Source organism: Cydia amplana, chromosome 8 (assembly GCF_948474715.1).
Source record: "Cydia amplana chromosome 8, ilCydAmpl1.1, whole genome shotgun sequence".
Lineage (NCBI taxonomy): Eukaryota > Metazoa > Arthropoda > Insecta > Lepidoptera > Tortricidae > Cydia > Cydia amplana.
This window is the reverse complement of record NC_086076.1, coordinates 18,246,250-18,534,607: the sequence shown is the minus strand read 5'-3', so window position 1 is coordinate 18,534,607 and position 288,358 is coordinate 18,246,250. Positions and strand designations below refer to the sequence as shown.

Here is a 288,358-nt window from a genome sequence, read left to right as displayed (position 1 = left end):
GGTTCTATTGGTACCAGAGACAAAGTGTAATCTAGATAGGTTCATGTGGAAATTACAGAATAATTACGTTTTTACTTAGGCAGCTTGTTATTTTCAGTCAGTTTGGGCTAGTCATGTTCTTTCAATCTGGGCCATTCTTACCTCCTTTACAACTGGCATCAAGGCGGTTCTATTGGTACCAAACACAAAGTGTAATCTAGACAGTTTCATGTGGAAATTCCAGAAAACTTATATTTTTACTTAGGCAGCTTGGTATTTTCACTCAGTTTGGGCTAGTCATGTTCTTTCAATCTGGACCATTCTTACCTCGTTTAGAACTGGCATCAAGACGGTTCTATTGTTACCAGAGACAAAGTGTAATCTAGACAGCTTCATGTGGAAATTACAGAAAATTGACATTTTTACTTAAGCAGCTTGGTATTTTCAGTCAGTTTGGGCTAGTCATGTACTTTCAATCTTGTCCATTCTTATTTCGTTTACAACTGGCATCAAGACGGTTCTATTGGTACCAAACACAAAGTGTAATCTAGTTAGGTTCATGTGGAAATTACAGAAAATTTATATTTTTACTTAGGCAGCTTGGTATTTTCAGTCAGTTTGGGCTAGTCATGTTCTATCAATCAGGACTATTCTTACCTCGTTTAGAACTGGCATCAAGACGGTTCTATTGGTACCGGACACAAAGTGTAATCTAGACATCTTCATGTGAAAATTCCGGAAAATTTTCATTTTTACTTAGGCAGCTTGGTATTTTCAGTCAGTTTGGCTAGTCATGTTCTTTCAATCTGGGCCATTCTTACCTCCTTTACAACTGGCATCAAGACGGTTCTATTGGTACCAGACACAAAGTGTAATCTAGACAGGTTCATGTGGAAATACCAGAAAATTTACATTTTTACTTAGGCAGCTTGGTATTTTCAGTCAGTTTGGGCTAGTCATGTTCTTTCAATCTGGACCATTCTTATTTCGTTTACAACTGGCATCAAGACGGTTCTATTGCTACCAAACACAAAGTGTAATCTAAACAGCTTCATGTGAAAATTCCGGAAAATTTTCATTTTTACTTAGGCAGTTTGGTATTTTCAGCCAGTTTGGGCTAGTCATGTTCTTTCAATCTGGACCATTCTTATCTCGTTTAGAACTGGCATCAAGACGGTTCTATTGGAACCAGAGACAAAGTGTAATCTAGACAGCTTCATGTGGAAATTACAGAAAATTTACATTTTTACTTAGGCAGCTTGGTATTTTCAGTCAGTTTGGGCTAGTCATGTTCTTTCAATCTGGACCATTCTTATTTCTTTTACAACTGGCATCAAGACGGTTTTTTTGCTACCAAACACAAAGTGTAATCTAGACAGCTTCATGTGGAAATTCCAGAAAACTTATATTTTTACTTAGGCAGCTTGGTATTTTCAGTCAGTTTGGGCTAGTCATGTTTTTTCAATCTGGACCATTCTTACCTCGTTTACAACTGGCATCAAGACGGTTCTATTGGTACCAGAGACAAAGTGTAATCTAGACAGGTTCATTTGGAAATTACAGAAAATTTACATTTTTACTTAGGCAGCTCGGTATTTTTAGTCAGTTTGGGCTAGTCATGTTCTTTCAATCTGGACCATTCTTATTTCGTTTACAACTGGCATCAAGACGGTTCTATTGCTACTAAACACAAAGTGTAATCTAGACAGCTTCATGTGAAAATTCCAGAAAATTTTCATTTTTACTTAGGCAGCTTGGTATTTTCAGTCAGTTTGGGCTAGTCATGTTCTTTCAATCTGGGCTATTCTTATGTCCTTTACAACTGGCATCAAGACGGTTCTATTGGTACCAGAGACAAACTGTAATCTAGACAGCTTCATGTGGAAATTCTAGAAAATTTACATTTTTACTTAGGCAGCTTGGTATTTTCAGTCAGTTTGGGCTAGTCATGTTCTTTCAATCTGGGCCATTCTTACCTCCTTTACAACTGGCATCAAGGCGGTTCTATTGGTACCAGAAATAAAGTGTAATCTAGATAGGTTCATGTGGAAATTCCAGAAAATTTTCATTTTTACTTAGGCAGCTTGGTATTTTCAGTCAGTTTGGGCTAGTCATGTTCTTTCAATCTGGACCATTCTTATTTCGTTTACAACTGGCATCAAGACGGTTCTATTGCTACCAAACACAAAGTGTAATCTAGACAGCTTCATGTGAAAATTCAGGAAAATTTCCATTTTTACTTAGGCAGCTTGGTATTTTCAGTCAGTTTGGGCTAGTCATGTTCTTTCAATCGGGGCCATTCTTACCTCGTTTACAACTGGCATCAAGACGGTTCTATTGGTCTCAGAGAAAAAGTGTAATCTAGACAGCTTCATGTGGAAATTCTAGAAAGTTTATTTTTACTTAGGCAGCTTGGTATTTTCAGTCAGTTTGGGCTAGTCATGGTCTTTCAATCTGGGCCATTCTTACCTCCTTTACAACTGGCATCAAGACGGTTCTATTGGTACCAGAGACAAAGTGTAATCTAGACAGGTTCATGTGGAAATGACAGAAAATTTACATTTTTACTTAGGCAGCTTGGTATTTTCAGTTAGTTTGGGCTAGTCATGTTCTTTCAATCTAGACCATTCTTATTTCGTTTACAACTGGCATCAAGACGGTTCTATTGCTACCAAACACAAAGTGTAATCTAGACAGCTTCATGTGAAAATTCCTGAAAATTTTCATTTTTACTTAGGGATCTTGGTATTTTCAGTCAGTTTGGGCTAGTCATGTTCTTTCAATCTGGGCCATTCTTACCTCCTTTACAACTGGCATCAAGACGGTTCTATTGGTACCAGAGACAAAGTGAAATCTAGACAGGTTCATGTGGAAATTCCAGAAAACTTATATTTTTACTTAGGCAGCTTGGTATTTTCAGTCAGTTTGGGCTAGTCATGTTCTTTCAATCTGGACCATTCTTACCTCGTTTAGAACTGGCATCAAGACGGTTCTATTGGTACCAGAGACAAAGTGTAATCTAGACAGCTTCATGTGGAAATTACAGAAAATTAACATTTTTACTTAGGCAGCTTAGTATTTTCAGTCAGTTTGGGCTAGTCATGTTCTTTCAATCTGGACCATTCTTACCTCGTTTACAACTGGCATCCAGACGGTTCTATTGGTACCAGACACAAAGTGTAATCTAGACAGCTTCATGTGGAAATGCCACAAAACTGATATTTTTTCTTAGGCAGCTTGGTATTTTCAGTCAGTTTGGGCTAGTCATGATCTTTCAATCTGGACCATTCTTACCTCATTTACAACTGGCATCAAGACGGTTCTATTGGTACCAGAGACAAAGTGTAATCTAGACAGCTTCATGTGGAAATTCCAGAAAATTTTCATTTTTACTTAGGCAGCTTGGTATTTTCAGTCAGTTTGGGCTAGTCATGTTCTTTCAATCTGGGCCATTCTTATCTCCTTTACAACTGGCATCAAGAAGGTTCTATTGGTACCAGAGACAAAGTGTAATCTAGACAGCTTCATGTGGAAATAACAGAAAATTGACATTTTTACTTAGGCAGCTTAGTATTTTCAGTCAGTTTGGGCTAGTCCTGTTCTTTCAATCTGGACCATTCTTACCTCGTTTAGAACTGGCATCAAGACGGTTCTATTGGTACCAGAGACAAAGTGTAATCTAGACAGCTTCATGTGGAAATTACAGAAAATTGACATTTTTACTTAGGCAGCTTGGTATTTTCAGTCAGTTTGGGCTAGTCATGTTCTTTCAATCTGGACCATTCTTATTTCGTTTACAACTGGCATCAAGACGGTTCTATTGGCACCAGACACAAAGTGTAATCTAGATAGGTTCATGTGGAAATTACAGAAAATTTACATTTTTACTTAGGCAGCTTGGTATTTTCAGTCAGTTTGGGCTAGTCATGTACTTTCAATCTGGACCATTCTTACCTCGTTTACAACTGGCATCAAGACGGTTCTATTGGTACCAGAGACAAAGTGTAATCTAGACAGCATCATGTGGAAATTCCAGAAAATTTACATTTTTACTTAGGCAGCTTGGTATATTCAGTCAGTTTGGGCTAGTCATGTTCTTTCAATCTGGGCCATTCTTACCTCGTTTACAACTGGCATCAAGACGGTTCTATTGGTACCAGAGACAAAGTGTAGGTAATCTAGACAGCATCATGTGGAAATTCCAGAAAATTTACATTTTTACTTAGGCAGCTTGGTATTTTCAGTCAGTTTGGGCTAGTCATGTTCTTTCAATCTGGGCCATTCTTACCTCCTTTACAACTGGCATCAAGACGGTTCTATTGGTACCAGAGACAAAGTGTAATCTAGATAGGTTCATGTAGAAATTACAGAAAATTTACATTTTTACATAGGTAGCAAGGTATTTTCAGTCAGTTTGGGTTAGTCATGTTCTTTCAATCTGGGCCATTCTTACCTCCTTTACAACTGGCATCAAGACGGTTCTATTGGTACCAGAGACAAAGTGTAATCTAGATAGGTTCATGTGGAAATTACAGAATAATTACATTTTTACTTAGGCAGCTTGTTATTTTCAGTCAGTTTGGGCTAGTCATGTTCTTTCAATCTGGGCCATTCTTACCTCCTTTACAACTGGCATCAAGGCGGTTCTATTGGTACCAAACACAAAGTGTAATCTAGACAGTTTCATGTGGAAATTCCAGAAAACTTATATTTTTACTTAGGCAGCTTGGTATTTTCACTCAGTTTGGGCTAGTCATGTTCTTTCAATCTGGACCATTCTTACCTCGTTTAGAACTGGCATCAAGACGGTTCTATTGTTACCAGAGACAAAGTGTAATCTAGACAGCTTCATGTGGAAATTACAGAAAATTGACAGTTTTACTTAAGCAGCTTGGTATTTTCAGTCAGTTTGGGCTAGTCATGTACTTTCAATCTGGACCATTCTTATTTCGTTTACAACTGGCATCAAGACGGTTCTATTGGTACCAAACACAAAGTGTAATCTAGTTAGGTTCATGTGGAAATTACAGAAAATTTATATTTTTACTTAGGCAGCTTGGTATTTTCAGTCAGTTTGGGCTAGTCATGTTCTTTCAATCAGGACCATTCTTATCTCGTTTAGAACTGGCATCAAGACGGTTCTATTGGTACCGGACACAAAGTGTAATCTAGACATCTTCATGTGAAAATTCCGGAAAATTTTCATTTTTACTTAGGCAGCTTGGTATTTTCAGTCAGTTTGGGCTAGTCATGTTCTTTCAATCTGGGCCATTCTTACCTCCTTTACAACTGGCATCAAGACGGTTCTATTGGTACCAGACACAAAGTGTAATCTAGACAGGTTCATGTGGAAATACCAGAAAATTTACATTTTTACTTAGGCAGCTTGGTATTTTCAGTCAGTTTGGGCTAGTCATGTTCTTTCAATCTGGACCATTCTTATTTCGTTTACAACTGGCATCAAGACGGTTCTATTGCTACCAAACACAAAGTGTAATCTAAACAGCTTCATGTGAAAATTCCGGAAAATTTTCATTTTTACTTAGGCAGTTTGGTATTTTCAGCCAGTTTGGGCTAGTCATGTTCTTTCAATCTGGACCATTCTTATCTCGTTTAGAACTGGCATCAAAACGGTTCTATTGGAACCAGAGACAAAGTGTAATCTAGACAGCTTCATGTGGAAATTACAGAAAATTTACATTTTTACTTAGGCAGCTTGGTATTTTCGGTCAGTTTGGGCTAGTCATGTTCTTTCAATCTGGACCATTCTTATTTCTTTTACAACTGGCATCAAGACGGTTTTATTGCTACCAAACACAAAGTGTAATCTAGACAGCTTCATGTGGAAATTCCAGAAAACTTATATTTTTACTTAGGCAGCTTGGTATTTTCAGTCAGTTTGGGCTAGTCATGTTCTTTCAATCTGGACCATTCTTACCTCGTTTACAACTGGAATCAAGACGGTTCTATTGGTACCAGAGACAAAGTGTAATCTAGACAGGTTCATTTGGAAATTACAGAAAATTTACATTTTTACTTAGGCAGCTCGGTATTTTTAGTCAGTTTGGGCTAGTCATGTTCTTTCAATCTGGACCATTCTTATTTCGTTTACAACTGGCATCATGACGGTTCTATTGCTACCAAACACAAAGTGTAATCTAGACAGCTTCATGTGAAAATTCCAGAAAATTTTCATTTTTACTTAGGCAGCTTGGTATTTTCAGTCAGTTTGGGCTAGTCATGTTCTTTCAATCTGGGCCATTCTTATCTCCTTTACAACTGGCATCAAGACGGTTCTATTGGTACCAGAGACAAACTGTAATCTAGACAGCTTCATGTGGAAATTCTAGAAAATTTACATTTTTACTTAGGCAGCTTGGTATTTTCAGTCAGTTTGGGCTAGTCATGTTCTTTCAATCTGGGCCATTCTTACCTCCTTTACAACTGGCATCAAGACGGTTCTATTGGTACCAGAAATAAAGTGTAATCTAGATAGGTTCATGTGGAAATTACAGAAAATTTACATTTTTACTTAGGCAGCTTGGTATTTTCAGTCAGTTTGGGCTAGTCATGTTCTTTCAATCTGGACCATTCTTATTTTGTTTACAACTGGCATCAAGACGGTTCTATTGGTACCAAACACAAAGTGTAATCTAGACAGTTTCATGTCGAAATTCCAGAAAATTTTCATTTTTACTTAGGCAGCTTGGTATTTTCAGTCAGTTTGGGCTAGTCATGTTCTTTCAATCTGGGCCATTCTTACCTCCTGTACAACTGACATCAAGACGGTTCTATTGGTACCAGAGACAAAGTGTAATCTAGACAGGTTCATGTGGAAATGACAGAAAATTTACATTTTAACTTAGGCAGCTTGGTATTTTCAGTTAGTTTGGGCTAGTCATGTTCTTTCAATCTAGACCATTCTTATTTCGTTTACAACTGGCATCAAGACGGTTCTATTGCTACCAAACACAAAGTGTAATCTAGACAGCTTCATGTGAAAATTCCAGAAAATTTTCATTTTTACTTAGGCAGCTTGGTATTTTCAGTCAGTTTGGGCTAGTCATGTTCTTTCAATCTGGGCCATTCTTACCTCCTTTACAACTGGCATCAAGACGGTTCTATTGGTACCAGAGACAAAGTGTAATCTAGACAGCTTCATGTGGAAATTACAGAAAATTAACATTTTTACTTAGGCAGCTTAGTATTTTCAGTCAGTTTGGGCTAGTCATGTTCTTTCAATCTGGACCATTCTTACCTCGTTTACAACTGGCATCCAGACGGTTCTATTGGTACCAGACACAAAGTGTAATCTAGACAGCTTCATGTGGAAATGCCACAAAATTGATATTTTTTCTTAGGCAGCTTGGTATTTTCAGTCAGTTTGGGCTAGTCATGATCTTTCAATCTGGACCATTCTTACCTCATTTACAACTGGCATCAAGACGGTTCTATTGGTACCAGAGACAAAGTGTAATCTAGACAGCTTCATGTGGAAATTCCAGAAAATTTTCATTTTTACTTAGGCAGCTTGGTATTTTCAGTCAGTTTGGGCTAGTCATGTTCTTTCAATCTGGGCCATTCTTACCTCCTTTACAACTGGCATCAAGAAGGTTCTATTGGTACCAGAGACAAAGTGTAATCTAGACAGGTTCATGTGGAAATTACAGAAAATTTACATTTTTACTTAGGCAGCTTGGTATTTTCAGTCAGTTTGGGCTAGTCATGTTCTTTCAATCTGGCCCATTCTTACATCGTTTAGAACTGGCATCAAGACGGTTCTATTGGTACCAGAGACAAAGTGTAATCTAGACGGCTTCATTTGGAAATTACAGAAAATTTACATTTTTACATAGGCAGCTTGGTATTTTCAGTCAGTTTGGGTTAGTCATGTTCTTTCAATCTGGGCCATTCTTACCTCCTTTACAACTGGCATCAAGACGGTTCTATTGGTACCAGAAACAAAGTGTAATCTAGATAGGTTTATGTGGAAATTACAGAAAATTTACATTTTTACTTAGGCAGCTTGGTATTTTCAGTCAGTTTGGGTTAGTCATGTTCTTTCAATCTGGGCCATTCTTACCTCCTTTACAACTGGCATCAAGACGGTTCTATTTGTACCAGAGACAAAGTGTAATCTAGATAGGTTCATGTGGAAATTACAGAAAAATTACATTTTTACTTAGGCAGCTTGTTATTTTCAGTCAGTTTGGGCTAGACATGTTCTTTCAATCTGGGCCATTCTTACCTCGTTTACAACTGGCATCAAGACGGTTCTATTGGTACCAGAGACAAAGTGTAATCTAGATAGGTTCATGTGGAAATTACAGAAAAATTACATTTTTACTTAGGCAGCTTGTTATTTTCAGTCAGTTTGGGCTAGACATGTTCTTTCAATCTGGGCCATTCTTACCTCGTTTACAACTGGCATCAAGACGGTTCTATTGGTTTCAGAGACAAAGTGTAATCTAGACAGCTTCATGTGGAAATAACAGAAAATTTACATTTTTACTTAGGCAGCTTAGTATTTTCAGTCAGTTTGGGCTAGTCATGTTCTTTCAATCTGGACCATTCTTACCTCGTTTAGAACTGGCATCAAGACGGTTCTATTGGTACCAGAGACAAAGTGTAATCTAGACAGCTTCATGTGGAAATTACAGAAAATTGACATTTTTACTTAGGCAGCTTGGTATTTTCAGTCAGTTTGGGCTAGTCATGTTCTTTCAATCTGGACCATTCTTATTTCGTTTACAACTGGCATCAAGACGGTTCTATTGGCACCAGACACAAAGTGTAATCTAGATAGGTTCATGTGGAAATTACAGAAAATTTACATTTTACTTAGGCAGCTTGGTATTTTCAGTCAGTTTGGGCTAGTCATGTACTTTCAATCTGGACCATTCTTATTTCGTTTACAACTGGCATCAAGACGGTTCTATTGGTACCAAACACAAAGTGTAATCTAGACAGTTTCATGTGGAAATTCCAGAAAATTTTCATTTTTACTTAGGCAGCATGGTATTTTCAGTCAGTTTGGGCTAGTCATGTTCTTTCAATCTGGGCCATTCTTACCTCCTTTACAACTGGCATCAAGACGGTTCTATTGGTACCAGAGACAAAGTGAAATCTAGACAGGTTCATGTGGAAATTCCAGAAAACTTATATTTTTACTTAGGCAGCTTGGTATTTTCAGTCAGTTTGGGCTAGTCATGTTCTTTCAATCCGGACCATTATTACCTCGTTTAGAACTGGCATCAAGACGGTTCTATTGGTACCAGAGACAAAGTGTAATCTAGACAGCTTCATGTGGAAATTACAGAAAATTGACATTTTTACTTAGGCAGCTTAGTATTTTCAGTCAGTTTGGGCTAGTCATGTTCTTTCAATCTGGACCATTCTTACCTCGTTTAGAACTGGCATCAAGACGGTTCTACTGGTACCAGAGACAAAGTGTAATCTAGACAGCTTCATGTGGAAATAACATAAAATTGACATTTTTACTTAGGCAGCTTAATATTTTCAGTCAGTTTGGGCTAGTCATGTTCTTTTAATCTGGGCCATTCTTACCTACTTTACAACTGGCATCAAGACGATTCTATTGGTCTCAGAGACAAAGTGTAATCTAGACAGGTTCATGTGGAAATTACAGAAAATTTACATTTTTACTTAGGCAGCTCGGTATTTTCAGTCAGTTTGGGCTAGTCATGTTCTTTCAATCTGGACCATTCTTATTTCGTTTACAACTGGAATCAAGACGGTTCTATTGCTACCAAACACAAAGTGTAATCTAGACAGCTTCATGTGAAAATTCCAGAAAATTTTCATTTTTACTTAGGCAGCTTGGTAATTTCAGTCAGTTTGGGCTAGTCATGTTCTTTCAATCTGGGCCATTCTTACCTCCTTCACAACTGGCATCAAGACAATTCTATTGGTACCAGAGACAAACTGTAATCTAGACAGGTTCATGTGGAAATTACAGAAAATTTACATTTTTGCTTAGGCAGCTTGGTATTTTCAGTCAGTTTGGGCTAGTCATGTTCTTTCAATCTGGACCATTCTTATTTCGTTTACAACTGGCATCAAGACGGTTCTATTGGTACCAAACACAAAGTGTAATCTAGACAGTTTCATGTGGAAATTCCAGAAAACTTATATTTTTACTTAGGCAGCTTGGTATTTTCAGTCAGTTTGGGCTAGTCATGTTCTTTCAATCTGGACCATTCTTACCTCGTTTACAACTGGCATCAAGACGGTTCTATTGGTACCGGACACAAAGTGTAATCTAGACAGCTTCATATGGAAATTACAGAAAATTTTCATTTTTACTTAGGCAGCTTGGTATTTTCAGTCAGTTTGGGCTAGTCATGTTCTTTCAATCTGGGCCATTCTTACCTCCTTTACAACTGGCATCAAGACGGTTCTATTGGTACCAGAGACAAAGTGTTATCTATATAGTTTCATATGGAAATTACAGAAAATTTACATTTTTACTTAGGCAGCTTGGTATTTTCAGTCAGTTTGGGCTAGTCATGTTCTTTCAATCTGGAGCATTCTTATTTCGTTTGCAACTGGCATCAAGACGGTTCTATTGGTACCAAACACAAAGTGTAATCTAGACAGTCTCATGTGGAAATTCCAGAAAGTTTTCATTTTTAGTTAGGCAGCTTGGTATTTTCGGTCAGTTTGGGCTAGTCATGTTCTCTCAATCTGGGCCATTCTTACCTCGTTTACAACTGGCATCAAGACGGTTCTATTAGTCTCAGAGACAAAGTGTAATCTAGACAGGTTCATGTGGAAATTACAGAAAATTTACATTTTTACTTAGGCAGCTCGGTATTTTCAGTCAGTTTGGGCTAGTCATGTTCTTTCAATCAGGACCATTCTTACCTCGTTTACAACTGGCATCAAGACGGTTATATTGGTACCAGAGACAAAGTGTAATCTAGACAGCTTCATATGGAAATTACAGAAAATTTACATTTTTACTTAGGCAGCTTGGTATTTTCAGTCAGTTTGGGCTAGTCATGTTCTTTCAATCTGGGCCATTCTTACCTCCTTTACAACTGGCATCAAGACGGTTCTATTGGTACCAGAGACAAAGTGTAATCTAAACAGGTTCATGTGGAAATTACAGAAAATTTACATTTTTACTTAGGCAGCTTGGTATTTTCAGTCGGTTTGGGCTAGTCATGTTCTTTCAATCTGGGCCATTCTTACCTCCTTTACAACTGGCATCAAGACGGTTCTATTGGTACCAGAGACAAACTGTAGTCTAGACAGGTTCATGTGGAAATTACAGAAAATTTACATTTTTACTTAGGCAGCTTGGTATTTTCAGTCAGTTTGGGCTAGTCATGTTCTTTCAATCTGGACTATTCTTACCTCGTTTACAACTGGCATCAAGACGGTTCTATTGGTACCAAACACAAAGTGTAATCTAGACAGGTTCATGTGAAAATCTGTTCGTATTTGTTAGTCTGCCATTTTGTGAAGTTAGCTGCCTATGTAATTGTTGCAATATTTTTCATATTTTATCTCACATATTTAGCCAAGACATCAGAAAAGTCATTATTTGCTTATTGAAGTTTGTCCCTGACCTTGAAATCGTACATTTGACTGTTTTGTATAATTTATAAAACTCGACTTCTTTATTTGGTCGGGTTATCATAGGCAGATAACTTTAGGCTGCTAACTTCACACCCGTATTGGAATTGCCGTCCAGCGCGGCAATGCCGCCAGCCTTCTTGGCACCCTGCCCAAAGGCACAGAGCTGGAGCCACTTTTTTATTTATAATTTTAGTTTATGTTTTAGTTGTAGCTTTATGTAGTTTTTAATTTTAGTTTATAATTTTTCTTTCATGAACAAATTCAATTATTTTCAGAGAATATTTTTTTTATTTTATTTCAAGTAGACACACTACTATATAAATTATAAACTTTAAATAAATGTCATATACTAAGAAAAAGTGACCAAGGCCTCCAGTGCCCCAGCCTGGGGCACTGGAGGCTCAACAAATTAAATTATTTTCTGAAAATAATTTAATTTGTTCTAATACATTGATTGGCAGCGCCATCTCTCTAACTAACTCGGTATCACCTCAGATGATTCAGTTAGAAAGGTCGAACCATACTGTTCTACCTTAGAGGTGGCCAGGGGGCGCCATAAGCCTTCAGTAAGAAGTGCATATACTATGCCGCTGTGGCCCAGTGGCCGAATGGCACAGGCACCTGCCGCGATAGCAGAGGACGCTGGTTCGTTTCCAGCCTGGGGCACTGGAGGCCTTGGTCACTTTTTCTTAGTATATGACATTTATTTAAAGTTTATAAATTGCTATTTGTTATTTTGTGGACTAAATACCTAATTTTTTTGCTGCTCTCTAAAACAATATTCTATAGCTTTGTTTACCGCTTAAATATACCCGCTATTATGGTGATGACATCTGCCAAAGCTGAACGAAATCTACTAAGCAAACTTGTCAAGTATCGATAATAAATACTTAATATCCCCGCTCTCATAAAACCAGCGAAAACATTACACGGCAAGGTTGAGAAGACAACAATTCATATATTATCTTTAACATTGTGCTAGCGATAGTATTCAGTCGGGTATTACTTTATCCGTGAAACAATCCGCCCTAATCACAATAAAACTGCTAATCATAATACAGTCTGGAAATGTTTGTACAGTTAATTCTGTAGATACGGTATAAGAATAAGTTTCATCTTGCAACAGTTGTTTACTTAAGAAACTTCATACGATAACACGAAAACTTCATAATCTTAGTGTATGCAGAAGGGAATTAAAATATAATATATACAGAGAATATATATTAAGAGTGAGAGAATTATATATGAGTCAGCGGGTGCTGCACTGTGCGTTGAAACGGCCGAAAAGTAGACATTTGAAATTGTTATAACATAATTCGATTTTTGAAGTGAAATCTTCTTTAGCGGCGCAGTGCACTTTTTGAGGTGGGGAAAAAATGTTAAACTCGAGACAGCGTAAGACGATCACGTGACCGTAAGATTTAGATGGCCACTCATTTAGATGGCCTATAATTCAATAAAGAAAAACTCAATGACATTACATGAAAAACTGTTACATGTAATGTCATTGAGTTTTTCTTTATTGATTTAAATGCCATCTAGTGAGTTTCGCTCTGACTGGTATTCATATTATAATTCGAGTACTAACAGTGATATGCTTAGGGGTTTCAAGTAATTAACCTGTCAGCTCCCAAGGGCTCAAATTTGAGCCAGAACGCTTATGGTGACGTCACACACGTGGGAACTCAACTCACGGGTTAACGCTAACGCTAGATGGCGTTAACCTCAATTATACATAGTGCATTTTGCACTAGTCATTGCGTTTTCACTTCTGCCGGCACTCTCTGAGTGCAACCCGTTGTTTTTTTATTATTGAAGTGAAAACTTCTTTAGCGGCGCTGGGCACTTTTTGAGGTGGGGAAAAAATGATAAACTCGAGACAGCGTAAGGCGATCACGTGACCGTAAGGTTTAGATGGCCACTCATTTAGATGGCATTTAAATCAATAAAGAAAAACTCAATGACATTACATGAAAAAGGTTCTAATCTTGTACGGGCTGAAATACGAGGATCTCACAGTTATATTCTAACTTTATATCACTCAAATATAATTCGAAAAAGCTACATCTTGATGAAATCGCTAATAAAAGTGAACTCTAGTACTGGTGAATAAAACTTAAAATATCATGATCAAATATATTTAGATGCGAGGTCTGCAAGGTAACTTTACAATTTCTATTCGAATTTTAAACAATCAACGCTACATATTTGAATTTCGAATTTTAAACGAGCTCACTGACCAGCAATTTCGGAACTAAAGTTTTTCGATAGAAAGAAGGATGGGTCAATTATACATAGTGCTGCAGACATTTTGGACTAGACATTCATCATTGGAGTTTTCACTTCTGTCGGCACTCTCGGAGTGCAACCTGTTGTTTTTTTTATTTTAGAGTAGGTACCTACTTAATCTGGCTAATTTAAAATATAATTTTAATAGTCTACAAACATTTATTATTTAAGTCGTGGAAGTCTTAACGTTTGCGAACTATTAGAAAACTTTACTAATTATATGGCCCTTTAAATTTTCGACCTAGTTACGTAATGTGCTTATTATACATAGCACAGGGTGTCATAATGGAGCATCATATTTACTGTAAAAGTAATTCTGTAATTTGCTTTTCCTTCCTACGGATACGCACGAGCGTACCTAGGTGCCTATATCGCTTGCCCTACGACAACAAACTTTCTTTTTTAGTTAGTATTAAAACGCCTGCCAAATTTGTTTGTAAATAAAAATAAATAAAGAACTACAATAATGTTTTTAACAGTACACTGTATGCCTGTCTTTTATAGTCGATAGCTAAATTTAACTTTAATTTCTATTGTCAATGATACTTTTAAAACAAATTCCAAATTATGCATTCCTATATAAAAGTAACGTTATTTTTCAGCATTTTACTCTCTGACAGTGGGCTGTATCTCAAATACTGTAATAGGTTATAAATTAAAATTTAATAATAAAACTAAAATTAATAAAAAAGTCACTATTTGGTTTATAACTCATATAAATGACTACATATTTGTTTTTTTTTCTTGTAGCACGATAAAGGAATCCTTTTATTTAAGTGGTCCGACACGCACGAGACTGGTATCATTTTGCACAAATGACGTACTTACAAACACCACTAAGCTCGTTCGTTATTCATTCCGTCAAATAACCTAAACTAAACCATTTTATGAGCCAATACCATAGTAAATTACGTAGGTACTGAGATTAGCAGGCAAATTCAGGTATTATAAATATTATCTTCATTTGATATTTAGTCTCGATTTCACTCGCACCAATTTAGACTAACTACGTGCTAGATACATGAAATAAATATTAAACAAAGATAATATTTCTGAAATCTGAATGAGCCTGTAGTTAAGGAATCTTTGTAATAAATCAATTCTATATGGCTGAATCACGCGATGTCGAAATATTTTCTCATGCCGTTCGTATAGGAACAATATGTTTACACTTCACGTTTCAATAAATTTTAATTATGTTTAGGGCATGTTTCAGGTTTTATCTACATACATAGCTTTATTGAATAAAATATAACTTATTCAAGGTCATCTGAAAGCTCTTTTGTGTCCTTACCATGATTTGACCGCGCGACCGCATGGTGCACAGTCGTTTATTTTAGTCAGTGCCAAACCGTATTAATATTATCGTATTATATTATATCTTTTTTAGGGTTCCGTAGCCAAATGGCAAAAAACAGAACCCTTATGGATTCGTCATGTCTGTCTGTCTGTCCGTCTGTCCGTCTGTCTGTCCGTCCGTATGTCACTGTCACTTTTTTCCGAAACTATAACTTTCTAAGTTGAAACTTGGTAAGTAGATGTATTCTGTGAACCGCATTAAGATTTTCAAAAAAAGATAAAAAAAATAAACAATAAATTTTGGGGGTTCCCCATACTTAGAACTGAAATTCAACATTTTTTTTTCATCAAACCCATACGTGTGGGGTATCTATGGATAGGTCTTCAAAAATGATATTGAGGTTTCTAATATCATTTTTTTCTAAACTGAATAGTTTGCGCGAGAGACACTTCCAAAGTGGTAAAATGTGTCCCCCCCCCCTGTAACTTCTAAAATAAGAGAATGATAAAACTAATAAAATATATGATGTACATTACCATGCAAACTTCCACCGAAAATTAGTTTGAACGAGATCTAGTAAGTAGTTTTTTTTTAATACGTCATAAATCCCCTAAATACGGAACCCTTCATGGGCGAGTCCGACTCGCACTTGGCCGCTTTTTTAATACCTATAATAACTTGGTTAATGACAGCTAACTGATATGATTCCAATATGATTCAAATATCGGTTTGATATCAGGTGCACGTTCGAATTGGCCTGAAAGTCTGGATCCCATTACAGCATTCTTAAGCTACTCGGTATTCAAGTTCACGGGATCGAGAGTAGTGATGTACCGCTGGAAGTTTCCACTTCGTGGTAATCTTCCCCAAAATTACCATTTGAGCCGATTTTTATTTTGCTGTCGATTTTTTTCAGATTTCGAGAAAATTTGGTAGATTAGAATGGCATATTTTTTACATTATAAACGCAACTTCACAGTATGTCTGAAAAAATCTTCGTCTGAGTTACGAAAACATATGGTATTTTCATAACTGAACGGAAAATTACATACATTTTTTACGGGGCAAGTTTTGATTTCGTGTTTATGCCGCCCAGAATAAGGAACTCTCCAAACCAGCCAAATGTCATCCAGATCTAAAAAGAAAATCGATAACAATATAAAAATCGGGGCGCTTTACATCGTTCCACAAAAACTTTTTTTAAATTTATTCTCGACATGTTGCAATCGAGAGATGAGTGGAAACATCGTAAACGCTAATACGAAATTGCTGTCACTACGTTTTGGCAAGACACTCCTTTTTCAATACGGTGCTCCTGATTCAGGGTGAGATGCCGAAATTTACCATAAAGAAATTTTCCATTAACATTGAGATTGCCTTTGGAAGTGAAACAGAATTTTAGTTTCAGAGAGTTAACCTTTAAATTAAACATAAACGCGCGGAAACGGAAGACTTAGACTTACAAGAAACGTAAAATCAAATTACTGGGAAATTGCATAGCTGGAGAAAATTCCCATAAAGTGACATCACTAGCCGTTATTGTGCGCTCGTTTCCAATCAAGCTTACTTTTCTAAATTTTATAAGTCAAGAAAGTCCAATACATAAATGGACGACATTGAATAGGTGGGCGCTCCGTTAACTTTACTTTTTCCCGAGAGTCGTTCGAAGGTTGTGTACAATACAGCCAATAGGTAATATATCATCTCTAAGTCTGAAAAAATATAAGTAATTCTGTAGCCAGGGTGCCAAGCCAACGTGCCAATCGTTTACCCTCCGTGGCGTAGCGTAGTCATCTCTCCTATCACTTGACTCTAAAGGGGCCCACTGATTAACAGTCTGCCGGATGATATCGGCCTGTCAGTTAGAACAAAAAGTTAACAGTTCCGAACAACTGACAGGCCAATATCGCCCGGCGGACTGGTAATCAGTGGGCCCCTTTACATATTATTGCGACAGAGACGAAGTCCATTTACTCTACTTGCGGATTTCGTGTTTACGAAGTTAAAAAAGTACTGACACGAATTGGGATTAATATTTCTTTTGAAACATAAACGAATCTAAGCAAAATCTTTTCTCACAGTCCGAATGGCGAATTTGGCGGATCGTAAAATGTACCTTTATCTATATTCTATACGTTACGGCGCTCAGTGTTCTCTCGGACGGTTACAGACGCGGTCGCGCTTTCCCGCGAAAAAGTTTAAGTACTCGTAACGTTTCGTGGTTTCACATTTGAGCGTAACAATTTAAGTTTTGAATAAAGTGGCGTGGTTTTAGTGGGATATTAGTGCGGTTTGCAAAAGTTAAATATAGTTTAAGTTGGGTCGATAGTTTGAGTTGAAGGAGAAATTGCATACATGGTACGTTAATATCTATATATTTTCAATAATATAAAATTATAACTCTCTTTACAATGTTTATCGTCTCAGTAAAAATGAAAATTTTAGAAATGAAAAGTGTAGTCAAGTTCTGCACGTCAGGTCTGACTTACGACATATTTAGCTGTTCTACTGCTCTACTTTATTATATCCCCATAATTGCCGTATCCTTTTATTACCTACCCATGGAATAAACTGGCCAAAGAAACTTGATTTATTACGACAATCGGTGAAGGAAGGGTAGTATTCGTTTTCGCTAGACCGGGCCGGGCCCGGGCCGTGGCGTCCGGCATGTCATTTCTATGACGGCTGACCGGTGATCACGTGGTGCTTTTCTTAGAAAACGAAATGAAATGAAATGAAAGTTTATTCACGAGAACATATGATACAGTAGATATTATCAAGTGTACATATTGACCCATGATATGTTCGGCCTTATGGCATGTGAAAATTATTTGTATTGATATAGTTCATGCATGTCAAAAGAAAATACGTTACAAAATGTCGCGTTTACTAAAATATTATCAAAATTTAAATTATTAAATACAAACATCAAGTTTCAAGCCTCAATCTACAGTCAGTCATTCAAATTCAGCGCATAAGTTCATCAAACTATTATAGTTAAATCTAATTTATAGTTAAATCTAAGCACCGGTATTAAGCATTGATCTATTGTGAGGGTCCTTTAAGTTTAAAGTTCATTACTTAATGCCCGTTGTACCCAGAAAATTCTAGATTCTTTGGACGGGAGCTCCGGCCTGGTCTAGCGCAATGATATTATATAACCATAGATAGGTTATACTCATTCTTGAGGAGCACAAAAAATACTTCCATATTTATTTCTGTGCCTACGAAGAAATTTGTTATTTTTTATTAGTTTTCTCATTACCGTTGTTAAACATAAGGTCGTCTCATTCTCTTTCGGTGTGCGGGAGCTCGTTAGCACGTGCATATTTCTCGCTTGTCCAGCCGCGTCTAAAGGAAACTTGTCCAATTTGTCACAAGTTAAGCACTTCAATTTTGGAACGCCTATAAAATATCTTGAGTTATAAATCATTGGTCTAGCGTGAGTCATCCTGTATGGCTCCTCTACACGATGGGCCAAAGCCGGCCACTCCAAGGGACGCAGCCATGCGGTAGAATGAGATAGCAATATCAGTTGCTCCCTCTAACGCATAACGCATTGGAGTGGCCGGCGCTGGCCCATCGTGTAGAGGAGCCATAAGTAGTGTAACAGTTATTTTGTGATTACCTACTCGACCTTATTGTGAACTTTGATCTGTGCAGACAATCATCGTGCGACATCGATAATAATTTTATTTTTTAATTTATCTACTTAAGCACCTTGAGTGTCCCATGCTGATCGAAACCTCACTCATATTCTTCCACTTATCTCAGTCTTAAGCAGAGCCCGTACCATGAGTCACTGACAGTGTCAAAACTGACATTTACGCTATCGAGAACGTAATTTACTTTCTATACCTACATCTCATTTGCACTAATATGCGAGTACGAGCGAGATGCATAGAAAGTAAATTACGTTCTCGACGGCGTTTATGTCAGTGACAAACTGATGGTAGTGATGCAGTTCCCTCGATTCGCAATATTGCGAATCACTTCTGGATGAGATTAGTTCCGGGCTATATCCGCGAAAATCGAAGTTCGCAAATTGCGGGCATCTTGCTTTGTCACTCTAATTGAATTGGAGTAAAAGAGAAAAACCCTGTAATTTGCGAATTCCGGTTTCCTAATCCTGCGGTGGTATCATGGTCGCATGTTTATCACTTGTCATGTCATGCGTCACTTTCACACTTACATACTTGTTAGAACGTGACCGGCATGATGACATTATGATAAAAAATCGACCATGTCTCTTCCTGGCCGACTTTTTAGCTATAGTTAGTCAAAGGACTGTCTCATTTCAAACATAGATAGAGAGAATCATACTAGCTTTGTCTTACACTAGTACTAATAGCACCCAAAAGAAAATGATGAGTATAGTTTTTTTGTTTTTATTTACTGCCAATTTGGTTTGACCAACTATATCTTTTAGATTTTTTTGGGAACGATTTTTCTGCTCAGCACAACTGAGGTTTGAACCATTTTGACCACCATACACACGTGAAAGGTTAAGTGGCAATGATCTACTTGCCTAGCCTTGCTTAGGTTGTTTACACTCGATCTCCGAAGTGTCACAGATTTGTTGGCTCCTAGATCTAGATCTATCAATGTCACTTAGTGCCACTCACAGCGCTAGTTTTTTTAGACATCCCGAGTCGATCTTTCACTCGATAAATAAACTCGTAAGAGGCCAATTCGAATTTACATTGTGACATCAAAAGGTATCTCAACATTTCAGTTAAATTCTCTTCGTTTGTAGTGATTACCCGCTTTTGGTTAGATAGAAAAACGAGTTTTTTGGCATTAAAAATAATAATTATGGAATACAATATGACACAGTATTATTGTCTTACATTGAAGTTCAATAATACTTCTAGGGTAAGGGTAACAATAAGGTTTCAAATGTTTCAATTGGCTTGTCTCTTTCTGATTTGTTAGGAAAGGCTATGTAGTGGCCAATCACTATAGCAGTCACCCTATCTAATGAAATAAAATCCATTTGTAAAAAAATAAAGTAAAACTAAAACTTTTAGGGCTTGTCCGATAGCCTACATCCCCATTTTAGGTATTCCTCCCTTATAGACAAAAAGTGCTGTCTGGTTCTGACAGTTTTACAAATCGACTTATTCATACAAAACCGGGCAGGCAATTAAGAATGTCAAACCGTCTGACCTAAATTGGGGACAGATTTATTTTAATACCTATTTTTCAAAAGGACAGGCTTTTCTCTCAAACAATTCAGATAAGTTTTAATCACGTCGCATTCAATTTTGGATTCCATTTAAGGATGACTCACGTTAGTCCGGGGAGAACGGACCTTGTCCGGGCCGGAGCTTACGGCGCTTATTTTTCTATGACAGATGACAGGTGATCACGTGATGCTTTCCATAGAAAACGAAGCTTCGGATGCTCCGGACCGGATACGGCCAGTCTAACGTGAGTCATCCTTTGTGTGTGAAGGGCACTCACACAAAACTGAAGGCTCTATAGTAACAGCAACAAGTTATATAATTGAATTTTGTGTGATGTAATTAATGGACGACCCCTTATCCTTAAGGTTAACCTTTACCATGCGTGATGGCGGCAATACAGTATATCCTGTTAATGAAATGTGCTACATCATATGTTTCCAGTTCTTGATAATGGCAAAAGTTCAGAACATTAACAATACACTACTGAACCGGAACACGCTCAGTAATGCCTCGCATCGGGCGTGGGTCTTACACTCACCATCATAATACTTTGAAGACTTTAGGACCTATCATTATCATATTAGATTATGTTCAAAACCCGTTATTTAGTAACTGGAGACGCCTTGTCTGTCATTTTCTGTACAAAACAGTCTGCCGATTTTTGCGGGGAAGGGGAACGACAAATGTATGCTATTTGTACGTAACGTACAAATAGCATGTCAGATACACGTCAGTCCATTCAAAAGTTATTTGCACAATTGTGTAAGGTTGTCCGCAGAGGGGTAAACTCGTAAAGGCGACTCCGGTTATTAAATGCTCTAAGCGCAGTAAATTTCAATTCAATATCAATTATGCAGCCAACGTAGGGTCGATTCCAACCCTGGGCACTGGAGGCCTTAGGCTGGTTTTAGTGTCACGCGGACCGTCCGTGCAGATTGCCAAATTGTATGAGAAAGCTGTCCGCGCGGACGGTCGTCCGCGCGGACCAGTATAAACCGCTCCCTGAACTTAACACATTTTGATCCGGTGCGGAGCGATCCGCACGGACGGTCCGCGTGACACTAAAACTAGCCTTAGTTAATTTTCTTAGTAAATGACATTTGGTTCGCTGTAATTATCTTAAGTGGCGTTAGGTAATAAAATTGACGTTGACTGTACTTTGCGACAACAGATCAAGCGTTCGCATTTCTCATCTTGATTGCAATTGCGGTGTGCTCCAATATTGGTACAGCCTGTACCGATGTTTGTGTTGGGATCTGCTATATGCTCATATTTACAGTAAACAAGTACGTAATCGATAATGTATTGGTACGAGCTGGGGTTTGCACAGCAAGCCTAGCCAACATGACAATCGTAGATAGAAAACGACAGTCAAAGCTTAATATATGGAAATAGTTACGTGACTTTTCGTAGCATCTGAGGTCATCCCGATACATTTTTTCTTTTCGTTTGGCGCATCTTGGCTAGGCCCCCAGAAGTAGCACAGCGGCTGAGGTGTTCAAAATAAGTCAAATTGACGACAGTTTGATTTCATTTTGATATCATTCTCGAGTTTGTTGCTAGAAAATACAGTATTATAACTTTAAAAACACTATTTACGTACAAGTCAACTTTTCGAACTGCATCGTAACCAAATAAAAAGTCCCTTTGCAGTCAAAGAATTTAATTTCCTACCCATGTACCTTTGTCACAGTGACAATAGGTAATAGTATTAGAGACCTCACTTTCATATTGGTACCATTTGGTACCTTGTCACTGTGACAAGGAAATTAAATTCTTTGAGTGTACAATCACAAATTAAAAAGCTACAGATGACAAAGTTCTATTATCTTGTTAATGTCCTATGTATTTAGGAAATTCACGATACCTATAATCTTTTAAATGAGACCTCAAACGAGTATCTAAGCGACTGAGCGACCTAACGACTCTGGTTTGAATAAATTCAATCTGCGACCGGGAAATCTAATAATGGCTTCAGAAAGGAAAAGTATATTCTTAGACTTTTACATCATCGCTAGTAAAGATTCTTCTAAATTATAGATTTAGGTGAAACTTCGAGGATAGTCGACCAATGCTCCATAAAAAACTTAAGCTGGAAACAAATTATCGGACGCGGCTGACGGACGCGGCTGACGCGCGCGACATAAAAGTGTGCACAGTCAGGAACATCCAGCGCGCCAGATTTCTGTCAGATGTCCCAAGGCTCAAGGTTACGTCCACGGCTTACCTCCGATAGTTTGCACAGTTCAGTGTATATTCATTATCTAGATACCTATAAGTCGCGGCTGTTAGCCGCGTCCGTCAGCCGCGTCCGATAATTTGTTTCCAGCTTTAGTTCCCATTTTCCTCGCTGGATAATGACATTATGCAAAATATTTTTTCACCATTTAATGTTACGTACATAGCTATGTCCCTTTGTTTTACTTTTTTTGATTTTTATAATTTCACTAGCGACCCGCCCCGGCATCGCACGGGTTAACAAATTATACATAAACCGTCCTCTTGAATCAGTCTATCTATTAAAAAAACGCATCAAAATCCGTTGCGTAGTTTTAAAGATCTAAGCATACATAGGGACAGACAGCGGGAAGCGACTTTGTTTTATACTTATGTAGTGATAGTAATTTTTAAATGCTCTGATAATAACAAAAAAATCGAAGAAAATCAAACGAAGCTGTGGTTACTTTACATCAAATTGTGTAAGAAAATTTTCTATGAAGTTAATATCCAGAGAGGAAAATGTGGACTACATTTGTATGGAAAGGCGTTTTCGCGTGGTCGAACGTGTTTTACATCTAAAGCGGGCCTAAAAGGTTTGTGAATAAAAAAGCTTACTCGGAAATCAAAGTCGTTTTGGCATCAAAGTCCATTATGTAGCTCTTGAGTCCAATACTGTTGCCATTTCGAGACCAAATGGACTTTTAATTTCAGACCTTACGGTTTGGGTTGCCTGTTTGTATTTGTTTTTTTTTAAGTGTATGCGCTGATGTTATATGTATTCAAGTGAATGAATCGTTCATTCATTCATTTGATTGGAGTTGGTAGTGACCCGGCATGTGAAGCCGATGGTCGTGGGTTCTAATCACGGTAAGGGCATTTATAAGCTCAAGTATCTTTTTCTGTATTTTAGGTATTTATATGTCTAATATTATACATAACTACCTACTAAGAGGCTTAGCGCCATTTGCACCATCCCACTTAACCGGTTAAAAAGTTACCTAATCCAGTGTCAAATTGTACTGGCAACCATGGTAACTCCAGGTTTAACCGGTTAACCCCGGGTTAGTGGGATAGTGCTATGTATAATAGTATAAACTAATTTCGGGTAGTTTAGTAGTGTTTTATTAATACCTCCGTTGACATTTGTTGGGACGTCAGTCTTTCCGTGACCACAGCTGGTGCAACTCAGCTGAAACGTCGGAATTAAAGGTAAAAACAATTAAATTATATCGCGGTAGACCCGTTTGTGTAATTCAATATTTTAGTTACCTACTTAAGTATCGTTAAAATCCTCCTGTTCCTCCCGACCTTGTTATCGTATATAGATAATTAAATTTTAGATTTTGCAGTAACATTCCTTCACTATGCCCGTTTGACATATTATGTATATGCGTATGATTTTAATATGTTTATTAAATGTCACAAAAAAAACCTTCAGTGGTTGCAAGTTGCAAAGCACGTCCGTTGAAAACAACCACCTTTTCGGCTCGACACTTGTTATTTATGTCGCTAGTAATGTGTTAAAAATTGAGCGGATATGAAAGCAAGCAAATCAAGAGGCTTAAAACGCATATAAATTAAGTAATCGTTAGAAAAATACAATTATAGTTAGATTTTAGGCTACAGCAGTAAGTTCTACTCGTTAAATTGCAATATTTCATGGTTATACCAAAAAATCCGAAAATCCGTATTTTGATAAAAAACATCCAGATTTTAATACGCATTGGAAATCGCCGTGAAAATCCGGATTTTCGAACTATGGATAATCCGGATTGCAATCACTACCTATAGGTCTGTTTTTGTTGAAGGCCTTCGGACGTTCATCGCGTTAACCGCGTACAAATTCCCCATTACGATCCAATCTAAGTTTCATCTTAAACTGAATTGATACCAATGGATATTTAAATTAAATAAAACAGTCTTCTAACAGTTGTAGTAATAAGCGCTGGTGGCCTAGAATAAGCGCTGGTGGCCTAGCGGTAAGAGCGTGCGACTTGCAATCCGGGGGTCGCGGGTTCGAACCCCGGCTCGTACCAATGAGTTTTTCGGAATTTATGTACGAAATATCATTTGATATTTACCAGTCGCTTTTCGGTGAAGGAAAACATCGTGAGGAAACCGGACTAATCCCAATACGGGCCTAGTTTACCCTCTGGGTTGGAAGGTCAGATGCCAGTCGCTTTCGTAAAAACTAGTGCCCACGCCAATTACTGGGATTAGTTGCCAAGCGGACCCCAGGATCCCATGAGCCGTGGCAAAATGCCGGGACAACGCGAGGAAGATGATGAGTCTTCTAACAGTTCTTAAGGTGCAGTGGGTTCAGCCAGCAGAGTTCTTGAAAAATCATGGTGGTGCCTGTTAGACCATTATACGATTGCCAAAAAATATGAATAGCAATCTTGAAGCTTTTCTGTAGTAAATTCATTGATTCGAAACCCGCTCGGAAAAAAAGTCGATAGACCGACATTGGTCTTATATTAACGCTCCATTAAAATTGTGTCTATTTTGCACGAAATCTAAAAATATGAAAACTGTATATTGCAATTTGGTTTTTGGTTGAATTTATTACACCTATAAGTGGTTAAAACGAACTAAAAAGGACAGTTCAAAACAATGATAGGTATCCGCGATCCTGTGCAGTGTACGCATAGCCGTCTCGCTCACGCTCACGCTCAGTGAGAGTGAGGCAAACCTAAACCCACGGCGCATAGACTAAACTTATAATTATTTTTCTATATCTATGCCACAGCGCCTTAAATTGAACAAGGCTATTTGTAGGTTAAGAGCTCCCAATCAAAAAGATTTAAAATAATCTTTTACAGACGCCCTTAACATTTACGGGTATTATAGCTTTCTTTTTTTAAATATCTTTAGTTTTTTCTTGCTCTAATGAGTTTTATTTTATTGTTTTTTTGAGCGTTTGTTAGGTGTCATAGGTACTTGATAAATGTATTACAGAAGTTGGCGTAGCGTGGTTGAAGTTCATCAGATCATATATATATAAGTACACCGTGTTAATGGCATAGTTAATTAAAAAAAAAAATATTTTTTTTTTTGCTTTTTTTACAAAAAAAAGAATTAAGTTTAAAAACTAATTAAATGTAGCATATAGCGTTGTTGTAACACGGGAATTACATTTAACTCAACCAAACAATTGAAATCTGTGACATATCAATGTCATTTCGAACATCGATCGACCGAGATTTTACTTAAGTTTAGTAGCAAATGTGTGAACTCATTCTAAATACTAATCAATATGTAAACCGGCCCTAAGGCACGTACACGCTTGTAGAGGCCTTATAGGAAAAAAATAAATTATTGATTATCTCCGAAATGGAGTTAATTAGAATATCGGTGTCTTTGAGAAAGTTACTTGATTTAAGCTCAGGAATGCACCCTCGAAATTAACGGAAATCAAAAAAAACACGGTGTATACCTGTCGCGTCGAATGATGATCCCTATGACAGTCCATTTTTATATTTGATTTGATTTGATTTTTTGATTTTTGATTTGATTTATCTCTCTATCAACTTTTTTTTAATTTATTTATTTCTTTGGTCTTTGGTGTATGTTACATTTCTAAATAAATTGTGCCATTTTTAACCAAAAGGGTATCTACTTATTTTGATTTGATTTTTGATTTATCACATTAATTGTAATAACCTTGATTTCAAATTGAACCTATATGGAAATAGCGCCTTATTGACAACCGACAATAAGTACCCTTTTGGTTAAAAACGGCACAATTTATTTAGAAATGTAACATTACTTAATAATAAAAGTACTATTTTTAATTTAGCCCAGCAAGTAAAAATTTGAAGGAACTTTTATAGGGATCATCATTCGACGCGGCAGGTACCTATATTGACCTATAGTTCGTAACTTTTTAATAGAGCCCGACGGCTAAAGGATGACTCACGTTAGACCGGGCCGTGTCCGGGCCGGAGCTTCCGGAGCTTCGTTTTCTATGGAAAGCATCACTTGATCACCTGTCATCTGTCATAGAAAAGTAAGCACCGGAAGCTCCGGCCCGGACACAACCCGGTCTAACGTGAGTCATCCTTAATCCTATTGTCTATTGTTAAGTAAAACTGCACGTGCTACTTACATGCAAAAAAGGGTCTTAATTACTCTATTTGGCACCTGGAGCATGGAGCATGTTTTGAAGTATAGTCCTGAGCTGCAAAGTCTGATACAATTATCCTAATTTCCTGTGCACAATGATGAATGACTAAATTTTCTGGCTGAAGATTAATGATTGCCTCGAACCTCAAGCGTCTTACGGTATGTTTTTGTCGGAAAATTCTTGAGAGAAATTCCCTGCTGCAACAGTTGATTTCCGTGAGTATATGTAATGATGTGTTAAATTACATGCTCGTGTCACTCGTAGGGAAAGAGACGAGTCGTGGGATGTATTGGGCCCTGTACATTCCACGACTTTTAGTTCTCTTTCCGCACCAGCCACACAGACTATAATGTTAGCGGTTTTTAAAGCTATGCACCCTAACAAAACTTGTCCTAAACTGAAATAGATATCATATATAAATTATAAACTGAAATAGATATCATACACCAAAGACCAAAGAAAGAAAGAAAGAAATAAATTGTTGATAGAGAGATAAAGAATGAGTCGGAAAACTTATCCTGTTCACTCAAAATAAATTCAACTAGGGAATAAATTTATTTTATTAAATATTATGATTTGTGTTTTTAAGTAGTCATTTTACTATTATAAATTGAAAATATATGTCAAATACTACCAAAGCTTTTCGCTTAATTGAATATAATATGATACCTACTTGTTGTTTTGTGATGGGGAAAAAATTTTAAACGCGCGACAGGTCACGTGACCGTAAGTTTCGTAAGACGTAAGACGGACACGTGACCTGATCGAAAAACTGTTACAATGTCATTGAGTTTTCACTTCTGCCGGCACTCCCGGAGTGCAACCCGTTGTTTTTTTTTATATTTAAGAGCTGTGCTCTTGTCAGTGAAGCAATCTACGTCTAAACCAAAATAAATACGTCTACTTAAATAACAGTAGCGCTTTTCGTCAGATTCTAATCAAGTTTATCCAATTTGCGGAATCCTTCTACGATATCGCAACAGGATCAACCGGCTTACGCCAAGAGCTACGTATTGTTAAAACAGTACCTTTTGTTAAAGAACACCTCAGTCAATTTAGATGTAGATTGTAATAGGTAATCCTTTCTTAAGGTGTAAGCTCAGGTTGAAAATGTGTTGGATTTAAAACATTATATCTTATAAGATTCTTTTTCTTGAGGAGTGCCCGAAACGAATAATACAGTCATCATCATCTTCATAACGTTGTCCCGGCTTTTTTCACGGTTCCTAGGGCCTCTGGGGTCCGATTTGCATCTGAATCCTTCGTGAAACGTGAGTTTTCCTTCACCGAAAAGCGACAGGCAAATAACAAGTGATATTTCGTACATAAGTTCCGAAAAACTCATTAGTCGGGATTTAAATCCGATACTTCCAATCCGAAAGTCGCACGTTAGAGTGCTAGGCTACCAACGCTAATAATAACACACGGCTTAATTCGAATAATGCTTCTAAGAGACCACTGCAATATGATACCGAGTCAGCATCAAAAGTGACGTTTTTGGTTGAATAAATGTCACTTTTGACACGTTAAAAGCATTGTTAGATACGGCCGCCAATCATTGTATTATTAAAGTAACTAACAGTTAATTTATGTTAAACTGAAATCTGTTTACAGTAAATATTTACGTACACCCACATCTAGAATGCGGCAATTAGTAAGGTGTTTACTGTTTAGTTTACGGCTGGTTTACTTGAGGTACATGACTGACTCAAATACATATGTAGTGCTGACAATTTTGAAATATAAATATCTTTATAAAGCCAACTTTGTCAGTTGAAAAAGACGTGAAATTCAAAATTAGTAGATATGGGAAGTTGGTCCTTCGCGGCTACATTCTTCAAAATTCCCGCTTTTTAAGGTTATACATTGTATGGTGATGATAGCTGTCATCGTACCCAAGCTATAGTTGGTCAAACCAAATTTGTCAGTAAATAAGAACAAAAAAACTATACCTACTCATCCTTTCCTTTTGGGTGCTAGTACAAGTGTAAGACAATGATAGTACAATTCTCTCTGTCTGTTTGAAATGAGACAGTCCTTTGACAAACTATATGTGAGAAATAAGTGTAAAATATCAGTTATCTTATCATGTTATCAAGATGTCACAAATACGTGTTTATGTCAAGCTGCCAAAAGGTTAACGAGTAATGAGAATAACAAAGACTTAACTAACACCTACAGAATCTAAATTCTTGAAACGGACGCTTCGTGGGCGTGCTGGCTGTATGCCAGCAATTAGGCTGTCGTAAGAGTACTGCGGAAGCAAAAAGTCGTATATTCTAACGAGTTTTACAATAATTGTGAGCAGTTTGGCTTCGAGGCCTGATGTCTTGCAGCTTAAACAAACGTAGTTAAATGCTGTAGCGTCACTGGCCTCGGGAGGTAAGTTAGTTGCTCAAATTATATGTTCAGGCGGCGTATCATAGTCGCAGTTTTATCACTTGTCATGTCATGCGTCACTTTTGCACTTACATATTTGTTAGAACGTGACAGGCATGATGATAAATGACTACAGCATTGGACGAATTTTGCTTGCTTTTCGCTCTGTCTTATAATAATCAAAAAATCTAAAAAAAGTCAAACCCCTGGGTCATATATGATACCCTACCCTATAGATATACAAAAAATATCCTAATATACAATAAAACGGAGACGCTTCTCGCCTGCTCGGTCAATTAGGTATTACCTATATCACCGAAATATTTCCTTAATAAAATGTCCTTACCATGAATCAACATGTCCAACTAATGGACAAGAATTCAGATTGACAACCAGTGGACACAATCAGGAAACAGTACCATAAAAATATCCGTATTTACGCTTTTCTTTTAGATTCTTGTGTAGGTACCAAAATAGGCATTCATAATATGGTCTCAGTTACCGCGGGATGAGTTTTAGATTAAGTATACGCGATATAATTCCGTTTACATCGTTTTATTTTATGTCATGACTTGGTCATGACTGTCATGAGTAAAACAGTCATGACATAAAATAAAACGATGTAAACGGAATTATATCGCTTAATTTCTTACAGCGTTCGCGGTCAAGGGGAGACTGAAGAATAATATATATTCACCTTTGTCAAAATTACAATACAAAACTACCCAAAACTACCTACATACAAAACTAGTGAAACTAAAACAAAAACTATAAAAACAGTTTCCTGACCGCTTACCACACTAAGTTGTATCTTGTTGTAACAAGCACATACGTACATCCATCTTCTTGCAGAAGTTCAACAATTCATCACGCACTTTTCCCAGCTGCTAACAAATAAATCACACTCTGGCGCTGATGCTAAGTTCGGGTAAAGAGCGAACAACAGCCATATTCGAACTTTAAGATACGTCAAATATTAGATATAAAAACAAGTGTCAAAAGTGACGTTTCTTCAAACAAAAACATCACTTTTGACACTTGTTTGACACTAACATATCCGATCCATATCGTTTCTATATCTAATATTCGACGTATCTTAAAGTTCGAATATGGCTGTTAGTGGGGATTTTCTGCGACAATAAGGCTCGCGATATCGGTCCTTACAAGTAGACCATGGTCACGAGGACGGAAATTGACTCTGGTCGGCGTATAGACATAAATAATAATAAATTAATTTATTTCGACCAACTTAGGATCATATCACATTACATTACATTAAATTATAAAGACGCAGTAACTGCGCTCCAGATAAGATTGTGTAAGAGCTAGGAGGTAAATATCAAATGATATTCCGCACGTAAGTTCTGAAAACCTCATTGGCAGTTTGGCACGAGCCAGGATTTGAACCCGCGACCTCGGGGTTGAAAGCCTGACGTCAGATCCACTTGGCCACAATTGCCGTTATAAGAATATTAAAAAAAAAAGTAAAATAAAAATCGTTTTAATTTTGACGAAATGCTGTTGAAATCCTTCACTAATTAAATACAGTCTCGCCGTCAAAAACAAGTCGGTCGGAGGTTAATGAGGAGATTTACAAGAATTTAGCCCAGAAAGGGCTATGCAAAATTGAACCCTATCACTTTGTATCAAGTGGGAAACATATCCTCTGCCTTATACAGGCTTAACACCAATTTCCTTATTACAAACCGATTTTAAAAAGCGTTTGAAAATGTATAAAAAAAACCTTAATTAAATTGCAGCGGGGGTCAAACATGATACCCTTCTCATTATAGCAGATAATAGAGTTGAGGACACATTTGGAATTTATAACAAAATCTATATAACCCTTGAAGTGGCAGGAACCGCGGCTCCCAGACAATTTACGACATTAAAATTTGAAATTTGATTAATAAAATAAAATTGAAATTCCAACAACTCAAAATGACGTATTATGCCACTTGAAAGGTTAAATAAATAGAAAATTAGCAATTTACCTACGACAATTAAACTTATAAAATATAAATGGAGCGAATGTCAAGAAATCAGCTTTCGGATTCGAAATGAAGTAGATATGTGATCTAAAAAGCGCTACATTAAAAAAAAACTCTGCCCGGTAAACCCACTGCATCTTAAGCTAAATCATTTAAATACTAATTGAATAAGCTGAAAATGATGGCAATCACTTATAATAATTAAAACCAGGATAATTTATCTCGCACGAGCGATGACAATGATGTTATTTCCACAAAATGTATGTTAATAGATATAACGTTAATTCAGTAATTGCCAGGTAATCCGATTTTAACAATGCATACATGTGTATACAGGTTGTTTACGAATTGGGACAGAAAGGGAAAATCAGATTACTAATAAGTTAGATCAATTTGTTTCTAGGACCAACGAAGATCAATCAATCAAGAATCATTTTGTAGATAAGTTTTTTGGTTTAAGTATTTTTTTTCGCTCAAAGGTACCGTATGGTAAACAATTTCATAGAATTTGGTAGTTTCTAAAGAATATTTTAGGACCAATCCTAGATAAAGTTTTTATTACGGATTTTGTCGTGAACCCGATTCAGATTTTAATTAATTGTTATGAAACTGTTATTGAACATGATCTGTCAGCTGTCAACAGTGATATTTCTGGTTTGTATCGGGATCCGGGTACGATTTTTGAAAAGCAGTTTTCCTAGAGACAAACCAAAGAAAGTCTGCAGCGCTAGATTAAAAGTAGTTTTTAAAAATCAGTATGCGACAACACCACAGAAAATGGATTAAATAGTCTTGATACTTGTGAAATTTCTACCATATTTACCGTCTATGAAAAAATTAAGCTGTATGCACAGCTTAATTTTTATGGTAAAATAAATTTCATTCCAACAATAGATGTCACTATTAATATGTAGACATATACTAATATTGATAAATAATATTGGGAGAATGTGACATTTGGCTTCATCAAAATTAATAAGCTTTTGTAATATCCGCGACGGCGGTAAATAGGTACAGAGGGCCTACCGCGAACACCGAAGTTCTCAATATGCGAGCATCTTTCTCTTTTACTCCCATTAAGGCGTAATTAGATTGACAGAGAAATTGCCCGCAATTTGCGAACTAGTTTTCGGAAAAACTAAATAAACCATTAAAACAATAAACATATATTAAAAATTAATTTTAGCTTTAACTAGTAGGTACCCATGCCGTGAGCATAAGCATGGAGGTTGTGGGTTCGAGCTCAAAACCCGGCTAGTACCAATGAGTTTCTCGAAATGTTAGAGGAAGTTCATAAGTATGCCTATACCTATTAGGTGTGTTCAATTTGCTGTGAAACCTTAGTCTAAACCAATATTATATTATCTAAGTAGGTACATATGGTGAAGTATTAAGATGTTTCATTCCACTTACCCGTCATCAACTCCAAATTTTGTAAACATTGTCGTTTTTCAGCTTGAATCGCCTCGTGCTGACTTTTTACAAGTGTAAAATTATTCGTCATGCGGAAAAGTAACTCCCGCACGCCGGTTTTGTAAGGTTTCACCATGTTTATTCCGTTCATCACAAAACACAATGAATATTTAAACGATTTTGACAAACACATGATAGTGCATGACGTTTACTGACTGCTTAAAAAACATTGCCATATGTAGTTTTTTAATTCGATGTCAAATTATTGCGCTGCAGACTTTCTTTGGTTTGTCTCTATCTATGTTAATTAAATAAGCCTTGTGTTGGGCCAGGGCAACATGCGATCGGTGTAGTGTTCCCCTTACATCTCATTAATGTGTCTAAAGGGCCTCTACATCTTGGCTCCAGTCTGCGTACGCTTACTAAATGTCCGAAAAAACTTTGTTCCATGATGGTCATTAAAACAAAATGTATCTCTTATATTCAGTTTCTGATTTTCCTTCACTATCCCAGTTGAATTAGTCATCCTGTATAATTATATCCCAAATCCGTCCGGAACCAGGATTACGCGGCAAAATGATCCCCATCAATTTATGTCTAGGTCGCCTCCGTGTAAATTTGCCTGCTAATCATTTGCCGAGAAAATATATTTAAATATTAATATACAAATATTTTAAACACATTCGCACTTTGATGTGAGTCAGTTCAAAGGTGTTGCTTTGAGCAATTAAAATGTTATATTTACTGAATCGCGCGGGAGTCGTAAAAAATGTTAGTGCAAGTTGGTTGCGCATTGCGCAATCATGAACCGACTCCGAGTATTAGAACATTTATATTATACTACTCTTTGATTAGAACTTTAGAAGGAGGTTTTGAATTCGTTGGGATGATAGATTTTTTCGTTTTTTTTGCTATAGAAAAACGGTGAACAATCTTGACGTGTCTTTTTATTGAAAAAATACATTAAATATCTTATACCTTTAAACAAGCAATACTTTTATATTTATATATAGAGCCGTTTCCGAGATCCCCGAAATATAATATATATGGGGTTATCGGCTCTAACGATTTTGACGAAATTTGCTATATGGAGGTTTTCGGCGGCGAAAAATCGATAGTTATTCTCAGATACTTTTGGGTGACTTAGTTTGTTGGTCCGATCTTTACGAATGTTGTTTAAATATTTGTGGAACATTCTACGAAATGTCAATCATAAAACGATTTTCTGAACAAAGAGCAAAGTAGGTAGACAGTAAGAGTAGCTTTATTTACTTTAGTGCTAGATCTTTGATAAAATTCAAATATGTATACAGTTAGTGATAACAAATTTTATAAGTACGTGATTTTCTACCTTGTTGTGGGAGTAATAAGTTGTAATATAATTATTAAGCGATTGGATCGCATGTTAGTTACATTACCATTTTTATTTATTTATTATGATTTTTAATATAATCAAATAACTATTTATTCAATGGCTATAACGATATTAGTATCACACAATAAATAGATACAGTAGTTAAATAGCTTTCTTTAGACCATTATCGAATATTCCTAAAAAAATGCTCCTCCAATACCAATTCACTCTTTTAAGACAGGCATGAAAATGACTCTGTATTATGAAGATGGTTTGAGTGGGACACGGTTTGCCACTCCTGCCTATTGCCGTAGACGAGAATATACGCCCAAAAGTCAATAGAACTCATCTTGCGTTGAGGGGCGAAATGTGACCTTAAATTACGTCAAAATTACCGTTTCTTTTTGACACTCTTGAAACTCGACTAACTAGAACTATAATCTATATATATAAATGCAAGTGTCCTGACTGACTGACTGACTGACTGACTGACTGACTGATTCATCAACGCAGAGCCGAAACTACAAAAGATAGAAAGTTGAAATTTGCACACTAGGTTGCATTTATAAAGTGTACAAGAGATAAGAAGCGATTTTGAAAAATTCAACCCCTAAGGGGGTTAAAAAGGGGATGAAAGGTTGTATGGGGAACAAGTTTTATTTTAAGCTAAGAATTTGAAACTTTGTACAAATGTATTATATTAAAAAACAAGAAAACTAATTTCAGCGTTTTTGAAAATTCATCCCCCAAGGTGGTGAAAAAGGGGTTAAAAGTTTGTATGGTGATCAAATATTTTTGTGAGTGTGGGACTTGAAACTTTGCATATGGGGATATTATTATAAGACAGGAAAAGTAATTTCAGCGTTTTTGAAAATTCATCCCCTAACAGGGTTAAAAAGGGGTTGAAAGTTTGAATCCATTACAAATGCTTTGAAACTTCTTAGAAAGGCATAATAGCCGATTACAAAAAAAAATTAATTGCAACGTTTTTGGAAACTCAACCCCTAAGGGGGTTAAAAAGGGGATGAAAGTTCGTCTTGGGGTGCAAATTTTATTTTGATCTAGAAACTTGAAACTTTGCAAAAAGGTATTAAATTAAAATACAAGAAAACAAATTTCATCGTTTTTGAAAATTCATCCCCCAAGGTGGTGAAAAAGGGGTTGAAAATTTGTATGGATATCAAATATTTTTTCGAGCGCGGGACTTGAATCTTTGCATTTGGGGATATTATTAGAAGACAGGAAAAGCAATTTCAGCGTTTTGTAAAATTCATCCCCTAACAGGGTTAAAAAGGGGTTGAAAGTTTGTACGGGTTTCAAATTTTATTTTAAGCTAGGAACTTGAAACTTCGTAAAAAGGTATTAAATTAAAATACAAGAAAACTAATTTCAGCGTTTTTGAAAATTCATCCTGTAAGGTGGTGAAAAAGGGGTTGAAATTTTGTATTGATACCAAACAGTTTTTCGAGCACGGGACTTGAATCTTTGGATTTGGGGATATTATTAGAAGACAGGAAAAGTAATTTCAGCGTTTTGTAAAATTCATCCCCTAATAGGGTTTAAAAGGGGTTGAAGTTCGTATAGCGTTCAAATTTTATTTTAAGCTAGGAACTTGAAACTTTGTTAAAAGTTATTAAATTAAAATACAAGAAAACTAATTTCAGCGTTTTTGAAAATTCATACTCTAAGGTGGTGAAAAAGGGGTTGAAAGTTTTTATGGATATCAAATATTTTTTCGAGCGCGGGACTTGAGTCTTTGTATTTGGGGATATTATTAGAAGACAGGAAAAGTAATTTCAGTGTTTTGTAAAATTCATCCCCTAACAGGGTTAAAAAAGGGTTGAAAATTCGTATAGGGTTCAAATTTTATTTTAAGCTAAGAACTTGAAACTTTGTAAAAAGATATATTTTTAATATGCAAGAAAACTGATTTCAGCGTTTTTGAAAATTCATCCCCTAAGGTGGTGAAAAAGGGGTTGAAAGTTTGTATGGATATCAAATATTTTTTCGAGCGCGGGACTTGAATCTTTGCATTTGGGGATATTATTAGAAGACAGGAAAAGTAATTTCAGCGTTTTGTAAAATTCATCCCCTAACAGGGTTAAAAAAGGGTTGAAAATTCGTATAGGGTTCAAATTTTATTTTAATCTAAGAACTTGAAACTTCGTAAAAAGATATATTTTTAATATGCAAGAAAACTAATTTCAGCGTTTTTGAAAATTCATCCCCTAAGGTGGTGAAAAAGGGGTTGAAAGTTTGTATGGATATCAAATATTTTTTCGAGCGCGGGACTTGAATCTTTGTATTTAGGGATATTATTAGAAGACAGGAAAAGTAATTTCAGCGTTTTGTAAAATTCATCCCCTAACAGGGTTAAAAAGGGGTTGAAAGTTTGTACGCGTTTCAAATTTTATTTTAAGCTAGGAACTTGAAACTTTGTAAAAAGGTATTAAATTAAAATACAAGAAAACTAATTTCAGCGTTTTTGAAAATTCATCCTGTAAGGTGGTGAAAAAGGGGTTGAAAGTTTGTATTGATATCAAACATTTTTTCGAGCGCGGGACTTGAATCTTTGGATTTGGGGATATTATTAGAAGAAAGGAAAAGTAATTTCAGCGTTTTGTAAAATTCATCCCCTAATAGGGTTTAAAAGGGGTTGAAGTTCGTATAGCGTTCAAATTTTATTTTAAGCTAGGAACTTGAAACTTTGTTAAAAGTTATTAAATTAAAATACAAGAAAACTAATTTCAGCGTTTTTGAAAATTTATCCTGTAAGGTGGTGAAAAAGGGGTTGAAAGTTTGTATTGATATCAAACATTTTTTCGAGCGCGGGACTTGAATCTTTGGATTTGGGGATATTATTAGAAGACAGGAAAAGTAATTTTAGCGTTTTGTAAAATTCATCCCCTAACAGGGTTAAAAAGGGGTTGAAAGTTTGTACGGGTTTCAAATTTTATTTTAAGCTAGGAACTTGAAGCTTCGTAAAAAGGTATTAAATTAAAACTGCAAAAAATTTGTATTGATATCAAACATTTTTTCGAGCGCGGGACTTGAATCTTTGGATTTGGGGATATTATTAGAAGACAGGAAATAGTTATTTTCGATACAAGTGCGAAAAAGAGGAAATTCGAAACGAGTGGCGATAAATTAAAACACGACCGAAGAGAGGAAGAGGAATTGTATCGAACAACGTTTTACAGTACATATGGCACTTTAAAGTTTCGACATACGCACGAAAAGTGCTATTTTACGCACTAGTGCGGAAAAGTAGCCCCATATGTACTGTAAAGTAATTTTAGCGTTTTGTAAAATTCATCCCCTAACAGGGTTAAAAAGGGGTTGAAAGTTTGTACGGGTTTCAAATTTTATTTTAAGCTAGGAACTTGAAACTTCGTAAAAAGGTATTAAATTAAAACTGCAAAAAATTTATTTCAGCGTTTTTGAAAATTCATATTTCAAGGTGGTGAAAAAGGGGTTGAAAGTTTGTATGGAGATCAGATATTTTTGTGAGTGCGGGGCTTGAATTTTTGTACAGAGGCATTTATTAGAATACAAGAAAAGTAATTTCAACGTTTTTAAAAGTACATCCCTTAAAAGGGTTAAAAAGGGGTTGAAAGTTTTTATGGGGTTCAAATTTTATTTTAAGCTAGGAACTCGAGACTTCTTAAAAGGGTATTTTATTAAAAGAGAAGAAAACTTATTTCAGCGTTTTTGAAAATTCATCTCTCAAAGTGGTGAAAAAGGGTAAAAAGTTTGTATGGAGATCAAACATTTTTGTGAGTCTTTGTAAAATGGCATTTTATTAAAATACGCGAAAAGTAAATTCAGCGTTTTTAAAATTCATCTCTTAAAGGGTCGAAAGGGGGTTGAAAGTTTGTAAAGTTGCAAACAAACTTGAAACTTCGTAAAAAGGTATTTCATCAAAAGAGAAGAAAACAAATTTCAGAGTTTTTGATAATTCATCCCCATGGTGGTGAAAAAGGGGTTGAAGATTTGTATAGAGGTCAAACATTCATTTGAGTGCGGGACTTTAATCGTTGTAAACTTTGTATATGGGCATATTATTAAAATACAAGAAAAGTAATTTTAGCGTTTGTAAAAATTCATCCCCTAAAATGGTTAAAAAGGGGTTGAAAGTTTGTATAGGGTTCAAATTTTATTTAAAGCTAGGAACTTCAAACTTCGTAAATAGGTAGTTAAGTAGTAGGTTTTATTAAATAGAGGACATGAAAATCTTCTGGTTGAGAGGGATTATATCGAGAACAATTTTATTCAGTTAGGGGCTTGAAGCTTCGTAGGTTGTGAAAGACAAGTATCATGCGTTGTAATATTAATAATTAACAAATGATTAACCGTCTTACTGCGATCTTTTGCTGCATAATGTTCTAAGCTAATGTAGAATATATAACCACCAATATACAAATCCACGCGTACGAAGTCGCGGGCAACAGCTATATTATTATAATTACCCCACGCACGGTGGGCTGAAACGCTAAAAAAGAGGACATTCGAAGTTTTTTTTTTGCGAAAAACCTATTTACAAATGTTTACAAAACGTCATTCGATAGAAAATGGCTCGACAAACAATATTTGAAGTGTAATATTTTTCAAAATAATGCATATTTAAAGCAGAAAAAAATAAAGTCTTTTTTTTTTGTATGGAACCTTAAAAATAGGTGTATATGACTATGACATTTGAGGAATTTGTAATGATCCTATAGACAAATGAACTCACTACTGAAAAAAATTAATTAGATATCACTGTCAGCCATTTAATTGATATTTAAATGCTGGAGTAGAAAAAGATGTTTTACCTTGTCTTTGTCACGTGGTAGACTTCTCAAGCACCCCTAGTGTAAATTTCATTCGATAGCGTGTGAGCGTTCGCGATTGCGTTATATCTATTATTGTATGGGATTTTGAACAGCGCGCCAAGCGGGGCGTGTTGGAAACTCAAAATCCCATACAAAATGACACGTAACGCAAACGCAACACAGTCACCAGCAACAATATGTTACTTTTCGAAGGCCGCAAAAATATGTGACAAGCTCTTATGGCTCTACAAATAAGATCGTATCATAATTTAATATTTTTGCCGCCTTCGAAGAGTATATCTCTATATATATAAATGCAAGTGTCCTGACTGACTGACTGACTGACTGACTGACTGACTGATTCATCAACGCAGAGCCGAAACTACAAAAGCTAGAAAGTTGAAATTTGCACACTAGGTTGCATTTATAAAGTGTACAAGAGATAAGAAGCGATTTTGAAAAATTCAACCCCTAAGGGGGTTAAAAAGGGGATGAAAGGTTGTATGGGGTACAAGTTTTATTTTAAGCTAGGAATTCAAAACTTTGTAAAAATGTATTATATTAAAAAACAAGAAAACTAATTTCAGCGTTTTTGAAAATTCATCCCCCAAGGTGGTGAAAAAGGGGTTGAAAGTTTGTATGGAGATCAAATATTTTTCTGAGTGTGGGACTTGTAGCTTTGTATATGGGGATATTATTATAAGACAAGAAAAGTAATTTCAGCGTTTTTGAAAATTCATCCCCTAACAGGGTTAAAAAGGGGTTGAAAGCTTGAATCCATTACAAATGCTTTGAAACTTCTTAGAAAGGCATAATAGCCGATTACAAAATAAAGTAATTGCGACGTTTTTGGAAATTCAACCCCTAAGGGGGTTAAAAAGGGGATGAAAGTTCGTCTTGGGGTGCAAATTTCATTTTAAGCTAGGAACTTGAAACTTTGCAAATAGATATTAAATTTAAATACAAGAAAACTAATTTCAGCGTTTTTGAAAATTCATCCCCTAAGGTGGTGAAAAAAGGGTTGAAAGTTTGTATGGATATCAAACATTTTTTCGAGCGCGGGACTTGAATCTTTGTATTTGGGGATATTATTAAAAGACAAGAAAAGTAATTTCAGCCTTTTGTAAAATTCATCCCCTGACAGGGTTAAAAAGAGGTTGAAAGTTTGTATGGGGTACAAGTTTTATTTTAAGCTAGGAATTTAAAACTTTGTAAAAATGTATTATATTAAAAAACAAGAAAACTAATTTCAGCGTTTTTGAAAATTCATCCCCCAAGGTGGTGAAAAAAGGGTTGAAAGTTTGTATGGATATCAAACATTTTTTCGAGCGCGGGACTGGAATCTTTGTATTTGGGTATATTATTAAAAGACAGGAAAAGTAATTTCAGCGTTTTGTAAAATTCATCCCCTAACAGGGTTAAAAAGAGGTTGAAAGTTTGTATGTGGTTCAAATTTTATTTTAAGCTAGGTACATGAAAGTTCGTAAAAAGATATATTATTAAAATGCAAGAAAACTAATTTCAGCGTTTTTGAAAGTTCATCCCCTAAGGTGGTGAAAAAGGGTTGAAAGTTTGTATGGATATCAAACATTTTTTCGAGCGCGGGACTTGAATCTTTGTATTTGGGGATATTATTAAAAGACAAGAAAAGTAATTTCAGCGTTTTGTAAAATTCATCCCCTAACAGGGTTAAAAAGAGGTTGAAAGTTTGTATGTGGTTCAAATTTTATTTTAAGCTAGGTACTTGAAAGTTCGTAAAAAGATATATTATTAAAATACAAGAAAACAAATTTCTGCGTTTTTGAAAATTCATCCCGTAAAGTGGTAAAAAAGGGGTTGAAAGTTTGTATGGATATCAAACATTTTTTCGAACGCGGGACTTGAATCTTTGTATTTGGGGATATTATTAAAAGACAGGAAAAGTAATTTCAGCGTTTTGTAAAATTTATCCCCTAACAGGGTTAAAAAGGGGTTAAAAGTTTGAATCCATAACAAATGCTTTGAAACTTCTTAGAAAGGCATAATAGCCGATTACAAAATAAAGTAATTGCAACGTTTTTGGAAATTCAAACCCCTAAGGGATTTAAAAAGGGGATGAAAGTTCGTCTTGGGGTGCAAATTTTATTTTAAGGTAGGAACTTGAAAATTTGCAAAAAGATATTAAATTTAAACACAAGAAAAGTAATTTCAGTGTTTTTGAAAATTCATCCCCTAAGGTGACGAAAAAGGGGTTGAAAGTTTGTATGGATATCAAAAATTTTTTAGAGCGCGGGACTTGAATCTTTGTATTTGGGGATATTATTAGAAGATAATACAAGTAATTTCAGCGTTTTGTAAAATTCATCCCCTAACAGGTTTAAAAAGGGGTTGAAAGTTTGTACAGGGTACAAATTTTATTTTAAGCTAGGAACTTGAAACTTCATAAAAAGGTATTATTTTAACGAAAAAAAAAATTCAGCGTTTTTGAAAATTTATATCTCAAGGTGGTGAAAAAGGGGTTGAAAGTTTGTATGGAGTTCAAACATTTTTGTGAGAACGGGCTTGAATCTTTGTACAGAGGCATATTATTAGAATACAAGAAAAGTAATTTCAGCGTTTTTAAAAATTCATCCCCTAAAATGGTTAAAAAGGGGTTGAAAGTTTATATAGGGTTCAAATTTTATTTACTTCAAACTTCGTAAATAGGTAGTTAGGTAGTAGGTCTTATTAAATAGAGGACATGAAAATCTTCTAAGGGGGTTGAGAGGGATTATGTCGAGAACAATTTTATTTAGTTAGGGGCTAGAAACTTCGTAGGTTGTGAAAGACAAATCTCATGCGTTGTATAATATTAATAATTAACAAATGATTAACCGTCCTACTGCAATATTATGCTGCATAATGTTCTAAGCTAATGTAGAATATATAACCACCAATATACAAATCCACGCGTACGAAGTCGCGGGCAACAGCTATCTATCTATCTATATATATAAATGCACGTGTCCTGACTGATTGACTGACTGACTGACTGACTCATCAACGCAGAGCCGAAACTACAAATGCTAGAAAGTTGAAATTTGGACACGAGGTTGCATTTATAAAATGTATAAGAGCTAAGAAGCGATTTTGAGAAATTCTACCCCTAAGGGGGTTAAAAAGGGGATGAAAGTTTGTATGGGGTTCAAGTTTTATTTTGAACTAGGAATTAGAAACTTTATCAAAAGGTATAATATTAAAAAACAAGAAAACTAATTTCAGCGTCTTTGAAAATTCATCCCCTAAGGTGGTGAAAAAGGGGTTGAAAGTTTGTATGGAGAAGAAAAATTTTTTTGATTGCGGGACTTGAAACTTTGTATATGAAGATATTATTAGAATACAAGAAAAGTAATTTCAGAGTTTTTGAAAATTCATCCCCTAAAAGGGATAAAAAGGGATTGAAAGTTTGAATCCATTACAAATGCTTTGAAACTTCTTAGAAAGGCATAATAGCCGATTACAAAAAAAAGCTATGGGACGTTTTTTGGAAATTCAACCCCTAAGGGGGTTAAAAAGGGGATGAAAGTTTGTCTTGGGGTTCAAATTTTATTGTAAGCTAGGAACTAGAAACTTCGTAAAAAGGTATTATAATAAAAGAGAAGAAAACTAATTTCAGCGTTTTGGAAAATTCATCCCTCAAGGTGGTGAAAAAGGGGTTGAAAGTTTGTATGCACATCAAATATTTTTTTGAGTGCGGGACTTGAATCTTTGTACAAGGGCATACTATAAGAATACAAGAAAAGTAATTTCAGCGTTTTAAAAAATTCATCCCTTGAAAGGGTTAAATAGGGGTTGAAAGTTTGTATGGAGATCAAACATTTTTTTCAGTGCGGGACTTGAATCTTTGTATAAAGGCATATTATTAGAATACAAGAAAAGTAATTTCAGCATTTTTGAAAATTCATCCCCCAAGGTGGTGAAAAAGGGGTTGAAAGTTTGTATGCACATCAAATATTTTATTGAGTGCGGGATTTGAATCTTCGTATAAGGGCATATTATAAGAATACAAGAAAATTTATTTTAGCGTTTTTAAAAATTCATCCCTTAAAAGGGTTAAATAGGGGTTGAAAGTTTGTATGGAGATCAAACATTTTTGTGTGCGGGACTTGAATCTTTGTATAAAGACATATTATTAGAATACAAGAAAAGTAATTTCGGCATTTTTGAAAATCCTTCCCTCAAGTTGGTAAAAAAGGGGTTGAAAATTTGTATGGAGGTCAAACATTTTTTTGAGTGCGGGGCTTGAATCGTTGTATAAAGGCATATTATTATAATACATAATAAGTAATTTCAGCTTTTTTAAAAATTCATCCCCTAAAAGGTTTAAGAAGGGGTTGAAAGTTGGTAGAGAGTTCAAATTTTATTTAAAGCTAGGAACTTCAAACTTCGTATATAGGTAGTTAGGTAGTAGGTTTTACTAAATAGTGGACTTGAAAATATGCTGGGGGTTGAGAGGGATATCGAGAACAATTTTATTCAGTTAGGGGCTTGAAACTTCGTAGCCAGGTTGTGTATAATAATTAACAAATTATTAACTGCAGTCCCTACTGCTATCGTTTTCTGCATAATGTTCTAAGCTAATATAGAATATATAACCACCAATATACAAATCCACGCGTACGAAGTCGCGGGCAACAGCTAGTACTAAATATTGCAGGTAATTGTACGTCACGTCGCGCTATCGAATGAAATTTACACTAGGGGCACAGAATCTCCAGAAGAAACTATATCGTACTCAAACAGCAATTGGCTTTTAATTAACTACGACTAGGTAGAACTCCGTGAACCGCAGTGAACTTCGACTTCGCCAATATTCAGCTCCAGTTTCTGTGGAATAATTCCCCTTTAATAATGATGTCAAATCACCCATGTAGCGTTAATTTGTATTGATCGTTGAGAATTTACATTTAAACAATACAATAACTTTTGACAGGTGCCCGTCTTTAACCTATTGGTAATACGGTTAATGTGGAGAAAACCTACAAGTTGTTTCGTCACTTTTAACTCCTGCGTTTGTAGGTACACATACTCCAATTACTCTCTTCTTAGGCTGCCCTGTTGACAGAGTTGTCGTCGTCATGTCACGGTCGATTTCTGCGCCACCGCAGCTCTTGTGATCCGTCGCCATGTGGCTCTGTTTTTGGTGGAGTGGGAGCAATCGTTCCTGTAATGGACTTAATGAGGTCTGTCCATCGCGTTGGCGAGCGGCCACGAGATCTTTTGCCCTCGACTCCAATTACAGAAGGTTAAAAATTTCAATGAAAGGTATATGCTTCCTGTACGTGTTCAGCAATAACAACTTACTATTGCAAATCACACATCATTATAAGAAACGTATTATTTTATTGATAAAATATACTGCATTAAAATAACAAATAATAAAACCATGAGTTTGCTTTCAGTAGTTACGGATGTCAAGGTTTTCCTGTCCACGCATAGTTATTTATTATGTTACATTGGTTTTCCCAATATATCCCAAATCAGGATTTCCGATCGCACATTGAGTTATTATTATTTCACATAGAGACGCCATACCAAACAATTGTCGCAATTGCAAAGCATTAGAAAAAAACAATCTTGACTTGTCTTTTTATCGAAAAACACTTTTGTAAAATGAATCACGGCAAATATGTAACAACTAGCTGTTGCCCGCGACTTCGTACGCGTGGATTTGTATATTGGTGGTTATATATTCTACATTAGCTTAGAACATTGTGCAGCAAGAGATTGCGGTAGGACGGTTAATCATTTGTTAATTATTAATATTATACAACGAATGAGACTTTGTCTTTCACAACCTACGAAGTTTCAAGCTCCTAACTGAATAAAATTGTCCTCGTTATAATCCCTCTAAACCCCCTTAGAAGATTTTCATGTCCTCTATTTAATAAAACCTACTACCTAACTACCTATTTACAAAGTTTGAAGTTCCTAGCTTTAAATAAAATTTGAACCCTATACAAACTTTCAACCCCTTTTTAATCATTTTAGGGGATGATTTTTTAAAAGCTGAAATTATTTTTCTTGTATTCTAATAATATGCCTTTATACAACGATTCAAGTCCCGCACTCAAAAAAATGTTTGGCCTCCAAACAAATTTTCAACCCCTTTTTCACCACCTCGGGGGATGAATTATCAAAATCTCTGAAATTAGTTTTCTTCTCTTTTGACAAAATACATTTTTACGAAGTTTCAAGTTTGTAGCTTTAAATAAAATTTAAACCCTATCCAAACTTTCACCCTGTTTTAACCCTGTTAGGGGATGAATTTTACAAAACGCTAAAATAACTTATCCTGTCTTCTAATAATATCCCAAAATAGAAAGATTCAAGTCGCGCATTCGAAAAAATGTTTGATATCCATACAAACTTCCAACCCCTTTTTCACCACCTTAGGGGATGAATTTTCAAAAACGCTGAAATTAGTTTTCTTGTATCTTAATTTAATACCTTTTTACAAAGTTTCAAGTTCCATGCTTAAAATAAAATTTGCACCCTAAGACGAAGTTTCATCCTCTTTTAGGGGTTGAATTTCCAAAAACGTAGCAATTACTTTTTTTTGTAATCGGCTATTATGCCTTTCTAAGAAGTTTCAAAGCATTTGTAATGGATTAAAACTTTCAACCCCTTTTTAACCCTGTTGGGGGATGAATTTTACAAAACGCTGAAATTATTTTTCCTGTATTTTAATAATATCCCGAAATACAAAGATTCAAGTCCCACGTTCGAAAAAATGTTTGATATCCATACAAACTTTCAACCCCCTTTTTACCACCTTAGGAGATGATAATTCAAAAACGCTGAAATTAGTTTTCTTGTATTTTAATAACATATATTTTTACGAAGTTTCAAGTTCTTAATTTAAAATAAAATTTGAACTCCATACAAACTTTCAACCCCCTTTTAAATGAGGGGATGAATTTTACAAAACGCTGAAATAACCTTTCCTGTCTTCTAATAATATCCTCAAATACAAAGATTCAAGTCCCGCACTCTCAAAAATATCTGATCTCCGTACAAAATTTCAACCCCGTTTTTACCACCTCGGGGGATGAAGTTTTAAAAACGCTGAAATTAGTTTTCTTGTTTTTTTTTTAATTTAATACCTTTTTACGAAGTTTTAAGGTCCTAGCTTAAAATAAAATTTGCACCCCAGGTCAAAGTTTCATCCCCTTTTTTACCCCCTTAGGGGTTGAATTACCTAAAACGTCGCAATTCCTGTTTTTTGTCATCGGCTATTATGTCTTTCTAAGAAGTTTCAAAGCATTTGTAATGGATTCAAACTTTCAACCCCTTTTTAACCCTGTTAGGGAATGAATTTTCAAAAACGCTGAAATTACTTTTCCCGTCTTATAATAATATCCCCATATACAAAGTTTCAAGTCCAACACTCACAAAAATATTTGATCTCCATACAAACTTTCAACCCCTTTTCACCACCTTGGGGGATGAATTTTCAAAAACGCTGAAATTACTTTTCCCGTCTTATAATAATATCCCCATATACAAAGTTTCAAGTCCAACACTCACAAAAATATTTGATCTCCATACAAACTTTCAACCCCTTTTTCACCACCTTGGGGGATGAATTTTCAAAAACGCTGAAATAACTTTTCCCGTCTTATAATAATATCCCCATATACAAAGTTTCAAGTCCAACACTCACAAAAATATTTGATCTCCATACAAACTTTCAACCCCTTTTTCACCACCTTGGGGGATGAATTTTCAAAAACGCTAAAATTACTTTTCCCGTCTTATAATAATATCCCCATATACAAAGTTTCAAGTCCAACACTCACAAAAATATTTGATCTCCATACAAACTTTCAACCCCTTATTCACCACCTTGGGGGATGAATTTTCGAAAACGCAGAAATTAGTTTTCTTGTTTTTTAATTTAATACCTTTTTACGAAGTTTCAAGGTCCTAGCTTAAAATAAAATTTGCACCCCAGGACAAAGTTTCATCCCCTTTTTACCCCCTTAGGGGTTGAATTACCTAAAACGTCGCAATTCCTTTTTTTTTGTCATCGGCTATTATGTCTTTCTAAGAAGTTTCAAAGCATTTGTAATGGATTCAAACTTTCAACCCCTTTTTAACCCTGTTAGGGGATGAATTTTCAAAAACGCTGAAATTACTTTTCCCGTCTTATAATAATATCCCCATATACAAAGTTTCAAGTCCAACACTCACAAAAATATTTGATCTCCATACAAACTTTCAACCCCTTTTTCACCACCTTGGGGGATGAATTTTCAAAAACGCTGAAATTACTTTTCCCGTCTTATAATAATATCCCCATATACAAAGTTTCAAGTCCAACACTCACAAAAATATTTGATCTCCATACAAACTTTCAACCCCTTTTTCACCACCTTGGGGGATGAATTTTCAAAAACGCTGAAATTACTTTTCCCGTCTTATAATAATATCCCCATATACAAAGTTTCAAGTCAAGTTTTTTGTCATCGGCTATTATGTCTTTCTAAGAAGTTTCAAAGCATTTGTAATGGATTCAAACTTTCAACCCCTTTTTAACCCTGTTAGGGGATGAATTTTCAAAAACGCTGAAATTACTTTTCCCGTCTTATAATAATATCCCCATATACAAAGTTTCAAGTCCAACACTTACAAAAATATTTGATCTCCATACAAACTTTCAACCCCTTATTCAGCACCTTGGGGGATGAATTTTCGAAAACGCAGAAATTAGTTGTCTTGTTTTTTAATTTAATACCTTTTTACGAAGTTTCAAGGTCCTAGCTTAAAATAAAATTTGCACCCCAGGACAAAGTTTCATCCCCTTTTTACCCCCTTAGGGGTTGAATTACCTAAAACGTCGCAATTCCTTTTTTTTGTCATCGGCTATTATGTCTTTCTAAGAAGTTTCAAAGCATTTGTAATGGATTCAAACTTTCAACCCCTTTTGAACCCTGTTAGGGGATGAATTTTCAAAAACGCTGAAATTACTTTTCCCGTCTTATAATAATATCCCCATATACAAAGTTTCAAGTCCAACACTCACAAAAATATTTGATCTCCATACAAACTTTCAACCCCTTTTTCACCACCTTGGGGGATGAATTTTCAAAAACGCTGAAATTACTTTTCCCGTCTTATAATAATATCCCCATATACAAAGTTTCAAGTCCAACACTCACAAAAATATTTGATCTCCATACAAACTTTCAACCCCTTATTCACCACCTTGGGGGATGAATTTTCGAAAACGCAGAAATTAGTTTTCTTGTTTTTTAATTTAATACCTTTTTACGAAGTTTCAAGGTCCTAGCTTAAAATAAAATTTGCACCCCGGGACAAAGTTTCATCCCCTTTTTACCCCCTTAGGGGTTGAATTACCTAAAACGTCGCAATTCCTTTTTTTTTGTCATCGGCTATTATGTCTTTCTAAGAAGTTTCAAAGCATTTGTAATGGATTCAAACTTTCAACCCCTTTTTAACCCTGTTAGGGGATGAATTTTCAAAAACGCTGAAATTACTTTTCCCGTCTTATAATAATATCCCCATATACAAAGTTTCAAGTCCAACACTCACAAAAATATTTGATCTCCATACAAACTTTCAACCCCTTTTTCACCACCTTGGGGGATGAATTTTCGAAAACGCAGAAATTAGTTTTCTTGTTTTTTAATATAGTACATTTTTACAAAGTTTCAAATTCCTAGCTTAAAATAAAACTTGCACCCCATACAACCTTTCATCCCCTTTTTAACCCCCTTAGGGGTTGAATTTTTCAAAATCGCTTCTTATCTCTTGTACACTTTATAAATTCAACCTAATGTGCAAATTTCAACTTTCTAGCTTTTGTAGTTTCGGCTCTGCGTTGATGAATCAGTCAGTCAGTCAGTCAGTCAGTCAGTCAGTCAGGACACTTGCATTTATATATATAGATTATTATGAAATCATATACGATTATTACATTCTTTAGCTTTCATATGTAATAGTTTACTGATTTTTAAAAAACGTTTTTCAATTCAAACACGTCAAGATCGCGTAGTCTTTTTCTTATGCTAAAAAAACTAACTAACTACCTATAGGCGAGGGGAGCGGGACGTGAACCACGCGATCGTCGTTAGCGCCTTGAAATTCATGGCTCACGCGTTATGGCCGCGAGATTCACGCTCCGCTTGTTGTCGGCCGGCAACAACTCATGGCGCAAAATACCGGTTCACTGTTCCGGTACTATACGAAGTTACGAAGTTATAGTTCAATTTGATTGCCTCGTGTTTAAGCCAATATACGCCCTATCGCAACTTATCCAGCATCAAGTGGTCTTTTATATGCCACTAAAACGCGGAATAAGATCGTTAAGGCATGCAATAAACTTAAGTGGCATTCGTTCATATCATACTCTGTAATGTTTATTATTGCCAAAAATTTAAGGCTTATGAATTTTAGAGTTCGTAGGTTTTTTAGGTAGTTTAGGTCCCTGTAGATATTAACGGTCCTGAACACAAACCGCGTTTTCATATATGTTTAATAATAGAATTTGCTTTGAAGAGGTTTTATTCCCAGCCGAGTCGCGAATGTCGCGATAAAACAAAATTATTCTTTGTGTTTCTGTGTTATTGTTATACGATATCAATTGTCACAACGAAATTCAGAAAATGAAATAGGTAAATATTCTACAGTATTTTAGGTTTGGTAGGCTACCTACTAGATATTTGTTACAAATACCTAATTATCCATTTGAATGTAATAAAGGAGTGAATTTTAGGTTATATTGCGTTAGATTTTTAAATCGCCTAAGTTTATAAGACTAGGTATATAGATAGGTACTATGAAATTGTTCATAAAACTTTCTTTGTTACCTACTCTTTGATTGTGTAAAACGATGCAAAAAACTACGTTTTTTTTTCAATGAACAAAGTTGTATTAAATTAAAATTTTAAATGAAGCCATAGGTAATTAACGCAAAAGACAAAAAGGGTGGACCGAAAAGGTAAACGATCCAAAGATCTGCAGCTACGCATCGGCATTGCCTGCGAATATTATCGTTTTACATTAAACTGGAGACACAATACGATAAAACACTTTAAATGGCAGGATAGACGTTATTATCTCAACAAAAACGGATAGGTAAATTTTGCTTTGAATTCACCCCATTTCACCATTTTCTTTGTTCTTAAACGTACCTGTTTACAATTCAACATAAGTAGCTATAATACCAAATAAGCTTGTTTTATGGAACGATACCTGTTGAAAAAACCTCGGAAATAATATGGCTGAATATTATCACTACATAGTATAAAACAAAGTCGCTTCCCGCTGTCTGTCTGTCCCTATGTGTGCTTAGATCTTTAAAACTACGCAACGGATTTCGATGCGTTTTTTAAATAGAGTGATTCAAGAGGAAGGTTTATATGTATAATTTGTTAACCCGTGCGAAGCCTGGGCGGGTCGCTAGTTAATAAACAAATTAGAAATTAAGCTGCATAACCATAATTGTTATATTTACAGACTCTGTGCATGCATGCAGCATTCGGCTTATTTGTCTATGACTTTATATTTTCAATTCAAAAAATACATCAGTTCTTAGTTCAAAGTATTTTAGTGGCTTATTGGAAGAACAGCAAATATTACCCACATCACCAAAAATAACTGCCCAGCATATTTTTATCCCAGTAAAGTAAGGCTTTACACATTGAATGTTTTACAGCCTTAGGCTCAGAAGCTATTAACTGCACCAGGAAATGCCAATACGCCTGTGGCAAGTTTACTGTGCCAATATTAGCAGTTCAGCGATATCCAGGTGTAGTGTGTTTGGATATGCTAAATTCCCGTATCGGCGTGGGTGGTACTCTGAAGCCAAATACAAACTAGAACGATATTCAATAACAGGGAAAATACATTAGAAATTTGAACGTAAAAGTACGAGTAAGAATTTAATAAGTCATTTTATTTTTAATAAACAATTTCGAAATATTAATTTCTTCTCTTAAAAATACAAAATAAGTTGATCCTCCAAATAAGGTGAAGGAATTGAGAAATTCGGTGACCAGACGCTAGATACCTCAATTGGGTAAAGGGGATTATCTTCCGTAAAGCTAAAATCTTGCGAGATCAATTTCCGCCCGGTCCATGTAGTTGATATAAATATATTTTTTTACTTTATTTAAGAGTATGGACGACCGCTTCAACATACAAATTGTAGTCCCTATTTTCCATTCTAGATACTGATATTATGGAACATATTTTTACATAATCTACTGTATATCAATCATAGATGTGCCCCTTTGTTTGACATTTTCGAATTTTTAATATTGTAGGTAAGTCCTAGAAGCGAAAAACAAAATCCATTCATTTTTTTAAAAGCTCCTAACTCTTATAATAATAAAAAAATATAAAAAATGTAATTAACATACATGAAATTGCGTAAAAAATATTTTCTATAATATCAATATCCAGAGAGGAAGGTGGGGATTACGTTTGTATAGTGAAGCGGATCCTGTTCGTCATAAAATACACAATTATAGTTGGTCAAACCAAATTTGTCAGTGAAGAAGAACAATAAAAACTATACTTGTCCTTTTGGGTGCTATATAGTATTAGTGTAAGACAAATATAGTATGATTCTCTATGTCTATGTTTGAAATGATACAGTCCTTTGACAAACTATATTACTGTAATTTCGTAGCTGACACTTCTCGTCGCATAAAATTGTAAAACCTTTTTCTTCAAATCATTACAGCATATTCAAGGAAATTAATATATACGATGTGAGCTGTGTCCTAGTTTCCCTACTTGATTGGTGTCTTTGAATAGTCGGAACAATCTTGGATGATATTCCTACAGCGCATATATTGTTCTAGGTGAAATAATGCTTAATTTAATGATGCGAGCGAAATGTAAAGATAAAAAAAAGATAAAAGATTTTTATTCGTGACGTTCACAAAACATGTACGAACATGTACAGACAACAACAGCAAGAACAGAAGAGAACAATAAGTGTGCATCACGAAAAAAATGACGAAATGTACTATAAGTCGTGTCATTAGACATCTCCCTCGCGCTTATTAGTGAGCAAGAAATGCACCGTGAGTCATATCAATATCAAAACCATAAAGAATTGCTAAATCAGAATCGGCGTCCTGATACATTATGAGATCACATCACAACGAAAAACGGTCTTTTGCGATATATGATTGATATATTTTTTCCTCACGTATATACCTTAAGATTTATGTTCTGTTCTGTTTCCTTTTGTTCGCCTTCGCATACGGCTCATAAAAGACATATCTGAGCTCGTACATAATGACACTCTTTGCACACTTGCAATGAAATCTACTATTATATATTTGAGTTCACACTTCCTGGCTCGCATGAGACGTGGAATTCGATTAGTTGGGAACAACAGCGCCGTTTAAGCGAATGACGTAGTAAAAGGCTTTACCGCCTTGTTGATCGCTTTGGGGCGTTCTATGGCGCTGACTTAGCCCCAGGCTTGTTTCTGCTCGGGACTTACTTCGCGACGAAATGAAAACTAGGCTTTCCGATATGAGATGACATCACAAAGAAAGCTGGCTCTTTAGCGATATGATTGCCTTGTTATTATTTTACCTATGCTAGTACCTTCTGTTTAGGTGAGCAATAAATATATTGTATGTATTATTTGCAAGCCTCCTTTCAGTTTAGTGAGTAGGAGGCGCAATCGATCTTTAAAACACAGTTGATTTGATTTTTGGTAGACAAGTTTTTATATTTTTGTTTTATTTTATTTATTCAGATAACATGATCCATAATTTATTAGTATGACTATGTTCAGTAACCATACTTAAATATTATTTAACTAAATGTTGCATAATTACTTGCAGTGTCTCGCGCGCATTATAAAAAGGTTTTCCATTCCATTTTTATTTGACATCTTAAAATTGCATTTGTCTTCGCAAGTTTCGTTGTTAAGAGATGCGCTGACAATATGGTCAAATACATACTAAATCCTGTTGGGAGTGGGATTCACATGCAGCTGTAAGGCTGTAAGTAAGTCCATTTCAATCAGATTGGCAGCGGCGCGCAGAGCTCACTAGCTTTGGCTTTTCGCTTTGAGACTCACGTCACGTTTTCGATTTAATCTCGATAAGTACATCATTTGATGCATTGACATAGAATGTATAGACGGAGAGTCCCATACGGCTAATCTGGCAAAAGCCGAAACACGATCAAGTACGACGTTCATGTTTAGTACACATAGGTAATATACACAAATATGTTGCCAGTATTTCTATATTCCCTGATGACCCTGATCTTTACAAGAGGTTATCAATAATTTGGAGGTGTGTAGATTTTAAATTTATTACAATTGGTTTTTTAGGGTTCTATAGTCACAATGAATCTTATAAATATTATAAAAATCATTTGAGCGTGGTTGTGGTAACGGGTTGCCTTTAAGTGATGAGAATTTTTATTTTCGAAAACCAAATAATAAAGACTTATTTTTTGGTTTATGGATTTTATAATGATAAACTAGAGCTTACCTAACATTTAAAACAAATGCTACCTACAATAAAACAAAAGGACCCCTTTCACTCACATATTTCATGTTCGCCGTGTACCTCTGGTCATGTTGTAAATCAGAGGCAAATACTCACAAATTCTTTACTTCGTAATTTTATTTTATTTAAAACTCGATTCGATTATGGCTTCCCACACCGACTGTCGTAAAGATCAAAGTTTACATTCATAAAAATGGTTTACGCTACTAAATAAACAAATGGTCGAAAATTATACGTTTGGCAGTTTTATTATGTATTTAAATATTTGTATTGTATATTACATCTGATCTGAGTGATCTGAGTATAATGATTATACCCACAACACAATCCTTCTTGAGCTTACCGTGGAGCTTAGTTAATTTGTGTAAAAATGTCCTATAATATTTATTTATTTATTATTTATACTATCACGATAGTTGCTTTTTAAACGACATGGTTGCGTTGGCACGTGCTGTCGACCGCTCAAGAAAAATGGCTTTTGTTTAACGGACTAAGGCCCGAGACCGAAAAATTGCACATGAACATTGCAAAAGAGTTATTAATAGATAATGTTGGCGTTATCCTATCTCAAAAATGAGTAATGATACAAATTAACCGATATATAGGACTTTAATACTAAAACCTAAAAAAACAATAGGTAACTAGGTCAATCAACTGTTAATGAAGTTTTTATAACTTTCTAAATATAACTTTTATGAATAGAAAAGTTTCTTAAAGAAATGTTTGGCAATACGAAATTATAAGTTTTCTTCGTAAACAAATCGGTATAAATAAATCTAGAAGTTTTACTTTAGCAAATGACTGTTTTAAAAGTAACACAGAAGACATAAAAGTGTAATATTATCTTCTATTACCGCGATAGTTACTCATGAAATAAAACTATAGAGACAGATTATATAGCGTACCTATAATGAATTAAAAAAAAAAAACTACAACTCGACGTTTTATATCTTTACAGCGTTCCTGGTCAACCAGAGACTGAGAGAAGAAACATAAAAAAATGTGTAAAAGGTGATAACATAATAAAAGACATGAAATAAGTGAATGTGAACGTGAAAAATTAAACAATAGCCTTAAACATGTCATTGCGGACATTGAACTCGTCGTTACCGGGGTTCCCCATGAACTCTGGCGAGGCGTGGGCGCCGCCGATGGACCTGGACGTGTTCTACCGCCCCGACGTGGTGATCATCACGCTGTACGTAGCCGTGCTCACGGCCTCGCTGTCCGCCAACACGCTGCTCATATTCATCGTCATCAAGTTCCAGTATATGAGAAGGTAAGGATACTGGTATAGATTGTGAACTTTAACAGAACGAGGGCGAGACAGAAGAGATAATACACTCAATGTTCCAATATTTTCACCAAGGTTGTCGGCCAGTACTTCTGGCGCAGCGTAGCGCAAGGCCGCACTGGCAGGGTCGCCATGTAGGTACATTGAATGCGTCGTTACCGGGGTTCTTCATGAACTCTAGCGAGGCGTGGGCGCCGCCGATGGACCTGGACGTGTTCTATCGCCCCGACGTGGTGATTATCGCGCTGTACGTGGCCGTGCTCACGGCCTCGCTGTCCGCCAACACGCTGCTCATCTTCATCGTCATCAAGTTCCAGTATATGAGAAGGTAAGGATACTGGTATAGATTGTGAAACTTCGAGAAAGAGGGCGAGACAGAAGAGATAAGGTAGTAAAAGGGAGACTACCTTTTGATTTATTTGTGTTCTTTGAATTTCTCTACTTTTTTTTGTTGTAGGTATATTTTTGTTATTGTGTTTCGTTCAACGTTACTTCTTTTCAACCCATTATCACTACATAGTAGGTATAAAACAAAGTCGCTTCCCTATGTATGCTTAGATCTTTAAAACTGCGCAATGGATTTTGATGCGGTTTTTTTAATAGATAGAATGATTCAAGAGGAATTAAGGTTTAGGTATAATTTGTTAACCCGTGCGAAGCCGGGGCGGGTCTATATAATATACAAATATCTCGGAGACCGAGCTTTGCTCGGAAAACATAAAAACTCAAAAAAGCATGTATTTAACATCGTAATATTGGCATTGGCATTGTCATGGCAACTAATTTCAGCAAGCGAATCAGGCACGCATTGAACATCATTTCCTCCAAAAATAAACAAAATTTACGGAAAAAGTGCTATCTTGAGCAATCATTCTGAAAAACAGCATTTGTTAAGAGCGTTCTGACTTTTATATCAGCTATAACACAAGATTGATACCATTATTGTTTACACTAACTAACGATTAAACTGAACAATATTACGCCATATTAAATCTTATTTTATTGCTATAACGTACAATCTTGTAAAAGTCTTATAAGCATATAGAATTTGTAAATGGATTGCGTACTGAATATTATTCAGAAATGTATTCCAAATCATTTACTACAAAAATAAGGGTAGTAGGGATCGTGTTGGGTTCACCTGCTACTAAAGATCAGTCAAAATTGATCATTTTGCAATAAATGCCCATAAAAAGTTATCCATTTATTTTGCTTTTGAGTATAGTTCGCTAAGTGAATTTTTGGGAAGGCCAAACCTAGGTAACGTATAACCTACCTACCTACGTAAATGTAATGCTCATTTTTCCGGTTCATTATTAATTTAACTAGCGTAAGTGGCCTACAAAAAAAAATATTTAAAAATAATACTGCTTCAGTATGTATAGTCGCCATTATATATATTGGAGCGGCCGAGGTGCTCGCAAATATCTAAACAAAACCTTTAAGTATGTAAGTACATACGTTTAAGACTTAAGTGAATGTTGAGACATTGGCCGCTCCGATATGCCTATCGGATGGTAGTTCTACATACCTACGAGTACAAATTTTAATGTTTCAGTGTACCTATATCACCTACTTATAGTAAAACCATTTAAATTCCATTAGGTACCTATTGTTGCAATAATTGAAAAATATCTGGGAGGCCGAGCTTTGCTCAAACAATAGGTATATAAATATATATTGCTCAAAACATAATATATAAAAACTCAAAAATGCGCGTTTTCCCAGAGATAAGACCTAGCTAGATCGATTTTTCGTCCCCAAAAACCCCTATATAGTAAATTTCATCGAAATCGTTACAGCCGTTTCCGAGATCCCCGAAATACATATAAATAAATAAATATTCAAGAATTGCTCGTTTAAAGGTATTAGATAGATTAGATAGATAACGGTTGGCAAAAATATGTACCCTAAATTCGCATTAAGAACATAACTTCGTCTTAACTAGCATGAAATCGTAAGTCAGCATTCATCGTCATTGAAAACGGGGTTTGGTGAACTCAATTTCCTGCACCAAAAGCGTCTATAGTTGCCAAATGGGCAATAGAAACTTGTGACTGTAGCTGCCAAAATACTCGTACACAAGTTGTGACACCTTTTTCTAAACAAGTACCTAAACATGTTTCAGCGGAAATATATGTACCTACTATTATGGGGTTATGGCTTCATTTCCGTAGTAAAAGGTTCAAAGTTATATACACAATAAAATTATATGAACATTCAAGTAACACACGTCTAAATACTAATGTTTGGTAATGGTTTTCGTTGTTAAAATAGTTTTACAAAGAAAATAGAACAAGTTGAAGTTTTGTATGTAAAACTTCTACTCGCTCTAATTTCTTCGCTAACGCTCCGTAGCGAACGAAACGCAACTGTCACTGTCACAATGATATCGAAGAGTGATAGAGAGACACAAAGCGATTCTATAGGGGTCAAACAGAAAACTGTGTTCACGTCTTTCCTGTAGACATTCACAAGAGTTAAATAAAAGGAAATTAACCTTTATAGCCCAATTTTTTTTATTTAACCCTTATGCATTTGGAAAGGTTCTCCTTTTATTTAGAGAACTATGATAAAATCATTACTTACATGCCCACAAGCTGTTAACTATTGCCCACAGGAGAGAAAAATGTACAGTTCGCGCGAACACATTAGTTTTCTCTCCTGTCTACAGGAAAGACGTGAACACAGTTTTCGGTTTGACCCATAGCGAAGCGTTAGCGATCGTCACCTTCGCTAGTCCGCCTTGCGAACGTTGCGTCGAACAGCGGCCATAGAGTTGACTATACGCCGACGCTCGGGAGACGCTAGTGTGGGGTGGCTCTTAGAATGTCGTTTTAAAAATGAGAGCGTAACTTCGAATGTATAGAGGCGGCTAGGCTTATGTGATCTGTAATTTTAAAATCTGAATACCAGTCCAGCCAGCCTATTATGCATAGCTTTATCCATCTTTATCCACGTGATAAAATAACTGTCACTGTTTAACACCGTGGGAAAGAAAGTGACGGACACCGTTTTATCACGCTGTCACGTAGACAAGAACGACCATCATATCCGTACATCGTATCCGCTGCGGGCTCAGCACGGCTCCATTTTTATCGACTATCACTATACCCGTCACTTTCGCACTTACATACTTGTTAGAACGTGACAGGCATGGTGATAAACGATAAAAATGCGACCGTGCTACTAGGGCAGAGCGCTGTAATATTTACCGACACGTTTAGGTATTTCACCTTGTCTCTATCTAAGTTATACAATTACGCAGAAAATCTGATATTTCCATTTATTACCGAGAATCCTCTTTCTACACCAGCTCATTTACCTAACGAATGCTGCCTGGGGCCAAATCATTGAGTAAAGAAATGAGAATCAGAGTAATGGCTTCATAAAACCGTGCAGTAAAAGTTCGGATACGGCTAGAAAAATAGCTTAGGTAATCTAACAAAAGCGATGTTTTATAGCGGAAGTTAACAAATCACGTCGCTAATGCATGGCACGTTTTCATTATCGCTTCATATACTTACAGGCCAATTCGTTCGTGCACTGATATCAAAATGATTTAGTTAATCGTGTGTCTCGCGCAAGTAACAATCAGGGATGTTGCGGATGCAGATTTTTTGACATCCGCGGATGCGGATGCGGATGCGGATTTTTAAAGGCTCACATCCGCGGATGCGGATGCGGATGCGGATGTCAAGATTAGGTACTTAGAAAACGTCAAATATTAGTATTTTTTTATTAAAAAAAAACCAAACGTTTAGTATTTGAGCAAGAATATAGGTGCGTTATATTTAATAAACAGTAACTTCGCCGACTTTTCTGGATCTAGACGATTTCGTTATAGGTAATGACGAAATTACCTACCACTTTCGCCGCCGCTAAGACGTTCCTGTACCGACTTGTTCGACATCCGCATCCGCATAAGCTCCGCATCAATTTTATGCGGATGCGGATGCGGATGCGGATGTTGAAAATAATGCGGATGTTCCGCGGTTGCGGATGCGGATGCGGATGTTCGCAACATCCCTGGTAACAATGTACGGACAAGTACATTCGCCATCAGATATATCGGAGCGGCTAAGGCGCTCACAAATATCGGAACACGCCTCTATTGTCAGGGCGTTAGAGTGCGTGTTCAGATATTGTGAACACCTTGGCCGCCCCGATATATCTGATGGCGACTGTACCTACGAGCGAAATGTACGATAACCGAATTACATTATTTAGATATCATTCTGATGTCAGTGTACATTTGAATTGGCCTCTGTGCCCTTATTACTGATTGGAGCAGCTGGGAGCCGAGCGCATATAAACAATTTGATCTACGACGAGGTAGCTCTCGGCGCTTGTCATGTGGTTGGACAACTCCGTTTGCTCTGGCCACTCTCGTTCGTTAACGTACGTACGTAGGTACACGATTGAGCGAGGCAGTTATCTCTTACGAATCAACCTATTCTATAAACCTACGCATACGAAGGCCGTACAGAACGTTTGTTAAATCCAAATGTGTCTGGGAAAATCAAGAACTAAGAGCCCGCTCAAATTTTTACGTATAACGCGGGCGATTTTAAAGATAAAGTTCGAATATTTTGAGATCTACTGTTAAGGGCGTGCTAAAGCAAAATTGTAGTTTTTATATTGATATTTTCACACATGTAGGGAAAATGTGACAAATAATTAACAGGGAAACTAGACTACATTTGCGAGGGCAGACTCTAAGCAAATCTTAAAAGCTGGCTGTACTCCAATATATAATTCAATAATGCTACATCTTGATGAAATCGCTAATAAAAGTGAACTTTAGTACTGGTGAATAAAACTCAAAATATCATGACCAAATATATTTCGATGCGAGGTCTGCAAGGTAACTTTACAATTTCTATTCGAATTTTAAACAATTAACGCTACAAATTTGAATTTAGAATTTTAAACAAGCTCACTGGCCAGCAATTTCGGAACTAAAGTTTTTCAATAGAAAGGAGGATGGGTGGGTGATTATCTCAACGATTTTTTTTTGCGGCGCAGCTGATAATGACAGTGTGGACTAAATTGTTTCACAATGGTTTTTTTTTTCTGAAAACCTTACGCAAATTGTTATCTTAAGCCAAATCGCAAAATGTTATAAAAGTTATTGTTATTTATGAAAACAAATTTTTTTCGCCGCAATTCTAATTTTGGTGTAGTGTCCCCAATCCATTTTTCTTGAATGATTTCTATAGTAGAACCATAACATCCATTGATTTAACTAAAACTTCACAAACTTTTACTCGTTATTAGTCTACGTATATTATAAGAAAATAAAAGTGAAGATTAGTACATGAGTTGATACTCTAAACTAAGCATTAATAGTTGTTCTGGTAAAATAGTAAATTTTGGTGGTAAATATTGAAAATGATTTTTATGGTCGAAAGAAAAGCAACAAGGCTAACAAACGTGCAGTAACCTGTTAATTCAGTTCTGCTCCGGCACATGAGCGATGATGATGAGTCGTATGACGCTAGATCTGTCCAGCAAACGCGTAAGTAATGCAATTTTGGTGGTGTATCTAACTAATTACCGAAAAGTAGTTGTTTTTGTGTGAACTGTATTTAAAGCATGTTTATAGTTTCTTTTTTTAAATATAAATTTGAAACTGAAGTGAGTGATACGGTTTACTTTTAAATATACTTTTATGCAATGGTTCTAATTTTGGTGCATCAATTTTGGTGGTTTTGGTGGTAATTTGAAAACCACCAAAATTGCTTAATGCCATCAAAATTGATACTTATGAGCCATAACTAAGTAATTTTGTATTTGCTGTCATATATTTATATTTTGTATTCACAGCATTAATGACTAAGTGCATTGATTACCAGTAAAAAATAAATACTTTACAATGAAACAAAATTTCACTTTTTGTAATTGCACTGACTTTAACCTACATTATTTGATCGTATAATGTTTTCATCTACCCTCAACTGGCTTAAGGAGCCATTTCAGGGTAGATTTCGTTTACTTTTATTGAAATACCTAAAGATACAGACTATAATAGGGATGGTGGCCAGTAAATCTAATTTTGGTGGCAACCAAATTATTAAAATCATAATATCTCTAAAACTACTATGTATAATGAAAGGCCATTACTACACAATATCGATTGTGACTAGTTACGTATTATCGATACATAATTTAGACATAAACTACAAAAATAAAAAATCCCACCAAAATTAGGTAAATTTTGGACCTGTTGAAATTCACCCGGGTCAATTATACATAGCGCTGCAGACATTTTGGACTAGTCATTGAGTTTTCACTTCTGTCGGCACTCCCGGAGTGCAACCCGTTGTTTTTTTAAACAGAAGTTATATAATTTCAGAGTTATTGAAGTAAAACCTTAAAACTCGCGCAATCTCCAAACCTTCCATCGCAAGTTTTGTGCGGCTCTTTTGTCCCTTTCTGATTTGCAACCCGTTGTTTTTTTAAACAGAAGTTATATAATTTCAGAGTTATTGAAGTGAAACCTTAAAACTCGCGCAATCTCCAAACCTTCTATCGCAAGTTTTGTGCGGCTCTTTTGTCCCTTTCTGATTTGCAACCCGTTGTTTTTTTAATCAGAAGTTATATAATTTCAGAGTTATTGAAGTAGGTAAAACCTTAAAACTCGCGCAATATCCAAACCTTTCATCGCAAGTTTTGTGCGGCTCGACATATATTTTGTTCCTTTCCAATTTCGTCACTTTACGCCCCCAAAACCAAAAGTTTCTCCATTTTCACAGTTCCCTTGTACGAAATTGTTACTCTGATTTATTTCTGTGTCCAAACACCGGATATCGTTTTCCGTTTCAGGCAATAATGGGACTTAATGAAATTGCAAATAACTTAAAGACAGGTAGTTGAGATGTTTCAAGCCTCTTTAGTATCTTGTTTTATTAGTTTCTTTTGTTTTACCTTACCGCCTTTAGGCCTCATTTATATTCATTGAATTGAGAGATAAAAGGATAAGGACGAGTCTAAACTGGTTTATCTCTCTAGGCTTTTGAGGCAAATTTACTTGGATCCCATAATGATATTCATTAAAAAAAAATTGTGAACTGTGGGTTTTTAAATTACCTCATACATTATACAACCTCTAATACCTCTAATTTAAAATACCTCTACCAAAAGTCGATTTAATAATGAAATTCAAATTTCGAACATCTAACAAACAAAGCAATTTCATTGGTCCTCATTTCTAATATGAGTCGAGATGACGTTTTATTTAAATTAAATGTCAGTTGCAAATTGGTAAAAAATAGGATAATTGGGTAGTATTAACTACTTAAATAAGCCTAATGAAAGTTATTAAATGTTATCAAATGTTGTGTTGGTGTTAGTTATATAATGCTATTAAAAAAACAGCTTACCTACATATTAAAGTCTAAATATGGGCACTTATTCAGAATGTATTCAGAATACAATCGCGTCCTAAATAATTTTGACAAATGACTTTACTGACAAAATGACATTCCCAACGATACAAATCGTCGCTTCAATAATAGGAACAAGCAACATTTATATGGCTATGAAAAGTAAAAGACAGCCATTTACGATTATTGGCTTTCATTAACCTTCGACATTGCAAAATGAATACTATTACTATAGCTACAAAATGTATTTATGCAGAGCATTCAGAATATATGTGACTGGTGCATCTGCATCACATATATTATGTAGGTATACATTTTTGTGCCCTATCTCCAGGAGTCAAAGGGAAAACATGTGTAGATATATTTTCTGTCATTGACTGTACTAATTAAGCAACTTCAACGTGCTGCTTGTAACAAAAAGCTTTCTAAAACTCGTCCCCTTTACCTGCAAGGTAATATTTTTTTTAAAACGTGTCCCTCTTATAATGAAAAATAGCAAAATATGTCAAATTTGGTGTAACTATAGTTTAAGAGTGGACGACGAAGCGCTACGAAGGTCTCGGGATTTTTTAACGTTTGAAAAATATTACTTTGCTAATACATAAAATATAAACGTGTGTGCTCTAAGGTGTTTGTCAATTAGTGCAGCTTCTCGGGGCAGAGGTGTAGGGTTGGAGCCGGTCTACCTAGCTTTATTTGACGTTCATAAGCGCATTGTAATTATGCCTACTTGAATAAACTATCTTTTATCTTTATCTTTAGTGCCAACCAATTATACTTACTTGCGTATTTTAACATGCAATTAATGTTCCACCCTCTCACCGCGAAAATAAATACGCAAATTAATATAACAAACCACAGCCTAAAGTACAAAACTCGACACGTGTTTCGCTTCTACGAGGCCTCATCAAGAAATGCTGGAAATGTTGACGGTCTGGGGCCCGTTTCTCAAAAGCTTGTAACTTGTAATACAAGCGGATGTCACTTTTTGACAGCTTTCGTTAGAAAGGTACTTCCACTTGTATTACAAGTTACAAGCTTTTGAGAAACGGGCCCCTGGCGTCCGGCAAAGGAATGCTTTCGGACTCGGATTTCGGAACTGCATGTAAAAATACGCAAGACGCAAGTAAGTGTAACGGGCTGAATGAATGACTAGCACGTTTATATTTCGCGGATTAAAAAAGTAATATTTTTGATTAATTAATATGGATTTCAGCAACGTAACGGCTTTCGAAACTAGTAAAACCGTAAAATTACTATAGTATGATGTCGTCCATGTGTCGTCCTAACACGAGAGTCCTAAGTTCGCAACACAGTCGTATTGTTATGTTATTAAAGCCCACAATCCCTTAAATTCAGCCTTATTCTGAACCTAATTGCGGTTCGCCTTATTGTTAGACGGATTGATAGATTATCTTTATAAGTGATTTGTTAGATTGAGTTGTTACAGTTTCCTTTCTCTTTTTCTGGGGATGAACTATTTCTTTCTTTCATGTGACTCCTTCGGGAATATAAGTTTTCAGACAACAATAGTACATTGTACAACGTGGATATTAATTTTCTTGCCCTACTAGTTTTACACAATGTTGTTAATCACATTTGCGAGGAAAAGTGGTTATTTCTTATGCAAGGGGGCGAAGTTGTTATTTAAAGGTTACTTTCGGATGTCAACTGCATTACTGTTGCAGCGTCGTTGCTGCTGCCGCTGTATTCCTTGATAAAATGAGTGACGTTCCACCACATTATTGGCTCGATTATGACGTTTGTACCTTCATTCACGGCACATCAACTGCAGAGGGGCAAATTGCGGGGATCTTTCTCTGTTACTCCAATTAAGGCGTAATTAAAGTGACAGCGAAAAATGCCCGTAATTTGCGAACTTCGATTTTCGCGGTTATAGCACAGAACCGTTCATATCCATAATGATGTGAGGAATCACGATAAAAACTCATTTACATTACGGTTAAATAAGTGAAAGATAAAAATATCGAATTGGTGGAATGGTTTGAAGCAAGTTTTTAATTAATAATAATATAGGTACCTATACTTAATTAATTTTAATATATTACCTATATTTATTGCGCAGCGTAAGCTGAACAGATTGTTGAGCACTTCTACGTTTCAATATAAAAAATAAAATTAGTTTCACTAGCATGCGCTTGATTAAAAATATTAAATACCTATGTAATAATAAATATTATGAACAGAATTCTGTTTCAAATTAAGCTAGCTTTTTAATTACCTCACTAACCATCAAGTTACTACTTCAAAACACTTGTAAAAAAGGCTGTTAAAATTCTGATATGTAGGTAGGCATCTAATAAAATGTTTCCCTTAAAATTTTCACCATGTCTTATCACGTTTCTCATATCGCCCAGTCGTAATTGGTTTAAAGTATAAACGATGTAGGTATAGGTATACAGGCAAACGAACACGTGTCGAACCGTGCCGTAGCGTAGTGGCAATAGTTAAAAAAACCTTGCAACGTGAAATGCATGGTTTTGAAATATGTTGTACAGTTACACTTTAGTTTTTTACGAAAAATGTTTATGTTACCGGCCATTAAAACTAGTCTTGCGTTAGCCGAATTTATTTTTAAAAAAATTTGTTCCTGAAGTATTATTATATTATAACTATTGTATTTCAATATTTTATTTTATTTTATTTTATTTATAAGGCACACTTTACAGACCACATTCAATACATGATTACAATAAAAGTGGTAGGCTTTGTATAGAAATGCCACCCAAAATAAGTGAGCACAGCAAGAACAATAAATAATAACGAGCAAAAACTATCCTAAAATTATAAAAAAAACACTACTACTTAACTACTACTGTTATTCTTTTTGAGAAATAATAATATCTTTAAACCGACTTAATTATTAAATTACATAAATGATCTTAACATGTTAAATTGCTTACTATTGTTGTTGTGTAGTATGGTGGCCAAGAACCTTAACGACTTGCCTCTTGAAAACCGCTAGCCGTGAGTTGAAAATGTCGATGTCTCTATGTTGTGATGCTAAATCATTATACTGACGACACATTCTAACAATTGGGTTATAAAAAGAAGTATTATTTTTGTAGACTTGAAGGGCGAAAGTCTTAGGAGCACGGGATCTGAATCGAGGGGTATTGAAAGTAACCAGGGATAGTAAGCTAGGCGAGTCAATATTATGATGAAGAAGTTTGTGTAGGAATAAGAAGTCATGTAAGAGACGACGAGATTTAAGGGAGGATATGCAAAGTGTATGTAGTCTCTGTTCATAACTATGACGTATGAGATCAGGTTTGTAGCGATAGGACACGAGTTTAAGGCATTTTTTCTGTACTCGCTCAATGTTGTTAGAGTGCACATCGTAATGGGGCGACCAGACGATGCAACCATACTCGAGCACGCTGCGTACGAGACTCTGAAATAGGCAGAGAAGACTGCTTGGTTTTTTGAAATCTTTGGTAACACAAAGGATAAATCCCAGCATTTAGTTGCAGCAATATAACTATACAATATTTTATATATCGTCTAGTACCCACAACACAAGCCTTTAATAAGCTTTCTTTGGAAATAGGTCAATAATAAATAAATATTATAGGAAAATTGTCCTATAATACTTATTTATATTTACTACCAACTCAGTTCATTTAAATTGCATGCAGACATGTTTTTAAATAACTCAGTTCGTCCCGCGCTAAACTTATTTACTCTCAAGTATTTGGGCCAAACAAAATTGCATTAAGTTAAATAAAATTAGCTTAGCTTGCTGCTGCGCAGCGGTCTGGAAATGCCGGTGTGGCCTAGGGGAAACTAATTTGGTCTAAAGTCGGATTTAGTCGGTAATATAGTTTATAAATAAGTAATACATTATAATGATACATTTAGTATGTAGGTACATATTTACCTAATTTCATACAAATACGACGAAAAAAACGACGACAAATTGAAAATCGGCCCATAAGCTAAATAAAATAAAAATAATTTCATATGTTAAATAATTTCATACGGGCTGTCCCATAAACAGCATGCCTTTCTAGTGAGAATGCCAAAATAAGATCAAAACCTTATCAAAGTGTTCAAACTGAATCGGCCTCGGTGTAGTATATATCAGGGATGTTGCGGATGCCGATTTTTGACATCCGCGGATGCGGATTTTTAAAGGCTCACATCCGCGGATGCGGATGCGGATGCGGATGTCAAGATAGTACCATAAAAAACGTCAAATATTACATTTTAGTATTTTTTATTCAAAAAACCGGCCAAGTGCGAGTCGGACTCGCATTCCAAGGGATCCGTACAATAAGTCCCACTCACGCTTGACTGCTCATTTCTAATAGGTTTTTTGGTTTATTTATTTATTTATTTATGTTAGGAGAACCAACAGCTTTAAAACTTACAATAGACAACAAGATTAAAACAGTAAGCCAATTACAGGAACTCACAGGTAGTTACAAAGTATTAAATTTACAACTAATGCTAGCACCTACGTACACACACATGCGTACAAAAAGAGAGAGAGAGAGAAAAGAAGCATAATTGAAAATGGCAATAGTGGTTAATGACTAAATTACCTAGCAGTCTAGCACTTACGCCGATGCTAAGACGTTCCTGTACCGACCTGTTCCACATCCGCATCCGCATTACATCCGCATCGATTTTATGCGGATACGGATGTTGAAAATAATGCGGAAGTTCCGCGGTTGCGGATGCGGATGCGGATGCGGATATTCGCAACATCCCTGGTATATATATGTATAACGTATAGCTAATATAAATAACAATTTCACAATATAGCGTCAAATTCACTCCATATACGCAGGCCAATTCGACCGTACACTGGCATCAAAATGATATCTAAATATTCTAAACAATAGCATTAAGTTATCCTGCATTCCGCTCTTACTTGGCCGTACATGTATTAGCGCGAGCGAGACGCAACCATAACTAAATGACATCATTCTGATGTCAGTGTACGTTCGAATTGGCCTGACAATCACTCCGCACAATCTCAAACACTATATTACCCACACTTCTGTTTTATATGAATCCTCCACACGCTCAATCATTTCAGCGCCAGCGTCTTTGTTGTATAAAACGTATAAACCTAATAAATCAAATAAATCATAACATAACGCGAAGTGATTTGTTGAGACATTTCAATGGCACCTTTGTGGAGATGCGAATAGAATGTGCTAACACACGATTTTTGTAGTACTGGGTTTACATGAGATTAGTGGCTAAAGCCACTGACTTAATATAAAAGAAATAGACACACAAAGCAGAACAAAAACGTCAAGAAATGTGGATCCCAAATGACGTTTCGCACCATTTGCATTGATGATAAAAACGCTTACGTAAATTTTGAGTCGAGATAAATGTTTCGTACAGAAAAGAGCTTAATGTCGTAAGCATTAAGTGTCAAATTTGCAAACATAAGTACCAACACTGTTAAAAAATTTAGTCCGATGGCATTAAACGTAACGTATTTACGTCAAACAACGTCAAACGAGAATAATGAACGAATGGAGTCACTTTGGTACACTTTAATATGTATTACTGTACAGGAAAACCAATTGAAGTAATAAATAAAACAAATTTAATTTAATCGGGACCTCAAATAAAATTAATTCGTGGTTCAAATTCAAACAAATTAAATTTTTAATTCGTAAGTATACGTCTTTAAATACTAATTTCCTTGAAATAAATTCTACTTATTAAATAACTGTGTATTTAAGATCTACATTTACTCATAGCGCAGGTGCACGGGGACATTTAGATACTGATTGGATTTTTTTTATAAAGTCTACCTATACTTTATAAAAAAAATCCTGTGGTTGTCACTGTGTTCCGACATGTTTAGTATTTACAGTTAGTCGATATAAGCCCTTATTGGTGGTGTATATGTCGGAAACAGGGAAATGGGCCGAACACACAAGTGCCGTTTTGCCTTGTTTAAAACTGCATCACCCCTATCTCTTGCTATAATTAAATAGCAGTCCACTTTGCACGTCGCATAGGTTTTCTTGGAAATCTTGAATTTAAACATAATATTATTTCTTATGAATTCCATATAAAAATATAAAAAAAATATTGACCTCACATCGACTCATTAGATTTTTGTTCCTTAACATCCCTTCTTTGGTACTAACAAATTAATTTATTCAAAACCATAAAATTACCACCAGATTACATAAATTATGTAATGCTATCCAAAGAACTAACCGAAAGAAATACATTCCATCCTTTTTCCTTGTTTTATCATTGTTATTTTTACATATTTTAACGGCACATTTCGTAATTGTTGACAACTTCACATTTGAGCGTTTCAAACAAGACTAAACGAAAAAGTAATGCATGATCTGTTTTGACATCACTTTTGTGGGGCCATTTTTGGCGGCTGATTGGGTATCCAGTTCTTTATACTATATCAATGGCTAAAGCTTAGTATTTTCACTTTGAGTTTACTTACGGTCGTGTGTTAATTTATCACCAGTCGTGTCGAATTTCCTCTTTTTCGCACTTGTATCGAAAATAACTATTTTAATTGTCTTGTGTTTATTTATTTTTTCAGGTAATAACTATAACAAGCCTCACCAGGAATAGGTATATGAACACGTGCCATGTTGCGGAATTTTACTGGAACTAATGTTTTCATACTATACTGAACTGTCACATGAGAATAAGCGCCCTCTTGACAATGATCATATATGTATTACTAGTCAGGCTTTACAATGGTTGCAGTTGGCTACCACTGCGAACTCGAGAACCAATTCAATCGAACATTCCTGCCTGTCACAGAGACCGTTCGAGTCTCAAATTGAAATCACAACCACCTTTGTACGACATATCGAAGGCTTCCAACCTTCACAGTTTACGTAATACCGAAAGGACTTTATTAGTAAAAGCCATCGAGATAACATATACCGTCAACCGGGTATAATTATGTTATCTCGATAGCCGGGAGGGGGGGGGGGGGGGGGAAGGGCAAAATTTAAAATGTGATTTACCTGACAATTTCTTTAATAACTACTCACATACATTTATCATACAAAATCTACTATTGTTTTCAATCGAATGATACAATATACCGCAGCCATACAAAATTCACCCCAGTTGACGCCGTTGACGGTACTCGAAAAGGATAGGAAAGAGGTCTATCTATACAAATTAGGTGTGAAGTGTTCCTTAAAAATTACTATGTTTGACTGAATGGGGTAGTCATTCATGTTTTCCTTTATACCCAAACTGATTTGTTTTATTAAAGAAATAATAAATATTATGGGACATTCTTACACAAATTGACAGTAAGCTCAAGAAGGCTTGTGTTGTGGGTACTCAGACAACGATATATATATAGGTACATATATTTATTTATTTATTATTTACTAGCGACCCGCCGCGGCTTCGCATGGGTTAACAAATTATACACAAACCTTTCACTTGAATCACTCTATCTATTAAAAAAAACCGCATCAAATTCCGTTGCGTAGTTTTAAAGATCTAAGCATACATAAGGACTGACAGCGGGAAGCGACTTTGTTTTATACTATGTAGTGATATGTACGGTATAACATATTATATGTTAATGTTGGTCAGTTTGAGGAGTACAGCCTACAGTTTAATTCAGCCATTCTCAAAGTGTGTTCCGCGGAACCCTAGGGTTCCGCGACACCCCTGCAGGGGTTCCGCAAGAATTTAGAATAATTTAGAATAATAAAATAAGCATAATTATTATGCTTATTAATAAAAAAAATACACTTCTAAAAACTATTGTTTTATTGTAGGGTTCCATCAAGTATTTCGCTTTCCAAAAGGGTTCCGTCAAAAAAAAAGATTGAGAACCGCTGGTTTAATTTATTGCTCCTGTTACAGGAAGCAACCTGTATAGGTACTTACCTACTTTTGTATTAAAATCTTTTTAATTTTACTTTTAACCGTTTGACCCTTTTTTTTTTTTTTTGATGACCCAGGGGGAATCCCTTATGGATCCCACTGGCCCGGGAGAAGCCCTGTGGGTATGTCCGACTTCCACGGACTAAACCCCCTGGGGTGTTCCGCCGCGCGCTTTGTAGGCGGGGTTTCGGGAACTCTATTGTAGACCTCCGATACCCCGTCGGCGATGCTCTTGCGAGCTCACCATATGGGGCTGCTCTAGCAGCTTACTCCGCTGAAGACACCTCGGAACACTTGAGGGTCTTCCAGCTCGAAACCTCTTCAGGCGAGTGATGGAACTCCCGACCCATCACCCGCAGGTTCCCGTTAAGGCGGCATTAGCCTTGCTGCAAAGGCTCTTCTCCGCCTACCTGGCCTCCTTCGGCGCTGAGGGAGCGAGTTCGCGTCGTCCTCGCGCGATCGTTCTGCGGCTTCCTTTTGTGTCAGAACGGTGACGCTAAAGGAAGCCACTGCCGCCCATGCCTCTTCACTGCTAATCATTCGGCGTATTAGCGCCGGCAGTGAGAGGTCTCCTCCTACAGCCGCGGACAGGGCAGCGCGAGGCTCCGCCCACGCAGGGCATATCTCGCGTGTGTGTTGTGCCGTGTCCACGGCTCTTCCATCACAATGGTGGCACGCTGTCGTCGGCTCTCTTCCCACCCTCTCACACAGGTACCAGCCGAAGCAGCCGTGCCCCGTAAATAACCGTTTGACCCTGCACCAACTCAATCTTTCGGTTTAGCTTATGGTTGACTGGTAGATAATGCCTTCAGGCAGCGATAGCGATTCTGATTAAGTATACAACCTGCGGTTTGTTTGCAAACGCGTTTCAGCAAACAAAGGACAATCTTAACTGAACCAACACCGCCTGTGTACCGAGATACGCCACACTGAACAATACAATGTGTATTTTGGAAACTATCCCGAATGTGTACTCTAGTCCATGGAAATAAGGTGTACAATTGGATAAGCTTTAAAATGTGCATACGGTTGTGTTGTGCTCAGCACGTGCGCGTACGCGTAGTGCAAAGTCACTGTCAAGGTTGTGTGCTTAATGCTTTCGCGCAGATTCTAATTTTAACGTTTTTAGAAATATGTTATTAGTTTAATTAATTGTAATATTATTCCCAGCTCGTCCTTGTCACACCTTAAATGAGTGGTACCTGATGTCTTATTTTAACAATTTTAGAAATAATTATGATATTGATTAAATATGTATCCCATTCTTCCCATTAAGGCGTTCCCATACACTGGTCAGATATTTCCGATTAGTGAAAGATTGTTGTGTGTGGGGAGATTTTGAAATGTCATGACCAAACTGGAATGAACGTTGGAATGTCATGACAAAGGGCCCGATTCGGATTTTGTAATAGACATCTATTAGATATCTTTTAGACATCGCCAAGATACGATAACGATATGTTTAAGATCTAACCTGTCAAATTTGATATTTCCGCGATTCTGGAGATACTCTTGAACGATTTCCACAAGATATTACTTAGAGATCTAATTGACATCTAATAGATATCTAACACGATCTATAGAAAAAGTGACATTGGTTGCCCGAATTGCGCTGCAAAAGAGAACTAGTTGAAATCTAAACTATAACGTATCTAGAATGGATCTAGTACGTGTCGTCTCTTGTGAATATCTTGAAGTTCGAATACGGCAGAAAGTCATGTCGTTATTCTTGATGATAGTGTCGGGCCCAAGATATGTGTAATTTGTGAGGAACAAAACCTGCATTAAAACACTTTTGTAGACTTCGATAACGTAGAAGGAATAGTAGTTTGTGTTACAAGGGATCAAAATGATATATTTCCGTCAAGGGCGTACATTGAATCCTGAGTGTAATGAGGGATTCAAATGATAACGCCCAAGACGAAATAATTTTGATACCGTGTGACACATACTGCTTTTCACATCAACTATGAGGAAAATAAAAAATCTTAGTGTTGACACAATCTGATGCTTAAACAGATTATTTAAGTTCAAAAAAATGTGCAAATTTTTTTTTTAATAAGAGTACTAGAACAGAAAAGTGTTAAAGAGCTCTTTTCCGAATAGAAGGTGTGAAAACATTTATAAAAACCGGGCAAGTGCGAGTCAGACTCGCGCACGGAGGGTTCCGCACCATCAACAAAAAATAGAGCAAAACAAGCAAAAAAACGGTCACCCATCCAAGTACTGACCCCGCCCGACGTTGCTTAACTTCGGTCAAAAATCACGTTTGTTGTATGGGAGCCCCACTTAAATCTTTATTTTATTCTGTTTTTAGTATTTGTTGTTATAGCGGCAACAGAAATACATCATCTGTGAAAATTTCAACTGTCTAGCTATCACGGTTCGTGAGATACAGCCTGGTGACAGACGGACAGACGGACGGACGGACAGCGGAGTCTTAGTAATAGGGTCCCGTTTTTACCCTTTGGGTACGGAACCCTAAAAATCAGCTGTCAATCCCGAAGTAAAGGCAGCTTTTATCATTTAATATTTTGGGACAAACAACCCTTTTTATTTATGGAAAAATTGGAGCCGCTCAAAGTCTAGGCTGACAGATCCTTTAGATGGAGCACTTTAATACTTTTTACTTTAATAGCTATCAGTAGAGTTGAAAATTATAACTGCCATATAGGGCTGCGTAATGCGGTAAAGGGTTATTGAAGCACGATTTTAATGATATAAGGTGATTTTATATGGAAAAGTAAAGACTTTTCATGTTTAGATTTTTCATGTTTGATGTTGTGTGTTCCATTTTTTATATAATGTTCAACGATCCAAAATATGCACAACATTTCGGCATTATAAAGAGGGTAAACACTCAAAGCACAAAATAATGTCCATGTCACGAACTTAACACATTCACTGCCACCGACCCACTAGGTGAGTTCTCTGCTCGTAGGCACTTTTCGCTACTTATATACGGTTTTTTTCATGTTACCTATAGGCTGGCGCTCGCGCTGGCACAGAATATTTTTAAAACTCGTCTTTGAAGAAGGCTTCAGGATACTACCATCTACCATAAATATACCAAATAAGCATTTTAAAGTTATTAAAACAGTGACGCCATATTTTTCACAAAGGTCGTAGACGACATCCCTTCCCCCCTGTTTTATAGCTCTTGACTTTGAATATGTCCACGTCTAACTACATGACACTCGTCAACCTATTGGGTACTTGACTACTAGTCAAATCAGTTTCTTTTTTCGAACTGTCAAAACGATTTTGCTACTATGGAATTTATATAAATCACTAGCATGTGACGTCACAATCAAATAACCGACTCTTTATAGTTTTATATGGGTTTTAAAATAGAAATTGTGTTTAAAATAACTGCTGTCTACGATTCTCTGTTAATCTTCTGGTGCATTTCATGCATGATGTAAAATAATTTATTTCAAATACAGTCAAACATAACAATTACCCTAAAGCTATGTATAAAACTCTATATTTACGATGAGCACGTCCGTTCAAAACGAATTCTATGGGAGGTAATCTTTACCTATGGAGAGCAGTTTAATCAGAAACATGTCAGGGCCAGAAGGGTGGATGGAAGACTGACGATGTGATGGGACAAGATGAGTAGACATTATGGCCCTTTACTTTATTATCTGGATATTATTCGTTGTTTCATGTCACTGCGTACAGTCGTCATCAAATACCGATTTCGGAGCGGCCAAGGTGCTCACAAATATCTGAACACGCCTGTATTGCTTGATATTTTTAGGCACCTTGACCACTCCGATATGTCACAAAAATTACATGTTATTTTCATTTTTTGTGCGAAAATCATTTTCCAAAATCCAAAAAAATTGTATGAAATGGTACACCGATTATTTCAAATATGAATTCCTCGTCCCTTAACTAAACCCGCTGCGCGCCATATCTCTTGTTCCTTTCTAATTTCCAAGCTGTACGCCTCCTCTTAACAAATTGTTAACATAGAATCGGCCCCCTGTGAACTTTCAATGCCAAATCTGAACCACTACCGTTCACTTTGTGTAAACTTTTGATAGCCATGTTGGCACGGCCACGCATGCAGCTCTGGGCTTTAATACAAAACGTGTGCATATATTTTCATACTATTTGCTTTCATATTTAAATTGGCTCTGCCGCCCACAGGAAAATTATGAAAGTTCTTTATATTGAGGCTTTTGGACGCAATTTTCATGCTAAGCAGCATATACGGAGGGTACAGATCACACGCCAAAATTCCAAGTGTACCTATTACACGTTAATTTATGATGGCTTTAAGATATAATCAGTCAATATACATAATACTATACGTTAGTAATCTGCAAGTACACAGTTTTATCTTGTCGGCTACTTTAGCAACGATATGACGATAAAGCCAGTTCACCAAAAAGCTGCAACAAGATGTCTGTTAAAATTGGCCCGCGAGAATATTTTTTAATATGACCACCATTGTATATGTTTGTACCTTAAAAAAACTTCATAAAGTTGGTTGAAGATGTAATCTATGTATGTCACCGGCGTCGTAAAAACGAATCGTCACCTCGTTCACAATAATTGGGTCGTCGATACTTTTAAAGTTAAGGTGAAACTCACAACACAAACATACCGTAAAACGGGATGAGTAGGTTTCGCGGGGAGAGGTGGGTTATGAATGGGGAGAGAAGGTTTGAGAGGCGGGTGGGAAGGGAAGGCTACTGCTACAAAAATAATGTATTCCAATTTAAAATGGAGCTATAGTAATACGCATAATAAAAAAAAATCGATCCAACAATCTTCAAAAATCACCGTTGTAAGAAAACCCCTCTCACCCCAAATACGAGGCACTACGGGGTGAGGTGGGTTTTCCTCTTTATCGTCAAAGTTATGAAATGGAACTACCCAAAATAAAATAAAAACTAAAATACAAACGTCCGCAACACTTATTATATACCTACCATTTAGTTTTCATATGTAAAAATAAAATTTTATCGAGGTTTGAATTTCAGTTTCAGTTTTGACCCTACTCACCCCATTCTACGGTATCTACATAAATAGTTACATACACAAACTAGGCATCATGTATCACGTATTAATCATGTATGATACATACGTACAGTCAGCAGCAGAAGTTGCTAAGCGGGCGAGGTGTTCAAAATTACCTTGACACGCTCTTATTCTCTTAACAATAAAGTCGCGTCAAGATCATTTTGAACACCTCGCCCGCTTAGCAACTTCTGCTGCTGACTGTACGTATATAATAAAAGTAGTATGTCTGTCAGATGCGTCTGCCCATAACGTTATGTACGTACAAGATTGTCTGTGAAATATCAAAAGTACCTACGACGAAAATCGGAATGATGTTAAGTGGAAGTATTGAATTCAGAAATAATATGTGGGTGCCAAATATTTGCTTTTAAATCAGTATATTCCGGGAAATTAATAACCACCCATCATATCTCTTGAACACAACTTTTATTTCATATGTACCTACCTATATTTCTCAGCCCGCTAAATGTGATTTATGGCCACTATAAAGTGATCACGTTATTTCATTTATAGTCTGCCTCTTTCGCACTCATGAAATGTTTATTATATTAGGTAAGCGTTATTCTAAAGCACAGATTCTAAAGCCTTGTGACTGATGAATAAATCTCGCAATATTTATTTTGCTGGGATATAGGCACAGATGTGTCTTCCTGATTTACGTATATTCATAGCTTAAGAGCAAAACGAATAATAAATCTTATCACCCGATTAAATTTTATAAATATACGAGTATAGCCGGCTGACACGCTGATAAATTGCGTCGCTTTCGTTGCTCCTTTTCTGTCGTGATAAGAACGTTCAATCTGTCATTAATTTTATCAAAAAAATGGGCTACGCTCTAAGATTAACGCTTTTATCAACATCAATAAATATTATAAAACAAAGTCCCCCGCCGCGTATGTCTGTCTGTATGTTCGCGATAAACTGAAAAATCACTGTACGGATTTTCATGCGGTTTTCAACAATTAATAGAATGATTCTTGAGAAAGGTGAACTGCTCGTGGGAAGCCGGGGCGGGTCGCTAGTTGATAATAATTCTAAATCAACAGCAAACTTACTAATAGTTAACAAATTAGAACAATCAATCCGATACTTTCATTTTCCGGTTTAAAAATATTCAAAGTTTGCTTTAAAAAATAATATCTAAAATCCTACAAATCAGCATGAGAATATAGAGATTAACTTTTCCTAGAGTTTACCTGATAAAATTCCTGACAAAATTAAATAAGGAGCACTACGTAAAAGTGATAAATCACCAGATAAAAATCCGATCTCCTCACTAAGCCTATCTGGAATGTCGTTTCGGTAAATACTTTTAAAGTATCTTGGATTGATTGAAGAGTTAAAGGTTTTGTTACAAATAAGAAAAAAATTAGAACGATTTTACACAAGTATTGGTAACTGAGTTTAAAAAGTAGACATAATTATGGTCGAGCTTATTGAACGTGACATGATAAAATAAATAATTTTGCTAGTATCATAACCATACATCGGGGTTTTCGGTGCGGTAATGTTTTACACTATCCAAATAACAGGTAAAAACTGTAAAAAACGATCGTATTTAACATTTCTAAGCACATTTGGACCTTACTGCTTACGTTTAATTCATAGTTTGGTAATTATTTTACAATAAACAAAGTTATAAATACACGAAATGATTCCCGCACCGAAAACCCCGATGTACTTATGATCATAAGAAGAGTCTTAATCCATTTTTTTTTTCATTTAGTGTCATCGGTGTAAGAGGTTTAAGCGTTTATCTTTATTGCTACGAATTGATAGAGTCTGTGCGGAAAGAGAAGAGTCGTGGAATGTATTGGGCGCCATACATTTCACGACTCTTCTCTTTCCGAACAGACTCTAGTCTAGTCTGAAGAGTCTAAATTAAAATGGAATTGAGAGAGCTGAAGCATAAATTCACTCATAACTTGATTTAGGACTAAATAACTCCCAAATTTGAGGTAAATAAATGTTCCTAATATTACGACTTGAGCTCCAACCGGGTCACGAATCCTCTAGAAAATGCGATTTAGATTAAATCTAAATCAGATTCTAGAGTTTCTTACAAATGTTTGGCAAAATTAGGAATATTTTTGCTGCGAGAAACTATTCGTTACGTATTCATGTCAGGCACAAAGGGCACAAGATGTAATCTTAATAATATAAATATATGTGAAGTATCTAAATGTCTTTAAACGAATGTGGTAGTCGTGTTGAAGCTTTTGGTTTAGGCACTAAGCCAAAAGAGTGCAAATATTAACACATTCACCGCTGAACTACAGTTGAAGCGCTACACCGTAGCCGATAACATGGGTTTCCCGGTATGTAGCGAAAATGCTTCGTAGAGGCAAAACGACAACGTGTCCTGATTAGCGCTGAATGGGTTAAGAGCGGGCGTAAAGCCAGGAAGTCAGAAGGAAACAAAAGATAATGCCGCGCCGTGAGAAACTTTCGACGGAAGATATGGCCGTTACGCGGGTTTTTACCTTTTATTTCAACTACTCTGAAAATATATTATACTGTTACGAGTACATACCTACTGTTTAATGATAATCAGCGGCGGTCGCACGGTCGCATTATTGTCGCTTGTCATCATGCCTGTCACGTTCTAACAAGTAAGTGCGAAAGTGACGGGCATAGTGACCTGCGATAAAAATGGAACCACGCTGCGCCCGTAGAACCCTCGGCTTTATCACTAGCTATTTTATACACCCATCTTCCTGTTAAAAGCTCGCCATAAGCAAAGATATATGTAACTCCGTATAAGATAAGTAAAGTATAAGGAAAAACGTGCCTCGGAAAATCAAGAAAAATGTATGCTCGAAATGATGGCGCCATAAACCTTTGGCCTATACTCGTGTAAAATGTCATTTCATAGAACTTGCTACATAACTATGTAAACAAAAGTTACTAGTAATTTGACATTCAGTGTCAATTTTAGTATGGCGGTTTGTTTACATAGTTAGCAAGTTCTATTGAATGATACTTTAGATGGCGTCACCGTTTGATATTTAAACAATTTTAAAACATATCAGTGAAAGAACATGGGTAAAAGTCATATGGCAAAGAGCGTACTTCCATCTTAAAGGCCTTCAACGCACTAACAACTCCTCTGATATTACGGGTGTCCATGGGTGACGATAATAATATTTTATCTTACCATCAGGGGCCCGTTTCTTAATAATCTCAATTCTCAATAATGTAATACAAGTGGAAGTCCCTTTCTAATTATAGCTGTCAAAAAGTGTCATCCGCTTGTATTACAAGTTACAAGCTTTTGAGAAACGGGCCCAGGCGATTCGTCTGCTCGCTTGCGTCCTATACCATATAAAAAATATTTAGCAAACTGGCAGAACACGGATATACGAGTACCTGCTTAAACTTTAAGAAAATGCTCTAGTCTCCCTCCATTTTATTAACTTTTCTTAAGACGTATCGAACAAATTGTCAATCAGATGGGCTCGGTTTTGCCTATAAAAGTTCCTTGTTTGGTCCTTAAGAAAACGAAGGACCTAAAATGTAGGTAATGAAAAAAGTTAGGAAACAAGTCTTCTGCAAAAAATTCAGAATTGTACCTATCTAAATAAGCGTTCGGCGGGATCTTTGTTTATGTTTCAAGTTCTGAGTTAGTTCTTTATAAATTTCAAGCATTGTTACAACTTTATTTTAGTCTTGTTGATCCTGAGAAGACAAATGACAATCGGAAAATAAGGTAGACGTCAGTCCGATTGTTCGCAACTGTCCCAGTCCAGTACAGTCAGCAGCAATAGTTGCTAAGCGGGCGAGGTGTTCAAAATGATCTTGACGCGATTTTATTGATAAGATAATAAGAGCGCGTCAAGGTAATTTTGTACCTGTAATTTTAAGAAGATACTCGTAGTGGACGACCGCTTCTCGAATCGAATCCTGGTAAGGGAATTCATGTATTTACAGTACATATGATTACTAGTGCGGGAACAGGTAAGTACTCTCCGTGCCTAATGTCAAAAATGTAAAGGGCCATATGTAGTGTAAAACGTTGTACGATACACGTGCGAATATTTTCTGCACTTGTATCTACCGTAAATAACTATTGTGTGTTTATCCCAGATATTTTACATTGCTCCAAGAGATCGGTGCAAATTATATTTCGTCAACTATACTAGTACCTATAAATTAATCCATTGCCATTCACTCCAAATCACGCATTCATTCTAAAGAATAACAAACAATTTGTGTACAAACATACATAACTCTAAAAATGTATAAATTAGTGTAGCAGCTCAGTAACGATAACATTGCAAAGTTGGCTACTCGCCAGGGAAATTTAAATTGGTTTCATTTTCATTATACGAATATTACAGGCTATTTGTAACGTTAGTGGCGAGGAGCGGCGAGTCACGTTCTCGTGAAAACCAGTGCCATTGAACCTGTTAAAGGCTGACTCACGTTAGACCGGGCCGAGTCCGGGCCGGAGCTTACTTTTCTATAACAGATGACCGGTGATCACGTGATGCTTTCCATAGAAAACAAAGCGCCGGAAACTCCGGCCCGGACGCGGCCCGGTCTAACGTGAGTCATCCTTAAAGCAGATGTCGTCAGGTAACTCAGGTGACAACCGAAACTCAATAATTGAAAAACTAGTACAGTTCAATATGGCTTAACTTGTGGTAAAAGTAATAGTGTCACCTTACGATATGAGTCTGTGCGGAAAGAGAAGAGTCGTAGAATGTACTGGATCCCATACATTTCACGAGAGACAGAATATAGCCAGAAGAATTCTACGCATGTCACATACCTATAGTTCTAATTTCAAAATCCCTTTTACTCGACGGTTTGACCACCCACCGCTCGAAACGCAACTGTCACTGTCACACTCATATGGAAGAGTGATAGAGAGACACAAAGCAATTCGATGGCTGACAATCGCTTACGAAGAGCAAGCGATTCGTAAGCGATTGTCAGCCATCGAATTGCTTGGCCGCCTGGACACCTGTGCCCTGTGGAATTGCAGGTGTACATTAGCTACAGTAAACGCTTTAGACTAAACGGTTTAATTTGTTTTCCAATAAAACGGCATTAATCAGGGACGTTGCCTAAAGTTCGCTTACTCTTGGCTATCGTTAGCAATAATACGCCAGCTACAACCCAAATTATTCGCGTTCATTAATTAGTAGTCTTCTACGTGTTAAGTGCCGTTGCGAAAATGATTTTATATTAATAAAACCTTGGAAATCTTAATTATTTGAACGTTAAGGACTCGTTCCATTAATTTTGTAATTAAACAATGCGTTAATTGTCTCGATAGTCTTTTCAGAGTATGATCTGGATCGATACCTCCACGCAATGTGATTTACGCTCACTGATAAGCGCGAGCGATCGTGAGGCCAATTCAAGCTTGCATTTTGACATCAGTATATCTAAATGATGTCATTTTGTTCTCATTCGCCCATGCGTTTCGCTCGCGCTACCTAAATGTACGGACAAGTACAAGCGAATGCACGCGCGAATAATAACTACATGACATCATTTACTTAGATATAATTTTGATGTCAAAGTGTACGTTCAAACTCCGTATCAGTAATAATATCAAAATCATAAGAGATTCTAAAATTGGAATATCACAGCAAAAAATCAATATTCCTAACCAATGAAAAGTTTACAGAATTTGAATATTCTGAAAGTAATATCGAGCCCCGATTGATTCCGTTTCACTTCACTGTTGGATACGAAATTAAATTTTTGTTACAGAAATATCTACAGACATATTTTAAAATATAACAAAAGCGGCATTTTTAATTTAGGATTCAGTTCGGTTGGTTGCCCTAGCTGGCAAATAATGTAAAATGTATGAAATATATACCTATACATGACCTTGTTGCAGAAATATTGCTTTTGGTAAATCGATAGCATCAAATCTTGAATTATTTTGTTCTAAAGTCCGGGACCTAAATACTTAAATAGATGATAATATTAATCAGCATGTTCGTTAGTTTAATACTTGAGAAAGGACAGTATGTATATTATGGCAGAAGTAGTTGTTGGGCACCTTTGCACCGCTTTTAGCAAGTTGGAATTTGAATCAATATTATATTTAAGTAGCCTTTACCGTACAGCGTCCACTAATAAGAGCAAATATGTATAATATATTTCGTATGAGTATATGAATGGAGTCATTACGCGCTTAGGAATATTAATTAATCAATCTTCTCTTTCTAAGTTAGTGCATGATTTAACTTCGACCAACTGGTAGAAAATGTATTTAAGTACTAAGGCCGTACATTTTCTTGGGCGTGTACAAAATATAATATGAAAATGATGACTCACTTAGTACTTTTTGTTGCAGGTAATTCGACAGATGGTGATGAAACATTGGCGTAATACCTCAATTATTAGGTATTTGAAGTTCAGTTACTCCATATATTATTTTAAATTTCATTAAAAATAACAATGACATAGCGTCATATTTAAAATGTAACGACCACCATCACCAGCTCTCAGAATCTGCAATTTTATTATTATAAATTATAATATTTCTAAATAACAAACAATTATACACGAAAACACGTTTTAAAGTTACAGATAATTTTATTTGTATCAAAGGCTTACTGGGTCGGTTCGAGAATGCGGAAATGTAAAAATGTTTTTAGCATTAAACCTCAGAGTGCGATGAGTTGTTTTTAGCTTTTAACCGAATACCTTTGAACTTTTTTTTGCGCAGGATAAACAAAAACATAGTACGGTGGGATATTTGTATTTAAAAACTGAATAAAACGGAGAACTAGCTTATGAACCTGGACTATAACCGCGAAAATCGAAGTTCGCAAATTGCGGGCATTTTTCTCTGTCACTCTAATTACGCCTTCGTTGGAGTAAAAGAGAAAGATCCCCGCAATTTGCGAATAACGGTTTTCGCGGTAGCCCCTCTGCAATTTAATAGAAATAAATCTCAATCGATAATGGTACCTAACCGTAATGTGCACTCTAAAAAAATCTAGACCAAACTTAAGAAAGCCAAGTAGTTTATTTGATTTAGTTAGGGCCCAAACTGCAGCTGATGTATTTTCACGGAAACGTACGAACGTGTCTTGCTATTTCAGTCAGTCTCGGTACAAAAAGTACTGAGGTTGACTGAAGTAGCATGACAAATACTAACGTTTCCGATAGAATACGATGGAAAACAATTATGCACTACATCTGTATCTGTTAACGTCTCATAATGCCCAGGAGGCCAACTCGAACTAACATTTTGATGTCAAAATGATGTCATTTTGTTATCATTTGCCCGTGCATCTCGCTCGCGCCAATACATTAAGATAAAGATAAAGATAAAAATATATTTTATTGCACGGAAAGGATACAACAGTGGTTACAACACGAGTTACTGGTAAGAGTTGTGCATAACTAAATTGACATGCCGAAATTCCAGGAGTCCCCGCACTAGGCTAGGCCTGTATCGCGGGAGACCAGATGTACATTGTATGTCATGCAAGTTAACTTAAGAGGAGAAAGATACCTAATTCTAATTTTAACAATTGTGTAAACTATGTAAGTCTATCTGTTATTACATTACTACTAATTTTTGTTTCTAGGTTCACCTTTAGTATCAGTTATAATATCTCAGTCTAATCAGTTATTTTTATATCTATTAAAGTTTTCAGTTAAACAGTTTTTAGAGTTATACAATTTTAGTCTAGTTTAGTTAGTTTTACATTTATTCGAGAATTGTGTTAAACAATTTTTAGAAGTAATGTCTCAGTCTCATTATAATCAAGTGATAATAACCAATTAAAAAGTAACCTTTTAGCTACATGCACAGTGCAATTAATTAATTCGCTCTGGAACTTTACGGCCGTATTGTAGATCAAAGAACTAAGGACGCCGCCAAATCGTCTCCCAAAAGCGGAATTTACCCTCGGGATAGGTAATTTAAATACGCGTTTAGAAAGTAATTCTGCATAATTTTCAGACTTAGCCGCGTTTTTATGTATCGAAAGACAGACTTTATGTATGTAGAGCTGGCGGACTGTGAGTACTTTAGCTTCTTGGTAGAGGCTGCTTGTCGGATATCGGAAGGGCTTTTTGAGCATTACCTTTAAGACCGAACGTTGAGCTCTTTCAGCCATTAATATTGACGTCTTGGCGGCACTGCCCCATACTGAGATAGCGTATGTGATTAAAGACTGACATAGGGAGATATATATATTTTTTAAGAGTCTCAAGTCTGCGGAATGTCTTAGTTTCTTAAATATGTATATCGTTTTCCTAATTCTGTTAGAGATACATTTTATTTGGGCTTTGAAATTTAAGTTTTCGTCTATAAGTAAGCCGAGATATTTGATAGAGTCGGTACGACATATTACTTCACAAGAACACGATAATAAGCTATTGACATTATTGCAATTATGAATTTTGATTAATTGTTTAGATTTAGAGGGGCTGGAAGCGGCAGATTTATGAAAACACAGGAATTTAGTCTTTTTACTATTTAGGGTTAGAAGGTTATCTCGTAGCCAGCAGGCGACGTTACTCATACCCTTTTCTGCTGCAGCAAAAACACTCTCCCAAGTATCACCTTTAAACAGGATCACTGTGTCATCAGCATAGCAGATTATTTCAGCTTGGGAAAGGGAAATGTTGTGAATGTCATTAATGTAGATTAAGAATAATGTAGGACCAAGCACGCTCCCCTGTGGGACCCCAAATTCCACTTTATCCAGCTCGCTCTTGTGGCAATCCACTTTAACCAGTTGCCTTCTGTCCAATAGATAACTTTCGAACCAGGCCAGTGACACGCCCCGTATCCCCAATTTTTCAAGCTTTTTAAGGAGTATTGGTCTAGACACAGTGTCAAAGGCCTTGGCCAGGTCCAAGAAGACGCCGATACAGTTTATGTTATTGTCCAAGTTGGCAGAAATTAGATTGGCCAAGAGCGAGATGGCATCCTCAGTGGACCTATGTGCCCTAAAGCCGAATTGTCTCTCAGACAGTACTCCACTCCCTTCTAGGAACCTGATGAGTCTGTTATTGACCAGTTTTTCCAGAATCTTCGAGAGTACACTGAGTAGGGATATAGGTCTATAGTTACAAGGTTCATTCTTAGGGCCGTCCTTATATATGGGGGTGATAGATGCTATTTTCCACTGTTCTGGAAAGTGACCCGTACTTAAACTTAGGTTATAAATATGTACTAATGGTTGCAATAATAAGTGGCCAACAGATTTGATCAGATCGCCGCTGAGACCATCCAGGCCCGGCGCACTATTATTTTTAAGCTGCGAAATAATATTCCTGATTTCATTGACATTTGTAGGGTGCATGAAGAAGGATTCGGAGGGACTTTCTCTTATATTTACCTTGGCGGCTAAAGTCTTCTCACAATCCCCAGTTTGAGCCAAAAATGTATCTGCAAGCTTTTTACCCGCCGACGAAAAGAAGTTATTACACCTATTCAAAGACTGCTTGGGGTCACTAGGATCAATTAAGTCAGCGTGTTGAGTCGGTTTCTTTGGGATGTTGCATATGTTTCTTATCGTACTCCACAGCTTCTTGGGGTTTTTGTTATGGGTCAAGAGAAGGCTTTGTTCGTGTTCGTGCTTTAGTTTCCTTAGAAGGTTGTTAAAGAAATTTTTGTACCGGTTGTAAGTTACTTTTGCAATTTCGTCATTCGGATTTTGCCTTGCCTTTAGGTGTAATCTGTCTCGATGCCGAGCACATCGAAGCAGCCCTGGCGTCATCCATGGTTTTAATGTAAACTTCGTTCTACTTATAGTTACTTCCCGCGTGTTATTTGCAACTGCAGATCCGAAGGTTGACATAAATAAATCAAGAGCCAGATTCATGTCGTTTGCCTCCAAGACCGGGGCCCAGTTGACCAATGAAAGTTCAGCAGCAATGCCACCAAAGTCGATAAGTGATCGGAGCTTATTCTTGACTACTGGCCTGGGTCGGGTTAAGGTGATACCAACGGCAACCATCTTGTGGTCTGTTATATCTGATTCGCAAACCATACCTACTACTTTAAATTTCGATCTGACAAAAATGTGGTCTAAGCAAGCGCGCTCTCTAGTGGGTTTACTTATAGCTGACGCCAACCCATGTTCGCTCATGAGACACAAGTATTCTGTAACATTAGCTCTGTGCACATCATCTGAAAGTATATCAATATTAATATCGCCAGCAATAATAAATTGCTTCATATTATTAGAATTGCTTATTAATTCATCCAGAGCGAGCAAGAAGTTGGCAGTATTCTTAAAGGAAGGAGACCTATATAAGCCCAGAACAGTTAAACAATTTGGTATGTCAATTTGGAGGCAGCAGGCTTCATTGAATGGAGGTTCGCACACGGTAGCGTTCCAAGAGGTTTTTATATAGGCTACTACCCCCCCATTTTGGTTAATATTACGCTTAGAACAGTAAGAGACATAACCCGGAATAGGTTCTATTACGGTTAGCGGTTGCAACCGACACTCGGTCAAAATGATAACATCAAAAGTCGACTGAAATCTATGTAAAGATAATAGAAATTGATCGAGGTTTTTACTTATGCTACGAATGTTAAAAGTTATTATCTTAAAGTTTGCAGGCTTAAGTATACCTGTGCACGCCTCAGGAGAGTCCATCTCATGACAAGTAATATTTAAAACCGAGTCTAAATCTTCTGCTATGTCCAGCACTGACATTATGTAATAGAATCTAATATTGATATCCATAAGGACTTGCGGAGGTGAAAATTATAACACAGTTTGCTTTGGTATTCAAAATAGCTAATAGGTACTTGAGATTTCACTTTATTACTTTGATTCGGTTCGAGTGAGACTTGAGTAAGGTGTTTTTGAGTATATATTATATGACTAAAATTAATGGCTGAAAGAGTCATGCTATAGAAATAGTATTGCATTTGTATTTTTATTAGATTTAATTTGTGTTTATTTGTATTATTGCATATGACAGAAGTCACCATAATGAGCATACCCATATAGGTTTGAGACTGAGACGGTTTATCCTTAAAATTAATAATACTTTTTAAACTTATGAAGATAAAAAAACATGCATATTTCTTATACCTATAACAGTCATGAAACATAAGAATTAGCACATATGACATAATGAGTATCAGGGTACTACAACAAGTGAGATCAGGGACAGTGCGTCTCGTTAATAAATAAGGCTCCACTAAAAAGGCTGGCCGTCCACAGACGCGTCAGAGGGAGGTAATCCTGCCGCATCCCTGCTCTCACCTGTTGCCGGGGGCCCTTCATTATTTTGCACATTCTTTAACATCTTATCTAGCATTACTTCACTGGTAATATGGATCACTGAGCTAGTTTCGGATCGGCGCAGAAAAATAGATCCATTGGATGTCCAAGCATACTTGTAGTTTAGTTGTCTTTTTACTGAGCGAGCTTTGCTGTAAAGAACTCTATTTTCTTTAGTTAAATGTTCGTTGATGTAGACTGGACGGTTGTTTCCTTCGATGCCTAGATTTGTTGTGTTAAGTTCGCGGCGTACTCTTGCGGCACGAAGTAATTGGTCCCGTGGAGCGCGGCGGGTGAGTGTAAGGACCACAGGTCTGGGCCGTTCAAGGCCCGCGGCGGCATTCTCGCCCTTCTTGCCTACGCGCCTCACATCGTCGACGTCGCGCGGGTCCAACTGTACACCCAGCTTGGTGCTTACAATGCTAACAACCTGCTGTAGATTTTCACCGCGGGTCTCCGTGAGTCCAGTTATCTCAACATCTTTGAGAAATTTCCGCTGCTCTGTAGACGCAAGCTCATTCCGCAGGTAGGTCACTTCCGCCCGCAGGTTTTGTACTTCCGTTTTATAGGAGTCGAGTTCCTTCAGTTTAGATTTCATGTCTGATATTTCGTTGCGAAATTCGGTTATGTCTGCCGAGGTATTGTTTAGAGATGCTGTAAACTCTGTCATTTCTTTCTAGACAGGTGGAAATCGGCCTGTTTCGAGAAAAGTCGTCGACATCTCTTCTAAATACCTAAAACTGGTATGGATGTGTTCCTCGTGATCTCTAGAATACGAAATGACCGGTTTTAGTTTATGGAGAGGGGGACGGGTCGAAAAAAAAGGGGGGCAAAGATGGCGGCCGACCATTATTGATATTTGTTCACATCTTGAGTCCTATGGGACCGATCGGTTCGTGTGAGGTGTCGTTTGAAAGAGTATTAAACGTGCTATTATTGTTTCATAATAACCGTAGTCACAACTGTAGTCGTTTACAAAATATTTTAAAATATTTGATTTTATACCGTGCATGGATGGCATAAGTACTGATTAAATATGCGCCTAACTCAATAAATTACAACAATACCGCAATTATTTTATTACAAAATATACGAGACATTTCATTAGCTTACCAAAAACATAAGTTTTATTGGCGTATGATATTATATAACCAATTAATAACGAATTTTGTTCAGCATGGGTCACTATGCACCGTCACGTAAATGGCGGGCGACCGACGTAAACTTTTCATTATTTCTCGGGTTCTATTTTATTGATCAATTGCTGATAGGTACCATTTGAAAGGTTATTAAACGTACAATAAATGGTTTCTAATAGCCGTAGTCATAACTTTCGTAATTTACAAAATATTTTAAAATATTTGATTTTTTTACCGTGCATGGATGGCATAAGTACTGATAAAATATGCGTCTAACTCAATAAATTATAACTTTACTCCAATAATATTCTTACAAAATGTACGTGAAATTTCATTAGCTTTCCAAAAATATAAGTTTTATTGGTGTATGATATTATATAACCAAGTAATTACGAATTTTGTTCAACATGGGTCACTAAGCGCCGTCACGTAAATGGCAGGAGATCGGTGTCAACTTTTCATTATTTCTCGGGTTTTATTTTATTGATCAGTTCGTGATAGATACCATTTGAAAGAATATTAAACGTACTATAATTGGTTTTCAATAACTGTAGTCATAACTTTAGTCATTTTCAAAATAATTGAAAACATGATTTTTTACCGTGCATGCACATAAGTACTGCTAAAACATGGTTCTAACTTAAAAATTATAACTTTATCGCAATTAATGTATTTACAAAATATACGAGACATTTCATTATCTTTCCAAAAACATAAGATTTATTGGTGTAAGATATTATATAACCAAGTAATAATGAATTTTGTTCAGCATGGGTCACTGCGCACCGTCATATAAATCCCAACAAACAATTAGGCGACACTTAGCACCTATTTTCTTACCTAAAGACAGCCTGGCTCTAGAATAGCTACATCTATAGTCTTAGTTTACAGTTTACAGGCTCTGGTGAGATAAAAGTGTTTAAAAGGTTCATCTAAAGATTTAAGATCTACAGTAGCTGTTTTGGGCGCTATATTGCATGTTAAGCTGCTAGTATTATAGCTTATAGCTCAAAGTGAATTGAACAACCTTAACATCTATATGAGTAATAATCTGCAATTTGCACTTAAGGTTCTAAACGTGTGATAAAGCCTTCTACTTATAGCTTTTTATATCGCAATCGCTACTTAACTCTCTTGTATGACTTACAGTCGAACAGAGAAGTTATGAGTCGCTATTATAGATCTAAGATCATGTAGTTACAGACGAGCGTTATTTAAATACCGTAGTACATCTTATAACTGTCAATAGAGTCATACTTACAAGCTAAAACTACAATGCCAAACGCCAATGAATCAATAGGTAAGCAAAAACTATAAATTAGACCGTAAAATAAAATAGTAAATAAATATAATATAGATAGTTTACTCAATATCTTACTATTACTATACTTAAAACCGGACTTCACGGATAGTTATTATGTGGACATACGCTGCTACTCAAATAGTAGTCACTTATTTTGCATCCTGGAGCGTGCGGCGACAAATATCTCTTTAACGCCACAAGCCTCAGATCTCACTAAAAAGGTGATTTTAAATTATTAACTACGGAGTGGGTTTGAAAACGTTTTACGTGTAGACGCGTGAGTCAAATAACAACACAGATATTAAGTACTTCATATGCAGTGGTTTTGCAATCATGAAAGCTACGAACTTAACGATGTTATGAACCTAGAACTGGGCTTTTGTCAAAAGAGTCAAACTATACTTAAGTTTCCTGTGATAAAAAAACAAAACAAACAAACCATCATTTATATCGATATTTTATCATTTTGGATACCTACATTATAAAATGTACTGTCAAACAATAATAGAATGCTGCTGGTTTACCAGGCGCTCGCCGCGCCGTGTGTTTGCTTGCTTGGCGAAATTGGTCCTGGCATACCTACATATATGTTTATAGTTGTACGGTAACTAAACAATATTTTTGGAAAGTTAATAAATAGTTTGCTGATTTTACTCTAAAAATTTCACGCTATATTTACTACATTATCTCTTTCTCAAATTATTTCAGTCACTAAGCAAACCTCTAAGGTAAAAATTAAACATTTTCTTTAATATTTTTAAAATGGTTATTTTGGGCCTCAGATATCAAACAATCGAGTATTCACAGAAAATTTAATATGCTTGCAAATGGTATCCACCATGTATCAGAAAAATAGAACCTGAAATATAATGAAAACTCAACGATGGCCGGGCTCCATTTACGTGACGGTGCACAGTACCCATGCTGAACAAAATTCATGATTACTTAGTTATACAACATTATAAAGCAATAAAACTTATATTTTTGGATAGCTTATAAAATTTCCCGTATATTTTGAAAATATTTATTGCGGTAATGTTATAATCTATTGAGTTATAGAAGCATGTTTTACCAGTACTTATGTCCATGCACGGTAAAAATCATATATTTTCAATTATTTTGTAAATGACTACAGTTATGACTACGGTTATTAGAAACCAATTATTGTACATTTAACATTCTTTCTAATGGTATCCATCACCAATTGATCAGTAAAATAGAACCCGAGAAACAATGAACAGTTGTGGTCGGTCGCCCGCCATTTACGTGACGGTGCGTAGTGACCCATGCTGAACAAAATTCATCATTACATGGTTATATAATACCATACACCAATAAACCTTATGTTTTTAGAAAGCTAATGAAATTTCTCGTATATTTTGTAATAACATTAATTGCGGTAAAGTTATAATTTATTGAGTTAGACGCATGTTTTGTCAGTACTTATGCCATCCATGCACGGTAAAAAATCATATATTTTAAAATATTTTCTAAACGACTACAGTTATGACTACAGTTATTATAAAGCAATAATAGCACGTTTAATACTCTTTCAAACGACACCTGAAACGAACCGATCGGTCCCATAGGACTCAAGATGTGAACAAATATCAATGCTGGTCGGCCGCCCACATTCCCCCCCTTTTTATCGACACGTCCCCCTCTCCATAAACTAAAACCGGTCAATTCGTATTCTAGAGACCACGAGGAACACATCCATACCAGTTTTAGGTATTTAGAAGAGATGTCTACGAAAATCGTGAAGGAGACGACTTGTGTTTAATTTAACGCCAGACTATTCTTCATTGAGTTGAAAACTTGCTGTAGTTGTCGCAAAGTGAGTGTAAGTGTCGATGAAATTTCACTTGGAATAGCCATCTCCGCAAGCCCGCGCGCTGTGTTTAAGAAGTCTTCTTCGACCTCTGTATGCTCGTCATCCGGCTGCTCCTGCTGGGGATGACTTTGTGATGTGTTGCGGACTGGGGTGTCGTCGTTTCGAACCCGTTTACTGGTCATCGTGCAACTCGGACAAACGTATTTGGATGCACTCGCACGGATGGCTTTTGCTTCCTCGCGGGTCAGTTTCAGACAGGTCGAGTGGTACTTTTTAGGTACATGACAAGGTATAAGTGAAATTCACCCGCAAATGATATCATTTTGATATCGGAATGTAGTTTGAATTGGCCTCCGAGATTCGTTGTCGTTGTCTCAACTGAACGACACGTCATAATCTCCTGACAAGTATGAGTTGTCGTAGAGCATCAAAAAGGTTTCGCGTTAGCTCCGTAAAAAATGGCCGCCATTAACTGGCATGGCGTAATGAGGAGTAGATGATGTTAGCCGCGTACGTATAATTAAGGGTGCTGTGGCGCGATAAAAATATCAGTAGGTAAACCTTTCTCCGTTTTTAGGGTTCCGTACCTCAAAGGAAAAAAACGGAACCCGTATAGGATCATTTTGTTGTCCGTCCGTCTATATGACCGTCTCTCCGTCCGTCCGTCCATCCGTCCGTTCGTCCGTCTGTCTGTCAAGGCCCTTTATCTCGGGAACGCGTGGAGGTATCGAGTTGAAATTAAAACCATAATTATACTTGGGTTTACAGTCCCTTAAAGCTGTGAAAAAATTAAACTTCTAAGGTGAGGTAAAAAAAAAGATACGGCCGTTTATGCCGCAAAAATATATATAAGTACGTACACTCTCAAGAGTCTCAAGGGAATCAAATTTTATAGGGTACCCCCGGTCAGAGGCGTATTTACAAATTTGGCGCCCCGGGCCATTTTGATTTGCCGCCCCCCTTCATCAGTGACGATAAAGTATTTTATTTAGGAAAAAAACCTGCAACAAGTACCTTTGGGGTGTGAAATAAAAAAAAACTAAACATTTTTACCATTTACTCACATAGGCATTTACATTGTTTTCCTATGTACAAATTAGTTGACAAAATCATCAATGACGCTGTCGTAATTTAAAACGTTTGTCAGCTCAGCTTCTATATTAAGAAGAGCTAAGCTATTCAGGCGCTCTTCGCTGATGGGCCCGGCCACATGTCAGCGGTGCGACGCCGCCGCCGCCGCGCGGTTCCGCCCGGCGGCGCCGCGGTGCCGCCGAGCGGCGTGCGTCGCCGCGTGCGATGCCGCGCTGCATAGTGAAGAATAAAAATTCGACTACCAGTTGTTTGATCAGACATGAATCCCTTCACACGACCGTGTTCTGCTCTTGCTGTTGTCGAAGTGATATTTTGCTTAAAAGTTCTTCAAAACACGGCACAGACATTCGAAAATAGTAATAAAATTTATTTTCAATCATCTTCAACGCCTCGTATTTTCTTTTGAAATGATTTCCATCTTCATTCATTATACGAAGATATGGGTTCACCCAATTTTTTCTTTTGAATTATTTTTTATTTCTGCGCCTTCTTAACAACAGCAAGAGCAGTCGTGTGATAGCGCTGGCGTTACACCGAGAAATTCAGTAAAATGCTGCAAATGATGTTAAAGGTATGAAAATCGGTACGATTGATCTTTAGGACATTTGAAACAATTTGACCCGAAGCACCAACAAATAAAAAAAACGAGATGAGGACGTCATCTTTTTTTTGTATGGAATTAAAAAAAATGTTTAGAAACCTATCGTGTGTGCTATTAATCGAAAGGGCTTTCTGAGCCGATTCTAAAAATATATCATATCATTACACTTCAGTCATTTTTTTAAAATTATAATAAAAATAATTTTCAAAGGGTACCTAATGATTCTCCGAGAAACTATTAGCAGATTATCGATTCGCCGACAACGATTCGCCGAACATCGTTTCGCAGAGTCATTTATTTGTAAATGTAACTTTTGGTCGACTAACGTTACGCAAACTCTTGGTTCACATACAGTTCAGTTCGCTTCTGTGTAAATTCGCTGAACTATTATCGGACGATTTCCATTTGGCAGAGTAACTGTTTCGTTTTAGCAATGTTTAGTCGAATAACGTTTCACATTATACATATAATTTTATTTTCGCAACAAAAGGATGATATAAAATATTATCATTTTTTAATTAAATGCGTTAAGTAGGTATACATATGTATATAAAGTAAGTTACGAAGAAATTAGCGAATATGTAGTGAGGCTACAATAAAATTGCACTACATCAAATTGGTGGATTTCGGGAGGAAATGCTTGAGTTACTTTAGAAAATATCCAAATCATAATACACATGCCTTTAAAAATTTAGAAGTTCCGTCAATTCCTCAGAATAAAGATTAAAGAAGAAAATTATTATGGGAATACCTCGAAGGTAACTTACTCAAATCAGACCATGGGTGCCGGAGTAATCGCTGAACATATTACTTAAAGTAAATCATCATCATTATCATCAAAACAATCATCATCAGGTACACTTCATCAAAATATTTGAACTCTCACCTTAGTTTATAATTATTTCGATTAAAATTTAGTTCTTTCTTCGCAAGTATGATGAAAAACATTGTGTGTAACTCCGGGGGTAAGAATATTCTAAGTTCTGCTAGTCAATAATATGCCAAATGAACATTCGACCTATTGTGTTTCGACCAATGGTTTCTCGGGTAATTATGACAGTTACTAAATGATTATTCTACGAATAGTAAATATGCGTATCAATGTTCTGCTTATTGATTACTCTCGCAAACGACTATTATGCGTAATGAGATTCGGCCAATCGTTACTCTGCCAAACAACCCGTCGGCGAATCGTTGTCGGCGAATCAAAAATCGGCGTAATTTTTCTCGGAATATCAATAGGGCACCATTTTCAAAACATACCAGTTTGGGCTTCTCCAGATACAATACCGTTCAATATTTTTTTTGTAAAATATACCTCAAATTATACGTAATATGAGGATATTTAAAATAAATAAAAAAATACTAAATGTAAATATTTTCAAAATTGCTTTATTAGGATTAGACATGAGGTGATTAGGTATAATTTGAGGTATATTTTACAAAAAAAAGTTAACGGTATTGTATCTGAAGAAGCTAAAACTTGGTATGTCTTGAACATGGACCTAGAATATTACGGACGGACTGTCACCTAAGACAAACTGTGACACTGCAATGGCGGTTTGAATGTGTGCGTGTAGACGAGTGTTACCATGTAACACAAATTCTCCCCTAATGGTGAAACAATTATTTTTAATATCGTCCTTGTTTTCAAATAAAAAAATTAGGACAGTTTTACGTTAGACAATAAAAAAGGTGTGTACGTATCTGATTTTATAGGTCTTGAAAATGCGCAATATTGCACAATTACTTTGTGCAAACATTATTTTCAATACCTAATGAATAATGATAGTTAGCATCGTAATGAAATCAGTTCGTCATGTTTTTTTAATTTATACATTTAACTTGAAACATATATGGTTTTCAACAAAAGAAATATAATACATAACAAACAAACGTTAACTATCAAACATGCATGTAAGCGTCTAATCTCCTTAGTATCGGGAAATTACCATACCAACCTAGTTTGAAATGCACAATCAATAATTTAACCATTTACCTAGATGATCTCTTAATACATAATGATTTAATAAGAAGGGTATCAATTACCCTACTTTCGGGAAATTACCCTATTCATGTTCCTGGTCACACTCCTGTTTTGCAGTTTGATAATTTATAAACAACAAATTATCGTGATTTTACGTACTAATTGATAAACTTAAGTATGAAAAGTAATTCCGTGACTTTTTTTCTTTCGATCGGTACAATTCTAGCAGGATTTAACTACGCATGCCGCGATATTTTATATTTTTCTTCGACATGTTTACTTCAATGACGTTTCGATTCGTCTGACGGCAAACTGGTGGATGTGGGCTGTCAATGTGTGTGTGTCACGCGTAAATACTATGAAACTGGTGGATGTTGGAATCACAGTTGTGTTGTAAGTAGTGTCCGACCGAAACATGTTTTTTTGCCGAAACCGAAACCGAAACCGAAGGTTCGGCTTTGGCCCCAGTTTCGGCCGAAACCGAAACCGAAACCGAACCTTTTGTAGACTTGTGAAAATCGTTGAAAATATGTCACTAAACCGCTTTTTAGAGAAGAGGCCAATTCATAGAAATTACCTTATTTACGATTTTCGTAGGAAGGTTTATACCGGATTGGATTAAAGCAAAGGGGGTGCAGTACTTAAAAAAAATTCATCAGAGTGATGTTATTATGACGCCTCTTTTTCATGATCTTATCCTAGAGAATACGCTTTTGATTTTAGACAAAAGTTATTCCTTAAACATGCTTATTTTAGCGTATTCTCTACGATAACACAATAAAAAATAGGTGTTATAATGACACAACATTCATCGAAATTTTTACTGTCCTAGATTGTCCCAACTTTCCGGTCAAATATCTTGGCAATTTTCGATTTTAGAGAATAGTTTTTCCTACAAAACATGCTTATTTTAGCGTTTTGATTGAATTTTTTTAAAGTTTTTTACGATTCCTATACATTTTGCACTTTTGGTCAAAAAATCTGACTTTTTTGTGCACCCCCTTTAGGCCGACCGAAAACATCCAAAAATTACACATTGCAGAGTTGATTAAGAACTGCTCTACACTGATAACTACTGAATGGATTATTCTAAAATACATACCAAGTGAAGTGACTGTGAATATCCTCTATATAATGTTCAAAAATAATTAGCCAGAAATATTAAAAAAATAAGAGACATAGGTACATCAATTAGAATAACAGTATAATTTACTGTTATGGGAAACTTCTAAAATACATTTTTTTTACTGTAAACATACCAAGTGAGGTATTAAATGATTTATGAGTAAATTACAAATAAATATATAATATAACATACTATACCATTTCCACTATTTGGGCGTTTAAAATATATTTGTAATCAGCTGACAAAGCACTTTCTTTTCATACCCCACATGGTATGTTTTCAGTAAAAAAAATAGTATTTAGTAGTCTACTGTAACAGTTTATATTATTATTCAACTTGATGTACTTTTCTTATTTTTGGATATATTTGGTTAATTATTTTTAGACATAGTATAGAGAATAGTCGCAGTCATTTTGTATAAAAGTTGGACTAATCCATTCAGCCATTTTCAATTTAGAGCAGTTCCAATCCAACTCTGGATTGTCCAAATTTTGAAAGTATTCTAATAATTTGTTAGACCAAGTGGTGAACATGTTAAACTATGTTGTGTATTTGGAACCTACTCACTAAGCCCTTTCATTTGGTACCACACATGGTATGTTTAAAAGAAAAAAGTTTACAACTTTGTACTGCTGACTTTATGACGTCATATAAACTTATTCCACCACTTTATGAAGCGACAACATGCATTTTGATAATCAGTACCATGCTGATTCCAACAATACCACTTGTTGGTACGAGTATAAACCTTTTTAGTCCTACGAAAGTTGCTATTCTTCAACTTGGCCACTCCACTAGTACACATACACATTAAGACTGCGTCGCCCGTCCAGTGGCGCCTTGATTAGGGGAATTTTATAATAAAGCAATTAATTTATGTATACATTAATCAGCATATTAATATTGTTGTCCTACTTGTTCCCCAACTTTTGATCTTTGTCACATGTTTAGTTTCATAGTACGAAGTACCATTTCGTAAGTTTCGGCCCGGCCGAAAGGTTCGGCCGTTTTTTGGCCGAAACCGAAACTACAGCCGAAACATGATTTTTTGGCCGAAACTGGCCGAAACCGAAACCGAAACCGAACCTTCGGTCGGACACTAGTTGTAAGCGAAACTCTGTCCGTAATATTATAGGTTCATGGTCTTGAAAATTAGTTTTATTATAATGAAAATAAATTACTCAAATGTAATGATGTGGTATATTTTTGGAATCGGCTCAGAAAGACCTTTCGTGTAATACCACACACGATAGGTTTCTAAACAATTTTTTTTTATTCTATACAAAAAAAATGACGTCATAACTCCTCTCGTTTTTTTTTTATTTGTTGGTGCTTCGGGTCAAATTGTTTCAAATGTCCTAAAGATCAATCGTACCGATTTTCATACCTTTAACGCGCCATGGCGGCGGCGTCGCACCGCTGACATGTGGCCGGGCCCTGGAACGTAGATATTTTTTTTATTCTTTTGAGTGCAGAAAATGATCGTTCTGCACTGCAATTAGTAACTGCGGAGCAAAGAAAAATGCGCAATGCAATTTCTACATATGGGAATGCTTCTTTAAGGCCCTTATTTTTTATGAGTAAGCTTGGTTGCCTTAAGCACCTTAAGCTCATTATTTTCGTAGGCGGTCAGAAAATGTTTTAATAAAACAAATTCGTCTTGTAGGTCTACCGCGAGATCTAACACTGTTTGAAGGTTTACGGCACTCCTAACTTCTGCCTCAGACATTGTGTCTAATTTACCTAAGAAGACAAAATTGGCCGTCACTACGTCGTATGAAGGTTTGCGTTTCCTCAACTCGGCTAACAAACAACTGATCACGCCGTACTAATACTTCTTGAACGAAAATGTTGCTTAATTTAGGTACTTGTTGGTAGATATTTTAAGCAATTGGTGGGGTTTGAAGCGTACGTTTAAATTAAAATATGTATAATAAAAAATATGGCGGCTTCGCCGCCCCCCCGCGGCTGCCGCCCCGGGCCATGGCCCCCTTGGCCCTAGGGTAAATACGCCCCTGCCCCCGGTTGACCAACTATGCACTTTGGCAAGTAATATCATCTTACACAACAAATACAGGGAAAATCTCAAAACTATTTTGTAAAAAAAAAATACCTAGGTAAATAAAATAAGTTTTTTTTTATTTGTACGGAACCCTCGGTGGGCGAGTCCGACTCGCACTTGTTCATGTTCGGTCTTTTTTATTTATTTTTACTCTATATATTATAAAGAAAAGTCTCACCGGTCATGCATAAGTATAAGCCCTAAATGCCAAACATATTTGATCTTGTTTTTTATAAGTACTGTAGGTATATGACCCGTGGAAGTCCCTTTCTAACAAAAGCTGTCATAAAGTGACATCCGCTTGTATTACAAGTTACAAGCTTTTGAGAAACGGGCACCAGATCAGGCGTCGTATTTTTAATAGGTAGGTAGGTACTCAGTTGAAAATAACTTCAATAACTTACAGTTACAAGAAGCTTAGTTTTAAAGTTTACTAACTCGACATTTTTGCAGTTTGCAATTTTATTTAAGTACCTTTTCAATTTTATTAAGCTTTTCAATGTTTTCAGTAAAATAAGAAACTTTAGTTCTGAAGAGAAAATGTCGCTTATTTATCCAAGTTGGCAACTTTAAGTCAATTTGGAACTATTGGTTTGGATATATTGTGCCTTGCTACAGGCGATCGGGGAGCTTGGATAAAAATGTTGATTGGGTACTTTTTCAAGTACTTTCAAATGAAGTCTTCCAAAGATCCAACTTGTTTACTTTTGCTCTGTAAAACTGCTGGCAACTCCAACAAGACCGTTAGCGGACTCGGCGCGATTGTGGCGCGATATCTTGCGTAGAATGAAATGAATAGTCCCGCCACCGTGCATGACATGATAATGATAAATAGCTCCCGTCTCTTAGACACTAACGAGCTGTGTCAGGAAGTCTTTTACCTACGAGTACTTATTATTATACAGTGGAACCTCGCTGACTCAAACCTCGATAAGACGAAATCCTACACGAAATAAAATGCTATTCCTTTCTTTCCAAAGCCCGGAACCTTCATAACTCGAAATATTTTACCTAATTAAGACGAAGTAATCAACGATTAAATTTAACTTCCATAACTCGAAAACTGAAATTTGACCTGTATTAAATTGACATATTTCTAATTCTATATCACTGTATCTTCAAATGATTTACCAACAAATCTCCGTAATTCGAAGAAAAGGATAAAACCGTACTTTATGGGCGTTTTTTTTTTAAAGTTGTCCCCTACAGTTTTTTTTCAAATTTGGGATTTTTTATGTTATTTCTACTCAGAATCACGAGCTCTTTCTATCCTAATAGGAGAAAAAAAGTGTCCCAAAATTTCCATACATTTTTCGATCTTTCCATTCCGCGACCGCCATACAAAGTCTATGAAAAATGGTGACGGAATGGAAATAAAAACCATAGGACACTTTTTTTCTCATATTAGGATAGAAAGAGCTCGTGATTCTGAGTAGAGTTTCTGAGAGATATTGTGTATATATATCTCCTTAACCCCTCGTTTCCCAGGACCTCTCAAATCCATACAATTCCGGCTCATATTTGAGCGACTGGGATCTGACAGGTTAATACGAATTTTACATTATTTTACCTCTGTAACTCGAAACCCTTTTAAGACGAATAAAAACCCATAAAAACCTCTTTAAGTCCATACCCTCTGTAAGATGAAAACTCGTTTCCCTTCAGATTCATGCTATCGAGGTTCCACTGTATATAATTTTACGCCTTCCCGCGTTCTTTAAAGTGGTCCCTTCAGAATCTTTTACTTTACTATAATTATGTTTGATTTATAGAATTTTAATCGTGACAGAGTGAAGGCCAATATCGATGCAGTCGTCGAGTTCTGCAACCATAAAACATAATTATCAAGCCCACACACTGTTTGAAGAAATTTTGAACGAAACACATTATATTTTACGACCACATAAACCCGCCAAATGGACAGCCCAATAAAACATAATGTCTTACATCATAACGCTGAAACAGACATACGAGAATTTATGGCAGATTACTCGAATGTCAGTTGCCTATTAAAGTAGAGATAAGTACTTAATAAAGACTAGTAATCTCTATAAAAGCTCCCGTTATCTGTATTCACTGACAAATATGACCTCGGTTAAAGCAAGAGTGAATAGGCTATTACTGAACCGGTGAGCTTCATCTTAGGTTCTGTCTTCACTTTCCATCAGGTGTGACTAGGGTCAATCGCCGGGAGTTGCTTTAATCGAATATAAACTGTTGCCTTTTGAGTCATATTGCTAAAATTGCTTAAACATGGTTTTGTTACCGTAAAATGTGCTTATTTTGGTCCCCACTAGGTAATTGTGCTTCAACAGTTTTTAAGTTTACAGTAACACAAATGAAATTATTTAATAAAAACAATGAACACCTTTGTCTTTATTGATATTTTGTGTTTGTGAGATTAATGCTTAATTATCTGTCAGAAAGAGGTGTTAATAATGGCAAGGATTAATTATTTGTATTATAAAATAATTATTTAATAAAATAATTTTATTGGTTCCCTAAGTTATAATATATATAACCATAATAACATTTTTATATGGAGATTGTCAGCCTTTATTATTTGTTGGTCTCTGGTTATCGCCGACTTAAACTGTACGCTTCCTTGACTCCCAAGCCTATATGTTAAAGTCGCATCGACATCACAGGTTTATTTCGAGAGACGGGTGGAATTAGGGTGGATCCCTCATACAACCATATTCGAACTTTACGATACGTTAAATATTAGATATCTATTTGTCAAAATTACGTTTTTGTTTGAAGTAACGTCACTTTTGACGCTGGTTTGACACTGACATATCTTGGTGATGTCTAATAGATATCTAATAGATATCTAGTTCAAAATCCGAATCGGGCCCATAGAGTTATTGTAGTTTCATGACACTAACTATTCTGATTTTCATAACAGGTTATGAATTAGATCCGGATTAGTTATTGATCTCATCTGTCACTGTCACTTTTGACACGAACCACGACTACTTTTGACACAAAGAAATGTGAAAAAGCTAAATTGCACCTTTACTACACCTTGAAATATACGCTAGTAAACATAACAGCCCCATGCCCGTCGATTAAAGGCGATGACGCTATGAAGGTTGTTATAGTACATTACATACCTAGGGAGGTGAATTCGTGAATGCTCCAGATCGCAGGTGTTTGTGGCCCGAACCGAAGGTGAGGGCCATAAATATGCGATCTGGGGCTTTATACGAATTACCGCCCGTGGTTTGTCTAATCTAAAGTTTTATGTCTTGCCTATGCCAGGAAGTTCCCCTTTACTAAGGACTAACAATAAAATAAAAATTTCAATTGTATATCAGTCCACTAGCGACCCGCCCCGGCTGCGCACGGGTTAACAAATTATACATAAACCTTCCTCTTGAATCGCACTATCTACTAAAAATAACCGCATCAAAATCCGTTGCGTAGTTTTAAAGATCTAAGCATACATAGGGACAGAGACAGTGGGAAGCGACTTTGTTTTAAACTATGTAGTGAAGTGAAAGCCCTAAATCCACAGACCGCGGCGCCGTTGTCACCTTATGCTTTATTAATGACTTGGGCCTAAAATTAATATATATATAAAAGGCCTCTTGGATGTCCGCCATTATTCTAGCAAGTAGTCATCAATCTTCCAGCACTTACGCAATTAAAAGGTACATATAAATATAGATGAAGCCTAACCATAGATAAATATAGTAAGACAAGAGTACTCACTCCATACATCAGTTCAGACTATTAATTTCAGTGTCTACATCTAGCATCGAGTAGCGGAACTATCAGTACTGCTACTTGACAATCTATTGCTACATCCGGACTTTCCGGTCGGTGCTACATCTATGTAGCACCGACCGGAAAGTCTTATGGTGTTGAGATAAGACTTTCCGGTCGGTGCTACATCTATTGTCAAGTAGCAGTACTGATAGTTCCGCTACTCGATGCTAGATGCTAATAGTCTTTTTGGTACTAAAACTGATGTATGGAGTGAGCACTCTATGTATTTTTTTCTCTATGGCCTAACACACGAGTGATATTGCACAGTACTTGTGCGAGCTGCAGAGAAAAAATAATGGCTACATTCAGGGCCGTTTTTTATTTATTTTGTCGTCTAATCTAAAAAACCTCTGAGTTACAAAAACGTAAGGAATTTTCGTAACTTAAGGGAAAATTACATAATATTTAATATGAGTTGTTGCTTGGTCAAAGGCTGTCCGTGGAAATGCTGCGAGCACCATGGGCACCTTTGCACCGGGAATGGCAGGGATCGGTTTGTTTTTATAAATTTATAGTTTTAATTTTTACTTGTAACCTTTTAGTTGTAATTTAATTTGTAATTTGTATCCTTTTTTGTAATTCCGATGTAATAAAAACTTATATATTCAATATACAGGGTGCTTCCTGTAACAGGAGCAATAAATTAAGAGCCAACAGGAGCTGAGATTTAAATGTTTTAGGTAAATATACCCGTCTCGCTAACGGAAGCGGCTCCTAAAACTAGTGCGATAAGGACAAGGCGAAAAATCCTGCGCTGCGTAAAAATCTCAAAAATCGAGGTTTCGTACTCGACTCGACTGTTTCCTCCTCCAAAACTTAACCAATCGTAACCAAATTTGGAAATCTAAATGATTATGACATTATCTGTGTCGGACCGTTTTGCTTTTTTGGCTAATAGATATAAGTTTTAAAAAGCGCGCCTCTCATTGCGGCATAGTCAATTAGGCCATTTTGGCCATTTTTTAAGGGCTCTAGCGCCTTAAAAAACAAAAATATAAAAAAAGCAAAACGGTCCGACACAGATATTTACAATATTAATCTGTGTTGAAAAAATCATTGCTCTAGCTTCAAAATCCATGGAGGAAACAGTCGAGTACGTTTGTATGGAGAAATGACCACTCCTGTTGGCTCTTAAACTAAAGGCTGTGTGTGTACTCCTCAAACTGACCAACATTTGTTCAGCAACTTTTAAAAATTATGAATCCTTTAGACTTCCTCTTTTTGATACAAAATAAATATTGCCTTCAATGTACGCTGACATCAGTGTGTTTGACGTTGCTTGACACGCTTTAAACATAACAAAATTTCCAATACATTGCGTCTTAGAATAAACTTTAAAGTGTAATAAAAATCAAAACATGAGTTATTTTCAAAAGTTGCTGAACAAATGTTAGTCAGTTTGAGGAGTACAGCCTACAGTTTAATTTGTTGCTCCTGTTACAGGAAACACCCTGTATATTTTTTAATTAAAAGCGCATTACCATGTTTGATCTTGTTTTTTGTGTGATCATCCGTATATTTGATTGTATGACCGCTATGAAACTATTTAATTTCAGTATCCACAGCAAACAACACTATTTATAGCTAATTCGTGCGCACAGTTACCAAGTTCAATGTACTTTCAAGGTCTTCAACGAGTGTAGTCGCCTTAATATATAATCTTCCTCGCGTTGTCCCGGCATTTTGCCACGGCTCATGGGAGCCTGGGGTCCGCTTGGCAACTAATCCCAGTAATTGGCGTGGGCACTAGTTTTTACGAAAGCGACTGCCATCTGACCTTCCACCCAGAGGGTAAACTAGGCCCGTTTGGGATTAGTCCGGTTTCCTCACGATGTTTTCCTTCACCGAAAAGCGACTGGTAAATATCAAATGATATTTCGTACATAAGTTACGAAAAACTCATTGGTACGAGCCGGGGTTCGAACCCGCGACCTCCGGATTGCAAGTCGCACGCTCTTACCGCTAGGCCACCAGCGCAGTGTAGTCGCCTTAATATCGCCGTGTGCCTGCTACACTGCCACATCTCAAAAAACCGTTTTTTCGAGAAATTGCGTCTCAAAGTTGTGAGAGTATAGTTCAGGGTGTTTAATAGGATCTTACTCCTTTAGTTTTAGGTCTATGAATTTAAAATTTAGCTTTTTTTACTCGGAATGATATAACCCTCCTTATAACCACGCCACTTTTTAAAAGAAATGTATATTTTTTAAGACACAAGGCCCGAAAGACAGGTATTTAGAGTTGTGGCCGTATTGCAGAAACGTTTTTTAAAGATTTTGAGATGCGGCCAAATTTTAACACAAAATTATTGGATAAAGGTTACCATGCAAATATAAATAAAAACACCAAAATAGTTAAAATCCCTTTATTTTATCAACTTTGATAGGAACAAGATCACTGTACGCGATAATATGTGTAACTAGCTTATAATCAGCAACATTATACCATGTCATTACCAAATAATATTAATTGTTTAAAAGGTTCTTTATAAAATTTGAATAAATAAAACTTTGAAACTTCTTTTTTAAATCATTCAAAATAATAAAGAGTATTTAGAATACCTACTATATTATAAAATAAGAAATCAAAACACAATACTGTTCCTTGCTAATTTGTGAAATCTTTAAGAACATTGCAGGCAATTTATTTATTATAATGTATTCAGTAAGTTAATTCTTACAAGTAGGTAACTTCTTATAAGTAATCAGTACAAGAAATAACGAATATCACAATGTATTTCAACTTAGCACTAATAAAAAAAGCGTTGATATACAAAATATTTTGTTTTCGTTACTTTAGTAGAATCAACGTATGTAATAATCAGTCTTCTTTAAGTAGACTTACAAAATACAAAGGTAGTAAATTGCTGTATATTTTCCTTTAAAAGGCCAATATTGAATACTTACACAATACACATCAATAACACGTAACTACTGGACACTAAACTTAATCATAGGTAATTCTGTTTTCTGGTGAATCCTTCGCTTTTGACAAAGGTGTCACACGAGAGAGACTGTCCGAGGTGGCATTACGTGTGTTAGCAGATCTACTCGTAGTCCTCGAAATTTTAGATCTAAAACAAGCAAGCATATAAAACATAGCTATATCTAGTTTCTATCATTCTTCATAAAATCATTTTAATGGAAATAAATTGAATAGCTAGGACACACACCGAAAAAAACATTAAACACAGTCATTACCACGAAAATGCCTTTACCATTATCAAATAAGTTAATGTAAATATATCAAAGTAACGACTTTCCACGTGATTTAATTTTTGGCGCCAAAGTCCCCAAAATAAAAGCAGTTATTATAATATTTAACAAAATTCCAATATTATGACACCATCCCGAATACAACCATCCCGAACACAGTTAGTAATTTACCTCACACAATAAAATCCGTTGCATATTATTGGCAGTAAAGCGTGCTATAGTATTAGACACACATAATATTATATACAATAAAATGTTAGTTAAATACATACACACTCTTCGAAAACATGCTCAATACTTATCTTTCTTCAGACGGGTAAAAATATGTATTAGGCTCACGACCCTCACTGATGAGCCATATTGAACCGCACTTGTAAGAAAACAAAGTTGAGATTTGCTTAATCATTTTGCGTTGTGGTAGTTTCGGTGGCGAGCTGGTAATTTTGTAATAATAACTGTAATGCTTACTGCTGTGACACAACCAATTGCCGTTTGTTTTTTTTATATTTATAGTGATTCATCGTAATTATCACTCAACTAATTATTATTTTCTAGGACGCAACTCAAAAGCTTCATTTAAAACGTGTGCTATATAGCCACAACTCAAAAGGGCCGTCAGTTCACGTGCGAACGCCAGACGGCAGACTGGCAAGTGGCTGTATTGCAGGGAATCGTCTGACAATTTATGGTCAAATCCATAAGGCCACTTGTGAGAAAAAGGCTCTTAAAGACCTTTTTTGCTATGGCTCTCGAAATAAGGTCGTAAATTGAACAATTTTGAATACGAATCTGCAATAATCCAGAAAATTAAAAATTTTGAATTGTGGCCGTATAGCAGGCACACGGCGATATATTTTTATTTAATAACTGACAAGTGAATTTCAGGCTAAAAAAGTGTTTTCCCCCAAAGCCATCAGTAAACGCGTGTGGGTATGAAAAATGAGGAGTTCCTAACATGGTTTATTATATTACACGGTCGGTATTGGGCAGCGTGACCTTACATAAATAGGGCTTACGGGTACTTTATGAAAAGTTAGCCTAGCTATTCAAAAGGCAGTCGAGCAGTTAACACGGCTTGACCACGAAACGTTACTCTACGAATGTTTAAATGAAATAAGTTGCTAACCCATCATTTATTCCGAAATATGACATTGTCTTATATAAGCTCTAAGTAATACTACTTTTATCTAGTTTACGTCGGGAACAACGACATATTTGGGGTGATTTAGTCAATAAACTAAACACATATCGGCTCGAACACCTAGTTTATCATTCGATAGCGTGACGTGACGTACGCGTTTGCGTTAAGTGTAATTTTGTATGGGATTTTGAGTTTTCAAAACATGCCGCTTAGCGCGCTGTTCAAAATCCCATACAAAATAGACAACGCAAACGCGAACGCGCTCGTCAAGCTATCTAATGACACATGATACACTGTCGAGTATAGCGTTCGTTCGTAGGAGTTTCCATAAATATGTTCACAATTGTTTGATCAAATTCTTATAATAATACAAAAATAAAAAAGAAAGAGATTTAATAAACATCAATTTGTGTAAAAAATTACGGAGAAGCGGTCGCCCAGTTTTATTATTTGACGTTTTCTGTGGGATGTTGGCTGCTGCCACCATATTATGAAAAGTTGGTTGTGCAAATGGTCATGGTGCAGCCTGCTTATAGTCTAGCAGGAGCTTATTCCTGGGGGCCTAGTCATGTAACTTTTTGTAGCATCTGTCATCCCGATACATTTTTTATTCACACAAATGAAGAGTGTCTTTTCAAAAGGGCTTATTTTATTTTTATTTTATTCTTTGTCAAAAACCATGCAATAATAATCTCTTTTGAAAATACATTTTTCAATTTGCCATCTTGGCTAAGCACCGGCTTTGGACCGCGTGCAGCGCGCCACGTACGTCGGGCTACGTCCGACTCTTTTAGTATGAGGGCGCCTTAAGGCGCCCGGCTTAGGACCGAATGCGGTGCGTCACGTGGTTAGGAGGCAAACGAGTAGACGAAACGCCTGATGGTAAGCAATTACCTTCGCGCATGGACATCCGCAACACCAGAGCGGTTGTAAGCGCGTTGCCGGCCTTTAATATGGGATGGCCCTCTTCTCTTGAAGGTTTTGTTTGTGAATAGCCTGGCCGAAGAGGCAGATGGGGCGAAGTCAACGAGATTAAAACTTTTCGGTCACACGGACGTGTTTTCGAACTACGCCGGATCTTGTTAGCGACAGCTCTGTTTTAAAAAATTCCAACGAAAGAGGTAGGTAGGTATTTTTTTTTCTATTGCAGCCTCGAAACATTTTTGTTTTCTTAAACTGTTGATTTTTTAATAATATTTCACATCTAACATAGCCAAACGCAAAGAGAATATAACCACTACGTGGCCAAACCTTTGTCAGTAAATAGGAACAAAAAAAACTATACTCATCCTTTTCTTTTGGCTACTATAGTACTTAGTGTAAGACAAAGGTAGTATGATTCTCTCCGTCTATGTTTGAAATGAGCAGTCCTTTGACAAACTTTAATTAATCCTATAATCTTCTTTTTTTCTATTATTGGTTTTTGAAAATTATAGTGACAAATGAGACGTCGGTTAACAATTTGTCGAAGTTGCGGTAGGATTGTATTTCATCAGCAAACCCCGTTATCAATGTAACGCTTGGCGCGTTGTTCAAAATACGATACAGAAACAGACATAACGCAAACGCTCGTCACGCTATGGATAGAAATTTACACTATAGGGGTTCTGTAGTGTGATAACCACGTAATTATTAGCCTACCATTTAATTACACACAACCACCTACCATTTAATTACCATTTAAGTACACTCTTGGCAACGATCTGTCACAAATGAGCTAATAGGTACGGAGCGGTCGCGTTGAGCTGAAGCATAGAGAAATATAATAAGACAAGAGTGCTCACTCCATACATCAGTTCAGACTATTAATTTCAGTGTCGACATCTAGCATCGAGTAGCGGAACTATCAGTACTGCTACTTGACAATAGATGTAGCACCGACCGGAAAGTCTTATGCTTTTAAGACTTTCCTGTCGGTGCTACATCTATTGTCAAGTAGCAGTACTGATAGTTCCGCTACTCGATGCTAGATGCTAATAGTCTTTTTGGTACTAAAACTGATGTATGGAGTGAGCACTCTATGTATTTTTTTCTCTATGGCTGAAGCGAGGCCAGAAGGGTCGCTGAAGATAGGAAGGCGTGGCGCGAGCTTTTGAAGGCCCTTTGCACCTCTGGGGTGCCATAGGACAACAACAACAATTGCCATTTATAGTTGGTCAAACCAATTTGTCAGTAAATATGAACAAAAAAAACTATACTCATCCTTTTCTTTTGGGTGCTAGTAATAGCGTAAGACAAAGATTAATATTCTCTGTCTATGCTTGAAATGAGACAGTCCTTTGACAAACTATAATTGACCATTCAAAAGAAACATCATTTACAATTTTAAGTAATTGAAAAAAATTCACGCAATAGTTATTTGTACAACAAGAGATCAAAGTTTGATATTTCTTCGAGTGCTTATTTTGAGTCCCGTGCAAGCGAAAGATTCTATAATAGATTCACGAGCGTAGCGAGTGAATCTAATTTAGAATCTTGAGCGTAGTAAGGGACTCAAAAGCGCACGAGATGTAAATAACTTTGATCTCGTGTAGTATACAACATTTTTCACCTCAGCAGTGAGAACATATTAGAGAACCCGAAAAATGTATTCCTTCTTCATCACTTACCTCTATTCACTCATGTTTTCTTAAGATATACCAACAATTAAGTTTTCACCTCAGCAGCTCGAACAAGGGTACTTTATTGCTACCTACTTAAAAACAGTGAGAAAAATCGCATTTTGCTCACTCAGTGAGCAAAATTGCACTTTGCTCATTTTGTCTCACTCAGTGAGCAAAATGCGATTTTGCTCACTGTTTTTAAGTAGCAAAGTACCCTTGTTCGAGCTGCTGAGGTGAAAAATATTTTGTTTCAATTTTACCGCATGAAAACAATGTTAACGTAGCTGGTGGCCTAGCTGTAAGAGCGTGCGACTTGCAATCCGGAGGTCGCGGGTTCGAACCCGGATCATTTGATATTTACCAGTCGCTTTTCGGTGAAGGAAAACATCGTGAGGAAACCGGACTAATCCCATGGGCCTAGTTTACCCTCTGGGTTGGAAGGTCAGATGGCAGTGGCTTTCGTAAAAACTAGTGCCCACGCCAATTCCTGGGATTAGTTGCCAAGCGGACCCCAGGCTCCCATGAGCCGTGGCAAAATGCTGGGACAACGCGAGGAAGATGATGATGAAAACAAAGTTAACGTAATTTCAATTTAACTTTCTAGGCCCCATTTATTATATTCCACAGCTACCAATAATGATCAAGGCCGTGATAATTATTTTGTTTTGTTGTTTTGAAGTGTCAAAGCGAATGGAATTGAAGCTTGTAATAATTCCTTGTCGCAATTTTACTTGTTGACTTCGTTATTGTTTCGTGGTTTGGCGAAAATTGTTATTTCGTTGTAATCTTATAGGTACTATTTTGTGAAAATCAACTAGGTAAGGTATACTTTAAATATATTATGTATATATATTTTTATAATTAAGTTAGGTTAATTTCTGTCCTATATTTAATTTTAATCCATATGATCTGTTCAATAAAATAAATAATATATCAATTATTATCAAAGCTCTATTTGAATCGCTTTAAGGTGACAGTCCATTTCCAACCGCAGCTGCACTACTGTTCATTTTACTATGGAAATTGACAGTAACAGCGACGCGTTCAGTACCAGTAGTGCAGCTGCGGTTTATAACAATAAACCGTATTTATTTCTAAACGTGCCCAATTTACTCACTTCATTGATTTAATCTCATTGAAATTGATCAAATTACAGGCGCACACTTCGGCGGGCAGGTTCGTAATTACAACATTTATGGCATGACTACACAGGCCAATTCGAACGTACACTGACATCAGAATGATATTTTGAATTCATTTCATCATGATGTTATTTATTTATCGTGCGTCTCGACGGCGTCCTTACTAGAGCAAGTACACGCTAAATGCACGGTAACTGGATGACATTCAGTTAGATGTGATTCTGATTTCATTGTACGTTCGAATTGGCCTGTGTGTTTTCAAGTAAAACGTCGGGGGCTTCTTGTCGACCGCCATCTTGGTCACATCGGGTCGTGATTAATTTCTTTGTTTTTGCCCATTAATGTTGTTTAAAGTGTAATACTGATAGCTTATTATACAGTAAACTAATATGGAAGTGTGCGGATAATGAAGAATTAATCTTGATACGAGTTTAATCGCCATTCTGGCGTCAACGCCAGGTAGCCCCACGTGGCCCTTGTAAAGTCCAGCTATCGCCTTACAAGAGCTCATAATACAACCGAACAACGTCGTGCTCTACGAGCATTTGGTATTTCTACCTCTAACCGTGGCTGGCTAGAGCCCTAGAGGCCATAATTTTATAATTTTATATACCGTACACTGGCTGAAGTTTATTTATTACAAATAATATTAATTCGATCCCACGAGGGATCCACTTCGACGTTGGCGAAATCATCGACAGTATCGATGGAGCCATATTACCCAAAGATTGAATTGAAGTAAAACGTCACTTATTGTGTCATGAAGGCTTATTCCCATTGACGTATATCACAGGACGGGCCTTACGGGCAATAAAAATGGTACTAGTTCAGCGGTGTCACTCACGAATTCGAGCCAATCGTGCAGTCTAACGCAACTAGTTGTGACCAATCGCGAGCGTGATGCGAACTCATCAACCAATCGTGTTGTAGCGGTGTTACACTGCTATACTTGCCCCATTCTTATTGCCCGTAAGGCCAGTCCTGAGATATACGTCAATGGTTACTCCTAGATGTAGGTAATTGACATGAAAATAACACAACATAACACAATTACTTGTACAATTAATTGTAGGTACCTTTTAGTACTTAGTAGCTAGGAAATATGCTTACAGATGTGTTTGTCAGATCTATTTGGTAGATGCCTCTGGTGGATAACTCTGCCAACTGACGTACACAGATCTAGATTGTACTTTTGGAAATGGAATCATAAAATAATCCCTTGTCTTATACATTATACATACATAATGTTGTACCTTGCGCACTTGCATCAAAATGTACTATTTTGCGTTGATAACTGGTTTTATTTCTTAAATTTTCAAATAAGTAGACTTCGATCTTGCGTCGGCATTTTTATCCAAAAAGACTTATATTTGTACTACGGAGAAGGCTCAATACTCGATCCAGCAATTTCCGGTCGGCCTTTGAACCGCAATACGGCAATAGCGATGACGCATGTCTTTTGAAGTACGGTAAAAGTGAATGTATTTCCTAAAAATTTAATAGGCCTTGCCTAAGTTGTACCCTATCAAGTTCTCGTTCCGCGAAACTACAGTAGCGATGGGAGTGCTAAAAAATGAAACTACTTATTTGCCATGTTATGTGACCCGAGCAAAAGCCGTCCTTTAAAATATATTAAAAATTAAGTAATTTTGCTGTTTTCAAGTAATTTTTTTCGTTTATTCATCAGGATTTTAATCTTGTTCATGCTGAGTTATGTATCTAAGTAACTTAGAAGTTTCATGCTTAATTCTATACTTATTTACGGTTTAAATTACTAGACGTCTATACGCCAACCAGGCAGCTAATAGTTTTAACACGCAAATTAGAAATCATTAGTTATCTTGTGCTTGTGCCTCATTCGTACTCATCACTTTATCCTACATATTTTGTACCGGTATATTATACATACTTACAAGAAGACATGATACATGACAATGCACACAGTGTGAAACCTGGATTCACGAACTTTGTGCTGGAATTGACAAAAATGCTCGTAATTTTATTTGCAATAATTGCAAATAACTAGAAAATAAAGTAAGATAGGTATCCATCATTAAAATGTTAGTTTTATCTTTGAGAAGATTCCACTAGGTAACGACAATCAGATTAGTTAAGCAATAATAATTACTATTACTTATGTATGTCAATTGCTGGGATTATGAAACTGATATTAAACATAGGATCTCAAGTTTGCCATAGGGATATGGATAAATGTGAACGATAATGAATGAAAAGGGGCGCGAACAGTACGAATTAGGCAAGTTTCCCCTACTTGAATGATATCAAAAGCTTTGTATCCTTTGCGCCGGGACAGGGACTCGGAATTTTGGACATTTGGACCCTCGACAAATACAAAGGCAAATCCTGGGACTTTATTCGCTTACGCGAGTCGCGCTTACGCGATTACGCCGGTACCAGGCGTGGCTCACTCCACGATTTCGTCGCGTCGCTATAAGTACCTACAAGTACATGCGGCCCACACCAATTTTGGTGTCTAGCCATAGTAGTTGTCGCCCACCGGTCCCACCGCTATGGAACGGTCGCCTGCTCGTCACCTAGTGGTCATATCTGTCGTAATAGACGGTCCCCGTAGGTCAGAGGTCTGCAGACTTTTTAGAAAAAGACCTAAGCGCAGCAGAAATCACTAGTTTTCGAAATTTAAAACAGCCGCAAACGTTATTTTTCTAAATGTTTTATAGCAACCATGAAAATATGGTACGTTAGATTTTTTTCAATTTACGTTTCCCATAGGTTTTATTTAATTACCTACTACTTATAGTACTCACTCTTAAGTGAGGAGCTTTAAAAAAATTGAACCTATGTAGGTAATATGTTATTGCTATTGTTATTATATCATTGTCCCTTTTGACGACGAACATTCTCAAAAGGCACTCTAAAGTCAGGACGGAGTATAATTAATTAAATTTGGCCCTTAGTTGTTTCCTAAAATAAACCACTACATTTATAAGGAGCATGATCTTTTATGTCAGGTGTACACACTCGTCGAGAGCCTCTCGCCGAGTCTCGGCACCGCTCCATGGCAATCCAATTGGATTAGCGCGAGACTTAGACGGTGCGAGAACTCGCATGCGATTTTCATTACCTACATTGCGTCATTTGATCGGTCGGCTGAATTTTTGTAACCTGACTGGTCCGCAATGTAACTAAAATCGCATACGATTTCGCGTGCCGTCTAAATAAGCCCTTAAGGGGCCCACTGATTAACAGTCCGCCGAACGGTATCGGCCTATCAGTTGTTCGGAACTGTCAACTTTTTGTTCTGTCCTGTCGGCTGATACCGTCCGGCGGACTGTTAATCAGTGGGCCCCTTTATGCTACCGATTACAGAGAGAGCTCTATGTCGCGGCGTTTTCTCGCCTGTCTACTGTCGCGCCCATCATGTGCTAGCCATGCAGGTCGCGTTTAACTATCTATTATCTACACATTCTAATAATATTACTTACTATATAAGACATATCTCTCATACCAAGCTATTAGGAAATGGTAGGTACGGTCACATCAATTGTTGAACCATTTACGGTTGAAGCTAATTTGGTTGTCAATACAAACGGCATGAAATGTCCAATGTAGAGTGAACCCTAGATGGCTCAACATTTAAAGTCCGTGACTATTTTTGACACTACTACTACTATTTACTATAGTAAACCAGACCAATAATTTGGACCAGTAGTATACTACTGGTCCAAATTTCTTCCAGCTAAACTTTGAACTTTGATTGACTTTGATTTGTCGCTGCATAAATCATCTGTTAAAGGCCTGATGAAACTTTGATGATAATGAGAAATTCTTAGACAAACTTTGGTCAGAGCATGGGGAAAATTTTTAATTCGTTCACGGTCAGCGATTAATGAGAAAACTGCCTTAAATTAATTATATTATACGAATAGGAAGAGATAAAGCATATGAAATTAATTATTCGCCTTTATCAATGAGAAACAAACAAGATACCTACTCATCTCGCTCGCACTAATAGATATGTCAGTACTAGCGAGATGCAAAAAAAGTATGTTACGTTCACGCTAGCGTTTATGTCAGTGCCAAACTGGTGGTAGCCAAACTAGAGGCCTTACTAGCATTCCACATTTTCCGTACTCAAAACCCAAATTGATAGTCCACTGTTTGTTGACAGGCTAAAAGTACCCTTTTCACCGAATACTTAGGTTGTAGAATCGTATAAACTTAGATTCCGGGTACTTGTAGGATCTCTCAGGGGATCTATTAAAGGGCAGGAATGCTGGGCTGCGTTGTTTTTCCAAAAAATATATTTGAAAAGAGCTACGCAAGGGTCTATACTGGTGTCATACACATTTTGTTGTATGCTTAACTCGTTCGCGACTTTCCTGTAAACATCGAAAATTTTTACGCTGCATTTTCACAGGCGGGATACATTTTTTCAGTTATTTTCAGTCATTACTTGAGACTCAAATAAGAATAACTCATATATCAGACCTGGACGTTAACTTTTAACGTATTGTCCACAGGAGAGACCTTTTTGTTTCTGAAATGTGTTTGACCCAATAATAGCGTAAATATAACTTATATAATTACCCTACTTTATTGCAATGCGGCTCGTAAACAGCCTATTTATACCGCCCGCAACACTTTCACTGTACCATTGATTTATTTGATGGTCGCAGCAAAGACAAGTAAATGACAAAGACTGTTACTAATTATGCTACTATACTTTTTTATGATAAGAGGCTAACAAGCAGACTAATAGTGATTACACAACACCAAAGAGGTTGTAGTGCGTTGACGATATTTAAGATGGGAGAACGCTCTTTTCTTGAAGAGACGAAAGAGAGAAAGAATGAGCGCTTGATCGAATTAAAACTATCGTAAGTTGTACTAACATTAAACGAGTAACTTAGCGTCACCACTAACCACGCGTTAAGGGGTTAACCCGGTAACCCAGTGTCAAATTGTACTGGTAACCATGGTAACTCTAGGTTTAACCGAACCGCAGGTTTAACATCGAAGAGTCAGTTTAATAAAGAATATTCTTCTTAATCAGACACTCAATACGGTAAAATTTTATTTTATTATTGTTGCGCATTATTTTCTCTTACCTGCAAATTTATTTTTTGATTTATAAAAAAAAATACCATTAGAGTCACTCTGCTAGTCATTTTTAGGGTTCCGTAGCCAAATGGCAAAAAAAGGAACCCTTATAGATTCGTCATGTCTGTCTGTCTGTCTGTCTGTCTGTCTGTCCGTCTGTCCGTCTGTCCGTCTGTCTGTCCGTCCGTATGTCATAGCCACTTTTCTCCGAAACTATAAGAACTTTACTGTTGAAACTTGGTAATTAGATGTATTCTGTGAACCGCATTAAAATTTTCACACAAAAATAGAAAAAAAAACAATAAATTTTTGGGGTTCCCGATACTTCGAACTGAAACTCAAAAATTTTTTTTTCATCAAATCCATAGGTGTGGGGTAATACGTCATAAATCGCCTAAATACGGAACCCTTCATGGGCGAGTCCGACTCGCACTTGGCCGCTTTTTGTCAATAGTATCAAAAAAACGAGGTCTTAGTGATGGACATATCCTGAAATAAGATACGTTTATTATAGTTATGTGTATCTGTGTGTTCTCTACAATAACTGTATATGTACATACATATTCGTACATGTAGTACATAAGGACTCTTACTTAGACGTGTCCAATAATATCAACCAGAAAAACATTTTTTTTTCATTTGCCTCAATAGAAATTGTATTGACTGTCATTACCATTTACTCGTCTCTGTACCTAATTCAATATCGTATAACGGACTCATAAGGCCATATTTATCAGAAAAGGTTCTAGGATCCGAATAAAGTGAAATGAAAAACATGCTACGATCGTTTCTTTGAAGTGCGTACGAACTTTCCCGGTTTTTAGGGTTCCGTACCCAAAGGGTAAAAAACGGGACCCTATTAGGTACTAAGACTTCGCTGTCCGTCCGTCCGTCCGACCGTCTGTCACCAGGCTGTATCTCATGAACCGCGATAGCTAGACAGTTGAAATTTTCACAAATGATGTACATATGTTGCCGATATAACAACAAATACTAAAAATAAATTAAAATAAATGGGGGGCTCCCATACAACAAACACGATTTTTTTGCTCTATTTTTTGTTGATGGTGTGGAACCCTCCGTGCGCGAGTCCGACTCGCACTTGGCCGGTTATTTATATGCTTTCCCTAGTTATATTAGGGAGAACTCTTACATGTTAGGTATGTACTAGATGGTGCCCACTTCTTATTGATCCTTTGGGGACGCTTTACCTACTCTTAGTAAAATAACGATATTATGCTTTGGTCAGGTAGCCTTTTTACCCGACCTCAGTGAAGCGAAAAAGAACGGTTATAGGTATGTGTTCCATTTAGAATCCTCCGTAGTCTTTAAAAAAGTGATTTTTCTTAGCTTAGTGAGATTATATGAATTGTATTCGTATTTGGATAGAAACCTACCATTATTATTATTTTAATCCAATCCATCGCATCGGCTTCGACTGACCATTAAATTAAAAATTAGTATTTGCCGACATATATTCTTACAATGGATGGTGATTTAGATTTTAAGCCTCCGTACCGACCTCAAAAGAAAAAAATCCCTTAGCACCATCCCATTTACCCGGGGTCAACCGGTTAAACCTGGAGTTACCATGGTTTACCAGTACAATTTGTAGGTAAGTATGTAGGTATATTTTATTCAATGACAAAGTTATATTAGCAGTTGGTGGCCTATGTCGATACACGGGGACAACGGCAATCGTAAATTTGTACCTCGATCCAGTTTACACCTTTATTTATAATACACCTTTTTTGCAGTACCTTTAATCCGCTTTTACGTTCAAGATAAATAAGAAAAAGTGCTGAATTTTTATTATTCAAGTATTGTTATTTTAGCACACCACAAACCCTCTTTACGAAGCGAATGAAGCGAAAAAGGATTATAGAAGAATAAAACGGTTGGTGAAAGAATGAGTAAAAAGAACAATCAACAACGGTTGCATTCCGGGAGTGCCGATAGAAGTGAAAACTCACCTCACTATGTTACGACCGACCGGTAACGCGATACATACGTTTAGCGGAGGTGTTCTATTTATTTATTATACGGGGTGCTTCCTGTAACAGGAGCAATAAATTAAATGAAAGGCTGTACTCCTCAAACTAACCAACATTTGTTCAGCAACTTTTAAAAATAATGAATCCTTTAGACTTCCTCTTTTTCATACAAAATAAATATTGCCTTCAATGTACGCTGACATCAGTGTGTTTGACGTTGCTTGTCACGCTTAAATCATCCTCAACGTCAGCTTGAATGATTCCCAGTGGTCTCAATCTTCGCTGCCCATCCGATATGGTGGTCTCGGGATCCGTCGAGCGCACGATGTCGGACTAGTGGCATTCATAGCCTCCGCTCACGCTTCCATGGATCTTGTCACTCGAATCTTACCAGTAAACGGTGGCAGTGTCCGAATTCCTTTTTTGGAAGAAGCCTTTTATGAGTGGAGGGCTAGGCCCAAATGACGCGAGGCCCGAAAATCTGAAGCTCCAAAGATCCTGGGACGACATTCTTAGCAAGAAAACATACGATGACTTACTCGAAGCGGCTGTAAATGTCGATGTGGCGCGTTTGAAAGCAGTGGCATTGCCTGAATCCGGAGCATGGCTGCACGCGCTACCATCACCATACTTGGGCACACTCCTTGATACTGACTCCCTTCGCATAGGTGTGGCACTGCGACTGGGCTGTACTGTTTGCGAACCCCACCAGTGTGTGTGCGGGGCTGCAGTCCAACCAAACGGTCACCACGGACTGAGCTGCGTTCGTTGCGCCGGTAGGTTCTCCAGACACCAGTGCATTAACGAAATTATTCGTCGTGCACTGGTGTCTGCGAATATTCCCTGTGTCTTAGAGCCCCAAGGCTTAAGCAGGACCGACGGAAAAAGACCAGACGGTCTGACGCTGGTCCCATGGGAGCGAGGACGCAGCCTCATTTGGGACGCGACGTGCGTAAGCACATTTGCCCCTTCCCATCTCAGCTACACGGTGCACAAAGCTGGAGCTGCTGCCGAAAACGCCGCCAAACTAAACGGGTTAAATACTCAAATCTGGAGCCGACCTTCGATTTTGTACCAGTAGCCATAGAAACCAGCGGGCCTTGGTGTGCTGATGCTAAAAAATTCATAAGAAAGTTAGGTCAACGCCTACGAGAGAAAAGCGGCGACCCCAGGTCCGGCGCATTTTTAATCCAGCGTATCTCGCTAGCGGTACAAAGAGGGAACGCCAGCAGCGTACTAGGTACATTCAGCCGGGTACCTATGGCCTAAATGCATACAATACCATTAATTTTTATATTTACCTAAGTATATTAAGTTTGTAAATTTCTGTACCTAAACATAACAAAATTTGCAATACATTGCGTCTTAGAATAAACTTTAAAGTGTAATAAAAATCAAAACATGAGTTATTTTCAAAAGTTGCTGAACAAATGTTGGTCAGTTTGAGGAGTACAGCCTACAGTTTAATTTATTGCTCCTGTTACAGGAAGCACCCTGTATATTATTATCATTCATAAATAAGATCACATAGGTACTGCCATGACAACGTCAAATTATTTGAACATAGGTAAAGAGTCTTGAAAAGGAGTCCGCAACATAAATGTCAAATAACATTGAGTTTTTCTTTATTGATTTAAATGCCATTTAAATTATGAGTGGCCACCTTACCGGGCTTACGGTCACATGATCGCCTTACGCCCCTTACGGTCACGTGATCGCCTTACGCTATCTCGAGTTTATCATTTTTTCCCCACCTCAAAAAGTGCCCAACGCCGCTAAAGAAGTTTTCACTTCAAAAAAATCGATCAGAAAAATAAACTTGCATAAAATTGTATATAAAACACTAGGTACCCGAAATAATTCGAAAAAGAAAATCAATTTTTGTTCTCATCGTATACCTACTTGGTATTTTTGTACCTATTAAAATTTTGTTTTTGAAGAATATTAACATTCAAAATTAAACCAAGCCTGTATAAGTTTAACAGTGTTGATTTTTATCACAAAACTTTTTTTTTGTACAATGGGACAACCTCAGAATATGCTCGACTAGACGAGAACATAATTATGCATCAGGACTCGTATACAATGTCCAAAAGATTCAATGTAACTTTTTATGATAATCTAACGGATTTTTACGGTATCTAATTCCGATTTAAGGGAAAATGATCTTGCCCCCGATTTCATAATATTTGCCAATCGAATCCAGATAAGAATACTCATAATAAGGAAATATCGAATAACGGGAAAACCGCCAAATCTGATTAGGAAGCGAATAATATAGATAAATATGTACACAGTACACACTCTTACGTTTCATTTCTATTATTATCTATCTTATTAAAGTGTCATTCTATGGAACTTGCTAACTATGTAAACAAACCGCCATATTAAAATTGCATGTATCTGAATGTAAATTTACTAGTGACCTTTGTTTACATAGTTAGCAAGTTCCATAGAATGACACTTTAAACTATTGCACACACACAAAAAGGAGGGTTTGAGGAGGAGGCTTGAGGGTTTTTTTTAGGATAGGACTAGGATAAACTAACATAGATATAAGTAAATAGTACTGTACATAACTAACAAATATGGACTGTAATTTTGGTCTGAAATAAATATATATTGATTGATTGATTGATTGAAAAAGGGAAAGGGAAAAAGGGATAATTCAAAACGATAAAAATATGTGGCTGTCCTTTAAAGAAGGGTCCTTATGCTCATGAAGCATATAGATTGTTTTCATGAAAAGCAGGTTCAGCGAGCGGAGCGTTTGAAAAATCGTACTGCTTTTTTTAGTTCACAATACGGTTGACAAAAATTTAATTAGCAATATTGAGGATTTTCTCTAGTGATCGGTTCCAATTCATATTTTTTTACTCTTTGCTCGATTGGACAAAATCACGAACATAAGACTACAACGCATTGTAAAAATTTGTAACAATTCATGCACAAAAGCTAAGAAATATATGAGAATTGCTTTTTAAAATGCGTAATTTCGTTTCAAAAATTCAAAATGATGATATCCGGCGTCCTGAGTACGATCTAACAATAGCAATTTTTATCTTGATTAGCTTTTGTGAAAAAATGTTACAAAATTTGATGCGTTTTAGGTTTAGGCCTTTATATGTTCGCGTTTTTTTTTTAAAGAAAACAGGTTTTGAATTGATGAAGGTACTAGAGAAAGGCCTCAAGATTACGATTTACATTTTTTAGCAACCGTATTATGATCTAAAAAGCGCTAGGCTGTTTTAAAAACCATTTATTATAAAACGTCTGATAAAATGTAACAGCCCTCATAAGATTATACAATACAGTCTTAATTGAAGATTAAGCGTTGCCATTATGCCCCCGCATGCTAAAATGAGGCTCCTTCATGATTATTTACTCCAACCTTTCCGTTCAGGTACTTCGTTTTTGCATTGTTAAGAAAAGGTACATATTACGGGTATTACGTAGGTAGGTATATACATCTATTCTTCTTATTTAAGAGCTAGGCTCTTGTCGCGGTGGAGCAATCTCATCCGGTCCTTGCCAACTGCTTAACCTTCTGGTATGAAACGACCTGAACATTTTCTTTTATTTGGTTGAAATAAAAATCTTAAGACACATATTAAGCATTTTTTTACATAGGAGGCAAAAAAGCAGTCGAATAGCCAGATAGTAAGCAATTACCGTCGCCCATGGACACCCACCAGAGGATTATTAGGAAAATATCAAAAAAATTGTCTTTACACAAACAAATTACCTACCACAAATTGACCTCAATAATAATTCCATCGAACGTTACAGCGAATAATCTCGACCAGCATCTCAAGAGAATCTTCGTAAAATGTGATCTAAAGTCAATTTTGTCTCCTTGACTATACGTATTGTCACGTTCTTTGCTCTATGACTTTTTCTTTCAATACGAAAAATCGGCCAAGAGCATGTCGGGCCATGCTCAATGTAGGGTTCTGTAGTTACCATTCTGTCGGAATAGGCTATAAGGGGACTATCAGTTAGTATCATTGTACATTACAAGCACTTGCTTCGCAGTACTTTGTAAGTCTTTTTACTAAGAAGAGAAAACTTACATATTAGAACAAATAAAAATATTTTCAGAAAATATTTTAATTCGTTGTTATTTCAAGTAGAAACACTACTATATAAATTATAAACTGAAATAAATGTCATATACTAAGAAAAAGTGACCCCAGCCTCCAGTGCCCCAGGCTGGAGTGGTAACAGGCACCTGCCGCGATAGCAGAGGACGCTGGTTCGATTCCAGCCTGGGGCACTGAAGGCTTGGGTCACTTTTTCATAGTATACTAAAATTAAATTAAATTTATTTATTTCAGGACCATCAGGGATCATTTTTGTTAGTACTTACGACTATGCCTTATACAATATTGTTAGTATTATGATCTATAAACTATACAATGTCATTTTGGTACCAAAGTTATAAATAAATTGAAAAGAAATGAAATTAAATCAAAATGTAGTAAATAATACCTGCTTGAATAAATGACATTTATTTCAGTTTATAAGAGAAAACTTTTTGCAATAACTCGAAAACGGCTAGATCGATCATATTCGCTATAGTTTTCATTGCAAGTATTTATTAAGCTTTTGATTTATGATTCTTTTTTCATATTTTATGAACGCATGGTTCAATGCGGACACATTTTTTTTCTTTCTGAGCAATTATTATTGAAAATATTTATAAAAGTGATTGTTAAAGACCCTTAGTCGTTTTAAAAGACCTATCCAACGATACCCCACAGCATTGGATTAAAGCGAGAAAATATAATAATTCAAACAATCAATATTTTTTATTTAGTACGTCATTATTCTTATTGGAAACGGGCTTTAAAATAACGACATCGCGACGGGCTTCGCGAAAATTGTTTGTGACCTTCATTTTCTAATTAACTTCGTTCTGATTTCCCTGGTGAAGATCTAACGATGTTTCAATAATTCCTTCTCTCGCTCAGTCAATTCGAAAGTGCACCTCACAATAAACTGTATTAGAATCATCAGTTAGCTGTCATTCACGCGGGCGGGCGTCTCGCTCGCACTAATACATGTACGGACGTTACAAGTTAAAGCTGAATGAACGCGAAGGACTGCGCGGCCTAGCCAAGGTGACAATCCCTTGTGGTTCGCCATCGAATCGCTTTGTGTCTATATCTATCACTCTTCCATATTAGTGCGAAAGTGACAGTTGTGTTTCGATTGCTACGTAGCGTTAGCGATTGGCATGTTATCTACGGAGCCTGGTAACAGTGGTAACTGATATGATTCCAATATTATCTAAATATCGGTTTGATGTCAGATGAAAGTTGAAATGGCCTAGTTCTCACATTAAATTGGTTTCGATTATGGGGCTTCAAATATTGAGGAAAATATTTTGTTACACACATAAAAAGCTTTTATTCGAGAACTTGAACTGGACGATGACTAAATTTCATGGACAAAAATTTGTGGATTGTGGCCGAAATGGCGGAAGATTTTGATAACGTTTTCGGTTTTTGGTAGGAAATCCTATAAAAATATAACCTACAAAACAAAGGGACCCCCCCCTTTGTTTCCCATAAAGTTATTCTTTTTCATGTTATCATTCGTCATAAAACTGAGACCGTTACTTTTCAGGATTTTCGTTAGGTTATCCTATAGATAGGTCAGGTTAGGCTAGGTTTGTTTTTTGGCAATCCTGAAAAGTGACGCGTTTCTGAACCAAATGAATCATGACTAACGAAAATGCGGGCAAACAATACATTATGACTTAAAACTTTTTGGGAAACAATAGAGACCCGTACCTACCTATTACGTGTAATCTCCTGCAGTCCGGCTTCCTCTATCCTTTGGCCTCGCGAAGATGAGCTCACCTGCTGTGGTATAAATTAATTAATTAATAATTATACACTCCGGGCCTTCGGCCTTACGCGGTGCTCAGCAGCTGCGCGGCGCGGTGCAGCCTTCGGCCTTCACATGGGTTCAAAAATAACACGTAATTGAGGCAGTTGAAACTCTCTAATTAACACTCAAAAGTGTAATAAAACGTCACTAAATAAATATATTATACGACATTTGTCAACAACAGTTGCTATTCTTACCATTAGAAATTTGAAACGTAACTCTACCCATAATAAGTCAGCCAGTGACATTGTGCCCAAAGTTTACAAAACCCATTTTAAACAATTAAAAACTTTGTACAACCGCAGCTGTTACAAATAAAAGGGAGGCCAATTCAAACTTACATTGTGACATCAAAATGATATGTAAATGATGTCAGTCGCACATGCATCTCGCTCGTACTTTTCCGTACATGTATTGGCGCGAGCAAGACGCACATCGTTTAGATATCAGTTTGATGTCACAATGTCAGTTTGAACAGGCCACGTAGCCAAGATGCTTATCGCTTACGCTTTGTAGCGACCGATACTCAAATGTCACTGTCCCACTAATAGGGAAGAGTGCTAGAGAGACACAAAGCGTTTCGTTGTCGAAGCGATAGCGATTGTAACCTTGGCTAGGCCGGCTGGCCTCAGGGACAGAAATGTACGCCAGGGGCGCATTCTCATTTCAAATACGAAAAGTTTTGACAAAGTTTAGAAGAAACTGACTGGCTAGCATGAGTTGCGTTCTCTCGTGCGACTCGCGCACGAGATCGGAACTCATGCTAGCCGATCTGGTGTGTACATGTAACTTAATAATTGTATTGCATTGTATTTATTTTAGTCACAAAAGCTTATAGCATACGCCAACATATTTCGATGTAACTTAAATTGAAATTATGAAACAATAACGTGAAGCTGAATAATGGCTGGATACAACCGGATAACAGAGCTACAGGCACACGTGTCGTCCCATTGGTTGTGTTGTAATCTACAGCGTAATAAGGCAGATGTCAGATTGCTTGCATAGTGGACAAGCAGTGAAAGTTACGTTTTAGCTAACCAACATACTCGTATAGTAAATATTGTTTAAAACTTGTTTCAAACTAAATTCTGGATAAAAATCTGTTTATCAGTTCGACCGCTGATATACCACCCCTAGTTAAAAATAGGAATCATCTATTTACGACATACTTACGTAGTTGACGTAAGGGTCTACTCACACCTCACACTCACAGTCTAATTAACAAGTGAGACTATTTGTCAAGGCCTAAATCTACACACCCACACATTGTTACCTAGTAAACAGTGGAAGTAGTGGAGCGGACAGTTATCCGTAGATTAATTGGGTCTGTTTGCGCCACGTATTAAATACTTAACCTATGAATTCTGACCTCCTTGTCGGGTTTTCAATATAGACGGCAAGGCGATAATAAAAAGAGAAAAAAATGTCACATGTCACATCAATACATGTAAAATAAAACTCGATTCGATATATTGTGTGTTGAAGAAAATTGAAACCAAAGGGATCCCTATAATTAAGTATAAATACAACAAAATAAAGTGCCGCCGAATCAGTGGAGACTGGAGACTCTATAAGGAGGAAAACGCAGAACCAGTGCATGTAAGTTTTTCCGCATCCCCATTTTTTGGCCTTTGAACCGGTTTCCAAATTTACCTTTAAAAATATTACATAATAACCTTGTTGCTCACTGAATCGCGTAGGTACAAAATATAATTTCGGATTTCCTTTCGGTTTCTTAATTTTCAAAAAAATGTTCCCGTCATAATTCTATTTCAAAGTACGGTCAGTAAATTAATTTATTCTTATTGTCTGTTATTTTTATTTCATATTTCATTTACGCGTAGCGTGTGGGATTATTCATCACGCTACCTTATAAATGCGTTACAAATAAATTTCGTATTTTGTAACTGTCATATTGTGACATAATTTTCACGGAACATTTTTGCACACCATATTCGTTAAGTATATAATTTCAGTGTATTTTAAGTTACTAAATACACTCTACTAAACTGAAAGCTACGGGTAAATTATTCCTAAAAGCCTCAGTTTTTCATAAACTGTAATTAACCTATTGCGAAGGTTACACTTGTATTAAGGTATTATACAAGCGTAACGTTCGTATTTACTTCATTTTCCTTCGACTTGCATTAAGGTATTATACAAGTTGAATATAATTTATAATTATTTGTGCATCTTAGCACAAATTGTTCATATTTTTTCGTGCTGTCATAGTAATAACTAGGTAACCATGGCAACGCGACTTAAGCTCGCGGAAGCAAAACGTGCTCAATGTTTCATGCGTTTACAAAATATTTATGACATGATTCCAAAGTTAAGCAGTGACAAGAAGGCTTTCTCGCAGTTCATCGCGCAAGCTCGATTGGTCGATCAACTGAGAAAAGAATTTATAGAGTTGATGGATGAAGTCAATCTTCTGAACTTGGAGTTGGACCCGGAGTACATCGTCAACTACAGCGCAATGAATGCGTTTGAAGATCTCTACTGCGTAATCAAATGTCAAATTTCGAAAATTGATGCACCTGTTCCGAGCCTCTCGGCATCCAGGGATTCGAGCCATTCATGTAAGGACGACTCCATTAAAATCCCTCGGATTGAACTTCCTTCTTTCGATGGAGATATTCAAAACTTCCCATTCTTCTATGAAACATTTAAGCGTGTCATACATGAGAATAAAAAACTTACGGATTCTGAGCGTGTTCATTATTTGTTTAGTCATTTGACAGGAAAGGCAAAGTCGATCTGTGCGGGAGTTATACCTGCCGCAGAAAATTACAACACAGTTTGGGAAGCATTGATCGCGAAATATGATGATAAACGCGCATTAGCTACGTCATATTTAAACCAGCTGTTTTCGATGAAACCTGTCAACATCAACGGTCCTTCGGCATCTAATTTAGAAAAAATAATTGATTCGTTTGCTGCTACTATTTCAGCAATAAGACAACTCAAGCTCGAAAACTTAAGTGACTTTATTTTCATTCACCTGGGTCTTAAGTTATTAGATTCAGATACCACAAAGAATTTCGAGATGTCTATTCGGAATTCTTCTACAATGCCTACATATGACGAATTCATTTGTTTCGTTAGGGAACAAGTGAAGATTTTATATCGGACATCGCAACGAACGCCAACTAAGGCTGAAAGCGGCTCCGCTGCCAACACTAGCAGCGTGCGAGCTCCCCTCCCTCGCACGCCCCAAGCGTATGTTAGCACGCAAGGGCATGACAACGGAAGTTCATGTGCTATGTGCAAGAGTAATGATCACTCGCAACTTTATAATTGCAATAATTTCATGAAACTCACGCCTAACGAAAAATTTAATTTCGTTAAGGAAACTCACGCGTGCACTAATTGTCTGAACACGCATCATACTGCATCGAAATGTTCCTCGAAGAAAACTTGTCGTAAATGTAAAGGCAAACATCATACAACGTTACACTTCGAAAACTCAAAACCTGCAATGAATAACAACGAGTCCAAGTCTTCATCTAAGGATGATAGTGAAGCTAGCACAAGTTCATCCGTAAAGGACAACGGTGCCTCTGTATGTACTCATTCGGCATCGGGACAGACTACATCACCCTTGACGGAAATTCTCGCCACTGCTCAGGTACTCGCTAGTGGGCGTAACGGCAAGGACAAGGTTTTGAGATGTCTGCTGGATCCAGGATCACAGAAACATTACGTTACATTGAAGTGCTGCAAGAATTTAGGTCTTCCTGTACACAGCAGCCCAGTGACGTCAATAAATGGATTAGGTGGAACAACGATAACACAACCCATCCGAGGAAATGTCAACTTAACATTTAGGTCAAGATATGATCCTAAACATCAATATACTATCGAAGCGCTTGTTTTAGATGAGATTACGCCTGATTTACCGACCTGTCATATTGATCAATCTGCAACTGATCTGTTTGATAATTTACATCTAGCAGATGACTCTTGGGCGATTCCAGGTGAAATTGACGTACTTCTTGGTGTTAAGTTATTCACCAAATTGTTAATGTCAGATAAAATTGAAAACGAACCTGGTTTGCCTGACGCTTTAGAAACTACACTGGGGTACATCATACTAGGCGATGCTCCCGCAGTTAACGCTTCCTACTCAGCAGCTGGGTATTTTACTTCGGTTGATGTCGGAAATTTAATGCAAAAATTCTGGGAAATTGAAGATTTGGATGGAGGAGTGATTCATAGTCCAGACGAGAAAAAAGCTGAAGATATTTTCAAGAATACAATCAATCGTTTGGAAGACGGACGTTATGAAGTAGCACTTCCGTTTAAATTGGACCCAAGCAATTTAGGCGATTCTTACAAGACTGCTGAACGCAGATTTTTAGCGCTTGAAAGAAAATTCGTCAAGCAACCTGAATTAAAACCAGCTTATGATGAAGTTATCCGTGAACATATTGATAAAAAATATTTATCTGAGGTTCCAAATGATAAGTCAAATGATGCTTATCACATACCCCACCACGCAATTGTCAAAATTGACAGAATAACCACAAAGGTTAGAATTGTGCTGGACGCTAGTGCACAGACCACAAGCGGTTTATCGTTAAATGACATACTTCACGCAGGACCAAGTCTTCAAGCTGACTTGTTCTGCATTCTCCTAAACTTACGATTGTTTGGTATTGCTATCACGTCTGATGTACGTCAAATGTATCTGTGTATTGACGTACGGGGGGAGGATCGTCCTTATCAGCGTATACTTTATAGGTTTAATCCTGAAGAAACTATAAAGGTATTTCAGTATAATAGGGTAGCCTTCGGTCTACGTAGCAGTCCTTTTCTGGCACTGCGAACTGTTAAACAGTTAGTAGCTGATGAAGGTGATAAATACCCACTCGCAAAGGAAATTGCATCTCGTGATATTTATATGGATGATGTAGCCAGTTCCGTTATTGATGAAGACCAAGCTATGCAAGCGACTAAACAACTGCTGGATTTGTTCTTGAAAGGTGGATTCCAACTGGCAAAGTGGTCGTCAAATTCTGCAGCTGTTCTGAAAGAAATACCGAAAGGACTACATTTATCCCAAAGTGTCACCTTCGACGATGATACAACGTTGAAGATTTTAGGTCTGCGTTGGTATCCTGGTGAAGATGTATTCAAGTTCCAGGTTAGTCCCGACGATCGACCGTGTAGTAAAAGAAACATTCTTTCATCGGTAGCTCGACTATTCGATGTTCTGGGCCTAGTTGCCCCTGTAATTGTGTTCGCTAAGCTTCTAATAAAGGAGTTATGGCTTTTGAAAATTGATTGGGACGAATTGCCGCCTGATCATATTGTACGCCAATGGCAACAGTTCCAAGGTGAACTACCGCTACTATCTAACATTAGCATTCCCAGACATATTGGTGTCATTGAAAACTGTTCATTAACTATAGTCGGCTTTTCAGATGCTAGTGAAAGAGCTTATGGTGGAGTGGTTTATGCCTACGTCACTTTTCCTAATGATGACCGAGGTGTCATTAATTTAATTTGCGCTAAATCTAAGATAGCGCCCGTGAAGGTTGTCAGCCTAGCAAGACTGGAATTATGCGCAGCATTGCTATTGTCACAACTTATAAAAAGGGTGGTTGATACCTACTCAACCAGATACCCAATCGACTCTGTGTTGGCCTTCTCCGATTCAACAGTGACACTTTGTTGGATTCATTCGTCGCCTCATCGATGGCAAACTTTTGTGGCCAATCGAATTACCAAGATCCAAGATAACTTATCAAGCGATCATTTTTATCATATTAAGGGAACAGAAAATCCAAGCGACTGCCTGTCTAGAGGCTTAACTCCAGCTCAACTGGTGATCCATCCTCTATGGCTATCAGGCCCTCCATGGATGAAACTCCCGAAAAACGAATGGCCGATTCAGGCGTTTATACCAGACGAAGTCAACGTTCCTGAAGAAAAAACGGTTTCTTTAGTGACTTGTGACAATTCGAACGACAACTTAATTTATGATTTGTCTAAACGGTTCTCGTCATGGGTTAAATATGTACGCACAGTTGCCTATATCTTAAAATTTATAAAACGATTACCTAAAGGCCCTATTAATGCTGATGACTTAACAGCAGCCGAATTAGAAATCGTACGAGCTCTACAAAGAGTTTATTTCAGTCAACATATTTTAGATATGACCCTGAAAAAAGGGTTTACAAAGGCTTTAGCAAGCCTGAAGCCATTTATTCAAGATGGAATCCTTCGCGTCGGAGGACGTCTCAGTAATTCTGATGAAGATTACGATTATAAACATCCTTTGTTATTGCCACGTCGTGATCACATCATTAACCTACTGGTCGATTATTATCATCGACACCATTTACATGCAGGACCTGAAACTCTTATATCTATTATACGACATCGATTCTGGATCATAGCAGCTCGATGTATTATTCGTCATCGCATTCATTTATGCAATTACTGCTTCCGGACCAAGCCAAAGGCTAACTCCCCAATGATGGCAGATTTACCAGCGTGCAGGGTAAATCAAGTTGAGAAAGCCTTTATACATACTGGCTGTGATTACGCTGGTCCGTTGTATTGTACACCTGTTCGACGAAGAGGCGTGAAGAGTCAAAAGGTTTATTTGTGCTTATTCACATGTCTCACAACGCGAGCAATTCATTTAGAACTTGCAACTGACTTAAGTACAGCAAGCTTTATGTCAGCATTTAAGCGGTTTTTATCCAGACGTGGTCCTGTAAAATATATGTACAGCGATAACGGAACCAACTTCCAGGGAGCCAATACATATTTGCAAGAACTTCATAATTTCCTTGCGAATGAGTATCGAGACGCTTGGGAAACTGAACTATCAGCCAATAAAATAATTTGGCGATTTATTCCCCCCAGTGCTCCACATTTTGGAGGATGTTGGGAAAGTAACGTTAAATGCGTCAAATCACATTTGTTTCGTACGATAGGTAAACAAATCTTGTCATTTCAGGAATTAATGACAATTCTATGTGAAATTGAGGCTTTATTAAATTCTAGACCGCTATCCGTGTTAAGCTCTGATCCAGCTGAACCTTCCGCATTGACGCCAGCTCATTTTCTTAATGTTACTCCATTGAAATATCTTCCAGCTGCGTCTGTTGCGGAGGTAACATCTGATCATCTTTTGCAAAGATATCAATTATTAGATCGCTTAACGCAATCATTTTGGAAGAGGTGGCGCGATGAGTATTTGCACACGTTGCAAACCAGACAAAAATGGAATACTCCTTCTCAGCCTATTAAGGAAGGAACTGTTGTAGTCATCCTTCAAGATAATGTTATGCCTCTACATTGGCCGTTAGGTCTTATAACTCAACTCTTTCCAGGCAAGGACGGTATTGCCAGAGTTGCTTTGGTTAAAACAAAATCAGGCACACTTAAAAGACCTTTGGTCAAATTATGTCCTTTGCCTTCTCAATAATATAATTTCATATTTCTATTAGTATTTAGTTATCTCTCTCAAGTTATGGAGGCTTCATATGTTTATGTCAATTTAGTTTTCTCTGAGCAATAAGGATGCTATTATGTAGTAAATGATTTATTTTAAATAACTTTTTGAAAGCTATTCCTTTCAAGGCCGGGGGAATGTTTGCGCCACGTATTAAATACTTAACCTATGAATTCTGACCTCCTTGTCGGGTTTTCAATATAGACGGCAAGGCGATAATAAAAAGAGAAAAAAATGTCACATGTCACATCAATACATGTAAAATAAAACTCGATTCGATATATTGTGTGTTGAAGAAAATTGAAACCAAAGGGATCCCTATAATTAAGTATAAATACAACAAAATAAAGTGCCGCCGAATCAGTGGAGACTGGAGACTCTATAAGGAGGAAAACGCAGAACCAGTGCATGTAAGTTTTTCCGCATCCCCAGGGTCTGCCATGGGTTAACTCACTGAACTTTGATTCTGGTCAAAACGAAACGAAACGAAACTTAATTAATTTATAAGTACAGGGTGTAATTGTTATGTTGAGGAGTGAATCTGTGGAACACACTGAATAACTTTCACTATGGCGATGGCGCCAACCCCGAAATCGCGAAAACTAAATCCTGTTCCATTGACATCAAAGACAATGCCATTGATGTTTTATGTCATGTCATGCAATCACATGTCATGTGATTCACCAAAATGGATGAGACGGCAGATTTTTTTCGCGATTTCGCGTCGATGAAATTATCAATTTTGTTCGTGGTTCGAGAAAATCGCTAATAAATAGACGAAATAGGCCCTATGACGGAATTGACCTTATTTTAACAATATCCATTTTGTTTTACGTGTATGCCGCTCATGAAAAATGCTCGTTTAATTATATTTTATTTCGTAATTTCATAGTTCCAAAGCTAATTTCGACTCTTTGTTCTAATTACAATAATTGCTTTTGCGAAGTTGACAGGTTTCAAGTAATTGACATTTATAGGCAAATGGAAGAACTTTTCGCTGAAATTTTCACAAATTACATCGATTTGCACCCTTCTTTAATATCACTTACATTTACTTGTTAGTACTTGTTACTTTAAAGTGCTTTTAAATTAGAATAGAATAGAAATCATTTATTCAGACAACACATCAATACAAACAAAACACATTGCAGATACAAGGCAAAGATAAACAAATCAGCGGATATAGTATAAAGATGTGAAGCCGAAATGGTCTCCACTCAGCAATGCAGCTGGCACGACTAGCGTGGCCAACGGCGCTGGTTTTCTGTGGAGCCAGCGGAGTGTGCGGGACAGCATGCAGTGCAGGACACGTTGTGGACGACGGGAACAAATAATATTTAATACTATTATAAATAAATATATATCAAAATTATATTATATATAAATATACATAACCTAACTGGTGAGTAACTAAAGTACAATATAGGCAATAATCTGTATTTTTAAATATAAGAGTTCAGGCAGCAAAACTTTGTTGGTCCATTAGGTACGCTTTTAGTTTCGATTTAAAGGAACCAATGGTACTGCTCTGTCGAATTGGTGGCGGAATATTATTCCAGCACTTCGTGGCAGCATAACGAAAGCTGCCACGGAATGCAGCGGTTCTGTGTCTTGGGCAAAGTAGTCTGATACCACGTCTGATATGTTGATAGATGGTCAATTTCTCAAATAAGTACACCGGCCTTTTACTGTTACAGACACCAAAGAGGAGCGTGGCAAAATGTAGAATGCGTCGATTATTCATGTTTAAGAGTTTATTAGTACTCAGGTATGGGCTTAATTTTATAACTGGATATTATCTCTGTATTTAATATTTATATCTAAAATTACAAATTAAAATTATAAATTAAAAAAAGCGGCCAAGTGCGAGTCGGACTCGCCCATGAAGGGTTCCGTATTTAGGCGATTTATGACGTATTAAAAAAAACTACTTACTAGATCTCGTTCAAACCAATTTTCGGTGGAAGTTTACATGGTAATGTACATCATATATTTTTTTTAGTTTTATCATTCTGTTATTTTAGAAGTTACAGGGGGGGACACACACATTTTACCACTTTGGAAGTGTCTCTCGCGCAAACTATTCAGTTTAGAAAAAAATGATATTAGAAACCTCAATATCATTTTTAAAGACCTATCCATAGATACCCCACACGTATGGGTCTGATGAAAAAAAAATTTTTGAGTTTCAGTTCTAAGTATGGGGAACCCCAAAAATTTATTGTTTTTTTTTCTATTTTTGTGTGAAAATCTTAATGCGGTTCACAGAATACATCTACTTACCAAGTTTCAACAGTATAGTTCTTATAGTTTCGGAGAAAAGTGACTGTGACATATGGCGGACAGACGGACAGACAGACAGACAGACAGACATGACGAATCTATAAGGGTTCCGTTTTTTGCCATTTGGCTACGGAACCCTAAAAAAAGACAACGCTTCAAGTCGTTCCCGGCGCAAAGGTGCCCATGATGCTCGCAGCATTGCCACGCTGGATCACCAGGGACAGCCTTTGCACGAGGAACGACTCGGAGCGGGGGCCTTCCCTTTTCTGTCTGAGTCGATGTCCTAAGTCTCTGTATTATTTGTACGTAAATAATATAACAAGGAAATTAAGGGCGTCCGCTAGCTGGCGCGGTTGCACGGAGCGGGTGAGCGGGTTAACGATAAAATTGTATGAGCAACGCTAACTGGTGCGGCGCGGGACGCGTGGTGCGACGGATTTTTACCTACAATGGCACCCGCATAAAGGGTTTTAAAGGTGACATTCAGATATCCACTACATCCCCGTTACTGTTGCGACATTACTGCGGCAGTTTCTATGCCGCCGCTGTATCTATACATTTCCTTGATAAAATGAGTGGCGGTTAATATAAGCGGTGGCTAAAGTCAATAATTGTATCAAGAAAGATAGGTACAGCGGCGACAACAATGCGGTATCAGTAACGTCGCAACAATAATGCAGCTGCAATAGATATCAAAATGTACTTAACATTTAAAAAACATTCAATTACTTTGTCATTAACATAATTTGACACAAACCGTTGAGCTTTAAAATTCGAAGACTCTGTAATTCTTCATCTCATTTAGTGTGGTTACGTCACTTCGCTTGGCCAAATTTAGGAAAGACAGCCGTATTCGAACTTCAAGATATTCACAAGAGACGACACGTACTAGATCCATTCTAGATACGTTATAGTTTAGATTTCAACTGGTTCTCTTTTGCAGCGCAATTCGGGCAACCAATGTCACTTTTACGATAGATCGTGTTAGATATCTATTAGATGTGAATTAGATCTCTAAGTAATATCTTGTGGAATCGTTCAAGAGTATCTCCAGAATCGCGGAAATGTCAAATTTGACAGGTTAGATCTTAAACATATCGTTATCGTATCTTGGCGATGTCTAATAGATGTCTATTACAAAATCCGAATTGGGCCAGAGACGCAACACGAATGTAAGAGGGTAGATAAATCTCGATAACAAGACGAACTGAATTAGCGCCTTACGCCCCCACTTTATTTCTGCACATTGCGGTGATTGTGGTATCGCTTGTAGACGGTTCTAAATGTTGCTTGCACACAAAAGTAATTTACGATATTGTGTCTAAATCTATTAAGTATTTAATTTTATCGTCAAAATCATGTACTTATTTTTTTTTTCATTCGTCCATGCGTCTCGCTCGCCCAATATAATTAAAGGGCGGGCAGAAGTTAAGAATTAAAGATATAAAAATTAAGAAAATTGAACCTCATGCAATTATATTTAAGTTTAATTTCTTTAATTTTATTCTTCAAGTTAGATAACAAAACTTGGTCTAGTTTAATCTAGTATTTAGGACTGACAAAGCCTGTTGCGCATTCTATCATTTGTTAACGTTAAACCTATATCAAGTTAAATAAAAATTAAGTTTAAATCCGGCTCCGTTTGTGGATACTCCTTTTTAGACTATGAACACCAGTCCTTGAACCCTTGAAACGACTTCACTTCTTTGATGGACCCCTTATTTGCCTCTTGGGACAACTCTGAAGTCATTCCACAGTACGAGCGTTCGCAAAATGTAATTCTGTGACGCTCGTACTGTACCGTGCGCGACCATTTGGACTCCAAGTAGTTTTCACTACATAAATGACACTACGGAGAATATCCCAGATTTTTACATAGGCCCATTGCAGAGAAATACTACGTTACTCTACTGCCATGCTAAGCAAAAAAGGTAGGTATTATTATTATATCGAAAAAAGACAAAAATGCGATTTAAAATTGAGATTTTTTAATGGATAGGTACTGTCGATACCTTGCTAAACCAAAAAGGCAGAAGTCTCAAAACATTGGCAAATTGAGGGTATATTAAGTAACTGGATTCTTTAAAAAATGAATGAATTGGCTTTTCTAAGAAATTCGATAAACGTGCGATGGAATTGTAATTGCATAGTTCTGGTTTCCTCTTCCACCCGAATCCCTTATTTCCCTTAGCAATATCCACGTATTCACTGTTTAGTTTCAGTTCCGAACTGCTGCGAATTGGTTACATACTTACCTACATAACTTACATAAGTGGTACTTCACATAAAAGTTTCTGAGTAGGTACCTAAGGACGAGTAAGTATATTTACTTAGGTAATAATAATGTAGGTACACAATTGTGACAAGTTACAGCTTTCAGCAACTTCGAGTTTCACTCGCTTATTAAAAGTTTCGTTATATTTCACAAGTTGTGAGGTTAAGATAACTTAAACAGAATTAAAATGGACAAAAGATTGGATAAAACTTGGCACTTTATCTTTTTTCTTTGCGACGTGTTTATTATTCTGTAACAAAGATTTGAGTATCGTCTTTTTTACATCGGTGTACAGCAAGCAGTAGCATGGTTCCATTTTTATCGCCTGTCACTATGCCCGTCACTTTTGCACTTACATATTTGTTAGAACGTGACAGGCATAGTGTCAAGCGATGACCGCGCTACCGCCGCTGGGCTATCCGAAACATGTCGTACGAGTGACTAATAATACGTGAGTTAAATCCTAAAATTAGATTAATGTTAGTATGACTCGCGACAGTTTAAATTGGATGAAAAATTATATTTCCACTTCCTACAGATTCTTTGCGATTAGCAAAATTTAGCATATTTCAGAAATAGGTATGGCATCTTGAAGCAAAATCTTGATTAACAATGTCGAATTGGTATCCCTTATCTCGTTTCAATTCAATTGGCGTCAATCAGCATTCAATTTGATCATTCAGCCGAAATTAACACGTAATTTGACGGTCTACAAAATAATTCACGTGGTAACTTGAATTTATGACAGGGATATTTCGAAGCGACTTTTTTGGCGCCTACTTTATTAAATTCTGGATAATTTTATTGACAGATTTTTTCTGTATACTTATTGTTAAATTTACGACGGTTACAATAAGTATATATAATATTCTTATAAAATAGACATATATGTAATATCTTTTCAACTTGTTAGGGACCCGAGTCTTTTGTAAAGACTTTTCAGAGAACTTTAATTTTGTTTGCTATAACTGTGTAAATAGTCCGATAGGCTTTTCTTTTAAATATTGTTAACATAATTTAATTTATATAGGTAAACCTAGTTTTACAAAATTATCCACTTTGCAGTATATAATCTATAGGCGTTACAATTGAAACAAATGTTTTATTCCGTAATAAATATTGGTCGTAAAGCTCTCAAAACTCCAAATAGCCCCCAAGGGATTCAATTACCGTCCGCAGCGACAATATTTGGTAAGGCGATTTGTTTTTAACTAGCAGCTGAGCCCGTCTCTTTTTTTACAGCCAATCTTGTCCCATTGCTGGGCAAAGATTTTCCCTATTTTCCGCCACTCATCAGTCATCACGGTTTGGTGCATGCTAACGCCAGTACATGCATACATACATATCACGCCTATTTCCCGGAGGGGTAGGCAGAGACCACGGATTTCCATTTGCTACGATCCTGACATAACACTTTCGCTCGCCGGTTTAGGGAGCTCTTGACCTGGCCTGAAGAAATTCAGGATTTCCCCGATTTGATGAAAGAAAGTCCACCGAGGTCTGCCCCTTCCAACTCCCTCTTCTATTTCTCCTTTATACACTCTCTTTGTCTCCCGCCAGCCTGGCAGCCAGTAGTCGCTGCCAAAAGCGTGGAGGTCATCCCGCCGTCTCTTTTTTGGTCGAACAGGATAACTGAATGACATCCGTTAGATGTTATTCTGATATCAGTGTAAGTTTGAATTAGCCTGAATATAATCTCACACAGGGCAACCCAATAAAAGCGGCCAAGTGCGAGTCGGACTCGCCCATGAAGGGTTCCGTATTTAGGCGATTTATGACGTATAAAAAAAAACTACTTACTAGATCTCGTTCAAACTAATTTTCGGTGGAAGTTTACATGGTAATGTACATCATATATTTTTTTAGTATTATCATTCTCTTATTTTAGAAGTTACAGGGGGGGACACACATTTTACCACTTTGGAAGTGTCTCTCGCGCAAACTATTCAGTTTAGAAAAAAATGATATTAGAAACCTCAATATCATTTTTGAAGACCTATCCATAGATACCCCACACGTATGGGTTTGATGAAAAAAAAAATTTTGAGTTTCAGTTCGAAGTATGGGGAACCCCAAAAATTTATTGTTTTTTTCTATTTTTGTGTGAAAATCTTAATGCGGTTCACAGAATACATCTACTTACCAAGTTTCAATAGTATAGTTCTTATAGTTTCGGAGAAAAGTGGCTGTGACATACGGACGGACAGACAGACGGACAGACAGACAGACAGACAGACAGACAGACAGACAGACATGACGAATCTATAAGGGTTCCGTTTTTTGCCATTTGGCTACGGAACCCTAAAAAAATCAGTTTTCAATAAACTGCGTCGCGTGAGCTGTCATTTAAATAAATACCTACAACCTGTTTGGTCTCTTTGCAGGTGAAAACTAAATTTTTGGGTTACCCCCGTGTGAGAAAGGCCTAGATGCCATTCCCTAAAGAGCGCATTAGGTACCGCCTGTGTCCAAGACAGCGGTTCCATATGAATAAATTATGCCCCATTTTTGCGGAAATGAGATTTTAAGTCAGGTAGACATGTTTTTTGGAAGAATAAGAAAGGAAAGAAATAATTGGTTAGTAACAAAGAGACTCCTTTTCCCAGAAAAAGTAAATCGCCATTATTTAAAAGGCTTCTTCAACATTTTTAGTTGATGCTATAAGCCAATTTAAGGATGACTCACGTTAGACCGGGCCGACCGGGCCGTGTCCGGGCCGGAGCTCCCGGCGCTTACTTTTGTATGACAGATGACAGCTGTGATCACGTGATGCTTTTCATAGAAGCTCCGCCCCGATCTAACTTGAGTAATCCTTTAAGTTACCGATGTATTTATTAGATACTTAATTACTTATCTTCGAACAAAAACAGTTTGATAAATGAAAATAATAAATGAATTTCTGCCGGTATTTTACGGGCTTAATGAGCTTTAAGTATAATTACCCTGTAATCCATTCATTAGTGCCCCTGAGGCAACAGATGAAACTAGGTAAGGTGGAGCAAGATGGATACTTAGGTATAGTGTTGTGAATAACGCTCATTTCGAGGCTTAAAGACTCGAACCCTTAAGACTCTCGAGGCTTAACGCCTCAAAGGCGGCAAAGACGATTTATTAGGTACATATATACGCGTAAAATAAATAAATACAATTCTCAAATATAGTCGAGTCTTCAAGACTCACGACTCTTGAGGGCTCGAGTCTTTAAGCCAAAAAATTAGCGTTATTCACAACACCGCTTAGGTACCTATCTAAATAATTCAAGTTCGATGCGGGACTAACGGCTCGATTCGAAAAATACTTAGGTAATAATGTCACAGCGATACGATACTGATTTATCAGTGTTTTTTTTTCAACAACGTCACATTTGGCACTAACGGATCAGTATCGTATCGCTGTGACATCTTATAAGCATTTTTCCAATCAGGCTATGATAATTACCAATTTGTCAAGTATTTGAGTGAATCAACTTTTTCTTGCCTCTCGTTGCCATGGTTACGTTCTCCTGGGTCACTCTTTAAAACCTGATTTTAAGGCATTTAAATTCTCCAAACACGCTTTTGTGAAACTTATAAACCCTTTCCATAGAGGGTCGTCTACCAAGCGTGTCAGAAGAAGGTGGTGGACAATGTCTTCTAACAAACTATGCTACTATTGTCTCTTGGCTGACCGGACAGAATAACAAATAGTTGATCCACCCATTTACATAATGTAATGGCAACAATGTAATCGGACTAAGCAAACTCTGCACGAAGTTTGCAACCACGAAGTGTCGTCAAAAACGGTGTATTCCCATTCCCCGCCGGGCACAGACGGAATAGTTCTCGTTATATAAATCACTCCCATTAGTCCTGCCTCATGTGTGGCGGCGGTCACGTTGGACGGGGACCTCACAAATTTCTATGAAAATGTATGAAATAATATTTTTACCAGTGATTATTTAAGGTTCGGTTGCACCAAACCGTTTGTCACCGTTAAAACGTTCGCTAAAATTGTATGGGAAATTTCATAGTCCATCCTTACTTGGTAGATATTCCACCAATTCGCACGAAGCGCTTTGCTTCCTCGTTTCTTATGCACACTGCCAAGGAATGGAATTCCTTGCCGGCGTCTATATTTCCGAGCTAATAACCCGGCAACCTTCAAATCAAGGGTGAACAGGTACCTTCTGGGCAGGCTCGCTCCATCGTAGGCCACGTCTTCGCCTCGGCTAGTCTGTGGCCATGAGCAAGCCCATTTATAATATATAAAAAAAAGTAATCATAGTTCACTGCAGATTGTCGTTGATCTTCCTGTCAATTTTGGATAGTTCAACTGGCCCTAAGGGGCCCACTGATTACCAGTCCGCCGGGCAGTTAGAACTGACAGGCCGATATCGCCCGGCGGACTGGTAATCAAAGGCCCCTTAAGACGCGCCTCCTTAGTATAACAATTGGAACCACTAACAGAACTAACGTTTGCTATACGCTAACCTGCAGGTATTCTATTTTATTATTTTATTTCGAGACTGCGACTCTCGGTGACCCTTCTGCAGGGTCAAAAGACACTTACCTTAAATACTTATACGAACATATTTACTACACTTATTTCAAATTTGGATTTCTAATAAACATAACGCTTATAAGCTTACTAAATACTTTGTGTTATGTGTACCTACACAAAACGACCTTCCTTTCGACCTTTTCAAAGCTTTAAACCGCAGACCCTGGCTTGTTTGCTGCGTGAATTCTGTACCTACATAAATTCTGAATCCTACACCTTGTTACGAGTAATTTCTCGTTACAGAGACAACATTATTATTTGAAGTTATGTTTTGCAAATTCTTTGTGGAAACGAATTATGCTGACATTTTATGAATTTGTATTTAGGATTTGGGAAATATTTAGAATTGTCGATATAAGTAGGTGTGTTTGGTAAGGTCGCCTTAATATAATAGTTTTCCGTCAAAACATTTTGAAAAATCGTTCCCATGGTTCATGAAACTTACTGTATAATTTTGACGACCGGTCTGGCCTAGTGGGTAGTGATCCTGCCTGTGAAGCCGCGTTCCTGGGTTCGAATCCCAGTAAGGGCATTTATTTGTGTGATGAGCACAGACATTTGTTCCTAAGTCATGGTTGTTTTATATGTATTTAAGTATTTGTTTATTATGTCTATCGTTGTCTGAGTACCCACAACACAAGGCTTCTTGAGCTTACCGTGGGGCTTAGTCAATTTGTGTAAAAATGTCCATTAATATTTATTAATTTTTTATTTATTTGTTTATGCACTTAATATTTTTCTTTCAAGTAGTATAGTAAGTATCAATCTGATCTATAGAATTAAATAAAACCGCCTACCAAAGAGGTGAATAAATGAATAAGGAATATTTTCCTAAAACAAATTCCAGAGCTCAAGCTCCCATAATTTATAAATAAAGTCTTTACGCATCTACATTATTTCTTTTAGCGAAACCAATGAAATAATTTCTTGATATATATGTGGGTGGACTGTACTCATTAGGTAATTGGTTCACTTATTTACGTGGACTAATATTAGAAAGATACCTGGGCGCGTAGCCAACGTGCCAATCGTCAACGCTCCGTAGTGTATCGTAGTCATCTCTCTCCATCACTCTTCCCCTCTGATTCGACAGCGACACAGCCATATTCGAACTTTAAGATACGTCAAATATTAGATATCGAAACGATATGGATTGGATATGTCGGTGTCAAACAAGTGTCAAAAGTTTTTGTTTGAAGACACTTTTGACACTTGTTTGACACTGACATATCTAATCCATATCCTTTCGATATCTAATATTTGACGGCTGACAGTTGCGTTTCGTTCGCCACGAAGCGTTAAAGCGACTAAAGCGTATACACGTTGGCTAGTGGCTACGCAGCCTGAACATTAATATGAGAATTTTATTTTTATATCTCTGTGAGGAAAAGGTCCTAAAATATAATTTCCATGAATTGAATGCCACGCCATGAATTTGGAATTCTATGAGCACTCTATATTAGGGCACTTTTCTTCCAACTAATTGGTAGGAATTTGAATATTGGCGCATAATATACAACGTGCTCCATTTGAGGTGCACAAAGTATTTCGCCTGATTTCACTGGATTTGGCATGATTTAAGAGATAATGCCATGTTGTATCACGAAATAGATAAAACGTTGTTTTTGTGCGAAGTTTGCTACAGTATGGCTTAGTCTAAAACTCTTATCTTACTTCTAGACAATTGGCTTGTATATCCCTTTCAGATGTTTATTACAGCTGCTGTGTATTCCGAGAGTCGCATCTTTTCTTGTGACTGAACAAACCGATGCGGGCCCTGCACTGCTTCCCACAACGGTCACAAGTAAATTTGGCGTTAGCTGGAGGTGCCGGTTGTTGTCTCTTTAGACGACGCTCCTTAAGTTTTTCAAACCACTGATCGTCGTGATTTTTTCTACCTTTGCGTAGTACCTAAGTGAGGCCATTCCAGTCTGTCCAGTGCCAGGAGTTTCCAGTTTTTGTCTCAATTCCAAAGTCCTTCATGTCACGCTTTCAGGAGTCCTTAAACCCTTAAAAAGAGGTTGAACCAGGTTTCTTAAGCGACGGATTTGCGTAGAGTTTACATTTAAATAAAAAATTATATTTTACTAGCGACCCGCCACGGCTCCGCACGGGTTAACAATTTATACATAAACCTTCCCCTTGAATCACTCTATCTATTTAAAAATAAAAAAAAACCGCATCAAAATCCGTTGCGTTAGTTTTAAAGATTTAAGCACACATACAGACAGACAGACACCGGGAAGCGACTTTGTTTTATATTATGTAGTGATAATAGCAGATTGCTGCATTTTTTAATCTTGTATATCTGTAATATGTATGGTTTTAACGAATACATACATATATATGCTATGTAGGTATGTATTATGTAACTAGGCGGCATCCCGATCGATTCAAAAGTATGATAACTGAGTTTTGCCTTGTGTTAATAGGTAAGTAGTTACCGTATTTTGACACTCTCTACCTATAACATTAAACTAAAAGAAATATAGAAAAGCTGATAGGTAACAAATAACAAAATACATAAGTACCAAGTACCGTGTTTTGTTTTGTTATGAAATTACCAAGCTTTGACAATTTATGTAGCTTTAACATTTTAGACGCCGTGTTAAACATAAAAGCTGTCACTCAGACGCCACGTCATTGAAGTTGAACTTTATGTCTATGCACGTAGGTCGATGTTACTCTGTGGTCTGTGATCGATTAATCCGTCTTTGGCGTTGGACCTGCGGTGCCAATATACGTCATTGACGTGGAAAAGGTTAACTAAAAGAAATATTGAAAAAATTGATTTCAAGGTACGACGTCCTCAAAGAAGCTAATAATAAAAATCATATATTTTTAGGCACCCTTAGGGCAGCTAGGCTAGCTGTAACTTGAGTTGACAATTTACTATTTGTCGACAGAAAAATACAAATATGTATTTTTTTACAAAGTTCGGTATCTAAGTGTGGAATATCTTTGTAATATTTTGTTAAATATTTTTAATTTAATAAGTTAAAGTGTAACCTAATTTATTCGTAAATGTGAGTGCTTCACAACTTCTTCTGCTTCGAAAGTTTGTAAGTTGTTTTTCACCCACGCTGTAGGAGTGAGTGAGATTTAGATGATGAACAACATAACTTTAAGTAGGTACTCGACATCAGAAGTTAATTAGATCGCTTTCAGCAAAAATGCTTGTTTGTATTATACTTGTTTCTATAATTAATATTTTGGCAACCATATTGCGCTAAATAAGCGCTACGATTATTCGAAAACTGTCGCTCTCTGAACCTACGGCACCTTAAGTCATATAAATACGGTGAAGATATATTGCGTCTATTATTTATTAAATTAAGCCCAACCAAAAGAGACTTGGAAGAATTGTCATAGGGATCATCATTCGACGTGAGAGGTTAAAGGGGCCCACTGATTATTAGTCCGCCGGACGAGATCAGCCTGTCAGTTAGAACAAAAAGTTGACAGTTTCGAACAACTGACAGGCTGATATCGTCCGGCGGACTGATAATCAGTGGGCCCCTTTAGAGCTTATCAGTTGCTTAGGTCAGTTACTTCTTAATTATCGGATTAATCAGAAAACACTCTACTGTATATTTAATAATAAAATATTGTGTCAGCAAACGGTCTTATAGCGAAGAGTCCCCACCAATAACACCTGAGTCTGACACTATAGCAGTGGTTCCTAACCTTTTCAGTCCGGTCACCCCTATGACTAACTAGGGAACCTGATTTTACCCCTCCTCCCAATTATTAGGTTAGCTTATTACCCCCGTAAAATACCAGTTTTACCCCCAGGTTAGGAACCACTGCACTAGAGTCTGCTAGGTGGCTGGATCAAGGAAAAGAGAATACTGTAATAGAGAGGTAAAGTTTAAGAAAAAACTGTGCCCCTTAGTTTGACATCTGAAACAGATGGCGCTGTACTGCGCCATATGTTTTGCGGTCATTGAATTGTCAAACGTCAACTTTGGACATTCAGAGTTACCGCAAAATGTACGGAGCTGTACAGCGCCATCTCGTTTACCTGTCAAATTCGAAGTACTGGGTAGACTCTAGACCTACGACGGATAAAGCAGTATGTATTTTTTTGTTACAGTGTTACAAACATCTTCCTGGTGAACCTGTCCGTGGCCGACCTGCTGGTGACGCTGTTCTGCATGCCTGTTCAGATCGCCAAGTCCGTGACGCTGCTCTGGTACTTCGGAGAGGTCATGTGCAAGACTGTCAACTTTCTACAAGGTGAGGATTTTAAAATTAAGGGAAGAATGGTTAAATTCACCGCTTCAGGCAAGACTCGAACTTGCGACCTTTCAAAATACAGGTCTAATCGCTATTAACCAACTGAGGACCCTATTTACTAAGACTTCGCTGTCCGTCTGTCTGTCACCAGGCTGTATGTCATGAACCGTGATAGCTAGGCAGTTTAAATTTTCACAGATGATGTATTTCCGTTGCCGATATAAAAACAAATACTAAAAACAATAACATATATAATTAAGTGGCGCTCCCATACAACAAACGTGATTCTTTGGCCGGTTTCTTTGCACGCCTTAAGGAGCCGCATATCAACATATAATCGTATAGGGCAGATGCCCCGGTTTCGGCCACTTTAGCACCCTTTTTGGCCAGTTGAAAATTTAATAAATAGATAGAAAACAATAATATTAAAATAATATATTTTTTGCTCTCTATTTTGTATTTGTAAAGATGAATTTTATTACTAAACGGCGCAAATTATATTTCGTCAACTATAAAGGCGCTTCGCCTTCTAACTTCATAATAACCTTCTAAACTTTATTAATTTAGTTAAGACAATAATAATCAAATTAGTGTGACGTATATTTTCCTAATCATATCATCGTGGGGTTTTGATACTGTTGAGTTATGTTATTCGGAAAACAAATTAATAACGTCTAGAAATTTGTGTGTCAACGAAAGTGTGAACGAAGAAATTCATCTTATTTATTACATTTTGTCCCATGCTAGAAATAAAGAAAAATAAAATCATATTTATTTGGTTTAAGTAAAAAATACGATAGTTAAATACCTAAAAAACGACTATATTCCATCATAAATAAAGTACCTATTTTGCCAAATGCAAAATGGGTACCTACCTACGTAATCCAATTTCGAAAACGCTCATAAAAATAATACATTCATTCAAGATGGTACACCTTGTAACGTGTAAAAAACATTCTCATTTTCTGTAAATTTTTAAACAGGCAAATAAACATCTCTATGACACACATGTAATAAACGTCTTATCATTTTCAAATCTATTATGTGGCATTAGACAAATAAAGTTGCGTCTCAATGTCATGTCAAGTTTAAGTTTAATAGAGTCTAAAACAATAGATTTATTCATTCATTTGGAGTGCCGTCAGTCTCGACGACGGGGAATTATATATAGGTACTTAATTGTTGTTGGTGCAAGAAACGGAGCTCTCGTATAGGTATTCAAATTTACGTCCTTAAACGTCGAGCCGTAAAAATATATTTAGATTTTAGGTAAGTACTTACACTAAAGGTACACTAGAGGTACTTTTAGGTAGGTAAATACACTATTTACCAAAAGTTATTTTTTACCTATTGAAAACGTTTACCTACGTTTGACATGCTATTTATTATTATTATGTATATATTTATGGAGTGCTTAAAGTTGTTCTCTAGGCTTTTTATTAACCTGTCAAATCCCACGATGTGACGTCACCATAAGCGTTGCGGCTCATATATGAGCCGTGGGAGCGGGCAACTAAGCAGTGGCTTACAAAAAACATCTAAATTCCAAATTTCATCAAATTGATTTATCAATGCCTCCGATTACAAAAAACGACTTGTTAAGACCACAAAACAAAATTGGGAGAAGTTTTTAGATGTTTATAATTGTTAAAGTGGAGCGGCTGTTATTCCCTGAGGAGATACGCTGAAAGCGTTGAAATAAATATATTTTAATTGTTGAATTTGTAAATGAAAGATTGTTAGTTCTAGAGAACGATTAATTAAGTTACTATTTTATTGTGTGGGCGTTGGAGAAATACGATATTTAGAGCAATACAATTATATTTGCTTTATACTATACCTATATCGGTAACGGTTCTAATTTTAGCAGTCTATATATGTATCAGAGTGGATGTGGAGTATTTGGAAGGATTCTGATACAATTACAATGGATATACCAGCAAATGAACGTACCTACGTATATATACGTGGGTGGAGATTTAATGGAGATGTGGGAAAAATGAATGTAGGGTATGAAAAGGGGCCTCGGTTTTGGAAGCCGTAAGGTGCAGGATGAAGCATTGTTACAAGCAGCAAAGAAACAAAAGATAAGATACGATGGAAAATGCTACAGAAAAATGAATGTGCCGAAAATCTCAAAGAACTTGTGACAGATAAAATAATAGAGATGAAAGATATGGAAGGAGAAGGAGAAGGGAGAAGTACAACAGCCGCTATTTTTGCACTTCGACAAATGTGCGAAAAATATAAATCTGTAAGTAGGTACCACCTACTTGCGTGTAAAATGGCGCGAAATTCAACATCTCTTTTTTCACTTCAGTGATAATATCGTACTTATAGTAAACAATGGTTAACTAAATACTTTTTATGTCTATCTATCTATATAACGATTTCAGTCGGGTAAGATTTACTTTTTCATTTGGTTTTGAAGTCCAAAAAAACCGATCAAGCCTTGAGATCACAATCCGCAATCATTGATTTGCATTTTGTCGGCTTCTTTCAACACATTTTCAGGTTACAAATGAGTGTCATTAGTATTCCGCGGCGGAGCTTCGATAAAAGTTACTAAGGCATTACGTTCTGCCAATGGGCCCGATTCGGATTTTGAAATAGACATTTATTAGATATCTTTTAGACATCACCAAGATACAATAACGATATGTTTAAAGTCTAACCTGTCAAATTTGACATTTCCGCGATTCTGGAAATACTCTTGAACGATTTCCATAAGATATGACTTAGAGATCCAATTCACATCTAATAGATATCTAACACTATCTAACGTAAAAGTGACATTGGTTGCCCGAATTGCGCTGTAAAAGAGAACTAGTTGAAATCTAAACTATAACGTACCTATCTAGAATGGATCTAGTACGTGTCGTGAATATCTTGAAGTTCGAATACGGCAGAATGTCTGATGAGCTAGTCAATTACTCTCAAGTCTACAATCGAAAGACAGACCAGTTAAAGTCTGATCTTCGGATGCCAAAGTCGTTCACATTTTTAGCGTCTAATTATAATAAGGTTTTCAAACCTACAGACCTAATTCCTTTAGTATCTTTCTCACTGCACCTGTGCACCTGAGTAAATTTTCTCCGCCTTTTGTACCTTTTACTTCTTTCTACTACCTACTTAACTATATTGTGCAAAAAAGTTGTAAATAAATGAATATATATACCTTCTTGTCCGAAATATCGCAGTCTGAAGTCCGTAGAGTCCATACCACCGACGATCTGATTATTAAACCATGGATCAATATATTCCAGACATCAGCCATTGATTTCGACATTTCCCGAAACAAAGCATTCCACATAGCAATTATGCAGTCTGCATTGCTTATGCTTAACGTCAAATTAATGCCTCCGGAACAGCGTTGCAGCAATGACGCTGCTGCAGTCACGATCCGAATATAATATTAAGGGAAGACTTAAGTATTATGTCCGTGAACGAGGTACTCACCATGACTAAAAAAAATGTTGGCTTTTTACTAGGAATAGCATAAATAGAGGCCAAATTATATTAGGGACAAGGCGAGTCATTTGCGACAGATATTTCCAATACTTTCGTGATTGCGCCCTGATATAGGTCCTACTGTTGCTAACAACATTTCACTTGGTACAATGTTTGTAGAAAATATAAAAGACCAATGCGTAATATAGTATGAAAATAAATTTTCTGAAATAACGTTCCAAGTTAATGCCACGCCTTGAAGTCGAAAGAATTTATGACGCTGCCCTTAAGCTAGGCACTAGGATAAGGTAGGCACTTTCATTGGAGATGCAGGAAAAACTTTCATCATCATCGTATCATACTGGAAAGTAAAACTAAAATTGTTCAACAAGTTTAATCGTCCATCTCAAAATGCCCCTATCCCTAACACAAGACATTCTAATCCTTTATTTCTTTCGCAGGGGTAGCAGTAGCGTCATCAGTATTCACAATCACAGCCATGTCCGTGGACCGGTACCTGGCCATCACGCAGTCACTGCGCCAACCCTGGATGCCCTCGAGACGAGGAGCTTGCAGTCTTCTCGCCTGCTTGTGGCTGATATCTCTGGCCATTTTCGCCCCGCTGCTGGCGGTTGCTGCTGTGGAAAGGGAAATGGTGCCCATGTTGGCTAGGACGAAGAATGGATCGGTAAGAATTATAAAGGATATTATGTAGCTATGAACCCTGGATGCTCCTAAGTGCCTGCGTGCAGTCTTCGCGCGTGCTTATATCGCTGGCCATATTCACCCCGCTAGCGGTAGCTGTGGTTGAGTGGGAGATTGTGCCCATGATTTCTAGGACTCTGAGAATGATCCATTTTAATTAGGCTAGTGTTATAATATAGGACTAATACTTAGATTTAGAAGGACCGGCATTTAATCAACATGCAACAAAAAAATACATTTGATTATGTAAGTGACCTGCGAAATTGTATGGAGAAATTATGAATGATTTTTATTCATTGTTAAAGTCACCATGCACATTTACGGCTGATGGTACCTACGTGATCCCTATGACAATTTCTCCAAGTCTCTCTTGGTTAGACTTAATTAAAAAAACAAATATACCCAGTACATGTAAAAGAACAGTGCATTGAAAACCCAGCAATAGTTAGATGAACCCTAGATGCCCTCAAGAGGGGGAGCTTACAACCTCCTCGCATGCTTGTAAATATTATGACATAGGACTAATGAAGCCTGTTATGTGCATATATTATAGATAAATCAATGTCTAAACAATAAATATCTTTGCGCAGACATTGCATGCCCTCTAGACGAGAATATTATACTTGACAGTACCAAAATAGACTCGGATGGTTTCATAACATTAAAATTCTTGCTCATTTTCTTCCATCTGCCTTTTCGATCTAGAGGACATTTTTTTTGTTTTCTTTCAAAGAATAATTAACTGTAAATATCAAATAATACTTCGTAAACTAAACCGTTACTGTAATTATTCGGAATAAAGATCACGCAAAAGTATAAGACATACGGCGGTATTCGGAAATCAAGATCCGTTCTAGACTAGAGAACGATACGATATGTACTAGATACGTTGTAATTTAGATTTCAACTAGTTCTCTTTTGCACCTCTATTCGGGCAACAAATGTCACGTTTACGTTAAAATATCGTAATAATATCTTGTGGAAATCGTTCAAGAGTATCTACAGAATCGCGGAAATGTCAAATTTGACAGGCTAGATCTTAAAAATATCGTTATCGTATCTTGGTGATGTCTAATAGACATCTAATAGATGTCTACTTCAAAATCCGAATCGGGCCCATAATCTTAATTGAATTGAGCGCCATAAGAATGTGTCCTTATATTTTTACTTAAACTGCCTGATAAAAATCTCGTGATTACTTTTGTGTTTGTTTTTAATCCTGAAAAACATGGTACAATCTGAGCGAACCCTACTTGATTGTTGATTCAATCGAGTGGTGGTTTTGTGCGACAATTGTGGTTAAAGCGACATTGCGTGCAGCCATTATGGGGCAAACGGCGGCAATCTAAGTGAATGAGTGAGTGGGCGGCGATCATTAGTTTCTAATTTAATTGAAAAATCATGTTGTACACAACAACTCAATTCAGTTAAAGGGGGCACTGATTAACAGTCCGCCGGACGATATCGGCATGTCAATTAGAACAAATAGTTGACAGTTCCGAACAACTGACAGGCCGAAATCGTCCGGCGGACTGGTAATCAGTGGGCCTCTTAAGACTTAGATCCCGCGAAAATTGATTTTTTTTTTTAATTAACGTATTTTCTTATGTGGGTAATCAAAAAAACGACGCGTTGACCGGTATTGTCGAACAGAAAAATAGTATACCTATAACAGCTCGGTGAGTTAAAAAAAATCAACGGGTTGCACTCAGGGAGTGCCGGCAGAAGTGAAAACTCAATGACTAGTGCAAAATGCACTATGTATAATTGAGGTTAACGCCATCTAGCGTTAGCGTTAATTACTTGAAACCCCTAAGCACATCACTGTTAGTACTCTAGTTATATTAATACCAGTTAGAGCGAAACTCACTAGATGGCATTTAAATCAATAAAAAACTTAATGACATTACATTACATTATGGGTAATTCTTATTCTTATGTATTTTTTGTGTAACACGTAATAGCATATATTTTGAAGAAAATAAGTAAACTCTTTATCAATATACTTAGCAATTTACCTCTAGTTTTAGGTCAACCTAAATTTATTGTCCCAAGAGTATTAAAAACATATTTAAAAAAAATTACAAGTTCGAAATGTCACGGACCGTGTAGTGTGACTTCCCCGGATTTTGTGATATTTTAATTTTTTTTGAAAAAATATGAAGTGATTTTGGAAGTATTTATATCAAATATAAAACACTAATCTTTGTTCTACAACACGGTTTAGAAATTGTATGGATATACATTGACTTTATACAATTTTAAACAACATACATTTTGTGAAAAGTTTTTGTGTCACCGCCGCGCGTGGTAATATAAACATGCGGTACTCGGTAGAAAATTATCTTTACTACTGGCAGCCTTTTAAAAGTTTTTTAAGAACGACAACACTGTGTTGTTGTCAGATTTGCAAATGGCTGATGGGAGAAGTTTTGTCGAAAATTATTTATGTGTGTTAATTTGTAAAAATGGTCAACCTTAACGCGTCACCGCCGTTATTCTTTGCAACATAAGATATACCTCATACATTGAAGATTAAGCTAGTTATTTAACATTTGCAAAGTAGAAGGTAATTTTTAGGTAATACCGAACATGTTCCAAATTGTCACGACCGTGGCCTCAAAAATCTGTCACCGCCACGGACTTTTGAGTCCACGTTTGTGACATATAGACACGTGGTCGTGAAATTCTAAATTCGTTTGATTAATTTAGAGGCATATGTACTCTTTAGAAATGGTATTTTATTAGCTATAGATCATTTCCTATTATTGCCCCACTACCAAAGCAGAAAAATGTTTTTCGGGTGTATGTATGTATGATGTGTATCCACTTCTTTGTCACGCTCTACAGCATTTATAATTTGACATATTTCAACGTATAAGCTGTCATTAGGTTTGTCGTAGTCATGGTAGTAACTTAGGCTATGTTAAAATAATTATAATTATACATAAAAATAGTGGAGTTGGCCGCCAAAATGCCGAAATGTCACGACTGAGGGAAGTATCCCTCAACCGTAAAAAACCGTAAACAAAGTATTGTCACAACCGTGTTTATGTACTAATTTTATTTACCTTTCCAAAGGGTATTAAGCTTGACCATATACATCAAAAATTTGCTTTTTGTATGTTCTTTTGATATATGTAACAATATGTGAAAAATAAAAACGTTTATGAAAAAAAATATTTCTGGACACAATTTAAGAATCACCCTTATGTAACAGTTTTCTCGATCAGGTCATGTGTCCGTCTTACGGTCACGTGACCGTCTTACGGGCACCTGATCGTCTTACGCTCTCGAGTTTAACATTTTTTTTCCCACCTCAAAAAGTTCACAACGCCGTTAAAGAAGTTTTCACTTCAATAAGAGGGCTCTTTTTTAGGGTTCTGTACCCAAAGGGTAAAAACGGGACCCTATTACTAAGACTCCGCTGTCCGTCCGTCCGTCCGTCCGTCCGTCCGTCTGTCACCAGGCTGTATCTCACGAACCGTGATAGCTAGACAGTTGAAATTTTCATAGATGATGTATTTCTGTTGCCGATATAACAACAAATACTAAAAACAGAATAAAATAAAGATTTAAGTGGGGCTCCCATACAACAAACGTGATTTTTGACCGAAGTTAAGCAACGTCGGGCGGGGTCAGTACTTGGATGGGTGACCGTTTTTAGGGTTCCATACCCAAAGGGTAAAAACGGGACCCTATTACTAAGACTCCGCTGTCCGTCCGTCCGTCCGTCCGTCCGTCCGTCCGTCCGTCCGTCCGTCCGTCCGTCCATCCGTCCGTCCGTCCGTCTGTCACCAGGCTGTATCTCACGAACCGTGATAGCTAGACAGTTGAAATTTTCACAGATGATGTATTTCTGTTGCCGCTATAACAACAAATACTAAAAACAGAATAAAATAAAGATTTAAGTGGGGCTCCCATACAACAAACGTGATTTTTGACCGAAGTTAAGCAACGTCGGGCGGGGTCAGTACTTGGATGGGTGACCGTTTTTTTGCTTGTTTTTTTTTTGCTTGTTTTGCTCTATTTTTTGTTGATGGTGCGGAACCCTCCGTGCGCGAGTCCGACTCGCACTTGGCCGGTTTTTTTGCTTGTTTTGCTTTATTTTTTGTTGATGGTGCGGAACCCTCCGTGCGCGAGTCCGACTCGCACTTGGCCGGTTTTTTCATTCTCGTTTTCTCGGAATCCTAAATAGCAAGAAGTGATTATTGTAAATGTTGGAGCATTCGCTGGAATGCGCATTGTTCATTTCGTCCCTATTAATCCCGACATAGCCAGCTTAGAATGTAGATATTAATTGAATGCTTCAGGAAAATCGAGAATAAATTCCTTTAATTCTATAGAATTTGGAATTCTCCGATAACTAGCTGTCAAGCGCCGAGCCAATTGCTATTGTATTTATTAGGTACTCGACAGAAGTACGAAGACTTTTATTCTTTATGATCAAAATGTGTAGCTCTTTAGCTAAGACTTATTTGAGAGGTGTAAAATGGAAGAAAAACCCATGCCCCTGAATTTGTGTGCCCTGACCGGGTGTCATGGAAGCTTCCTATATAACTTTAATAACATCCCGTGTACATGACTATACAAATAAACATATTATCTTATCTAAAAGCAAATGTACTAGTTGCCTAAACAAAAATTTTTAATTTCAAAGAAGAAAGTAATTTTACAGTAGAATTGTAAGGTTTCCAACGTAAAGGAAAAACGTATTAACGTTTTTCCTTATTAATTAAAAAAAAACAAGGCAATTTAGCAAAATAATTGCGACTCATTTAAATACTTATTAAAAAGTGCGGAAAAACATCGCGTTAATATTCATGTATATTTGAGCGAGTCAATATTCACGCCAATTTCCATACAAATGAGTTTACCTTCATTGTCGCCTCAGCCATATATAATACATCGCCTCAGCTATACCAACGGTTACCTACCATAGATGCCTCGTTATGAAGCATTAGGCTCTCTGAGAGCAAAAGAGCATGCAACTCAAACTCATATTGGCTGAGATCGCGTGTTAAGTGGGCGTTTTTTTTTTGTTGTCCCCTACACTTTTATTTCAAATTTGGGATTTTTTATGTTATTTCTACTCAGAATCACGAGCTCTTTCTATCCTAAAAGGAGAAAAATGGTGTCCCAAAATTTCCATACATTTTTCGATCTTTCCATTCCGCGACCACCATACAAAGTCTATGAAAAATGCTGTCGTAATGGAAATAAAAACCTTAGGACACTTTTTTTCTCCTATTAGGATAGAAAGAGCTCGTGATTCTGAGTAGAAATAACATAAAAAATCCCAAATTTGAATAAAAAGTGTAGGGGACAACAAAAAAAAAACGCCCAAGTACAAAACACGCGGTTTCAAATGTATACTTACCGGGCGTGGCTTGTAACATAAGCAACCATTTAATCTGTAGGCTGCACTCCTCAAACTAACCATCATTTGTTCAGCGACTTTTAAAAATTATGAAGTCTTTAGACTTTAGTTTTTATTTTTCATACAATTAAATATTACCTTCAATGTACGCCGTCATCAGTGTAATTGATGTCGTGAACACTAGCGCCACTGTTAAATAATCATGATTATTTAAATTTAACGAAAGATATTCAAAAAAAGGGGGCCGCTACGTACTGTATCTTGTATTAAAGTACCTTTTGAACACAATTTAAACAAAACCTTTACAAATTATACACCTAAACCTTCCTTCCTCTATTGATAAGTGAAAACCGCATAAAAATCCGTTCAGTGGTTTTGAGTTTATCGTGAACATACATACCGAGAAGAGAAGTTAATAATTATGACATACAGACAGACGGACGCGGTAGGGGGACGTTGTTTCATAATAATTAATGTACCTATTGATGTATGTGATCTGTGGTCTGCACTTCCCGGCAAGAGACAAATTACTGAGTGTTAATAATGGAGAGGTTTTTCATTCGACATAGAATACACGATGAGTATCCAATTTCCCGGATGTTTACGGGAATCCATAAAAATTAAAATGATCAAATGTGGCAGCTCGTTTTATACTCAGTTCATTATTTTGCGGGTTGCTAAGTGAATATGCTACATCAGTACAAGTTACTACTTTAATAAGTTCTTGGCAAAAATTTCATTTATGGCACAAGTTTTTATCGCTGACTGTATTTTTCTTTCCACAGGCAACTAATACTCATCAAGACAATTCTAAAAACCCCAAACACAATTAGGTTGCGTTGTTTAATTACTGAGTTCATATGGCCACCTCCTGTCTCCATCATCAGATCAACTCGATGGTACCATAATATTGCATTGTCATCGTACTTATATAATATAATGGATCTGTGGGATAAATCGATGCATATTGATCCGCAATTCTGTTATATTATGTAAGGGATAATATGCGTACCTATTTTTACTTCGAATAAACAACTGCAGGCCTATTATGGATGGCTTTATCCAAGTGACAAAATAACCGTCATTTTTAGGGTTCCGTACCCAAAGGGTAAAAACGGGACCCTATTACTAAGACTCCGCTGTCCGTCCATCCGTCCGTCCGTCCGTCTGTCACCAGGCTGTATCTCACGAACCGTGATAGCTTGACAGTTGAAATTTTCACAGAATAGATGATGTATTTCTGTTGCCGCTATAACGACAAATACTAAAAACAGAATAAAATAAAGATTTAAGTGGGGTTCCCATACAACAAACGTGATTTTTGACCGAAGTTAAGCAACGTCGGGCGGGGTCAGTACTTGGATGGGTGACCGTTTTTTAGGGTTCCGTAGCCAAATGGCAAAAAACGGAACCCTTATAGATTCGTCATGTCTGTCTGTCTGTCTGTCTGTCCGTCTGTCCGTCTGTCCGTCTGTCTGTCCGTCCGTATGTCACAGCCACTTTTCTCCGAAACTATAAGAACTATACTGTTGAAACTTGGTAAGTAGATGTATTCTGTGAACCGCATTAAGATTTTCACACAAAAATAGAAAAAAAAACAATAAATTTTTGGGGTTCCCCATACTTCGAACTGAAACTCAAAAAATTTTTTTTCATCAAACCCATACCCCGTGTGGGATATCTAGGTCTTCAAAAATGATATTGAGGTTTCTAATATCATTTTTTTCTAAACTGAATAGTTTGCGCGAGAGACACTTCCAAAGTGGTAAAATGTGTGTCCCCCCCCCCCTGTAACTTCTAAAATAAGAGAATGATAAAACTAAAAAAAATATATGATGTACATTACCATGTAAACTTCCACCGAAAATTGGTTTGAACGAGATCTAGTGAGTAGTTTTTTTTTATACGTCATAAATCGCCTAAATACGGAACCCTTCATGGGCGAGTCCGACTCGCACTTGGCCGCTTTTTTTTGCTTGTTTTGCTATTTTTTGTTGATGGTGCGGAACCCTCCGTGCGCGAGTCCGACTCGCACTTGGCCGGTTTTTTAACAGAGCGCGATTTCAAGTGACGGATACCGTTTTATCACGCTGTCACGTAGACAAGACTTAGCCGTTCGCGGGCTCAGCACGGTTCCATTTTTATCGACTCACTATGCCCGTCACTTTCGCACTTACATACTTGTTAAAACGTGACAGGCATGGTGATAAACGATAAAAATGCTACCGTGCTACTAGGGCTGGTCGTTTCTGAAAATTCATATTTTATTCCTATCTATTTTTTATAATAATACTTTAGTGAGGGGCAATATGATTCGTGATCTTCCATTGTCACTACGTACCTACAATTCTGTAGTAAATAATAGTATTTACTGAGTGCCGAAACAGAATTTTATAAAAACATATTTCTACACGTATTCAACCGTTGTATTAAACCAATAGATTGACATCAAAGAAAATTAATAAAGCAGAAGAAAATTCAAATATGAAACATATATTTAATACGTTAGCGTCTTGCCGTTTAATGATGAGTTGCGAGCATATGTGTCCATAAAACAAATCAATGTAAACCGCCCGCCGTAATATTAAAATGTATTTAATATGCGTGTAAAAAGTTTTGCTTAAAGTTGGAAAGATTCCTTTTCTTTTCGGCTTAATACCTATACTCTAACAATGCATTTACATTTTGACTGGTGGATTGCCTAGAATTTTTAGATCGGTTTCTTAAATAAATATTTTATCTTGATTACCTACGTATATTGACTACTGGAGCAATTGCAATGGAATGTGTATTAAGAATACTGGTATTTGAAATAAAAATAAACAATCACCGAAAACAGACAAATAGTCTTATAAAAATCGTTTTCTAATATACGTTGAGTTATTCAGATGTTTGTATTTATTTAAAAACAAATATATATAGTCAGACTGGTATTTGAATCTAACTCAAATGGTTGTTGAAGTCCACAAAAGTAGGTAATCGTTCCAATAAGTACTTGCTCCAACCAATAAATTTCTTGGTCGTAATTTTTATTCCGCGCTCATTATTGCTACGCAAGAACAATACCTTTTTTGACTTACCTACGTTAAAGTAATACTCGTTAATTGTTTATTTGTACTGATTATGCTCTTTTAATTTTTTTCTTCTATAATCTTCATTGTTTCTCTATATAGCCCCCCAGCAATATTCTGCAACGCTTCGCGCGCGTCAGGTACCGGCATCCGATCACTGTATTTCACAACGGCGCCAAGCTCCTCCTTTAAAAAACTCGATAGGGCGTCTACACAACGAGTGCTGCTCACCGCATGGTTTAGATCATTCAGGTTTACTGGCTGTTGGGACATCAGTAACTGATCGTAGACGGAGGGATACTCCCAAAGAGCCATGATAACCGGTGCGCTCACCAGCGAATAGTTAGATTTCGGCTTAGTAAAGAAGTCAGATATGTCTATATAGAGTTGCCATAACAGAGCGAGATGTCCTCCGAGTTTGTAAGCGTCTCTTTCTATCTCGCCTCGGCAAGCCAGCTTCATGGCGGCTTCGCAACCTTTCCCGAGAAAGCTGCCGGACAGCAGCATGGTGCGGAGTACCCACTCCTCCTTTCCTTGTCCAAGGTAGTCGTTGCTGCCGAGTTTCTCCAAGTTGCACTCGTTCTCCCAATCGTAACGTTTAACCTCGTGGTTTACTGGTAAAATAAAACAATTGACATGTTTTGACAATCATCCGCATATTTTTTTTAAATGCCTTAAAGTTTTCTGAGGGGTAGAACATAAATTGACTAGCAAAATTGTCTTCTATTGGTCTGGTGGTCCAGCAATAAGTCGCCTTTTACTGATTATATTCCAAGAACAACAAAAACCATAGACTCTTCTATATCTTTATTAGCCATTTGCACTTCTTGAGAATGATGATGACGATGTTCTCCCAGACGTATCCAACGACCACGACATCCTGACAAGCGTTTTGTTATTTTTATAACAAAGCAGTGACTGTGAGTTCAGTTTCGAAAAACTGACTGCGAGATAGGTTTACAGGAAAAATTTGAAAAAACATTACCTTTAGGCTCAGAAGGAATGGGGTTGTCATCCACTCCGCGTTCGCCCAGGAGCTTTCCTTCAATCTGGTCCCTCAGGCAACTGCAGATCAGCTCCGACACCTCGGAGTTGTGCAAATCACCATGACGCAGATATGACGTGCTGAGTATGTAGTCTCCTGAAAATTTTAAGTACTTATACAGTTTCAGTGCCAGTACAGTGCCCTCGCTCTTCGTTTGCCTCGTCTTGGCGGGGGCACTGCCTTGCCCCCAGATCGTTCATGGATAGTGGAGGCCAGTGCATTTTTATCTCTACTCTATTTTGGACAGATTCTGTAACTTGAAGATCCGGCGATGCTATGAGTAAAATTAAGAACATTACCTGCCAGAAGAACGACTTTGTTTCCGTTGAGTAGGTCCTGGTATTTATTTCCAAAGTTCTCCTTGTGTTGTAGATTGACAACAGCCTCGTGGATAGTTTGGCAGGCGGATTGCAACTCAAGTATCTCGGCCATCACTCGTTGACAGTGTAGTATTCCTGGGCAAGAGGGAATACAGGTCTGGTCCTTTGCAAAAGTTGCAACATCAAAATATATCTGAATCGTCTGAGTGTGAGAGTCAGATGTTTTAACACAAACCGAATAAAGTGGCTATTTATTACTAATTAATGATTGTTAAGATAAGGTAGAAATTTAAATATTTAAACTATCTGTCAATTACATAATAGCAGTAAACTCATATGTCAAAATGTGTCAATTAATTTGAGCTGTGGGCGTTCCACGTACACGAGTACGCCGTTTAGTGATAGATAATATTTGTTACGTGCCTGGGTGACTTAAATACCGACCACTAATCATTGCATACCTGACTCATATTGATCTTCAGTAAAATCTTGAGTGTTGAATCCCGCTGCCTTGGAGACTAGGAGGATTATTAGACTGTGGTTTATCTTGGTTTTGGACCCTTTCAGTAGGTTTTTGGCAGATTTTACAACAGTATTTGTTTTTACCTGAAGAAAAAGTAGTTAAACATTAAAAGAGTCGGTAAAATTAATTAGTCAATCATCTAAAAATGTGGTGATATAATATAAAACAAGGCCATCTCACCAGTTTCCCCAACTTATTGCATCCGCCTGCGATTTTTTCATCGAAGAGCCAGTCCGGGTTAACGAAGGAAGTGGATCCCACGATCCGCTCAGATCGTGACACTGCTTCGCGCCAGTCCAGAACTTCGTTTTTGGAGAACCTACGTCTGTAATGATAGTGATATGGATCTAATGAAAACTATAAATTGTAAATACAGATGTCAATCATGATGAAAAAAAACAACGATGATCAAACTCTGGCTTACGTGGGACTCGAACCCACATCCTTGGATTGCCGGTCCAATGCGTTACCAATTGCGCTAGCTGACTATCCGTCTAAGAGTCACTTGCCAGTTTTACCCAAAAATTCCATCTCAGTCTGGCGGCATTTGGCATCGGGTCTAATGCTACTCCAGTAGCTCCAAGGCATTATTATGAATAAAATAAATCATTGTTATTTCGTCTGTTACATATATAATGTGAAAGAGCCCTAGAGACCTACTTGTATAGAATACTGTTTTGAATTTTTATTTCTTTACCTTTGATAAATCTTTGACTGAGGCCCAATTCCATCATTTTTAAGCATGTAAAAATTGTACAATTTTCTCGTAAACATCAAAGTAATTTTGATATTTTTCCCGAAAAGATAAAATGGCACTTAACACTTTTCAATGTAAGATTTAATTTGTGTAAAAAATACTTACAAAGAGACCAAATTGTACAATCTACAACAACCGAATCACATTCTGGTTCTCATAATTCAAGTTTATATTATTATTCAAATGAGGTGAAAAAACGTATACATATTCACAGATATACTAATAGACACTAAAACTAATACCTAGTTAATTATTCTCATTGTAATGTAATTAGTATTGTTTAGAAAATATTGTTTGCCAGTAAATTAGCATGAATAATAAAAAAACGTTATATTGAATGCCAATGTACAAAAACATTGTACACATATAAAAACGCATGCGTAACGTCATGCTATCGAATGAAATTTACACTAGGGGTTCAGAACCACAGAACAAGTAGAATGGCGATGCGAGCAGGGTACGTGTCGCCGCCGTTTATGAGCAAACGCTCGCATGCTAGTACTCGCCCGCGCTGACCGAAAAACGTAAACATGCCTTTTGCGCCACAATAACGTTCAGATTAAGAAGCCAAACTGTCTAAAGGAGGCGTATCTATTCACCAGGCACACAAGTTTTTACTATCGTTGCGCGAGTGTTAGTAAATGTGGAGAGGAACGAGCGGCGACACCGGTTCCGATACTAACTGCGCGCGATAGCCGTTCTAACCTCTTTAATATGTTCTGTGTTCAGAACCCCTTGTATACATTTCTGCTCTTCCTTGTACCGAATAGTTTTAGTTAAATGACCCTGTACTTGAAAACTTGTAAATAGAATCATAATTTACAGGTACTAATGGAGCGAAGCATTGAGTTCTGCACGGAAAAATGGCCAGACTCCATACGAAAGGAGCTTTATGGCGCCTTCAGCTTTGTACTGGTGTACGCCGTGCCAGGTAAATATGCGATGACTTTTACCCTGTTTTCCTGACTGCCTAAAATATGTAGGTATTATACATATTTATAGTTACAAGACAGCTGTGTTGCCTAGCCAGACCGTCATTTTGACATTTGAATAAGAATTTTCATTTATTCATGGCAAACTAAAACTAAATTTCATACTTAACGTATAAAAAAAAAGTACATTTAAAACATGAAGTAAGTATACCTATACATAGTTTACCACGAAATGGTCCCGCCTCAGCATAATGCTAAATTTTTATAGATGAATTAATGTTTTCGTATGTTGTTGTTTCGTTGAACTGACAATAAACCATGAGCTTTGAGGGGGGGTGAGTAGGGGCAAAACTGACATTCAAACATCGATAACATTTTATTTTTACATAGGATTGCAAACTGAATGGTGTATATAATAAGTGTTCCAAGCGGTGGTATTTTAGTTTTCATTTTATTTTGGGTAGTTCCATTTCATAACTTTGACGATAAACAGGAATTCCCACCTCACCCCGTAGTCCTTCGTAATTGGGGTGAGATGGGATTTCATACAAAGATGATTATGGAAGATTGTTGCATCGATTTTTTTTTATTATGAGTATTTTATTTTAGTATGAGCTCCATTTTAAATTGGAATACATTATTTTTGTAGCAGTAGCCTTAAAATCCCATCTCACCCCACTTTCATCCCTTCTCTCCCCATTCATAACCCAACTCTCCCCACGAACCCTATAGGTACTCACCCCATTTTACGGTACTTTACCTTACTAGTAGAGATGCCACGAATATTCGGCAACTATTCGGTATTCGGCCTATTCGGCCACTTTGCCGAATATTCGGTATTCGGCCGAATGTTGCCTACTATTCGGCCGAATACCGAATATCTGTTACACCTACTTAAAAAGAAAAAAATCACAATAAAAATAACCAAAAACTATGTAGGTATATTTAGAATGTGTTCTTGGAAAGTTGTTAAATACGAAGACCCTTTTTTGAGCATTTGTTGATTTAAAAACATTTTATTTTTATCATGAGTCTGATTTGTTTGACTCTATTCGTTAATTCTGTTCAACAAAAATATATCTTAGCAAACGTCATCTAACGTTGAGCTTTGTTGGCGATCAGTTTTCATAATAATTGTGACTCAAAATGTTCGCATGTCATGCCGAATATTCAGTTCGGTATTCGGCCAAAACCACTATTTGGGGCATCTCTACTTACTAGATCTAATGAACGGGTTTAATTTAAGAGCAAACTTCGACTCCAATTAGTCCGACATTTCGGTAAATTACACGTTCATTTTAGTGCAGCCAATTAAAGTGGGTTAATTATCTTCGAGGCTTTGATGCTACATGTTAAATGTCAATATTAAATACTTAGAAAATTATTAGTGAATTACAAAGCGAAAGTGGAGATGTATCGGATACCTATCCTATCCGCCATCAAGGTTGACACTAAAAGCCGCTTGGATGTAGAATGAGTGGCGAATTCAAACTAAATGATACTAAATGTTCCTTGACACAAGGTATAAAGTGCCGTGTAACCCTCCCCAAGGCTCCTCAAAGGGCATAAAATAGTGAGTATGAAGCCTCCATACATTACTGAAACATAATATATGGAATGAATAATTTTGAATAATTCATTCATATTAACGACGGTGCAGCTGTATCCGTCTTGTGAAGTAATAAATAAATACCTACTTATTTAGTACTTTGGTAGGAGATTTTTTTTTTGTGAAAATGAACGTCCTTTACCTCAGAGAGCTCACTGTGTGGATTCGGTCGATTCGTGTTTGAGGCCGATTCCAAAGTAGGCAAATATAATTAATGTGATTTTCTGCACTTAACAACAATAGTTATTTTTTTTACAAGGGGGCAAAGTGGTTGTTTAACCGCTCGTGCTAATATTTATCATTCAAAATTATCATTTAAAAGTCAATTATACCAGCAAACATAAGAAAACAACTCAAAATTTGCATTTGATTACTTGGCCTCACATGTGAATAAAATGCAACTTTGCTATCAGTTTTTAAACAATCAAGAGAGCCTTTACCAGTTGGTGTGGTGAAAAGGTTTATAAATAGGACAAAATTTTATAAATAGGACTTTCTATCAAAACAAAATTTAAAGCGAAAAACATTTAATTAAGCCGTTACAAAAATGCTACAAGTAGTCTTGATTCATTAAGGGTTTTTACATTTTTATCGCAGTTTGTACTCTAACACAGTGGACTAAGGTTCTTAATACTTGAACGCTCCTCCATGAGTCAACAGCACTCAACACCAGACTTGTAGCTTTATTTGAATTTGGAACTTCCTGTACACAACATAGAATTGCATTTCCTGTGTACTGCAATTCTTTACGGGTCAAGTTTGTCCAAGAGACGGCCAAAGAAAATGTTTTCTTAGGTATTTCGCGAAGCTCTTTAGATTAAATTCAGAAAGTTAAATAAGAATTCGTATAAAAATAGTTAACTTCTCTTGAAAATGTCGCATTGAAAACTGACATCCAAGGTTACAGCAGTAGTACGTATTTAATACCTACTCGTAATTATCTTACCGCAATTTAAGATACGTTGCTTAAAAAGTGACGAGTCTTCTTCAAGAGGAAAGGGGACGGATGCTTTTCCGTACAAACTTAGTCCCCATTTTCCTCTCCGGATATGGACATTATAGAAAATATTATTACATAATTTGATGTATATTAACCATAGGCTCTACGGTTGCCTCTACCTTTGACTTTGTAAATTTTTTTGATTATTGTAAAAATTTGGAGCGAAAAACATATTTCATACAATTTTTTAAATGCTCCTAACTTTTATAATAATTCACAAATCTAACTTAGGGGCACAGCTGTGATTGATATACTACCAAATGTGTCAAAATATTTTTAACCGACGAAAAAACGGAGGAGGTTCTCAAGTCGACGCGTATATATATATATTTTTTTTTTTATGTATGACCACGCATAACTTTTTACAGAGTAGTTCGATTTTGATAATTATTTTTTTATTGGAAAGGGTATACCCCGAAGTTGGTCCCATATAAATTTGGAAAAAAAATCCAACCTTAAGGGTAGGAAAATAGGAAACGAAAATCGAAAAATAAAAACTTTTTACAAAAAAATAAAACCGACTTCAAAAAGGATGATATAAAATATTATCCTTTTTTAAGTCTATGCGTTACCAACTGATATGTTTGAAGTCGGTGCCAAGTCAAGTAGTAACAATACCAGTCAAAAATAATCAGCTTTATGGCTATAAATCCCATTTTTGACTGGTATTGTTACTACTCGACTTGGCACCGACTTCAAACATATCAGTTGGTAACGCATAGACTTCAAAAAGGATAATATTTTATTTCATCCTTTTTGAAGTCGGTTTAATTTTTTTTGTAAAAAGTATTTCAATAATGTTAACTTCCAGGGAGGAAAATGAGGTTTGTGTGAAAAGGCGATTTAGCGCGGGTCCTCCACTTTCGTCATAATTGCTGTATCCTAATGACTGGGGAACGCGACGACTGTAGACGCTTCTCCAATGCTCTCCAAACCGCTCTATCATGGGCCCAGTGCATGCTAGCCTGTTTAGTCTTTGACGCATTGACGTACCTATATTTCAGGACGGACCTTACGGGCACTAAAATGGTACTAGTTCAGCGGTGTCACTCACGAATTCGAGCCAATCGTGCAGTCTAACGCAACTAGTTGCGACCAATCGCGCGCCTGATGCGAACTCATCAATCAATCGCGTTGTAGCGGTGTCACACCGCTGTACTGGCCCCATCCATGCCTCATTCTTATTGCCCGTAAGGCGAGTTCTGAGATATATATGTCACCGTAAAATTGTAAACACTCATCATATTATAATCTCGCTAGTTACATTATAAACTGACGGTAGGGAGATTATAATCTAACCTAACCTAACCTACGTTAGATTATAAACTAACGGGTTCACAATCTTACGGTGTCATATATACATATATCAATGCTCTGACGTTATTCTGGCCGTCCAACGTGTGGCCAGCCCATACCTACGTCCATCTACGCTTCCTTGCCATGCCTTCTCTTGTCCCGATTTTTCTCTTACCCCATTTTACCTTATTTGTTTTATTTGTATGATAAGTGTTTCTTTTGTGCAATTTAGATTAAATAAATAAATGATTATGAATTAGGTAAATTATAAAAAACTAGGTAAATAGATTTCTCCTACTCCAGCAACTCCCCTTCAAAGAATATTACATTTTGAGAACTACTAAAGTATAGACAGTAGACACTATTTCATTAGTTCTTATCAGATTTCTCAAAGGTCTCTAATTAAAACTCATTATGATCTAAAAACAGACCCTTGGGGAAAGCTTTGAGGCCGGCTTGCGAGCTATAAACCTTGATATCTAACACTAAAATAGGTACAGTAGACGTCATAGATATGATTATATTTTTATTTTCGCGATATGGGGTTGTTACCAGGGTAAAGGTGTTTTTAGGTGTTTTAAAAACACATAATTGGGTTCTCTAATAATGTCAAAGAAATACTAAGTAAATGAAGTGAATACGTATTCAGCAGCATAATGCAAGTTGCGGGTGTCCATGGGCGACGGTAATCGCTTACCATCAGGCGATTCGTCTGCCTGGTTAGCCTTCTATGTCATAATAAAAACCGGACAAGTGCGAGTCGGACGCGTCCACCGAGGGTTCCGTACTTTTTAACACGCTTTTATTAGGTCGACCTGTATGTAACTATGTAATCTCTTGCAAGTTAAATTTGATCCACTTCCCGGTTTCCGATTGAGCTGAAATTTTGCATACACATGTAAGTCGGGTGACAATGTAATATTATGGCAGCTGATCTGATGATGGAGACAGGAGGTGGCCATAGGAACTCTGTGATGAAACAACGCAACCTAATTGTGTTAGGGGTTTTTAGAATTGTCCCGATGAGTATTAGTTGTCTGTCGTAAGAAAAGTACAGTTAGCGATAAAAGCTTGTACCAAAAATGAAATTTTTGCCAAAAACTTATTATTATTTGTTGTTATAGCGGCAACTGAAATACATCGTCTGTCAAAAATTTCAACGATCTAGCTATCACGGTTCATGAGATACTGGTGACAGACAGACAGACGGATGGATAGACTGACGGACGGACGGATAGCGGAGTCTTAGTAATAGAATCCCGTCCCTAAAGTAGTAGTATAAAGTTGTAGTAGTAAGTACAATCCAAACCTTAATCGTGCTTGTTTGTCACAGGCTGTATCGTGGTGGTGTCGTACGCGCTGATGGGCCGCCGCCTGTGTTCCGTCATGCCGCCCTTCGACCAGACGGAGGGCAGTGCGAACAGCCAACAGGTTAGTACACTAATATTGTCTTCGGTTACCCCGATAGTTACTCATGAAATAAAACCATTAAAACGGATTATATCGCGTATATTGAATTTATACTACATCCCGACGTTTCGAACCCTTTACAGCGATCGTGGTCATCGGGTGACTGAGAATAAACTATCCTGTGCAAAACTAGCCACATACAAAATAATGAACCAACATAAATTATACATTTTAAAGCTAATTATACATGCAAAATTGGTTCATAATTGGTCTACCACGAACGCTGTAAAGGGTTCGAAACGTCGGGATGTAGTATAAATTCAATATACGCGATATAATCCGTTTTAATAGTTTTATTTCATTAAGCTTATGATGGTTTATGATGGATCATTATTTAAGTATGTGCGTGTTTTGCACAGTGTAGTTTTTCCTCAGTCACCCGTAGACCACGAACGCTGGAAAGGGTTCGAAACGTCGGGATATAAGTAGTATAAATTGAATATACGCGATATAATCCGTTTTAATAGTTTTATCTCAGGTTAGTACACTATTTGCTTACATTCTAAAGACTCTCCAAGGTCGCCAACAAGGCGTCTGACTTGGTTGTAAATGTTGTAATCTAGCGGAGCGGAGAAGAGAACTTTTGGTTGATTCCAGCACGTTTCCTTTCATCTCCGCTATCTGCGCCTCATAAGAAAGGCAGCACAGGCCGCGTAGCCAACCTGCCAATCGCTAACGCTCCGTAGCGATCGAAACGCAACTGTCACTGTCGCACTAATATGGAAGAGTGATACAGAGACACAAAGCGTTTCGTTGTCGAAGCGATAGCGATTGTCAACTTGGCTAGGCGGGCAGGTCTGGTGATGACTTTTTATGGACTTAGACAGTCTATTATTTATTAGTCTCTCCTATTAGGCGCATGTTCCTCTCGTAAACCGAACGGTCCATTACGGTTTACGGCGCATAAAGAAACCATTACTTATATTGTAGCCCATCACCTTGAGATTACTGTACAAGTACATACTTAGTTAAAAACCGGCCAAGTGCGAGTCGGACTCGCGCACGGAGGGTTCCGCACCATCAACAAAAAATAGAGCAAAAAAATCGTGTTTGTTGTATGGGAGCCCCCCTTAAATATTTATTTTATTTTATTGTTAGTATTTGTTGTTATAGCGGCAACAGAGATACATCATTTGTGAAAATTTAAACTGTCTAGCTATCGTGGTTCATGAGATACAGCCTGGTGACAGACGGATGGACGGACGGACGGACAGCGAAGTCTTAGTAATAGGGTCCCGTTTTATACCCTTTGGGTACGGAACCCTAAAAAGTGCTTTGATCTGGGGACATTGATTTAAGTTGTATACTCGTCATTTCATTGTCTAGGACTATTAAGGGAATAAACATCAACCAAAGTAATATAAAGATAAGATAAAAGATTTTTATTCGTGACGATCACAAAACATGTACGGACACGTACAGACAACAACAACACCAAGAAAAGAAAAAAACAATAAGTGTGCATCACGTAATGGACCCAACATAGCATAATGCCTAACTATAAAAGCCAGCACTTGGTCTTCCGTAGGGCCCATTCGGTGATGCCACGACAGATAACACATAAAGCTAGGTACATATTAAAACACTACAAGGAAACACAAAGGGTATAATTGAGAAAATAGAGAATACAAAAAAATATATATGTCACCGTAAAATTGTAAAACACTCGTCATAAAATCTCGCTAGTTACATTATAAACTGACGGTAGGGAGATTAAAATCTAACCTAACCTAACCTACGTTAGATTATAAACTAACGGGTTCACAATCTTACGGTGTCATATACAAGAAAAATAATTAAGAACAAAAAAATAGTCATTCTTTTCTTTTGGATGCTAGTACTAGTGTAAGATAAAGATAGTATGATTCTCTCTGTCTATGTTTGAAATGAGACAGTCGTTTGATAAACTGTAGTATAGTGCGTCAAGCAATGCTTGTCAGTAGCAATGTACAGCAAATTAAAGTAGGGTAACACCATGTAACACTCAAAGAGCAGAATTGCGCTAAGAAAAGCAGCAATGTACATCGAACCAAAACGTGTTTCTTTTTCCGCCCTTCATACGTCAGTTCGAGTGAATTATCATAACCTCAAATTTTAGTAATGTTTACCGTCAACGAGTATGATTGTACATTGTAGGCACCTTAGCTTTGCTTGAGGTCATGCATAATCTTGGTATTTAATGGTGACAGCAGAAATTTCTCTTGAAATAGAAACGATTCAGAATGTAAACAATAAGATGATGGCTGTCATTCACGATCCACATTCCACAGATAACACACAGATGACACGCGATTTTGGAATTATTCGAACACAGTGTTGCTAACCCGCGATTTTTCAAATTTGCCGCCTTTTACTACTGACAAGATTTGGTTGATCCAGTATAGACAATCCTTTGTCATCGTATTTTCTCGGAAACGTTTCGGTCAACCTTCATACTTTTTGCGCTGAGACTGGCTGATACGAGTAGCATACACGTGTGTATTCGTGAAAATACGATGGTAAAGGATTATTCACTACATCTGTAGGACCTTGAAAATCGCTCACGCTGATTGGTGCATGCGAAATAAAAGGATCACTACAGACATCTGTATCGACATAAGATCAAAACCGTAACATGTTTTTAAATCTGAATCATGCTTGTGGTCGGAGTTTATTAATATTTACCTCAATACTTATTCTAATTTTGTCTTCAGTTACCGCGATAGTTACTCACGAAATAAAACTATTAAAACTGAGTAGATATATCGCGTATATTGAATTTATACTACATCCCGACGTTTCGAACCCTTTACAGCGTTCGTGGTCATCGGGTGACTGAGAATAAACTATCCTGTGCAAAACTAGCCACGTACAAAATAATGAACCAACATAAACTATACATTTTAAGGCTAGTTATACATGCAAAATTGGTTCATAATTGGTTGACCACGAACCCTGTAAAGGGTTCGAAACATCGGGATGTAGTAACTCAATAAACGCGTTATAACGTTCATCAATATTTTCTGGTAATTTTATTATTTGTGTATGAGCAAGAGAAACACTCACAGGATTTCAAACAAATATATAGACAACGTCGGAAGGATCACGAGTTCGAGTACGTTATCTTGCGCCGCTGGGAAATAAGAGTGAAAAGCAAATGTTATGTGTAAACATTGTGTTTGCAGAGTCTGTATGAATTGTACAAACGGTCACCCAATGTAAACAAAGTTATTTTGTTTGTTTATCACTTTTGGGGGCGGTTTTTTGGGCATGTTATGTTTGTCACGGTTTCGATTAATTTCACTCTGTATTTTTACCTAACGGGGAGAAATTTTATTTAAGGCATTTTGCTGAATTAGACAGCATATTGTTGAACAGTTTTGGGGCCCGATTAGGATTTTGAAATAGACATCTATTAGATATCTTTTAGACATCACCAAGATACGATAACGATATGTTTAAGATCTAACCTGTCAAATTTGACATTTCCGCGATTCTGGAGATAATCTTGCTTGAACGATTTCCACAAGATATGACTTAGAGATCCAATTCACATCTAATAAATATCTAACACTATCTAACGTAAAAGTGACATTGATTGCCCGAATCGCAAAAGAGAACTAGTTGAAATCTAAACTATAACGTATCTAGAATGAATCTAGTACGTGGCGTATCTTGTGAATATCTTGAAGTTCGAATACGGCAGTTGATATTCGAACCGATGATTGGGAGAAGCGCGCCGAGATGAGACCCGAATGGCGTCACGACATTAAAGTCGGAAGAACATCGAAGCATGACGACGACTGGCTTGAGAACCTAAAGCAGAAAAGTCTTAGTCGTGCTCTACCACCTCCAGCGGACTCGCGTTTTGTGTGCGATCGATGTGGCAAGAAATGCCGCGCGGCCATAGGACTCTATCTATAGGCATCGACGGCGTTGCGGGACCCCGTAAACCCACAAGCGTCGCAACAAACATCTACAACAGATGCTGTGCTGTGGCTAATGATGAATGGTAAAAAATAAACGATACTGTTATATTTAATACTTATAATTGAGTGGAAACAAAAACAAATCAAAATCGGACTAGTATTAATACTATGGTGCAACATACTATACAAATTTAACTAAAAATCTTAAGCCTTAAGTTTGAATTTGTCGTAGTCGGGTAAAGAAGTACTGTCGCGTTTCCTAGATTTTTTTTATCAAAACGACAACAATGTGGCAATACTTGCATCAGGGGACCTAGCCAAGATGAAAATCGTTAAAACGGAAATCGTTTTAGCATCTGCCATCCCCTAAATTTTTTTTTTCACTTTAGTCGAATTGTTTATCAATAAAATAATAAATCAATTAAAATGCCCTCAAGACTAAATTCACATAAAACTCTCAACAAAATTCAGGCAACTTTGATTTTAACGATGTTTCCGTAAAAGTTATAAGAATGAACTTTCACCATACCATTAATTATTCCACTTTCAGCCCCACCTAGGGAGTAATCAACCACACCTAAATAATGTTATTTTTTGTGAAGGTATAAATTACAGGGTTTTGTTTTGGTTTCGTGTAATTGAATTAGTGATGTTGTTTATTCGGCTACGTCAGCTATCTTCGAGCGCACGAGCGCCGAGCCTTTAGACGCATAATGCCAAAAACGCAAAACGCCATTCATACGTGAAACGCCAAAGACGTGTATTGCCAAATTCTGTTAATGCCAAACACGTGGAATGCCAAAGCTGTATAAAAACCAAATACGCATAATGCCAAAAACTTTAAAAAACCAAATACGCATAATGCCAAAAGCTACTGACTGCTAATAAAGCTGAAATTATTTGATATCATCCAAAACCTTCCATACATAATTGTAATGTGTTATATAATTAGCTATAGTTGGTCAAACAAAATTGTCAGTAAATATAAGAACAAAAAAAAACTATACTCATCCTTTTCTTTTGGGTGCTAGTACTAGTCTAAGTCAAAGATAGTATGATTCTCTCTGTCTGTTTGAAATGAGACAGTCCTTTGACAAACTATAGTTACCTACCTAAGGCGAATACAGGACTTTGTACTTTTGTTATTCTATTATTTTCACATTATCAGGGTATTTCATCACACCTTCCTCGATTAAAAAATAAATAACGAATGTTTTTTCATATAGGTACCTACCGCAAAATGCAAGCCCATTGCCCATACTGCCCTAATTACTACATATAGTTCCTGATCCTGTTAACATATAATTATATGTAAGCGTTTTTGTCTTTCTGCGTTTTTGCATTATGCGTTTTTTGGCATTCTGCGCTTATGTCATAAAGCGTATTTGGCGTTATGCGTATTTTTTTTAAATTACGCGAAACGACAAAATGGCGTTTTGCGTTTTTGGCATTATGCGTATAAAGGGCGCCGAGCAAACTAGGAGTCGAAGTTGTTGCCGTGGCCGATATCGGCCGGAAGGATCATCATCATCAACTTAAATTTGCTATTATTAATACTAAAAAAACTATGGGGTTTAGCCTATAGGACAATATTATAAAGAGTTTTCATCGTTGAATTAATAACCTAGCTTATAGCGGTATTCATAAAGTCACAGCCAGCTAACTCTGCATGGCATTTGCAAAGTGGGGAAATGTCATCATGAATGACAAATATCTATGAAAAACATCACTTTTATAATGACACTCCCTCGCCCTCACTACATATATTCTATTGAAGTCGGTGCAAAGTTACCTTAGACGGACTTTTCTAATTAAGTTTTGTGAAAAGGCGGTTATATTGCTCTACGGATATGATGAAGTAACTAACGATTCCTTTTGTGGTTGTCTAGTCCAATTTTTACTTTTAAGTATATTTCGAAAAATGACATATAACCTCTATAACATGAAAAAAAACGTAAATTTTGTATCATCTTCGACTTATAAAATACGGGAGGTACCAGTTTTAATATTTATTTAATTAATCGTGTTAAAAGAATAAGAAAGGTTTAGTTATTAGGGTTCCGTACCCAAAGGGTAAATTAGTAATAGGGTCCCGTCTTAAGACTCCGCTGTTCGTCCGTCCGTCCGTCTGTCACCAGGCTGTATCTCACGAACCGTGATAGCTAGACAGTTGAGATTTTCACAGATGATGTATTTCTGTTGCCGCTATAACAACAAATACTAAAAACAGAATAAAATAAAGATTTAAGTGGGGCTCCCATACAAGAAACGTGATTTTTGACCGAAGTTAAGCAACGTCGGGCGGGGTCAGTACTTAGATGGGTGACCGTTTTTTTGCTTGTTTTGCTCTATTTTTTGTTGATGGTGCGGAACCCTCCGTGCGCGAGTCCGACTCGCACTTGGCCGGTTTTTTTATTAACAATAAGGCTCTTTAACTGGAAAAAAATAAAACAATTAGCTTGTATTTTAGGCGTTAGTAATATTACCTCTTTATTACGAATTTTTAATGTGTTATAACTCTGTAACTCGAAACCTTTTTAAGGCGAACAAAAAACTTAAACTTTAGATTCAAGCTATCGAGGTTCTACTGCATTAGTAGGTAATCATTGTTTTTGAATTGATTGCTAATAAATGAACATTGAATTTTATTAATTAAAATTTGGTTCAGATATAACAGAGTTCAATTAAGCGGCATGCTTGCTATGCTAGGTAATTAGAAATTACATTAATTAAATTTTAACGATCTTTTGGTTTAAGTATATTATAAGCGGGTGAGTGATTAAAACTGTTAAATATAATACAGTTAGGACTAAAGCCCTCCTTAATTAAGTACAAACTTTAATGCAAAATGCAAACATTAATATAGGTACCTAACTTGTGTGAAACGGGTCAAAAGAACCGTTAGCGCACTAAATGGAGAAAAGTAAAATTTTCCTAAGATAAAATATGTTTTTAGGGTTCCGTAGCCAAATGGCAAAAAACGGAACCCTTATAGATTCGTCATGTCTGTCTGTCCGTCTGTCTGTCCGTCTGTCTGTCCGTCTGTCTGTCCGTCCGTATGTCACAGCCACTTTTCTCCGAAACTATAAGAACTATACTGTTGAAACTTGGTAAGTAGATGTATTCTGTGAACCGCATTAAGATATTCACACAAAAATAGAAAAAAAAACAATTAATTTTTGGGGTTCCCCATACTTCGAACTGAAACTCAAAATTTTTTTTTTCATCAAACCCATACGTGTGGGGTATCTATGGATAGGTCTTCAAAAATGATATTGAGGTTCCTAATATCATTTTTTTCTAAACTGAATAGTTTGCGCGAGAGACACTTCCAAAGTGGTAAAATGTGTGCCCCCCCCCCCTAACTTCTAAAATAAGAGAATGATAAAACTAAAAAAAATATATGATGTACATTACCATGTAAACTTCCACCGAAAATTGGTTTGAACAAGATCTAGCAAGTAGTTTTTTTTTTTTTATTAAAAAAAAGTGAAATAAGTAACAATTCATGCTTTACATGTAGGTAGGGAAGGTAGATAAAACAACAATATTTTTTATTATATTTTCAGAGTAATTCAGAGTACCTACGAGTAAAAACCCGCGCGAATGCCATATCTTTTGTTCTTTGATTTCCTGGCTTTACGCCTTCTCATATGATAGGACGTCAAAAATGTTTGGCGACGTACTACTCTCCTATCTCAGCTACGCAGCTTTTTGCGGTTCAAGACCGTCCGCTGAGACCCATTCACCTCGCCTATGAGTGCTCGTACTACACTTTGCCATTTCACCATGTGGCAACAAAATGTTCAATCTGCGATTCTTGACTGGAACAAGTTGAATCTTGTTTAAAACGGGTTAGAGTTGATTTTACTTGTAACACTGTTTTGAGTTACATTCTGTTTTTAGTAAGGTTGGGATTTATGCCGCGCTTTCACCGACGCTTGTTACACGAGAAATAATGTTTGTTAATTCAAATTTGTTATTAAGTATAATCAGTTGCTACGTGGCAGCTAAGTACGAAAGTCAAAGCTAACATTTTTTGCTCAACATAAATGCTTTTTCAGTCCGAAGTCTAATTAATTTACCTAAGGGTTTTACAATATTCCCGTATATTTTACAACTTTATCATTCTCAGAAAGTATTTTCTCACATTTCCTATGTAAAGTATTAATATAATATTCTAAGCGTTGGTAGCCTAGGGGTAAGGGTGTGCGACTTTCAAACCGGAGGTCAATGTTTCAAACCCTGGCAACTGATGAGTTTTCAGTTTTTACCAGTCGTTTTTCGGGGAAGAAAAGTCGCGAGGAAACCTGACTAATCCCAATAACTAGGCAGATAGATTACTCAGATGACAATCAGATTTTGTAAAAACTGAAGATGATGATGTTATAATATAATATATAAATGAGTTCAGTTAATCAGCTTTTGGCAAACGCTTTTCTCTCTGCACCAATTGTCTTATCTCTATTTGGGCCTATGGTTGACTGGTAGAGAAAACCATTTGGCATTAAGTCCGCCATTTGTACATTGTTGTATATATTTTGTGCAATAAAATTTAAATAAATAAGTACTCAACATTTAAATAATGTTTGATTCAAATTTTTAATCAATCATATCAAAATGAATAATAATTTGTAAGTATTTAATAAAAATATGCAAAAACAGATTCTTAGATAATGTTATCTGGATTGATTAAATCACTTCTAAAGACGATGAACTATTCAAATACAAAAAAGCAATTATGTTCAATTCGCAGTAAATTTTTCGTTTAACTTGAAATAGGTTTCGTAATAGGTTCCGCGGGTCAATGATTTATTGGGTCAGTAGTGAAGGTTGACTAGGGTTGAGTAGGGGTCTATTAGGGGTCTATTAGGGGTATAACATCAACTTAGATAACCGTCTAATAAGTGCAAAACAGCTGGCCTAGCCAAGGTGACATCGCTAACGCTACGACAACGAAACGCTTTGCGTCTCTTTACTTATCACTGAGGTTTTGTGAGGGGATAGATAATAGTTGTTTAAATTAGGTCTATAAATGTATAATAGGTACTATAACTTAAATATAACTGACTTTTAAGGCGCATTAGTTGTACACTGTAATATCATGTAAACGTGTTTTCAATAAATAAATAAATAAATAAATCACTCTTCTATATTAGTTCGACAGTGACAGTTGCGTTTCAATCACTACGGAGCGTAAGCGATTGGCATGTTGGCTACGCGGCCTGGAGGCTGATTCTGATATAACTAAACTTGTAATGGTTTTCAATTCATTTTGATACGACCTTGAGTCTTGTCAAGCACGCATCTCACGCGCACCAATAGCATCTGCGAGCTGATTGAAAAACACCCCGTGTGTAAAAAAACGTGTCAACCACACTCATACCACAACGCTGATTATGTAAATGGGTTATCGCGGTATAATACAACTCGCAAAACTTGTGCCTCTGACACCTGCCAGCCCGCCTGGGGGGTGATTTTTGAATTTCGAGCGCTCGATTTCATCACTCGAAAATCGATGGAAAACGGCGAAATACATATTTTTGAAATGCGAGTGATATAAATTGGGAATCTAGTGGTATTGACCACTCGTTTTCAATTATATTAGTAGAATTTTAATGCCTAGTAGTGTAGATACTATTGAAAGAAATACACAAAATCGAGCGATCGAAACTCAAAAATCGGTCCCCTGATCGTGTATTCCTATAGGTACCTACTTCTTACGGCAGAATATCAGTGCCTTGCTCGAAGGAGTGAAGCGTATAGCTGAGTCCCTTTTGCTGTTGCTGCAATGCACACAGTGTAGGTACTTAACCACTGCAAATCTTTCCATTATTCCTGTCGATGTTAATTTACAAGACTTTGTACTTTGTTTTAATCAATTGTGTATTTTGTTAATTGTGTAACGTTGTGTCCGCCTATATATTTCTATATTGTGTGTATTTGCAGCAATCAAACAAATGCTTTATGTATCTATACTATAGTCTGTCAAGCCGGATATGTCAGTAGCAATGTAAATCAAAAGTATGGTATCCCTAGGAAACGAACAAAAAGCAGCAATGTACATCGAACATCAATGAAATGTAAACAAAACATGAAACAAAACAGTTCCACAGATAAGATATAAATGACACGCGATTTTCGAATAATTTAAACGTAGTGTTGCTAACCCGCGATTTTTCAAATCTGCCGCCTTTTTCTACTGACAAGATTTGCTTGAACGAATATATATCTATAGCTATCTTACGCTCAGAAAAACCAAAATAACTTTCAACATTTAATTCTAAGAAGAGATGCCTCATGAAGTGTACTTCGGCTTTTATCATTAACCAATGCTCAGAAAAAATATTGATATTCGGGTTAGGCAAGCTTCGGTAGCTCAGTTGGGTTGGTTAACTGGTCGGACGTTCCAAAAGCTCGCGAGTTCGAATCTTGCCCGAAGCGGTGTATTTTCCATATTTTCCTTTAATTTAAAAATTTGTAATATCGCTTGCAGACCCGCCACTGCTTTCTACTATTCCCTTCTGTTCATTTAGCAGCGTGCGTGCAACAAAGTTAAGTTTCCCTGGAGGCCAGTTTGAACATTACGTGCGCCTCGCTCGCGCCAATACATAAATGACATTATTTTGATATCAAAACGTTAGTTCGAATTGGTCTAGGCTTTGGTAAGTTGTAGTTACGGTAGATACCTGGCCATAAGGGCTTGTAGGATTGCTTCCGATGCTTATAAAGAACTATGCGTGTTCGAAAAACACATGTAAATTTCATTCGATAGCGTGATGAAAGTTCGCGTTTGCGTTATGTCTATTTTTGTATGGGATTTTGAATAGCGCGCCAAGCGGGACGTTTTGGAAACTCAAAATCCCATATAAAATGACAACGCAAACTCGTACTCCACGTCACGCTATCGAATTAAATTTACTCTAGAGCCCGTACCATGACTCACTGACAGTGTCAAAACTGACATTTACGCTATCGAGAACGTAATTTACTTTCTATACATCTCGTTCACACTAATATACGAGTACGAGCGAGATGTATATAAAGTAAATTACGTTCTCGATGGCGTTTATGTCAGTGCCAAACTGATGGTAGCCGTACAGGTGCTGGTTTCATTGATCGTTCGCCTAGTTTGCATTAAGTAAAAGATTGTGATACACGGCACGTGAAATTCAACTATTTTCATCGAGGTAGGCTCCGAAAACTTTGGATAAAGTAGTGCGGAAAAAGGAAATGTATGCCATTTCAGATATGTAATTGCAATTTTGCTGCTGTATAAATTATTATTCGTTATACAATTTTTTTTAACAAAAGGTAAACACTAAATTTTAATGAAAGTTTGAAACCTCGTAGATCTCATTAAAAATAAATTATATGAGGCATTATCAATGAAAAGGGACCTTATTGTCGATGGCGCTTACGCCGTACAGCGTCGCGCGGCATTGTATTTATATCGGAGCATCGTTAATAATGACGTAAGCGCCATCGACAATAAGGTCCCTTCTCATAGATAACGTCACATATGTACTTATAAGCTATGCTAATTTTAATCAAGTAATTTCATGTTGCAAATAAAACTTTTTCTACTCCAGCACTTAAATGTGTCAATTAAATGACTGACAGTGATATCTAAAGCAATGTCATTTGAATGCTTTGTCTATAGGCTCATAAGATGACTGCTAGCAGTCATCTTATGAGTATAATACAACTGCTTTATTTTTTTTAAAGATACAAGTTCCGATCATCTTGATTGAAAGAGGTATGTTTTCATTTACAATAATAACTCTTTTTTTTAAATAATAACTCTTTTTTTTTTTTAAATAATAACTCAATTTTTTTTAAATAATAACTCTTTTTTTTTTTTTTTTTGCTGCAGCTGTCATAGAAAAAGTAATGTATGCAACAGCTCATAATTGGTTCTTAAAATTCAAGGGTCGAAGTTACAAAACGAGACGTAGTCGAGTTATTATATCACTGTTGCATAAACTACTATTTGGCACGTGGATTTTAAACTGTGAAATATAATTGATGCTGACTTGATTGGAAAATTAACATATTATAGTTTAGTTTTAGCATATAAGTTGGTTATTAATTATGATTATCTATCCTGTCTTTGAACGTTGAATTAAAACGTTCCTGTAGGTATTAGGTATGTAAAACTTAAGCCTTCAAAGCGATAGGGAAATACAATCGAATTGACAAAAAGCGGCCAAGTGCGAGTCGGACTCGCCCATGAAGGGTTCCGTATTTAGGCGATTTATGACGTATTAAAAAAAACTACTTACTAGATCTCGTTCAAACCAATTTTCGGTGGAAGTTTACATGATAATGTACATCATATATTTTTTTTAGTTTTATCATTCTCTTATTTTAGAAGTTACAGGGGGGGGGGGCACATTTTACCACTTTAGAAGTGTCTCTCGCGCAAACTATTTAGTTTAGAAAAAAATGATATTAAAAACCTCAATATTATTTTTGAAGACCTATCCATAGATACCCCACACGTATGGGTTTGATGAAAAAAATTTTTTTGAGATTCAGTTCTAACTATGGGGAACCCCAAAAATTTATTGTTTTTTTTTCTATTTTTGTGTGAACATCTTAATGCGGTTCACAGAATACATCTACTTACCAAGTTTCAACAGTATAGTTCTTATAGTTTCGGAAAAAAGTGGCTGTGACATACGGACGGACAGACAGACGGACAGACGGACGGACAGACAGACAGACATGACGAATCTATAAGGGTTCCGTTTTTTGCCATTTGGCTACGGAACCCTAAAAACAGTAAAAGTGGTAATTAAAGTGAAGTGTGAATGTTTTGTAAGAACAAGAAATTAACCTGAAATTGTTATTTATTGCCGTTACTTTGTGTTCCAATCAGCGATTCAATTAAATTGGATACAATTCATCTAATTGATATTGATTCTTATGATACAAACGATAAACGTTATTGATCAGAACAATATTTATTCTCACGGCTGCTAAAGATATTGGTAGAATACGAATGGAAAAGTTAAAGGTATATCCATACTTTTGGTCTGGCAAAAGTATAGATAGAGCCTTTATTCCTCCAACTCTTATTAGTATTAAGGGGCCCACTGATTAACAGTCCGCTGGACGGTCAACTTTTTGTTCTAACTGACAGTTAGAACAAAAAGTTGACAGTTCCGAACAACTGACAGGCCGATATCGTCCGGCGGCCTGGTACTTAGTCAGTAGGCCCCTTCAGTATTTTCTTTATCATTGGGGTCCTTTACATCTCCAAATTAAATATATTATTAACTAAATAGATTCTACATCTTGATGAGTAATAAACGACACCATGATGAGTAATGTACAGAATGCCATTTTTAATCAAAAGCTATAGGTAGCTATAGTTAGCGCCTGAATGTTAAGTACGTATATTACACACGTTCCCCTGAACGTAGCATGATGAATGGGCCCCTGCCCATTTCTCAAACGGTATCAGACTAATATTATTAGTCCACGAACTGTAAAATCGTACGGGTTACCATGGCAACACACTAATAATATTAGACTAATACCGTTCGAGAAATGGGTCCTAGAATATACCTTAGATCCGGCATGCAATCGGGGCGTCAGTTCGATTGGCATTTCATTGCTCAAAGCTAGCTGCAGCTGCAGGATGAGTGGCAGCCTTCAGAGAAGCAATCCGCAGAGTGAATCAGTAAATAAGAACTATTAGGAATCTATATATCTTCTAAAGAAATCCCTATATTCAGCAAAACGGCGCGATGCGGGAAATGAATTAGAGATTCACTAGATATGAAATAGTAAAGATATGTGACGTTCCACGGCAAAAGGTACCTTATGGCGGCTGGCGCTTATGCTTTAACGCCGCTCCAATATTCAGCCGGGGTAATGGTACCTTTTGCCGTGGAACGTCACATATCTTTACTATTTCATATCTAGTGAATCTCTAAATCATTTCCCGAATCGCGCCGACGGCCGAAAGAATATTGTATTTCAAATTAAACTGATATTGAACTATTACATTACACCTAATGTAAATAGTTATTTATTTTTAAATTGTTTGATTTCATTGTCTTTAGGGTTCCGTACCCAAAGGGTAAAAACGGGACCCTATTACTAAGACGCCGCTGTCCGTCCGTCCGTCCGTCCGTCCGTCTGTCCGTCTGTCACCAGGCTGTATCTCACGAACCGTGATAGCTAGACAGTTGAAATTTTCACAGATGATGTATTTCTGTTGCCGCTATAACAACAAATACTAAAAACAGAATAAAATAAAGATTTAAGTGGGGCTCCCATACAACAAACGTGATTTTTGACCGAAGTTAAGCAACGTCGGGCGGGGTCAGTACTTGGATGGGTGACCGTTTTTTTGCTTGTTTTGCTCCATTTTTTGTTGATGGTGCAGATCTCTCTGTGCGCGAGTCCGACTCGCACTTGGCCGGTTTTTATTTTTTTCATCGGCCAGTCTTTACACAACTCACTTCGTCTCGTCTCGTTTTGTATAGTTCGTTTTTTTTAGCATTAGAAAGAACTTGAAAGAAGGTAAGCGATTTTGACATGTCTTTTAATTGAAAAAGACTTTTTTAAAATCAATAACTATTACTTATGAAAGCAGAAGACTATAAAAGATCGTATTAGATTCATAATTGTTACATATTTACCGTAACTTATTTTTAAAATGTGGTTTTCAATTAAAAGACACATCAAGATTGTTTACCTTATTTCTAATGCTAAAAAAAACGAAGTATAGCTTGGGCCCATAAAATTTAAGAAACCCTTATTATGTACCTGTTGCAGAAAATACTAGTATAAAAGACTACAGAACCATGATTCCATACCAATAAATAAAGAAGAAAATTAGGCTATATTTAGTATCTAATCAAATTTTATTTCAATTACGCAATTAGCTCGAAAATATAGTCGAAATGGGTTTAATTTCGGCGTAAATGCGTAGGTTAAGTGGATTTTGCTATGCCAGACATTACTTACCTACGTTTACTTACCTAATTATTTTAAAGTAGGTACTTCATTATAATTAAATTTGAGGTGAACGTGGATGCTTCAGATAAAGTATTTCCTTGCAAAAAAATTTATAAAACTGAGAGTAATATTTTAAACTCGTAGTGTATAAAAAGGTTAAAATTCAAAGCGGACTTCAAAGTTTCTCATGTAGACTTTGCCTGTGCAGCTTCACCAAAACCAGCCTAGTGCAAATCGAACTCGCGCCCCGAGAGTTCCGTGCCGGCATAAACTTTTTTACAAGGTTTTATTTTGCCCCAAGTCCGATTCCTAGTCGTCCGATTATGTGTATTATGCGTCTTTTTGGGTGAAAATAAAGGCTGGCTAAGGCACAGAATAAGTAATAGTATGCTAAGGTAGATCATATGTAATTATTATACTATTTTTTTATGCGCGAGATGCTATGAGACTAAAACAATGTATTTTTCTTTATATCATATTTTAAATTAAACGCCCATTGGTAACAAACGATGATAATTTTTTGCTCTATTTCTTTGATTTAATACAATAAATCCTACTTACTCGTAAATCCTCAAATTGATTGTAAAAAGTAATTCTAATGTCTGTTTTGTCAAAAGCTTTAGCTTAGCCATAAAGTGCCTAACAAGAGAATTAAAACAACGTTCCTTTCCTAAGTTCATTATAAATTATGTAGGCTTCAACTTCAAGGAAAGTTAGACGGCGAAAATTTCACAAGTGACATAATATTTAAGTCAGGGTGACATCTTGGTTATGAGAACGTACATTTTGCGAAATTAAAACTGAATACTACCTATTATATATCTCTGTACTTTATTCTTGATTTAAAGAAAACTTTTGTGTTATTCTGGTTGCTAGTTTTATACTAGATTATAATAGAATTTCACTTTAAAAATAACACATGAATTTTAAGAACTAGGGCCGTAGGGCCTAATAAAGGTACCAGAGCTACCTACCGAGCTGGCCACTTTTTGAAATTAGTAACCTAGGTGATACCTAGGGGTTTTTGTAATTAGTAGGTATAGTATTCACATAGGGTATAATAAAAAAAACGAAGTATATCATTTTATTAAAAATATTATGAAAATTCATAATAAAAATATGAATAAGACGCGAGTTGGCACAGTGGCTGTCAACAGCCACTTGGTAGAAAGCGGCGCGCACCTCTCAACACCCCTGAGCCACTCACACCGCCCACACCGGTGTTGTCCGTGAGCTATCTTAGATGTCGCTTATTGTTGGGGGCCGATCTTGTGGGGGCGAGTCAGCGTCTCTGCCGGAGATAAAATTGGATTTTGTTTTATTAGGCAAGCGTCCGGTTTTTTATCCCATAGCCCAGTATTTCGTTCATCGCTTTCACCCAATAGCCTTATTTATTTTACATTCCATCAACTTCCAATAGTATTTACACCCTGGCGGGTACTGCCTCTGCGTGCGGGCAAAGGCAGTATCTGCTCAGTCTACCCCTTACATTTCATTAAAGTGTCAAAAGGGCATCTACGTATTGGCTTCGGCTCAGCGCACGCCTCCCAAAGGTCCGGAACACCATTGTTCCGTGATGGGAAAGACATAATTAAAATGAACACTAAACAAAAAAAAAACATAAAAAACAAAGCGATTTTCTAAGGCATTTTAAATAAGTACACAGGGGTGCAAAATAAAAGAGTCTGTGCCTGAGCGTTTCGTCAAAGTGTGTTTTTCGAATCGCAGGAGGGCCCTATAGAGATTTCAATTATAAGAGAAACCAAGGGTTTCGAAAAACCATCGCTTTATGTTAAAATAATTGTACTTTTTTGTTATGCTGTAGCCTGTTATGAATTCGTGCGAATTTTTGACCGTGCAGTGTTAAAAATTGCCGTATATCCTATCTTTATCGCACGAAATCGCCCTAATAGGCGCGCCGAACTTCGTTTGGCGTTGTTTATCCAGAAAACTAGCTGTCTCCCAGGAGACATTCAAACCGCGACGCGGTGTTATTTATCTTAGCCCTAAAAGTTAGTTACGACGCACACGGGGATAACGAGGCAATTCCGATAGACAGGATAATTGATTTAATTGGAAGATTTCCTATTTAATTAGTCCGAGATTACCTACCAGTGGCGATGCCTCCATGTAACTCGATACCCGCCGGCTTACCAATTTGCTACATTGAAGAAATTTAGTTCCGGCATGCCCAAAAGTCATGTTAATGTTGCTCGGCCACTCGAACCAACGTACAAAAGTCGAAACCCAAGTCAATGGACCTCGAAAAGGCGACGAATTAACTTTTTACAAAGTGTTTACGTAACTTTGTATACAATTAAGCTTTGCGACTTCTAGTTCGTTAAAAGTAGTTAGGAGTTTTTCATTTACTTGAATAATTAAACGAAGAAAAACACTCAGGGATAACTGAAAATAAGGAAGCGATAGGTGTTTATTTGAGAAAACACGACTGTATTTTGGAAATACAGCTGTATTTAAATATCGGTACTGCTTTGTAATTTTCCAAATAAATTTGTATGTAACTGTTAAATAATTATGGCATTTTTGTGTAAGAACAAGTCATTTAAATTTGGGTTTGTGTCGGCTAAGAAAAAAATACCTTAGCAAAGTCTGGTTCCGTCCTATTCGCTAGGTGCACGACTGGTGCTGCCCTCATTTTGGCGGACTTTCTACGTTAAATCTTATGGAGTAAAATTAGTTCAAGCGGCTGCCGCTAGTACTAATGGCGGACATTCCATAAGATTACCTGTGTTTGTGACGATCAGCGCCACTTCCCCCTCCACCGACTTCGCACCTTGCCAATTCTTGACGAACTTGCAGCTGAATATGCATCCAACTCGGAAATTAATTATGCAAGTGGTCCAGACAGTGACTTCTCGAAATAGAATGCATAATTTTATTCAAGTCGCTGGGCCATGTTAGCCGCTGCTGCGAAATTTCTAAATACCTTGCACTGATATTAACTTTAAAGCTGCGACGGTAGAAACAAACTCTTTTAATAATAATTTATTTTATCTAATAGAGCGCTGGCAGAGAAATTTTATTTGGGTAGGGACATTAGTTTGATTTACGAATATATTTAAAACCTATACCTATACTTGGTCAAGCAAATCTTTTCAGTAGAAAAAGGCGGCAAATTTGAAAAATCGTGACTAGCAACACTAGTGTAATTTACTTATATCTTATCTGTGGAACTGTTTTGTTTACATCGTTGTTCGATGTACATTGCTGCTTTTTGTTCGTTTCTTAGGGATACCATACTTTAGTTTGCTTTACATTGCTAATACTGGCATATCCTGCTTGACAGACTATATTAGCAAGTTTGGTCGTTTTACGGTTTTGTATATTAATAATAGTCAACTAGGAACTGTGTGACTCTGGATCTGTCCGTCCATCCACGGCTTAGCTCACTGACCGTAATCGATTACGCCGATAAAGTGGTAAAAAATAGGGGTATACGTGAAGTGGGGATGATTTTTTTCGCATTAACTCTATTGTGTCCTATGATAGGACAGTGGATAGGACTCCTATCCACTGTCAATATACTTTTAAAACGAAAAGGGGTATCCATTTTTACTTATTTCATTATTAAAAATTTTTTTTTAATTTCCAGCGGCTCCGACTCGTGCGCGAGCGCAAGCGCGTCGCCTGGATCCTGCTGCTGCTTGCCATCCTTTTCGCACTCTGCTGGCTGCCATACAACATCCTGCAACTCCTGATTGACGTGAATGCTGTGCAGGTGGACTCTGGAGCGCTGCTGATGCCGTACACTCTACTACTAGGTGAGTCTGAGCTGTGCTGGCTATTTTGCTCACCATTCTACTGTCTTACAGCATCCCCAACTAAGTACTTGCAGCTACAACATTTTTTAACTACTCTGTAAAACGCTGATACAAGTTGACTCTGGTGCGCTGCTCATGCCGTACACACTACTGCTGGTTGAGTAGATAAAAGATAAAAGATAAAAAGATAGTTTATTCAAGTAGGCATAATTACAATGCGCTTATGAAATTAACGTCAAATAAAGCTAACCGGCTCCAACCCTACACCTCTGCCCCGAGAAGATTTAAATCCCCCCTCAATTGGAGGAGGGTATCCCAGTATGGGACCGGCAACAAACTCGGCGGGACACGGTAGTTCTTTGGACTATTTTGTTAGAGGCTGGAACATAAATATTAAAATCGGGCATACGTCGAGTACCCATTGCAGACTCTGCTTTGGTTGAGGATTGACTAAATTACGTGGGTGTAACTCATTTAATAATTCTAATTTGTGGTGTTCCACAGGGCACGCGAACTCTGCCATCAACCCGATAGTGTACTGCCTGATGACGCGCAACTTCCGGCGGTCACTGCGCAAGCTGCTGTGCCACGACCCGGGTAACATACACTCTAGTACTCATTTCCATGTAAGTTAACATCGCGGCTTTTTTGTTTTACCCTGCCTGACTTGTCGGTACAGTATAGATAGGTATATAGTACCTACAGTCACCAGTATCATCATACGGGATAGTTAAGCTATTTAGGGTCCTAGCTAAATGGGTTGTGCCATACTTACGCTATGGTATGTCCAATTTAGCTAGAACCCAAAATGGCGTAACAATCACGGATAGTATGTTGTGATTGGCGAGAGCGGGCGCACCTTCGCATATGTCACAATCAACCATAGAGATATCATCTCGCTATAACGTCTGTAGGTATAATAGAACCTTTACGGGCCGTAATGACGCGCCGATTCTTTACTGCCAAGTCAGGAATGGGCCTTACACTTACACTAGTGTTGGTAAAGGTTCGAGTTAAAGTCCTCACTTTTAAGACTCGACTCGGTTTTAGAAAGTCTAAGACTTTTTGGAATAGGTATTCATTCAATATCCGAATTTAACTAACATTTTAAAAGTAAAATTTCCTTACTTTTACTTACGTGTATTTAGTCTATAATATTATCAAGCATTCAGACCGTTCGTTGTCCATTGCCACCTAAAACCATATCTGTAACTTTCAATATCGACGTATTTATTAAGATATAAAGAACTCGAATTCTAACTCAATGGACTCACCGCAAATTAAAATCGAAATTTCTTTATTTGCTTCTCTATCGCTCGAATAGGTAATACTGAGCCCAGATTTTCATTGTTTTATAAGTAGGTATTTTAGTTCTTAAAATATTTATTTTACGACTCGAGCCCTTACCAACTCTAACTCACACATCCACTGAGACTTATCTTATTTATCACAGAAAATCTTCCACCTGATTCCATTGGGCAATTTGGCGTATGAAATCCCTCAAGTGATTAAATCGAACGCTATGCGCAATCCCTCTTATCCGCAGAGGTGATTACGGTGACCAAAATTACCTAAGCATAATATAAATGGAATAAAATCTAACCCCCATAGGCTCTTAGGGAATAACAGGAAAATATTTATGAAACGAAACATAGTTACACTGACATAAATTCAATTGACATCGACAACGAAATATAATATGGGGCATTATCTATGAAAAGGGACCTTATTGTCGATGGCGCTTATGCCTCACAGCGTCGTGCGGTATTGTATTTATATCGGAGCATCGTTAATAATGGCGTAAACGCCTTCGACAATAAGGTCCCTTTTCATGGATAACGTCACATATGTGAAATAATGTTATTTGGTGTTTTAGATTTCACTTTTGATGTACAAGCGGCATTCGAAATTTTGGAAATTGATATGTTTGTTTAATTTATCGTCACCATACCTACATTGGTATAATGCTTACGGGCAGCTCTCGATAAAATGGCTGCAAATATAACCTTAAAAGTTTTTGTTTCGTGAAAATGAGACGTTTAAGAGATAATCTCCTATAAAGATTACGCCAATCTATATATGTTACACTGGCTAATCTTTCTCCTTTTGCACTCGTTTTATTTTTGTTGTACGGCGAAAAATAAAAGAAATGTAACACCACCAAACGGATCATTATCTCAAATGTGACGTTATCTATGAAAAGGGACCTTATTGTCGACGGCGCTTACGCCATTATTAAAGATGCTCCGATATAAATATAATGCCGCGCGACGCTGTGCGGCGTAAGTGCCACCGACAATAAGGTCCCTTTTCATATATAATGCCCCAAATGATCTCGGTGGGTGGCGCGAACACAAACATGATTTTCTCTCCAATAACAGTAGGTATTTCGTGGGTATTTCTATTTATTCCTTAGGACTGTAACAACTAGCACTCCACCTCTAATACAAAATTGACAAAAATTCGCTTAATGATCAACTATTTATTATACTTGATGTTCGTGCTCACAACACAAACAGTGTTTTACAGAAATTTTTGTTACTTTATGTTTAACTTCTAAAAAGTATCGTTGCTTTTTCTAGTTATTAATTAGTGACTTGCCTGCGTAGTCTGTGTTTGGTTCCACATATACATATAAGCCGACGCAGCTCTTTCCTGCCGGCCTAGCCAATGTGACAATCGCTATCGCTACGACAACGAAACGCTTTGTGTCTCTCTATCACTCTTTCACATTAGTGCGACAGTGACAGTTGCGTTTCGATCGCTATTGAGCGTGATTAGCATGTTAGCTATGCGGCCTGTAAACCCAGCTTATCCAGCTTCTAATCACCCGGATATAATTCCAGATGCAGGGCTTAAGACAAAAATCCAACACGTCTAGCGCTCGCACTCGCACTACTGTCACGTTCCGCAGCAGCAACCATCAGAGGCCGTGTGCCCCGAGCATCCAGTACGGGAAGGTTGCCCGCACCACCTCGCTGAAAGACAACGGGTGGAGAGGCGAGAAAACACCACAGTTCCTATAAAAAGGCGTAGGAAAACGTACGTCACGTTTGACGTTGATGATTAGGCGTTTAACCTTTTGATCGCCACAGACGGCAATTGACGTCAACGCAAAATCGTGATAACGACGCCAAAGACGGCATTTGCCGTCGATCGTTCTTTGATGAAAATCTACTGAAAACACACCACTTTTAGGTTGGCATTATTTATTCTCATAACTAAATTTTACCCCCGTGGCGTCAGTGGCACGGCAAATGGATGCGCCGTTTGGCGTTCAAAAGGTTAAAGTGCGATTCCTTGCTTGACTAGACTTATGTCCACCGGAATATGGACCACGAACACGAATTAGGGTACACCGAGCGTGGTCTCCACAACTTTGACACCCATCATCCGCTATCTTCAGTTACCCGTGAACAAGATGCATTTAACTGCGTCGAAATATCGGGAGCTCAAAATCAATACGAAAGGTAATCACGGTCCATATCCCGGTCAATATAAGTCTAGTGAAACTAACCGTGAATCATTCAAAACTGTCCTTGCTTGACTGTAAAATAGATCATGATGTCCTGTAAGTCCTGGGAATAGCAACATGTAGCAAAAAGGGTGGAATCTCATTTGGTGTCATGTGACAGGGTAGTGAACTTGTGCGACTTAGAATAAGAAATATCTACAAGACAAAAAAAATTAAGGGCGTCCGCTAGCTAGCAAGCGCAAATAAAACATTGACATATATCGAAAGACGCCTTACCGGCACTAAGAATGGTGCTAGTTCAGTGGCGTCACTCACGAATTCGAGTCAATCGAGCCAGCCGCGACAGTCCCGATCACTCGCTTCGTACAATCGCGCCAGCTAGCGGACGCCCTAAGCGGTTAGAAAGATGCATTAGTTTTTAGTGCTATTAGGTCTATCGTCAACTGAGCTGGTTGGTGAGAATTTATGGTCAAAGCAAAGGTTCTGGTTGAAGACTTGGCTGTATGAAGCGGATTTGTATTATGTTAAATAAGTGAAAATGTAATATACGTATAATATATGAACTAGTTATATTTCCAAAACTCAGCTACTAGAAAATAAGTGTGCAACTTCTTGACCAACCGCTTGAGATAAACGTCAATCTATTCAGGTAAGAGTATACTTATAAGTGTTAGTTAATATTTTAGTCAAGAATAATAAGTTCATTTCTCAAAGTTAATTTTGCACAAATATATTGTTTATCAATCATTTGTGTTGTAGTCATATTGCTTAAGACATTCTGTAAATAATTGTGAAATTACAGCTAAATTAAGTACCTACAAATAATTTTTTACATTTTCACAATCTTCAACAAACCCAACCAAGTGTTCGTTCTACCGTTTGGGACCAATGGAGCTTGAAATCGATGTTTTTTTTTTATGAAACTTTGGACATATTTATTTAGGATCGGACCTAGCCTGTACTTTGTAAGGCGTAACCTCTCCCTCCGACCTTTTTTGACAGGCACGCAACGTATTATGATTTACATTTCTATCCGAGTATTGCTGCAATATGCATAATGTTGTCGCTAGAACAGCATCCGATGGCCTGGGTTTATAACATAGATGTACCTGTATAGGTTTTACAACCGATTCATGCTCAAAATAAGACCTAAACTCAAATTACATACTAAAAATTCATTACATTAATTGCAATAGGGGAAACTGGGGAGGGTTGATCACCCCTTTTGTTTTTAGCATACATTTTCTTAACTATTTGTAGTATTGAAAAACTTTATAGACCATACGATTCAGAATTTATCTCTTCATTAATAGTTTGAATTAGAACAGATTTGTGCAATAAATTAGACCATTATTTAATGAAAACCCATACTGTTGACTTTTACCATGTGTCCCCTATGTAAGGGAGACTTGTTTACCCCTGGTCGGGAGCCTTGATCCTAGGGGGATCAAGTGACCCTGGTTCTTGGGACACATGGTAAACAGATTTTTACCATGTCTCCCCGTACCAGATTCGCATTGATTATATAACTCGGATCGCTATTAGCAATGCATCTATAATTTGTAAAATACACAGCAAACATATATATATTGCATCTTCCATGCTTTGAAGTTGTATTTCCGGTAATCAGATGTCTAAGCCGAAGGGATCAAGTCTTCCAGATTTGGGGACACTTGGTAAAAAGATTTTAAGCGGCAATGTCATATTTCGAGGGTAGTATCTACATTAATTTATTCACTTTATCTACAGAAAATTAATATATGAAGATATCAAACACAAATGAATCCATAATCTTATACTTTTAAAAAACAATGTAATCGTATTATCCATAAAACAACATAAAATAGGGAATCAATTTTTGAACCAAAAAAAAGTTAAAATAAAACAAAAATCTAAGTTATTCACATAAAATTTCTTGTAACAAGCTAAATTTTTTAAAGTTATTATGAAGGTATTTTTAGCGTCAGATACCTACAGCAATTTTAAATTTCTTACCCATCTCTGGTCGTTATTGTTTACTATATTAAATAAGTTTAGAAATTTACTGCTCACGTTTCGAGGACGGTGTTTGAGCTGCATAATCCTAAAATCCTTTCTATGGACCGTCGGTTCTATAGTACATAAGGTCGGAAAGCCATTGAAATAGCATTTCATCCATAAAAACAAATATCGCCGGTTGAAAACCAAATATCGTTATAAGTGTTGTTTGTCGACCGAGTAACATCCCCTGTGTGCAAAACGTTTAACTTGATAAACAAGACCAAGTGCGGGTAGTTCGTAAAATGTTGATGTCAACTTTAGTTGTCTTTTCAAAGGCCACGGGGATAATTCCGTTTTCGGAGTTCGGAGTCGGTTGTATAATTAAAAACTGAATTATACGCCATTAAATACCGTTTTAATAAACAATAATGAGTCAAAAACCTTGAAAGTTTAAATCAGTGTTTCTCTGGTCGTAATTTTGCGGCATGATTTACTAAAGAAAAGAAAATATTTATGATAGCTCTATGAATCATTTTGTAAGTAAATTTATTACAATGTATACTTGATCGCTTTGGGGGTGACATGATCCCGGAAACATATCTCCCCTGAAGAAAAAGACAAAGTCTCCCCATACATAGTAAGATTATAAAACGTGCCGTACTCGAAACGTGTGTTCGCGTATATCAATGTAATCCAAGTTAATCATCACTTCAATAAATAACAAATAAAATAAGCACACTCACTAACATCATTTCCATCTCATATTATAAAATAAATCCAGTTAAAGCTTACCGAAAATTGAATATAGTACGCAGAAAATCATTCACCATCCGCCATTTTTGAACCACTGACTTTTCCGATACAGTGCCATGACAGAACGTGAAGTTAGGAACGAATGAATGAGTGTTAACAGTGCAAAAAAATGTATCTCGTTTGGTTTGATTAAAAATGAAGTTTACCAAGTGTCCCCTAGGGATCGACCCTCCCCACCCTCACCTACATACAATTTTACAGTTGAATTCATCATACGGTCCGAACGAGCTTCGTATAAATAGTGTGTTTTCAAAATTGTTTGCACAACGATTTATTAAATAAGTACCGTCAACCGAGGTGGATGTACGGATAGCAGGAAATAGGGACAAAACTTAAAAAAAAAAGTGATTTACCTGTCCATTTCTTAAATAATACACAAATTTATTGAAAAACATAATAACGCTTAATAAAATAAAAACTTATAAATAAAAAATTTGTCCTAGGTCGTGGTCGCTCGGTAGGGTACCCAGAAGGCTGGCCACATTGCTCCATTGCCATTTTAGTCGCAAAATTGTATAATTGAAAATAATAGTAGATTTTGTATGTTACTATTTCTGTGGGTAGGTTCTTTATTCTTTATAAGGTTTTAAGGTTTTAAGAAATTGTCAGGTAAATCACATTTAAGATTCGTGCCTATTCACTCCAGCCATTCGGTACTTATTTGTTAAGCTGTTTACTCTTAGAGTCTGTGCGGAAAGAGAAATGTATGGGCTCCCTTACCATTCACGACTCTTTCCGCATAGACTCTAGAGTTTTTCATTCATCATTCTCTTGCCCTTGTCCCATTTACTTGGGGTCGGCGCAGCATGTCTTCCTCTTCCATACCTCTCTGTCACCCGTCATCTCATCATTCACTTGCGTTCGTTTCATATCATCTCTCACACAGTCCATCCACCTTTTCCTCGGTTTTCCTCTCCTTGTACTTCCCTCCACATCATCTAGAGTTTTTCATTATAAAATATAAATTTTTCAATATGATATTTCTGAATGTAAGTACATAATTTGACGACCGGTCTGGCCTAGTGGGTAGTGACCCTGCCTGTGAAGCCGATGGTCACGGGTTCGAACCCCGGTAAGGGCATTTATTTGTGTGATGAACACAAATATTTGTTCCTGAGTCATGGGTGTTTTCTATGTATATAAGTATGTATTTATCTATATAAGTATGTATATCGTCGCCATAGTGCAAGCTTTGCTTAGTTTGGGCCTAGGTTGATCTATGTAAGATGTCCTATAATATTTATTTATTTATTTTATAATGTTTTATTACATTCTGCACATACTTATGTACTAGGTACATTAAAAAAAAAACAATCCGCTTGTATGATAACCTATCGTAATCGCCTTCTAGTTAGTGTGTAAATAAATTAGGTGTACAATACGACATCGAAAAGCATTTTTTTGTAAATAAATTACCATAACTTTTTTTTCTTAACTATTGGTACTTAATATTATGTTGTGGATACATTTTATCGATTCTCAGGTACCTATATAAAAATACTGAAACTTAACCTAATATATATTTCTTACTGTATAGAATTCGATTAAATCTAGAAAGTAAGCCAATTATAAATTTTAAGTTATTTGTAAAAAAACGAATGTTTAAATATAATAAAACGAGTTTCTAAGAAATATACGTAATAGTGATTAAAGCATATAGAAAACTAAACTTAAGAAGGCGCACTGCATCTAGTCAATCATGTTTTAATTAATGTATTTTATTAATCATTAAGTTGTATCAAATCAAAACATAAAACGCTCTGATAACGTTCGAAAAAATTTAAAGAGAATTAAACTGCAAATCTACAAAACTACATACATTGTTTTGCTTTGATGGGTTATGTATATTTCTCTATTCACCTTTGATATTATAAGGTTCTCATTTATATTATGTAACCCAAGGCAATAAAAAAGACGGTAAGCTATTGAAGTAATGATACAAACAAGTAGTGGTGCAACATAATAATGAACCATTACATTACAATGCCCTAAGCCGTATTGTACAAAATAAGGAAAAATAAAAAAATATCTGTGGTTAATTCAAATTATTTTATTTCACTATGACATTCACAACTTATCTAAAGTGTCATTCTATGGAACTTACTAACTATGTAAACAAATTTCACTAGTAAATTGACATTCAGAGACAATTTCAGTAAGGTGGTTTGTTTACATAGCAAGTTCCATAAAATGACACTTTAGCAGAAACATTAACACTAAGTAAAAAGTTTCTAAAGACACATAACTAATTCGTAATTTTATTTTACAGTGTTTGTAGATTTACACGAAATAGAGTTGTAAGAATTAGGTTTTTCTATTCAGTAGTCTTGTATTCTCCTTTCGCAGCGGTAAGTAATAGAGTTATAAAAGAGAACCATGTATTATACTTCCACGAACTCAGCACACGATTCCTTTATGAGTTGTTAAGACTCTATTTATAACTCTCTATCATCTGCCCATAGCCATCGCCAATTCTAGCAGTAAGTCATCATCTCCTCCACCGTACACGGCTTATCGCAGCACTCCGTGACAATTCCGACTGACTTCTTGCCTCTGACACCATTCAATCTCTGAGCTGTGGAATCTGCCAGCCAAGGTGAAATGTGCTGTGATCCGTAGTCATAATATTGATGTTCTGATCGTTTTTCTTGTCTGTAGTATTTCTCATAACAAAGCCCTGCCAAGGTCCTCGATAGTTGTCTTCCGCAGTATATTTGTGCAGAATCGTCAGCTGCCACAATAGTTACGATGACCAAGAGGATTGCTACCTGGAACTTCATGGTTGATGTTTGTTGGAAGGGTAGTTCGAGACTGTGATGAGTGATTTAACTACAGCCCTTTTATACTACAGGTTCTTCATTATTATTCAGTATTTAATGTGGGATGAGTTTTATGAGCCTGGTTAATGAGATGAGACGCATGTAGGACGTCTAAAATGTGTCAGTACTTATGACGTCGGTTATTACATTACAGAATATTGTCATATGTAAAGCGTAGGAAAATGTGAACAGATCTAAAAATAACTCTCATTGTCGTTTATTTTACCACCTCCTAACCGTTGCTAACATTTTCCTTGTTTTCCGGAGTCACGATTTATTTGTGCGTAACATAAATTAATGAGCAGTGCGTTGTTTGTACAGTCACCTGCAATAATCACAACGAAGGCCGCAAAAATATGTGACACGCTCTTATTGCGCGCTACAAATAAGATCGTGCCATATATTTTTGCGGCCTTCGTTGTTGGTTACTGTTGATTACTCATTGTTAAATTCTAAATTACTTAATAAAGTCAAAAAAGTGCAATTTTTTCGGTAGCATCGCCCTTATTTATTATGTCAAATATCGCAATCGCACCTGTCGGAAGACAATGTTGGCAAAGAAAGGCCTGAAATTGATGGTATGTAATTGTGAAAAATAATCGAGAGTAAAATTGTATTTGTATTTATTTACAGTATTTTTAGGTACATTTTGAATCTTTGATAAATTATTTTTATACACAGCTATCGGTGTGGTAACGGAAAGTTTCCAAAATAGTACCTAACTATTTATATGGAACGTTCCAAAATGGAAAATTTCTTTTCATCACACGTTACTTGCTCGAAAAAAGATCTCATTTCACTGCAGGTATACTGAAGGACAAAGGCTTATATTGTTCCCGCGGGAGTTATGGATTTGGAAAAAAAAGCTATAACTCCCGAAGGAGTCCGCATTTCAAATTACACATCTGTACACAGCGCGCTGAGGAGCTTGTAAGACGTGAGTTATCGACTATCGATCAAATAAAATAAATAAAAATAAAATAAAATTTTAGGCGTGAAGAGGACCGATCGTATCCGGAATACCACGCTGCGCGCAAAAACCCGTATTGCCGATGTCGGCGAGAAGACTGCTAGGCTCAAATGGGACTGGGCTGGTCACGTCTGCCGCATGCATACAGACAGATGGGCTAGTGTAGCTACCAAGTGGATGCCAGAAGAAGAGCGCGGACGACCTAGACACCTTCCTCAGTAACTGGCCAGAGCAGGCGCTATGTCGGGAATCGTGGAAGATAAGGGGAGAGGCCTTTGCCCAGCAGTGGGACACTATTATAGGTTAGCAAAAAAAAAAAAAAAAAAACTTTATTCAGAAAAACATAGTCATACATTTAACATTAGGTTAATAATATCTTATAAAGTAAGGCTTTTTATTGACTTCTACCTGAACTAGGAAAATCCTGTATCTCAGGTTGCAAAAAAAAAAATGCTTAAATAAATTACATTTATAACGGCAAACTTATAAGTTAAATTTGTGTTCATTTAGGTAGGTATCAGTTTGATATGTTTACATTCGCAAATAACGCAATGTAACTAAAATCGCATGCGAGTTCGCGCGCCAAGTTCTAAATGAGCCCTTATCCTAATTGCCGCCCCTGCCCATTTGTGAAGAAAGAAGGTGGTTAGAGAGCCCAGACCCGCACGTAGTCGACCTGCATAGAGGCGTCCTGGCCGTCATTCACGTCCAAGTTCCAGGTCGGGAGCCACGCGTTCTGAGCGAGCCAGAAGTCTGTCAGAGCCTGTAATTTATTAAAATTTCTTTAAGTTTGAGATTGATAGATACCTCACTGACTTTTTACTGAGGTATCCGTCTGTCACCAGGCTGTATCTCATGAACCGCGATAGCTAGACAGTTGAAATTTTCACAAATGATGTATCTCTGTTGCTGCTATAACAACAAATACTTAACATAGAATAAAATAAATATTAAAGGGGGGCTCCCATACAACAAACACGATTTTTTGCTCTATTTTTTGTTGATGGTGCGGAACCCTCCGTGCGCGAGTCCGACTCGCACTTGGCCGGTTTTTAAATTAATTCTAAGCTTAAAACCCGTGATCTCAGAACATCCCTTACTAAATTCTTATTATTATTAAATGCTCTTGCATCTTGCATCTTGAAAAACTTACAGTAGGAGAGCCATTCCACCAAGGCTTGGGAGAAGGGTTGGACACGCCATCAGGGAAGAATCCGTTGGTGCCGCCGACAGCCACGTTCATGATGAGGTAGAACTAAAGCAAACAGTAAACAACACCATAAAAGATTATCCTCGTAAGGCCCAAGGTCCTACCTATAGGACTTATACCAACAATGAAATTTTTAATCATATTCAATTGGAACAGAGTTACGTTTCTTTTATTTCGTTCAATTTTCAAACAAAGTAGCATCAACTGTATTCCCTGCACTATAGGTTCAAATTTAAGTGGTAAATTTTGGATTTTTCATTTGTATGGCTGCGCCTTAGGAGGCTATTTTGTAAATAATACATAATTAGCTATCACACACCAAACTCAGAGCTCTATAAATTGCACACCTTCAATTGATTTTACAACCCATTTGTTGCCCATCCACTCCGGCACCCACCGCTGAACAGCTGCCAGGCGCCCGGATTAATTAATAATGATAGTATGGCACACTAACTAGAGGGATTTCGTTGCTCTATAAATTGCATACCTATTTACGTGGCTAGCTCTCCGGCTATATATGTTTTAAGATTTAGCTCCGACGTTTCGAGGACGGCGTTGTCCCCGTGGTCTCGGAGAAGACTGTCTTAGTAGAACAAGGCTATTTTGTCGTTAGAATTGACTAGGCAAGGCTTCCCGGGCTCATCGAGTACCTGGTCTAAAGTGGAATAATATTAGGTTCGTACCTATATTACGCCCGTTATAAATGAGAAACAAATCCTTCATCATGCCCGTTCTGTTTGTACCTACTTCTTATAATCGTCTGCGCTCACTCACAATCCTATACCTTATTGCAAATATTTAAGATCAACCGCCACTTAAAATAGGTACCTACTTCGTATTAGTAGACTGGGTTCATAAGTACCTTCTGGTCGAAAGGCGCCATCTTGGAGCCGTACCGCCAAGGATTGCTGATGTCACGTCCTTGGCCGAAGCCGCCGTATTCCCAGAATCCTCCGGTGCCCGGAGCCACGCGGCCCAGCTCCACGTCATCGATGCTGAACTTTAGGAAGTCTGGAAACAAGGAGCAGAGTTTATTTTAGTGAGATCTAATAATTATTGAGACTACGTCCCCCTGGACATTCAAATTTTACATAACAATTTATAGCTTCCAATATAGGCAGAACCAAAGAGTAGTATAATATGGCAGAACTTTATTTCAAACAAAAGGAAGGTACAAAAACAACATTAAAAGTTACCAAAGGGTCAAATGACTTAAAATTGTGTTTGGCCGAGCATTACATTAACTATATAATGTGTCAAAAATTAATCGATTACAAATCCGACAGCAGGTATGTGTGTGATCAACAATGCAGCATTATGTTGTAACATTATGACTATTTTTACTGAATTTTAACTAAGTACCTACTGTTTCATTGCTGATCGAGATCATGCCCGATTTGTTTTCTGCTGCGGTGTTTTCAGATCTTGTTCAGATATGTAAATATGTATATCAAGGTTAAGTTTTTAGTACTCATTGATGAAGAAAATCTTAAAAAAAGAACTAGAAAGGACATAATTTATTTGTCCTTTGTCTATTTTTCTGGTTACGTTAACAACACTGCAGGTTAGAAAGTTACCTGGCGTCCATTCAAGCTGATAGCGATGGAAGTTGCTATTGTACCCATTGGTATTCCTCTTGGTCCAGTGAGCGCGTTCCCAGCCGTTCAGCTCAGGGTAAGGCCCGTAATGCAGGGTCGAGCCGGCCTCGTGGGTTCCGATATTGAGGCCGTTGTGGAGCATGTTGCGGTTGCCACGGGACTCCGTCAGGTCGATCTCGCCCGAGGAAGGCCAGGTGCCGTACACGTTGTGGGCGGGCATCAGCCAGATAGCTTTGAATAGAAAATTTCAGGGGGTTGCTGGTACAGAGGTTCAGGGTTCATAAGCGGAAGTATGGACTGGTTGCAACACGTTTTGTAATTTTGAGCTCGAAGCTGAAGCAGGATCTTTAAGTTTGAGTTTTTTTGGCTCTGGCTGCACCAATCAGATTAGTGTATTTACCAGGCCACAGCCAGTCTCCAGCGGGCATCTTGGCGCGCACCTCGACGCGTCCATAGCGGAAGTTGAAGGAGTTGACGGTGCGCACGCGCGCGCTCTTGATTGGGTTTAGTATGTTGGAGGGGGTACCGGTGCGCTCGCAGCCCCACCATTGCGGGTTCGTACACCTGCGGAAAATCGGCAATATATTATTTAGGTATAGTCACCATCAGTTATATTGGAGCGGCCAAGGTGCTCACAAATATCTGAGCACACCTCTATTGTCAGGGCGTTAGAGTGCTTGTTCAGATATACCTATTGTGAACACCTTGGCCGCTCCGATATATCTGATGGCGACTGTACTTAAAAGATCGCCTTCGTGTTAATCAAATAAATATTTAGTATGTATAACAATCTTTTAAATGGTTCTCAATGTGTTGAATATGCGCTCCGTTGCGGAATTGTATGTCTAAAGTCAAAACCTCTTCTACTAAGCAAGACCATAATAGGTAATTAGGGCGGCACACCTAAAGTCTATTTTTTTATTCGGTAGACAGAAATGACAGCTAATTGTATAAACATGAAATGTCATTTCATACTATTAACTGTCATTTCAGTCTACCGAATAAAAAAATAGACTTTACATCGCTTATCTAAAATTAATGTAATTAAAAACTGATTTGAGAACAAAAATAATTACATAGGTACCTACCTACGTCAGCGATTAACAACCGATTAATCTCGACCCCTGGACTTATTTTATTCAATTATTTAGGTATGATACGATTACTTAGTGGGAATCGGTTCGGCAAACTTTTGAGATGAAACCATTCAACAAAGAAATAAGCAGATTCGGGAACCGAATGCAGTAACTTTCGTAAAAACTAGTGCCCACGCCAGTTCCTGGGATTAGTCGCCAAGCGGACCCAAGGCTCCGATGAGCCGTGGTAAAATGCCGGGACAACGCGAGGAACATGATGATTGTCATCATGGCTGGGCTTCCTCTGATGCCATGGGTTTGCACGATGGATTTGAAATGTATGGGAAGATCCGCGGAACCGGATCCAGATTCAGAAAATTTCATACATTTTAGATTCGGATTGCAAACCCTACTTAGGACAGAACTAAAAGATATTGAACAACTTACTCATCAGCGGGAGCTCCACCGTGAATATTCAAAGTGCCGCTGGCGAGGAAGGCGTTGCCGAACTGGTCGGATGTCAGGGAAGGCCTGATGAACAGGTTGCCGCTGTGCACGAACGAGTTGGTTCGGTTGTTACTGTAGTACTGGAACTCCCAGTTCTAAAAGATATTGAAGATGGAGGATATTATAGAAAGAAATAATATGATATTCCATCAAAGGATAATTCGAAGGAATCCTTATACATATTGATATTTTAGTTTAAAGTTTCAGGAACCGTGTGTTAGAGGATGTCTAGTGACATACAAATACAAGACAACCCCTCCCCCTACATTCGCTACTGTACACGCCCTTTAGGCCTAAATGAGGAGGCTGGAAATTGAATAAAATGGCATTATCTGCCTCCCACAGTTCTCTCATGCTCCCCATCCAAAATCTGAAGGACATTGAAATATTCTAATATGTCAAGTCTCCTCAAGCTTTAGGCAATTTTCTGACTTGTTGAGGCGAAGTCGGTGTTTCTGCCTGATGACGAAAATTAAGTTCTAGGTACTGATGTTTCACGAATATCTTATATTTTATATAAAGGGCCTAAAGTTCAATAATTACTTACACCTCCTCCGCCAAGCGTGTTCTCATGCTGCCACTTCTCAAGGTCAAACTCGTTGAACTCATCGCTGAAGATCAGATCGCCCGAGCAGACGGTTGCCGGGGCGTGAGACCCGCTCACGGTTGTCACGCTCGGCGTGCACGCCGTGCTGAGCGTTGCCAGCGCGGCCAACCAAAATAGTGACGCCCACATGGTGCTGACAAAAAAAAAGGCGATTTGCACTCACTTAAGTTTACTCAATCCGTAAATGGCGGGAAAAATACAGTGTGACTTGAAATATATATATTTATGTATCTTATCCTCTGGCTGGCCGGAGATCTTTAAAAGGTCTTCCACTCCACTAAACACATTAAAATGGCAGTTGTATTAGTTTTGATTTCGACGGCGGATAGAGGTACAGTATCTTATTGGTTTCAAAGTATAAAAGTGAAATATTTTGCTGGAAACCTGCTTGTCGGGAATGAATCGGCATTTTAAATTTATGTTTCTATAACCACCCAAGAAAAATAAAAACATTAAATCAACGTTAAGTCATGGAGGAAAATATTAGAGCTAAATATAAGTAAACATGGTCTCGTTGTTATCCAGAAATACCTACATACATTTTTAGTACCAGCCAATCTTTAACATAGGTATAGTGTGTCAAAGGATCCGACTGTCTCATTTCACACATAGACAGAGATAATCATACTATCTTTGTCTTAAAAATGATGAGTATAGTTTTTTTGTTCTTATTTACTGACAAATTTGGTTTGACCAACTATAACATAAAAACTCACCAGTTAAGTCAAATCCAACTGCTGCTGCACTGGCAATCTTTCTGATATGATTAATTATTTATACCGATTGAAAATATGATATGATATGATATGATATTTATGTATGATAGGCCGTTAGATTGCAATCTTGTAGAATCGAAAACAGCATAATATCCGTGATTTGGTAATACTGATTAGATAGATAAAACAAAAATAATTTATTTGAATAATTAAAGCATTTGTTTGGGTAGACAAAAGCTTCTGCTGACGAAATTAATACTACGACCTTGTTACGAGTTAACTGTTCTAACGTGATTTCAATACTTCACTGAGTTTACTGTTGCAGAACTATATTAATATTTACACATTTACTAAAGACTCATACAATAGGAGTGCTCGTTTTCAAACGGTTTATGAGTTAAGTTATTCAGCGCGTGGTATTGTTGTAATGCACGTCTTCAGTTTTACCCACAGTTTTCCTTCAAGTCATAATTACACAATTGTACCTATATCTTCCCATGTGCGTTAATTGGTAAACAATATTTGTTTACGCGTTCAATATTTCTCTGGCGTACCTACTGGTATAACGGTATAACCATCACCATAAACTAGTAGGTATAAAAACTATTGTATACAAACTTTTTAAAAATATGCCAAAATACCACTTGTCACTTGGCGCTATGCCAAAAAATGACGTTTCAGAAATAATGTTAGGCAAATAATTTTACTACATTAAATTACTAGTAATTATTTCTAAGCGAAAATGCAAAAACTCTACTAAATTTAACAAGGTTCAAAGGGAATGTTGTGGTAAGTATAACAAGCAAGTACCTATATATTTTTAAAATAAACGTGAATTGTATATTATATTTTAAACATGACGACACCGTGTTGTTTACAGATGGAACGGGGACTAAAACTTGGAAAATGTATTCTCCTGAACACATTGCATTTGCCAGTCGCTGTGAATCGCCACAGCCTTATCTTAGCCCGCTACGCCTCCGCATGGCATGTCCCTTCCAACTCAACAAAGAAGATACATTTTCAAACAAATTTTAATCAAAATTCGACTCAATTTCATTCCCTTGAACCTATAAAACCCCGAAACGTCGACTCAAAACTACCATATTTATCTAAACTTTCCAAATTTGACCTAGTCAATGGCTTCCCGAAGACAATATTTTTCAACAGAAAGCCTAAAGATAGGAAGCCTAAGAAGAGAATACCTAAACTAATATTATTACAAAACCCATTTACATGGTTAATGACGAAAATAGATTTTCGGGTGCTCCGAACTATCTGGGATCCGTCATTTAGAGAAAAAGATTTCAAGATTGGCACGAAACAGGTAACAGTCAGTTTCTAGTTATTTACGATACAAGTACGAACAATAGGCAATTCGCACGTGTATCGTACAACGCTTTACACTAGATATGACTCTTTAAATTTTTGACGTACTTACGTACGTACGTACGTACGTACTTACGTAATGTATTTTTCAGACTCACATGAAACTTCAGTTCTTTTCAACTTGTTAGAGACCCCATTTCTTTTGTAGATAATTGACTCCTTTTCAGAGAACTCTAATTTTCTATTAAAAATATCAAAATATAAAATTCTTAAAAAAATCATAGGTTAGGTACACCACAAAATAACGCTTATTTTCATTACTACCGTGTTTAGATAAAACCTACAATATTATTGAAGAGGACTTTATTCGGAATGAGTTCACGCTCATTAAATCTTCTTTTTAGGCCATTTCTCGCGTAACCCACGTGATCAGTGACGGCCAATACTCCGAGCTCAATGGTCTGCTGACGAAGCCCGCGCGATCCAGCCTCATGCGTGAGCTGGAGCGGAACTGGAACGATCGCCAGCGCTCCCTGCTGGCCTTGAGGCCTAGCGATATACAGATCAGCGCGCCTAGGAAGGTCTACTTTATCAGGATAGCAGGTATGAGTTAACCCAAGGGCCACGGAATGCACATTCGGAGCGTGCGTTTCATGGCTGAGGTTTGAGGGCTTGAACAGAAATGGCTGCGAGCGCTCGCTAGCCTTGAGGCCTAGTGATATACAGATCAGCGCGCCTAGGAAGGTCTACTTTATCAGGAGAACAGGTATGATTAAGACGTGCTCCCAATCCCAGTACTGGTGTTCTATACAAAATTAATCACGGAACTGGGAGATCGCTGTTTTTACCATTAAATTCAGTAGGTACTGGGAGCATTCCCTAGGTACGATCAAGAAGGTCTGTGCGAATTCCCTAGCGGCTTTCCTAGAGATTGTCATTGTGCCAAGAATACAAGATACAAAGTGGACTGTTAAAGTGAAGTTTATTAAGGAATGACTGCTAAAATGACTGAGGCGGTGAGGCCTAGGACCTAGTAGTGACATACAGATCAGTGCCCCTAGGAAGGTCTACTTCATGAAGCAGGTATGCATAACACTTGCTTCTAGCATATTTCAACTTGCCTGTCTGGACTCATACGGTTAGCGTCATGTTTTTATTGTTCGAGACTAAACTTAAAACAAACTATTTTTAAAACCACTTTAGTAAAAAAAGTTTAAAGGTTATGAAAAATTGTTTGCGATTCCTAATTTGAAGATTTAAAAAAGTAATGTTTTGAACCGGCGACGCTACTAGCAACAAGTAATCTTATCAACCGTAATACAAACATAATTATCTCTTGTTTTTCTTACCACTCGTACGACAAGGTTGTATAATCTCACCAGATACAATCATATAATTGGTAATTTCGTACGATATTAATGTGCTTTCAGATAAAAAATACTGTGACGTGGACATGGCTTTCCTGGCGCTCAAGTGGGTCCCGATCAACCACATCGACGCTCTGATCTTCGCCGAGGTCTTCGCCAGGTTCCACCGGGAGTACACCCCGCATTGTATCCCGGAGTGGACCATCGCGTACTTTAAGGTCACCAGGTTCCAGGTCTTACGACGGCAATAGATCCTTGGATGTTAAAAGGGAGTTTGATTTAGTCTGACGTTAACAGGTAGGTTAATAATGTAAAACAATTGTTTTATAGTTAACATTTGGTTTGTTTTACAATTAAAAAGACAGTTGTGAGGCTTTTGGGTTCAGGTATAATAACTATATTAAAGGGTGACCCGCGTAGAACTTTCCGGGTCCGGTCCGGACCCAGGCTTCCGATACTCGTTTTCTATTACCACGTGACACTTTGTAGGTATAGAAAGTTGAAGTCGCCTTGAAGCCGCCTCATCCCGAATAGAGTAGTGAGAGAATATGGAGTTTTTAATAAGGGAAAAGCCATATTGGTCTCAACTTTTTTTAAATAGCTGAACTGAACAATTTGACTGGTCATGGTATATTCGAAACGCTAAACAATAACTTTCGTGGAAAAAAAATCTTATATAGGTAGCTGCAGGTAGACTATTCAAATAACGTCCCGGTTATATTTTAACAAACTTATGGTCGATTATCAAAATAAGAGAGGAGAGCTTCAGTTCTCTCTGTAAGTAATTGTCTGAATTTTTGGACCATTAAACATTTGAGAAATATAATTGAAGATTGTTTGATTATGGCTATATTGCTACTATAAAATATATGTTTCCTGAGAGTTTCTACCGTTTTATTACTTTGAAGCTTCTGAATAGGTTAATGATAGACAATCTACATTTTGATCAGTTATTTATTTAAATAGTTTAACCTTTTCAACGCCAAGAGCCACTAAAGTGGTCGAGTGCTGTCGTGCCCATGACGCCAACAGCCACTAAAAAGGCTATGACGGACGCTGTCAAAGCAATTTTCCTGCTGACAGATAAGGTTTATTTTCGCTCTTCATATTGCAACCATTTGGCGTATAAGCCACATTTTAGCATGGGACGAAAAGCGTTGAAAGGTTAAAAAAAGACCGCTTACAGCGACCACCCACATCAAATTTTAATAAAATTTTGCATTATATTGACAGGGATATTGAAAAGATAGAGGTCAAACAAAATAAAAATCTTTTAATAAATTCAGCAAACAATGTACAAAATATTTCTTTGCAATCCTTGGCAGTATTATGAAAATGAGAAAATAGAATAAAATATCATCATATAACCACGGCTCATTCGAGCCTGGGGTCCGCTCTGCAACTAATCCCAAGCATTGGCACTACTTGTTACGCAAACTACCGTCATATATCGTCAGGTGACACAAATTAAAAAAAACACAAAAATCAACCTTGTTTTGTTATTACTAAGGTTCACTATGGTTCTGAACAGTTTGTGGTAGTAAGCAGTAAAAAACTAGACTTATCGGGATTAGTGCGATTTCTTTATGGTGTTTTCCATCATTTTATCAAGCAACATTTAAAGTTACTACCCTGATGTTGAAAAAAATAGTAGACCATTTATTATAACAGCCTTACAGCAAAAAAATCCATTTATTATTAATAAATAATAATATATTCTATATTATAAAAACCGTTGTTATAAATCTAAGAGAAGCGTATAAGGATTCTCTAGGTACTGCTTCATTCTGTTGGAGAAGCGTGCGACAGTGGCGCCATCTACGACGCGGTGGTCGGCCGCCCAGCTGACGGTGAGGATGTGGGCCTTCGTTACGTTGCCTTCGGCGTCAAAACGCGGCAGGACCTGGAAATTAAATGATTTGATATAATATTAGAAATAAACATATGAGAAAGGGGCCCACTGATTAACAGTCCGCCGGACGGTATCGGCCTGTCAACTGACTGTCAACAGTTGTTCGGAACTGTCAAAATTTTGTTCTAACTGATAGGCCGATACCGTCCGGCGGAACTCAAGACACACCTCCAACGCGTAACAGGTGTGTCTCACGTATTGTTTAACTTTTTGTATTAGAATAGCGTGGAAATATGAGAAACAATAATGCGCACCAGTAACCGTCACCATTAGGAGACAAATACCTTAATGCTATGACTTGGAACAATAATTTTACCTGTATTTTTCCTAGAGCGCCTATTGAGACCTGCGGTGAGAATATTATAGGACTAGCATAGGTTCCGCCGACCTGAAATGAACAAATAAATGCAATTAGAAGTAGGTAGAATATTGGCATGTAATACTTTGCCCTTTAGGAAATATCTACTATTTAAACTAGGAGTACTTTCCACTGTAGAAAGTTTGGGGTCGTCCAGAAATAGGTCAAATATGATCACATGATTTCTGGACGACCCCTTTATTACACTCTTAGGTGGTTATGTAAAAATCAATAACTGTTTATATTGTTATTTTATTCACGCAAACGAATGTTTCGGCAAATAGGATGAAATAAGTTTCGTTTAAAGACCTTAGGTATTATACTAGAGTTTACTAGACAATCCTAGGTTCTATTCGCAGCTAAAAGAAATAGGTACCATGTTAAAATTCCACTTGTGTTTAGTAGATATTAATTTTGACCCTCGTCACTTTCCAAATTTTATTTGACCGTACAAGTTTCAAATCCCAAGACTGATTTGTTCGTTTTATAATTTGATTTACTTAATAGATAATATTAAAATGATACTCACGACCCCGACGTTTGACAGTGTGAAAGTTCCTCCGCTTAGATCATGTAGTCCGAGTTGCCCTCTCATCCCCTTCTCCTGTAGAGCGTTCAGCTCGCGCGCTATTTCCAGTATACTTTTATTTTGTACATTCTGTAAATAAACACATTATTTACTTACTTGTCATTTATTTAATGGTTTAAAATTACAAACAAGCTAGAATAGAACAATTGCAAATAGCTGACTGTAACGTATTAATAATACCTATGTCTAATTTCGATGCAGGTATTTTCTGACTTTATAATTTAGTATTATCGAGGAAGCATGACCAAATATTGCTAAATGAATATCGATATTACTTCGTGGTATTGTAGGAATACCAATTTTGAAACAAATTCTTCGTTAGTTGTATCTAGGTATGTGATATACTAACACGTAGGGTTTGCAGGACGGATCCGAAATGTATGGGAAGATCCGCGGATCCGGATCCAGATCCGGATAATTTCATACATTCCGGATCCGGATTGCAAACCCTAACTACACGTCTAATAGGTACTTAAGATTTTTAACAAAGTTTCATTCAATAGTTTTTAGGGCTCCGTACCCAAAGGGTAAAAACGGGACCCTATTACTAAGACTCCGCTGTCCGTCCGTCCGTCCGTCCGTCTGTTACCAGGCTGTATCTTACGAACCGTGATACTAGCTATCACGCTCTGTCAGAGTCTGTCCGGAAAGAGAAGAGTCGTGAAATGTATTGGGCCCCATAGGTACGTTCCACCACTCTTCTCTTTCCGCACATACCCTAAATAGAAATTATGTTTAAAATAATTGCTGTCTATGATTATTGATTTTCTAATAATTATCTGGTGCTTTATTTCGTGCACGGTGTGAAATAATTAATTTGAAGTAGAGGAAAGTACTCAATTAAAATTACGTTTACGCACTTGTAGCTTCGTTTTTAGGGTTCCGTACCTAAAGGGTAAAAACGGGACCCTATTACTAAGACTCCGCTGTCCGTCCGTCCGTCCGTCCGTCCGTCCGTCCGTCCGTCTGTCACCAGGCTGTATCTCACGAACCGTGATAGCTAGACAGTAGAAATTTTCACAGATGATGTATTTCTTTTGCCGCTATAACAACAAATACTAAAAAAAGAATAAAATAAAGATTTAAGTGGGGCTCCCATACAACAAACGTGATTTTTGACCGAAGTTAAGCAACGTCGGGCGTGGTCAGTACTTGGATGGGTGACCGTTTTTTTGCTTGTTTTGCTCTATTTTTTGTTGATGGTGCGGAACCCTCCGTGCGTGAGTCCGACTCGCACTTGGCTGGTTTTTTTTTATGTGACTATAATGGAACCACATCGCAATTACCTTAATAACAGGCACAACCAGACCATTTGGCGTATCCATCCCCAGCCCAATATTGTGGCTCGCTTTATACGTGAGCGTCTCACAGGCGCTGTCGGGGCTGCTGTTCAACACGGGGTGCTCCGTGAGGCTCAACGAAGCTGCCTTCACTATGATGGGCATGTAGGTAAGCTTCACGCCTTGCTGCTCGGCCAGGGACTTAATGCTCTGTCTGGCTTCAAATAGTTTTGTAACGTCATATTCGTCGCTTAGAACTAGATGAGGAATTTTCTGAAACGAAAAAGGTTTTGTTAATATAACATCTACTCCTATCAATCTTGTTTTGAATGTGTCCTCGTTCTTGTAGTATCCAAAAATGCAAATCGCAGGTATTCAAAATAATTTTACCTACTGGTATTTTTTTTACAAAAAGTTCTTAAACTGCCTCATTTTCGTGACAAATTGTCTATGATTTGAATATCATAATCTACCGACCCTACAATCAATCAATTAGAGTCTGATGTATGATGGGGCCCAATACATTCCACGACTCTTCTCTTTCCGAACAGACTCTATAGGTACCTAGTGATATTATTTCCAGAAATCATTTTGGAACAACCGCCCAATTCGCCCAAATGATAACCTTTTTAGAACACTCAGACATTAATCAGACATCGGAATTTCGGGGCCAAACTTTAAAGACAAGGAGGGAGTTGCTATAACGATAAACTGAATTATCGATGCTTCTCTCATATTATCATCATTCATTAAATTTAAGAGCTGGGCTCTTGTCGGTGCAGCGTGATGAAGTTGTCTCCACCTTGGTCGATCTGAAGCCAGCCCTTTAGTCCTGCGGGCTCAGCACGGATCCATTTTTATCCACTATCACTAAGCCCGTCACTTTCGCACTTACATACTTGTTAGAACGTGACAGGCATGGTGATAAATGATAAAAATGCTACCGTGCTACTAGGGCTGGTACGATACGGCCCCTACATGCTCCTTTACTTGGCTCATATAACTTTTTGTTGGTCTTCCCCTCCCTCTCCTTCCATTTATTTTCCCTTCTATTTCTTTCTTTTATTTTTATCTTCTATATCTTTTTCTATTTTTCTCATATTATACTGAATTTAATATTTCTCACCATAGATTCGGACATTGACTTCACCATGGCTTTCATGAAGCCAGTGATCGGCACCGTCCTGTCAGCTGGCTCGGCCTTGGCCGGTGTTTGCACAGTTTGTACGTTGGCATCCGGCACCTCGTTCGATTTTTCGGCGCTGATACCCAGATGTGCTAATACGTCCTCTTTAAGGACACGGCCGTTGCGACCTGTTGCTTTCACGGTGCTCAGGTTTACCTGAAAATGATAATAAACAATAAATAAATAAAAAGGTATGGATGTGATTAATCTTATCCTTAAAAATTTCACTTAGAAACTAGACGGATTTCGAACTATTATAATTATATTGGAAAATATAATTTAATGTTTCTTTGAAACTGTATCTATGTAGCAAGTGTATACGTGCAAGAGTTAGGTAAATAAAATATTGATTAGTCAGTAGTTCAGTACCTGACGTTACTAAGTGGGCGAAGTATTATTTGTTTTACTGAATACAACTTTATTTTTAGGAGAATAAGGGTTCATTTAGACGGTGCGAGAACTCGCATGCGGGTTTCATTACATTGCGTCATTTGATCGGTCGGCTGGATTGATGTAACCTCAATGGTCCGCAATGTAACTACAATCGTATACGAGTTCGCGCGAGTCTAAATGAGCCCTTAGAGTGTGTGTAGATTATTTTAAACACCTCAACCACGTGGCCATCTTTGTTACTACCTTCTGTTACTTTATCGAAATATTTTTTCTGCAACTTTATGGACACACTGCAAGACTAAGAGGAGTAAGCAGCGTCCGGAAATACCGCACATCCTGGAGAAACGCACAATTGAGGAATGGTTGAGGACTACCAATCACACATCAAAACATCACTTACTTTGAACTGCGCAGCTATTCTTCTGACAGCTGGTGTGGTCAAAACTCTAATTCTTTGACTGTCGCTTGCTATTGGAGCGGCAGCATCCTTCGTTACTACTTCAGGCGGGCTCGGCGTAGAATCTGAAGTAGGTACATATTTTGTTAGTTTATTAAGACTTTCAGACCTGTGTTGCCAATACCGATTAATTTAGTGTACCTATGAATTGGCCTGTACACAGTTAACAAATTAAATATCTGGGAGACCGAGCTTTGCTCTGAAAACATATAAAAACTCAAAAATGCGTATTTTCCCATAGATAAGACCTAGCTAGATCGATTTTTCGCCCCCGAATTTTATCGAAATCGTAGAGCCGTTTCCGAATCCCCAAAATATATATACATATAAATAAATAAATAAACAAGAATTGCTCATTTAAGGGTATAAGATAAGATAAGATATTAACGATAAAATAATGTCAGCGGCACTTGTCACAGCCTCATAGGGAACTATCAGACTTGTAACCTAATGTTACCGTTTGTTTTGAGTTTTCGCTAACTTTGAATCTGACCTAAGTTGCTGAATTAACTTACCTTCAGCGCCATCATCTCCGACTTCTATATCGATAAGCGGCTGCCCCACGAACGCCGTTTCATCAACATCAGCGTACAACTTTGTGATGGTGCCATCGTACCGGCTTGTGATGGTCACCGCCGCCTTGTCGCTCTGCACTTCACAGATGTTGTCGAACTGCTGTACTTTGTCGCCGGCTTTGACGAACCTGTAGAATATATTATCTATATTATATTCACGTATGTTTCATAGACATTTGTACGCCACGCATCTTGTGCGCGGCGCTTCAGTGGGGTCTACCGCGAAAACCGAAATTCGCAATACAATACGATGCTCTGATAATCAGCTTAAGATAATAATATTATGTTACGATTCATAAGTGCTTGTTGCTAGGCCTACATGAATAAAGTATATTTTGACTTTGACTTTGACTATAGCCCTTGTTGGAATGCACAATTGTTGATGTTGAGCAGTAAGCGCGCGTTCTAGCGCGTGTCTTTAGCAGTCAATTGGTTCACAAAAAAATTGTATTCATGGTACCGTGATAGTTCCATTTTTGTATTTCTTCGATTTTTATTTTTTCTATCCTCATTGTCTTATATACTATTCTCAACTGAAAGACCTCCTTCATGTGTGGCATTATACTCATACACGCAAAGATCATGGATCACATGACAATCTTGTCCGATTTACATTTCAAGTATTAGAGTTACCACCAATAACCAATTTTAATAATACTTTACGTAAAACTCACCATTCTTTGACAACAACTTCTCGTATCCCTTCCCCGATGTCCGATAGCTTGAATGCTACAATCTTGTCCAGTATACTCGTCGTGTGGAACGGTCTCGTCACACCTCCCGATGGAGATGCTTGCAATCTGATTGGCTCATTGTTTCTTGGCCGCAATCTATCCTGATGGCAAATTTTAATTAAGCAGATTGTCTAGAAGCGGCATGCGGCAAATATAGGTGATATTTTTGAAGTATGTAATGTGTAGGCTCTAATCAATAAGAACTTTAAGCCGCTCTGTGCATGCAGTGTAAACTTGCCCTTAAAACTAGAGATGCCCCGAATAGTGGTTTTGGCCCAATACCGAATACCGAATATTCGGCCACCCACTCGGCCGAATATTCGGCATGAGATGCGAACATTGTGATTCACAATTATTATGAAAACTAATTCGGCAACAAAGCACAAACGTTTGCTAAGAAATATTTTACAGAACTAATTAATGTATGTAGTTAGAATCAATCAAATCAGACCCATGATAAAAATAAAATATTTCATAATCAACAAATGCTTAAAACCGGGTCTTCCTATTTTTAACAACTTTCCAATACTTAATACATTTTAAATATTAAATATAAGTACCTAATTTTTGGTATTTTTATTGTGTGATTTTTCTTTTTAGGTAGGGGCAACAGATATTCGGTATTCGGTCGAATGTTGCCTACTATTCGGCCTATACGGCAAAGTGGCCGAATAGGCCGAATACCGAATAGTTGCCGAATATTCGTGGCATCTCTACTTAAAACTAACGAAACCTGCTTAAACCTGCTTAAAATAAACATAATTTACATATTATTTTTTTTAATTTGTATGATCCTCAATAAGCAATCTCAACATGATAATTTGGACTGGGTTATCGCGCTTTGATTGCGCCCATTATTTAGTTATTTTGATAAACCATTGAAACACATCTTATCAGCTCATTGCGCTATCTTATAAGATACCTACGCATACACATTACACGAATACAGTTAAAACTATATCTGTCGTTACTCATTATTAAAAACAACTGTTTGTACTATTTAATACAAGGAACACCAACCAAGCAACACAGGTTGCTATGACATTTTTACTCAGCTTTGGGAAGATAAATATTCCGGGAACCGGGTTAATTGGTGTGCAAAACTAAATAAATGTACATGTATGTATGTAGTATGTATTATAGTTACCTACCTATATAATTATAGAAGTCAGGTAATTTAATTAATATTTATTTATTATTTACTTTACGTTACAAATATGTAACAAAGTGATGTAGGTAACTTTCTCATCGAAAACAATTGTAAACAACCACTTCTGTACATTGTACCGCGAACCGGCAAATCGTGTTATACTAAACTAAGCCACAATACTTACATTTTGAACCAACACACACGACATACGACACTTATTCACATTTCGAATGCTCACTATCGTTCTTAAAATCGACATTGTTAAATATTATGTTTATTTATGATTATAATACGAGCATGACGTAGCCGAGCGGTAGGCTCGGCGCTCAGATCATACTGACTTATCACTATCAGTAACACAGTGAGGCGAGGTTACCACTGTGCCAGCGATATAATTATGACAAATATGTATAAGCTACTTTGAAGTAGAATAATCCTTATTGTTTACAGTTAAGGTCTTATTTAGAATGCATATAAATGAAAATAAGCACTTTCGATTAGTCGACCGCGTGGTCGACGTAAGCGTTCGAAGACCTCAAGGTCAGGGAATATATTACGACATAATACATTTCTTTTCTATAAACTGTTATTCCGAGTATGTAAAGAATTATTAAACTTATTATTTGTATTCACTCACAGGTAAGACGCAAACGAGTCAGCATACAATGAAATGTTCAAACCCTTAATATGTTTTAAAATTTGTTTTCTGATATTGATATTAATAAATTCCTCATCATTTTGGCCCCTGACTCGCAAAAGCAGGAGAAGATGACGTGGTTCTCATATAACTTATAGTGATTTTGTGGTAAGAGGCGATAATTTTTATAGTTAGACATGTCACCTGTCGTCTTCCAAAACATACAGTCGGTCGTAACATTGCCGATTACTCATAATTATGGTAGCCATGTTACCTTATGTCCAGTCAAATTGGCCCCAATATTGCATAGGGCAAGACGAAATTGTTTAAATGAAAAACAAATGTATAAGCAATCTTTTATTAAAGACGTAATAAACATGTTAATAAAGTGAATAAATACAATAATATATCTAATAAATAACTGTAAATGTTATGCATGATGTGATGCGGGCAACATAGTAGAATTACTGAGTACTGGCTTCACTAAACACATTTTTTTCATTGACGACTCCTAGTCTACAGGCCCGTTTACTCATCATTAGTGATTAGTCGAGTTCCAACATTATTTAGCAGCAAGTAGCGAGTAGCTATTTAAATATTTGAGAACACAAGTTTTTAGACTACTCAATTGTGATAATATTGGGTAGGTATTAATATTAGAGACTATAATATATTCCTATCTAAACAACATTCCTCTAAATTTAACACTGTTTATGACACATTTTCTTTAAAATTAATAGCATTCATTACAGACACACAAAAATAAGCCACTTTAACGCTTTTTTAACATTAAAAAATAATGGTGTAAACTTATAACGAGCGCGTTGCTATAGGCTATACCCTAGGCACCCCTGAAACTCAACTCAAGGGTCTAATACTCACTTAACTCAAGAGAACTCAAGAGTCAGGCATCAATTAAATTCCAAAAATACATGACTCACGACCACTGACCATCCAGCCTCTAGACTCAACTTAGGCCAATTCTTTCATGAAACCGATGCTGCCAAAAATACAGGGGTGCGGGGGACGAGGTGAGCGAGTCCCGTGCCGTGATTGGTCCGTTCAAACACACGTGGGCGTCAGACAGTAATATCTGCCGGGCGCTAGTGATGTGACACGTTGAATAATAACATTGTCAATCACGGTCAATAATGTAATAACAGTAATAATATGCAAGCATGTTTTGAATGCTATGTTGATTCGTTCGTTCGAAAACATTAACCCATAACGTTGTGGTTTCGTTAGCAGGTGTATCTGCTTTATATAATTAATTTAAAAATAAACTATTGGTAAAAAGGCGTCTTATGGGATTTAGAGAAGCGCGAGACGAGACGAGATGCGGATGCGGATATTCGCAACATCCCTGCTTGGAAGCACTTCTTCACGCAGCTCGCCCTTCGGCCTCGCTTTAAATTACTGAGGGTTGCACGCTTGGGAGTCGGGGTGAAGGCTTCGGGCCTTCGGCGGGTCAGCCTTCGGCCTCCCAGCCTGATATTCGCCCTTCGGGTTCGCTTAACCTACTTGGAAATTTTCCTTTGCCCGTGTCCGCCGCCATTTTGAGTGTTTTCAAAAAATAATTCACATACTAATCTTGGGCCCCCAAGCTCGCCGCATGCCAAATCTCAACGCGCTCAGACCAACTTGAAAAAAAAAGACGGCCATTTTCATAATCATAATCATAATTCTTTATTGCAACCATGGTATTACAAGGTGTTTTTATGTTAGTTAGTACATTTTGAAACTTTTTAAATGCAATTTGTGTTGTCTCGGGCCCTCTATGGCATTTGGTCGAGCACCCCCCACCTATCTCTCACCTTTGAAGATTTTCATAAAAAATAAGTGGCCATTTTTACCGCCATATTGGTTTTATTAAAAAAAATCCATAGGAATACAGCTAGGTGACCCCGAGTTTTCGTGACCAAAATTTTAGCGCGCTGGGAGTATTTTGAAAAATGATCGCCATTTTGAATCCGCCATTTTGAAAAAATAATGGCGGCTTCAGAAACTGTCAGCGTCCCTCTATGACATTTGGTCGAGCATCTCCCACGTATCTGTCACCGTTTAGTGACCAAAAGTCGGATAATCCGGTAGACCAAAAGTCGGATTTTTCTGGAAGTCACCAAACCACCCCCTCTATACGACCGTATCAAAGTCAAATACCCCAGGAACCCCCTTCTGGGAGAGCAATTATGTCAATTAATCACTCGGGTTGCGGCTTTATATACAGGGTGGATTTTCTTTTTGGCTCAGTGAGGGCAGCTACCAGATCCCGAACTGCTACGAGAAAACGGTCTTAGGAGACCTTCCCTCGATTTCAAATTAGATCCCATTCCTATTGAGGATCAAAAGCTTGTATGGAAGCAAAAAAAAATTCCGGCTAGAAAAGCCACAAATCGAGGAAAACTTTTCCCATAATAAATTTCACATTTTCTCCTTAGTAAATGTATGGAAAAAGTTTTTATTAATTTGTGGCTTTTTAGTACATTACCGTAAGTCGACCCCTAGGAAACTATTGATACTGGATAGGAATGGAATCGATTGGCATACAAAAGTAGCATGTGAAAAATAAAAGTTTTCATTTTCATTCAAATATTATGGGAAAAGTTTTCCTCGATTTGTGGCTTTTCTAGCATGAAATTTTTTTTTGCTCCCATACAAGCTTTTGATCCTCAATAGGAATGGGATCGATTGGCATAAAAAAAAGTTTGTCAAAAATGACCTTTTTCTCGTATCCTGTATGTTTTTTCCAAAATCTGTAAATGCCAATCTTCATTAATTTAAAATCGAGGGAAGGTCTCTTAAGACCGTTTTCTCGTAGCAGTACGGGATCTGGTAGCTGCCCTCACTGAGCCAAAAAGAAAATCCACCCTGTATTCGCGGTATCCTACTATACCCACCCATTAAAAACATCCTGTATAATTCTATTAAGAGTTATTACATGGTTTAAATCAAATATTGATTTGTTATTATGTAAATGAAATGTTATTTAACACAATCTAACTAAATGAGGTTTAAATTATTTGGCCGAATGTTCAAGTATCATTGCCATGTTGGCAGTCGTACACAGAAAAAAAGCAAAAATTAAAAAGTTAAACCGGCGCCCACTATTCTCAACAAAAATGGAATCAAAATAATGCATTTTAAATTGCAACCGTGTGTTTTTGTATAAAATTGGTCTTGTGATTAATTTTTGCAATGTTTTTATAATCGCTAAAAGTAATACGAGTACCTATGTAGTGCTGAATTGACAATATCGGTTATGTTCAAGGGAAAATTGGTACCTGACCGTAAGTGTACTTCTCATATTATTTATTTGTTTTATAGTGAATTTTTCGCAAATACCTATGCGATTTGAATTGAATTACCTTATCAATAGTAAACAATCACATTCTATGGATATGGACATCACTAGTTTGGGCTTAGGAATGTCACGTAATAAAAGACAAGAAAGGATGTATACGGATGCAGCGCGATAGAAAGAGACTTTCTTAAAAGACGTCATCGAGTTTCAAGCGCTGTCAAATTTGATGAGACGCTTAAATTAAAATATTTTTTTATCCAAATCTCTAAAAAATCGGCTTACCTGTGAAATGAAATGCCATTTTTTTGTACACCAGAGTTTTTAGTGTTCTTGCCACACAATTTGACACAACAATAATGCATTTTTGATAGCAAAAACTTCTTCGAGCTACCGAAGTTTCTACACCGAGCCCGGTCCGCCGACTGAAGTAAGCGGTGTAGGCGTGACTCGAAGATGGAGTAACGCTACCGTATGTGTGGCAGAGGGGGTAGCGCGACTATGCTATGTCTAGAGGCTGGATGGTCAGTGCTCACGACCCAATATATACTCATAAAACTCGATTGCAAAGTTAGATTGATAACTTTTATAAATCGTTAGACTAAACGTATGAAATCGCACTATGCACTAACCAATGTGTAGACGGGCCTTTCTAAATAGCTAACGTGTATCACAGAGGCGCTCCACTAAGTGACAGCTACGGAATTATTCTGTGGGGTCGACCGCCCGGACCATCTAGCAGATTAGTGTACCAATTTGCTGTTGTTGTTCTTGTAAAAGTCTTTTTGCTGTTAGTATGGCTGACCACCACGCGACAAATTTCGCATACACTTGTCACACTTCCTTGAAACACTGATGTGCTAGAAAATCCAAAAGGCTTACTAGACCTCTTTCCAGCCATTTAATTACGACTAACATTGCCTTTTTAACGAAATTAAATAATTCGTCGGACGCATATATACTTATAACTACTTATGAAAAATCAAACCCAAGTAGAATGTACTGGCGCCATTTACACACAACTATGAATATAATCGGTATTTATCACATCGTAACTAGTTCAATAATGTAAAGTAACGTCCACATAATGGCCCAAAAATAAGAGACACTTAGTTTCTTGGAACATCCTTAATTTTTTTTACACGCACGACATGACATGATAATTACTCGTAGGTATATCACCTTCTTACGCTGCTTAGTAATATAATAATTAGTCATGCGACTATAAGTCTTGAATGAACATTATAAGACGATGAAATATTTAATTTCGGGATGTACCAAAACACTGTGTTAATTTTTTTTTTGAGACAGTTGTAGATAGATTTTAAACCAAAGCCCTGTATGTAAAGTTCGGGCGTCTTAAAATACTTAAGTATATTATATTCGTCTTGAATAACATCAGAATCTCTCATTAAGCAGACATTAGGGTTCGACATTTGTACAACAGCCCTCCTGGCACGCCACTGTTAGTAAGCATAAGGTATAGGTAAAGTAGGTGTACTTATCTGTGTCTACATTTAGGGCCATGTTTCCAAATTTAAGAAAGTGCAGGTGGCATATACCCATGGTACTAATAAGTCCAAATGTGACTGTAAACTATGCGTGTGTGTATGCGCCTTAGCGTAATAAATACATGCATCATTGTCATTTAATATATGATCGTAATATCCGCCCGATCGTTAAGTTCCTGTGTAATGTTTTGACGGTAGTCAACTAGTTACATTTAACCAATAGATAGGTAAGATAGGTTCGTTAGGTTGCTTCAGATGCCCGAAGGGCAAACTGTCCAGAATAGGCCCCGCGTGCGGGGCTCCGTCGACTCAAGAAACGAGTTAATGATTTTCACGTTTCACGATATGCATTGGAGTTTCATGATCTGGCGGATATTGCGATCGGCCGCCGACATTTACATATATGAGGCATGTGTTTGACGTAAGATGCATTATTAAGACGCAGATGAAATGACATTCGTGTGGGCTTATCTTGAAGCAACAATTCAGTTACATTTTGGCTAAATGTTTTAAACAGTAACGTGCTAGGGGGTCAGATAGCTTATTAACTTACCAATTAATAATAAACAAACGTTATAAAGCATGGAAATAATTTGCTCCCGATTTTGTACGCTAAATTAGCATGTTATTTTGACCCAGTCCTATAATGATCAGAGATAGGTAAGTAAACAGGCCCTAATGCAAGTGTACACGCCTGTAGGGGCCTTATCAGATAAACATTGTTTGACTTGTTTGAAATTGACTATCTCCGAAATTGAGTTAATTGTAATATCGGTTTCTTTGAGAAAGGTATAATTTTAAGCTCAGGAATGCACTCTTGAAATTAACGGACTTTTAAAAAACACCATGTATATCAAATTTCTTATTTATGATCATTATAAAACTGAGCTCTTGATTGTGATACCCTATATTCAGAGCCCTGCCAATAATATTTTATGCTTAGATACAATGTATTGCTGTTTTAATTTACACTCAGAAAGGCTATAATATATACTATGGTTTATTGCAATCAGGGGCCGGCTTCATTTAACAAAATTACAGTAGGTGACGTGACACAAAATGTATTTACATATTATAATATAACACGTCCATAGAAATGGCAATGTTGCGACCATATAGCTTCTACATAGCTATAATATCATGCCAACTTCTGTCACTCGAGCCAATTTGAAAGGTCATGCTCTCTGGAAACCCGGCCCAAATACGCAATGTGGGGTTGCCAGAAAGTTTGACCTTATTTGGGACCAAAGTTATTCATTAGGTATCATAATTCACAACACAGTCGTCCGATAACAGTGAATAAATAAACGAAAATTATTATTTTAATAATTAATAAATTCCTTTTAGCTTCGTAACATTTACTATATCGTCTCAATATTTTACATTCAATCATACGGTACAGACTTCGAAGAGGTAATTAGAGTCCTTCTAAGCTAACTTTGCACCGACATAAGCAGAACAAAGAGAGTGTCATTATAAACGTCATATTTGACATCTCTACACTTAAATTGCAAATGCCATGCATAGTTAACTTGGTCCGACTCTTAGTTCGGTTTAAATAGCTAGCCACAACGAGTACACTGGAAGACTACACGATGAAAGTGCTACAACATACAAATTGACACGACCCAAGATGGCTTAAATCTATCACGCTTAACAATACAGTGACCAACATCGAGATCCTTTAGGGCCACCCCACAGCTGCACAGAGGGCCTAGCCAGCGCTATAAAATTGCGTCGCTGCGCAGTTGCGCCAACATTGCGTCGAGCAGAGACCCTAGGTATTATAGTTGACTAGACGCTGACGCTCAAAAGACGCTCGACGAGGTGGCCCGGTTATTCCACGATAAGTAACGCGAGGTACTATTTCATTGCGTATTTTTTATTAGTGCATAGTTTATCTTTTATTCGTGTCTTGCGATAAAAAATATCACTTATTTAAATTTGCATCCTGAAGAAACATGCAATAAAATAGTGACTCGCGTTACTAAGTGTAAGGCCTGAGTGGACGCTCGAAGCGGAGCGTTCGGCGGGGCGTGCAGCGTGGCGTCGAGCTCCCAAGGGATTTGAGCAGCGTGCACTAAGGCCGCTCCTTATACGTTTGCATTTGTTTAACATGCACGCTGCACGCCCCGCCCCGCTGCACGCCGAACTCGAGCGTCCACTCAGGCTTTACACTTATAGTCCCAACTGGAAGTTAATGTTTACAAGCTTCTAGTCAAAAAATAGCAGTCAATTGGCGACATAAGGCGAGGTATCCCCAGGCCGATTAGTGTTTCTTCAACTAGGTACTCACATTACTAGTTTACACAAAAAAACTATATGACAATCTTACAAAAACCGACTTAGTCCCACAGTAAGCTCAAGAAGGCTTACGTTGTGGGTGCCATACGATGACATAATATTAGCTTTATGGAAAATCGAAACAAAATACAATTCACACTGATTTAAACTTTCACGATTTATACACATTATTAAATTGTACAACGGGACTTAATCGCGTATCTAAGTTTTTAAGATTTACCTCCGACGTTTCGAGGACGGCGTTGTCCCCGTGGTCTCGAAGAAGACTGGCTTAAGTTGACATCAGCATCTACTAACCGCGCGAGTTTTTCGAACTACCCGCACTTGGTCTTGTTTATCCGCTTGAACGTTTTGCGCACTCCCGTTGTACAATTTAATAAAATACAATTCAGTTTCAAATTATTTACTTAAAAAATTACACGTTGTATCCTTGTATTATTAAGAGTGCGCTAACATAGCTATATAGACAGTTATTTACTTCTTCAAACCGGTATACTTAATGAATCATATAATAATCATATAGACAGAAAAACAAATAAAAAAAGACGAGCGGATTCGTTTTCCTGGAAAGTTAAGGATACGTAAATGTCTAGTCAAACCAATAATGTTTCAATATAAGTTTTACGCTATCACAATATAAATTAGAGCTTGCATGATATAAAATGACGACACTTTTGGAACATCATGAAGTTTAGTGCATTTAGATACAAGATTTTGATTTAAATAAGCTCGGTATTTATGTTCTTATTGAGTTATTGTTATTATAAGTACAATTTTAAAGTTTAACAACAGTTGCGTAAAAATTTGCGCCACATTGCAACTAAAAAATACGGAAGATCTTATGTCGATTAATTCCTTCTCAATTCCTTTAGACAAGGACAAGATGTAGTACCTAAGTACTAATGAAAGGCCCAATTAGACTCGAAAACGTGGCAAAATCTTACGTGGATACCGGCAATTGAAGTTAGAGCCAAGTAGAGCTAACTGGCGATAAATAGCGATAACATGTCAAAACTGTCAAATTTTGCATTTCAGCATGTCTCACAAAATTTGATAATTCGGCCGTTAATAGTTATAGTGCGTCAAGCAAATCTTGTCAGTAGCAATGTACTGCAAATTAAAGTAGGGTAACACCATGTAACACTCAAAGAGCAGAATTGCGCTAAGAAAAGCAGCAATGTACATCGAACCAAAACGTGTTTATTTTTCCGCCCTTCATATGTCAGTTCGAGTGAATTATCATAACCTCAAATTTTAGTAATGTTTACCGTCAACGAGCATGATTGTACATTGTAGGCACCTTAGCTTTGCTTGAGGTCATGCATAATCTTGGTATTTAATGGTGACAGCAGAGATTTCTCTTGAAATAGAAACGATTCAGAATGTAAACAATAAGATGATGGCTGTCATTCACGATCCACATTCCACAGATAACACACAGATGACACGCGATTTTGGAATTATTCGAACACAGTGTTGCTAACCCGCGATTTTTCAAATTTGCCGCCTTTTACTACTGACAAGATTTGGTTGATCCAGTATATCTACGTGAATAGTCCATCTATCAATTTAGAGTCACATTGAGCCCCTAAATTTTTCAGTTATTTTGTAAATAACTAACGTTTAATGGTAATGAGATGATCAATTTGAAGGTTCGCAAAACACAAAAACGTTAACAAGCCAGCATGAATAGTGCATGTTAAGTTGTTACATGTGTTACACCTTATACATTTATAATTTCATGTCTAGTTGTTATTTATTTATCAAAAATTCACTAGCCTTTTACAATTTTACGTTAATACACAATACAATAAGAGCAAGGCCAACATGTTTGTAGATTTGCAAAAGGCGATGAGAAACATAGAAAATTACACCCTCTTTTACCGCAAATAAATCTATTTTTTTCAAGTTACGCTAACTGTAATTAATCAATAATTAATTGAATTAATTAATAATTAATTAAACAAATTAATAATACTACTAATTAATTAATAATTAATGCTAATTAATTAGTTAATTAATAATTAATTAAATAAACATTAATGATAATTAATTAAGTTAATTAATAATTAATGTGTCGTTAATGCATTTTCGGTATATAAGTTAAGCATAAAGTAATTTCTCTTTGACAAATCGATAACTTTTAATCACGTCAAAATCTATCGTAACTATTTTGCTTTTAATCTACTTTGCTTCCAGAAAGACATTTATTGAAAACATATTTAGCTATAACTCATGGACGAATTTACAAGAACGCAAAAAAAGGTTTAATTACAGCACCTAAAGTAATTTCAAAATTAGTAATTAAACTTTTTCTGCGTTCCTCTAAAGTCCATGTTTAGAGAATTACTTACGAGACAAGACATAGAACGATATGTATTCAAGAGACCAAGCTACGTTAGGTTGGTTTATCCGACGATGCAGCAAAGACAGCCAGGCGTATTCTTATTTTAATTATAGGATATAAATTCGATCTGGATTAGTTATGGATCGGATCTGTCGGTGTCAAAAGTAACAGTTCTTCAACATAAAACGTCACTTTAGAGACTGACAGATTCGATCCATCTAATCCAAATCGAATTCATATCCTAAAATTAAAATTAGAATACGCCTGAGTGTTAAGTTCACATTTATTGATGTTCTATCGGAAAGTTTCAAAAATTGCGAAATGACTACTAGGTAAATTTTCGGCACTTATCTTCTTCTCATGTTTTCGAAATTTCCCATTTCCAAAATGAAAGTTTCTTTTGTTTCCTGTAAAAGTTTCTTGAAATTTCCTAAATCTTTTGAAACTTTCCGCAACTAGTACCATCAGCCCCAAAAGAGCATGGGGCTTTATCAATGAATTCATTCATAATTTCTCCATGCAATTTCGCAGCTCACGGTACATCTGTATTTTGATTGCGCTCAATGCTCAAATTACGTCCGACCGCATGTCTCAGATACGTTAAATACTACTTGCTCATCTATTCTGACACGATACAGTAAAGAAGCGACAACATCAACTAAACATCGACGCGAATTCGGGCCATTATTGAACGTTTCAACTAGATACTCCACTTTCATTCATACAATTTTACGTATTAGCTGTAAATTTTGATGACATTTCCATTCAGTGCAGGTTTTGTCCTTTTACCAGAACGAAACGCCATGAAACGTGAAACGTACTAGTGTTTGACATGCTAACGCCCAATAGATGACACCCTGCTGTCACCTCTATTGACAATGACTTATGTTTCAAGATGACACGTACAGTACTGGGACCGCGTCGAGCACCAGTACGTTTACCTTACTGCTATTTAGTTCAAAATGTACTTGCGATTGAAACGCACAATATACCGGCCCATTTTAACCATCATTAAGTACGATTACGCTTGTGTGACTTGACACCTAAGCGGTACAATAAGAGGACCTACCGATGCCAAGCCTGACGTCCGCTAGACCATAGAGACATTCAATTTCAGGCGGCGCATTGAAGTCATATTTATAAAATTATAAACAAAAGTCAAAGAATTCAAGTCTGCCGGCCTAGCCAAGGTGACAATCGCTATCGCTTCGACAACGAAACGCTATGACTCTTTCATATTAGTGCGCCAGTGACAATTGCGTTTCGATCGCTACGGAGCGTAAGCGATTGGCACGATGGGTACGCGGCTTGGAGGATACAACTAAACGGAGTAGCCATTAACAGGCTTTCTCCTCTGTCGAAAATAGGCGGCCAACGGTCATACACAATGTATGGACTGACGTTTATCTGACATGGCTATTTTTACGTTACGCATACATTTGACGTTCCCCTCCCCCGCAAAAATCGGCAGACTGATTTGTACAGAAAATTACAGACATGGCGTCTCCGTTTGATTATATCCTCCAAGGTACGCGGCCTGTTCGTTTATTCCAATAGCTGGTTTTGATAATCCTTTAGGATTTTTTACACCCTTTAAGGTTGATTAAATTGCTCATACATTGATTACACTATTTTGAATGATTAAAATAAAATTACAGATAATTAACTGTACATCTAGCTTCAGTCCACAAACTGAGTTTAATTAAGCACAGCAGTTATCATTTACAGAGTTTGATTGAAAATATTGTGATCGTGAGATATATTTCCGTAGGTATGTGCACAAAAATTATTTTAAATCAATTTTTATTTTATTTTATTTTATGCCCTAAATGGCCGTGTTTTACTTTGGTGCCATTCTTTTAGTACTTATTAGAAGATACTTATAAGTACTAAACTATACTTAAAGGCTTTCTCAATAGAAAATAGGGCGAGGAAATTAGTCATTACGATTAGGCAATAATAGCGTCTGCAAAACTATTTTTTATGATTCATATAATGGTATCTAACAATAAATATGACAGGCTCTAATGAGAACTCATGTTTAATATCTTTTGCTGTTGATAATTTTAACAACTAAGTGATTTCTCCAGTTTCAAAATAGTCAAAATCCTTAGTTAAATCCTCAAGGCAACTGCAGTTTTTGGTGCGCTATTACACATTCATATTTTCTGCAATACCTACTCAATATCTAACACGAAACGCTCATTCATATTATTAACAAGAAACGCTCTAGTTCATTTCCCTCACAAATACTTTATTCACTCTACATAGTTTCGTTGTCAACTCTTTTCAAAGTAAATTTCAATAAAACTACATATGTTAGAAAATTAATCAATTCAAAGAGAAATTGGAGATAATTTTGGGTGTAAAGAGGACACTGTTTTTTTGTACGAAGCACGGTAGTTATGTTATATACGCTTGTAGCAAGAAAAAGAAATAGCCACAATACTCTGGAATGGTGAAAACTCGCTTAATGTAACAGGGGGCAAGAAAATATAACTCTTTGCTAAACAATCAGGTCTTAACGTTAATTACCTATTTCGAATATAAATCCTTGTATTAACTTTATAACTTTATCACGATTTAACGTCTTAATACTAATAAACAATGATTTTATTATTAATACTTTTAGAATTCCACTTGAATTATTATCGATTTCTAGAAAATTATATTATTTTACATAGTTACTAGTATTCTACAGGTGTTATCATTTTGCTCTGTTTTATATTTGTTCAGGGTGATGTTTGAGGTGGCAACGTAACTTAAATACACGTTTACGATTAGCCTATTCTAACACACACAGACGCACTCGTCTAACAAACGTAATAATATCACTAGAGAATCACTAAACCACCGAAATATAATAAGTATGGAAGAGTAACGATAGACGCTCAACACATGTTCCACAAAGTTTCAAATGATGCGCTACCACGCATAACCTTATGTAATATTATTTTTGTACTAATCAGAGTACGTATGTTATAAGGACATTAGAAAATATGAAATTAGTTTCTGAATGAAACATAAGATTGCATGGTAAAGCATCAGAATGTAGACGTTTAAAATTGTCATGAAAACCAATAGCACAGAAAAGTTTCCTATTAATGAAGACATTTTACAACATAGCACATTTTGCCTCAAGTAATTTATTTGGTGTTACTGTTCTTAACTTATTCTATTTCGATGTACTAAACACGTCACATTGGGCGTCGAGCGAACGAATCAGCTTTTACACTAAAGGTACACGACAGTCGTCTGTTGCAGGAAGCTCTTTGTAATAATGGAATATGGATAATTTTAAATTAATCTTCAACTATCAACAATTCAAGGCAGGGATCGCTGTTAAAACAAATAATTCGAGCAGCTTTCCGATTCTATAATAGGGTATTTATGTCTCTAAACGTAACTGCTCATAAAATCAACTTTGCATCTATGTATCACCAAAATGACTACAGTAAAGTAATCAGTCATTCAAATTTCAAACCAGCCACAAACCAGTACGGTCTCATGTTCAAAGAACGTCTATCTGAATCGCAAATAAATGACGTAAGATGAATGTGACACCTACGGATGGCGTGGGCATGTGTGGCTTTCCAATAGAGAAGGGTCCTTATCCTTATGCTTCAAGTGAAATGAGGTCCTTTCCATCTGAAATTCTAACAGAAATTCTGACAAAAACATCCTTATTGCACATGAAGTATAAGGACCCTTCTCTATGGAAAGCCACAGATCTGTATAAGCAAAATCTAACAAATAGAGATTTCCGTCTGTTCTATAACATAATGCCTCACAATTCCACTGTGATAGCCTTTAAAAGTCCGTGGTGCAAATCGTTCGCTCGCTTCTCGGTCAAGGGTACCGCGCGGGTGTGAGCGGCGAAGAGTGAGGCGTCACCAGCGGCTCCAGCTCCTGAAATTGATGATCTTTGTCAATAAGTTTCGATAAGCTACAGACAAAGTAAATAATTATAGACGGCTAATATATATCAAAACGGATATTGCTATCAACCATCTGACGCGTGTCCCTAAATTATTTTAGGCATTAGGTTATTATACCTAGCTAAGTCGAAAGGCACAGAAGGGAAAATTGGTAATAAAATAAGTGATCTGACACTTTGTCTGACACTATTAACATATTCAGTGCCAGCGCGGCCTACACGCTACGAGCTTAGCCGATAACACGTGACACCCGTAGCCTACGAACATAAAACCCGCCTAGCGGATCGCTTGCAGTGACTGTGTTAATATCAAATACAGTGATGCAGTCTCTAATTACTACCCTCTGGCATAGAGAAATATAGTAAGACAAGAGTGCTCACTCCATACATCAGTTCAGACTATTAATTTCAGTGTCTACATCTAGCATCGAGTAGCGGAACTATCAGTACTGCTACATCTATTGTCAAGTAGCAGTACTGATAGTTCCGCTACTCGATGCTAGATGCTAATAGTCTTTTTGGTACTAAAACTGATGTATGGAGTGAGCAATGATAAAACCCACCTAGCGGATCGCTTGCAGTGAATGTGTTAATATCAAATACAGTGATGCTAAGTCTCTACTTACTACCCTCTGGTAGTGCTGAACACAAAGCGTTTACTCAGTATTACATTCATCTTGAAACAATAAGGGCTCCAGCTAGCACGGCTAGCACATTTTGCCGCGACAGAAGAACCATTGTGAATTTGTGAGTTGGGCGACAATGACACCACTATAAGAAATATACCGAGCTTACGAGTACATGAGAGGCACCTACCTGCTGGGGCCGCGGCCCTTGTCACACCGTCTCGTGCTCCGCCTCGGCGAACTTGACTTCCCTGCCGCGGCGGAACGACGCCGCGCGCCGCGGCGGGCTGCGCGGGCGTGGCGGCTGCAGGCTCGCCGAGGACGCTTGCGTGAGAAGCCGCGGCACGCCGCGCCCGAACGGCGACTGCTTGAGGAACTGGCGCGCCACCATTGGCGGGAAGTACGAACTGCCTGAAGGAAGACATTTTTGAGACTTCAAAAAGGAGTACTTAAGAGGCAACAGGAGTGGTCATTTCTCCATAGAAACGTACTCGACTGTTTCCTCCGTGGGTTTTGAAGCTAGAGCAATGTTTTTTTCAACACAGATTATTATTATTAATACCTATATGTGGTGGACAATTTTGCTTTTTTTGATATTTTTGTTTTTTAAGGCGCTAGAGCACTTCGAATATTCACAAAAACGGCCTACTTAATTGACTAGGCCGCAAATTTAAGAGAAGCATTGTATTCAAAAATGACATCAATTAGCCTAAAAAGCAAAACAGTCCGACAAAAATAATTTCATCACCATTTAGATCTAATAAATTTCGTTACATTTGGTTAAGTTTTGGGGGAGGAAACAGTCGAGTACCAAACCTCGTTTTTCGCCTTGTACCTTTCGCATTAGTTTTAGGAGCCGCTTCCATTAACGAAACGGGTACCTATATTTACCTAAAATATTTCAATCTCAGCACCCGTATCCCCTTAAGTGTTTTACAACTGCTACTACCAATTCTAAAAAGAAGGAGTTGGGAGGTATTATCTTTCTTCGAAAGGCCTACTTACTCTTGCTGGTTGAGCGCGTACGCCAATCTAGGCTGCGCAGGCGCCCGCGCGTGCCCTCGTGTACAGCGTCGACGCTGGCCGAGCGCGTCAAATGCGCCGTTTCGGCGTCGCGGTCTGACGGTCCTGCACTCAGGCCTTCGCTCACTGAGTACAGCTTGTGTGTTATGTCTTTTCCTGGAACGTGAAACGGATAGTTGATATTTTGCTAACGATTTTTGCTTCTACAGTGGCTGTATCGTATCCGAAGGTAGTTAGGGAGTTAGAGGTAGAGTTTATTTACGAACACCCCAAACCAAAAGTACCTACATATGGCAAACGGTGATTGACTGATAAGCAGAAGAAGAAGTTTATTTTTATTATGACGGAAAATTAAAGGTTATTATTTTTATGGCAATACATTCTTTTAAACTTGTTTGTTTCATTAATTTTGGCCCGAGTTATACGCATATTTTATGTTCCATGTTAGTTAACTGTGTGAAAACTGTTTTTTTTTTATCATTATTGTTCAGGAAATGATTCACTATTGCAACCTAAGGGTGCTTACAATATCCAGTTAATAAGAGAATTAAACATCCGCATCGCTTTGTTAAAAAGATGCTAATGAACACAATTTAAATAGATCCCTTATCTACGTAAATATAAAAACGAAAAGGTCAAAAAGCGTGATTCCACGACAACAGTTAACCTGAAAATTTTCGTAGCAGGTGTACCAGCAGAGAAGTACAATAAATCAATAACAATGCCTAATCAAATTGGAGCATCTGGCTTCCGACTTGATACCCTTCTTATCAATGAAATGACGATTCAAATCAAGCAGTGAACTTGGATCAATAATGCATATTATTAGAAGGTTGTCTGGAAGAGATCGCTCTTTAGCGATAAGCCGCCTGTTGTTTGCCTCTACATTTAATCAATTGTTCTTTTCTTTTGTGTCTTTTTACTGAGGTATGCCAATAAAGAGTATTCTATCTATTAGAACAATTTTTTTCTGAGCCTTAAGTTTATGTATCCGTCATTTTCAAAGTAGGTTTTTTTAACAACGCCGTAGCTTCTCAAAAATTGATTTTGAGAAACTACGGCGTACAACCACGAGTACTTGTCCCTCTATAGCGACGCCACCTGCTCAGTGGCTGCTCCTGCTGACCGCACGGTGCGGCCAAGGTGCGTGGCGGCAAAAGACACTTACCTCTCTCCCACAGCACCAGAGTTAAGAGCCCGGCCTGGCTACGACTTTACGCGACTAGCTTCGGCTAAGGCGACAACCATAGGTTGGAGCGAGACACAGCGATCGGACCTTTCGTTCCCACCTATGGTTGTCGCCTTAGCCGAAGCCAGTCGCTCAATGTCGTGGCCAGGCGTATAACTTTGTCGGCCTTGTGTGCTAGAACCGACTAAGGCCCGGCGGGCCTGGAACGGATATTTGCTGACACCAGTGCCCTCCTAATAATGTCAGGCGTGATGACGCGGGAAATAATACTCACTATCAAGTTCCCGTGTAATATATAACAATATCATATCATTCACGCTTTGAATGTGTAGGACGACCGAGTTCATTGTAAAAATGACATTTTAAAAATAAGTGACGTATCCACTTTGTTATCTTTGATACGAGTGTAACTTATCTTTGAGTTAGTTATCTTCAATTGTTATCCGCATTCAATATATAAAGCATACGCGCGTGTGGCTCGGTTGCAACGTTTAAAAATGAAAAATTAAATCCTTTATTTAAAGTGATTTTCGTTAAGTATATTAACAACAGTTTTAGTTATTATCTATGTAACGTAGGTAACTTATTAACCCAACGCAGCTTCAAGCATTGTTGTATTTGTGTTTGGCAGGAAACGGCGCAGGATCGGGAAAAGTGGTGTGCTCTCGTTTCGGAGGCTAAGATCCTCTTTGGGTCGCTGAGCCGTAATAGTTAGTTAGTTAGTTAGGTACGTACTAAAAGTTAAAATGAGTCAAGCATTCAATGTGAGCCTGGAGGCATCTCTGTTTGAATCATCTGATGAAGATTGTAGTTCCAGTTTGAAGAAACTAAACAAAGCTGACAAAAATGGTGTAGAACCGGACAACACATTAGAAGATCTCACCTCCGATGAACAGGTCTATGAAATTAGAAAATTCCAATCACAACAAAGAAGAAGAAAGGGATACAATGCACCTATTAGAAGTTTTCAATCATGGCATGGTATGACTGATAAAGACGGTATCCCCGTTCGAGCACCAGAAATTAAGAAAGAACAAGACACAAATAGCACACATGGTTTACAATTACACTCGTGCGCTGCATTAGAAAAACGTGGACTATATTTCTTTGAAGGCCAAAAATTATTAAATGTTGCTAAACCTAAACTATCAAAACCAACAAACGAACAGTTAAAACCATTAGAAGCAAAGAACAAACTGATCTCAGATTCTGTGACAGAAAAAACACCTCATGATCTTGCCTTAAAATCGTTTGATGAACGTTTTTTTGGAAAAACCCAAAGAGAACCTATCGAAGAAATCATACCACTTGGAACGAAAATAGGGTTATGTGAAGCCCGAACATTATTATCTACTAGCCCTAAAAATGATAAAAAACAACCAGCTGAAAAGCAACTTACTTCAGAGGCTGGCTATAACAAGAGAGGGTCTGATACCGAGTTTGATAGAAATAAGTTTAAACTCACTTTGGAAAGAACCCTGAACAAAACTTATCATGATACATTAGGTATACCGGAAAGAAGAAACTCTGATTTAGAGTTGACAACATATGAATTGGAGAAATTCGAAAGAAATGATATGATTATTTTCAATCATGAAAACTTTATGAGCGGACCAAAAAGACGAGGCACAGCTTTAGATGTGGCGGCACTAGAAAACACATTTAAGCAATTTCAATTTGATGTGACCACTTACAATGATCTAACGGAAAAAGAATTGTTTGTTGAACTGATAAAATGTAAGTGACGATACTGGTACATTTTATTAGATTGTGTAGAATGATTAATGCAGGACAATAAAACGCAAACCTTGCTAACAAACCGGACTTATATTTTTTGTAATGAATATAATTATTACAAATGTAACGCCCTTTGGATAATTAGACCAATTTAGTCGACCACCGATTGTCAAACAAGTTTTGTGTATTACAGTCAGCAGAAGGGACTTCAGTGCCAGCGGCTGTCTTTGCGTGGCGATTCTGACTCACGGACAAGACCACGGCTATCTGAAGGCATTTGACACACGTTACTGCGAAAGGGATGTAATCGCCTGCTTTGACGCTCGTCTGAATCCCAGCTTGGTAGCTAAACCAATCATAATCTTAATTCAGGTAACAATATAGCACCATAACCTTCAACAAATTTTAAGGCAGCAGTCAGTAACGCCCGGCATTGTGGTCCAACCAGACCATGATGCAGTTTATATGGGTTTAGTAAAACATAATACTAATTATTAGGTTACTTTTAACTTACCTACTTCACACGAGCAAAGCCTAATAAGAAATAGGTACGTTTTTATAGACTACAACACTCAGTAACCGTGGTCGCTAATAAATTATATTACTATATTTATACATTTCATTTCGCAGGCATGTCGGGGTCGACAGCCAGCTTCCGTAGTGGAAGTGCGGAGCAAAGATGTATCTGAACCTGTTCCGACAGTGGAACTAGATGCTGTATTACCAACAGAGAAAAATCGCAGGCCCATGGACTCGGATATAATCATGTTTCATAGCTCTTTCTTTGGAAGAGCCTCTATCAGGTGAGTTTTTAGCATTCAGTTTTAGTATATAAAACCTTTATTACTTGACCTTACTGTAGTACTTAGTTATTTATGTTTTAATATCCGATAGTATTTAATTATTTATGTTAAACAAATGCACGCGAGCGTCCTTAATGCACACTGCTCAAATGGTAAACTCGAAGCCACGATAGACACTCGCCACTGAGGCATTACATTTAGGACAGCATTATCATACACCACATTCGACCATTTTATATCAAAATCCAGTTTTCCAATGACAGATAACAATTAACACCATTTTATATTGATTGGTTCTTCCACTTGAAATACGCTGACGACAAGTCATGATTTTAATATAATTTAATTTTCAGGGTAGTTGAAGAAGGCACGTGGTTTATACAAACGCTTTGCGAGCAAATAAGACTGCACGCCGCCACAGACCACTTCGAGAAATTGTGCCGAAGAGTTCGAACCATCGTGGCTCACATGGAGTATGAGGGGGCAAAGCAAATGCCAGTAGTTACCTCAACATTACTCAAAAAGCTATATCTTAAACAGGCACTTTCTAGTTCAGAGTCAGATGAAATTTGACAAAAAGCGCTGCTGAAAACGCTTTCTCTTATGCCTCTGTGTTGAACAACTTCGGTAGAATTCAGTTTAATAAAAGCTCCTGAAACGAATTCGTTCTTAATGTTTTCTTCGTGGTCCTCGACTTATAGGGCCAGAGTGCACCAACCACAATTGACAAAGTGTTGATCAACGCCATTCAGCAGTGAACTATACAATTCTTCATACAATAAAATGTTGCAAATGTGTTAACTGCGAATAAAACTCATGTGAAACCGAAACGATCCTTACACTGTATAAATATAATTAAATAAAAGGCTCACGGCCTTGTTTTAAGCTTAAATGTTTTTTTTTTAATAACTAAATGACATCATTAAGTTTATGTTTGAATAGGCTTGTTATTTAGTTTATATATATGTTATACCTATTACCTAGGTACCTAATAGGTATACTTATCCGTAATTTTAGGAAGTAGTTTGATTACACTTTTTATGTTTATTTAACTCAACATTTGAACGCTTCGAATGCTCTCAACCTTCCATCCCGAATTTCAAATCCGCTTCAATATAAACCGTATACAAACATGTCATAATTAATTCTAGGTACCAACTTATATTTTTTCTGACGTACCTGAAGAATACTCAGAGCTCAAATCGTGCTTTTAGATAAGAAGAATAGTTGCACATGTCAACAAGATTTAATTTTATACAACTAGAGATTTCACAACCAATCTTAATTTTCTTGATGCGCTGTTAACGGCTGTTAACAGCTGAATACCCTTTTAAAAGAAAACGGGAAAGTACCCCAATTTACTTACAAATTGTACACCCGAACCCAACCAAGCTAACGGACACTTTAGATTGTAATCTATTTCAATAGCTTTACTTGTGGTTCGATTAACAAGTGTATGAAAACTGCCACGTCATCGGCATACAATCACATGAACAATTTCTCGATCACGCGGATTTGTTTTTACTTCCAAAAAATAACGTTTACTTTTGCTTAAATTCGAGCACTAGTTCATAGCACATTCCTACAAAAATTTATCTAGGAAGAAAAATAATGATAGAGTGCTAAATCAAAAAAGCGGCCAAGTGCGAGTCGGACTCGCCCATGAAGGGTTCCGTATTTAGGCGATTTAAGACGTATAAAAAAAAACTACTTACTAGATCTCGTTCAAACCAATTTTCGGTGGAAGTTTACATGGTAATGTACATCATATATTTTTTTTAGTTTTATCATTCTCTTATTTTAGAAGTTACAGGGGGGGGGGGACACACATTTTACCACTTTGGAAGTGTCTCTCGCGCAAACTATTCAGTTTAGAAAAAAATGATATTAGAAACCTCAATATCATTTTTGAAGACCTATCCATAGATACCCCACACGTATGGGTTTGATGAAAAAAAAATTTTTGAGTTTCAGTTCAAAGTATGGGGAACCCCAAAAATTTATTGTTTTTTTTCTATTTTTGTATGAAAATCTTAATGCGGTTCACAGAATACATCTACTTACCAAGTTTCAACAGTATAGTTCTTATAGTTTCGGAGAAAAGTGGCTGTGACATACGGACGGACAGACAGACGGACAGACGGACAGACGGACAGACGGACAGACGGACAGACGGACAGACGGACAGACGGACAGACAGACAGACAGACAGACATGACGAATCTATAAGGGTTCCGTTTTTTGCCATTTGGCTACGGAACCCTAAAAACGGATTGTGTCTACCCTACCTATTCAATAGCAGATTCATCAGATCAATCACAGACTACATATATACAGACGCTGCTATCCCATACATTCAAATGTGACCGCCTAAAAGCGCATCATTACTAGATGGCGTCAATGAAAATGCACTGTTGCCTATCATGGATACAAGATGGCGCTGTGTCACATCCAAATCATAAAATTCCTAACGACATCTATACGTCTTCATTGAAAGTTAGTAGACATATGTCGTTGCCAACGATTAGAAGTAATCAACAGATGTCGCTTTATAGCGTATTGAATAAATCATGAATCTAGTTTAAAACTGGATCAAGCATGAGGGGTGGAAGGAAATGACCGAACAGGATAGTCTTATATATCTTTCAGTAGGAGTAAAGAGAGTTCGGGTACTTAAGGAGTACAGGGAGGGAAGGGAGAGGCAGGGTACAGAGAAATAGCGTAGCCAAACGGTATAACCATAAAGTAATTTCGGAAAACGATACTGTGGTGATGATAATATTTATATATTATAATAATGCTACATAAGTCTTGCCGAAACTATTTAAACCGGCTGAAAATAAATACCTGTCATAATAATTTTGCGCATGCTACCATTGGTGCATGGCAAAAGGATTAGACATTACTACTGGCGTAAGTCCGTCTATATGCCACCATGCCACTGGTACTTGAGCGTTTCTTTATATTTTTTTAATCCAATTGCTCAAAAAGTTTAGTTTTTGTAGCTGCAAATTGTGCGTAAAGTTTGATTTTTTTACACTAGTGCTAAAAAGTAATCTGATTGATACATTTTAAATAAATGAGTATTATGCGAGACCCGCTTATAAATGACCCACCTGAACAACGCGCGATTGGGCATAAAGGAGTATTATTCGAGACCCAATAGTATTACTTGAACAACGCGCGACTGAATGAAGCTGACGTTCGTACAATACACTTTATACACTTAATATAAATGTAATTAATTAGATATATATCAATATAATGAAATAAAAAAAGATTCATGTTTTTTTACATATAGCTGGTCAACCAAATCTTGTCAGTAAAATAAAGGCGCGAAATTCAAATTTTCTATGGGACGATATCCTTTCGCGCCTACATTTTTCAAATTTGCCGCCTTTTTCTACTGTCAAGATCTGGTTGACCATGTATAATTATATGTTCTGAAAATTAATTTTATTAATACAATTTCTCTTCAATTGGCATAATGCTGACAACAGTGACAACAGAATCCACATTGAAAAACATGGCAATTAAAAGTAAAACTTTTTTTATTCCCTTCCCGCCTTTTTTATTCAACATTTAAAGTGATTTATGTTTGTAAGTAATTGCCAAGAAAGCATAAGTTATTAAATAAAAATGAGTGATTCAGACGATTTTGGAGTTAATTTAACGCCACCAGATATCAAAGCAAAGGCATCCGTTGTAAGTGACAGGGCTATAACCGCGAAAATCGAATTTCGCAAATTGCGGGCATTTTTCTCTGTCACTCTAATTACGCCTGCACTGGAGTAAAAGAGAAAGATCCCCGCAATTTGCGAATTTCGGTTTTGGCGGTAGCCCCTCAGTATATTACCGGAAAAATCGAAAGCTCGGTACTCGTGCAAAATGACATACTTCTCGCACTTATATCGAAAACTACTATTTTTTGCCATTTTTTATATTGTGTACTTTTTTGCCACTTTTGTGTTATTTGTACTCAAATTCACGAGCTCTTTCGATCCTAATGAGATAAAATACCTCAATTCATGCTCAATTCACTCTTATCGTGCCTTCTAAAAATTTACGATACAAGTTGCATTGCAATAACTATAAAAAAGTAACTGATTTGACTAGTACGAAAATACCCTATTGTAACAATACAATGCGACGTTGTCGAGTTAAACTGGACTCGCTTCGCAGTAACTCATAGCAGTTTGGCAACGTCGCGTCGTGCTTTTATTTTTAAGCAACAGATTTGTACATGATTTGTACCATCTTAGTACCTATACATACAAAGATATGTTTTCATAACGTTCCTTTTCAACTTCTCCCATGGCAAAACCCGTACCTATCAAACCTGAAATTATTACACAAAAGCATTTAATGTTTGTTTTAATAAACTTTTTCTGTTATAATTAGAATAAATATATCTAATTTTGCGTATATTGACCAGGCAGGTGTTTGTATCACTAATTATGTGACCTATAAGTATAGACAGACAACAGCGTGCACAGAAACGTCAAAAACGGCATCAAGAGCATCAAGTAATGATTATTGCTATTTTAAAATTAGTCCCCTACTTCAGGGTAATGTTATACGCCTGTTCCTTAAAAAAGCAGAAATGGACACTGAGGCATAATTATCATTATTTTGGAATTTAAGTACTATATAATATTATTTGTAGTCTTTTGGAATATCATATTTTATTTGAACTAATAATATTGTATAATAATAAATCATAAAAGCTCTATTTAGGGACAAGAAAGAACTTTCAACGGCAACACTAAAAATTAACTGTCAAGTAGTCAAGTCGCCACAAAGCGACACCGCGTTTGTTGCCTTTGCTTTGTTTCTGTTTATACAAACTTTTTAATTTCATATTATAGCTTCATTTGAAATATAGTACAAGTACGTGAATAGAATACCTAGACGTGTCTTGCTTGGTGCAGTTGCGTAGGTATGCTAAAAGGAACGTTGGAAGACCGATGTGGCGCTTTAAAGACTGTGCTAAGCGTGATATGTGCCCAAAATATGGGAGGTCGTGCCGCTCACGCATCGGCCTCCACAGTCACCAAACCGTTGTCTAAACAGCAATGCATAAATCGTCTGCAATAGACGGAAAGACCTGTGATGATGACGTGAATTGCCGATGTAGTAACGGAACACTACTCATCGTAAGATCTACATATGAATCTGACAGTGTCTACTGTTTGCCAATAAATGATAAAAAATTAACACTTCAGGTAAGTTTGTTTTGAATACAAAGGTTAATTAAATAATTTATCACCACACCAACTGGTAAAGGCCCCCTTGATTGTTCAAATACTAATGAGAAAACTAAATTTACTTTTAAATGATGATTTTGAATTATAAATTCTTTATAATGTTCATGTGGATTTGATTTTTTGGTATTTTATAGTTGGTATTTTCCCTGCTTTGGCATGGTGATAAATTCTGTGTTTCATTAGGTGGCAATGTTTGTTTAACCCTCGTGCCTTGAATTCTCACAACGCTCAAGATTCCACTTCTCGAACCACTCGCTACGCTCATAGTTCAAATCTTCTGCTTGCTCTGGAATCAACATTAGCATGAGCGGTTAAACAACTGCTTTGCCCCCTTGCCCACTAATAACTATTGTCAAGTTTTATTTTAACCCCCCATGCTAATATTGATACCCGAGCAAGCGAAAGATTCCAAAGTATTTAGAGTTAGAGCAAGAAAATTCTGCAGCGATTTTGATAGCCCACGCAGTGCATCTGTTATTGATACATCATAATTTCAAAGACGTTGGACATTTAAAATAACACATGTACTGCGCAGGCGATCAATATCGCTGCAGACTTTTCTTGGTCTAAATCTATACAATGGTTAGTGTTTGCCACTTAATGCAAGTGAAAGTAAGCAAATGTATGTAATCAATTTGCAAACAGACTCCAATGTGAAGGCAATGTGACTTTATTGTGATATTATTACATTTTATATATAAAAAATATGTTTCTGATTTCAGGACCCAGCCTCTAGCCACTAGAAGTTACAATGTACTCGTATGCAACAAGAGAGTGAAGATGAAATAGTCAATGCATCTCTGTACAGTCGCCATCAGATATATCGGAACGGCCAAGGTGTGTGTGTGACAATAGAGGCGTGTTCAGATATTTGTGAGCGCCTTGGCCGCTCCGATATATCTGATGGCGACTGTACCACAAGTAAAATATTTTGAATGGAAGATGGTTGAGATTGATTCCTGTTTCAACGGACAGACACATGCTATGAAGATTCTCTTAAAAATAATAAAATACAATTAATAAATTCAATGTTTAACATGATAGTGACTTTATTTTGTCTACCCACTAACAACCAATTTGTTCAATGCTGGCGGGCAATGGGGCGGTAAACTTAAATATTTGATGTGGTATGAAGCTAAATGTTTTGAACATAATGGCAAGCCACTAAAAAGTTTTAATCCTAGATTAGCCATTAAACTGTGGCTACCAGTCTGATTTGTTAATTGTTATATAAGTACAGTCAGCGTCATATAGTAGGTAGCATCCAAAGTATTCAAATAGTTCGGTACACCATATTATTTGTATGGCGAACTGAACTATTTGAATACTTTGGATGCGACCTACTATACGACGCTGACTGTACTTAATTTAAACATATATAAATTGTATATTATTTCTACGGCCTCCTAGCTAGTCAGTAGTGACAGTGACCCTGCTCTGCTATGTGCTATGAAGTAGGAGGTCCTGGGTTCAAATCCTCATAGGACATTTATTTGTTTTTTAATTGTGTGTGTATATATTAATGGTCTATATCTATTCCCATCTGTCCACACCTCTTGTATGGCGGCGGGGACAAATGGGCCACCACCATGGGACACCATATTAATACACTTTTAGGGGGATCCGAACCTAGGACTTCCAGCTTTGATATGATCATAAAATATAAGATATGTATGTATTTACATTTACACATTGTATTATTGCTCTCATACATATAGGGATATTTTTTTAAATGTCGGATGTCTCTTCTCTTTTGAGCATGAATAGAAGCAGGGGATAACTGACAGAACGGGATAGTCTTATGTATCTTTCAGTAGGAGTAGCAGCGAAAGCGCTATTATTGTTTGTCCTTGTCACAGTCTCACATCTTGTTTTATTCCCCACCGTAAATTGACCACCGTGATTGGTCGAATTCATTTGTTGCCCACCATAACAAATAAATTCGACCAATCATAGCGGCGCAATGCGACGCTATGATTGGTCGAATTTATATGTTTTGTCCCTCACGGAGGCACGCGTACACCACTTCTATAGGATGCTACCTTCTATGCTTTTGAGCAAGTTTTTGTCACCTGCCCTGCTATTCAAACTGCTCAAGAATTTACAATGTTTTGTTACCAAGTAGGTCGCTTAGTGTAAGACTGTCCTAAAATATATGTATAGCTATATGAGGACAATTTTGCAATGCGTAAGGTTAAGTAAATTAATATACAAACAGCAACACTCCTAACTGTACATCGGTACAGTTAACACTTAACAGTGTGGGTGATGATACCATGTAGGTTTAATATATTTTAATTATTATCACGTTTCTAAGAACAATAGTACATTATTGTCGAGGTTCGGAAGTAGCTACTTGCAGGCTGAGGATTCGTTTTAAACGGACGACCTTGGGAGTCCGTTTAATTGAATCCGAAGCCAGCAAGTAGCCTTCCAGCCGAGTCATATATAGTGCTTTTCTCAAAAATGGTGCAAGAAATAGAAATATTTTACAGAAGCAACGTTCTAATTTTCACAGAGAAAAGTAAAACCATTAAAAAGATTTGCTTGCCGCCTTTAAAAAAAAATTGAAGTGTATTTTTCTGCTGAAAATACGCCAACGTATTTGAGACACCTAAATAGTCGCGGTACCAACATTATAATAATAATAAGTGCTGATCATCTGTTTGGCTGTTTAATGGACCTATGCATGCATTTGATAAGGCCATTTAAAGTTTTAAAAAGTTTGGAACTCGTTTAATAATGGAATTTGTATGCAACATTGCAGTCCCGAAATCGAGACTGCAATGTTTTTAATTTTTAGAATGACCATAAACTACACACTTCGCGACCTATTTTTTAACCGGCAACGTCGACTTTGCCGTCCATTTTTGAGATAAATTATATTATTACTTAATAATGTTGATATGATCATAAAGTATGAGGATTTACTACAGTGACATCTATTGATAGTCTTTCTCAAACAATCGAGCTATTTAGTGTGTTACAACGGCAAGAAACTAACTGTCTAGTAATGCGATAGATGGCGCTTAGAATAGTTCATGCCATTATTTAATAATTTTTTTCTGCGTCGATTTACTATGTGTAAATGGATGTTTTAAAAGGTTTTTGTTGTAATATGCTAAATAAATTAGAACTATACATGTTAATTTAAAAATTGGCAAGATTTGAAATAACACAAATATATATTTAGGCCCAATGGTGCTCTGAGTGACATCTCTTGAATTTTTGTGGAACTAAGCGAGGCTTGTATGGGCCGACTACTCTATACTATACTTACTTTATGGATCAATAGCAGTCTTTTCAACTTTTCAAAGTAACTTCACTTCAATAGATGCGTATACATATAGGGTTAATTTATTTATTTGTTTATTAAAATACATGCTATATATATCATATGATGTAAGTAAGTATAGCCCCACAAAACTCAATAATGGGTTTGTCTGTGGAATCATCTGTCTCGTCTACTTAACTAAAATCTTTGTTGGTAAATTTATGTAGTTTGAAAGTTACTAATCAATTCATCAATGTTAGTTCGCCAATGATTCAAATATTGTAACATTCATATACAACTATTCTCTGGCACAGACACTTTTTCAGTAGAAATAAGGTTTAATCTTCCATATAAAATGTGGATTTCGCGTTTTTCTACTGACAAGTTGGGTGAGTTTCAGTACCTATATACATATACTTGAAACCATAAACTACGCGGTGACCATAAACCGTATGTTGGTTTAAAAATAAAATGTCTTTCAATTGTATACCTTATGCTTAATGCAATAATGTACACCTTGGATGTAGTTATCAAATATAATGAACGCTGAAGAATGGACAAGTAATTCCCCTATTAAATTTCCGTGTAACACTTAAAAATAATCTTATCATTCACACTTTGAATGTAGCACTATCGATTTCACTGTCATAGCGACATTTTAATCAGAAGCAATTAATTCATTTGTTATCTTTGAAACAAGTGCATTAAAGCTAATGCACTTGTTTCAAAGATAACACCTGATAAGCATCAGTTGTTTTCCGCATTCAACGTAATACGGGTGTGGCTCGGTTGGAACATTTTTAAATTGAAAAGACCCTAATAAAAAAATGTTAATAATAATAACGACAAAAATGATTCCATCAAAATAACGTTTAGTACGTGAGGTAACTTAACCATACGTTGCAGCATTGTTGTATTTGTAATTGTATTAGGTACGTATTAAAAATGAAATATGAGTCAAGCATTCAACGTAAGCCTGGAAGCATCTCTATTTGGATCTTCTGATGAAGATTCTAATTCCGATTCGAACACAATAAATAAAGCTGACATAAATACTGTGGGTGCTTGTTCACAACCAGATAATACATTAGAAGATCTCGACAACGACAAAGGGCGTTATGAACCTAGAAAATTCCAATCATGGCAAATAAGAAGAAAGGGATACTATGCACCTAGAAGATTTGAATCATGGCATGGAACGACTGATAACGATAACGAGAAATTATCAGAACTTGAGAAAGAACATAATATATATGACACATATTGATTACAGTTACACTCATCCGTTGCATTAGAAAAACTTGGACTTTATTTCTATGAATCCCAAAAATTATTATATGTTGGTCATTAAAAACTGGTTTGAGGCTAATGGTATAATACGAGGGGTATTCAAAATATTCTCGGTATGAGAATGAAAACAAACAAGTACGAAAAGTTTGATATTTTTATTTTTCAATATACTCCCCCCCTATGTTCATACACTTAAAAGATCGATCAATTATTTTTTTTAATCCCTCGTAAAAATATTTTTTATCTTTCGTGTAAAAATGCTCCTCCACTGCCGCCTTCAATGCTTCATCGTCAGAAAATTTATTTCCACGCAGATCCTTTTTAAGATTGGGGAGCAAAAAGAAGTCGCTGAGGGCTAAGTCCGGACTATACGGTGGGTGAGTAACAGTTTTAAACCCACATTCAACAATAGCTGCCTTGGCAATATGAGCAGTATGGACGGGGGCGTTGTCATGCAGAAGCAGAATACCTTTGGTTAACTTTCCTCGCCTCTTTTCTTTAATTACATCCTTTAATTGACGTAGAATGTTAGCGTAGTACTGTCCTGTGATATTTACACCTTTTTCTTTATAATCGATTAGTAATACTCCTTCACAATCCCAAAATATCGTGGCCATGACCTTGCCAGCTGAAGGGATGACCTTGAACTTCTTGGGATGAGCTGAACCCTTAATGTGCCACTGCATGGACTCTTGTTTACTCTCTGGGTCATAATGATGAACCCAGGTTTCATCTCCAGTAACTATTCTTTGCAGCACCTCATCAGGATTTTCACCGCACAGGTCAATAAAATCGGAACAACAAGCTACACGCATGTCTTTTTGAAGCCGAGTCAGCATTCGCGGAACCCATCTTGCACTTACTTTTGACATATTAAGATGGTCATGTATAATATCATGTACGGTACCAATAGAGAGATTGGTTACTTGTGCTATAGATTTTACCTTCACTCGACCATCTTCCAATATAAGTTTTTCCACTTTATCAATATTTTCTTGTGAAGTAGCTACTACAGGCCGGCCAGGTCTAGGGTCATCTTCAATACTCTCCCTTCCGCGTTTAAACTCGCTTGACCACTTTTGAATGGTAGATAAAGAAGGAGCAGACTCACGGTAAACACAATCCATTTCCTCTTTTATGGTTTTTTGATTTTTACCCTGTTTTGTCAAGAATTTTATCACGCATCGATGTTCTAATTTAGTTAACATTGTCAATTCGCACATGATGTTCATGTTTGTTCAGCAATTGCAGAAAAACAAAAGACCATCTCGGTTCGAATTATACTTTTTTTTAATGTCAATGAATAAACCTTAGCGGCCAGTAACGAAAGAAATTTTAGAAGAGGTCGTAAGATATCAATACCGAGAATATTTTGAACGCCCCTCGTACTTAACACAAACAGAACCACCATATTGAACTACACTGGCAATGAGAAAAATGAATCCAGAACTACATTTTTGGGATACGAAATAGACAGTAAAATTGGTCATAAATACCACATCGACAAGATTTGCAAGAAGATTTCTAAAGGAAATTATGCACTGTTGAAACTTAAACCATTACTAAATAAACAGTCATTATTATCTGTATATCACGCATATATTCAAGCAAACATAAATTATGCGATTAGTATATGGGGAAATGGAGGACATATTGAGAGAGCATTAAAATTACAAAAGCGATCAATCAGAATATTAAATAACTTACGTAAGCCTCAATCTGCTAAAATATATTTTGCAAAAGACCGGATACTGACCGTTATCTCACTTTTTATATACAACAGTCTTCTAGAAATACACAAAGATAAGAGTAATTTTAAACAAAAGAAAGATATTCATAGATATAATACGAGGAATAAAGAACAGTTATGTATGCCTAAATCGAGAACAAAGAGATTATACAAGCAAAGAAAGTCTATTAAAATTTATCTACACAACATGCTACCTACAGATATAACTAGTTTACCAGAGAAGGACTTTAAGAAAGAAATCAAGAGAAGTTTAGTGAATTAATTTTGAAAAAGAAGTGTCTGAAATATTATTAATATAATCTTTGAATAAACTGTAATGTATGACGTGCTAAATGTAATGTATATTACATGGTCAATAAATTATCTTATCTTATCTTATCTAAACTACCAAAACAAACAAATGAACATAAACTACTAGAAGTTGAGAAAAAAATGATCTCAGAAACTGATTTTGTTGAAGAAAAAACACCTCATGAGGTTGCTATAGAAGCGTTTGATGAACATTTTTTTGGAAAAACACAAAAAGAACCTTTCAAAGACAGTAGAGGTTTATGAAGCCCGAAACTTATTTGTTTCAAGTCCGAAACTATCGCAACGTACAAATGATAAAAAACAACCAACAAAATATGAAAAACAGATTACTACACAGGCTGACGACACCGAGAAAACGACTCATGATAAGTTTGATAGAAATAAGTTTAAAAGAACCCTAATCAAAACTTATCATGATACATTAGGTATACCCGATAGAAGCAATACATCTAAGCCAGATTTAGAGTTAACAACGTACGAATTAGAGAAATTCGAAAGAAATGATATGATTATTTTCAATCATGAAAACTTTATAAGCGAAACGAAAAGACAAGGCACAGCTTTAGATGTAGCTGCATTAGAAACTACATTTAAACAATTTCGATTTGATGTGATCACTCACAATGATCTAACAGAAAACGATTTGTTTATAGAATTGAAAAAATTTAAGTACCTAATTATGTAATTATGTTGATACTTTTTAGTAAAACGTTAATAATGATCCAGGACAGCAAAACGCATAAGTGTTGTTAACAACATAATTATAATCATGTGTGGCTTCTAACGTTACATGATGACGTCACGATGTATTGCCATTTTCTATGAAGCGTTTCGTCAGCAAAGTGCGGGTGCCAGACTTCGACCATCATTTGTGACATTTTTATTGCTTTAAGACAATGGGTCCCATACAGACATTTAATTCTCAAAACAAACCTGATTGACAGATACCATTCATAAAAAAATGTCAAATACCCTATTGCTAAATAAAATTTGTTTAACTTTTCAAACTTGTTTGTGCATTACAGTTAGCAGAAGGGACTTTAGTGCCAGCGGCTGTCTTTGCGTGGCGATCCTGACTCACGGGCAAGACCACGGCTATCTGAGGGATTTGACACATCAGTCTTGCCAGTTAAAGGGTTAAATTTATCATGTAATAAAATATTACAAACAAATGATGACAGGTTGTTTGGTGTTACCGACCCTTACCAATTCGAACAATGCATATAAGCAGTCACAGCGCAGCGGGACGATAGCAGTGTCAAAATTAACGTTTTTTGGTTGAAGAAATGTCACTCTTGTCACTAACAGATCGGTATTGTACCGCTGTCACTTCTTAAGTATAAGCATTGTTCGAATCGGGCCGCTAGAGACAAAAAAAGTGTCAGTAATATAATAAATAAAAAGACTCACGACCCGGTTGTCGACTTATTTTTTTTTAATTTATACGAAGTCCATAAATACCCAAATAAATACTTCAAAATTAACACTAATTGTAACATGGCTGGCAGATTCTTGTGTTGAGTATTATAAACCGGTAGTTACATAAATAAGTAGGTACCTAAATTTTTAGCTTTCATTCACAACTTCGACCACCTCCTTAGTCCAATTCGACAGTTCATAAAGCTTATTCACATTTTACATATATATAGATGGGAACCTTAGAGGATATAACCTAACGGAGTAGCCATTAACAGGTGTTCCCCTCTGTCGAAAATAGGCGGCCATTGGTCATACACAATGTATGGACTGACGTTTATCTGACATGGCTATTTTTACGTTACGTATACATTTGGCGTGTCATTCCCCCGCAAAAATCGGCGACTGTTTTGGCGTCTCCGTTTGGTTACATCCTCCAAGGTGGGAACATTTAAATAGGTATATGGTCAGTGAAAAGGATTTCTTTTTCTACTTGGATTATTAAAATATCTCGTGAATGGCAGCTACTGGGTTCTACGCTACGCAAAACAAGATACGCCCTTTTAAGACAGGTTAATTTTCTCTAATAATTAACCAGTAGGTATCATTTTGCAGTGATGCAAAGTTTTCCTTGATTTCAGGCTCAATAAAAGCAGGTCACACAAAGTTGTTGGTAAAACGACCAAAGTTTTTAACGAACTTAAACATTTTATAACACTTTCCTTTACTGCCCGTAATAAGTCTGGTCTACGTGGCTATGCAACTTTTTGGTTTCAGCAAAATGATAAATTACGTTACCAATTTGATTTGTTTGAAAAACGTTAAATGTCGCGGTTTATATAGGTTAAAAAACAAAATGGACAAAACGGGTCATGTGTCACTTTCGCACTTACATACTTGTTAGAATGTGACAGCCAGGTAATTCCCCTATCAATTTTAATACTATCTAATCATTCGCGCTTCGAATGTAGGCTACATAAGTATCTATACCTAACACTGAAAGTTCCTGGAACAAAAAGAGCGATATAATCTATAAAAAAATTACTCTTCATATTTTTTTGGAAATATGTAAATATGTCATACGATGAAGGAAAACATCGTGAGGAAACCGGACTAATCCCGATACGGGCCTAGTTTACCCTCTGGGTTGGAAGGTCAGATGGCAGTCGCTTTCGTAAAACTAGTGCCCACGCCAATTACTGGGATTAGTTGCCAAGCGGACCCCAGGCTCCCATGAGCCGTGGCAAAATGCCGGGACAACGCGAGGAAGATGATGATGATGTCATACGGTTATTATTTGCAGATTCACTGACTTAAACTTTCACGATTTTTACACATTATTAAATTGTACAACGATTGTCTTCTCCGAGACCACGGGGAAAACGCCGTCCTCGAAACGTCGGAGGTAAATCTTAAAAACTTAGATACGCGATTAAGTCCCGTTGTACAATTTAATAATATTTGCAGATTGCTGACAAGTTGAAATTTGTATTTTGAGTTTTATTCTAATTTTAACCCGAGTAATTTTTCGTATTATAATTTTACTTATATGATTTTCATTACGGGCTCAGCCAAGAATAGAGATACAATAGACTTCATTTATAATGAAGCCACTTGGTACAGGAGAAGGAGAACTGTCTCGTAAAACGGTTCACACTGAGAACTTAATTAAATTGTATTTTTGTTTTTAAAGGATGAACATACAGAAGCAAAGCTCAAAAGTTTACATCGAAGTTGTGCAAAAAATAAAAAATATCTTATCTTCTCTCATGAATTTCATACAAAACCTCTACACCATTTTAGGGTGTTTTATCCTAATGAAAATGCGTACGCGTGATCAGAATGGGTTAAAAAGCACGCGTTAACATAAATAGTAATGGTCCAATAAATTGAGTCTTCCATATTTTTAAAACTTTCAGTTTGCCCCACGTACTTCCGATTTCTTGGCAATTTAATAATAACTGACTAATACACTTGTTATCTTTGATACAAGCGTATCTTATCTTTCTTTGTTGTCCGCATTCAATACATTGTATACGCGTGCGTGGCTCAGTTGCAACGTTTAAAAAAAATACATTATTGAAAGTAATTTTCGTTATACATTAACAAGTGCAGAAATGATTCCATTAAAATTAAAATAAACGTTTAGTTATTATTTACGTAACGTAACTTAACCCAATGTCACGCATTGTTGTATTTGTAGTTGTAGATTCGCACCGAAAGTGAAATATGAGTCAAGCATTCAATGTGAGCCTAGAAGCATCTCTATCATCTGATGATGATTGTAGTTTCACTTCGAAAAAAATATACAAAGCTGACATAAATACATTGGACGCCTGTGTACAACCAGATAATATATTAGAAGATCTCGTAATACAAGAAGGGCTTTATGAATCTAGAAAATATCAATCATGGCAAAGAAGAAGAAAGGGATACTACGCACCTAGAAGATTTGAATCGAGGCAAGGCATCACTGATATAGACCACGGGGAACTAGTAGAACTTCAAAAACCACTAGAAGTTAAGAACAAAATTACAACAGAGACTGATTCCGTTATAGAAAAACAACCTCATGAGCTTGCTATAAAATCATTTGAAGAACGTTTTTTTGCAAACACTCAAGCAGAGTCTATTAATGACATTTTACCACTTGGAACGAATAAAAAACAGCCAGCAGAATCTGAAAAGCAGCTTACTTCAGAGACTGGTTACGACAGCAAGAAAGAGTCAGATGATGAGTATATAAGAAATCTGCTTAAAAAAAATCCGGAAAACAAAACGTATAATGATTCACTAAGTGTACCCGAAAAAAGCAACTCGTATGAGCCATTTTTAGAATTAACAACGTATGAATTAGAGAAATACACAAGAAATGATATGATTATTTTTAATCATGAAAAGTTTATGAATGGACCGAAAAGACGAGGCACAGCTTTGGATGTCGCTGCATTAGAAACTACATTTAAACAATTTCGATTTGATGTAACCACTTATAATGATCTAACAGAAAAAGATTTGTTTACCGAATTGAAAAAATGTAAGTAACGATGCTGGTACATACTTAAATTTTAGTATTAGACAGGACATTAAAACGCAAAAGCGTTGCTAACAAATAAAATAAATTAAAAAATAAAGATAAAATAAAGAGATGGCAATCTTATACATAGTCAACTTTTCTAATAAGAAAATGTCCGTCACCTTTTATTTTAACTGTACAATTCCTAAAGTGGGTCAGGTAATTATTTACAAGGAATTAATTAACGTGCTTATATTTTTTGAAATATAATTTTTACAAATATACTCGACCAATTAAGCCGATCACTACTTGTCAATCGTATATAACTTTTAAGCCTGTTTTGTGCATTTCAGTCAGCAGCAGGGACTTCAGTACCAGCGGCTGTCTTTGCGTGGCGATCCTGACTCACGGACATGACCACGGGTATCTGAGGGCATTTGACACACGTTACTGCGAAAGAGATGTGATCGCCTGCTTTGACGCTCGTCTCAATCCCAGCTTGGTAGCTAAACCAATCATATTCTTAATTCAGGTAAGGATATTACGCTTTAGCGTTAGTATTTAGCCTTCATCCGAATATGTAGCATCAGTCAGTTTAGCCTGGCGTCGTGGTCTAGTTGGACTTTACGACTTTACGATGGCTAAAACATGCCAGTATGCTTACCATGAGTTTTAAGCGGCCTTAAAATCTAGCGACTGCTTCTATTCGAACGCAGTGTATCTCGCTTGCAGCAATGTCAGTACAAGGGAAAAGCATTGTGACTATTATGAGGTAGCTAACGCCAAGATCGTGCTTTTAGCTGGCAAAATCGCTCATCCACGAATTGCCGTTTCCTGTTCATTGCAATTATGTATACTTACTATTATTTTTGCAGGCATGCCGGGGTCGACAACCGGCTTCAGTTGTAGAAGCGCGAACCATAAATGTAGATGAACCTATTCAGACTGTGGAACTAGATGCTGTGTTACCATCAGAGAAATATCGCAGGCCCATGGACTCGGATATAATCATGTTTCACAGCTCTTTCTTTGGAAGAGCCTCTATCAGGTCAGTTTTACAGTAGATACTTGTCTTTCGAAAACATAACGCGTCGCGTGTGCATACAAGTGGGAGTCCGTTTCTAACAAAAGCTGTCAAAAAGTGCCACCCGCTTGTATTACAAGTTACAAGCTTTTTAGAAACGGGCCCCTGAGCTGTGTTACACTGAGGACTAATCATGATTTAAAATAATTTAATTTTCAGAGTGGTTGAAGAGGGCACGTGGTTCATACAAACGCTTTGTGTGCAGATGAGACTGCACGCCGTCACAGACCACTTCGAGAAATTGTGCCGAAGGGTTCGGACCATCGTGGCTCACATGGAGTATGAGGGGGCAAAGCAAATGCCAGTAGTTACCTCAACATTACTCAAAAAGCTATATCTTAAGAAAACACTTTCTAGTTTAGATAAATCTGAAAAATCTAAAGAGCAAATGTGGAAAAACGCGCTGATGAAAAGTTTGTCTCGTATGCCTCGGCGTAGAAAAAAATTCGATCGAATTAGTTTACTGAAAGCGCCTCAAGGAAGTTCTCCGACGGTAATAGGGGTGTATACAGATAAGTACCAAACTTTACATGTTACATATTAGGAAGAAGAAATGAATGTAACTAATTTACTATAAGAGGAGAGGTTTGAGCTACTTTGAGTTTACATTCATTTTTTAATTTACACACACCTACACATTTTGACTTTACACATACTTAATATTCATTTTATAACTAATAATTATGCTTTTATTGTTAAACATTTGTAGCTACTTGGTTATGATACTGTTGTTATATGAACATACTTAATCATTATTGTCATAAAGCTAGAAAGAGCCATTTACCTGCTAAGTTTCTTTATAACACTTGAGAATATCTTATCACGATTTAAACATAACACTGCCCATTTTAATTCTAAAAACAGTATTTCAATAATAAAAGTCTGTTATCATTCGATAAAGGCGTATCTTATCTTCAATTGTCGTCCGTATTCAATAGAATGCATACGCGTACTGTGTGATTTGGTTGTAACATTTAAAATAAACAAACACCTTTTGAAAAAAGTAACTCGTCATAATAATTATACTAACATCTGCTACCTACAGACATGGTTCAATAGAATAATAAATAGTTCACTTATTATCTATGGAACGTAAATTAACGTCAAATACTGTTGTCTTAATTATTGTGCGTATTTAAAGTGAAATATGAGTCAAGCATTCAATTTGAGCCTGGAAGAATCTCCATCATCTGATAAAGATTTTAGTACCGGTTTGAAAAAAAATAACAATGCTGATACTAATACTGTTGACAACACAAGTCCTACGTTAGAAGATTCCGCCACCGACAAAGGGGTTTATGGACCTAGGAAATCGTTTGATGACCGTTGTTTTGGGACAGTTCAAACAGAATCTATCGAAGACAAAAGTAACATTGTACCACTTGGAATGAACATAGGAGATAATGAAGCCCAAAATGTATTCCCTGTCAACTCTAAACTATTGCAAGGAACACATGATCAAGAAGAACCCTCAGAAGCAGCTGAACCGCAACATGAGACAGATGATGGTTATGAAAACACAAAAATTGTTGATAACAAGTTTGATAAAAATAAGTTTGAAGAAGTTTTTCAAAGAGCTCTAAATGAATATTACAAGGACGTATTACATATAAATGAAAGCAACATTCAGTCAGATTTAGAGTCAGCAACGTACGAATTGGAGAAATTCGAAAGAAATGATATGATTATTTTCAATCATGAAAACTTTATGAGCGAACGGAAAAGACGAGGTACATCTTTAGATGTAGCAGCATTAGAAAATACTTTTAAGCAATATCGATTTCATGTGACTACTTACAACGATCTAACAGAGAATAATTTATTCGTTGAACTGAAAAAATGTAAGTACTTATCAAATCGACGTTGGTAAATCTTAATGATTAGTGAAACGTTTAGTGACATTCTTATATGTTTTAATGAAAGTTGATAGAATAACATCTGTAAAACACTGTTCGTACAAATTTACTGAGAAACAAACAGTTTAAAAAAACATATTATTATCAACTTAGCTAATAATAGCAACAAATTGATTTCGTAATATACCTATAGTTTCCTAATTTACAAATATATTATTTTCTTCATTGTACCTAGCAATGAAGAAAATAATAAATTGATTTATTGCCTAATAGCTTATGGAAATCCCATTATCAAAATGTTATGAATTTTTCTTTAATTTCAGTTAGCAGAAGGGACTTCAGTGGCAGCGGCTGTATCTGTGTGGCGATCCTGACCCACGGGCACGACCACGGCTATTTGAGAGCGTATGACACGCGTTACTGGGAGAGAGACCTCATAGCCTGCTTTGACGCACGTTCAAATCCCAGCTTGGTGGCTAAACCAATCATATTCTTAATTCAGGTGAGAATGTCATAAACCAAACCAATGGAAAACGGCTTTCAGTTCACGCCCTGCAATCCCTGCATTGTGGGCCGGTCAGATTTGAAAATCAGAAATTGCATGGCCTGTCTAGACAAAAACACAACAGGATATCGATTTAAGTAAATTTGAGTCTAACTTCACATAAATATAAGTTATAGTTATTTTATAGATATACGAGTAGTTTATTTTACTATCAAATAAAAAATACCTTGCCTAGTATGTCAGTGAGAATTCGTCATATAAGCAAATCAAATAATTTGAGACTTAGTCATCATTAGGTTGTCCCGTATAACTATTATGTTTGAATCTAAGTAATAATTACATTTACACAAGTTTAAGTTATAATAAATACATTTAACAACTTACACTCTTTAGATAAATGTTATACCTTAATACTAGAAATTTGTTGTAGGCTTGTCGGGGCCACCAGCCAGCTGCGGTTGTGGAGGGTGCACCTAAACCTGTTCAAACTGTCGAACTAGACGCAATAGTACCATTAGATAAATATCGGAGGCCCATGGACTCAGATATAATCATGTTTCATAGCTCTTTCTTTGGACGAGCTTCTATCAGGTGAGTATCATCACTAAATAGTATAAAACAAAGTCGCTTCCCTGTCTGTCTCTCTGTATGTATGCTTAGATCTTTCAAACTACGCAACGGATTTTGATGCGGTTTTTTTTAATAGATAAAGTGATTCAAGAGGAAGGTTTATGTATAAATTGTTAACCCGTGCGAAGCCGGGCAGGTCGGACGTTACAAATATACATAGCTGCTTGTCTTTTGAAATCATGACGCGACGCACTCACTAATATATTATAGTAAATTGAGTGGTGATTCGAGCAGCGCGAGGGCCTACCACGAATCAATTCGTTCTTTCGTTCCTCTGTTTGCTTCTCTATCCTTCAAATATACAAGAGCGATTGAGAGGGAAATAGACGAACGGAAGAACGAACTGGTTTGTAGTAGGGCGTGCTACGCCGCGGCCATATTTAACTGCGAGCGGCCGCCTCAATGCGTAAATAATATTTTCACCTCCCCGCAAAATTCAGCAGAGATTTTTGTACGCAAATACGACATACAAGGCTACTCCAGTTGGTTCTCAGCTTCATGTGGTCATATACAGTGTGGAAAGATAAGTCGGGCCCTGGAGGGAAACTACCTTAAATCCTTAAGCTGGCTCATTTTACTTAAAGGAGACATTCCTTTATTTTTAAAAAGAAACAAAACTGCATTCAAATATTTTCTAAAACTCGCTTGCCTCGCCCGGGACTCGAACCGACTAAAAATTCCAAAAAATTAAATTTCGCAATTTTATTCTACTAGTCGATACAGTTCATGTTAATGATAACATTTCTCCAAGAAACAGGTCTTAAACTCGTCTGTCGTATAAAATATCCATAAAATGTAATATTTAGTACTCAAGATTTTTTTAGACAAGCCAAATTGAAGAAAAAAAGAAAAATACTTTGAATGCAGTTTTGTTTCTTTTTAAAAATAAAGGAATGTCTGCATTAAGTAAAATGAGCCAGCTTAAGGATTTAAGGTAGTTTCCCTCCAGGGCCCGACTTATCTTTCCACACTGTATAGGTAACGAACATTATTATGTCAATATCCAGTTTGTCATCTATAGATAACATTGTCAAAAATATGTTTCAGGGTGGTTGAAGAGGGCACGTGGTTCATACAAACGCTTTGCAAGCAAATAAGATTGCACGCCGCCACAGACCACTTTGAGAAGTTGTGCAGGAGGGTTCGGAGCATCGTGGCTCAAATGGAATATGAAGGGGCAAAACAAATGCCAGTAGTTACATCAACATTACTCAAAAAGCTATATCTGAAGAAGACATCGTCTAATAACTGTACTGTGACATAGGTACAGTCGCCATCAGATATATCGGAGCGGCCGAGGTGCTCAAAATATCTGAACACGCACTCTAACGCCTGGACAATGGACGCGTGTTCAGATATTTGTGAGCAACTTGGCCGCTCCGATATATTTTGACAATTTGTTACGGTTTAGATCTTGTTTTGATATGACTTCGAAGATCGCTGACACTGTACACCAGTGCTTACACTGTAAGTATGCGAAATGCAGTGCAAGTCTGGTGTATGGATTATTCGTTAGTACTGTAGTATTTATTTTATTATACCCAACCTGACCCAACACAGGTTTTCCTAATAAGCCCTACCTACTCGACGCGAAAATGTACATGTCTGGGCATTCACTCATTCATTTATTCATCAACAAAATACATAATTGTTATTAGTTGCTAATGCTATGCTATTGATGTGCAATAAAGTTTAAATAAATGCGTTGTTTGCTAGTAAAAAACGCAGATTTGCAATGGTCCTTAGACTCAATTGAGTAAGGGGTACTGACCTATGAGACAGTCGAGCACGACCTTGAGGGCCGGTCGGTGCCGCAGCACGCGCTCCAGGCGCATGCGCGGCCAGCACACGCACGAGCACACCTCCTCGGCCACCACGGTCACCTGAATTTAAAAAAAAGTTATAGCGAACTAATCTGTCAGTCAACGCCGGGAGCATATTTGGCACATTTTATGCCGGGTATAGTCCCTATGACGGAATTAGCCACATTGACCTTACTGTAGGTAACTAACTACCTCTAGGTCGTCTAGGTTAGTCTTAAAAGTAGTTTTCTTTTGCAAAGAACCTGTTATCGTTATTTTTAGAAATAAAATATCGTAACTAATGAAAACAAAAATTCAGTACAGATTAATGAAGTTAATTTAAAATACTAATTGCGTAAGTATTCCGGGCCTCCCATGGTCTCCCTGGGGATCTATTTTAGTGAACACAAATACAAAGGTCAAATCAAAAGACAATGGATTATTATTATACCTTGGTAATGCTACTACTATACGTAAACACTAATAAATCGCGTCGAATGAAGCTGATCACATAATTATCATCGAACTTCACTTGGTAAGTTCGTTTGATTTTTAAATGTACCTACATAGGTAAGTTAAATTGTAGGTGATAGGATTACCAATAACATTGTAGCATTTATATACTTATGTAAGTTTATTAAAAAAAAACTGTTTATTTCACAAAAACAAATTTTAGAGAAAATTTGGAAGCAAAGCAGGTACATTTTACTAAACCGGTAAACTGGGATTACTTTGATTCATGTGGTAATAATTAGTGATCATCGATTTTCAAACTACATATTAAGGCATTCGTTTTTGAACGCTTCCATCATGTATTTCTGTGAAGATTGCCAACCACATCATAAAATTGTGAAGCACGCGTTTAAAAATTGGAGGATTTAGTATACCCCGCGAATAAAAGTAACCCCAGTTTACGGTAGGTATGATTATGCCTAAAATGGGCCTAAAAGTGGCCAATTTACCAAAACATAACACAAACATCTACCCAAATCATAATCCAATCATCCCTTAAGCACTCAGTTTATCCCAGTTCAAACCCATTTGCCAGTCAAATTAGAAAGCCGGTACACTAGCTCTATAAATACCGTACCATTTCAAATCAAAACGAATTACGTAAAAAGGTATTTCGAGATTTGGAACTTGCCCAAGTGCGCGCACCATTTGTCATAAGGCGTGCCTTCTAATATGAATTTAGGAACTCCGGAAATAATTTGCATAAAACTTTGGCAACGTCATGACTTTGTTTGTGCAAACAAGTGTAAATATTTAATGTTAAAAGTGCAAAATCTCTCCAAGGGTAGGGTACTTATATAAAAGTCGAGAGCATATTAATTAACTCCTAGTTTTCCATACGTCACGTTATTGTCGGACAATCTTACACAATCAATCTAGCCCCACCAGTAAGCTTAATAAGGCTTGTGTTGTGGGTTCTAGAAGACGATATACCCGCCCAGAGACCTATAAAAAGGTCTCCTGTTCCATTCTAATTTGAACTTTGTGTTGACATTATAAAATTTCATTTTGCTCGGCAAGGTTTGACGTACGGGCGGCTAGAGGATAATAGAGAAATATAGATAACCTACATACATCCATAACACAGAAACAAGTATTTGTGATGCACACACAAATATATGCCCTTTATTTGTGTGTGCACTACCGAACCGACTATACTTGCCGCAAAACAAACTGGCCTCTGAGATTATAATGCTATCTCCTTTACCCTTGTGAAGACCAAACAAGAGTGAAAGAAATTGCATTATGACCTGACTCGCCACTTAGTTTTGCGGTAAGTATAGGCTAGGAGGCCGTCAAGAAATAAGAGAGGAAGCTTATAAGATCTTTTAAACTTTAATGCCGCTCTTAGACATTTGATTGTTTCACAGCTTCTAGGGACTGTAGAAGTGTAGACCTGAGTATATGGTTTTAATTTCAATTCGATACGAGATAAAAGGTCTTGAGAGGCAGACGGACGGACGGACGGACAGCAAAATTATCCTATAAGGGTTCCGTTTTTTTCTTTTTTAAGTACGGAACCCTAAAAATGATGAATACCTGGAAGACGTCATCAGATTGCTCGCGGTTGGCCTCCCACTCCGGCGAGTCTATGAACTGATACGGCTGGATGAAGTGCAGGTGTGTCTCGTCACAGCTGACCCGCATCCTGTGACAAGCATACAGGTACAATGTACGAGTACAATAGTATAACACATGGGTACATGTAAGTTGTGGTTGAATAAAGATTGTATCTATCTATCTATCTGTTACAAATGAAATGGTAGAGCCGGGAGATCGCCGAACGATATATTATGCTCTTATAGAACTTTCAGTAGGAGTAGCAAAGAAAGCGTTATAAATGTCCTGGTTACCGTCTCACATTTTTTTGCTCCCCACCGTAAATTTAGTTTATGGTGGGTAACAAATAACGCGACCAAATTACGTAGGTTGTTTTTGGTACAGTCAGCAGCAGAAGTTGCTAAGCGGACGAGGTGTTCAAAATGATATTGACGCGACGTTATTGTTAAGAGAATAAGAGCGTATCAAGGTCATTTTGAACCTCTCGCCCGCTTAGAAACTTCTGCTGCTGACTGTATGTTGTCAGGAATGTTAAAACTAGGGAATGCTCCCGGTACTGAATTTGTATGGCGAGAACCGGGAATTCCCGGTTCCGGTACTGTATTTGTATAGAAAACCAGTACCGGGAGCACTCCCTAGTTAAAACGTGTTTTTAATTGGATGGAAAAAGCCAGAAATTCATCCCTTCCGGCCTGTACGATAGATACTGCTAGTAACTTTCAGGCCAATTCGAAGGTCCACTGACATAAAACTGATATCTAAATTATCTAATTTAGACATGCATTTCACTCGTACTTATCCGTACATGTGTCGGCGCGAGCGAGACGTCGTTTAGATATCAATTTGATGTTAGTGTACCTTCGAATTGCCCTGTATGACTCATATAACAAACAGAGATACCAAGTTACATTTGCATTTATAATATTAGTAGGTATGGATTACATGCAAAAGGCTAGTCAATTTCCTCTTGATATATGAGCTCTGGCGGCTTTTAAGGGAATTGAAAGTGCTAACACTAAGTGTGGAAGCAATTTTAATTTCAGGTGTGACCTAGGCCTCGCCCTAGTCTAGATATAGCTCTGTTTATATACATTTTATGTGCGAATAGTGCTAATTAATTACATTCAACACATAGTAAACAATGTTAACCACTTCAACTGACGTGATGAAAACATTCAACAAATGTTGGTAAACATTCATTTGTTTGGAGGCTTGGCCACAAATACACATTGCATTGCGTTGTGTTTGGTTTGTTTGCCTGTTGGGTTGTGCAATGTGAAATTTCACTATAAATCGGTAATTTTGAGTATTTTGGTAGATATTGATGTTAAAAGATTTTATGTAAGTAAACTTAAGGTAAATGATCAGTTCTGATTATCAAACCAATTAGTAACACTAAATAAAGTTTGAATTCAAATTTTCTCTTTGACCCTTTCTATTGCAGACGATTTATGGTGTACCTATTACCCCGGAGACACACCGTTTTTGGTGGCCGAATAGACCGATGCGAAACCGACACAAAAAATCGAGTTTACCTACGTGTGACATTCGCGTAAATACCTACTGATATATTTGGGTGCAGATTTACAAATTCACGTTGTTGGCAAGCCTGCATAACAATAATTTTCTACCTCTAGACTAGACCAGACATAGGTACCTCTCACTAATGGGGGTGCTATTTTTACGTTTTAAGCACCTTAAAGTGCCCCAAGGCACAGGCTGTAACTAACACCTTTCAGGAAATATGACTGCAGTGAAGTCGGTAAAAGCGGGTAGTGTTAGATGCAGACGGCTTATGTTGCCAACATGGAACGTAGGTAATATGATGAATATAGTAGAGACCGACTATATTCATGACCTATTTTATTCTATAAGGGTATCATTCGATGTAAATATATTGAAAGTATTTACGTTACACAAATGTAAGACTAATCTAACTTAACTAACACATTTAATTCGTTGATAAGTATGGTTTACAGTTTTGTCATATTTGCTAAAACCCTTTCAAAATATCGAAAACATCTCATTTTATGACTTTACCCTCCGAAACATGGATCTCTTCAATATTTTTTGAAAAGCATCGAGTCCAGCATCTTGAACAAGTTGAGGTACAGCTCGATGTGACCAAGAATAGCTGAATGTGTTAATAGTGAATGGATTAAATGATGAAGTCGGTTAATAAATATCTTTAACAACTCACTTAACCTTCAAAATAGAAGTATAGAAAGCCTCTCGGTCAGTTGGTGTAGTCGATAATGGCTCAATATGTCAAGAATGAATGGAATGAATGGCAACAACTCACTTCCCCTTCAGCAGTATGGACAGCCGCTCGTCAGCGGGCGTGACGTCCTCCACGGCATACGCCTCGCCTGGCTCCAGCCGCAGCACCTTTGCCTCGCGCGTCAGCTCTTGGAAGTGCTTCTTGTTCACTTTCAGCGGCTTGAAGAGTTTGAGGTACAGCTCGGTGAGCTCCAGCGAGAGCGCTGGGGGAAGAAACCTATGGGAAGGAACAAGCTTACGGTGAGTTTGCATCAATTTACAAACGATTTTATTTAAATCTTTAAATGGGAGATTCGTTGGCACGACACTCCTGACATTGTTGAAATATTAAATCTTGTCAGTCCTTCAGTTATTACTGGAATGGCCCGGTTAAGTTGCGGTCGTCATACGACGGTTAGGTTAGGTTTGACTTATTCATGATGTGGCCAACCGGTCATTAAAATTTCATGAAATTATCAATTCTCAGTTTTGACCACGACCTACACACAGCTGCAAAAGTGCATACCTACTCACTTTATGATATATTATTATTATTGAAAATTCAAAAAAGATTGTAAAATCCTACTTGATTGAGATTCTATTCTATTCTATTCATTAGGGTTCCGTAGCCAAATGGCAAAAAACGGAACCCTTATAGATTCGTCATGTCTGTCTGTCTGTCCGTCTGTCCGTCTGTCCGTCCGTATGTCACAGCCACTTTTCTCCGAAACTATAAGAACTATACTGTTGAAACTTGGTAAGTAGATGTATTCTGTGAACCGCATTAAGATTTTCACACAAAAATAGAAAAAAAACAATAAATTTTTGGGGTTCCCCATACTTTGAACTGAAATTCAAAATTTTTTTTTTCATCAAACCCATACGTGTGGGGTATCTATGGATAGGTCTTCAAAAATGATATTGAGGTTTCTAATCTCATTTTTTTCTAAACTGAATAGTTTGCGCGAGAGACACTTCCAAAGTGGTAAAATGTGTGTCCCCCCCCCTGTAACTTCTAAAATAAGAGAATGATAAAACTAAAAAAAATATATGATGTACATTACCATGTAAACTTCCACCGAAAATTGGTTTGAACGAGATCTAGTAAGTAGTTTTTTTTTATACGTCATAAATCGCCTAAATACGGAACCCTTCATGGGCGAGTCCGACTCGCACTTGGCCGCTTTTTTTTTTCAGTTCGCCGTACAGAGATTACAAAGTTGACAAGGAGTCGCATGAATCTGCAAGCCAGTACTCTAAACTAGGTATATTTCAACACCATTTTATTACAGGCTAGCAAAACATTATTTACCTACCTTATGATCAAGAAGATAGTGTGTACAGAATTGACGAACACTAGCGCCAGACTCCAAGCCAGCACATCGGGTGCGCACACCTCAGCGCCGGCCCACATGCCCATAAGCACGGCGCCGGCGCACGCGAGCGCGCGCAGCACGAGGATGCTCTGCTTGAAGCTCTTCGGCGCGAGGAACGCAATCGCGAAACAGAGATTCGCTGCCTATTAAAAATTGGATCTTAAGTTACCAATTTACTTATATCATTTTCGCAATAAGAATTGTATGCTTAGCATAAATTTAAAAGTGGAAAAATTACTGTCTCTACGGTAACACTCTTACGGTAGATGTCGCTAGGGTCCCCTTGACCTATACGGTGGAAAAATTTGCTGGCTATGAATGAGGTCTTGGTAACTCTGATCAGATGGCAGAGCGCTGGAGTATCGATCCAGAGGCCGTGAGTTGAAGTCTCATCCAAGACAGTAATTTTTCCAATTTTAAATTTATTTTAAGCTTATAATAGCATTGTTCGCAGACGTTTTAGCTTGTTAAAAATTAAATAATTTTATGGTCTAGCCGTTTATTTACGTCACTAAACCATGGACATAGACAGAAAATATAGGACATACCTATGTGAGATGAATTCTTTTTTAGCGTGTTTCACTAAAAATCTAGGTAGATTTTTAGTGAAACACGCTAAAAAAGAATATAATGGATAGGCAGATGCCTATCCATGCTTTTAGCAACATACTTACCTATTGCTAAAAGCATGACTCTTTCTTTTGGTTTAGTCTTACCCGAGTAAAAACATACATGGAAGTCTATTATGGCTTCTAAAACAGACATTTAATAGGAACAAAAAGCGTTATTTCGCAAAACAATGAAACCCATCTGGATAGTACGTCCCAGGTATTTGTTCAGCTACAAGAAGAGCGGCATGCATAAATCGTCCGGCACAGCAGAGAATAGACAGCCCAGTAACGAACATTTTGGCATCCAATCTACCAACTTCGATTTAACAAATTAGTTTCCACGTTAGATGAAAATTTAAATTGATTTTCTCTTACAAAAACCCATCATTTAAAGCACTTTTCGAAGGACGTTGTTAACTTTATCGATGCAGTTTAGCGTGCGGAAATAGTATTTATGCAACCGTTGTCGTTATATGTTGTATGCAAGAGGTCAAAAAAGGCGAGTGGCGTGAGTAACAATTTGAGGCGAAGCCGAAAATTGTTAATAAAGACGCCACGAGTATTTTTTGACTCGGTTAAACAACGTTGCATACAATACTTTTTCTACGACCAAGCATTTACTTTGAATTAAAATTGTAAATTTACAAATATTTTTAATTCAAGAAGTAGCAAAAATGGAGGGTACGGGCGGGAAAAGAATGAATGAATGAAATTAAAAAAAAATGTCTATGGTTCACTTATTCGTCAGAGATGACATTTAAAATAAGGTTGGCAACACTGTATTTCATTCAATATTTTTTATGTGGTCATTACACGAAGTATCGTAAAATCGCCAAAAAGATACTGCGTGTAAGCACAAATTCTTTTTTGGGGAATAGACTAAAGACTTGTCTTGTCAACTATAAGGTAGGGTTTTAAAGGTGTGTGCACGACCCTTTAAATGACAAATAAAAGTACGGGAGTAGAAAAAAAGCAATAATGACGTCGCTCAACGTGTATAAAAATGCCTGTTACTTATAATAAATTGAGAACGAAATGCGGTAAACCTTCGGTAAATTACGTAGTCGGAGCATGAGAATATTATGCTAATATTGTTTTGTAAGTGAATTCAAGTTGCCTTATTGGTAGTCTATGCTTATACTACGGATATGGTAAATAAATAAATCGCAAACTTTGTCCAAGTTAGCTATTAAAACTAAAGTCCATTGTATTTCTACATTAGGGCCAACACTGTTATTTTTCTTATAGGACTATAAAGGATAACTCACGCTAGACCAGGTCGTGCCGAGGCGTATGTCGGACGCCTCGGCACGACCTGGTAATTTTCTATAGATGTTAGATGTTATTTGTTATAGATGTTAGTTGTTAGATGTTCTTTAGATGTTAGTCCGTATTTCTAGAGCCACGATTTACTGATTAAATACTACATCAAATACCATGATATAAATGCTCCGGGCAAATTCTTTGACGCTACCAGCAACATCAGCGTCAAGCCATCGCTCGGGGTGTTTAAGTACATGAAACCCATCTGGATAGTACGTGCCCAGCTGTTTGTTCAGGTACAAGCAAAGCGGCATGCATAAATCAAGATGGAAGCATAACACTAAGTTGTATACCGACCTGAAACAAGTCCTGCTGCGCGTTGGTCCACTTCGCGCAGAACCAGTGGTTATCGTCGTCCGTGGCGTTCCCGTTCAGCTGGTCGTAGTCAGCGTCGTAGGTGAGGTTGAAGCGCGAGGCGTTGTAGAGCGACGCGTTGTACAGCGAAGCGTTGTAGCCCGCAGCGTCGAGTAAGGGCGCGGGCGAGCGAGGCGCGTGCGCCATGCTGCGCCGGCGCCGCCGCGCGCCCTCGCCCTCGCCCCCGCCTCGCCTCCGCTTCTCCGACACGAGACGATTCAGTTGGGCTCGAGCCTTCACTATTACCAACTCCATCACCACACCGGTCACCCACTTCGCTTAGCTGAGAGCTCCCCGTGTCTGGAACAAATGAGTCCAGGTTATTATAATCATAACTTATGATTCATAAGAGGTATGACATGAAAGAAGCGCTGGTGGCCTAGCAGTAAGGACATGCTACTTTCAATACAGAGGTCACGTGTTCAAACCCTGGCTTGTACCACTGAGTTTTTCGGAACTTAAGTAGGTATGAAATATCATTTGGTAGGTATAACCAGTCGCTTTTCGGCGAAGGAAAATATTGTGAGGAAACCGGACTAATCCCTATTTGGCCTAGTTTACCCTCTGAGTTTTGCAAAAAGTAGTGCCTACGCCAGTTCTTATGGTCGTCGTCTTCGTGGTCCGTTCTTTTGGTTCAGGTGTCATAAATTTGACGTTACACTATACTGTTGATGCGTATGCATGCATCCGACCAAAAATACACTCCCTGACTATTTATACGAAGATTTAATAGTAAAAACCTCATCCAAATTTTCAAGAATCATAACTAATCGTACTCAGCATTATGTTTCATTCCATCGTTAAATTCTACGAATACCAATGCTCTTTATCGCGAAATCTTGAAGTGAATTAAATTCATGAAGTAGATTATATCTAGATTTTCCCATATTATGGGGACTTGGCACAGTTCCTAGGCGTGAAACCGCAATAGGGTAAGAATATTCTTAAAGATTTTAAAAGTTTTATGTCTGCTGCCAGAAACATAGAATTCCTCTCAAGAGGAATTTATGGGAGTATCGCGACATGCATGGGTTAACAAATTATACATAAACCTTCCTCTTGAATCACTCTATCTATAAAAAAAACCGCATTAAAATCCGTTGCGTAGTTTTAAAGATCTAAGCATACATACAGACAGACAGACAGACAGCGGGAAGCGACTTTGTTTTATACTATGTAGTGATGATATACCTAGGAGGGAAACGAGCAGACGAATCGCCTGATGGTAATGATGGTCAGCAATTACTGTTACACATGGACACTTGTAACACCAGAGGGGTTGCCAGTGCGTTGCCGGCCTTTAAGATAGGAGTACCTACTCTCTTTTCTTGAAGGGTTGAAGGTCGTTTCGCGGGCGATAGTTCATTCCATTCTCTGACTGTGCGAATTCTGTACTTAATCATTATTATTATATATTCTGTAGTAAAGTTGAGTGCCTTGATATGTGTACCACATCATCCTTTATTCCGTCTGTGGAATAATTAGCAGCGTCTATCACGCCTTAACGCACTTAATCTTGCACCCAATCTGGTCGTCTAATACCATGCTCTAACTCCCACTAACACATTAGCTAACACACGTGTAGAGTGAAACGGCTAACGTGTTTCAACATTAAGGCTTGGTAATCTTGTACCCGATCTGTTAATTGCATGTGAAGACTTCTTTACATTCCAAAATGTCTTGTCTTTATATATACAGAGTGATATCGGAAACGTGACCAAAAGTAGCGTGTAAAACGCAATGAATGATATTTATTATGAGTGATAAAGAGAACGTGACAAAACATAAGTTACTGGCGTAACGAAAACGTAAGATAGTGATCCATTTTCAGCTACGGTAGTGATTTTTCAAGTTAGGTATCTATAACAAAAACACTATTATACTTTAAACTAAACATAATATAGTATTTTTAACTGCATTATTAATAATGTGAATAAAAAATCTGTATGAAGAATAATCATTAACGGTATTTAGTAATAATTTGTTGTATCGGTGTATTATTATTTCATGTATTTAACTACTATCGTTTTTATGATGGTTGTATCTTTATTTAATTAATAAACACACAATTAGGTATACGAATAACTTTAATCTAATAACTGAACTACCTATTAAACTTAAAAATCTAAATTTAAAAATCAATAAAATAAAATTCTCAAAATACATATATTCAAATTCTTAACATAAATAATTCTAGTAAATAACCACATATTTTATTTAGTCAAAAGTGGAGGATAATATAAAGGTAGTTTTTTCCTAGGACACCCTGTATAAACACATAAGCCCTTTTATCTCTGAATGTCCGAGTGTTGCGGATTGCGTGGCCTGTAGTCGTCTTAAAGGCCGGATTAGGGGAAGCGTTTCCGCAAATGTTTGCTTGAACAAATTGGCTCCGTTGACCAAATTCTGTGATTGACGAAATGGTTAAAAGGGGACGTGAAGCCAGGAAATTAGAAGGAAACAAAAGATGGCGCGTGAGACATGGCCGTTGCGCGGGTTAATTTTTAACTGAATTACTCTGATTATTTTCTTTATTTTTCGTTAAAGTTTTGCTCTTTCATACACCTCGGCTATAATCACTTTTTATGTTATACAAAAATATACCTACTGCTATGGTATGATTTATATACAACTAAAAATATTATATGACATAATATTTTCGCGTTTTTTTTTTCAAACAAACATTAGGTAAGGTACTTAAGAGGCGACAGGAGTGGTAATTTCTCCATACATAGTCCATACGAGTACGTTACTCGACTGTTTCCTCCGTGGGTTTTGAAGCTAAAGCAATGATTTTTTCAATACAGATGTACAGATATTGTCAATATCTGTGTCCGACCGTTTTTTGATATTTTTGTTTTTTAAGGCGCTAGAGCCCTTAAAAAATGGCCTAATTGACTATGCTGCAATGAGAGGCGTGGTATTCAAAACTGATATCAATTAGCCAAAAAATCAAAACGGTCCGACACAGATAATTTCATAATCATTTAGATTTCCAAATTTGGTTACAACTGATTAAGTTTTAGAGGAGGAAACAGTCGAGTACGAAACCTCGATTTTTGAGATTTTTACGCAGGATTTTTCGCACTAGTTTTAGGAGCCGCTTTCGTTAGCGAGACGGGTATATTTACCTAAAATATTTAAATCTCAGCTCCTGTTCCGTCTTAATACAAAATATACTTCCTCAATTTTGAACTCTGCAGGCTTCGAAGCTTCTACGTCAATAAATTAATAAAGTCTGCTATTCCTTCCTCATGTTTCATACAACGCATGCATGCATGAACGAGATGAGGACTTTATTGAACCCACGAAAATTCCGAAGAAAAGTAATATCGTGGGAGGCGTGAGTTGACTAACAAAATAGAGGTCTATTCTGATAGCTTACACGCGGCCTAATTCGAAACGATATGGATCGGATCTGTTAGTAACAGTTTTGAATGATTCACGGTTAGTTTTACTAGACTTATATCGACCGGGATATGAACCGTGATTACCTTTTGTAATGTTTTCGAACTCCCGATATTTCGACGCAGTTACAACAACAAAAGTGGTACATACAGTACTAAAAGAAATTAAAAACTAGCTTAAATCTAAAATAGGCCCTTGAGGCATTGTACCAAGGATGCTAGCGACATTTCCTCGCTGTATCGCAATGCTGATAGGTTGTGCGAGGTAGCCGCCAGCTCTTCGGTCACCAGTTACGTCAACCAGACGCTTCACGATTTCTGCGACAACAAAAGGTAATCATGGTGCATATCCCGGTCGATATAAGTCTAGCGCATCTGTTAGTGTCAAAAGTGACGTTTTTGCTTGAAGAAACGATTTTTTAAATAACACCAACCAACAAACACTAGAAGGAACTGACATAGGGACCATCATTCAACGCGAGAGGTATAGTAAAGTTGAGCGTATAAGAAAATTGTGCCATTGCTGGACACTATCCCAAAAGTTGCCACTTTCAATCTAAATTCCAAGCAGTAGAGGTAACCAACAGGCTGTCAACTATTGGAATTAGTTTATTAACCTTACAGTTTCTATTTTAGAGCGTGAAACACGGTCACTAATTCGTTTAGCGGTCACGTTTCTTATGTGCCTATCTAAAAGTTGGTTGGATAAAAGGCTGCAAGCGGCACCCTTATTACAAAAGCCAATATTTACCCCTGATACTATTTTTTTACTTCTTAAAAGTGGACTCAGCTGTAATGACCTATCACACTCTCATACTGATTTAGAGTGGCATGGTGACCGCGATTTGTTTTGTCATTAACGAAAACATGACTTAACCGCGTATAATTAAGTTTCAAGATTACCTCCGACGTTTCGAGGAAGACGTGGTCGCCGTGGTCTCGATGAAGACTGCCTAAAGTTGACAACAGTTTATAGTTACTTAAATTTATCGTAATAATTTAATTCTACGATTTGTCTTAAATGCTACATCTAGTCAAGTGAATGATCTGTGTATAATACCTACTCACCGTGGACTGTGGAGCAGGTGGCATCCATATACAAACACCTTCCTTAATTGATTAAATAATGATTCTAAAACCAACACGGCGAGACGTCGCACCGCCAAATTAGGAACGGTTGACAAATAGGTGGATACTTTAGGTACTTTGATACTTTGCGATGTGGTGATTACATTGCGTTTGCTATCATTAAAATATTTTCTGTGTAAATGTTATGTATGTAATAATATTGTCATATTTATAACCTATATAAAGTCACACTGATTTAAACTTTCACGATTTTTACACATTATTAAATTATACAACGGTCATCATATAAAGGTATATAAAGTCATCAGCACAAATTAATGGTAACTTGATCATCATAGTTTAACTCATTTCATTATTTATTAAAAAGTATTTATTCATAAAGTAATGTCCTCAAATGACGACATACCGCCAATAAAACATATCGATGCGGTAATCCATTACAGTTAATTACTTAACTTGAAGTTACAGTGGTCATAAAATAAAGTACGTTTATAGACTATTGGAGACCAATGGCAATCCTTCGAAAGTCGGTCAGGGGTATTTCTACTGCCTGTAAAACACGTGATTATTCCGAGAAACCGGTATAAGAGGGCTCTCCGATTACCCACAGTTGTTAGTAATCTGTAGTTCATGTTATACTAGCTTGCGTGGGCGCAAAGAGAATACGCTGGGCTACGCTCGTAGTTCGTAGATGTTATCGTTCACCTGCTACGCCATAGCTCACAGCCATTTCGTAGCCCTCCTGTAGCTACGAAAGTATTGAAGCTTAAGATTGTATTGGATTTAATTTTTGTTTTGTTTTGAGAGGCAGGAAAAGTATTCATTTGTTTTAGTTTTTCTCTGTGTTTGTTTTACTGTCAAGAGCAACACACGTTTGCATTTTGTACCGACTTCCTAATGTAGGTAGTTGAAAATGCGTGGTTTTTTTTATTCTGCTGCTGTCGGTATTAATGTAAATATTAAACTCTTCATTACATAGTATAAAACAAAGTCTCGTCCCGTTGTCTGTCTGTCCCTATAGATCTTTAAAACTACGCAACGGATTTTGATGCGGTAATATAATTATATTATTAAAGATAGGTAACATATATTATTCAAAGAAAAAAAACCATCACGAATAGCATCCTATGTACTGTGTAATACCTACATATAAAATCATTTAAGAACATTTCTTGAATTATTATTGCCCAAAATTTTCCAATGACATAACATTTCCTGAAACTCTATGTAATACTTTTTAATTAATCTGTGTAATTACCGCACTAGGCCGGTAAAGTAGCACCATATGTTCTGTAAAATAAAATACGATGCCAACTTTAACACGTGTCTAAAAATACGCCGGCAAATCAACCAACCAATAAAAACATGTTAATTTTAGCCCCACACCAGACTGTCAATTTCAACAAAAGTGACGTACAGAGTAACGAAGCTGATAATAAAAACAGCTCCTCGTTACAGGGTTGTATAAATAAACCTTTGAAACACCCATACACCGTTTTAAATTAGCAACAGAACGGCGTAAGTGCCTGTTTTTGTTAACGTTTATAAGTCGAAAGAGTTAGAAGGTGGGAAACCGCGCATAATGAACGATGGCGGCTGGAAGTAATGCAATTTGATGCAAATGCGATTTGTTTGGCGATAACACGCCACGCCACGTGGACGAGGAAGTGTCGGACACGGTACACGGTACGGTCGCCTGCAATAATGTTGCAGATTATTTAGGTATCAAAGCATTCGTGAATGAACAGGTCAAATGTGGGAAATTAACTCCGGGTAGCAATATACGTGTACGTGTGTGTGTGTATTGTACCTATGGGCCCGATTCGGATTTGTAATAGACATCTATTAGATATCTTTTAGACATCGCCAAGGTACGATAACGATATGTTTAAGATCTAACCTGCCAAATTTGACATTTCCGCGATTCTGGAGATAGTCTTGAACGATTTCCACAAGATATTACTTAGAGATCTAATAAAATGTAGTAGTTTTTAAGGTTTTTTTATTATTGTATTTTTTGACATGTGCCGTTAAAGTATGTAAAAATTTACTTCTCTCTGTGAGATCTAATTCACATCTAATTCATTCACGACCTGTCGTAAAAGTGACATTGGTTGCCCGAATTGTGCTGCAAAAGAGAACTAGTTGATATCTAAACTATATCGTATCTAGAATGGATCTAGTACGTGTCGTCTCTTGTGAATATATTGAAGTTCGAATACGGCAGTATATCGTGTGAATAAAAAAGTGTATCGTCCGATTCTACTTTTAATAAACGTCAAGAATTAGACCTCAAAACGATATGGATCGGATGTCAGTGTTAAAAGTTATAGTTTTCTGTAATGAGGTGTGCTGTGAAATGTAGAATATTTGTATTGTACCTATTGCAATGTATTTGAGTAATAAAAATACGGTAAACACATTTATTCAATTAAACCTAATCTAAAGAGACTTGTCGGATAAGAATTGTCAACGGGACCATCATTCGACGCGAGAGGTATAGGTATGTAAGTTAGTTTAAAGGGGCCCACTGATTAACAGTCCGCCGGACGATATCGGCCTGTCAGTTAGAACAAAACGTTGACAGTTCCGAACAACTGACAGGCCGATATCGTCCGGCGGACTGGTAATCAGTGGGCCCCTTACACATTCGCAGAGACGACGATAACAAATTCAAAATCGGAATCGTCAATCTTTATGGCGCTTTTCACTAGCAGTTTTTGAATTGAATGCTTTCTAATTTATCGATGTTGTTCGTAGTTTTAGTATGAATATTTGAATGTATGCCAAAAGTAACGCGGAGCCAAATGAAACGTGCGCTGGAGAAAGATGACACAGTTTACGAATAAGCGTTATGATTATTCACAAAGTTAGTGGTATGTACTTGTGTTCACAGAGAGAGGTATCTACGTAGGTATAGGTATCCTTATAACTTTATAACATAACTTCTAATGTATTATACAGGGTGCCATTTGAGTCGTGATCAGTAATATGTTTTTCTAACTCCATAAACAACGAGCAATTTAATGCCCCTACTCTTACTAAAATCAGACAAGATTTTTTTTATTTTTTTTTTTATTTTTTGTCATTTATTTTACTTTTACAAGTGGCAATGTGGTATTTAAACAGCTTTGTATGATATTTCAAATGAAAAATTAAGTAAATTTTATTTCTAACTGGGACAAATGACAAAATTGATGTCAATGACAGTTCCGATTCAAAGAGGCGATTCAATTTACTAATTTAAATATCTTAATAAGCCGTTGTAATATCCTAAATCCACTTATAAAAGTAAAATGAATGACAAAAAATAAAAAAAATCTTGTCTGATTTTAGTAAGAGTCATTAGGGGCATTAAATTGCTCGTTGTTTATAGAGTTAGAAAAACATATTACTGATCACGACTCAAATGTCACCCTGTAGATATAGTATGAAGTGTGACTACTTAAAAACACAATTCTCAAAATTTAATAAAATAGTTTGATTTGTTCCCTAAGTCGTTTCAAATGTGCACAGATATAACATCAAAGCGCACTTGGACCCCATCCGACTCCACAGGCGTATTACACGGGCACTCTCCGCTGGCGCCACGATGACTTAACGCGGACGGAAGCGGCGAGGATTACCCGCCTCCGCACCACCACAACACACCTCAAAAACGCCTCACCCACACACTGTCAACCACTCACTTACACCCTTTCGTCTCAAGACGCCGCCGTATGCATACACGCTATTTATTGTCCCTCATTTAAATTATAAGCCCATTCTACTGTTCCGCTGAGCTGCAGGCGCCGTAAAGTTTTCGCTGCGATTTTATGACAGGCCGATTCTGCGATATTCGTGCCAAGTGACGTGACCGTCTTAGAATTCGATCCTAGGGTTGGCATCTATTCTGTTAATAGCATTTCTGATTGCTACTTCACTTATGTCGCTCGGTCATACTTTTAACCTGAATTTAGAATTCAAGCATGTTTCCGGCTTGACAACTAAATCCTTACAAATTGGAAAACCGTGTATCCTTTTTGCCTCGCGTCTCTATCGCCGTTGGTGAGGATCTTGAATTCCCCCTGAGATAGCGTTATCTTCTGCCTGTCGATGTCCCATCCCATCATTTATTCCAGTTTAACACTATTAGGTGCACCGTGTAGCTGGGTGTCCAGGCGTACTAGCCAAGTCGCCATCGAATCGCTTAGTGTCTCTCTGTCACTCTTCCACATTAGTGTGACAGTGACAGTTGCGTTTCGATCGCTACGGAACGTTAGCGATTGGCATGTCTACGGGGCCTGTGCTGTGCGGATTTGGCCAGAGATCTGATCTGATTCTGGTAGAGGTTGTTGGACTACGAACATCGTTTTGGTTTCCTTCTGCAGTGACCTAAGTATCTCTAATATTATACGAAATTGCCTAGCCTATACGCTTCTCATTTTATCTGGCTCGACCTTCTTACGTTGTACTAGTATCTCCATGATACCGAGAGGGTTCGCCGATGCAAGTGCAATTTGTCGAAACTAAAAATAAATACTGAAGTAGTACCGGAATTTTCTTCCTATAAGGATGACTCACGTTAGACCGGGCCGTGTCCGGGCCGGAGCTTCCGGAGCTCCGTTTTCTATGGAAAGCATCACGTGATCACCTGTCATCTGTCATAGAAAAGTAAGCGCCGGAAGCTCCAGCCCGGATACGGCCCGATCTAACGTGAGTCATCCTTTAGGTATATTGTGTAAAAGTCGGGACTTTCATACCTGGCACACCTAACCCCTAGTTTTGCCAAGAAAGGAAGGTTTATCTTCCAAATCCTTAAGTTGAATTGGTAAAAGCAAAGGTTTATAGCAACAATGTGATGAAATAATTATTCAATAGTCGATTGAAGTCAGTAGACGGGTATGTAACCTTGAACTACGTCTTGGTCGTTAACATTTGACGTTTCACATTCGGGGTTGTGTAATAGGTAGGTATTTAGGTAGGCATTTAAGTGGTTGCTCGTGATTCCTATAGCAAAATCTAGGTTCCTGTAACTATCCGGACATTGATGTTATACAGGATATGGAAAACAGTATAAATTAAATTTAGGTATTCATGCAACTCATGTATTTGCTAGCTGATATATTTCAATTTTAATTTCGTTCATGCTTTCATCAGTTTTAATACTTATACCTAATTTACGGTTCAACTTACTATAATAATGTATCAAAGTAAAGTAGATAAATTAATTTTGTATCAAGCAGAAACGTCTGCTAACGATGCTATTAAGCTTAGAAAAGCTTTGCTTAAACTTTTTCTAATTTTAATTTATTTCTAATTTTAAAGTAGGTAAGTATACCTACGTAAACATTGCAAGAAACGTACACAATCAATAATGTTTGGAATGTCATCCATTTGGCTCACGCAAAAAGGTCCGCCGATGATTAATTATTACTTTCATTAAAAACCCCTTGTCTAATTAGTTAAGTGTCCTCAAGTAGGTAAAGTAATAAAGTTAACCGAGGCGCTCGTCGGCTGTCGCCAAGTTTCGGCTGCGACATTTCCGGTAACTTCGTTTGATTTAACTTTATTAAGAAATGCGGGAAGTATCATTCATGTTTATAAACTTTACAGGTTCTAAAGGAGCAATCTATTTTCATTGCATACTCGTGAAGAATTACGTTGGTATTTTTAACTTTACGTGCAATATCACGTGATCTTATCAACTAGAGCAAAAGTTTCGAACTTTTATAACGGTATCAAAAACGTAGACACGTTGCGTCACATCGCGAAAATAGGTACACCTTTTTTCGCTATAAAAAATTTGGGGATAATCTTACAAATATACGTAATAAACACACAAAACCCAGGACCTCCTGTTTCGTATTTAGGGTCACCACCCATTTGTCTAGGAGGGTTGATAGAGTTCGACCACGCTAACTTTTCATGGCATTTACAATGACAAAATGTGCCCACGTCATCATTAATGTCAAACTAAAGTAAAATATTATGTTTTATGAATAAATGTATGAGTATGAGTATGACTTCTAATAAAATATGACGTTTATGACACTCCCTTACTGTGTTCTGTTCAAATTGGTACAACGTTAGCTTAAGACGGGCTCTAAAATGCATTCAAATTGTTTAACACCGCAAGAAAGAAATATCACACAATATTCGATTCAAAGAATATTAAAATATAACACTATATTCAAGTTTTATAGTCCTTAAATAACGATCAAATGCGAACTGGATCCAAATGTGTTTCGTATTGAATCTAAATTGCTACAGTCCGGTGCCTAAACTACGAAATTTATTCCCGAATGCGACACGGCGTACGAAGATCGCTGGATGAGGCTTCAATACTTTCAGAGTTACTGACTCACAAGATAATAAGGATACTTAAAAATCATTAGTAAAAAGTAGCAAATGAAAACATGGTTGGTTTCGCTTATACCTGCCTAATATAGCGTTTTTAGGGCTATGAGCACAAGAACCCATGACATTTTTCCCAAAAAATGCCAATAGGTTAGAAGTAACATTTGAGGATACATACACGACTTAGTACTACGATACATTTCTGTAGATACTCCTCTGATTACATAAGTATCTGTTGAATTTGTCCTATATTTTCCCAAGTTTAGTCACGAGTAGCATCGCTCGGCTCCAGGGTTAATCGGAACGTGTATAAAATTTGAATGGATTTTACGTTATAGTAAAATAGAAATTAGATTTGGATAAAATGAAGATAAACAGAACAAGGCCCCTTGGCACGGGTTGGAAGGCGACGGGTTGGCGGGCTTTTCAAGGGCTCGGGTCGTCTTACATCAAACAGATACATGAGCCTCTACATACTCTACAAGTCTAAAATGGTGAGTCATTATTTGAACGCAATAGACCGTGAGTGCGAGGCCATTATTGCGGATATGCCACACTGGCTTATTGAGAGCATTGTGGTCTCAGTTTGCGATTATAAATATATATTGTTGTGTTTTTTTACCTCATCTGCATATAAATCCGACTGCAGAACAATACAAAACTCAGAAATTAATCTTTGAGTTCTGACGCTCGTGAGTCCTAACATGACGTCATAACATAGCAGTACTAAAATTAATGAAAACCCAGTAAGTTCCTTAGTTACTAATTTGTTTGTGAGATATTGCATTCAATAATTAATTTTATTTTACATTGGTGAGTAACAACCTTTTTATTATTTTTTTAAACTTACAATTTCAAAATCTTTTTGTTAAAATGGTGTCATAATTTTTTTTATTTTTATTTCCACTCTCTCTATAACACTTACTTTATGAAACTTGAATCATTATGTTAAATACAATTGTTAATGCGTCACTAACCCTAATAACTATCTAATCGAACGAGCGAGCGAAGCGAAGCGAAGCGAAGCGAAGTTCTTACATTCAACTTTGAACACGCGGCTGGCTAGCGGCACGTCCCGGCATTTCGATGTTTTTAAGCTGAACTGTCAGAAGATAGTTTGATACACAATAACTTAAGTAAATTTGTTGTAATTTAAATGAAATTGGGTAAACGTGTAGTCGAGGGCATTATATTTTAGTCATTAAATTATGATCAGGCTCGATCAAAGGGTTATTGAGCTAGAAGAGCTTAGAAGGCCAAAAAGCTGTTTGTGAGGTGTCTTGCTATTCTGGTCATTTTATTTGCAAGAAAGTATGGTCGAGTTTGGTATCAAATGAAAGTGCTCGGCTTACACTTTTATAATATCGTTTTTAAATTTACCATTTTGAAATAGTTAGCAAGATACAAATAAAATAAAATAAACATAATATAGGTATTTGACATTTGACAGGAAATATTTCGGCTTACCACAGATACAGTATCAGTTAAGGGCTCCACAGATCTTGCAAAAAATCGTACGCGGTTTTCAATCCTTTGACGACTGCATTCAATTGATATTTTTGGCGAACCGCGAGTTCTCAGTTCGGGGCGAACTACTAGTTATTAGAGTATTACCCTACTTTTACAAGAAAAACAGAAAGGAAAGGGCGAGCCTGACCTAAATGGGATCGCATTTACAGACTTTTTCTTTTCTCCTTTTTTTAATGGCCACTACTCGTAATTAGCCTTTTCTACAGCTTTCACGGAAAATTTATCCTTATTACCTCCGTTGCAGCTTGCAGTTATTGAACTTCTTGATCAATTATCTGCTGGCAGTTTGATTTTGGTCTTCACACGATATTTATTCCATTTTTTTAAATATAAGTAAATGTTACTTTTGGATGCACTATATAGGTACGATATGCATAGGCTTGATGATAATAAAATGTGAGTTAACTATGTTGCCTGTTTGCTAAAGATTATTTGAATTGGGATAAAGTATCTCATATCAAAATTGTACTGAAAATACGCGAATTACTTGTAAGTCCAACCTGGTCCTATTTAGTTATAAAATAAGCCCTTTGATTCCGTTACTAAATAGGTAAAGAAAGTTCGTCATTATTTACTACTTTAAGGTACATTAAGGTATACTTTAAGTCATTTATTTCCACAGTTTTCGTCATTATTACACAACATACATACATAGTCAAGCTCGATAACATGAAATACATCAGCCATAATGCTATTCCATTTTTGAATATGAAAGAAGAAAGAACACGTGCGTACCTACCCGGAGAACCCGAGATTCAACCCGACTGGCTTTTCCGTGACAACACGACCCAACCGTACGATACGTTTTCGATTTTTATTACACACGCGTTCGATGTCATTATAGTTCGACGTTCGACATTACTAAGCTAACATCCACATTCCACTGTACAGGATGATATTACAAAAGTGTACAGAAATAACAAGAAATTAAAAGGGAAATTGATACCTTGTAGCCCACACGTCAAAACTTGCCAAGAAAAATGCAATTTTGATTTGTCAAAAAGAAAAATCAAAATACAATGGAATGAGGGAATAGGGATAGTATAAAACAGTTATAGCTAAGAGTTTGAAAGAACTGCCAGCTTTTAACATTACAATTCATAACTATTTGAAGGAAACATTGAAATAGTGAGAAACTCACAGACTTAAATTTAAGTCTGTGGAGAAACTAAAAACGAACGGCCTAATTCGGACTTAAAGATATGTCAAAATTTTGTTAAAGATACGATATGGATCACTTTTGACACTGACATATCCTATCCATATCGTATCTTTAGCAAATTTATGACGTATCTTAAAGTTCGAATCAGGCCGCAAATGCAAATTCCTTGTCCCATCGGAGAGATTTTCCTGAACAAATAAATGATATGTAGTCAATTGTACACGCCTAATCTCGTATTCTTTCTTTATTCCATCTTGCTAGCCTTGAAATAAAGGTTACAATTTGATCAGTTTAAAGTACCTATGCGTGTTAACTTACAATCAACCGAGCGGTTTTCCAAGTCCATTTTTGTAGTAATAAGAGGAATTACATGACATTTACTAGAACATTTTACCGTCGCTTATCATGGCACTTCCGTTCCGTTCTCTGTACAAGTGTACATACTAAGCGTAATTTCAGAGTATGTCCTAAAACTCCTAAATAATGTTCCGCGGAGGTACGAAAAAGTATAGGATGTTCGTAATTCAACGGAAATTTCCTTACTTTTCTTTCCATTATTGGTATTTCGTATTTATTCTATCCAGAATAAGGATATAACGTAGTGGTTATATTCTCTTTGAAGGAGATCTTCAAACTAGCCAGATTTTATCCAAATTTAATAAGAAAAATATCGACAACATAATTAAAATCTGCCATTTACGTTTTACCGTTTTACAAACAATTCAAATATAATTTTGAATTAGCCTCCTTGATGCTTAGAGAGTCATCTGATAGCTATGCTTTGAGTTTATGAAATATTGGTGTCATTGCATGAGTATGAGTTTTTGAAATACCGACGAGTAGGTAGGTAAGGTTATTTGGAAACCATAACTATTGCTGGATTTTGGTAAATTTATGATTCAAAATTATATTATTTATACCTTAATAGTTGGAGCACACACATTTAAAATCAGGCACTATGATGGTAATCTCGTGAAGGCGCCAAGGTCTAACGATGGGCTCTACGAATCACTTCAAAGAGTTACATTTGCTTTCCGTTAATTATTCTACAATACTGTATTCGTATTGGGACATACCTAGCAAAACTACTTTTTTTGAACTCTGCTGCTGCTACTGCTGATGATGTCTGCAGTCGCGTCTAATTGCTACGCCTCTTTTCATACATATTGTATGGGTCGCAGCAGACATATTTTTTGAGAATGACCCACAAACAGAGTTGAGAATCTACCTCATTCATCCCAATGAGATTCTACGAGAAAGATCTCGTAGCGCTTTGACGCCACGACGGCATGATTTCTGAACCGACATTTTTTTAGCAATGGCTTAAAGATACGTAAATACAGTATAGGTAGTGTAGTATAAGTATATTTGTTTCTTCAATATGTTATAATAACAAAGGTTTTGTGGTAAGTAACGCATTCATAACGGGTTTTCAACTGAGATCGTAACCAACAATTAGATTTGCGTGCATTTAGACTGTAAATTCGACTTTCACGTGTACGTAAAAACTCAAAGCTCGTGTCATTTGTTTTCCATAACGCAACGTAGATATTATCATGATGTAGCCAATCTGGACCAAGATCTTTATCAACACCGCGTAACGTCAGTTGAGATTCGATTTCGTTCGCATGAGACACGCGCTCGCGCTCAGACTCTGGGGTTATCTAGAGCCTCGCTCATCACCGGGTGATGGTCTCACCTGAGAGCGTCCCGCCCACTTGTGGCGGTCAGGGGGCATCACATCATAAAGCACAACACGGGAGCGCGCGGGCGGGCATCGCGCGGGCGTCGCTGGCTCGGCGGAGCGGCCGTACTAACTGCCCGCTCCCGCGGCCGCCGCGCCCGTCGCGACGGTGTTGCCAGTGGACCACAAAACGCTGCTTTCATTATTTGACTTGGCCAATTCGGACGTACACTGACATCATAATGATGTCATTTACTTATCGTGCGTATCGCTCGCGCCAATACATAAATCATACATAAATGGACAAGTACGAGCGAAATTGACGATAACTAAATGACTAAATGATCATTTAGATATCATTCTGATGTCAGTGTACTTTCGAATTAGCCTGTGAGTTAAAATCGTTCTGGGGCCTTATTCGACATGCCACTTTTGACGTCGCATGTTGAAGTTCATTTGAATCTGAACAATCATGGGTTGTCGAATAGGTAAAGTGTGTCACCTGTCAGTGAATCTCATGTAAACAAATCATTTCATCGCTAGACTTGGTTGTCTATTGGTATGGCCGCCATGTTTGGATTTATGACATTTAAAAGGGGATTCTATGGCATAGAGTAAACTGCATTTCTATTTTCTATAGTTTTTTGATTCCCCTACTCGACGCAAGATGGAGTTAACAGTCAAATTTCGATCTTGGCGTTATAAAAATAAACCGCAAGAACATGACATGCAGTTGCGTTGGTGTAGATCTATCATGAAAACGAATATATGACAATTGTCCAGAATTAAAAAAAACTTGACAATAAACATACAGCAATACATATACCACTAAATGTCAAAAAGAAAACAGATTTAGTATAATTACTAGGTAACAAATTATATATAAAGTTTAAATTTTAAACCAATCGTCGTGGGTCCTAACCCCGGCTCTTAGCAATGAACTTCTTGTAACTTGTGTGAAAAATATCATTTGATATTACACCAATTACTTTATGGTGAAGTAAAATATCATGAGTCATGAGGAAGACGGAGTAGCCAGTAGCCACAATAAGCTATATTTTTGTCCTCTGGGTTAGATGGCAGTGAAATAGGGAGAGATAGTGAAGAATGCGGCAAAATAAGCATTTATTGTGTTGTTAGTAGTTAGTAGACTAGTTTTTTTTTCTAAAAATGAAAATTGACGCAACAGCAAGCTCATAGCCCCCTATGAGCCAGTCTGTTAGGTGCAGGCTTAAGGGCTAATCCCGGGGGAAGCGGAGCGTCGGCGACTAGCTGGTGCATCTGCTTATTAACCTCTTCTCACTTTTACCTCAGGTCCTTTGATTAATAAATTAAGGTAAAATTCGTAAGAACTAGTGCCTGTGTCATATTCTAAATTGGACGCTATGCCTAATTAGTTGTTATAAATTAAATACAACAATTATTTATTTAATTAAATTTATAACAACGCAACGTGGGGTTATTCATGATGAATTTTAATGGCTTATATAAGACAGCGGTCGTATATTGCCTCAGAAATTTGGATTTTGTCAGTTTGAATGAACAGCAAACTGGAGACATTGAGATTAATTTTAAACTTATTATTTTAGGTGTTCGTAAGAAATAAGGTATTGACAGACATTGACGGAAAATCGCGAAAACCCGGCCAGGTGCGTCGGACCACGCAAAACGGAGGAGGATTCCATACTTACTTCTTCTACCATGTATCCATATGCCAAAATAGCAACAAAAAAGCCGAACAAAAATACCGTTTCTTCGCAGCACTAGATTTCAGTCCTTTTTTTAGAAAAGTAATATGTTTAGGTACATAATATATATATATATATATGTAAGTAATTTTGTTATGTGAAACTTATATGTTGTGTTACGAGACTTACGAGTAGGTAACTTTAAACTTTAACAGCCTAACAGATCCCAATAAGGCCTAGTTTACCCTCTGGGTTGGAAGGTCAGATGGCAGTTGCTTTCGGAAAAACTAGTGCCTACGCCAATCCTTGAGATTAATTGTCAAGCGAACAATAGGTTCTCATGATCCGTGGCAAAATCGAGATAACGCGAGGAAGAATAACTTTGTCACAAGAATATTTGGCCAAATATAAATCCTTACTCATAAAACTGAAACCGTTAACATTTCAAGATTTTAGTTAGGTTATCCTATAGATAGGTTAGGTTAGGTTAGATTTGTTTTATGGCAATCCTGAAAAGTGACGCGTTTCTGAACCAAATGAATTATGACTAACGAAAATTCGAGCAAACAATACATTATGGCTTAAAACTATCTGGGAAACAATAGAAACCCCGTTTTCATCTGAAGTTGCAATAGAAATTGAAAAAGCCACATTTTTTCAAGCTTTTACTTAGTTTCATCTGTCCCGTTGGTTGTCTGTCTGTTCCAATGTGGTTCCAATCAAATCATGCAAATTAAATCCCAACAAAAACATAAATGTGAAATGAGAGCCAAGTTCAATATTGAGAATACGTGTCGTTGTTGACTCGCCGACAAAAGAATTGAGATCTATATGGGTGCCAAGTTCTGTGCTGTGTAGAAAATCCTGAAATTATAAAGGATTTGTCTTGGCTAGTTTTTACGTATAGGCATATAGGTAATATATATTTTTCTGTTAGTTTTTCAAAAACTTGGTTTGTTGTTAAAAACTAGCCAAGACAAATCCTTTATAATTTCAGGATTTTCTACACAGCACAGAACTTGGCACCCATATAGATCTCAATTCTTTTGTCGGCGATTTAACAACGACACATATTCTCAATATTGAACTTGGCTCTCATTTCACATTTATGTTTTTGTTGGGATATCATTACTTTTTGTACAGAAATTACTATAGTATTCATCATGAAAGCAGTTTGCCTAAGCTGAAAAGGAGACCCTCGCTAACGCGCGGTTAATTGTCAAAAAGTTTCAGTTTCACATTTTTTCTTTTGTATACGCCTTATAGTCTACTTTCATTCCAAATATCAAGTTTCTAAGTAATCTAGAAGTGGGTTAGGTTTTTGGTCTATAAGTATTTTTTTTTTCCATCGATATATCAATAATTTCCAGTTTTCAGATTTTTCCCTCTATATGCACCTAATAGTCTACCTTGATGCCAAATATCAAGTTTCTAAGTCATCTAGAAGTGGGTTAGGTTTTTGGTCTATAAGTATTAATTATTTTTTTTCCATCGAAATATCAATAATTTCCAGTTTTCACATTTTTCCTTCTATATGCACCTAATAGTCGACTTTGATGCCAAATATCAAGTTTCTAAGTGATCTAGAAGTGGGTTAGGTTTTTGGTCTATAAGTATTAATTATTATTTTTTCCATCAAAATATCAATCATTTCCAATTTTCACATTTTTCCTTCTATATACACCTAATAGTCTACCTTGATGCCAAATTTCAAGTTTCTAGGTCACCTGGAAGTGGGTTAGGTTTTTGATCTATATGTCAGTCAGTCACAAAAATGCCGGTTTTTAAAGGTTAATTTATCAATAACTGTTTGAGCTATGTTTATGAAATAGTGTATTTTGAACAAGCTAAGGGACTTGAATACATGTGCCAAATTTCATGTGTGTAGGTTAAGTAGGTTTCAAGTTGTGAAGGGGTCAAAAGTAGCTCGAAATGGTTCGTGTAATATTACACACGGTTGCTGCGTCGCCAGTTCCTTTTTCTTTGAACTTGGCTGGACACGCTACCGCGTGTCTAGATTTGACCCACTTCTCGGGTGTTCAATGAAGCTGAAAATTTACATAAGTACATAATATGTAATATGGGTGACAATACAATATTTTTATGGTTACCATCGAGCTGATCTGATGGTGATGATACAAACAGTGGTCTTTTAAGTCTTTTTAACTTTGTGATAAAACAACGCAACTTAATTATATTTGAAAATATTTAAAGAAAAATACAGTCAGAAATTAGAAATTTTGTTATCTAACCTCTCTATCACTCTTGCATATTCGAGCGATAAAGAGGCAAATAGCTGAGTTTCGATTTTCGCACTTCCCGATAGGCCCCTTTGTAAACAAACCGCCTTGATGTGTCTATGTCAAATTTTTAATTGTCTGTGAAAACTTGTTAAAAAAAAGTTTAAAACAAAGGCGTAGGCAAAGAGTAGTATAATATGTATATAGCTGGTCAACCAAATCTTGTCAGTAAAAAAAGGCACGAAATTCAAATCTTCCATGGGACGATATCCCTTCGCGCCTACATTTTTCAAAATTGCCGCCTTTGTCTACTGTCAAGATCTGGTTGACCAAGTATACCTATATAGCGCTGGCGGTACACCGAGAAATTCAGTAAAATGCTGCAAATGATGTTAAAGGTATGAAAATCGGTACGATTGATCTGTAGAACATTTGAAACAATTTGACCCGAAGCACCAACAAATAAAAAGAAAACGAGAGGAGTTATGACGTCATCTTTTTTTGTAAGGAATAAAAAAATATTGTTTAAAAACCTATCGTGTTTGGTATTAAACGAAAGGGCTTTAGGAGCCGATTCCAAACATATATCACATCATTACATTTCAGTATTTTTTTTTATTATAATATAAATAATTTTCAAAACATACCAATTAAGTTTGGGTTTCTCCAGATACAATACGGCAAATTTTTTTTTGTAAAATATACCTCTAATCTTATACCTAATATCCTCATATCTAACCCTAATAAAGCAATTTTGAAATTATATACATTTAGGTTTTTTTTTTATTTTTCAATTTTACATAGTGTGATCTATGAATCTCTCAATTAAATATTTAAAAAGAAAGCATAAAATTAATATATAACGGTTTTTTTCAGAAAGTCGCTTATATCTCGGAATCTATAAGTCGTAGTAAAAATTGTCTATGTAATAATTAAGAAAGAATTAACCGAAAAAACTCACCTTTAACGTCCCCCCTTTCCCGAGTTCTCCGCCCCCCACTCATCATAACTTTTTCTTACTTAAAGCTTAGATATTACCAAAGGAACATGTAATAGTATTTTATGCAACTGTTGTTTAAGAGAGGTCAAAAAAGGCGAGTGGCGTGAGTAACAATAACAACAAACAACAACCGAAAATTGTTAATAAAGACGCCACTAGTATTTTTTGACTCAGTTAAACAACGTTGCATACAATACTTTTTCTACGACCAAGCACTTACTTTGAAATGCAATGAAATAATAATAAAAATGGATGATGATGATTGTTTCATGTCCTAATGTGATAGGTTGTTCAGTGCGTGGGATTCTTAAGGGGAACGAAAATTTTATTATTTTTGCGCTACGACGCACGGTTTAGGAGATACAGCCCTATAAATATTTTTCTTCCTCTTTTTCTTTTTTTTTCTTTTTTTTTTCTTTTTTTGTGTTTTTTAAATCTTACTTAGGGGTTCCTTAAAGGGGAACGAAAATTTGATTATTTTTGCGCTACGACGCACGGTTTAGGAGATACAGCATTATAAATTTTTTTTTTGTGTTTTTTAATCTCTTTTTTGTGTTTTTTTTAAATATTAATTAGGGTTTCTTACAGAGGAATGAACATTTTAATATTTTTGCGCTACGACGCACGGTTTAGAAGATACAACCCTATAAAAAAAAATCTTTATTTTTTTGTTTTTTGTGTTTTCTAAATATTACTTAGGAGTTTCAAAGGGGAACGAAAATTTGATTATTTTTGTGCTACGACGCACGGTTTAGGAGATACAGCCCTATAAAGATGAAAATAATCGTACCATTAACCAAAACATGTATATGGTTTACTCATCTGTCAGAAATGACAATTAAAATTAGATTGGAAACAATGTATTCCATACAATATTTTTTAAGTGGTGATTACACGAAGTATCGTAAAAGTGCCAAAAAGATACTGCGTGTATGCACAAATATTTTTTTTGGGGAATAGACTAAAGACTTGTGTTGATAACTATAAGTTAGGGGTTTAAAGGTGTGTGCACGACCCTTTAAATGACAAATAAAAGTACGGGAGTAGAAAAAGCAAGTTTCAATACTCTTATTTTACCCGAATGACATTATTACTCGTATTGAGTAATTCGGCAGAGCTATTATTACACTTTGTAAAATTGAAAAATTAAAAAAAAAACCTAAATGTAAATAATTTCAAAATTGCTTTATTAGGGTTAGATATGAGGATATTAGGGATAATTTGAGGTATATTTTACAAAAAAAAAATTATGGTATTGTATCTGGAGAAGCCCAAACTTGTTCTGTCACTTTGCACAGCGATATTTTTGGCTTATTTTTCAAATTATACATGGCTCTGGATGCCTACAACTGCTTTTATTTTATCAAAAAACATCAGATTACTGTGCAATAGTGTGGGCAGACCCAGTACTGAACAAATAATAACATATCTTTTTGTTTCAGACGTTGCGGTCTTGCACGGCTACGTCGTGTCGCCCTGACGGCCGATGTCAACGTCTACAACGAACTGTACAATATTGTAATTTTAGTGAATCTTGTTATATTGTGTTTAAGTTTTTTGTGCTTTAATTACTACTGGGTACTGTTCCGGTAAGTGGATGCATGCCGCAACTCAATCAGGCGATGGCACGTCATATCTAAATTTTAATTGTGTACAATGCGATAACTCTTTTAAAACGCAGAGAGGCCTCAATATTCATATTTCCAAAAAACACCGTCTATGTATCAGCCAAAATGACGCCGCTCTAAATTTAGGCCCATCCTCTTTGTCCACCCCCCTTTCTGACCAACCAAATTCTATCCCTTTCCATTTATACCTCAGCGAACTTAAAAATAATGTGCCCGTTATTAAAAGAGTTCCGCGTGGCGCTAGGATCACGGTCGCTAACCACCTTTCAGGCCTACTTATAAAATGTGTGGAAAATAATCAAATTGATGATTGGCATAATCTTTTCCTTTTCTCATTCAGAACCCTTCATGCCAAAAAGGATAAGGCAATTTCTTTAACACAAAAAATCAAAAACAATTGCGTTTCGAATACAACTCCACACATTTCTCGACCTTCTGGATGTGCCTCATCCACTTTCAATAGAACTAAATTAATTGAAAGTAAAATTAGCGACGGCGATCTTAAAGGTGCCGCTCGTCTCCTTTTCACAAACGACGTGCTATCACCAGATACTCCCGATACCCTCTCGGCCTTACGATCTAAACATCCCCCGGCTCCTTCAGTACCACATTTGTTTGCCCCGCCTACTGCTGACCAGGCCTGCCTCCAAATCGAAGGCAAAGATGTTATTGACGCCATATTTTCTTTCAAAACCGGTTCGGCGGCCGGCCTGGATGGGATCTCGCCCCAACATTTGAAGGATCTAATTTCTCATTCCGTGGGCGACGCAAGTGAGCAGCTTGTCTGTGCCCTTACTAAATTAATAAATTTTATGTTTTCAGGCAAAATTAACACTGAAATCGTCCCGATTCTATACGGGGCAAACCTGATCGCCCTAACCAAAAAGGACGGAGGGGTGAGACCCATTGCGGTGGGGTCTACTTTACGACGTCTGGCTTCAAAAATTGCGGTTAGACACGTTAGATCAAAATTGCAGTCCCTTTTTGAACCAATACAGCTAGGTTTCGGCACGAAAGGTGGGTGCGAGGCAGCCGTCCATGCCCTAAGGACCTACCTTTCTTTCGATGACTGCGAAATTGTTGTCAAAATTGACGTTAAAAATGCTTTTAATTCGGTTAGTAGAGACACTTTGCTGACAGAAGTTAAGGACAAAATTCCGGAACTATACAATTACCTTTTCTTTTGCTATTCAGACTCATCTAAATTAATGTACAAGTCACATGAATTATCTTCTGAGGTTGGCTGTCAGCAGGGTGACCCTCTCGGGCCAGCAATTTTTAGCTTGGCAATAAATCCAATCATTAAAAATTTAAAATCAAAATTCAATGTCTGGTACTTAGATGACGGAACCCTAGGAGGCGACGTGAATACTGTGCTCTCTGATTTGTCTTTTATTAAGAGTAGTTTCGAAAATATTGGTTTAGAACTGAATTTCAGCAAATGCGAACTCTTTATTCAAAAATCTTCTTGTACTTTGACTGACTTACAAACCAAATTTGACGATCTGACTCCCAATATCAAATCAGTAGACAAGTATTCTCTTTGCCTCCTGGGTTCTCCTATATTCGAGGAATCATTTCCCCGTTTTATTTCTAACGCTATAACTAAATTCAAAAGTCACACGAATCGCTTACTCGAAATTAGCCCTCATTATGCTCTTGTGATTCTCAAATTCTGCCTTTTTGTCCCTAAATTTACATATGTGCTCCGCAGTTGTCCTTTTTGGAAACATCAAAATTTATTGTCGCCTATAGATGATTTGATCAAAATTAGTTTAGAGACGATTCTAAACATTCAGCTAAGTGAGCCTTCCTGGTCTCAAGCGTCCCTCCCTATTCGGTTTGGAGGTTTAGGAATTCGCAAAATTTCCAGTGTGGCTTCCCCAGCCTTTTTGGCGTCCACTCATAGCACGTCTGGTCTCACAGGAAATATCTTAAGGGCTTTGCCCACAAACTGTGAGATTGCGGGCTTTGAGGACGCCAAAAATGCTTTTAAAATTGCTTGCCCAGGCAAACAATTTCCAGACAACCCAAATTCACAAAGGAGCTGGGATAATGTTTACTGTGATTTAGCTTACAATACTCTGCTAAACAACTGTACAGGTCCAGATCACGCGAGGCTTTTGGCGGTCGGAGCCCGGGAAGCCGGTTACTGGCTACATGCCCATCCTTCGCCCAATACTGGTACTTTCTTGGATCCGGCCTCCCTTAGACTGGCGACTGGTTTGCGACTTGGGGTTTCGGTGTGTACGCCACACATATGCTCTTGTGGCACGGACGTGGACCGACTGGGACACCATGGATTATCCTGTCAAAAAAGTGCAGGACGCTTTTCGAGACATGCGTCGCTTAATGACATAATCCGTCGGTCTCTTGCCACCATCAATGTGCCTGCTCTTCTTGAGCCGACTGGCATTTTCAGAGACGATGGCAAGAGGCCCGATGGGGTGTCCTTAGTTCCTTGGAGCTTGGGACGGATGTTAGTGTGGGATGCTACCTGCGTAGACACACTGGCATCGTCCCACCTCCAACGGACTAATGTAAAAGCGGGCGGGGCGGCGGAAAGCGCCGAAATTTTAAAACGTAACAAATATAAGAGCCTCGGTAGAGAGTACCATTTTGTACCATTTGGAGTTGAAACTCTAGGTCCATGGGGTCCCAGCGCGCATAAGTTGTTCGCAGAAATCGCGAAGCGTCTGGTTGACGTAACTGGTGACCGAAGAGCTGGCGGCTACCTCGCACAACGTATCAGCATTGCGATACAGCGAGGAAATGTCGCCAGCATCCTTGGTACAATGCCTCAAGGGCCTATTTTAGATTTAAGCTAGTTTTTAATTTCTTTTAGTAATACACTGTATATATCTTGTTTGTAAATAAATGATTTTTTTTTTTATTATAATTTAAACAAAATGACTGAAATGTAACTATGTGATATATTTTTAGCATTGGCTCAGAAAGCCCTTTCGTTTAATACCATACACGATAGGTTTCTAAACATTTTTTTTTATTTCATACAAAAAAACATGACGTCATAACTCCTCTCGTTTTTTTTATTTGTTGGCGCTTCGGGTCAAATTGTTTCAAATGTCCTAAAGATCAATCGTACCGATTTTCAGACCTTTAACACCATTTGCAGCATTTTACTGATTTTCGCGGTGTACCGCCAGCGCTAGAAGTGGGCAGCAAAGAGTAGTATAATATATAGAACAGTCGGCAGTCAACGTTTGTTCCTAATAAATATAACATTGATGAATCAAGGCGGTTTGTTTAAAGAGGGCCTGCCGCGATACCAATTTCGTTATCTGCCACCATTAAATTTCGCTCGTATATGCAAGAGTGATAGAGAGGCAGATAACGAAATTTCCCCCCACCCCCCTTTGGATGGTTCTTGTTTGAGTTATAATGTCACTGTATTGAGGACTCAACCTTTCCATTTTTAAAGTGTTTTTATATCGACATGACACTGGCTACTGTAGTAAATGCCAAAAAAGAAAAAAAAAAACGCTGTCATAGTAATCGTCAATCGAAATAAACAACGTACAAATATCCAAGAAAAATTTGCAAAATAGTATATGATAAATATGTAAAACATCATTAATTATCGAATTAAGATTACATACAACTTTGTGTAAAAAAAATTGAGGCAATTATACAGCCCGATTATACGGGTTACATCTTGAAAAAGATGATTATCTTGGAAAGAAGAGTAAATATACATAGGTGAACATAATGGTGAACAAAGGTATAGTCAAATAGGTAGGGACATAATTCAGGGTTTGCTTGTCTGGTCCACGCATGCTGTACCTATCACGACCACGGCACGGCCGTCTCCTGCTAACTTTTCGCTATAATAGTAAAATCATAGGTCTAATACCTATGATTTTAATATTATAGCGAACAATATTTCATGTTCATGATCTCGAATTTAAGACTTTAGCTTAGATTTATGGCGTGCGGCCTAGCGCGCGTTGCCTCTATGAGGAGCTGTCAAAGCGCTTTATATCTGTATGCTTTTGATGATGCGGATCAGCATTCTTATCCAGCGGGGCAAGCGGGCAGCCTGGAGAAGGGCACCCTACCGCACTTGGTAGGTCACTACACTCACTACCAGGATTTAGGGCTAATAATTTATTTATAAGTTTTTAATACCTTTAAACGAGCAATTCTTGTAAATTTATTTATTTATTTATATGTATATATATTTCGGGGATCTCGGGAACGGCTCTAAACGGATTTAGATGAAATTTGCTATATGGAGGTTTACGGGGGCGCAAAATCGATCTAGCTAGGTTTTATCTCTGGGAAAACGCATTTTTGGGTTATTATATGTTTCCCGAGCAAAACTCGGTCTCCCAGACATTAAGTTTTTAATTTAAGTGTTTTTATCATGTTTCATATTTAAACTTACAGATGTGAATCACCAGCAGAGTTTTTGGAGAGGTGTGGTTTTCTTATTTCCTGTTACCAACCTGAAACACCATACCTACTTAAATATCAGAAAATAATAAAGTGAAGAAAATTAAATAAAGTTGAATGCTTAAAAACTTTAATGTTTTATTAAAATTAAACGAAAAAAAATGTGTAAACTGAAATAGATCTAATTTTTTTATTTGTAGTTGAATAACATATATGTATTTAATCTCCTTTAATTAAAAATCATCTCTGAGTAGATACATATTAAACAATAGGTACTTTTAGGTCTTGGTAGTAATGTTAGGTCTTATGACCTACTGTATTTGACTATATTACTTACCAAGACCGAAGCCTGACCTGTCAGTCACCAACTATTTTGATGCTCTTTGTAGGTAGCATCAAAATAGTTGGTGACTGACAAAGTTACCAAGTTACTAAGGTAGTAGGTACCTATATAGTAGGTAGCAGTAGCGCAATATTTAGTCAAAATATTTTGACTAATTTAGATTACTTTTATGCCAAAAAAGTAATACAAGCTATTCATGTTCCACTTAGTAATAAAATACGGACTTTTCTGAATATGTGGTTTACGAAATGTGTTAAGAGCCAACAGGAGTGGTCATTTCTCCATACAAACGTACTCGACTGTTTCCTCCGTGGGTTTTGAAGCTAGAGCAATGATTTTTTTAACACAGATTAATATTGTCAATAACGGTGTCGGACCGTTTTGCTTTTTTTGATATTTTTGTTTTTTAAGGCGCTAGAGCCCTTCAAAAATGGCCAAAATGGCCTAATTGACTATGCCGCAATGAGAGGCGTGGTATTCAAAACTGATATCAATTAGCCAAAAAAGCAAAACGGTCCGACACAGATAATTTCATAATCATTTAGATTTCCAAATTTGGTTACGATTGGTTAAGTTTTGGAGGAGGAAACAGTTAAAAGTAAACAGGAAACAGGAGGTTTCGTACTCGACCTCGATATTTGAGATTTTTACGCAGGATTTTTCACCTTGTCCTTATCGCATTAGTTTTAGGTGCCGCTTCCGTTAGCGAGACGGGTATATTTACCTAAAATATTTAAATCTCAGCTCCAACAGGAGGCTCTTAAGGTACAACTTGTGGTTTATTAACGTGGTTTAGAAATAGGCAGCTTGAGTTGAGAGAGGTGATGAGTAAATTGTTTAATTTTTTTACAATTTTGAGCGTTTATAGGAGAATGTGTGGAGCAAGCATTATTTGACGTGTAGGTGTGGGTTCAACAAAAAGATCGCTTGTCAATAAGGCATTCTTGCTGTTAAAATTCAATTATTAATAGCCTTTATCGACCATCAGCAATGTAGTCCCTTTTTGATTGATGGAAATTGTCACGTAAGTTCCACTACTCGCCGCCGCATCGCCTACAGCGCATTCGTTGGTCTATCGCTCACAAGATGTCATTAATTCATGTAAACTTACGTACTGAAAAAAAAAAGTTTTACTCTTTGCTATAAATTACCCTTTCGCACGTCAAAAACTCCAAGATGGTGCCGAAGGTCATAGAGAACCAAGTCTACCTTTGGAATCATTACTTGTCAAAATTTGACATTAGCAATCCACAGTTAGGTGACAACCAAACCAAACCATTATAAACCTTAAAGTAATAATAAAACAAAGTTGTTTTTTGTTAAATTATTGTTTGTACCAAATGAACTTCAGCACTTGATGAACTTCAAATGAACTTCAGCAGTTGAATTTCAAATGACGCGAAATCTGACAGTTGCACATGTCGAATAGGGGCCCTGGAGGCCTAGTCAAGATGACAATCGTACATTGACAAACTGCCTAATGAAAATAAAAAGCATAATTTCTGACATCCCGATGCCTTATAAATGGTTAAACCTTTGATGCTTTAATGGTTAAATGGTTAATTGTGCCTTTTACATAAAAAAAAAAAGTTAAATTTTAAATAAACTTGACGCCGTCATTCATATTCGCAATACATATTTATTTATTTTCACTTTATTGCATATCAAAAAAGTACAAAAGGCGGACTTAATGTCTTGTAGCATTTTCTACCAGTCAACCATACGGCCAAACAGACAAATGCCAATGTTTACTTACTTACGCATCTACCAATAAGTAACTCCCGAAAACCTAACCTCCCCTGGCAACCCCAATCTCGTCTCTCGGCACGCACGCGCGCTACCCCGCACCCCGCAGCAACCCTTACTCCCATCTCACTACTTACTTAGATATTATCAATAAAATTATTGTACGACAAACTCCTGGCCCACCTGTCAAACGTATCGACCGTGAAAACTGCGGACCGTGAACTTTGCAACTACATTGCGTTAATCGTCGACCTATAGAATGTCCCTGTCCCGTGTATAACCTTATAATGAGGGCTTAGA

General features: G+C 37.0%; 8 protein-coding genes across 8 annotated transcripts; 5 read left to right on the top strand and 3 right to left on the bottom strand.

Annotated features, from left to right (window-relative positions):
• Nucleotides 1-54,635: 54,635 nt before the first annotated feature.
• On the top strand, nt 54,636-186,101 carry LOC134650504 (QRFP-like peptide receptor). Its single transcript, XM_063505461.1, has 8 exons — nt 54,636-54,817; nt 142,708-142,850; nt 146,762-146,988; nt 158,912-159,032; nt 164,272-164,369; nt 182,907-183,075; nt 183,580-183,701; nt 185,922-186,101. The coding sequence occupies exons 1-8, from the start codon at nt 54,660-54,662 to the stop codon at nt 186,099-186,101; spliced, it is 1,218 nt and encodes a 405-aa protein (XP_063361531.1). The 5' UTR covers nt 54,636-54,659.
• A 7,651-nt stretch (nt 186,102-193,752) lies between these two features.
• On the bottom strand, nt 193,753-198,270 carry LOC134650115 (beta-1,3-glucan-binding protein-like). Its single transcript, XM_063504949.1, has 7 exons — nt 198,071-198,270; nt 197,464-197,618; nt 196,341-196,504; nt 195,920-196,171; nt 195,205-195,353; nt 194,286-194,387; nt 193,753-193,895 (listed from the first exon to the last, which is right to left on the bottom strand). The coding sequence occupies exons 1-7, from the start codon at nt 198,257-198,259 to the stop codon at nt 193,779-193,781; spliced, it is 1,128 nt and encodes a 375-aa protein (XP_063361019.1). The 5' UTR covers nt 198,260-198,270; the 3' UTR covers nt 193,753-193,778.
• A 1,284-nt stretch (nt 198,271-199,554) lies between these two features.
• LOC134650143 (uncharacterized) lies at nt 199,555-201,810 on the top strand. The gene is made up of 4 exons (XM_063505000.1): nt 199,555-199,635; nt 199,727-200,173; nt 200,580-200,778; nt 201,606-201,810. Exons 2-4 carry the CDS (start codon nt 199,727-199,729, stop codon nt 201,791-201,793), a joined length of 834 nt encoding a protein of 277 aa, XP_063361070.1. The 5' UTR covers nt 199,555-199,635; the 3' UTR covers nt 201,794-201,810.
• A 1,439-nt stretch (nt 201,811-203,249) lies between these two features.
• Nucleotides 203,250-210,501, bottom strand: LOC134650113 (lipoamide acyltransferase component of branched-chain alpha-keto acid dehydrogenase complex, mitochondrial). The gene is made up of 9 exons (XM_063504948.1): nt 210,361-210,501; nt 208,967-209,127; nt 208,233-208,420; nt 207,661-207,782; nt 206,808-207,023; nt 205,688-205,954; nt 204,342-204,470; nt 203,771-203,842; nt 203,250-203,445 (listed from the first exon to the last, which is right to left on the bottom strand). Exons 1-9 carry the CDS (start codon nt 210,433-210,435, stop codon nt 203,281-203,283), a joined length of 1,395 nt encoding a protein of 464 aa, XP_063361018.1. The 5' UTR covers nt 210,436-210,501; the 3' UTR covers nt 203,250-203,280.
• Nucleotides 210,502-224,044: 13,543 nt separating this feature from the next.
• LOC134650606 (blood vessel epicardial substance-like) lies at nt 224,045-275,201 on the bottom strand. Its single transcript, XM_063505558.1, has 9 exons — nt 275,013-275,201; nt 259,730-260,086; nt 257,439-257,641; nt 256,166-256,360; nt 253,843-253,951; nt 251,760-251,871; nt 225,842-226,015; nt 225,027-225,247; nt 224,045-224,182 (listed from the first exon to the last, which is right to left on the bottom strand). Exons 2-8 carry the CDS (start codon nt 260,039-260,041, stop codon nt 225,048-225,050), a joined length of 1,305 nt encoding a protein of 434 aa, XP_063361628.1. The 5' UTR covers nt 260,042-260,086; nt 275,013-275,201; the 3' UTR covers nt 224,045-224,182; nt 225,027-225,047.
• Nucleotides 228,414-230,179, top strand: LOC134650383 (caspase-6-like). Its single transcript, XM_063505338.1, has 5 exons — nt 228,414-228,474; nt 228,555-228,785; nt 228,979-229,157; nt 229,416-229,588; nt 229,942-230,179. Exons 1-5 carry the CDS (start codon nt 228,414-228,416, stop codon nt 230,159-230,161), a joined length of 864 nt encoding a protein of 287 aa, XP_063361408.1. The 3' UTR covers nt 230,162-230,179.
• LOC134650382 (caspase-6-like) lies at nt 245,735-247,541 on the top strand. The gene is made up of 4 exons (XM_063505336.1): nt 245,735-245,934; nt 246,267-246,445; nt 246,789-246,961; nt 247,157-247,541. Exons 1-4 carry the CDS (start codon nt 245,775-245,777, stop codon nt 247,539-247,541), a joined length of 897 nt encoding a protein of 298 aa, XP_063361406.1. The 5' UTR covers nt 245,735-245,774.
• LOC134650381 (caspase-6-like) lies at nt 248,145-251,252 on the top strand. Its single transcript, XM_063505335.1, has 4 exons — nt 248,145-248,838; nt 249,177-249,355; nt 249,789-249,949; nt 251,036-251,252. Exons 1-4 carry the CDS (start codon nt 248,145-248,147, stop codon nt 251,250-251,252), a joined length of 1,251 nt encoding a protein of 416 aa, XP_063361405.1.
• Nucleotides 275,202-288,358: the final 13,157 nt, after the last annotated feature.

What these genes read in the sequence shown, in the direction of transcription:
- LOC134650504 (XM_063505461.1), top strand. Translation starts at nt 54,660, where the DNA reads ATGAACTCTAGCGAGGCGTGGGCGCCGCCGATGGACCTGGACGTGTTC. An exon ending in GACTGTCAACTTTCTACAAG is followed by an intron (nt 142,851 to 146,761) that starts GTGAGGATTTTA and finishes TTTCTTTCGCAG; the next exon opens with GGGTAGCAGTAGCGTCATCA. An exon ending in GCAGTGCGAACAGCCAACAG is followed by an intron (nt 164,370 to 182,906) that starts GTTAGTACACTA and finishes TTTAATTTCCAG; the next exon opens with CGGCTCCGACTCGTGCGCGA.
- LOC134650115 (XM_063504949.1), bottom strand. Translation starts at nt 198,259, where the DNA reads ATGTGGGCGTCACTATTTTGGTTGGCCGCGCTGGCAACGCTCAGCACG. An exon ending in GGTGGAGCTCCCGCTGATGA is followed by an intron (nt 196,505 to 197,463) that starts GTAAGTTGTTCA and finishes GATTTTCCGCAG; the next exon opens with GTGTACGAACCCGCAATGGT. An exon ending in GGTGGAATGGCTCTCCTACT is followed by an intron (nt 193,896 to 194,285) that starts GTAAGTTTTTCA and finishes AATAAATTACAG; the next exon opens with GCTCTGACAGACTTCTGGCT.
- LOC134650143 (XM_063505000.1), top strand. Translation starts at nt 199,727, where the DNA reads ATGGAACGGGGACTAAAACTTGGAAAATGTATTCTCCTGAACACATTG. An exon ending in TCAAGATTGGCACGAAACAG is followed by an intron (nt 200,174 to 200,579) that starts GTAACAGTCAGT and finishes TCTTCTTTTTAG; the next exon opens with GCCATTTCTCGCGTAACCCA. An exon ending in CTACTTTATCAGGATAGCAG is followed by an intron (nt 200,779 to 201,605) that starts GTATGAGTTAAC and finishes ATGTGCTTTCAG; the next exon opens with ATAAAAAATACTGTGACGTG.
- LOC134650113 (XM_063504948.1), bottom strand. Translation starts at nt 210,435, where the DNA reads ATGTCGATTTTAAGAACGATAGTGAGCATTCGAAATGTGAATAAGTGT. An exon ending in GAATAGCTGCGCAGTTCAAA is followed by an intron (nt 207,024 to 207,660) that starts GTAAGTGATGTT and finishes TATCATTTTCAG; the next exon opens with GTAAACCTGAGCACCGTGAA. An exon ending in AGTCAATGTCCGAATCTATG is followed by an intron (nt 205,955 to 206,807) that starts GTGAGAAATATT and finishes TTTTCGTTTCAG; the next exon opens with AAAATTCCTCATCTAGTTCT.
- LOC134650383 (XM_063505338.1), top strand. Translation starts at nt 228,414, where the DNA reads ATGATAAAAAACAACCAGCTGAAAAGCAACTTACTTCAGAGGCTGGCT. An exon ending in GCTGGCTATAACAAGAGAGG is followed by an intron (nt 228,475 to 228,554) that starts GTCTGATACCGA and finishes ATGATACATTAG; the next exon opens with GTATACCGGAAAGAAGAAAC. An exon ending in CAATCATAATCTTAATTCAG is followed by an intron (nt 229,158 to 229,415) that starts GTAACAATATAG and finishes TTCATTTCGCAG; the next exon opens with GCATGTCGGGGTCGACAGCC.
- LOC134650382 (XM_063505336.1), top strand. Translation starts at nt 245,775, where the DNA reads ATGATTATTTTTAATCATGAAAAGTTTATGAATGGACCGAAAAGACGA. An exon ending in GTTTACCGAATTGAAAAAAT is followed by an intron (nt 245,935 to 246,266) that starts GTAAGTAACGAT and finishes TGTGCATTTCAG; the next exon opens with TCAGCAGCAGGGACTTCAGT. An exon ending in TTTGGAAGAGCCTCTATCAG is followed by an intron (nt 246,962 to 247,156) that starts GTCAGTTTTACA and finishes TTTAATTTTCAG; the next exon opens with AGTGGTTGAAGAGGGCACGT.
- LOC134650381 (XM_063505335.1), top strand. Translation starts at nt 248,145, where the DNA reads ATGAGTCAAGCATTCAATTTGAGCCTGGAAGAATCTCCATCATCTGAT. An exon ending in ATTCGTTGAACTGAAAAAAT is followed by an intron (nt 248,839 to 249,176) that starts GTAAGTACTTAT and finishes CTTTAATTTCAG; the next exon opens with TTAGCAGAAGGGACTTCAGT. An exon ending in CAATCATATTCTTAATTCAG is followed by an intron (nt 249,356 to 249,788) that starts GTGAGAATGTCA and finishes AATTTGTTGTAG; the next exon opens with GCTTGTCGGGGCCACCAGCC.
- LOC134650606 (XM_063505558.1), bottom strand. Translation starts at nt 260,041, where the DNA reads ATGGAGTTGGTAATAGTGAAGGCTCGAGCCCAACTGAATCGTCTCGTG. An exon ending in ACTATCTTCTTGATCATAAG is followed by an intron (nt 256,361 to 257,438) that starts GTAGGTAAATAA and finishes TCCTTCCCATAG; the next exon opens with GTTTCTTCCCCCAGCGCTCT. An exon ending in CGTGCTCGACTGTCTCATAG is followed by an intron (nt 226,016 to 251,759) that starts GTCAGTACCCCT and finishes TTCACGTTCCAG; the next exon opens with GAAAAGACATAACACACAAG.